This window comes from Bacillus rossius, chromosome 8 (genome assembly GCF_032445375.1).
Source record: "Bacillus rossius redtenbacheri isolate Brsri chromosome 8, Brsri_v3, whole genome shotgun sequence".
Taxonomy (NCBI): domain Eukaryota; kingdom Metazoa; phylum Arthropoda; class Insecta; order Phasmatodea; family Bacillidae; genus Bacillus; species Bacillus rossius.
The window spans coordinates 70294486-70582843 of record NC_086336.1 but is presented as its reverse complement, the minus strand read 5'-3'; the positions used below and the strand labels follow the sequence as shown (position 1 = coordinate 70582843).

The 288358-nt window shown below is 40.4% G+C and overlaps 6 protein-coding genes across 8 annotated transcripts in view; 3 read left to right on the top strand and 3 right to left on the bottom strand.

Annotated features, from left to right (window-relative positions):
• The window catches only part of LOC134535412 (inactive dipeptidyl peptidase 10-like), a 344969-nt gene extending 311635 nt beyond the window's left edge, over positions 1-33334 (bottom strand). Inside the window, exons 1-4 of the mRNA XM_063374486.1 lie at positions 33267-33334; positions 26617-26814; positions 21997-22159; positions 8526-8588 (exon numbers count right to left, since the gene is read on the bottom strand). Coding sequence (XP_063230556.1) covers positions 8526-8588; positions 21997-22159; positions 26617-26814; positions 33267-33334 — 492 coding nt within the window. The remainder of the gene's footprint in view (positions 1-8525; positions 8589-21996; positions 22160-26616; positions 26815-33266) is intronic.
• A 30293-nt stretch (positions 33335-63627) lies between these two features.
• On the top strand, positions 63628-65400 carry LOC134535411 (lactosylceramide 4-alpha-galactosyltransferase-like). Its single transcript, XM_063374485.1, has 3 exons — positions 63628-63692; positions 64678-64888; positions 65131-65400. Exons 1-3 carry the CDS (start codon positions 63628-63630, stop codon positions 65398-65400), a joined length of 546 nt encoding a protein of 181 aa, XP_063230555.1.
• A 2248-nt stretch (positions 65401-67648) lies between these two features.
• LOC134535344 (lactosylceramide 4-alpha-galactosyltransferase-like) lies at positions 67649-78708 on the top strand. The gene is made up of 5 exons (XM_063374414.1): positions 67649-67710; positions 70496-70764; positions 71111-71422; positions 74726-74936; positions 75804-78708. The coding sequence occupies exons 1-5, from the start codon at positions 67654-67656 to the stop codon at positions 76071-76073; spliced, it is 1119 nt and encodes a 372-aa protein (XP_063230484.1). The 5' UTR covers positions 67649-67653; the 3' UTR covers positions 76074-78708.
• Positions 78709-84527: 5819 nt separating this feature from the next.
• Positions 84528-102556, top strand: LOC134535239 (carbonic anhydrase 13-like). 2 transcript variants are annotated; one of them, XM_063374307.1, is made up of 7 exons: positions 84528-84683; positions 86391-86484; positions 94230-94427; positions 95135-95276; positions 98583-98688; positions 99545-99772; positions 100653-101201. In XM_063374307.1, the coding sequence occupies exons 2-7, from the start codon at positions 86448-86450 to the stop codon at positions 100794-100796; spliced, it is 855 nt and encodes a 284-aa protein (XP_063230377.1). In that variant the 5' UTR covers positions 84528-84683; positions 86391-86447; the 3' UTR covers positions 100797-101201. The 2 variants fall into 2 exon arrangements, with proteins under 2 accessions (XP_063230377.1, XP_063230379.1); XM_063374309.1 differs by having other exon boundaries at positions 84532-84668; positions 100653-102556.
• Positions 102292-258139, bottom strand: LOC134535240 (histone-lysine N-methyltransferase 2D-like). The gene is given in 65 exon segments (XM_063374310.1): positions 102292-103673; positions 107408-107590; positions 108136-108265; positions 109126-109420; positions 110014-110305; positions 112517-112765; positions 113351-113594; positions 116307-116416; positions 117529-117759; positions 119159-119389; positions 120278-120498; positions 123494-123758; positions 125748-125890; positions 131900-132004; positions 134284-134632; positions 136967-137067; positions 142301-147864; positions 148716-148936; positions 149567-149725; positions 149727-149843; positions 153727-153885; positions 154868-155058; positions 156126-156272; positions 157546-157726; positions 160555-160677; positions 163965-164137; positions 165829-165967; positions 168222-168483; positions 169654-169819; positions 171640-171828; positions 173096-173245; positions 176010-176157; positions 178107-178327; positions 178728-179226; positions 181125-181240; positions 183566-183701; positions 188567-188743; positions 193396-193520; positions 207007-207221; positions 213567-213690; positions 214453-214629; positions 215018-215143; positions 217227-217377; positions 218484-218606; positions 224011-224142; positions 224226-224449; positions 225355-225552; positions 226850-227068; positions 227342-227523; positions 228779-228943; positions 229590-229771; positions 232557-232763; positions 233555-233815; positions 234564-234664; positions 235005-235150; positions 235855-236045; positions 237853-238019; positions 240188-240307; positions 240762-241034; positions 242728-242825; positions 244095-244319; positions 246490-246663; positions 247194-247374; positions 257402-257618; positions 258013-258139. Coding segments are annotated over 64 exon segments (17175 nt in total). The 5' UTR covers positions 257610-257618; positions 258013-258139; the 3' UTR covers positions 102292-103580.
• Positions 258140-263383: 5244 nt separating this feature from the next.
• Positions 263384-280149, bottom strand: LOC134535238 (platelet-derived growth factor subunit A-like). 2 transcript variants are annotated; one of them, XM_063374305.1, is made up of 5 exons: positions 280053-280149; positions 276176-276304; positions 273198-273297; positions 270603-272040; positions 263384-269826 (listed from the first exon to the last, which is right to left on the bottom strand). In XM_063374305.1, the coding sequence occupies exons 1-4, from the start codon at positions 280119-280121 to the stop codon at positions 271781-271783; spliced, it is 558 nt and encodes a 185-aa protein (XP_063230375.1). In that variant the 5' UTR covers positions 280122-280149; the 3' UTR covers positions 263384-269826; positions 270603-271780. The 2 variants fall into 2 exon arrangements, with proteins under 2 accessions (XP_063230375.1, XP_063230376.1); XM_063374306.1 differs by lacking the exon at positions 270603-272040.
• Positions 280150-288358: the final 8209 nt, after the last annotated feature.

Genomic DNA, 288358 nt, shown 5'->3' with positions numbered 1-288358 from the left:
GATTCACTCTACGTTTTTCAGGGGCGTAGGATGAGCAGCTTGGGAACTTCACCGCTGCAGTGCGCTGCCGTAACGCCCTGTATCGTCTTAGTTGTTGTTTACACGATAGAGCGCAGCACTGTCGCCCGCTGTCATTCCCCGCAACCCCCCACCAATCATTCACTGCAGCTCAAGGTCGTTCAACGGGAGGGGGAAGGGGTTTTTGAAGAGTTCGACACTTGTCCGCTAGGGACCACCACAAGTCGATGCCCTAGAGATGGTGGCGATTGCGGCGGTGAATTAACCAACTACCTCAAAACCGTATTAGAAATTTTAACCTGGGCTGGCGACTTCTATACAGTATATATATTCAAAGCCCCGCGTGTCCTTCTCTTCTGCCGTCGGCCAACCTCGTTAGCTGTGGTCCTCGCAGTCCTGCCTGGCGGCCCTTCTGCCCCCGGGGCCCCTCTGGGGGGGGGGGGGGGCAGGCGAGGGAGCTAATCCGTGACGGCAGCTGCCCGGAATTGGAACCACGCCAATTAACACCGCGCCTCTCCCCGCCCTCCCTTCCCCACCTCACCGACCTCTTTGCATTCACAGCTTTTAATTGAATCGGTGGATGGGTTACGCCCTCACCCTCATTCACCCTTTCCCCCATTCATCGCGTCCGCGAGCCCCGAAACACCGCACGCGTGCCTGCCGGGGCATAACTGCAGACACCCCGAGCAGGCCAGACTCCTGTGTTCCGCTGTCCGCACCACAAGACAAACACACTTGGAGGAAAGAGTGGCTGACGTAACATTTGTACGTTTGAAAACGAAAATACATTTATTTATTTTTTTTATTTTGTCCATATTTGTGTATAGGCAACGCTAAAACGTTTTAGACAAATAGAAAATTTAATCTGTGTTTATATATACATCCACACATACATATACACACATACACACATACGCATACAATTATATACATATACACACATACACACATATATATAAATTTATATAATGTTTGCTTGTTTGTTTATCTAGTATGCGTCCCCAAACAATTCATCCGATTGAGTTGAAACTTTGCACACTTGACTTTCGAAACACGGGGAAGGTCACTGTCTGCATGATATTTCGAAAAAAAAAAAAAAAAAAAACACCCCTAATTCCCCTTACTACCCCTAGAGCAGTACTACTGCTTGGTGAAAATTTTGCATGCTCGGCGTTCAAGTTAAGAAGAAGAAAATTAACTGTCTACATTTAATTCAAATTTACCCCAATAAACTGATTTATATGAGATTTCAAAAAACCACCCCCGTCTACCTTTGTCACCACTTAAAGTGTAGTACTGATACAACTTGATAACTTCATTCATGTACACTTGACATTCAAAAGAGGAGGAAAATTACTGTCTACATCTGATTTTCATTTAAAAAAATGTTAATTGAATACTACATGATATTAAAAAAAAAAAACCCACCCCACTTTCCCCAAACATTAAGGAGAATTTTTCACTCCTTGATGAAATTTTTCAATCTTGGTTTTATATGCAAAAATAAAATTACTGTTAAACCTACACTTTTTTTTTTTTTTTTGCTACATGAAGTTTAGAAATAACTACCCCCATTCATCTTAACTACCCCTTAAAACAGATTTTTTTGTCTCTCCTTGGTTAAATTTTGAACAGTTGACGTAAAAAAAAGGGGGGGGGGGGGGGGTGTTTATCGTAAACATACAATTTAAAAAAGGAAGTTGCCTGAAAAAATGAGATTACGATACCTTTCCTACCCCCCTTAAAGCAGTATTTTAACCTTTCTAGACGAAATTTTGCACACTTGACGTTAAAATTAAGAAGACAATTACTGTCTACATCCAATTTCAAAAAAAGAATCCCCTTTCACGCTATACGTCCGGGGAACGCCAGTACTTCAGCTTGTATCATAGAATTGGTTTATAATGTTCTAATAGACAATGCTTCTTAACGGCAATAATTATTTTTAAAAAACTATTTAATGGCTTTGATGCCAGTTTAGTGTGGTCAGTGGCCATGCCTCTTTAAGTTTTTTTTCTTTATGTGAACTTCTTAAATTCATTATTTTTCATCAATACAAAACTTTTACTTTGTTTTATTAATTTAGGCTGTTGTATACTTAAATTATTTTTATTATTGATTTATTTATTTATTATTTATTATTGAATTTTAATTATGAATTGAGTTTAAAAGTTTAAAGTATTAAAATAAAATATACGGAGAAGGCATTGCTCTTCAGGAGCAAGGTTGTTCGACTGCTTCACAGAGCGAGGGGTGGCGGTGACGTCAGAACAAGTGACTGTCGAAGGCTCGAGTGGAGCTCGGGAGAGAGAACAGCGGTGACCGCGGCGGAAAAAAAACAAACTCCAATTGCCGAGAAGTAGTTATGGGCCCACCCGCTAGATAGCAGTTTTCATGATACATTACTAACATAGCTACATTGATTGTGAGAAGTAATGCATAAGCTACTTGCAAACAAACCACTAACAATTAATTCACTTTATTTTGATAACCGAATATTTTTTTGTGGTGTGGCATACCATAAATTTTGTACCTCCTACAAAATAACTGTTTAATGAAGTGTATCAATATGAGCAGTATTGTAATTAAATTCCTTGTTGAAAATCAGGTAAATAGTATTTTTTCATTTATAATTATTTATATATACTAACGGAAAGTTTAAAATTTAGCGGCGGGTTTGGAAACTAAACATGATTCGCGTCCAGAAATTTTGTTGAAACTCATTTTGCGTATATTTAACACGCTTCGTGTCATAGTTTCGTATTATAAGTGCATTTGCAACATGAGAATACATGATTATTTCCCAAATCGACTGCCAGAAGTAAACTCGTGGAATAACATCATGTCAGTGTTAAGAAGACTGCAAGTATCCGCTCTACCACTCTGGTTCTGGGGTAGAGCGCCTGCCTTGTGACTTGTAGGACCCGGGTTCGCGCCCCGGCTCCTCCAAGGCGGATTGCCCAGATGAAATGGTGGCATTTTCTCTGGTAGGAATACAATCCCTTGTAACAAGTCAGGCTACCAAAGAAACGGTGGGTGGAACAGAAAAAAACCTTCCAGGTGGCTTCCAAATGGGGAGCCCGTTTCTTTTATTGGGCTCCCCATGCGGTGGCCATTCCGGGGGTTTCTCCGGGGGAACGGAGTTTTGCAAAAAATTTTGTTAGTTTATCACTAACATTATTTTTAAGAATTTTGCTTTAATTTCCGTCTCCTATTTTCGTATTACAAGTGTATTTTAAACATGAGGTTATGCGCTTTACCGAGGTTAAATGTTACACATCTCTGGCCAGTTACTTGGGAAATTTTTCGTTTTTAGGTTTAAAACTCGCTGGCTTGAAAACTAAAATTTATTTGCACCTATTTTCATTGAATAGTTGGGTCTGGTTCTTCATCACGTTACCTGTCCACCAGCATAAAAAAGGAGAATATTCCCAAATCTTCAATTTTCATGCTATGTAAGTTAAGACCAGAAGAAAGAGGGGCGGGGTTTGAGGCCTTCCAGTAGTAACATACATTTTCCTTTAGAATTTCATCAGAAAAGAATCACCAGATTTAAACACACGTACAAAACTAGAGTTTGTCGTTAACGAATAGAAGCGTACACTGATACAACACTCAGACAAAAAAAATTGTTCTAAAAAATATATGTTTGTTTATAGCTAGATGCTCAAAAATATATATAATTGTTTTAAGGCCTAATATATTCATACAACAATGTTACAGGTACTACTACAGTTTTTGATGCAAATTGTATTTGAAGTTTGCGAAACAAGGGAACTAGTTTGTTTGGCATTTACGTCGAGTGAAAAGAGTCATGATATAATGTAGCATCCCCTCCTCCCCATTTTCTTTTAGAAATAAGAATAATAATCACTGGTTTATGATTTGAGCAAATATGCATTTTCAGTCTGGTACACAATCTTTTTTTTTTTTTTTTTTTTTCGTTTATACGTATTAGAATGCATGCATTCCCTTCCAAAAATTTGCAGAAAAAAAAATTATTCATCCAAACAAATTATTTTTGGATTTTTGTAAAAATTTAAATAATTAATTAATGTAACGAAAATGGCAACGATGACATCATAATTCAAAATGGCGACCAATAAATCCTATTGGTTCAGGTCAAATTTATCCAGAGGTTTATTGGAGGAGTTTAAGTCGCTTTCAGTTTCGAGGACTAAAACGGGAATTTTTTATTTTCGAAATAGGAAAATAAAAGGTTCCCAATTTTTGTCAGAATTTTTTGGCAAATTTTGGGTCTTTTTTAATTAATTTTTGGCACCTCACCCTGAACCTTGTAGCCGGACATAATATTGACGTATTTTATTCAGTAAACTGATATCGAGACGTGTAGATGGAGATGGATCAATGTGCAGAGAAAGAGCTCTTGGAACCAAGATGGCGTGTCTCGGCCCCGACGCGCGAGTGTGGGATGAAGAGTGACGAGGAAAATGGCGGCGGTGTCTGCCCTCACGAGCCCGCACCTGGTTGGTCGGAGAGGCGAGGTGCATCACACGAGTCATCCCTCGCCGAGCAGACGTCATGTCAACTTCCGGGAGACGCGAAGCGACGTGTCGGTCCGCGGCGGGATGGGTTCCCGGGGTGGGGGGAGGGGGGGGGGGCGCCGGTGTGTTGGCCTCGATCGGCCGCGCGGCCAGAACCAATCCAATAACAAACTTCTCCGAAGTATTTTGAAGAAAAAAAAAGGGGGGGGGGAAGAATGACACTTCGCGACTCTAGCAAGGTCTCTCTCTTCGTGTAAAATTCATCGACTTCCTTTGGCGTGAGCTTCCCGCGAGCTTGTACGGGGGATCTAGAAAATACACTACAGAAGACTAACACCGGACAGCTCCCAAGATTATTGTGTGTAAAACTTGGCGTTGTTTTCACGTCCAGTCCGATAGATGGCAGACGGTTTTTTTTATTTAATATATATTTTTTATTAACTTAAAAGCAAAATACGTATGTCAGTCTTCGTATGTACTGGAAGAAAAAAATCATATTGTTTACGGTTATGGATAAATCGTTAGTATATATATAGTCTTCGTCTTGAAACTCTTTATTTTTTTTTTAGAACATCATTCATACATCAGTTAAGTTTTTCAAGAAAAACCCTGAAAAACTGAAATTTATATGGTTTTGGTAAAAAAAAACAGTATGTTTTATTGATTTAACGAATGGTATACTAAAAAATTTAAGAGTTTTAAGGTGAAGGTTACGAACCGAACGGTTTTATCCAAAACTGTACATAAAAACTGGTCTCATGACATCAGCGCATGCCAAGACTGACATGAAAAATTAAATGAGTAACTCTTTAGAAGAAGAAGAAATTTTGTATAAACATGTTAATGTGGTTGTGTTCGACTGCTTCATGGACTGGGCGAAAGAGCGAGGGGTGGCGGTGACATCAGAACAAGTGACTGTCGAGGGATCGAGTGGAGAACAGCGGTGACCGTGGCGGAAAAAAAAAAAAAGAAAACTCCAATTGCCCGAGAAGTAGTGTTGGGTACAACCGCCAGATAGCAATTTTCATGATATATTACTAACTTAGCTACATTGATTGTGAGAAGCAACGCATAAGCTACTATCAGGAAAACAAACCCGCTAACAATTAATTCACTTTATTTTGATAGCCATATATTTTGTGGTGTGGCATACCATAAATACCATAAATTTTGCACCACCAGCCTGGTGGGCGAAGTGGCCCGGGGGAGGGAACTGCTCACACCTCCTCCCTGGGTCCAGGACTGGGTGTTTGTGACGCCCCCGGCAAGCACAGGGAGGTCACAGCTGCGCGCCGCGCCCAGTGGATACGTCTCTCCACCGTCACGGATGCGTCAACTCGCGGTGCAAGACGCGGGATAACAGGAAGCAGATCAGCTGAGGATGCTTTAAGGCCCTGCGCGCTCTCGAGCACGCCGTGGGGTCGGCCGGGGGAGGGGGGGGGGGAGGCTTGTGTGTTTCCGCTGACGACGTGCTGTGCATTGATCCGGCGGCCAGGCAGGGAATCGTTAATCCGCCGCCGGATCACGTTCGCCGCACGCGTCTCTGCTCCGACACCCCCCCCCCCCCAACCACCCCCCCTTCCGAGCGAAGTGACTAATTATAGTACTAAAGGTGCCCGCCCGGCGCGGCTACTGGCCGCTACCCGCCGTCTCACTGCCACTCGCTTCGCGCGCTGGAGACCTCTCTCTCTCTCTCTCTCTCTCTCTCTCTCTCCCCCCCCCCCCCAAACACGCCACAAGCGGCACTCTGCGAGTTGTTACGAGTGGAAAAAAAAAAGGTTCGTAAAGGTTAGCGCTATTCATTTAAAGTGTAAATTTGTTACTATAAAAAAATAATACTGCACATCGTCTGTAGAACAGTATGTATGTTTGAATTGGAGCCGACTTCCCTGCTGTTTCCAACCAGAGGATGGGCGAGGATGGAAGCGGCCACAGGCGGGAGGAACACTGACTGACGCTGGTGTTTGTTCTTCGCCGGCGGCGACGGAAGCATCGGCGGTAAGAAGCAGCTCGGCGGATGTGAACTGTCAGGAGCTTGTGCGTGCCCCTACCCACCTCCCCTACCACACCCCTCCTGGTACCCTGGGGGGGGGGGGGGGGGGAGTACGACCCGCTGTTCAGGACCGACCACGCAATCTACTTTACGCAGCGTGAAACAGGGGGGGGGGGGGGGGAGAGGGGGTAGCAGGCGCGGGGAAAAGAGTAGCAGCGCGTCGTGGTTAATGTTGCGTTACCTAGCACCGACCCCACATACATACATACATACATACATACATAATATAATGAAATAAAGCTTCGATTAAATATTTAATGTACATACATTAAAGACAAAGGCTAAATAATGCGACGAGATCGTATTTTACTGAGTTAAATTTTCGACCAAAGCCAAATGTGCTTTCTTTTTTGAATATGCTTTTTTTTTTTTAATGTGCTTCCTTTATTATATGTGCATCGACAAAACTGTAGTCAGGCAGCCATTGCTGCAAGGGGTGGAAAATAACAGGGGTTGAAAGACAAAAAAAGAATTCATAACTCCCTTAATATATCCATTATTAAATCCGTTCGAATTGTTTGTAAACTGTATAAATATTATCCAAAACATTTGTCTGAAAACAATTTTTGATACATATTATACGAACTATTGCGGTAAGGGAGTTGAAAAAAAGGGGTATAAATTAAAAATAAATTTAAATCCTTATCTTGTACACTATTAAATCCATTCCTTTTTATTGTGAAAACTAAAAATATTATTTACAACTTTCGTCCGAAAATATTTTTTTATAACCAACCATTACTGCAAAGGGTTTGAAATAACAGGGGTTGAAAGACAAAAAAAATTCATAAATCCCTTAATATACACACTATGATATCCGTCCGAATTTTTTGTAAACTGTATAAATATTATCTAAAACTTTTATCTGAAAATAATTTTTTTTTGATACAGGTAAGACAAACCATTGCTGCAAGGGGTTGTAAAGTGGAAGAAATTAAAAACAAATCATATAATTTGTACCTTGTACACTATTAAAACAGTTTTTTATTATTTTGAAAGCTAAAAATATTATCTACAACTTTTGTCCGACAAATTTTTTTAATGACCAACCATTACTGCAAGGGGTGGAAAATAACAGGGATGAAAGACAAAAAAAAAATGCATGCACACTATTAAATCTTTTCGAATTGTTTGTAAACCTCATAAATACTATCTAAAACTATTGCCGGGAAAAATTTTAATACTGAGACTGGTCGCATCTTGTCCCAAACACTCACTGCAAGCAGATGGGGCTTAACCTGCATATTAAATAATAAAATATCAGACGAAATAACCTAAATGCTAGAAACTTTAGAAGGTGGGCAAACTTTAACAAGGCAAAACAAGTAAGCTCTATTAAATTATTATTAAATGTATAGGCCGCAGTGCAACCCTGAAAAGGTGGTATGTGTGTGGCTTTAACGTAACCTCTTTTCATCAATCTAATAAAACTATCATAATAATATGTGTAATAAAAAAATAAACTGTAGATAGTAAAACAATAACGCTGTGACTCGGTAAGAGTGAATGGAGAACACATGATGACAACAAAAATTATGTTGGGAAAATAAATGCCATATTCTAATTACTGTTATTTCAAAATTAATAAAAATTATTCCAAAACCCAAAATATCTTATTTCTCTCAGAAAATAAAATGTTTAAGACAAATAAAAAAAATAGTCCAAAATTTAAAATCTCCGAATAGGCTGGGCACAGTTAACTACCAAACTTTTATGTTTCAATTTAAATCTCACAGTTTTCAAATAAATAATTAGAGGTTCAGGTTTGTCTGCATATGTATACTGATATCATTGATAATAAAGCCAAGGGGCATACAAAAAATTACGCTTAAAACTTGCATTATTGGCCGTGTAATGAATAATAAATCACACTGTTATTGTAGTGCAATAAGCGCTACAATGTGTTGGCGTCAGAATTTGCGACAACGGACATTTCCAACATGGCTTACCTGGTGCTTGTCTCTGGACCAGTTGCCGATCAGCTCACTGCAGGCGTTTGCGGTGGAATCTCGCTACGATTTTTACCACAAAATATTTGTAGGAGTTTCCCAGTTCGACACAATACCGCGATCGCGCCGGCACACGCAAATTACACTTTAAATTATCCCTGCCGCCAGGACATCCTGACGGCAGGCTCACAGGACCAAGCGGGGGAAACGTTCCATTTCCCATCATCCTCTGCGCCAGGTGCTTCGTAACAGGCGGCGGCCATCCTCAGCCAATCACGAAGCACCGTTCGAGAAATCAAAAAGAAACTGAATTTAACGACTGAAAATGTTCAAAAAATAATATTTTAAATAAAATTTATAATGTCAATGTTTCTCAAAAACTCATTATAAACGGTTTAAAAACAAAACACAGTTTCTAAACAAACATCCTGAGTATGTAAATAGAGCACGTATGACGTTGTCGCTAGGCAACGGTAATGCAAAACGTAAACAAACTTTTCCAACACAGTTTCAGTACTCTGTAATACTGTGATATTACAGACGCCGCTCTCTTACTTAATGCACACCGACAGTTAAGAATTTGTTTGAATACAGGATGCCGAAACGCAGCACATTGTCGAAACTGGCAACGCCGCAACGGCAACACCGCCTGGGACCGAGGGTGCATCGCGCCGACGGTTGATTCCTGGAGTCGGGCCGTCACGTGACACCTCGAAGCACAGCAACTCACTGCGTGTGCCGCCGCGGAAGCCTTAGATGTACATCAAGTTCTGTCCCTGCCCGAACACGCCCGAATATTCACCTTCGGCCAACCTCGGGTTTATTTATATATATTTATATTTCTCTGTCTAACTAACCGTCCATAGTGTTATAAAGTGTTTTAATGTAGCTAACCTAACCGACCACTTTTAATATTTGTATTTTTTTTTTCCTGCGCAAAAACAAATCCCGAGGTTGGCGGAAGGTGAATACCCGGCCGTGTTCGGACAGGGACAGAACTTGATGGACATCTCAGGCTTCTCGTGCCACCGCACCCGTCGCATGTCACTCCGGGTAAACCACGTGTCAGGACGCGATGGGCGAGCAGCTGTTACGCCCGACGACACCACGTGACCGGACGTGGCGTGCGCCAGGTCTAACCTTCAGGCGCGCGGTCGGGCTCAGCCGTGCGGGCTGCAGCGAGTCATGCAGTGAAGTGAAGGCTTTGAATATATACACTGTATAGAAGTCGCGAGTGGATAGGATTTACTCTACGTTTCTCAGGAGCGCATGATGAGCAGCTTGGGAACTTCACCGCTGCAAGTGCGCTGCCGTAACGCCCTGCATCGTCTTAGGTTGTTATTTACACGTTAGAGCGCAGCGCTGTCGCCCGCTGTCATTCCCCCGCACCCGCCATCCAACATTCACTGCAGCTCAAGGTCGTTCAACGGGAGGGGGAAGGGGTGTTTGAAGAGTTCGACACTTGTCCGCTAGGGACCACCACAAGTCGATGCCCCTAGAGATGGTGGCGATTGCGGCGGTGAATTAACCAACTACCTCAAAACCGTGTTAGAAATTTTAACCTGGGCTGGCGACTTATATACAGTATATATATTCAAAGGCGAAGGCAAGGGACTAAAGAGGATGGGTCCAGGAGAAGAGCTGGGCTGGGCGAGAAAGTTTCCACCATGCGTCGTTTGGATGCTTGGACACGTGGATAACCACAGACCCCCCTGGTGGCGGGCGACTGAACTTCCGTCACACACCCGGCTGCCAATCAGCTCCTGAAACTTATAAATTAAGAAGGCAATTAACAATAATATGTCTATATCAGGAAGGGATGTAGTGTTAGAAGTAGGGGGAGGGGGGGTGCCTGTGCCGACACCAAGCTAGAGGGGCCTAGTCCTGTCCCTGGTTTACGTCACACACTTGTACCATGCCGTGTTATTGTTAGAAGACTTTGTGTGCTATGCCGTGTTATTGCTATACCATGCTATTATTTATTTATAGGGAGATTTCCACACATGTTTCACTGTATAAGAATTTCATATAATGTGTCTGGCGAAGTTTATATTGCTAATAAACCTACGCCTTTACCCCGTCAGTTTGTAAACAAAGCGGGGAAATAATCGCGTCTCAGAAAGTTTGGTCGCCTGAGCCACCACAGACGTGAGCAACCAGCTCCGAAACACGCGCCCTTGCAAACACTCCGCGCACGCAGGCGTGAATTAGCTCATGTTTAATTCAGCGACAGCGGCGCGAAGACTCGGTAAGCCCCATTGTTTCCTCGCCCCTCCCCCCCCCCCCTCAACACCCGCGCCTAGGGGGCCTTCATCAGTTCGAAAAAGAAGCATCCCTCTCACACCCTCCCAAAACCCTTACTGCTTTGCCATATTTGTTTAAATGTCGCAGGCAATGAAAGCTTCTCATGTGCTCACCAAAATGGCGAGGGATTTGGGTGGGTGGAGAAAAAAAGGGGGGGGGGGTTAATATCGCGGGCCGCGAGAGAAACTGCAATTAGACTAGGGACAAGAGGCGTGTATGTCCGGGGAGGGGGGGGGGTGGCATCCCCCAGACAAGGCCACAGAGAAAGGGGAGGGGGAAGGGGTGAAGGAGCCCTAGACAAAGCCTGTCCTCCCAACAATGCCTGCTGTCGTGTCAACACCACGCGCCGTTCAAAATGGCGGCAGGGCCAATTAACCCTCAGCAGGGCTGGTCGGTGATGGGAAAGGGGGGTGGAGGAGGTCAGACGAGTGACCCACAATGGACAGCCGCACTCGGCTTCCCGGAAAAATCGTCCCAATCAACAATAAACAAGCTCGACCAAGGATCGACCGCACTTCGATGGGTCGATCAGTCGTCACGCGGTGACGTATCGAACAGGCGCGGCGGCGTTCTGGGAGGTGTGACACGTGGATGACGTCATCGTCGGACGCTCGAATAATTAACTGGCGGAAAGAGTAACCGAGGACACATCGTATACAATTGTTCTTCTTTACACAAAAAAAAATATTATACTTCGTGAATATGTAAGTATAACAAAATTGAATTCCAGAAGTAACCGGTTATTTACATTTATTCGAAAACCTGAAATAACTGGTGTTATAAAATGCCTTAATATTGCAGTCACTTAGACTAATCAAATGTATTGATGTGCCATGTGATGCGGAGGTTTTTTTATATACGTATTTAGTATTATTTTAACAAATAATACAAAAACATTAAAATAATGTTAGGATACACGCTAAGCCTCTGGGGACGGCCCAGTTTCTCTCACAGTATCTCTCACAGTGTCGGTCACAGTTTCTCACACACTGTCTCTCACAGTGTGTCTCACAGGTTCTCTCACAGTGTCCTCTCACAGTGTTTCTCACACTGTTTCTCACAGTGTTTCTCAGTGTCTCTCACAGTGTCTCTCGCAGTGTCGCTCACAGTGTGACTCACAGTGTGACTCACAGTGTGACTCACAGTGTAACTCACAGTGCCTCCGGCCGAGTCAGAAGTCAGCGCCCAGAACGTGCGGTGCCTGGCGGCACTCGTGAGTGCGCGCGGTTGCCTACCCTGGAAGGCGAACACTGCCTTGAAAAAGATCAGATTTTATTGTCTCCGTCCTACAGGGGTAGTAGAGGCGTAAATGTACAGAACTTCATTTTGTGAGTTCCAACATTGGGCTGTTTTTTTTTATTGGCTCACTGTTCGTCTGGGCGATTCTGGGACAACTAGAATCCCTCAACCAAAGAAGTGACGAATCACGAGCCTCACAAGTTAGCGGCCAATGAACAGGCGACGTCTGCCCGAGTGTGCACAGGATCGTGGAGTCTATCCCGGAGGTCGTGGAACACGCGAATTTCTTCAGGTCCCTACTAATTGCACATGAATGCCGTGGAAGTAGAGACCGGAAAAATTCGCTGTTTCAATGACCTTCAGGATGGACTCCAAAATCCTCAGCACACACTCGGGCAAATGCAAACTGTTCATTTGGCTGCTGACTTGTGAGTCGTCTCGACTGGGGTGGGCCTGTGATTCGACACTTCTATGGGTGAGGTGTCTCTAATTGGCCCTCAGTCCTCCAGATTAACAGTGAACCAATGGCAGAAGCAGCACTTAGGTAAAATTGTTTGAGTTTTAGCAAAACACGAAACGAATCAGCGAATTTTTTCAGGTCTCTACGCGGGAGTAATCAGAGCAACATCCCAGTGTGAACTAGCAAAGTCCGGACATTGCTGGAAGTGTCCGGAGCACGTACCTGCTCGGGACCGCCGGGAGGTGGAGACAGCAGACACCCGGAGGGGCGTAGCGACGCTCGTCTGTGACGGATCGTTGGTCGCCATGACAACAGCGTGGGCGCCGGACCCGCACGCTGCGTGGCTCCGAGCACGCGTCCCTAGCGACCCCCTCCCCCCCCCCCCAAGCCCCGGGTCGGGAACCAATCAGGCCGACTTCGTCCTGTCCCGCCGACAGAGCGAGACAGCTCGACGGAGCGAGAGAGAGACAGAGAGAATTAGTAAGCCTGCCGCGCGGTTAATGAAATGTCAGACCGGAACGTCATAAAAAAAAAAATACTTCCTGAATTTCGGAATACAGAAATAAGTGTATGTACTCTTTCTCTCACCCGGATCTAGTCTGAGGCGAGGTAAATTAGTTAAGTGCAGCTACGAAGGCCTTAATTTGAAAATAATTATGAAATTGGATCATTTATTTTCTCCTACGTATCCCCCGCGCAATTAATACAAAGTTTACTTATGCTAATGGGTGGAATTTAGTACATTAGTATTTTTTTTATTACGTTTCAGGTAAATTACTGATAAGTATTCGAGCGAAGTTTTAACTCTCAAGATTTTCTATGCAGAGTGTCTCAGTTAATCTCAGCCCAACTCTGTTGTTTTTCTACCCTTGTCACGAATTTGCTCGAAACCGTGATTAGACGTTACACATCTCTGACAGCACTGAAAGAATAAAGTAAAAAAAAGTGTGTGTGTATATATATATATATATATATTCTTTTGAGTTGGCGATGGTTTTGAGGTCTATAGACCATGAAACAAAAACACTTCCAAGCTTAAATGTTTGACACCGCAATAAAATAATTACTGCACAGACGAACACAGTGCACTAACAACGACGGGACAGTTTAAACAATAACAGCAAATGAAGACCGACAACAAATCCTGTACAACGCAGCAAATATACGAACACAACGATGAAGATAAACAGATATTATGGACATCACAACAAACAGCATTGTTTGTGCCTTATGACCAGGGTGTCCACAAGGGAAAAAAAATATTTCGTACCAACTTAGGCGAAAAAAAAGTACTAGATTTGAAATTTAAAAGTACCAAATTATTTTTTTTATGGTTTTAACAATTTAGGAAGTTATTATGACATTGCAATACTTGAAGTTAAATATCACACCAGACACACACATAAATTCCATAGTTTTTAAAAAAAAATTTCGCTTATAATAATAAAACATATTGGAGTTGCTGTAATGTTATTATATAAAAGAAACAAGTACTAGATCCGAGCGTAAATGTACTAGACCGCTAATAGATCTGGTAGGACAGTACCAACTGTGGACACCCTGCCGCGGACCGGAGGAAGCAGAGACGCCGAGGAAGGACGCATTGGAGAATGGGGAGGGGGGACGTGGAGTGGAGTCCTCGCGCTCTGAGTGGCGCGCTAAGAGCATCCCCCGGGGGGGGGGGGGGGGAGGGGGGCAGTTCCAGCTGAGCGACCCGACATCCTTCAAGTGCCCCGCCCACCCCGGTGTGCCCATCTTCAGAAGACTGCCCGAGGTATCACAGGGGTTTCCGTTCACGGGGAAGAAACAAACAATACGCTGAGTGCGGACGAGTAGAAATGTTTCCGTGTTTTTAGGAGAGAAAAAATGACATACGCATGTTTTTTCAGAAAATAATTATCACGGTTGTTAATACATTTTATACATTTGTTTACTTAAAGTAATATTCAATATTGAGGTTTTTATTTTAAAAAAATAATTTGATTGAATTTATACTTCACGAACCTAATTTATAATATCACTCCTGTCATTTTAAAAGATTATTTATATTCATTGCTTGCACGCCGAATTCAAGTTGGCTTTTTTATTACGCCAAGTAAGTATAACATGCATACGTATACGCACCTTTTTTTTTCAAACAAAAAACGTTAAAGCATGGCATTGGACATTGTCAGGAGTGACAATCTGTGACGCAGTTGAAGTCACTTCTTCACCTTCCCTTCACCACTTTGTCACGCCCAAAACATCGCGGAAATGGCGCTCAAGCACGGAAGATGTCGGTAAGTGAAAATGAACTAGAATCTCCGTCGTTAAACAATAAATTCCTTTAAAAAAAATTTCAAAACTGTTTCCATCATGCAAATCCACATCAGCCCATGCCAACATGGCGCACGCCACGAGATGAAACTGGTCACCAAGCAATCATGCAGGCGTGGCCACCTGCATTCAGGGGCGGCCTTCTTTTCACAGACGAGAGAGCCAAAACCCGAAGTTCCCCGAAGTTCATGCTTTTTTCCGTATCCTTAATGTAGCTATCCTAACCAAATCAACCGTCCACAGTGTTTTAAAGTATTTATAATGTAGCTAACCTAACCTAATCGACCATTAGTATCCTTTTATCAACAACGCCATATTTATTTACAATTAACAAAAAAAACCGAAGATGCACGATCGGTCGTTTGGCTTTCTCGTGTGTGAAAAGAAGGCTGCCCCTGCATTCAGAGGGATAAAACCTTTTTACGATATCGCAGCCACCATAGAAGAATGAAAAAAAGAAAGTCCCACAAACAAAATGCTTTGGTATGTTGGTTTTCTTCTTTTTTCTTTCAGAGAGCGACGTTACTTTGAAGGGAAGTAAAAGCGCGGATTCTTCACGACAAGGATTCTTACAAGAGGGAGGAGATGAGGAATTTAAAATAAAAACAAAACATGCGATGACGTCATTCGCGGGTCCGCCGCGGATAAACTTTTATAAAAACATGCTCGCCGACCGCAGCGCTGCAGAGCGGGGAACCTTTTAGCCGCGGCGAGGCAGACGGGGCTGTGTGAATATTTCAGGGGCGGCGGTGCTGGGACCTGGTACTTGTTCCTGCTCCTTGAAGCCCCGCTAATGTGGTTCCCTCGCCCCGCGCGCCGCTGGGAGGGGGGAGAGGGGAGGCAGAGTGCTCCTCCACCCTCCCCCCCCCCTCCCGAGGCAACGCCGCTCCCTAATTGGTCACACGAGCAGGCACAGGCCGCGTCCTGGCCCCCCAGCGCATCTCCCAACCTGGACGAGCCCTCACCGCAAGGTCCGCCATCTTGGGATTCTTGAAACGCGAGTTCGTTCCGGATCTCCGCGAGGAAATATTCATGACCACGACTGCGGAAGTTAATCTACACGAATCAATCACTTATTTGTTAGTTATGACTAGAGACCGGAAAAATTCGCGGGTTCAATGACCTCCAGGATAGACTCCGATATCCTCTGCACACTCGGGCAAATGCCAACTGTTCATTGGCTGCTGACTTGTGAGTCGTCTCGACTGGGTGGCCTGTGATTCACACTTCTATGAGTGAGGGTCTCTAATTGGCCCTCAGTCCTCCAGATTAACAGTGAACCAATGACAGAAGCAGCACTTAGGTAAAATTATTTGAATTTCAGCAATACACGAAACGAATCCGAGCATTTTTCAGGTCTCTAGTTATGACTTCTCGTGCAGACGGCCGCCAATCACAAAGCGGGCGTGCCTTATTGCGGTTTAAAGGGCGATCAGATTTGTTTCGGGTAAGATACATCCATAACCACGATGCAGTTATTTAGGCAATTATTTTGATAGTTGTATAAGCAATTAAAGTGGACAATCCGCACAAAATCTGGCCGCTAATGTAAGTTTAAGCTTGCTTGTGATTGGTGATCTTCTGCAAGAGAAGTAACTTCTTGTTTGGCCGAAACATCCAGGACAACACGTTTGCTGCCACGCTGAATTCCTGTGATTCGAGCGCCGACAGCGGAACATGCATCTCAGATTAAATCAACCAATCACGAGACACAGAGGAGTCCATGGTCATTTTGGTCTCGCAATATTTTAGCAGGAAAAAAAAGCATGACCGTGGGAAGAGCACAGTGAGAACTGAATGACGACTGTTATCACTATAGGCGCTGTCTCAACAAGCTTGTACCGAACAGGCATAGCTTCGCGCGGCTTAACCAGCGAAACTGATACACAACACACTGTATTAATAGGGCCATGCATATTTCGCGAAAAGCTTCCGAGATTATTTATAAGTTAAAACACTGTAGCATCGTCTGTGTTTAGTGATTGGGTGAATTTCTATCAGGCGCATGTAGATTGTTGCAACACCAATCACAGTTATTCAGTGGGGAAGCAAACGCGTCCTGAGTCGCTCGGTCAAAAAGGGCAACGACTTCTTTCGCAGACGGCCGCCAATCACAAGGAAGAAACCCCTAGTGCAGATATACCTTGTTGCATTCTAATAGGCGTTTAGATTTATTCGCGAAAAATGCCTGTCGCTATGTATCATTATTTACAGTCAATATTTATATATATAGCATTAGCTTGATGGCATGCGACCTCTCGAACGTCCAACAAGTATTAAGAGTCTGGCCTACAAAAATACTGAACACGTGGAATCTCCCAGTTGCCAGCGATATGCTCCAGTGGTTGATTCCGCACCAGGCTGAATTGCACACTTGTGTAGTTCTGTGCCACGTTTAAGACGGGACCACAGAATTTGATCACTATCCTGACACAGAGTACACTAGGACCTGTTTGTGTACTGATATAATGTTTTTTTTTAACACTTTGACGAAAGACATGTAGTATGTACGAAATTTTTGACGTGATAACGTCTCATAAATAGGGACCGGAAAAATTCGCGAATTCAGTGACCTACAGGATAGACTCCAATATTCTATATGCACTCGGGCAAATTACATCTGCTCATTGGTTAATGTCTCGTGACACCTATTAACTAAAATGCTTTTGATTCGATACTTATTTCGTTGAGGATTATTCATTGGCTGAGAGTCCTTCAGACAACCTGTAATCCAATCACTGAAGCAGCAAAAAGTTAAACGCATTTTGATTCTAGCCTATCGCGAAATGAAACCGCGAATTTTTCCGGTCTCTACTCATAAATCGATGAACGCCGGCTGCACGCACGAAAAAGCATGACTCATTGTCAAGTTCCGTCTGAGCCGAGCGTGCAAGAACCGGCCAACCACCTTGCGAGAAAATCTTTTATAATATCAAACAGTTTGAGGCGGGCATTTTAAAAGCAGCAAATTAAAAAATTTAATTTATTTGTCCAATTTCGTTATTTCGAATTAACAATTTATTGACATTGATTTGATTTCAGTTTATTTCTATAACTAATTGTTCGTGATTATATTTAAACAAATTATTTAAATTAAATTTTGCAAAAACTGTAAATAATATTTGAAAATTAAAAAGTATGCAATTTTTCATCAATGTTTTCTTATGACGATATCACGTAAAATTATCGTCCGTAAACCGACTTTACAGACAATCCACTTTTTTTTTACTTAAAAAAATATACTATAGTAAGATGTAAACAAACCGCCAACTACACAGGTGGTGAATGACATGGCAGTGTCCAGCCTGAGGCAGGGTCGACATGGATGGAGTGGGGCTGACTCTCGCAGGAGCCAGCTCGGGGGAAACCCGCAGGCCATGGCAACGTCCGTCACGCTTCCCTCGTGAGAACAACCACGCCGGGAATCGAAACCCGCTCGCCTTGCGTTGTAACCACTCGACCACCGCACCTAAGCAACTATACCTACTGGTAGGTAAATGCTTGAAAACTCTCATTGTTGAAATCATTATAGTCAGTATGTTTCAAAAGGCATTATCACCACTGGGCTTTCCAGAAATAATTTATTCCCATAAAATTATTATCACATGCCAGCAGATTCCATGAAAAATATACTACTTACTGCCATCTACCGTTTTCTCCTATTTCCAGGCTTTGTTATTTTATGTAGACGTTCTCTTTCATTTCCAAGCGTTTTCATATAATTCCTTTTCTTCATAACATGTCTGTCATTTTCATGCCTGTGGATGGAATTCTCATTTCTCCCTCTCATTTCCTCTTCCCCAGCGTTGCGTGAAAATTCATTTCTGAACATATGTTTGCGGCAGTTTTCAGTTCTTCTCTCTCTTCCCCCCTTTTTCCCTCCTCCCTTTATCACCTTATTCACTAACTAGACTTGCTTTGTTTGTTTGGTTTCCTTTACTTACTCAATTGTTTGAGCGGTTTCTTGTTAGGACACATTCCAAAGTGTAATTTTTTTTTTTGTAAATGGAACAGAAATATTCACTTAAAATTATAGACATTTAAATTTTTTTACATTTACATGAAAACAACTGTATCACTTAAGAATAGTGTTCGCAGTAGTACTGGGTTCTGATTGTTAGCCGGGCATTCATGCTCCGTGTGGTCCCAGTACCTCTAACAGTTAAAGTTATTTGTAAACTGTCATTAATACGCATAACAAAACAAAATAAAGTAAAATTATTGAATATTCGATTATATTTTCCATTGTTAAAAATAATTAAGCTTGAATGAAACCACAATTAAAGTATAAAATTATGCGCTAATTTCCTTAAATACTCCGTGTAATCTCGAAAAACGTATTTCATATACACAAAAATTACCACAGCCATGTGTTGAACAAAGTTGCAGTATCTTTCTTGTAGTATTACAAACTATTTCGTGACAACTGGTTTCGAAAGGAATCCTTTGTAATAGTACCGAATTATTTTTTCTGTGTACCTAATCTAAATCTTTTTGGCTTTAAACTCCTTCGCACCAAATTTCAGTAGCTCGTTGTAGACTTTATAACATTATTTGTAAACGTTAGTCGAAACAGCTTCTGCCTGTAAACTGGGATTTATTTTAACCAATTACATATTTACTTATTTTGTGTCTAGTATTTATTTTAACCAGTTTTTAAACCCGCTTATTTATTTTAATGGTAGACTGTTAATCTGAATCTATTAACATATGAATATGGGCATGTATCTTTCGCGAAAAATTCTGATAGCTCTTTAGCCTGCAATAAGGTATGCCTGCGATAGTGATTATTCTCTTGTAACTGGCGGCCGCCTACAAGAGATGCCATTGCCTTATTTGGCCGGGCCAATCAGGACGCGTTTGCTTCCGTACTGGCTGGCTGTGATTGGTGTGTAAATCTTTATCGCGAAAAATACATGGTAGGCAACTTCATGTAATTTTATTAATGGATAGCATATCATTATATTAAGTTATATATTTCACTACTATGCTGCCCTTTAAACACATACCTACATGATTATTCTCTTCGTACGAGTGTTTTGTTGCTGACTCGACAAGCCCTGCTACATCCCTAGCCAAATGATGAATATTTATCTCTTGGGTGTGCTGTTTCCGTGTGGTTCAAGCCAAAGAGAAAGATGGCCACCCAAAGCGTCCACCAATGACCAGCTGGACATTCCTCGAGTATATGGATATAGCCGTGGATTCTAGCGTGGTAGGGCCGTGAACCTATGAAGTTGGCTACTTAAATGCCTAACTCAAGGCTCAACTCTGGTCGTTATGATGGGTTGTTCTGTTTTAATACCATTACTTTCTATAAAAATTGTTTCTAATGGCGTTGCACAAATAAACATTGCAGTTTGTATGTTGTAAGAATTTTTTTTTTTGCCAAATACATGCAACATATAAATGTTATTTGAAAAAAAATCAGGTAGAATTTAATAATTAATTTATAAAAAAAATGGTTGTCTGTAAAGTCGGTTTACGGACGATAGTTTAACGTGACAACGTCATAACAAAACATTGATGAAATTATTGCATACTTTTATGAATAAAATTGAATTGTTTTTATTGAATTATCCCTATTTTGTATGGATACAAAGAAGGAGTGAAATGAAATCTGCAATTTAATTGATAAATTTTCATTTATTTGCACTCAGTAATTCAAATATGTTTATTACTTTAACGAAGAGATTGTTTTAACTATAACTTTTATACATGTTTGCTATTTAACTTCTTCCAATCTGTGTTATTCTGTAAAGGATAGGACGATTATAGGTAAAGTAGGAAACGAATGGTAGTGTTTCAAGTTTAATGTTCCTCGAAAAAGTCAAATCGATGGTTGTTCCAATCGAGTGTAAGAGAGATAGATGCGGCGCAAGCGTACAATGAGCGTAACGGGACACAGAGTAACGGGACACCACGTAACGGGACAAAGTGCGTAACGGGACACTTTTTCGTGCGTGCAGCCGGCGTTCATCGATTTATTAGACGTTGTCACGTCATAAAGGTTATTCAACTTTGCAATTGCGTGTGTGAACCGCTCCAGGAAGCACTTGGTGTCAGTTTGTCTCGCTAGATAGCAGCAGCCACACCCCCTACACGCCGCACAGCCGCCCCTAGCCGCTCGGCCGAGACCGCAGCATGATGGATCACGTGTCCAGCTGCCCGGCGCCGCCAGTTCCCTCGGCCATCCTGCCTCGCTCTGAGGTCATGGTCACAGCCACGCACCAGGAACCCAGGTTACACTTCAGTCAGGGACTGTTTTCAAGCCGTGAAGACCCGCTGCGTAATGGCACGGAAACATCGAGTCTGCTGCTTCCACAATGCACCGCAACGTAACAAATGGATAGCCAATGAGATTGTATTTAAATGTTACTAAGTATTATAATTTAAATAATAAAATATATATATAAATTTTTAGAAATTATAGTTCGGGCAGAATTTACAGTTATATGATAAATTTAAACGACTAAGCGATAATAGAACGCTGGATTTTCTGGTACTCGAAACAAATTTTTTAACGTATTTAGAAGATAAACAAACCATTGCTAAGCACTATTTCTGTAGAAGAAAACTAAAAAAAAAACACCAATAGACAAAAGCACAAATTAAGCAAAAAAATTGCTGTTGTCAACAGGATATAAACACCACATAATATTCCATAACAGGAATATGGTCAACAAACAAAGAAAAACCAAGAAAAATCGACTAAGAGAACGAAAAAAAAAACCCAACAAATGTTGTTTCTTTGTTTGTTCACCATATTCCTGTTATGGAATATTATGTGGTGTTTATATCCTGTTGACAACAGCATTTTTTTTTGCTTAATTTGTGTTTTTTTTCTTTTGGGAATTTTTTTTTTTTTGTTTTCTTCTACAGACATACATACATACATGTGCTTAGCAATGGCGTATGTCCAAAAGCTTACATAAAGTCATGCAATCCCATTGCACAAATCTTTCAAAGATGATAATAAACAAAGAATGCCACCAGCGCTGCCAAGCGCTCGGCTTCCATCGGCCGCACGAAGCTCTGCATTGCCGCAGGTCCGTCTCCGAGCCACTGTGGAGCGGGCAGTACATGGGGGCTGTGACGCCGCTAGAAGCAGCAGCAGGGGAGACTCACCCCTATCCTGCAGGGGAGACTCACCCCTATCCTGCCGAGGAGGAAGGCGTCCATCTCGCTCTCGGGGGCGGCGCTGGCCGCCGCCGGAGCTGCGGGGGCGGCCGCCTCCACCACGCCCGCCTCGCCGTCCGACTCCATGGCCCCCGGGGGCAGGCCTGCTACCCCGTCCACATCCCCGGCGCCCGGGCTGGGGGCAGAGCGCGCCCCACACGTCCGCCGTCACACTGCTGCCATCACGTCATCACGGCTAGGGACCTCTAGGCTAGACTCCGCAATTAATCCTCTCCTCATTGGCAGGGACCGGAAAAATTCGCGGGTTCATTGACCTTCAGGATAGACTCCAATATCCTCCGCACACTCGGGCAAATGCAAACTGTTCATTGGCTGCTGACTTGTGAGTCGTCTCGACTGGGTGGCCTGTGATTCGACACTTCTATGAGTGAGGGTCTCTAATTGGCCCTCAGTCCTCCAGATTAACAGTGAACCAATGGCAGAAGCACCACTTAGGTAAAATTATTTGAATTTTAGCATAACACGAAATGAATCCGCGAATTTTTCAGGTCTCCACTCATTGGTAGGGACCTGAAAAATTTGCGGGTTCAATGACCTCCAGCATGAACTCCATAGTTCTACGTACGCTCATTCAAATGTCACCCACTCATTGGCTGCTGTCTTGTGAGACGTCCCGACGTAGCAGTCTCTGTGATTTGATGCTTCTTCAGTTGAGTTTTTCCTCATTGGCCCAGAGTCATCCAGGTTGAGTTGTGAGCCAATAGCAGAGGCAGCACTGAGGTATAAGTATTTGTATTTCTAGCCTGTCGCGAAATGAATCCGCGAATTTTTCCGGTCTCTAACAGTGAGCCAACAGCAGACGGATCGGAAAGGTACAAGTATTTCGATTTTAGCCTACCGCGAATTTTGCCTCTTTCTGCCATTGGCTAGACCCACGCGAGTATAGCATAAAAAATTCTCTTTGATTCACATGTTTGTTACCTACATCAAAAAGTTCTCTGTCGTATATTCACCAGTTGCTATTTGCAGAGGTGTGAAATGCCACGTAAGTTATCTTAACATGGACACTTGCGAGACGGTTTACCTTTATTATGTAAGAATTATCTGGTGACGTAATGTGTGACGGAACACAAAATGCAAGATATTTTTCGTAACAGATCTTCAGCAGTAATAATGAAAAGAATATGAAATATTGCAGTACCGAATAATATATGTATGAAGTACTGAATGAATGATGAATTAATGGATTTGTGGTCTTTCGTGAGGGAAAAAAATTAATGAAAAGAAGGCTGACATATGAATTTTTTTTCCTTACGTTTTTAAACAGTTTCAAGTTGTACGGTTGGGTGACATCTTGCCACTTGAGTGTTGTTCAAACTACCGTAGTTTCCTTGCGTCTGTCGCGTGTTACGTGTTTGCACTGTGGCGTTTCTTATGTAGTTTATGAACAGGACTCGGCGCGGACTGACCTCGTGTGCCTCGCACACAGCACAGGCAGCAGTAAGGGCGACAGCGGCGCGCGCATCGAATACCCACTCGCCCCTATGCGTCGTGTTACAGGCAGCTGCGATGCTACTGAAAAGTATCCGTACATGTAGCTTTGTTATTGGACAGGACACAACAATGTCCGATGCACACCCCTTGGGTTCAAGGTTCTTTAATTATTGTGCAGTATAAAATTAAGGAGTTTTTAAAGACCCATTTACTTCATCGCTTTCACCACTATCGAGGTAGAAAACTATTTGTAAAAGCACAAAATCCCTTAAGAAAATAACCATGTTAATAGTTAATGCAACAAAAAAATAATAATGCCGTTATTTGGTTCAATTCTTACGGTAAGCCCCTATTGCTCACAGTTAATTCTGGAACACATTTTTAACCCAAGCAAAGTGTCTGAAAGTTTCCAGCCCTGACATATAATTTGATCGCAAATTACATTTACTTTATAAGTTTAAAATAAGACAGTAAAACACACATTTTAAGTTAAAAAGTGAGATATAAAATTCAAATTTAAAAACGTTTTTTTATAAAAAAAAATAGTCACGTGGCTCGAAATTCTCTGATTGCACTGCGCATGCGCAGAGCATTTTTTGTTAGCAATTAGGAAACAAAATAACATCAAAACAACTACTTGCACGCTATCAGTATTACTAAGTAGCACGTAAGGTCATTTAGTGAAACTCAAGGACTTTTAAGGGCAATTATTGAATTAAAGACAAATTAAGAGGTTTTAAGGCTATTTAAGAGGCGTAAGAACCCTGATGTTCGCTTCAAATGCCTCAAGACACAACACAGAGAATATACCCCTTTGTTGACATGTTTAAGGGCCTCAAAATAATGTTTGCAAGATAAATGTTTTGGAAGTAGGCATCAAACGTAGTTTAAACTTTTATCCCCCCAACCCCTCCTCCCAACAGTTTTAACAAACAATGTTTGTACTTTCGACAACGCAACATTGGAGTCCTTCCTCCCCCCTCGTTTTCACTTGAACTTTAAAGTAGATGTGGTGATAAATTTATTTTTTTTGCACAAGTAAATAACTGGATTTGTAAAATCGTTTATTAAAATATTTTTTTTCATTATGAAATTACGATTAGACCGAACTCTGCTAATGATTATAAGTTATCTGGAGAGAAAAAAAATTGTTTTTAGTAAAATTATAGCAGTTTAGGCCATACTTTTCTAAAAAAAAAAAAAAAACCATGTCAAAAGGATGTGGCCATTGCAAAGATGTTGTTCAGTTCTCATAAAACTACTGTATTGGTAGAGACCTGAAAAATTCGCGGATTCATTTCGTGTTATGCTAAAATTCAAATAATTATACCTTAGCGCTGCTTCTGCCATTGGTTCACTGTTAATCTGGAGGACTGAGGGCCAATTAGAGACCCTCACTCATAGAAGTGTCGAATCACAGACCACCCAGTCGAGACGACTCACAAGTCAGCAGCCAATGAACAGTTGGCATTTGCCCGAGTGTGTAGAGGATATTGGAGTCTATGCTGGAGGTCATTGAACCCGCGAATTTTTCCGGTCTCTATGTACTGGTAGTTTCATGCGATTCCTTGTCCTGCCGAGTCGCTGTCTCGGAAACCACTTCGACCTTGAACCCTACGGAACACTCTTGAGGGCCCGCCTACCCGGACACTCACGTGACGTTCAGGACTTCAGAAGAAACCACGCCATTAGGAAACTGCTCGAGGGGGACGCACCACAACGCCGAAATGCCAAATTGACCCCAACGCCGACAGCTAGAAAACTGCTGTGTACCACAATGCCGAATTACCACAACGCCGACAGCTAGAAAACTGCTGTGTACCACAACGCCGAAATACACTAACGCCAAATAATGTCATTGCAGGACTGCCACAAAGGTTAGGTTAGGTTAGACTAGGTTAGGCTAGCCTAGGCTAGGATAGGCTAGGTTAAGTTAGGTTAGGTTATATTACGCTAGATTAGGTTAGGTTGGGTAAGGTTAGGTTTGATTGTGGTATTTCGGCCTTAAGGTACATTTTAGAAACACACACAAATTCATTCAGTTGTTATTTCGGCGTTGTGGTACACAGTAGTTTTCTAGCTGTTGGCGTTGTGGTCAATTTTGACATTCGGCGTTATGGTATTTCGGCTTTGTGGTAACGACCCCTGCTCGAGATATCCGAGTGACGTCTGTTCACGAGAAGCATCTCAGAATGCACCGAAGGACGGATGGGTGATTCTGTTTCCGTGTTCCGCTTCTGAACTGCATTTTGAGGAGAGTGACATGGCTAAAACGCGCGTTTTTTTAGAATAATTTTGACATGAAAACGTAATACGTTCTTTAAATTATTCGTGCAATTTGGGAAATTTTGATTTAATACAATCTCTTGGACATACGCCATTGCAGTTTTTCTACTGGTTGCCATGGGAAAAATTCATAAATTCAAAATAAGAAATGAAATATATAAAAAAATATTATCTTATTTTGCAATCATTAATTTTTCCCATGACGAACAGTGCAAAACTGCAAGGCGAATGTCGAAGAAATTTTATTAAGTGAAACATCTTGTACAGATGGTTGAAAGCACTCAAGGTGCTCGCATTGGGGACGCACCACAACGCCGAAATACCACAACGCCGAAGTGCCAAATTGACCACAACGCCGACAGCTAGAAAACTGCTGTGTACCACAACGCCGAAATACACTAACGTCGAAAAATGTCATTGCAGGACTGCCACAAAGGCTAGGTTAGGTTAGACTAGGTTAGGTTAGACTAGGTTAGGTTAGACTAGGTTAGGTTAGACTAGGTTAGATTAGGTTAGGTTAGGCTAGGCTAGGATAGGCTAGGTTAAGTTAGGTTAGGTTATATTACGCTAGGTTAGGTTAGGTAAGGTTAGGTTTGATTGTGGTATTTCGGCGTTAAGGTACATTTAAGAAACACACACAAATTCATTCAGTTGTTATTTCGGCGTTGTGGTCAATTTTGACATTCGGCGTTAATGGTATTTCTGCGTTGTGGTCAAATTTGACATTCGACGTTATGGTATTTCGGCGTTGTGGTAACGAACCATCACATTGCGCATTTATCTTAGTTTCTCCGCCTCTCGAACGCCATGGTTGTTGTCCTACGCAGGACGAGGAGACACCGGGCGGGAGACGCCTTACCGAGCTGGCCTCTCGGCCACTTGTTGCGGAGAGGCAGCGACGCGCCGTCTGGCCCGTGGCTCCACTGAGGCCAGCCTCGCAGGCGCTCGCCGGCAGAGCGCGCGTGGCGCTGCGGCGCGGCCAAGCGGGGAACTACTACCTGCCCGCGCGCGCCCCTGGCGGCCGCCGCCCGCACTGCCAGCGCCCCGCTGCTGGGAGTCCGCGTCAGGGGGGTCACAGTAGATAGGACGAACTGAATCCTTAAAAATTGGATCATACCATGTTTCACCAACATCGGGAAAAATAGATTACAAGTTTTGATCTCTTTTGTTTATTACATGTCCAGTTGTTATTAATTTGTGTTAACCTAAGTTGCTGTCACAGTACTAGAAATTACTTCTATTCTAATTATAAATAGTTTTAAATTAATTTAAGTTATTTTTTGTGAAAGTAGGCCTATACTACATTTCTTGCATCATATGTAATATTTGAACTGTTAGCAAATACAATCATCTTCATAATTGTGTTTATGTTTGTACAGTGTCTTGTCTTGTGCCTATGTATGTTTTTATGTATTAAATGGTGTTGTTGTGTGCGGGCCCCTAGGGTCCCTACTTGTTAAAAAAAAAAAAAAAAAAAAAAAGTCGCTAAAAAGAATTGTTCACCACTTGAAGCTTAACACCTTAATTTCACGCAAGTTAAAAATATATGTCTTGCAAAGAACATAAAACCGTATCACACATTCTCGTAACAATAACAGTGAGGCGTGACACGGAGGTTAATGTTTACACAATTATCGAGGACAGGTTGAGGTTGATTTCACCGTTAATATAAACTAAAACACGAGCAAAGTAAAATAAATAGAATTGATGTGCCGTATTTGCACCAAGTTTGTGAATAAAGATGCCAACTATCACGCGCTAAACCTTCCTCAGGTTGTATTTGGCTGTAATTTTTTCGTTGTCAAGTTGCAAAGAAATGGTATGATCGCAAGGGTTTTGTTTACAAATTTAAGCGAACGATAATTACTATGGGAGTGGCGCCTCTCCCTTTACTTACTCTATGGTCGGAGTCACTCGCCCGCGATGAAGGACTGGACAATTTCCCTAACCGACTTCGGTCAATCTGAGGCTCTTGTCCACTCCTGAGTGCAGGCTCGATGCACCAGCTCGCGACAAAGCACGAACTTAACAAAAGCTACCAAGCGATAAGGACACACAGTGCTGATTCAAAATAGTGTAGAGCACGCAGGTAAATGGTCGCCCCCCTCGGGTTATCTGCCTGTCGTGTTAGGGCTGACCCTCATGTCTGATGGCATCGCTCGCCTGGCAGGCCTCACCTCCAGTGCCGGCTGTGTGCTGAAACGCATGAGATTTTGAATTGCAGCTTAAATAAATTTAAATAAATAATTTTCTTTCTTCTTAATTTAAGTGGGCTGGCTGGCAGCCCGGCGGTAAACGACTAAAGTCGCCCCCGAAACAACCAGTGCCACCCAAACCAATGCGGACAGCAATGTTCAAGCCCCCAACCCCCCCGTATGGTAGACTCATTTCTACATACTCTGTCCAACTCTTCTTCCAGATTCCATCCTTCTGTTTTCCCGTAAGCATCCTGCTTGATATTAATGCATGAAATTTTTCATCCACTCATGTAAGTGCCCAGGGTTTTCCTCCGTGTCTATGCAGGTTTTACCTGGGCCCAACTTATCTAGTTTTAATCTAGAATAGTCAGTGAGGGGAGTTAGTCATGGCTAAAACGTTGCCATGGCTGGCCATTCCCCCTCCTAGCACATTATGCATGCTACCTCTCCTGCATGGCTTTAAACCTGCATGATTAGAGCGTACACTCTAAAAATTTTTTGTAAAATTTACAAGAAATTTGTTTGTACTTCCACAAACCCTTGTAAAACTACAATAGTCTCTCTTGTAAAAACATTTGGTTGTAAAATTACAAGAGCGATGCTTGTAACTCTACAAAATAATCTCTTGTATAATAGCGTAGATACCGGCAGTCGCAACAGGTCACAGCAGCAACATGACAAACATGATTATCGCAGTTAAAAATATTTCTATCAAAATTGAACGAAAACACTTAACGTAAGAGGTTAATAAATATAGTGAAGTACAACCTTTATATATATATTTTTTAGGTGTTTTGGCTGTTTTTGATGAAGAAATAAAATTGTGAATTCGTGAACACCAAATATTGGATTTGTTGTGAGATTGGTACACCAATTTCCGTTACCGTTTCCGTTTGTTTTACCTTATGAGCGAGCGTTGAGAATTGGAAAGAAGCGTGGTGAACATTTATTCGAGGTTTTGAATAGAAGATACGTTTTATATTGATGAAATTGTTTGTTTCTACATAACACCTAAGGATGGCTGGTAAGTAAATTTACGTCTTTTAAGTAAATATATACTGAGATAAGTTCCACTATTTCTCTGGGTTAGATTTGAGTTAGTCTCTTTTAATATGTGCTCTTATACGTGAATTGAAAAGAGATACATTTTTCATATGAGAATCAAGAGTTAATATAAAAAATACTGACTATCTGTAATAATCCAGAGTTGAAAGAAAAGATAACTGTATTTACCATTAAAAGCGTGTTTCTGAATTCTCTATATTTTGGGAGAAATTTCACTTTATATGTTCCAGAGCAATTGTTAACGTGTATACTACGTGAAAATAGTTACATTATATGTACTTAGTATCACTGAATGGTTAGTTAGGTTAGTATAGATACATGAATTTCACTGTAAGCTGTAGTTAATTGTTTAACATAATTTTTAATGTAGCTAATAGCAACAATGTTTTTAAGTATTTTTTAATGTAGCCATACTAACCTTAAAAAATCTTTAAATGTGAGTGTATTTGAATGGTCAGTTTGGGTCATCTATTCATGGTTTTCTATGTTTGTGGACACCGGCGGGGACTATTCACAGATGGATAATGTTAATTAATAACCCACATACACCTTTTAAACACGATTTTACTTAGCTTGAATGTAATTACCTACTTATTAAAAAACTGCAAATCATAAAATTGAAACAATTTATTGTTACATTTGCACAACCATTGTTATTTCAATTACTTTTATTTTTTTACAAAAATACTTGTAACATTAGAGATAAAAAAACACATAAACAATGATGATGTGGCATGTACACACAGAAATTCCACTTTAAGCTGTTAACGTGATATTTTACAAACTTGTTGGACTAAATATGTAATTTAAACCACCATTTACAAATTATATTAAGGAAATCTCCACTATTAAAAAAATGAGAATTTTGAATTGTTTTGGTGTTCCATATATTACTCTATTGTGATCCAATTAAATGCTGGGGCTTGACATTTCTGATACTATGCTTGGGCTATATAGGTGTTCCAGAGATAATTATGGACAAGAATGGCATATCTGAAATAACCATAAACTTTATTAATTTTTTTATTTAATATTTATAATTTCTTGAGGGATTTTATGATATTACAAATAGTTTTGTAACTCTTGATAGTGGGGAAGGCGATAAAGTAACGGGGTCTTGGGGTCTGTTTTCAGGATAAATAAAGAAATGTATTTAGCATTCAAAAACATTTTCTGGGTTTATTTTATTTATGAAAATGCTGCAAAGTAAGAACTGTACAAAATCTAGAATTGACCTTAAAAAAATATAAAAAATTACATTTGTTTATTGATGATTTTTTTAGACAATATCTAAGAGTGTTGAGGTAATTTAAATAGAATGTTTATCACCAGTAGTTTACAGATAGAACAAGTGATTGGTTCAGTTATGTTAAATATTATTTAAGATATTGTGAATGGTGGGTTAGATTAAGTTACTTTTATAATACTTTAAACTAGTGTGAACAGTTGTTTAAGTTAGCTACATTATAAATAGTATTAAATAATGTGACCAGGTGGTATAGATTTGTTAAATGAAAACTACTCTAAATGATGTTTAAATCATTGATTAGGTTAGTTAAAGTTAAAGTAAGTCATTGCTAACTATTAAAACAATTTAACATTTTTTTAAATGTAGCTTCCCTAACAAAATTCTCATACAAGTATAAAATATTTTAGATCCAGCGAACCTAATGTAACAGACAGTTTACACAATTTAGCTAACCTAATCTAAAAACTTGTTGAAACTGTAAACTACTTGAACTGCACAACAGTCTCTTAAGCTTCAGCCTCACAGAAAGATACACTATGGTTGCAGAGTTTGCAATATTCACTATGCCAGGTGGCCATAAAGGATAGTCTAGTTCGTTATATTTGAGAGGTGCATGCAGTGGAATTCAGGTGATGATTCTGGCAGTTACATTTTGTGCTGGCTCTTAAATTATTTAAACTTAAAAAAATTTGGTTTTTAAGTAAATTTAAAAAAAATTGTTGAGTTGTATCATTTTATGAAGCAGTAGCTAGTGAAGTTAGTCTAATTTGTGGATATTTTCAGTATAAATACAACTCAGTTTTATAGCAGTCCCTTGAACTCAGATTCGATATAGGCCCTACTCATATCCTGCATACTATTTCCAATTTATTTATTCATAGATATTTTCATACACAAACAATGTACTATTTTTATATTACTATTTAAAGCACAATACTAAGAGAAACAAAACTTCATAACAAGAAAATGAAGCATTTAGGTGGCTTAATATATTTTTATTCAAACTTTCAATATATCTATTGTTAATGTTTTTTTCAGTATTTTTATATAATTTTGCCAATATAATTTCTAATGTTTTATGAACAGTTTAAAGGTTATATAGTTGAGCAAATTAATAGTTTTGGCAACCCCAGGTCACTAAATCATATAATTTCATAAAAACATTTAACAAAAAAAAATTGAATAAAATAAATTTTTTTGCAAAATGAAGGAAAACTTATTGTGTCATATTAGGATCGGAAGAAAATTTAACAGCAATAAAATATTCATTGACAACATTAGTTGATGGCTGTGAGGATGCATCCGAACAGATATTTATTTGTTTGCAGTTAATTGTTAGTTAATAATTATATAGTGTAATGTATAGTCTAGCATGAGTTCCTCATTCATTGTTGCTAAATGAGCTGAAACATGTGACAGGAGAACAATGCACTGTATATAGGAAATATGACAAGATAACTTTCAACCATGTAACATACGAAAAGGGTGGCTGTGGCACGTCCTCGGTGACGTACGTTGCGGGTGGTTGTGGCACGCTCTCGGTGACGTACGTTGCGGGTGGCTGTGGCACGTCCTCGGTGACGTACGTTGCGGGTGGCTGTGGCACGTCCTCGGTGACGTACGTTGCGGGTGGTTGTGGCACGTCCTCGGTGACGTACGTTGCGGGTGGCTGTGGCACGTCCTCGGTGACGTACGTTGCGGGTGGTTGTGGCATGCTCTCGGTGACGTACGTTGCGGGTGGCTGTGGCACGTCCTCGGTGACGTACGTTGCGGGTGGTTATGGCACGCTCTCGGTGACGTACGTTGCGGGTGGCTGTGGCACGTCCTCGGTGACGTACGTTGCGGGTGGTTGTGGCACGTCCTCGGTGACGTACGTTGCGGGTGGTTGTGGCACGTTCTCGGTGACGTACGTTGCGGGTGGCTGTGGCACGTCCTCGGTGACGTACGTTGCGGGTGGTTGTGGCACGCTCTCGGTGACGTACGTTGCGGGTGGCTGTGGCACGTCCTCGGTGACGTACATTGCGGGTGGTTGTGGCACGCTCTCGGTGACGTACGTTGCGGGTGGCTGTGGCACGTCCTCGGTGACGTACGTTGCGGGTGGTTGTGGCACGCTCTCGGTGACGTACGTTGCGGGTGGCTGTGGCACGTCCTCGGTGACGTACGTTGCGGGTGGTTGTGGCACGCTCTCGGTGACGTACGTTGCGGGTGGCTGTGGCACGTCCTCGGTGACGTACGTTGCGGGTGGTTGTGGCACGTCCTCGGTGACGTACGTTGCGGGTGGTTGTGGCACGCTCTCGGTGACGTACGTTGCGGGTGGCTGTGGCACGTCCTCGGTGACGTACGTTGCGGGTGGCTGTGGCACGTCCTCGGTGACGTACGTTGCGGGTGGTTGTGGCACGTCCTCGGTGACGTACGTTGCGGGTGGCTGTGGCACGTCCTCGGTGACGTACGTTGCGGGTGGTTGTGGCACGCTCTCGGTGACGTACGTTGCGGGTGGCTGTGGCACGTCCTCGGTGACGTACGTTGCGGGTGGTTGTGGCACGCTCTCGGTGACGTACGTTGCGGGTGGCTGTGGCACGTCCTCGGTGACGTACGTTGCGGGTGGTTGTGGCACGCTCTCGGTGACGTACGTTGCGGGTGGCTGTGGCACGTCCTCGGTGACGTACGTTGCGGGTGGTTGTGGCACGTCCTCGGTGACGTACGTTGCGGGTGGTTGTGGCACGCTCTCGGTGACGTACGTTGCGGGTGGCTGTGGCACGTCCTCGGTGACGTACGTTGTGGGTGGTTGTGGCACGTCCTCGGTGACGTACGTTGCGGGTGGTTGTGGCACGTCCTCGGTGACGTACGTTGCGGGTGGCTGTGGCACGTCCTCGGTGACGTACGTTGCGGGTGGCTGTGGCACGTCCTCGGTGACGTACGTTGCGGGTGGCTGTGGCACGTCCTCGGTGACGTACGTTGCGGGTGGCTGTGGCACGTCCTCGGTGACGTACGTTGCGGGTGGCTGTGGCAGCGTCGGGGGCGGCGTCTGAGGCGTCTGCGGCGTCAGTTGCAGCGGCATCGGGAGTATTGTCGTCTCAAGCAGTGGCATTGCGAGCAATGTGTCTGCGTCCGCAGTGTGACCACTCGGCCTTCATGGTCGTCGTGACGATTGCGGCAGCGTCTACACACAGCTTCACTTGGCACCGATGACACGTAAACCCGTACATCCACGCCTCTGCTAGATCGGTCAGATGTAAACACTCCTCGTGCCATAGATTGCCGCACTTCTCGCAGAACCACCCAATCAGGTGTCCCGCCGGGGCATGAACGCGCACCGCACATTGTCATGCCATACGCCTGGTATTCGAAACAAATCCACATTCATAATCTGAGAAGTGAACGCAACTCTTTCTCGGCTCTGGAAAGTCCGCGCCACATCCATACTTTGAAAATTGATCGCAACTCTCGCCCGGTTCTGGAAAGTCCCCATCGATCCAGTATTTTACGCCTCTTGGAAGTCGTTCATGTTTGTAGCAACGTGCGGATTCCGTCTCGTGGTCGCGGCACACCGAACTCAGCGACGACTCAGGCGTCTCTCTCCCAGGCGCGGGCAGGATCCTTTCCACTCTCGACTCCAATTCGTCTTGTCTCACGGTAATCCGCACCACTCGTACACACTATCTTCCCGTCACTATCAGCATTGAATATATATAACTTATAGAAGTCGCGAGGGTATAGGATTTATTATTCCAATTTTCGGATCCAAAACTGTGGTAGTTGTTAGCTCCGCCGCTAGATAGCTCTTCTTTCCACAAGAGGGTACTCGTAGTTACCAGCTTCCACGCCAGAGCGCTGTAGCGTCGCTTTTTTCAAGGTCGTGCTCGTAATTCTCTGTCTCACTCTATCGAGAGGCGGTGCCTTTTGTTGAAATCCGAGCGCTTAGATACGGGCGGGCGCAACTGAATTGGAGGAGTACGGCCACTGAAAAAAAATGTGCGGCTAAAAGATGCCAACATCAAAAATTAAGTTTTAATTATAAGAAAACTACAGAAATTTCTTAAACGTAATAACGTAAAAAAAATTCTGACATTCGTAGTTCAGAATTTATAAAATGTTGTGTTAACGGAGTGGCAAATTGAGTAAAATGGCAAAACATAATTTGAAATAAATCTTGAGAACGTTGAATGATTTTGGTAGCTATGAAACAACTATGGCTGCGATGACTGTTCAAACGCGTGCACGTGTTGTTATTAGTAACTGAAACTAATGTTATGATGTCATACTTTGTGGCTATGCAGTTTATAATTTTTTAAACATAATATGAAGCATTTTTACATAATGTTTTGGTTGTTTCGTAATTCAAAATAAATAATCTTAAACGTTATATGGTGAATACTCCCAGTAACGAATGACCATAAAAAAATCAATTTTGCCAACATAGATCTGAAAAGTTAACGATTTACTATGTTAATTTGCTTATAAATAACGCACATTTCCCGGATATCCAAAGAAAATAAGAGTGTTTGTTATAGCATTGAGTTGCCACTCTTTATATTCTTTGCTTTGAGGTTAGATACACAAGTTATCTTCGCAAGTTATGCTCGTAAAAACGATGCGCAAGTATTTTGAATACAAATATATTTTCTTTTAATAACCGAAAGGTAAATATTATTTCCATGAAATATAATACAATTCTTTAAACACAGACAACATTTAGAGCTATTTTTTGTTTATTATTCCATTTGGCGTGATAAATATTATATTTTAAAAACAGTTTGTGGATTTTTAATATAAAATAAAGATTTATTTATGAAATCAATTTAAGTTGTTCAAAAAATTCTCTTTGGTATGAATTCAAACAAATTCATGTTATTCAGGGCAGAAAATTAGAAACTACCAAAAAAATATTATCTACATTGCTGTTTTGTGTAAATCTGTGCACGGACTTAGTAAGTGATATATTTATAATTCCTCATTTTAGCAACCCATTTTAACACAAGAGAAAAAGGATTTTATACTAAAAATTATTATGTTAAACCATTAATTAGGCAGGAAACATGTATGTATAATCTATTTAAATTTTCATTTGAACAGTGAATATTATTTTGCAATAATAAATAATTTTTTATCATCGTATATTACGGATGAAAAGTTTGTATTTCCATCTAATCATAAGTATTATATGACACCGTTCACAGTTAATTAACTTGCTTTACAAGTTTTTATTCACATGAAAATCATTAAAAAGGGGTTGAGAATTTATATAAATATACAAAAACAAATCATTATACATACAATTTTATTATCTTAGTGAATTTAAATTAATGGTGTCCCAGTGACTACTGCGAAGAAAAAATTCTTGCGAAAGGTTTCCTCGTAATTGAAATTCGTCAAAAAAAATCTATCTCTCATTTTTGGTGACATTTCTGACAAGTGGTACGATGGAATTTGAGACTGGCAAATGAATGTTGTGAAGCAATAAACAAAATATCACATTCGTGAACTACAAATGTATAATTGTTTTTATTTTATAATAAAAGTGTATCTAATAACTAGGGGCAGGAAATTTTCGCGAAAAAATCTGAACGCCTACTAGACTGCAACAAGGTATACCCACACCAGCGGTTTCTTCCTTGTGATTGGCGGCCGTCTGCGAGAGAAGTCGTTGCCTTGTTTGCACGAGCCACTAAGGACGAGTTTGCTTCCACACTGAATTAGTGATTGGTTGTTGTAACAACCGACATGCACCTCAAAGTAACTCACCCAATCACGAAACACAGACGATGCTACAGTGTATTTAACTTCCAGCTATTCTCGGGATCTTTTCGCGAAATTTTCATGGCCCTACTAATAACCCGCGGCTTTGCTCACGTAATTTCCGGGTATTGCTGATATTCTACCATTTTAAGAAAAGTATGTATTAAATTCCAAATATTTTTGAAGAAATATACACAAACAACTGTCAAGTATAGAAAATATTTAATAAATAAAAATATTTTTACGACTTATTTTTAATTGGTTTATCGTAAGCCTATTTTAACTTTTATTTAAAATTAAGTACCTACCTTATTTTCTATCTCCCGGTTTAGTGACTTTGAGAATATATTTTACCTTGATGAAATCTTAACTCTTTTCCATCTGACGAAGAAGCCAATTAAAAAATAAACTAAGACTCGCGCACTTATTGTATGTTAAGACTTTGCCATCGTTTTAAATTACTGTAATTTTTTTTAGTTATAGTCATGCTTAGGATAATAACATACGCATACATTTCAGTATTCATGAAACCAATGCATTTTTATTTGAAATGTAGAGCAGTTACCAAATTTCTTATCTCGCATATTGATTTTTTTGGTATGGCTAGTATTACTTAAACTAAATTTTTGAATTTTCACAGATGTACTCTTTTCCCTTTTCTATATGATTTAGAAAATATAGCAATATACGTAAACCAATTAAACCAATATCATCCTGAATTTTTATTACCGAAAAAAGTTAAATACAAAACAAATTAATATGCGTATTTTAATATTGAATTTATACATATATATATCTTGCCAATACTAATTTAGTGGGTTCCATTTTTTTATTTTAAAAATAATTACTACCGTTTTTACTACTTAATAGATAACGTTGAATAAGAGAAGGTTGTTTAAGGTATGTTGATTTTCTTTGCCAATATCTTAAAGTAGATTTGTTTTAATCCGAAGATTTATTAAATTTATTAAAACCACATTTACAATCTTTCGTCCCTTAAGAAAAAGAATTTCAGGATGTAGTAAAAAAAATTAGTGGATTTTCCATGTATATAAATCATAGTGCATTGTTGCATAATTTTCCTGTGAGATTTTCAATATACTACAGCTGTCTTTAAATTATATTTTATGTACATGCACAAGAAATCTCAATATAACTAAACAACTAAAAAGTAAATTGTAACTCGCATATACACATTATCAGAGAAAACTAAGTACAATATAAATTTCAAAGGTTATTTACATCATAAAATTAGAATGTAAAATTCTTCTTTAGAAGTAGGTGACTTATTACTTCCATTCATTCTTAACGATAAAAACATTCACCGTGCCATGTAGTGGTGTTTGAGAAAATATTATATTTAATATCTTTGATTAAGTGAATGAATGGAAATCTTTAAGAGAGTTAAGTAGACCTCACATCTTCAATGGAATATGTTCACATTTTTTTATACTTACACAAAGCTGATAAATATATACAGTATGTACTGTAAAATTGATAATACAGTCAAACTTCGTATAATTAAAAAAAATTGACCAAGTAGACAAAACATATAACCATTTAAAATTTTAAACGAATAATGAAAACAATTCACTGAATACAAATAAAATATACTTCACAAGAAATAATAACACTACGAGAAAATATTTCTAAATTAATTTTGTGGTACGTTAAACCTGTTAAGTGTTCTTTACGGAAGTATAATGAAAACTTTACCATCACTGGTGTGATCATGATTTGAAAAACGATGTATGGTGTTTGTGCTAGACTCTTAGAGATGACGCAAATCGCATTGAATTGCAGTTTTAAGTTGAACACTCCGTGAAATGGTTGACATTGTTTCATCATTGGTGTTTAATCTTTTTAAGTTTTGAATTTTCCTTCATGTCGCTTCTTTTTCGTTTAGTGTCACGTTCTTGTCTGGAGATCCACTTTACCTCATTAAATATTTGACAGCGCACTAAAGTCCGCAAAAGAAAATCTTTGTGGTCACGGCACGTGTCAAACCACGTTGGGAAGGCAGTACTGGTACACTCTTTTATAAAATTCTCGATCAGGGAGGTGAGATGTTTCTTAAAACAATGGGCTTCGTAATATTTACAAACAATTTCTAGTTGAAAGGTCGTAACTTCAGTGTGAATGTTGGACGCTACTGGGGCCGAATGGATAACCTTACCGACATATTATGTTGTAAACTCTATCGGAACTGCTGTGCAGAAGGATTGCGTCCATAACCACACCGTTGTCGCAGTACAGAAAATAAATTTTCCAGGGGATCTTGTTGAAGCCTTGAAGTAAGAAGAAAATGAAATCCTCCCTTTCTGAGATCCTCCCAGAGCATCAAAATTCTCCTTAATGTAAGGCGTAAATTTTTAAATGTCAGAGGGAGATATTTTTTTTTTTACTTCTCAATGTCCATCGACGTAACCAAGCTATGTCTTGCTCCATGTTATTTATAACAAGGGTATTTGTGCACGATATTGGTTGACGGTGTGGGTTTGGATCGGTGCTTGATTTGCTATTTAAATTGTCGAAAAGGTTGATCATTTTTTCTACAAATTTTGCAGTCGCTACAGTTTCTTCACGGTTCTTGCAGTTACTGTCTGCAGTGGCATATTCCATAAGTGCTGCATAAACTGAATGGCTGAATATTTGTGCAGCTAACTTGACACTCATTTTTTCGAAAGAGTTGGGTCTGACATGACGCTCACTCAGTTTTGCTATTGCCCTGGCAAGTTTATTTCGGGAGTCACTGCAAGCCAAATTTGTAATGGCTCTCCATGTTATTATCTGTCCGTCGATTAAAAAGTCATTCGCCATTAGATTATTTCGCACACATTTTAACAGGTGAGGAGCATCGTAAACAACAAATATCTTATGTTCTCTGAACATAAAGAAGGGGTTTTCTTCACAAACACCAAGATTTTCAATAACTTTTTGGTTTGAAGTACCCTGGTCGCAAACTATGGCACGTACTTTCAAACCTATATTTATTAATGATTCTAAGACTAAACCCATTAAAATCATCAAATCAAAATATTTGACGGTTCCAGAAGACAAATAATAAGAAAATGGCATTTTCCATGAACATAGAAGGCCTCTTAACATGAACACCAGAGACTGCGAAGCAAGTAATTTGCTTCGTCCTAATTCACCAAGATCTTGTCTTCCCTCTTCCTCGTCGTTTTTTGTGTTATACGTGAGCCGCTTTTCGATAGCCATTTCGTCGAACATCAGTACACATTCTTTTTCGTGCCGTGACATTGAATTTACTTTAGCTCTCAACTTTTCTGTCACCTCATGAGTGATGCCACGTGCAAGATTCATTACATTGATCCACTTTCTTACAGTTTTTTCGCTAGGAAGTTTGAACCCTTGTTTTATCCATGACCGATAGAGTGAAGGTGACCTGTAAAAAATTGACATCGCAAATTCTTTTTCGTCTTTTTCCCAAGGAACTCGTTTTTTGTGGTCTATTTGCATTTTTAATAAAGTAAATGGGGGCCGGAAACATGTTCGTTGAGCTGTAAAAGTAAGTCACATACAGATAATTTTTTCGATTTATTTTTTACAAACTGGAGTTGGCTCCGTTTACTTTTAAGCATCAATACTTTCTTACGAAGCTTGGCCTTAAGTCGTATGTTCCTCGGTGTATCATTATTGCTTGGCATTGTGGTAGGATCACGAGTACTGAGTGATGCTGCTATTTCTATTTCGTTGGAAAAAGTATCACATATTTGGGATTTATTCAAAACAAATTCTTATTTATGACATTTGGAAGGGCTACGTTTTTGTGTTGCGTCGTCATGTTCAGTAATCTTCATTTTTTCTTGATCTCTATAGTTTTTTTCTGTACTGGGATTGTGCATATTCGTAATTGCAAAATAGTTTAAAGAGTTCTTCAGTTCATTTTTGAATTGATTGGTATCGAAATGATCAGAACATATAACATAATGTGTTAATAAACTATCTGGGAGTTCCAAAAGCTTGTTGTTTCCACTCCTCAAAATCCACTCGAAACATCTAAAATGAGAAAACATTTTTCTTAAAATTCATTCTATTTGTGCCCCATACAAAAATCAATTCAATTTTTTGAACACAAAGAATAGTGTTGTAACACCTCGAGTTTAAATGAGTAGGCTACCCTACATCTTAGAATATCGAAATAAATGTGTTATATAATAATTTTTTTGGATATGCAATAAAATGTTTTAATTTAAAGAAAAGTTGCTTATGACTTAGGTAGTAAAGGCAGTATTGAATGGATTTTAAAAAGATTTAACTACGTTTTAAATACCAAATTCTATATACTGTTTGTGTGGACTAGATTTTCCCACAATGTTTTTGTTTTTATTTTTATGCTGATAAATTCTCTTACAAAGTATGTACTCTGGAAAATAAAAGCACTTTAGTAGTATAGGAATGTATGTCCGGGGACTGGCGCTGGCGCGTGGAGCCTGAGCCGGTGTCCGCCATATTGGATTGTGACGTCACGGCGGCCATCTTGGAGGAGTGTAACGGGACATAGCGTAACGGGACAAGTTTGACCTTGACCTTTGACCCTCAAAATTCGCCAAAATTGGGCAAAAATTGCCCAAAATTCCTCAAAATTCGTCAAAATTTACATTTCTGTGAAAAAAATTCCGCCAAAAATTCTCAAAAAATTCCACAATCCAAAAATTTGAATTTAGAAAAATCCTCAAAAGTCGTTTTGCCCTAGAAAGAACCCAAATTCCTAAAAGCGGCTTAAAACTCCTAAGAGCTAGCCGCTCTAAGCCGCCGAGGTCATGACCTTGAAAACTAGTATGCCATGACAGCCATTTTGGATGATGACGTCACCGTTGCAATTTCCGTTACGGCCGCCATCTTAAAAATCTTAATTTATTATCCGATTTTAATGAATTTTTTTTTAAAAATTATAAAAAAATTCAACTAATAAAATTTTAATAAAAAATATTTAAAAATCATACATTAACGACACGGAGCTCGGAGTCCTCAGTTCAAACCCGACAAGCGCAAAAAAAATTGCGACCGATCCTTCCCCCCGTGGTGACGTTTGGCAGACTGACTCCCACCACTTTTCTTAAAGCATATATATCGTCACCCAGTATGACGTCATGTCCGCCATCTTGTCTTCGTTGCTGGAGACCACCATCTTGTTTTCGTCGGCGAGAGTGCGCTGATAACATGTTAGTTTAATTCTTACCCGCTAGAGTGCAGTAATCATTTATTACTATGACACCCGCCATCTTGAAATTTGGCCGCCATCTTGAAAATCCGTAATTATTTAGCTAGAGATTCGGGAAAAAGTTCAAAATTCATTAAATAAATTTGTAATCTATATACTGATTGATTGGATCGACTACGGTCCTTGGTTCGATCCCTTGTCGATACAAAACAACATTAATATTTTAAAAAAGTACCACTAAAGTGTAAGGTTTGAGAAAATAAAAAACACCGCAAGTTCTTTTAAAAAAACTTTTATTACATACAAGTACAAAAAAAATACACAGACAAATTACTAAAGTTTTTTGGATTCCTCGATTGAAACAGTCCTCTTATTGTACGGACTAAGCCTTTTACATGACTTTAAATGTCTATCCGATCCAGTCATCACCGCAGCCAGAGACGGACTGAAGTCCATATCACTTATATAGTCTCATTAGCCGGTACAACAAATGAGTCGAAACAATAACCATGTTCATTAAACGTGAACTAAACTTTCTCGGAGCATTTTTTATAATGATGATGTAAGCTGTCGAGACGTGAAATTAGTTTATTACATTTTATACACTGAAACAGTATTCTTTGAGCATTATTCTGGCAGCTGCTCCTTTCATGTCTGCGCGCATTTGAAGTTCTGGTAAATGATGCGTCACAATATTTGCATTGATGCGATGCACGCTATTCATGAATTGAAGTCTGGAATGCAGATGGTGAAACTTCAGCTGATGATGGAACAGCACGTATCGTTGTCTCCTCTGCAGTCGGTATCGGGATCTCCACCGCTGTCGTGGTCTCCTATGCAGTCGGTATCGGGATCTCCGACTCCTCATCGTTGCTGTCATTGAGGTCCCCGCTGCTGTCGCGACATGTCGGTAAACAGTCTATTCCGGTCGACATAACTAAATCTCACGAAACTTAATGGAGAGAGCACGTCCGTACTGCACCGCGGCCAGAGGTGAACTGCGGGTCCAGTCGTCTGAACCTCGCTTATATACCCGTGGTCTTCTGGTATACTACATGAGTCAAAATATCGTCTGTATTTAAAATTTTTTATTAGGTACCTAAAAATTGTAGAAATAAAAACACACGAGTTCAAGTTTTACACATTTATTTATAAAGAGTACACAAATACATATTAGGTTAAGGAATCAAGCATTTTCACAAGCAAAGTCTTTAATGCCGCACGAACTGACACGTCGACTCCGGTTCCAACTGGTTCGTTGACTCCGGTTCCAACTGGTTCGCAGGCCACAGGATCAGGAACACAGGTTTCCAGCTGGTCATCTTCTGCGACGTTGACAACTCCGACAAGACATGGTCGATGACGTCTGTGACCACGTCTACGCCTGGGCTTTGGCTCAGTGCTAATTGGGACAGATTCACTGTCTGAACTGCGACGACGAGACACACACCGTTTGGACGTCTGCGTAGAAGCATCACAGGTCGCAACAGGTTGCAACACGTCCATGTTTGGTGTTGCACGTGAAGACGAGGCGACTACCTCAGCGATGCTAGCAGGAAGGATTGTGTGTGGTCTCATGTGATAGACGACACAGTTTCCAGGTTCGCAACAATCTACCAGCTGCTGGGTCGGTTCGTAGGACACAGGAAAGTGCGCAAACCGCCAATGCTGAGCGCCTCCATCACAGGTTTCTGTATATGTACGTAGATACCCGGAGTCCCAGTAGCTGTACTCGACACTGCTGAAGCTAGGTCTTGCGCTCACGTACACGTTAGCAGGATGAAACGTAAACATCTTCTTGCAGGTCGAACGTCAACTGAAAGCACGTACGTAGGTACGCCATTTATATATGCAGGCTCCTACTAACACTGTGTGTGCCATTTCTGCATTAACTGCGAGTTTGTACAGGCACAGACACGTTCAAACTTGTCACGTGGCTGCATGTCATATATTGCACTAAGCTTGCGCAGGGAAGGACAGCCGTAGTCGGTCTGTATATCTACGATTTCAGCTGCTCTGTCGTCACACAACTTCCTCAGCCATTTCTTCTGTTCAGGTCCGGCAACGTAGATTATTTCGTTTTGCAGTAGTAAATCTTGAAGTGTGTTTTTCACTTGGTGGTACGGAATTTTTCCTTCGTCCCACTCCAGGCCATGGTAGTATTTACATAGCCATTCGTTCGATTGTTTACTTTTTTCGTCTAGTAGTTTCCACGGATACGGAGGTCGGAAAGTGCGTGTTCGAGTCCGGCCGTCGTGAGTGACGCCAATTTCCTTGAGCACGAATCCGTTTTGGCTCTGGAAACCTTGCAGGTTGCAGTACATCTTGTCGCTAGCAATGCTCGGTCGTAACTAAATTATCATAGAAAACGAAACTGTATTTATGTCAGAATTTTCACAAGTTTGTCTCGACAATTGTACGATGCAAGCCGATCGTGAAGTATCAGACAAAAAGCATAGGTGTTTGGCGGAATATTTCCGCTAGTCGTTATCTCGATCCTACAGTCGATGATGTTTGAATTTATTCGATCATCCTGTTTGGAAACGTCAAACACCATTAACGGTGCCTTGTTCTTGAAACTGTCAGGACTCAGTATCGGTGACTGTCTCTGCCCATAGTAAGCTTGCTGAAACTTGGCATACATTTGATATGCTAGAAGAAATCATCCACTTTCAAAGTCCATGTTCATGTCAACGTACGGATAACTTTCGCTGTTTAAAAATATTTTTACATTGCGTATTTGACAGTTATCGAATACGGAGCGACTTACTCCTGCATTGAGCTGTCTTCCGGTCTGAAGCCCGACGATGATGTATCTTGGTTTTTCCGTAGCGAAGCTGGACTTTACTATCCAATTGATACGCTGACTATGAGGCAAGCCAGGATAAGTTTCCAGGCTCCAGGATCGGAATGGTACATCGAAGTTCTTGCCATTTTCTATGTTCTTCAACATCTTGACTCGTTCAACGGTGCTCACTTGGATGTGGGGCAGCATCCACTCGATAGACTGTAGTGTTAGCGAGACATCTTGAGGGTTTTCTGCAGCGGCGACAATTGCATTAATGTGCGTGTTGGCTAGAAGCAGTACGAGCTCTTGTTTCGAATTAATGATTATATGCTTGTAGTCCTCGGCGAATCCAAGAAGCATGGACAGAGGAACACAAACTTCGAACTTCCCTTCGGCATAAACCGGAAGCTTATATTCATCCTCGAGAGCCCAACCGGCCATCTTTGCAGCAGACAGTTCATTTGGAGTGAGCGAAAGGTAATTTTTCATAGCAGATGTTATGCCTACATCTCTCGTCTGGTCTACCTCGACACCATTGAGTACATATGTAATGCGCTCGATTAGGTGTAGAATACCATTGCAGGATATTGATGTCGTTGTCGGGTGCGTACCATCCGCTTTTGTAAGCGTGCCTCTTATACGTAGAAATGACTGCGAAGGTAAAGTACAAATATCTTGGTGTTGTACTGCAATGCGTACTTCCGATGGTAGTGCGTACGGTCCGAGCAGGAAAGGCTGGTACTCGTGCAATTCCATTTTCGTAATGCTGTCTTCAAAAATGACCGGATCTTCCACGTTGAGGATTTCGTCTTCCATATTTATTCGGCACTTGTCCAATACTGAGAAGATACTTTATGTTGTCAGGTGTTAATGCACCGATGTCTGGTAGAGAACTGTTCTTATTCAAGGCAATACGATTTCTTTTATAACTGTTCGGTGTTACGAACTTTATGCCCATCGCTTCAAGTGCAGACGTAATGTAATTTCTTCGTCTTGAAAATTCACCAATCGTCCTCGCTGGTCAACGATTCGGACGACGACTTCGTGTGCGCACTTCACGACGACTGGAACGTAAATGATACTTTGCGGTACTTCTACCAGTTTATATCCTGGCGGGACCATCGGCGAAAACTCGTGCAGCATGTTGCTTAGTCTTCCGTTGAGATACGTTCCACTTGCCAAATTACAGTTTATTCTTATGACATTCACAGGCAAAATGTTTACTGCGCGCGTAGATTCGTACGTTCTTCCTGTATCATACACCTTTGATTCGAATCCGAGCATGGTACCTATGGTGCCAGGTTTCGTAAAGTCGACATTTTCACTGCATGTTAGAATACTTTTTTGAGTGTTTGGATTTCCACGCAGTTGAAAGTCTACATCCTGTGGTAACATATCCCTGATGTAATTTGCAATGTCGTCAATTTCGTAAGAGCCAACAGGTAACTGTATTTCATGAGCGGTCCCATCGCTTTTCAGGAAGCAGATCTTGCAGTTTTCCTCGTCAATGTTCGGTATGGCATTATACGTTTGAAAATCTACGAGTCCGATACACCATTCTCCGTCTAAATCCAGAGGCGGGAAATGAACCGCCCGCAGCTCAGATGCGTGACCTGTCAGGGTAAGTGTTATCGACATGACTAATAAATTATCATCACTGCACAACCTTTAAGTAGCAATTTTTTTTATTTGTCAGCTAATTTTTGTTTGTTAAAAAGCGAAGACACAAGTGTCCGCAGTTTGTTTGATTAGGCTTCTGTTCCGTTTCGTAATTGTAAAACAACGTAGTGGACCGGCCCAGGTACTGTCGCAGTTCTGGCGGAGGCCTCAAATTACCGAAACTGTCGTAGTACTCGGCCATGTTTCCAGTCTTTACATAGGCCACCCAGTGCGTGCCTCGACCCGCTGACGTGTCTAAATTAATTATGGCGCACTCACGTGTCTTTGGCTTACTGGGCAAAGTGTCTCGCATAAACACGCCGCGGAAATTTGGTATTTTAAGTTTGCGTGCGTACTTTATTAAATCTACGTTGGTGAGCGGACGTTTCGGCAAAGAACTTAGGATTTTTTCATTCGTTTCTTCCTAATGCCTCGTCCTGTCTTGTGAGGTTGCAAGTAGAGTCCTGCGCCGTTTTTTTTACCGATGGCAATGGCTTCCATGTTGGCGTTGTGTCGCTGTGCTTCTTTTAACTGCTTGCGCTCATTCTTCGAAGTGTTGACTGCCCGCACTATACCGCTCGTTGCACCGATGAGGCCGCCGAGAGCACCCAATGCAGGCAAAAGCAAAGGAAGAAATCCTCCTATAATCTTCTTGTCGAGAGTCTGTAATTTTTGCTTGGCTTTTTGCACGCCTGCGCCAGTCTTGCGCTTCTTGGTCCTGCGTGAGTTAGTCTTTGACTTGATGGAGCTGGCTCGACGAGCACCCAGTCCTAATTTCGTCTTTGCCTTCATGATTTTAGATACGCTCCAGGCCGCGATTTTTTCTCCTAGTCCCGCGTTCGACGATTTGCTTATATCTTCGGCTTCCTGTGCCAATATCTGATCTGCTCTGTGCCTAGATTCCAGATCCTTGCTTAATGAATATGCGATATCGTGCTGCTTGCACTTTTCGTCCAGAGAATTAATGCCCACGTCACCGCGAGCTAACCTTTTCGCTAGTTTAGTGCCGGGGCCGCAAAATCTGTAGCCGGGAATGTGTAGCTCGAATGGTAGGTTGTTTATCAGCGAGTTTACGAGTCCCGCGCCAATGTGTTGTTTGTTCTTACCTCTTCGAGTCATTACGCACAACTGACCAGAAAGTATAAATGTGTTTGATTTTATACAATTACTTTAGTTCAATGCAGGTCGTCAAGCAAGACGTGTGTTTGCCCGTGCGCATTACGCAAGACGATGTATTTAGTGCGCGTGAATCACGACATGGCTTACTGTTGCCTTCTGCCGTACGTTGCATAATGGCGGGTCCGTCAAACTGCGGCAAAACGTGTGTTTTACTGAGTTTACTGGAGGAACCAAATGGTCTTCGGTTCGAGAACGTTTACTTGTATTCCAAGTCGTTGCAACAGCCAAAGTACCGACGCTTGGCCGCCGTTCTACGCTCGGTGGATGGTCTGGAGTATTTTCCGTTTAGCGATAATACCGATGTGGTGTCTACCGACGAAGCAAAGCCTAATTCCGTGTTTGTGTTCGATGATGTGGCTTGTGAGAAACAAGGCGTAATACAAGAGTACTTTTCCATGGGCAGACACGCCAAGGTAGACTGCGTTTACCTGTGTCAGACGTACAGTCGTATTCCAAAACATCTCCTACGAGACAACGCGAATGTCATAGTTTTGTTTCGCATGGACGAACTTAATTTACGCCACGCTTATGACGATCACGTAAACACAGACATGACATTCCAGGAATTCAAAGACATGTGCTCCTTGTGTTGGAAAGAAGAACACGGATTCCTAGTCATAGTCAAAGACTGGCCTCTATATAAGGGCAGGTACAGACGAGGTTTCGATCAGTTTATCGCCAAACATGAGTCATAGCATTTCGAAATTCGGTCGTAGCAGTCGAGACTTACGTACTGCTCTCAAGTCTCATGACGACGTTATCCGCAAATACATTTCGCTACTGGCTCAAAAAATAGACGGGGTGAAAAAGGAATTACTTGAGTACCTCGTAGCCATAGACCAGTGCGTGGAAGCTTCGGATTCTCGCATTCGCGACATGATCGAAGTATCGAATGCACAAAGACGGGACGATCTGAGGACTTTTCAAAGTAGTCTGAAAGCATCACTATCTCACTTGTCAACAAATTCAGATTTGGCCAAACACAAGAAAGAAGTTTCTGCGAACGAATAAAAAAGTATAAAAGGAGGTCTTGCAATAAGTTTTCAGCCAGTACAATGTCGGACCTGGCCAGTGACCTTAATCGAGCTATACAGTCTGTTCGTGAAAATATTTACTTGCTAGACGAACCAGACTTGCACGTGAGATGGCAAATGAGGAGATATTTAAACCAATCACTAGTCGCCTCGACGAACTTAAAAACAACGAAGAACCAGCCTTCATTGTGAAGACAGAAGTTGAAGATGAAATGTCGACTGTAAAGAAGAGAAAGTATGAACCAGATCGAGAAGAAGAGGACTTAACAAGTACAGAGTCCATGCACAAGAAAAAAATACCGAAAAAGGGACATCAAGTTAATGCAATGGTCCGACCATACCTGATATCGTTTACGAGCCGGAATAATGACACGACCTACGGAGTGTACAGAAAACATAATAAATGGTTCCTCGGTGCTAAAGAAATAGACTTTCTACCAGGAAATATCGTGCGCGTAGCAGAGTTCAAAACGTGCGGGACTCCGGGTCTGTACGAATTGCTGTTTCGCAGGGAGCCTAAAGGATATTCTCACAACGACTTACAAGAGTACAAAAAACTGCTAGAGCTAACCAATGCACATTTTCGCGATAACGATCCAGATAGTGGTGTATATAAAGACGTAGATCATGAAAAAATCGACATTCTCGCTAATCTCTTCAGTGAACTAACAATACATGGCGAAGGTTTAAAAAAGCTAGAAAGTGGTCAGATATTTGACTATGTATATTGGGACGACCCTAATGAATTAGTTGATCGCCTTAGAATTCTACATGCTTCGCTTAGCGTAGGAAACTATTCGCACATCAACGAAATAGTCTCCATACTTGAAGAACTGAGGGAAGCCGGCTACATACAATGAGTCGAACCGGAATCGCTCGCGAACTTCATGCTCCTGCTAGACGGAAATACCTTCGTCGCAAAGTCATAGTTCGTGGAATTGACGATTTATTCCAGGCGGACCTTGTTGAGATGATACCGTATTCCCGATTGAATAAAGGTTTCAAGTACATGTTGACAGTCATCGATGTTTATAGCAAGTTCGCTTGGGCTAGACCTGTCAAATCAAAGACTGCAACTGACGTAGCCAAGGCCATGAACAATATTTTGCGTGATGGACGTGTACCGTCGCACCTGCAAACGGACCTCGGGAAAGAATTCTACAATGCAACCTTCAAGGCTTTGATGAAGAAGTATGGCATCAAACACTACTCTACATTTAGTAATGTCAAAGCCTCCGTTGTCGAAAGGTTTAACAGAACTTTGCGTTCCAAGATGTGGCGGAAGTTCACGGCTAACGGAAATTACAAGTGGCTTGACATCTTGCCGAAACTAATAAGCGAGTATAATTCCACGGTACATTCTACCACGAAAATGAAGCCAAAGGACGTAACGGACAATCGCTTGCTTCAAACAGTGTTTTCCAACACGAAGAAGAAAGATCCACGAAAGCGTAAAGCTAACGTCGGTGACATTGTGCGAATCTCCAAGCAGAAAGGTATCTTCGAGAAAGGTTTCACTGCAAACTGGAGTCCCGAACTTTTCCGTGTGACACATGTACGTGAATCAGAGCCTAGGACCTACTACCTCGAAGATTTGGACCACAAACCTATCCATGGAGGCTTCTATGCCGAAGAGATTCAGCCTACATTGTATCCCGATACGTACTTGGTGGAGAAGATTATAAAACGAAGAAATGGACGGTCTTACGTCAAGTGGTGGGGCTTTCCACCTCGCTTTAATTCGTGGGTGGCTGATGCGGAAATCGAGGAATCCAAAAAACTTTAGTAATTTGTCTGTGTATTTTTTTTGTACTTGTATGTAATAAAAGTTTTTTTAAAAGAACTTGCGGTGTTTTTTATTTTCTCAAACCTTACACTTTAGTGGTACTTTTTTAAAATATTAATGTTGTTTTGTATCGACAAGGGATCGAACCAAGGACCGTAGTCGATCCAATCAATCAGTATATAGATTACAAATTTATTTAATGAATTTTGAACTTTTTCCCGAATCTCTAGCTAAATAATTACGGATTTTCAAGATGGCGGCCAAATTTCAAGATGGCGGGTGTCATAGTAATAAATGATTACTGCACTCTAGCGGGTAAGAATTAAACTAACATGTTATCAGCGCACTCTCGCCGACGAAAACAAGATGGTGGTCTCCAGCAACGAAGACAAGATGGCGGACATGACGTCATACTGGGTGACGATATATATGCTTTAAGAAAAGTGGTGGGAGTCAGTCTGCCAAACGTCACCACGGGGGGAAGGATCGGTCGCAATTTTTTTTGCGCTTGTCGGGTTTGAACTGAGGACTCCGAGCTCCGTGTCGTTAATGTATGATTTTTAAATATTTTTTATTAAAATTTTATTAGTTGAATTTTTTTATAATTTTTAAAAAAAAATTCATTAAAATCGGATAATAAATTAAGATTTTTAAGATGGCGGCCGTAACGGAAATTGCAACGGTGACGTCATCATCCAAAATGGCTGTCATGGCATACTAGTTTTCAAGGTCATGACCTCGGCGGCTTAGAGCGGCTAGCTCTTAGGAGTTTTAAGCCGCTTTTAGGAATTTGGGTTCTTTCTAGGGCAAAACGACTTTTGAGGATTTTTCGAAATTCAAATTTTTGGATTGTGGAATTTTTTGAGAATTTTTGGCGGAATTTTTTTCACAGAAATGTAAATTTTGACGAATTTTGAGGAATTTTGGGCAATTTTTGCCCAATTTTGGCGAATTTTGAGGGTCAAAGGTCAAGGTCAAACTTGTCCCGTTACGCTATGTCCCGTTACACTCCTCCAAGATGGCCGCCGTGACGTCACAATCCAATATGGCGGACACCAGCTCAGGCTCCACGCGCCAGAGCCAGTCCCCGGACATACATTCCTATACTACTCACTTTATCTCACAGTCTTCTTTGAGAGTGCTATTAATCTACTGACATTAAAATATTGTAAAGTAATAAAAAAAATTTCATGTAAATATCATACATAATAACAAATAATTCAATATTTATTTGATTTACTAACCAATTTAAGTAGTCTATTCCTAAATTAATGTTTAAACACTTGCCTAAACAAATGCATCTGTTGTAAAATCGACGATGTGGGGAATAATAAGGTAAAACTTTACTTTTTATTATAATTTACACTGAAAATTATTTAGTGTGGTCGGCTGTAGTCAAAACTAAGCCCTAAATTATTTTTCAGGGAAATTAAAACTTATTAAAAAATTTAGGACATATATCGCATACTCACCTTTTTTCACTCGGCATATAACTGATATAGTGAAACGAAAGTATAATTCAAAACTTACCGGTCTTTGTCTTTCACTGGAAAACGCAACATTGATATGCCCCGTGAATGGTTCCTCGCATTCCTACAACCTGTGTAGGCACATTTCTTACCCTTTAGAATGTTGGACATTCTAAAAGTACAAACGCGAAATATAGTTTAAATAAGTATTTTACTTTTATAATAAAACCATATTTTGAACGAACACTGACTATTGGCCCAATACAAAGTTTTAATATTATATTTGAAAGATTTGTGCAATGGGAGTGCATGACTTGATGTAAATTTTTGGACATACGCCATTGCTAAAAACTTTTTCTGTTGAAGAAAAACTAAAAAATTAAATAAAAAATAAATAAAAAAAATAAAGAAATAAATAATACGGGAGCAGATAGCAGTTCCCGAGACGTCGCTTGTTTCTGTTTTGGTAAAACTATTGTGTTCGTTCCGTCTTTTCGTTTTGTCGTGTTTTTGTCCGGTTTCAACTGTTGTGCTGAATTATTTTGGGTTCAATATTTTTGTGCTGTCATCATTTGTGGGTTTTTTTATCGTTCTATTCTGTTTTGGAAAACTATTGTGTTTGTTTCGTCTTTTCGTTTTGTCGTGTTTTTGTTTCGTTTCAACCGTTGTGCTGAATTTTTTGGGTTTAATATTTCTGTGTCGTCATCATTTGTGGGTTGTTTTTTTTTTTTTCGTTCTCTTAGTACATTTTTCTTTGTTTTTTGACCATATTCCTGTCACCGAATATTTTGTGGTGTTTATATCCTTGTTGACAACAGCAATTTTTTGCTTAATTTTGTGTTTTTTCGTCTTTTTAGGGTATTTTTATTTATTCATTTTATTTTTTTAGTTTTTCTTCAACAGAAAAAGTTCTTAGCAATGGCGTATGTCCAAAAACTTACATGAAGTCAAAGTTTTAATAGCTAATTTTCACTTCACTCGGGTACAGAATCCCATCATTCAGTGATTCCCGTGGCTAGCTTCTTTTGGGATTTCATCATTCTCAAAGCGACGGTAAGGGAAGCTCCTCTTCAAGGTCGCCTAACGATGCTGATAAGACCTGTCGGGTAATATGAATCGTTGGTCTTGGATTTTCGAAAAGGAGGGGGGGGGGATGAAGGATGATGTCACGACTGGGCTGGTTAACCTAGTTCTGCCAAATACCGCCAGGGGCGTATACGGCCGATACCCAGCGATGAAAGCGATCGCAGCGGCGGAGTTTGGAACTACAACAATTCTTCTGAGAAACCGGACAGAAAATTTAACCTGGGCTCGCGACTTCTATACATTATATATATTCAATGCTATCAGTCCCGTTGACATCCGCTATCTTCCCGTCGCTATCTTCTCGGTGTCTCCGCCCGGCTTCTTTTACGCGCCAGCGCCGTGGGACGCGTCGCAATTCGATCCGCTGCTATCTCGCCGCGCCGGCTTCCGCACGCAGCTGCGTCTCCCACGCTCAGCCCTGCCGCGCCGCGTCTCTGCCCGGCCCGCTCAGAATTTAATAAAAAGTTCGTAAAAATGTTCAGCATGAATTTCTTAAGAAATTGGCCACACAAATTGGGTGACACTTGTAGCCCCGGATATCACCCCCGTGATGCGGGTTGCGTTGTATTCTCAGGGAGGGGTTCAGGCCTCGTGGCGGGGGAAATTAACACTATCCGAGCTACAATGATGTGTCGACAGTTTGACCACAAGTATTTATTGAGCCCTTCTCGCAATCTTATGTACATGGGCAATCCGCGGCACAACACCCGTCCCTCCGCGGAGTGAGGCTCGGCTGCAAGTGTTGGGGCGGGCAGGCGCCAAGTGCGGACTGCACCCCCGGGTCTCGTATGCGCTTGATGAGCTGTCTCTGCCCTTTCCCTATGATCGCGAGAAACTTATTAAGTTGGAACGCCGTCGCCGGCGACGTAAGGTCCGGTTCGTTGCGGCATGCACGTGTCCGCTGAATGCGCGGAATGTCCCGCCTCAAAGGAAACAAGAAAATACTTATACACAATTAAATTATTTACAATGGCGACCGACAACGTAACACACGTGATCGCGCGGTTCCCGATCCCCCGGAGCCAATCTCACCAGCCGTGGCTCTCGTCTTGCTGCGACACTCGTCTCCTGTACGACCGCCTCGCTCAGCCGCCAGATGACTACACCCCCTCCTGCCGCGTCTCCGCCTCTCCGCCCGTCCTCCCCCGCACTCCGCGACACGTGCAGCGCTCGGAGAGATTCCGGGTTTGGCCTCGGCTTCGTCGCCCGGTGACACCAATTAAAATAATACTTTAGAAAGACATATAACAATAATAAAATTACAAAAAATTACTGAAAAATAATACATAAAATAATACATGACCCATTATTACATATAAAAGTACGTTCTTAATATATACAAATTAAAATGTCACACTGTACGGGCAGGGGTGGTTCAGGAGTTGGCGCAGCATAACGGGCTTTATGAGCAGGGGAGACACCTGGGTCGACGTCATGTTTTAATATTAAGTGGGTACAAAATTATTATTTCATTTTTTCTAATCCAAGTCATTTGTGCTCTTTTATAATCATATCAGAAGAGTCAACTGCATTCAGTATAAAAAATTGTATTACAGCATATTTGTTTTTTGACATTGTTAAACATTGCAAAACATATACCAGCTTTCTATACACATCACCCCCTTAATCATGGACATGTAGCGTGTGATGATGTTAGAATCTGCCATGGTCACTTTTCTTCGCTAACATGCTCAAGCAGCTGCTCTTCACTAAGAATGATATATGAACATTGGTCACTTGTGTTAAACAGTCAAAATGTGACTCCTTTTATGCTGAAGACAATATTTATTTGCTTGTGTTTTGTAATAACTTATTTAAATATTATGTGAACCATTTGTATGTCTAAATTCAGGTGATTTATGTTTAACAAATTATTCCCTCTACCAAATTAATATTTCTGGTTGATCACATTTGTGAGTTACTTGTAATTTTAAAGTGCATAATGTTTTGATTGATTGTTACAGAATGAAGAAAACGAAGACCCATCTGCCCACATAGTTAGTGGAAGAGATTTCAGTATCAAGGCAGAGGGAAAAATATTTGTCGGAGGACTTTCAAGCTTAACAGAAGCTATTACGGGCCTTTTGGCATTTTATTATTCATGCAACCTGGAATACCCGAAGAAAGAAAAAAACTCTCTAACTTTCATTCAATTAATGGGCGGAATTGAAGGTGGTGCGATTGCGCAGAAAGTTTTAAATTTATTTTGCAAATTGAAAGCAGAATAAATTTGTTTTGTCTTTATTTTAGCATCTTTTTACAATTTTAATCGACCTACGTATTTCATTATTTAATATGTATACATGAAAGTTTTTATAAATCTGAACAAATTGTATCATTACAGTAAATATTATTTATACATTTTATCTATTGTAAATAAGTTTGTTTTCGACATGTTATGTTCAGTGATGTTCAGTTATAATTTAAAAAAAAAAATCTTTTTTATTTTAATTATTTTTTGTTTTGTTTCCTTCTGTTCTCATTCTTTGACTCTTCGTTAGACTCTGTAATTGTAAAAAAGTTGTGTATGTACATAGTACCTAAGAAATAAGGTTCACACCTGGATTAAAAAAACTATTAACTACTAATAATACTGTAAAGGTAAAATGTCAATAAAATGAATAAAATGATGACAAAACTATTGTAAAAGGTTATTTACATTATTGAGAGAGAAAAATATAGTTATTAAATTTTTTTGTCCGTCTTAGCAGCAATAGAAAACTACTGTTAACACATTTTGATAAAAATGTTTTATTAGAAACATACTACAACTACCAAACACAATTTTTGCAAAATTTTAACCCTATATAATATAAAAGGAAGCAGGAATGGTTTTAAAATGACAAGGCAACCCTTATTCAATTTAAATAGTTAGAACTTTCATCTAGACTCATACTGAATTTTTTATTCATTGAAAATTATTTGAAGTTAAAAGGGGGTAAACTGATATATTTTATAAAATTGCATCCTGATAAGTATGGCTCAAATTACTTGGCACCATATTATAAAAAACAACTAGAAATTTCACTTTTGCAAGATTCTTCTATGAAAAGGGTAGGTATAGTTTATAGAGGATAATGTAAATTTCTAAACGTACTAGATCAGGGAAGATGAACAAATATGTAAAGTTTTTATTTTATTTTTATTTTCTGGTATTCGAGTTTAAAGCATGTGAAAGGAGTAAGTTTTGTTTTAACATCATAGCAAATAAAGCTGAATGTAATAAATTGAGCATGAATAAATGGCATAATTATGAGGGTTTTTTTTATATTTAAAGTAAAGGGGGTGTACATATTCAATGTTTTCTGAAGTATCACCTCTTAAAGGGTTAGTATTGTTTAAAAAAGGTTGAATGATGTGAAATATAAAAACCAACATTACCAAGATAAAATTGATGTAAGCTGATTATAATTACCGTATTCACATCTAATAAAATGGAATAACTTTTTTTGTTAATGGACATGCCATGTGTATTTAGCTCTAAATATTAACGAAAGCATCCCTGTGGGATAAGATGGGAGGTAAAAAATTTGGGGAATTTGAGTAATATTCAACATAACTAAGTATCAACTAATTTATCAGAAGGAAATTTGTTATCTACCTTTAATTTCAAATAAAGATGCATTGTATCCCAACATTTTAAAATTAATGGAGGCATTTGTAATAAGGGTAAATTATTAAATTATTCTAATCATTGCTTTAACTATTATAAATGAGTGTTTGTGTAAACATTGGCATAAACTTAATTGAAATACGTGCATGTTTTACAATTAGTTAAATTTCTACCTCAGATGAAAAAGGTTGTATGATTCCATCAAGGTAAAATATACCCACAAATACAATTATAACAGGAGTGCAAAACAGAAAATAATTGATAACAATATATTAATTTAATTAATCTGTAATTTAATTAATAATTAATATTTTTGATTAACCCTTTCTAACATTCCACTAACTTTACAAATGCGAAAATAACTTAGCTTATCACGACTAAACGGCTCAATGGATTGTAATGAAATTTGGCAAGGAAATAAATTATATCCTGGGGAAGGACATGGGCTATCTTTTGTCTCAAAAAATATTCTTGAAAGGGTTGAAAAAAAATTTCTTAATTTTATGTTATAGATACATAAACTCTTAGTGTCATTGCTGTATGTTTGGCGAGCAATAGCTGTGTGAAGCCATTGCAGTTTGGGATGGATTTGTCCATTAGTTAATATTTCTACTCAATTCAAATCATCTACAGCAAGGGAAACTTAAAGCAAACACGCTAACAATTATAAAAGTTTAAATATATTTATTTCTGTGAAGCCTCCAGGCATTACAAAGAGAAGCTAGGAGAAATTGCAAATCAAACCTTGGGAACAAAAAGGGAAGTCTTGTAAAACTGCAAAGTAGTCTTGTGAAAATACAAAGCAAAATCTAGTATAATTACGAAGCATAGTCTTGTGAAAATACAAAGCATAGTTTTGGGAAACTACAAAGCAAAGTCTTGGGAAATTACACATATTGGGAAAATACTAAGCAAAGCCTTGGAAAATTACAAAGAAATGTCTTGGGAAAATACAAAACAAAGTCTTGGATAGTTACAAAGCAAAGCCTTGGAATATTACAAAGACAAGCCTTGGGAATTTACAAAGAAAAACCTTGGAATTTTGCAGAGCCAACTCTTGGGTTACTACAAAGTTAAGCCTTGGGACATTACAAAGCTAACTCTTGAAAATTGCAAAGAAAAACCTTGGTATATTACAGAGCCAAATCTTGCATTAGTACAAAGCTAAGCTTTGGAAAATTACAAAGCCAACTCTTGAGAAATTACAAAGCAAGGTCTTGGAAAATTACAAAGCAAAGCCTTGGAATATTACAGAGCCAACTATTGGGTAACTACAAAGCTAAGCCTTGGGAAATTACAAAGCAAAACCTTGGTATATTACAAAGCCAACTTTTGGGAAATTACAAAGCTAAGCCTTGGTATGTTACAAAGCCAACTCTTGGGAAACTACAAAGCTATGTCTTGGGAAATTACAAAGCTTAGCCTTGGGAAATTACAAAGCAATGCCTTGTGAATTTGCAAGAAAAATCATTGTAAAAATACAAGATCATATTTTGTACTTCGTTACAAAGCTCTACCTTGTAGTTCTACAAGAGATTTTCTTGGCAACAGGGTTTCCAAGAAATTTTCTTGTAAAAGTACAAAAAATTTTTTTCAGTGTATAGGCTTCGGCCTGAGACGCACTTAGAGTCTCTCCCTAACCCAGACCCCTCCCAAACACAGTTAGTTATTAGTTAGATTAGGAAAAAAAAACCGTCACTCGCCAGAGACCTGCGACATATTGGAGAGGCCCAGTCTCCTCTGTTACTGCATAACTTTCCTTCTTTGCCGCATTTGTCGTTAGTAGGTAACTGCTTCCTGATGATGGCGACTGCAATGTCAACCGAAACGTTGGTCAATCATTCGCCAAGTGCGCGGCTACAACCCAGTAGCCAAGCTATTTCAGACAATGGCCGTGAAAGCCTGTGAACATTATTTGTTTTTATTATTATAAACACAACAATTTGTAGACAAACAGCAAGAGTATCGTCGGTATAATACAGACAGGTAAGAAAGGTTTGTGTCATGAGGAAAGGTGTAGTACACGGTATACCTGTAATGTAACCGGGAAAACCAACGCGTTGTTCAAAAGTTACAATATCTTTCTTGTTGTGTTAAAAAAAAAAAAAAAAAAAAAAAAACTATTTCTTGGCGACCGGTTTCCAAAAGGAATCTTTGGTAGAAGTGGAGGAAAGTTTTATCCGCGTACTTGTAAGGTTCCCCATGAGCTTTGAATATATATACTGTATAGAAGTCGCCAGCCCAGGTTAAAATTTCTAATACGGTTTTGAGGTAGTTGGTTAATTAACCGCCGCAATCGTCACCATCTCTAGGGCATCGACTTGTGGTGGTCCCTAGCGGACAAGTGTCGAACTCTTCAAACACCCCTTCCCCCTCCTGTTGAACGACGTTGAGCTGCAGTGAATGATTGATGAGGGGTGCGGGGAATGACAGCGGGCGACAGCGCTGCGCTCTAACGTGTAAATAACAACTAAGACGATACAGGGCGTTACGGCAGCGCACTTTCAACGGTAAAGTTCCCAAGCTGCTCATAATACGCTTCTGAAAAACGTAGAGTAAATCCTATCCACTCGCGACTTCTATACAGTATATATATTCAAAGCCATGAGCGAACTGCACTGACATAATCTCTAAAGTCGCCGGGATGTAGCCTGCGGGCAGCCCACGGTCTTATCAGGGCCTCGTCATCCAGACGTGTGATGATTTGGGGTGTGTGTGGGGGGGGGGGGGAAGGGGGCACGCCCGGACCAGGCAGTCAGTAGTGACGCACCTTCGCGGCCATGAGGTGCGTGGCTTCGCTTCGCCGAGCCTGCGTGCGCCTGGCAGCAGCCAATCAGGTGACAACCACGTGGCCAGAGTTGCCAACTCAACTACTCTCTGGCTTCTCCACTAGGACCACGCCTGGGGAGATGTTGTGCCACTGATTGGTCCGGTGTGTGGAAGGAGGAGGGGTATAGTGACATGACAAACAAACCCCCTCCTCCTCCTGGAACCAGAATAATTTTCAGAATTTCTCCAAATTCCTTATCATAGTTTACCAAACTTACTAAAGTGTTATATACAGGCATATAGATACTATGACGTTTTTGGACCACAAATAAAACGTGCTAAATATTTCAATAGTGAATGTACTTCGAATTGTATTGGAAAACATTAATTTGTCCCTCCCCTGACATTCAGACCTGGACCCGCCCTTGTTTTGAGCCCGACGTTTCGGGCGCGAGACATCTTCAGGGGCGATCAGCAGGGACCGAATAAATTCGCTGTTTGAGTGACCTATATAGTAGACTCCAGAGTACTCTGCATACTGGAGAAAATATCCCCTGCTCATTGGCTGCTGACTCGAGAGTTGTCTAGACTGGTGAGTCACAGTGGTCCATACAAAACTGTTTATTTACATTTAATAATATTATGTTTGTAAATATTCTACGCCTTGATTTTTATAAACTATGAGAGACCAATGTACTCTATGTAATCTAGAGGTGCCGTTTGACTACAATATACGGTATCCCTCCAGGCGGTATTGGAATATGTTATTTTTAACCTAAAAATTAGTTTAAATGTTTTATTAAGTGAATATATTTTGATTTGAATTTGATGTTTGTATTATTTGATGTTTTATTCATGGAAGATTGTTTTCATGAACATTTACTTTTTGGTCTGTTGGCTAGGGCCACAGCCGGCCAATCAGAATCATTTTTTTATGCCATGGTATAATTTAAAAACGTTCTGAACAAAACGTTCTTCTGGGACTAGACGCCACCGACCATAGACGTGGAAAAGGTAACTTAATACAAATACTCGTGTGTATTTAGCTTTCTTAAGCAATCCACATTAAAATTGTGGGAATTAAGTCGTTTAAAGCCTAGGAAAGTATGTACTAGGACTAGATCAACCTCACAAGGCGTTGTAACATAAGAGTGTGCAAAATATTCAAGCTCGCAGTAAGTGTTGAAAAACTTTGAGACAGTATTTACTCTACAGGCCTATGTTTTAAACACGCCAAATGCATCAGAGAGCAAATCTACAGCATAAAACGTATTATTATGTATTGACTGTGTGCAAAGTACTGGTTCCTACTGATTTATCAGTGTTCATACATTTTATTGAAAAGACGTGACGTTGCCTTTGCGAATTTCAATTTCAAGTTAATTCTACTTTCCTCTCCAGCAGTCTCGAGTCACTCAGTCTATAGTCGCACTCTCACCAGCAACTACCACATACTCGTTAGTGAAAATTGTAGTTTGAGAAATATTGACACCACTTTAGAGACACATATAGTTATCAAATTGTCTGCAATTCACATCGGTAAAAGTGTAAAACTGGAAACACAACTCTTGTGTATTTTTTTACGTGATAACGTCTTATAAATCTATGGACGCTGGCTGCACGCACGAAAAAGTATGACTCATTGTCACGTTCCACAGGTTTTGGCGGGCTTTTCAAAAGGATCAGTTTCATGAATTTGATTTATAACTTCAATTTCATCGTTTTAAATTAATACTTCATTAACATTAATTTAATTAAAGTTTATTTCTAAAACAATGCTCATAATTATTTTTAAACAAATAATTCACATTAAACTTGCAAAAACTGAAAAAATCAAATCATGGATGAATTTAATAACGTGTATTGATTCGTATTTAATTACATGTATTTTCATCTAGCTCAACGCCAATTTAAAAAAAAATTATAAGTTATCAAATTTTAATTAACAATGTATCAATAAGTACTTTTTCTTCTATGTTTTCATCTGACGTTATCACGTAAAATTATCGTCCGTAAACCGACTTTAAATACAACCTTTTTTTTGTGTCAAACGTACATTTTCAGACAACTAGCAAAAGGGTCCGGTACAGTTATGCTAAGCTGCGTTTAAAAAAAATGGGGGGAGGGGTTGTCTGTAAAGTCGGTTTACGGACGATAATTTTACGTGATAACTTCATAAGAAAACATTGATGAAAAATTACATACTTTTTTAATTTTCAAATATTATTTAGAGTTTTTTTGAAAATTTAATTAAATTAATTTGTTTAAAATATAATCACGAACAATTAGTTAAGAAGCCCGCCTTAACCTGTTTGATATTATAGAAGATTTTCTCGCACGGTGGTCGGCCGGTTCTTGCACGCTCAAGCTCAGGCGGAAAGTGACAATCCATCATGCGTGCAGCCGGCGTTCATCGATTTATAAGACGTTATCGCGTCAAAATGTTTATTCTATTTACAATGGAAATACTTGGAAACGCAGTTGCCAACGATATCACTCTTGTGAAACTGCAAGTCTGTAAAATTTGCAAAATGGATTGCTTAATGGCTCTGTCTTGAAATTTTACAAGATATGTCGTTGGGCAACTAAGTATCCGAGGACTATCCTGGTAAAAGAACAACACATGTTTAACAGTGTAGGGGATAGCGGTGGGCTTTGAGGTCGTGCCGTGAGACAGTTGCATGAGCAACTTCTTCCCATGCGAGGTGTCCTGGGTTGTGATCCAGGGTGGGGTGTGCTGGTGAATGAGCGACGTCTGAATCGATTCATAAGACGTTCAGTGGCGTAGCAAGCGGGTTGGCAGGGATGGCCCCCGCAGGAGCAGGCGGTGGGGGGGGGGGGGGGGGGGGCGCGTCCGCCACCAAGACAGTTTCGCGTTACGGAGTCTAGAATTAAGAGTGAGACGAAAACGTCTGCCATGGCTGGCCAATCCCCTCCTAGCACATGATGCACGTGACCTTTTCTGCATGGTTAAAAACCCGGCATGTTTAGAGCGTATAGGGCTTGCCCTGAGACGCACTTAGAGTCTTCCCTACCTAGACCCCTCCCTTACACACTTAGTTTTAACTTAGGTTAGTAAAAATTACCCCCCCCCCACCCACCCCCCCAACTATCTTTTAATCCAAGAGGGGGACGCTATTTTGAATTCTGGCCCAGGGGCACCAGTCGCCTTAGCTACGCCACTGAAGGCGTTGTCTCGTCAATGAAGGGTTGGTATGTGGAGGACTGCGGGGTCGCCGGCAGGCCTGGACCGCGCCGAGGAGGCTGTGTCTGCTGGCGCTGCTGACTCTGCTGCTGGCGGGGACCTGGGTCGTCCTGGCGCGCCTCCCGCACCTGGAGGAGGCCGGACTGCACATCGCGGGCGGCGGCTCCCCGCGGCTGTCGGCGGAGCCCCGGAGGAGCGGCCGCAACCTCTTCTTCCTGGAGACCTCGTGCGTGCTGGTCCGCCAGGGTCCGCCCGGTCCCGCCGAGCAAAGACCCGTCTTCACGCTCGGCCCCAGGTGGGCCTCCTTCAAACAGCGAGGATACCGTCAGCAGTTTTATTCTACCACTATTGATCAAAACAGTCTCACTCTCACAGTTTTGAAAAACTAGTGCATTAAATACTTCGGTATGCGTCGGTATCAATCCCAACAGTTTCCTACCTCAACTTAAAAAACTGAAAATAACACTTGTGATGGTTACTAGATGATGTTTCAATCGTAAATCAATTTAATAGATCGCGCGCCAAAAGGAAAAAAAAAATAATAATTCCAAAATCATATTCTAGACATTTCCAAATTTTGACTAATATTCTCATTTATAATTTTAAGCCCAATCTTTGGCGTTTCGAGGCATAAATCATACTTCCCAGATCTTATGAACCTTGTTGTAACCACATATTTACTTCTACTTAGGTTGTAATATGTAGGCGCCGCAAGAATATAATCTATTATTTATCACGCGCTACTACATTCATCACTTTAACCATACCAGTTCACAAAATTTAGTGTGGCAGCTTCATTGGAAGCGGTACCGAATTATTTGTAACTGCAGGATGGCGATGCCTAATACCCCTTAAATATTATGACTATAGTATCTTTCTCTGCTGGTAGTTTCCCCCGTCTCGAGGAAGCCAGGGGCAATGCACAAGGAAATACCTTTCCCGTGACGGCACTTTCCCCCGTCCCTCCATCAACGGTGCCAAGTGACACTGGGGACACTCTCAGGATGATGTGGTGTTGCGACAGATAGGATTCAGACAATACCTTCAGACATCATCATCAACGTCTTGTTAACATATCACGCAATGTTAGAAATTACATTACATATACAGACATTCCCAAGAAGCATTAACCGGTGCCTAGGTCAGTGAACACTGTGTCTGTGGCAGGCAGGCGTGCGCAGTAGACACTGTGTCTGTGGCAGGCAGGCGTGCGCAGTGGAGTCCGCGGCACGCGCCTACCCCCAGCACGCCGTCTACGTGCTGCACACGTGCCCCGGCACCAGCCTGCAGGCGTGGAGCGACGCCAGCCGCCACGCCGTCGACTACCCCAACGTGCGGCTGGTGGAGCTGGACCCTCTGGGCTTCTTGCGCGGCACGCCTCTGGAGCGGTGGGCCTCGTCGGGCCAGCTGGAGACGTCCCTCTACCCCGTGGTGCACGCCAGCGACGTCTTCCGCGTTCTGGCGCTCTGGAAGTACGGCGGCCTCTACCTCGACCTCGACGTCATTACCTTCAGGTGAGCGTTCATCATGTGTCAGTCAGCGCTCTGGAAGTACGGCGGCCTCTACCTCAACCTCGATGTCATTACCTTCAGGTGAGCGTCCATCGTGTGTCAGTCAGCACTCTGGAAGTACGGTGGCCTCTACCTCGACCTCGACGTCATTACCTTCAGGTGAGCGTCCATCGTGTGTCAATCAGCGCTCTGGAAGTACGGCGGCCTCTACCTCGACCTCGACGTCATTACCTTCAGGTGAGCATCCATCGTGTGTCAATCAGCGCTCTGGAAGTACGGCGGCCTCTACCTCGACCTCGACGTCATTACCTTCAGGTGAGCGTTCATCATGTGTCAGTCAGCGCTCTGGAAGTACGGCGGCCTCTACCTCGACCTCGACATCATTACCTTCAGGTGAGTGTCCGTCATGTGTCAGTCAGCGCTCTGGAAGTACGGCTGCCTCTACCTCTACCTCGACGTCATTACCTTCAGGTGAGTGTCTATCATGTGTCAGCGCTCTGGAAGTCTGGCGGCCTGTACCTCGACCTCGACGTCATTACCTTCAGGTGAGTTCACGTCACTCGCATGTCACTGGCTTAGTGCACCCCAACGATGTCATCTACTCGCTGATTCTTTGAAATAATGGTGAACATCACTTTAAAACAACATCTTTACCATCAGGATTCATCACTACATGATGAAATCAAGCCAGGTTGACCCATCGCTGTTGCCCATAAGGTATATGGACACATTTACAATTAGGTTCTCATCTTCACTAGTACATGTTAGGACTGCCGACACTATAGAAGTGTGTTGGTCTCCGTACCTTGACCCTGATTTGTATAATATCTATAATTTGTCCATGAATTTAGTGGTGCGCAACAGCTAAGTCTCCCGCTTGCTAGAATTTTGGGAGCATATCTAAATATACCCCAAAAGTAACATGTAGTAGTGAACACCAGCAAAGTCTTCAGTTTCCTAGCAATCCGTAAAGGAAGTAGTCTTCATCTCTATTTAAAAGTCATTACCTTCAGATGAGCATTCATTATTTGAATACCAATCTCATGATGCAAGCACCTAATTCTTTCGATTTGTTATGCTGCAAGTATTACGGCTTCTGCTTTGATTTTGACTTATTGAGGTTAAAATTTATTTATTAAATATTTGTTACAATAGCTGCAACAACATTGAGGAACTTTAAAATGAAGAGAATATCTTTTATTTTCAGCCACTGGAATTTCAATTTTTAGCACAAAACATAATGAGAAATGTCCCTCTTTACGATATGATCCCTTTCACCTGGGTTGTTATAACCAAAGCCGTTGATCATTTTTGGATCCTCCCGACCTCTGTTGTTCCATCTCGAATGACTCGTGATTGGTCCGCGGTCTGTCCGCAGGGACGTGGGAGGGCTGGAGAACTTCGTCGCGCTGGAGAGGGACGACTCACTGAACAACGCGGTGCTGCACCTGTCGCCGCGTGGACTGGGGCACGAGCTGGCCAGTGATCTGCTGGACCGCCTGGGCAGCGACTTCCGCGGCGACTCCTGGAACTACAACGGGCCGAAGCTGCTCAACAGGGCCCTGCTCGCCAGGTGCAACGTCACCCAGGTGCGCCACTGTCTCCCAAGCGACTGCGAACAATTGGTTAAAACTATCATTGGATGTATATTTTTGTTGCAACTTCCTGCAGTGGGGAACTTCTTCAAGCTGACTGATGTTATAGAGAACCATGAAGGACTTGTTACAGCTTCTGGCTGCTGCGAATGTGTTTGACCTGATTGTGACGGGGACTTGTAAGGCTGGCTCTGGAGAACTTCCTGCGCCTCTCTGACGACAGGGACTTGTTGCAGCCACGGGAGATGAGGAAGGACCGGTGCCAGGGCTTCACGGTGCTGGGCATCCCCGCCTTCTACCCGCTGTCGTACGAGCAGTGGTGGTGGGTGTTCGAGGAGGCCCGCGCTCAGGACGTGTGGCGGGCCATCAGCGGCAGCTACGGCCTGCACACGTGGGGCAGCCTGAGCTCCGCGCGCCACGGGGTCGTCAGCAACAGGGCGGCGTTCTCGCAGTTGGTGCAGCGCTACTGCCCCAGGGTGTTCAACTACAGTGCCAGGGTCCTCTGAGGTGTCGCGTCCACGGAGACCCACTCGCCATCGCCACTGGCTCGCCCACTGGCACTGTTCACAATCAACCGCGGTTACAGTTCATCCTGGGAACTTCATACATTTATGGTTATCTTCGTAAATTTGTAGCTGCGTACCCAGTTCTAATGCTTCGGCAATGAACTAATGGAAATCATCTTGGCATGTTTACATAATCTTGAAAGTTTGCTTAGGTACATTCTCCTTACTTCCGCCTGCATATCTAAACCAGTGTTTATAACAGGACTCTTAACTCAAAACTTGGAGTATGGTGTAGTTTATAATAAGATCTAGTTATCCTAATCTACGAAGAACTGTTCTTTTTTTTTGCGGTGCATTCTTAGTTGAAAATATCATATTTTTTTGTTTTATTTTAAACAGTGTGCCGAACAGTTAAGTTTTTATGGCATGCTTATTAAGAGATACATAAATCATTCCACTACTGTCAAAAAGCAATTTATTTGCAAGCCAGCTTCCAAAATTTTGTTACACAGCAAGGTAAAATAATTCAAATTTTATAACATACAAAATTGGTGTTTTATTTTGGCAAGATGTTAAATTACAATTTTTTTTTCATCAGTGCCGCTTCTGCAACTGGAATACACCCAAATTGATAAGCCATAAAGGAATTGGAATCAATAAAAAAAGCAAAATATATTTCCCAGGTGATGTTAAACTGGGTTGTGGCTAAAACAGGTAAGAAGTACAAATATTTAACTTATTATGTAAGTCATGGGAAATGTAGAACTGTGATGTGAACCCTGTGTGTCATTGACCATGCAACATTATCTAGTATATACACTAGTATTTACTAGCAGTTTCTGAAGTATTTATGTTAATCACAAACATTTGTATGTAAATAAAATTGCGAAATTGTTTCCTGATCAAAGTAGTGTCACCATAGTAGCTAATACGAGTATGACATTAGATTGTACCAGATGCCAACCCACGGGACAGGTCTGTAGTTCTGGTCAGTTTGAGAGATGCGTTAGAAGGATTTAGGTGAACTGAAGCAAAGTGGCACTAATTTTGGTGAGAGAAACAGGAGTGCCTCGGGGAAAAGAGCTTATCACTTCGTTTCGTACTTTAAAAACTTTTATTGAATCCTTTTTTCACTATTCGCTTTCACAGACTTCTTAACTAGGCTGCCAATGATTTCAATACTTCTTCGGCTGAAGGGGTCTTTGACTCAGAATCCTCCTCGTGATCCATGGTCCAATCATCAGGAGCAGCTTAGAGGTAAAAATATTGGAACATCGGAAGTTTCTTCACGTGTTCATAAACATGCTCTCCCCCACGATGGAAATAGCTGCTCGTAAGAATCACTTCAGACAAAAGCTGTCACAGTTAATAGTCTTCAGACGTGTTTTCTGGCTGCCTCTGGCAACGTTACGCTCGACTCACATTAGAGGTCATGATCCAATCAACATGGTCAGCACATGATCCAGTGAAGGGATCGAGACCAAGAGATCCGATCAAACGACACCATGGTGCTCAAAAGTATTTTGACCATGTAATCACTATGATATTTAAAGAATTATGTACCATAGTCTACTAGCTGACTTATCGTCCTATAATGTCCAATAGTCTCCTTCCTCCTGGCGTCTTCTCTGATTCCCCTGTTCTTGTTCTTCATTACAAGAATCAACGCAATTTCGATGAAAGCACGACTACAAAACGCCGTATTCGCTCGCAGACGACAAGAGATCATGGATGTAGACCACACGCTAGCTGCGAACCGTGCTGTTCGGATTTAAATGTAGGTGCGAAACGCACGTCGTAAATCTTGACCATGGCTGGGCTAGTGTGAGTCGAACATGGTTTTCGCGAGTCTGCACGCCTGGCCGTCGAGAGGAACTAAGCACAATTTTTTGAACACCGCAATTTAAAATAATTTCAAAAACCTCGTAAACGTTCACGTGGCGATAACAGTAAATGTGATCTGAGCATATCACATAACTTGTAAGGTTTACTAGGGTTGTGTTAACAATAATGGAAACTCAACCGGACCCTTCTTGGGATCGTCCCCTCCCTCCCCCCTCAACCCTGACTGCTCTTATGGATGATGCCTCCCGTGTTTTGCGGTGCTCAGCCGACGGCGCTAGAGATTCGCGGTGTTGGTGCCCGAGGCACTCCCGCGTGGGCTGCGGGCGCCTAGTTTATCTTATCGTCGTCCCTGCCGACGTGATAGCCCCGCCGAGCTGATCAGCGCAGTCGCGCCACACCTGCGCGATCATGAGGTTCGACTCTCCTCTTCGGCGAGGCTACGTCCTGCTGGCGGCCGCCAATCAGGTGACGTGCAGCGCTGCCAACCTAGCCACTGTGTTTAATTTACTACGGATCCGCCTGACATCCCGCGAGTAGATATAAATCACGTAGCAAGGGCTAGATATTGTCATTTCGTAGTCCAAGTGCTGCTTTTGTAGTCATGTAAGAAAGATCTATGCTAAACACTTGTTGGGAATTTGTCCAAAGTAAAGGCTATACAAAGCTAGCCTTAAGAGAGGCCCGTATAGTCAGAGGTGTGTGTGTGTGTTAGTGAGGCGGGTTGATAAGGTCGACTCCCGCTGGTGCTTCTAGCGCGGTATCGCCTCTAAGCGCAAGGCTGTGGACTGGCGCGCAGTCTTCTCTTCGTGCATAGGACACCTATAATATTTGAGCGGTGATCATAACATTACATGGCGGAGAAATGATGATAAAGATGTAATACAAATCTAAGTACAAGAATCTCTACAGATTGTTTTAAGCCTAAAAATTACTCTGAAAACACGCCTTTTAGCCATTTTAACTCTTCTAAAAATACAGTTTAAAAACTTAATTCAGAAACCAACTGCTTATCGGCCATCTTATTCTTAAATGTTTTTGGTAAACAGACCCCACTCGGTTATCTTGAGCAGTTTTCAAGTATCGTTGTTTCTCCTGAAGCTCTGCGCATCCTGTAGGCGGGGGCCTTAACTAAAACGATAATGTTTTCCCTTTGTGCAAATTATTTTAACATATTGCTTACAAAGGTAAAAAAAAATGTTTAGATAAAAATATATTGCTCAGACATGTGGTGTAAGATATCATAAACGAAAATGATTGCCACTAATATTTTTCCAATAGGCAACACAAAATGGACCCAACAAAGATTTTATGAGATTTTAATACGCTTAAACAACAGCCGAAACAACCAATATTAAATATCGAGAAATTTTAGAAATTTATAGCTGTCAGTTTTTCTTTTTTGATATTATATTAGCAAAGTTTATGTGCACCTTGGTCACAAATACACCACATAGTTAGTCAGAAACAGTTGTCATTTATATTCGTCTCCCGTTTATTTGACCGTTTTTGAAACTTCAGAAGCTCTGTCTGGAATCTACTTTCATTCAAATATGTCTCCATCAGCCACAGGCAGATATTGTTGTCTGATTCACACATACTCAGGCCACACCGAGTCAACTATTATGTCTGTGTCTTTTGGTTTCGTCCTGTGCTTTTATTTATTGTTTATATATTATTGGCCTACTGCTAGTTATTTGACTGACAATAGGCAATAGGAAATGTAAATTTGAATTCATATTTAACTAACATTTTCGTGTCTCGGTTTTCACTTGCGGGTCTTTAATGCAAATGGTTAAGTTAACATTTAAAGTGTGCGTCCAGTATGAAACCAAGTCTAAGCCATGGCCTGTAGTATATCTTTATCTGGCTGAAATACATAATTTGTTTGAGAACTCTTTTAAATATTTGCGCCCAATAATAGCTTCTTTTTTTTTTTTTTTTTGCAGCTCAGTTTGTGTTTTACAAACTTTAGGCGGTGCCTTGTTCATTTCGTTTAACTTAAAATTTATTTATGAAACTGTGTTCAGGCAAAGCGAATCCTGGCCGGAATGGTTGTCACGTTGTCAGGACCTGGGCTGGACAAAGTTGACCTGGTCCGCCATGCTTGTTCAGTTACCCAAGGTTTCGCGATCACTGTAGCAAAGTTCCGGGCGCCTCCTTACTATAAGCCACAGTATGTATGCCCCAATTCTCCGACATTGTATTCATTACACCCAGCTGTTCGTATCTCATTATCACATTTTTTTACACGATCTAAAACCGAAATGAATTTTTAGAAAAGATTTACATTTGATTTCGGCACCACTGCAGGTAAATACAGGTAATGGTTCCTGGCTAAAGGCTATCCCTAGAAGCACTGAGGGATTTTTGGATGTATTAGGTAGCAAAAATAGACTCTACTAAACTTTATTTTATCGATTCAAAAAACAGGTCTTTTGACATGCCCTTGACGAATTTAATCGAGTAATAAACAAGACAAAGTTGTTGGCCCAACCATGTTCAACCTGGTCCACAATACGAGGAGCCTCTGGTATTGGTTCGGCGAGTGTGGTCACAGTAATGTCGCCCGGTTGTGTCGGGAGATGTCTGGAGACGTGTCGGGAGATGTCTGGAGACGTGTCGGGAGATGTCTGGAGACGTGACGGGAGATGTCTGGAGACGTGTCTGGAGATGTCTGGAGACGTGTCGGGAGATGTCTGGAGACGTGTCGGGAGATGTCTGGAGACGTGACGGGAGATGTCTGGAGACGTGTCTGGAGATGTCTGGAGACGTGCCGGGAGATGTCTGGAGACGTGTCGGGAGATGTCTGGTGACGTGTCGGGAGATGTCTGGAGACGTGTCTGGAGATGTCTGGAGACGTGTCGGGAGATGTCTGGAGTCGTGTCGGGAGATGTCTGGAGACATGTCGGGAGATGTCTGGAGATGTGTCGGGAGATGTCTGGAGACGTGTCGGGAGATGTCTGGAGACGTGTCGGGAGATGTCTGGAGACGTGTCGGGAGATGTCTGGAGACGTGTCGGGAGATGTCTGGAGACATGTCGGGAGATGTCTGGAGACGTGTCGGGAGATGTCTGGAGACGTGTCGGGAGATGTCTGGCGACGTGTCGGGAGATGTCTGGAGACGTGTCGGGAGATGTCTGGAGACGTGTCGGGAGATGTCTGGAGACGTGTCGGGAGATGTCTGGAGACGTGTCGGGAGATGTCTGGAGACGTGTCGGGGGATGTCGAGCAAGTGAAGGGGTTGCCTGCAGGCGGGGACCTCGCGGTGCTGCCTGCTGCTGAGGAAGACCTGCGCGCTGGTGCTGATGGCGCTGCTGCTGACCTCTCCGTACCTCGTGGTGGTGTGGCTGGAGCAGCGGGCCGAGGCCCACCTGACACTCGCCGGCAGGGGCTCCACGCACCTGCTGATAGAGCCCGCGAGGAGCGGCCGAAACGTCTTCTTCGTGGAGACCTCCTGCGCGCTCACGGGGCCCCTCTTGGGGCGCGCCAGGGACAGCCCTGTCTTCACCCTCAACAACAGGTTATTACTGCACAGCTTTATAATTGATTATTAATACCAGGGTAATTCAGTACTTGAAATTATCCTCATAAGAAAACGAATTTATGGGATATTCAACCCATACATTACATCATTCACCACACATTGAAGTATTCTTTTTACCGAATACGATACATAATCTATAGAAGGTCGTAATGGTTTTCACCAAGGATGCTAAATGATTATATTCTTATCTTTTAATTTATTTTGGATAATTTTTCCTAATCTGTGCTCGTATAGGATGTGTCTTTTCTTTTTGTTTGTTTTATTGTCGGTTTGACTGTTATTCCAGTGAGTACTTGACTGGCAGGATCTGTGTCTGTGGCAGGCAGGCGTGCGCAGTGGAGTCCGCGGCACGCGCCTACCCCCAGCACGCCGTCTACGTGCTGCACACATGCCCCGGCACCAGCCTGCAGGCGTGGAGCGACGCCAGCCGCCACGCCGTCGACTACCCCAACGTGCGGCTGGTGGAGCTGGACCCTCTGGGCTTCTTGCGCGGCACGCCTCTGGAGCGGTGGGCCTCGTCGGGCCAGCTGGAGACGTCCCTCTACCCCGTGGTGCACGCCAGCGACGTCTTCCGCGTGCTGGCGCTCTGGAAGTACGGCGGCCTCTACCTCGACCTCGACGTCATTACCTTCAGGTGAGAGTCCATCATGTGTCAGTCAGCACTCTGGAAGTACGGCGGCCTCTACTTCGACCTCGACGTCATTACCTTCAGGTGAGAGTCCATCATGTGTCAGTCAGCACTGTGGAAGTACGGCGGCCTCTACCTCGACCTCGACGTCATTACCTTCAGGTGAGAGACCATCATGTGTCAGTCAGCGCTCTGGAAGTACGGCGGCCTCTACTTCGACCTCGACGTCATTACCTTCAGGTGAGAGTCCATCATGTGTCAGTCAGCGCTGTGGAAGTACGGCGGCCTCTACCTCGACCTCGACGTCATTACCTTCAGATGAGAGTCCATCATGTGTCAGTCAGCGCTGTGGAAGTACGGCGGCATCTACCTCGACCTCGACGTCATTACCTTCAGGTGAGATCCATCATGTGTCAGTCAGCGCTGTGGAAGTACGGTGGCATCTACCTCGACCTCGACGTCATTACCTTCAGGTGAGATCCATCATGTGTCAGTCAGCGCTGTGGAAGTACGGCGGCCTCTACCTCGACCTCGACGTCATTACCTTCAGATGAGAGTCCATCATGTGTCAGTCAGCGCTCTGGAAGTACGGCGGCCTCTACCTCGACCTCGACGTCATTACCTTCAGGTGAGATCCATCATGTGTCAGTCAGCGCTATGGAAGTACGGCGGCCTCTACCTCGACCTCGACGTCATTACCTTCAGGTGAGCGTCCATCATGTGTCAGCGCTGTGGTGTACAGCAGCAAGTTTCCCGGCCTATTGACACTTCAGAAACATGATGGCCTCTTCCTGGGCGTCATCATCATTTCCTTCGTGTAGACATTTGTTCACTTCATATAGACATTTTTTCTTCAACGTGGATAAACATTGCCTTTCCTTTAACGCTGTGATACAAAACAGCAAATTATTCAGCCTTCTGGCTCTTCAGAAACACAGTATCATTTGTCTCATCCTCAGCATCATTACTTACCTTCAGATCATTGTCCATTACTTGCACACACTGATTCCCTGAAAGCGCTGCGGTTTATTTCGACCCCAGGATTATTACTTTTGTATGAATGTACTAAAAGGTAATATCTTCTACCTTCTTGTGTTCTGGAAGAAGTACAGTGGCCACCTCGATCCCAGTGTCACGTTTGCATCGTATAAGTTAATTCTGCAATTCGCAATAGTGTGGTATTCCACTATCTGGTATTTTCCATGCATCATAATCTCATACCAGTTAGTATAATCCACAAAATAAATATGCACTCCAAAAAATGTTTTGTAGCGATCTCACTGTAACTTGATGTAAGCTTTTGGACATACGCCATTGCTAAGCACTGTCCAAAAGCTTACATCAAGTCATGCACTCCCATTGCACAAATCTTTCAAAGATAATTATCTCACTGTAATTATTTTTATGTGAACACCCTCTTGCAATTAGTTCTCTTACAAGTGGGACATGTATTTGTATTTATATAAAAATTACCAATGGCCAAGCCAACCAGTTAATTGAACACATGAATTTTCGCGGTTCCTAGTAACATTTTAAGATATTATAACTGTGTACCACAATTCACTCCAAGTCTGTACTCCATACAACTATATGATTTTTCCACTCGTGTGGGTGAATAATATTTGAAAATGCATTCTTTGAAAAATTCCGAACCAATGACGAAAAATATTCAGTGGAAATTGCGGAATCCAAGTGATTATCAGATAAAAAGACGTGTCTCACAAAGGCAGCAGCCAATGGTTTTTTGACTGCTGCTCGAGTTTGTGCACAAATATAAAGACTGGTGATTCCGAAATTTTGCGAAATTTTGCGAAATTGTAGTTTTGTCGCAGATATACATTAACTGAATCCAGAAATTCTAGTTAATTTCTAAGAAAATATTTTCTGTAAAAACTATGGATATTTTAGCTCTTCAACCTCATTCACTCAAACTTCCTTAGATTGGGCGAGGTGAAGAAGTAAAAATTCCATTACAAGTCATACAGTTCAAACTCAAAATGGTTCATAAACTGTAGAAAACAATGCAAATGGCAATGATTTTGTAAGTCTGTGTCCTCCTTCATTTTAAAAAAAGGGGGTTGAACTGTAAGGGTGTAGAAACTGTAAAGTAAATAGTTTATATTAAAGCTTCGGAATAAATATCAGTTTAAAGATTTTTAAAGATGTGTATTCATTTGATAGCCACTTTGTTCCTAAATGATGACTTTGTCAAGAGTTTCCATAATGCCACTCCAGCCACTTTAATAAATTTATCTGGGCATTTCCCGATGGTGCGGGACATACCCTGTTCCCCAAGTTCCAAAATTGCAAATTTGTGAGTCTTATGTTTCACATTTGTGCATCGTTGCCTTACATCTTCTTTGCCGGTCCTAACGTGGATGAAACGGCAAGTGATGCCAACTTCAAAGGCATGGTAAGTTATCGAGACGATGATTATAAAAACAAGGTATCATATTTCCATTTTCACATTCTGGAATATTTAATGCTTGGATAAGAGTATGCACAATATTCCCGCCAAATTTGTGTTTATTTAGTCGGCCTGGTATCGGAAGATCACATTTAGCTTGAAGCATATACAACATTTCCGAACAGCCATTGAAAATATTAAGATTACATCTAACTATCGCACATACAACATTTCTTATGAAGTATTAAAAAATAAAGATCTTTCTAAAACTGCAGTTTTTGACCTTTCAAAAAGTCTTCAAGCGACTGGAGGGATAAGATTATTCGACCTTACGGCCAGCATTCTCATGTTCCCCTCCCACATATGCGCCCTATTAGGGTAGGGTGGGAGTAACTTCCAGTTCTCTTAAATTTTACATTCCATAGCTTTTAAAGGAACAGAACTGTGAGGTATCGCTCCCTGTTGTTGATCGGGAGGGTATTAGGGCTTCAGCAATGACCAGCGGCTGGGGCCACCAACCCAGCATAGTCACCGCCTCAGCCCCTTTACCACGCTCAGCTGACCAGACAGTTGGCCGTGTCCTGAGCCGTATGACTTTATCGGCACTGCTGGCACCTACATTACACTGGGACCCCTCAAAACACCCAGTGAACCCGTGGTCCAGTGGAGGTTCTATCAGACCTCTGCTAGCTGACCAGGCTAGTACCGGAGCTGTGTCGTCGCTCACCACGTCGACTCCGCAATGGGCTAGGGAACCCTTGGAACCTGCTCCAGGCGATCGGAGCACCACCACCAAGTACGAGCCCTACCCAATCAGAATCCAGGGCCTTGGAGGTAACCTCAGCGGGACACCATTCAATCTCTCATGGGGATAAGTGCAAATCTCGACTATGGCCTCGCAGGGACATGGGAGGACTGGAGAACTTCATGGCCATGGAGAGGAACGACTCGCTGAACACCGCGGTGATGCACATGTCGCCGCGTGGACTGGGACACGAGCTGGCCAGTGATCTGCTGGAACGGATGGGCAGCGACTTCCGCGGGGACGCCTGGAGCTACAACGGGCCGGAGCTGGTCACCAAGACCCTGCTCGCCCGGTGCAACGTCAGCCAGGTGCGATCCGCCAGCCCGTCACAGCAACCACGCTCCAGTAATAACAAGGCATTTGGCACGGCGGAATAACCAGAATATTTTTTTTTTGGTACAATTGAAGTGCAACTAATTGAGGAACGTTTCTCATCTGACGATTCTTCCGAATGAATATTTATACTCCTAACCGAGAAGTTAGTTGACCTGATTGACTGCAGAGAACTCCGACTGTGATGTGTGAAACTTGTAGCTCGCTGTGGCAAACATGATGCTCATGACTGACTGGGACACATTGTTTCAGAGGACTTGACAAAAGACTGATATGTGAAATTTTTTTTGCACTAAACTGACAGAGGGGAACTTGTTTCACCGTACTAACTCGGAGACTTACTAAGGATATTCGTACTTCATCTTCTGACAGTGGGAGACTTGTTTTGCCTGACTTATTATCAGACTGACAATGTGAACCTTCTTTCTCATTACTAAGAGTAAAGTTTAAGTTTTCCTTTGGGTTTTACATGTTTTTTTTCTCTCAGCCTGAGAATATCCGCCCTGTGACACCGATGCGAGAAGTTTATTGATGCCCTAATTAATTTCGATTGTGATGTTTTGCCAACCATCGAGTTGGCCAGGTTAAAATACCTACGCCTTGGTATTAACACCATGAGAACTCACACAATCGATCACCCAGAGAACATATATTCCTGATATCTTTTCAAAGATAGTTTTTGGAGGAGTGTTGCCTCTCACTGTCATTGGACGAGGATCCTTGATGGACTGGCTTGGACTACCACCACAAGTGCCTAATCATGGTCTTTCAGAGGGAACCTCACTACTTGGTGGTCAGTCCAGTAGCACTGTGTCTCACCGGTGGTGGGGGACTTGTTTCAGCCGCTGGAGATGAGGAAGGAGAAGTGCAGTGGCTTCACGGTGCTGGGCATCCCCGCCTTCTACCCGCTGCCGTACGAGCAGTGGGAGTGGGTGTTCGAGGAGGCCCGCGCTCAGGACGTGTGGCGGGCGGTCGACGGCAGCTACGGCCTGCACATGTGGAACAGCATCAGCCACTCGCGCCAGGGCCCCGTCGGCACCGGGACCGCGCTGTCGCAGCTGGTGCAGCGCTACTGTCCCAGGGTGTTCAACTACAGTGCCAGGGTCCTCTGATGCGCCAGCCTCGGCCGGGCCGCTGCTCCTACAGCTGTGCTCCGACCAACACCTCTCAGCAGCGACCGTCCTGCACACCAACATCTACCACACATCGCGCGACATGGAGGACTGATGCTTGACAGGAGAACGGAGCGGTTTATATCGGGTGGAAATGCTGAATTTTATCAACCACGTGACACTGCTCACCCTGTGAAATCATCAAAACTTTATATTTTCTGGCCAGTGAGAAATCTACTGATGCATTCACGTTATTGAGAAAAAACAAGTCAATTTTTATCTGGCCGAATTTGAAGCAGGATTGCATTAATATAAGGCGTGATAGTGTCACCACGTGATAGTTTCACCACGTGATAGTCTCACCACGTGATAGTGTCACCACGTGATAGTCTCACCACGTGATTTTCTCACCACATGATAGTGTCACCACGTGATAGTCTCACCATGTGATAGTCTCACCACGTGATAGTGTCACCACGTGATAGTCTCACCACATGATAGTCTCACCACGTGATAGTGTCACCACGTGATAGTGTCACCACGGGATAGTCTCACCACGTGATAGTCTCACCATGTGATATGTCACCATGTGATGATCTCGCCACTTAGCACAGTGACCCTACTTGGCAAATAATAATGCGAAAGCATCCATTTTGCATGTCGCAAATTATTTTTTGTAGTCTGTTTTATGCAGAATTCAGTAGAAAGGGTTTTAAAGTACGTAGTTTTTATCCATAGTCAAGTTTAATATTGATTTTTCTCCGTATTTAAATTAGTTGGAATATTGTTGGCTACCGAAATTTTAAAAAAGATGTATATTTTTTTAAGTTCTCCCATCCCATGATGTTTCAGACACGTGAATTATTTTCTGCTAGTTTTATGATATGTCTTCTGATCCCAGTAATCGAAATGAGAATACGTTAAATTATTTTAGGCTTGAATTTTTTACATTATAGCAAATTAAATAACAATAAAATAAATAAGAGTTTAATTTCTATTTAATTAAATTGTAATCAGGATCAGGTAGTGTTGAGTACTTAGCGGAACCATTTGGCCGCATAAAATTTAATAATATATTTTGCAGCAACTACATAATTTTTGATGTTAATTAAAAATGTGTCCCTTTCTTAAAAATGTAAATTTCTGTTAGGTAGATTTTGAAGAAATGCTACTTATTATAGCTGTTGCCATGTTGCGACTTCCGGAAAACTTTTATATAGTTTTTCAGTTCATGGTCTATAGACCCCAAAACCATCGTCAACTCAAAAGTTTATACACACACATACATAAAATCACATATTTTGGACACGGTAACTCCCATAATTTTTCACCAATCTTTTTCAAACTGATACATAAAATATAGTAATGTAAAATCTCGGTCGAGTTCGTTAATGGAGAAAATCCAACAAAAGGGGTGGAAATGGGGAAGGTTTATTGAAAAATATAAAAATCGCTATAAAACTCACATAACAAGACAAATATCACATCCGTTTGAAAACACGTAACTCTAATACCAAAATCTTTTGTCTTAATAAATTTTTGATACTACCAACCATATCTGAAAAGGGTGGAAAAAACAAGGGTTGGAGGTCCATATAATTCATAACTCCTTTCGTAGCCATACCATCGAGTCCGTTCAAATTTTATGTAAGAGGTTGAAAACACTATTACATTCGTTCTAATTTATTGTAAAACCCTAAATTATATTATATACAACTTTAGTCTGAAATAATTTTTTGTACAACCAACATTACTGCAAGAAGTGGGATGAACACGGTTTGAATGACAGAAAACCGCCACTACCTTAGTAGGCATACTATAAAATCCGTTAACATTGTTTGTGAACCCTAAAAAGAATATCTAAATCTTTTGTCTGAAACCATTTATGATACAACCAACAATTGCTGCGAAGGGTGGATAAAGACGGGTTGAAATGTATAGAAAAATAATAATAACTCCTTTAGTAGGCACTCCATCAAACCAGTACAAATAGTTTGTAAATTTTGTAAATATTTTCTAAAACTTTTGTCTGGAACAATTTTTGATGACACAACCCATTATTGCAAGGAGTTGAAAAAACATGGAGTTCAAATAAGAAAATAAATAAACCTTATCTACTACATGCACTATAAAATTAATTATTATATTTGTTTAACTTTCTTAATATTGTCTGAAACTTTTGTTAAAATTAATTTTTATGTAACTAACCATTACTGCAAGGGATGGAAATAACAAAGGTTGAAAGTAATTTTATTCTTTACTTTTTTACTACATAAACTACCCGTTATAATTAATTGTATGTTCCTAAAATTTATTTAAAACTTTGGCTGAAACGAATTTTGATGTAACGAATTATTACCATATAACAGTAATTGAAGTTTTTAAAATTCAAATTTTTTAGTATAAAATTCGTTTGAATTTATTTAAACCATCTTAATATTATCTTAAATCTTGGGCAAAGAAAAATTTTATACGACTATTTTATTAGTGCAAAGGATGAAAAATAGTGTTTGAAGGTCAAAAAATTACATAACTACTTTAGTAGGCATAATATGAAAATGGTTCTAAGGTATTCAATGTTGTATGCATTGAGTTAAAAACATTCTAAATATTTTCACTGCATGTAAAAAGAAAAAAAAAATGTTTAATCGATAAATTTGTAATGTTTGACAACATATAGTTGTTATGTACATTAAGTTCTTAAAATTTTCCAGAAGTTTATAGAAATTTCCAAAATATTTCCAGAAGACATAGACATTTCTATATCTACCTACGCCTGTAAGCTGTGCCGATAAGGATATTTTTATATAGTGTGATGCACTGTGATATGTTCCTACTTTGCTAATAAAAACCTTTTTACTATTTATTTTTTTCTTTTATGCCTTTTCTGGAACTAATAGTTTTTTTAGTTAAATTCGTAGGAATATAATAATAAGATAGTACCAAGTTCACTAAAATACGATGAGTGAATTGTTTCTTGTTAAAACTTAAAAACCATCACAGCCTACATTTTTTGTTACAAGTTAAATGAAGAATTGCAGGAGTTGGTGGTAGACTGCTGGCATGTATGTCTCTGTGGACTACGACGATATTTATTTAATGAATGATCTAATTCTTCTTTTTAAATTTACTGTTTTAATTAAAAGCGTTATTTGAAAGTGTAGGTAGCTCGTCTTTAGTTTTATAAAAAAATTATAAGTTTTCACATATCAAGGTGGTAGCCAAAGTCAAAGTTAAGTTCAGCCATTTATTTATTGTCCGAAGTCCTTGTACTCAGATCGACCAGAAGATTCTAAAAACGTGTCTGAATGGAAAATAATTAGTATATTTTTCCTGCTGTTTAAGAGGCACATTCCGTGTACAATATTATAAAGTGTGAAATCATTTTGTATGAATAGTTTTGTTAAAAAAAATATTCACACATTGCATTTTTTTAAAATTTTTATTATTTTAAGCTGGGAGGGAGACTTCAACACTAAACTGTGCACACACGCGTGCCTTGCCCGTGATTCGAACCAAGATCCATTGCACCACGAAGCTAGGCACAGCGACAAAAGTGTACACGAATATTAGGTAATAACCACATCAGAACTGATACCAATTAAAAAAAAATCGTAAAACCTATGCCTTGCACATCACAAAAAAAAATAGAAGATGCTTTTTTTTCAGTTGAGAATAAAATAAAAAATTCACGTAAAATACTAGAAGGCCATTCCACTGGTGGGTTTCTGACACTTGCCACTTGATCTGCTAGTCGAGGTGTCGAGGCGAGAGGTAAAACCCTGGACTAGTACTATAGATGACCCGCGTTCGATTGCATTCTTCAATCTTACAGGTCTGGCCCAAGCGAATTTGCTATACACATCGAAGAAGGTCAAAATTTACTTGAAACCTTTATCCATTCGGTAAAATCGCATCATCTCAACAAGGTCCGCCTGGAATGAATCATCAAGTCCACACTCAACGAAATTGTTCCCCTTTGTCCAGTCCGAATTTTTATATTCCATATTTGTCCAAAACCACGCCAACCAACTGCCGTGTCTCCATACTCTAAGAACCGAGGGAAGCCGGCTGCATTCGTGCGATGAGTCGAACCGAAATCGCTCGAGAATTTCACGCTCCTGCAAGACGAGGATAACTCCGGCGCAAATTCGCAGTGCGTGGACTTTATGATTTATCCCAGGCGGACCTTGCTGAGATGATACCACATTCCCGGATGGATAAAGGTTTCAAGTACATTTTGGCTTTCTTCGATGTGTATAGCAAGTTCGCCTGGGCCAGACCTTTGAAATCGAAGACTGCAACCGACGTAATCAAGGCTATGACAGACTTTTTGCGTGATGGGCGTGTACCGTCGCACCTGCAAACGGATCTTAGCCAAGAATTCTACAGTGCGACCTTCAAGTCTCTGATGAAGAAGTTTGGCATCAAACACTACTCTGCACTTAGTAATGGCAAAGCCTCCTTTGGCGAAAGGTTTAACAGAACTTTGCGCACCAAGATGTGGCAACAGCGCACGTCTAACGGAAATTAGAAGTAGCTGGATATTTTTTTCCGAAACTAATAAGCGAATACAGTTCCACAATGCATTCTACCACGAACATGAAGTACAAAGACGTGAATGACGATCACTTACTTCGAACAATGTTTTCCAACATGAAGAAGAAGAAAGATCCACGAAAGCCTAAAGCAAATCTCGGTGACATCCAAACAGAAAGGCGTCTTCGAGAAAGGTTTCACTGCGAGTTGGAGTCCCGAACTTTTCCGTGTGACCCACGATCGCGAATCGGAGCCCAGGACCGAACACAAGCCTATTCGTGGTGGCTTCTTTGCTGAACAGATTCAGTCTACAATGTATCCTGATACGCACTTGGTGTAGAAGAATATCAAACGAAGAAATATTCGATCCTACGTCAATTTATGGGGCTTCCCACTTCGCTTTAATTCGTGGGTAGCAAATGCAGGAAACGAGAAACGCTAGTAATTTTTTTTGTACTTGCAGAAATTATGTAATAAATTTTTATTATTAATTTTGTTGTTTTATTTATCGAACCTTGCATTTTTTTTAGTAATTTAATTAAATTTACTTTTTTGCATCGAGTAAGAATCTAACTGAAAACAGGAATCGATTGAGTCAATCATTATTTTAACAAGTGATTTGTTTGATGATTTTTGGAAATTTTCCCGAATTGCTAAGTTAATTATTACGAATTTCCAAGATAGTGGCCAAGACAGCCGTCAATATAGCGGCCGCCCTGGCAATAAAATAATACTGGACTCTAGCGGGTAAAAATTAAACTAATATGGTGGCAGTGCTCTCTAGCAAACGAAAAAACTATGTCGGATCCAATATGGCGGCCTCCAGAAGACAAAAACAAAATGGCCACCATGACATTTTACTGGCTGACGTAATATCTGCCTTGGAATTAGTGGTGGGAGATCTGTCTGCTGTGGCTTCCATGGAGAAAGGATACATCGCCATTTTTAATTGAAAGACTTCACCAGATTAAAACCCAGTAAATTTTATAAATTTTACTATAAAAATTTAATTAAATACATTTTTATGTTTTTCACTTTCTTTATATTTTATAGTTTAAAAAATATGTATTTTTGAAAATGGTGGCCATAACGAAAAGTGCGCGCACCATGCAACGAAATTATCACAGAATAAATATATACTACATACGAAAAAAATTCATACATAAAAATTAAATTACATGCGTATTTTTAAATCTTATACTTTAGTGATTGATACTGAATACTGACCCATATAATTAAAAACATTTATTTATTGTGAATATTATTGATAGAAATTATGTTTATTTACTTTTGAAAGTGCTTTTAAGTATTTATTAATTTTCTTTATTAATTAAAATTTAACCTCTACTATTTTACTAAATTAAATAATTAATTTTATACCCAAGTTTTATTAATATTGAATACCTACCGAGCATTTAATTAATTTTTTTTTTAATTTGACTTTATTTATACTTTACCAACCGTATTTATAATATCACTCCAGGCCTTTTATTATTTTATTCATATCCATTATTTGAATGCAAAATTTAAAATAATATTTTTAATACGCCAAGTAAATGAAACTTCTAACACGCGTCTTTTTTTCTTCTAATTTCCTTGGTTCCGGACAGCGAGGACATTGGACACGACACGACACGACACGACACGACACGACACGACGACACAATGGTCGCGGCTGCGTGCTGGAGAGACCGCTCACGACGTGGTGTGGGAAGAAGAAGAAGCCTGAGTTCTTCATCCAACGAATAATATTCTCGTTGCAATGCTGGGCGTTATCAAAACATTCAAAACTAAAAATACATGGCTTGTAAGTGATAACAAGCCACTCCAAAAATTGCTATCCTATGATCCGATCTCCGTACAAGTGTTTACTCTGTGGCAAAGAAAATAAATCTATCAACGACAGGAGTGCTTCCAGATTATCACAACTCATTGATATCTCCTTGCTCCGGACAGGTGGACCTTCAGACTTAACCGCGGAGGGAATATACGAGAAGGAGTGTCATCAAAGCTGTGCGAGGGCTGTTTAATGGCCAATATTTTTCCTTCCCACAGTCAAGTGACTTGTAACATTTGCAAATAGTCAGCTTAAGCTTATATCGGAAAGATGTTAGCAAAAATAAAACAAGAAAAGTTGTAATTGTTTCCCCTTTATGTAAAGCTGAGCATGAGTGCACATCCCCGCGGCTCAGTTCAGTTGCTGATGGCGGACAGCTCAGTCGGCGACCAGTGCGTCGCTGTCATCACTGCCCGGTCCTCCTGCCTGTCTGCGCCTGTCTGTAACTGTCTGTGCCTGTCTGTACATGTACCTGTCTGTACATGTACCTGTCTGTGCCTGTCTGTACATGTATCTGTATGTGCCTGTCTGTACATGTACCTGTCTGTGCCTGTCTGTACCTGTATGTGCCTGTCTGTACATGTACCTGTCTGTACATGTACCTGTCTGTGCCTGTCTGTACATGTATCTGTATGTGCCTGTCTGTACATGTACCTGTCTGTGCCTGTATGTACCTGCCTGTGCCTGTATGTACATGTGCCTGTCTGTACATGTACCTGTCTGTGCCTGTCTGTACATGTATCTGTATGTGCCTGTCTGTGCCTGCCTGTGCCTGTATGTACATGTGCCTGTCTGTACATGTACCTGTCTGTGCCTGTCTGTACATGTATCTGTATGTGCCTGTCTGTGCCTGCCTGTGCCTGTATGTACATGTGCCTGTCTGTACATGTACCTGTCTGTGCCTGTCTGTGCCTGTCCGTGCCTGTCTGTGGCATCGATCCAGGGGGCTCGCACAGAGTCCCAGGCCGCGGAGTGTCGCCCATTTGTGTCTGTGTGTACGTTTCTGTTGTGTTTGGGTGTGAATGGTTCTGGAGTCTGTGGTAGGGGGTGGCTGTGGTGGAGTGCTGGTGTAGTCACGAGGTCCGCCAGTCTGCGCCCGGGTGTTGTCTTGTGGTCCACCTGGGGCCCTCTAGGCAGGGAACCACACGTAACTTAGAAACACACAACTGAGAACAGTCAGAACTTAGAAACCTCGAAAAAAATCCACGTAACTTAGAACTGTCATAAGTTAGAACTATCATAACTTATAAACACAGAACGTAGAAACACAGAACTTAGAAACGTCATAACTTAGAAAGTCATAACTTAGAACCATCACAACTTAGAACCATCACAACTTAGAAACACACAACTTAGAACTGTCACAATTCAGAAACACGTGACTTAGAAACACGCAACGCAAAACCCCACAACTTAGAACAGGCATAACTTAGAAGTCTATCTTGTGTGTTTCTAAGTTATGTGTTTCTAAGTTGTATGTTTCTAAGTTGTGACAGCACCCCCTCTAGGCAGAGGAGTAGCTGAGGAGGGGGTTAGGCCGCCCCAGGACTGCACTTGACACATCTCACACAGCTATCAAATATGTAATTGGAACATTTGTTAAGTGAAATAATGTCTGACCCAATTAATATATTTATATACTCATAGTGTGTGTGTGTGAACATTGTGATTATTTGCTCTCTAGCAATTTTAAAACAATTTATTTGCAGCCCTGAATAAGAACCCCCCCCCCCCCCTCCCCCGGGGAAGCTTAATAACTCTACAGCAGCAGTGTTTCATGAAAACTCAAGCAAATTCACATTCGTGTTTCATCACCTCGATTATTAAAAAAAAAAAAAAAACTCCTGTGCATTTATTCCTGTAGCGATAAAATCATAGAAGTAAGAATAAATAGACTAATACCACCATGGATAAAATACGAGTTATACTGGGTGAAAATTACGAAGTTAACGATCATATTTTTGTAATATTCAAACATTATTTATTGCAAATATATTGAATCTTCATTCAAAAATTTTACAAAAATGGGCATTTAAGAGGTCCACGCTCTATGTAACCGTCAGATAATGTTGATGGTGTGTCCCATTTTCCTGATGCAGTTAAAAGCATGATTTGTGTTTCCTCTATGAACGGGAAAAAAATATTTACATATTCAGTTTTTTTTTGCAAGCAAGCAGTTTTTTTTCTCGAGAATGAGAACAATTAGAGACAAATTGCAAGTATGTGGTTAGGCTGTAAGTATTCAAATACGAATTCCAACTTCATGCAATGTTTTCGTGTGTGACTGTGGTGAGCAACGCTAGGCCATCCACTGGGGCTACGCACACGTTCATAAACAACGTAACCTTATTGTGTGTGGTTATGTCGGGCAGGCATTTCATTCACTGTTTGGCTCATCAAAGCTTCCACACTCAAGTTAGTGGTTTAATCAAGGGTAGCCATATAAGTAACATCTAGCAATCAAACATTACAAAAATATTACAAATCACAATTACTGATTTTTTTTATCCACTAAATAACATTTAATTTTAGTACTGACATACCCCTTATAAAAATATTGTCTTAAAAAGAATAATAAATTATTGTGATACTGTCGTTCACAAATTCACTCACACGATCATTAGTTCAGTATATATATGTATATATGTGGGTACGAGACTGTGAATTCAGAGAGCCAATGTAATAATTGCGTATATCTGGAGTCACAGTGTAACGACGAACGCTATTAGGCGTCGTACTGCGTTCCAGCACGACAGAGTTTATAACGTTGAGTCATGATACCACAACATTAACACGACAAACTCTAATATGGCTGTCGGCAAATCATTCCAAACCAAATTTGCCCATAAATTGCAGTATATAATGCGCCAAAAAAACAGTATAGGAATCTTTCATTTCATGTTGATAACTGAAGTACATTACAATGTATCATTTAGTCGTCTATTACACAAAGTGAGATATTTTAGGTACAAGGAAGCAAGCTACAGATATGTTGATAAGGGACAGAAAGTATTTCCGCTGTTAGCCAAGCTGAAAAAAAAAAACACGTAATAATGTAAAAGTGTACCCAAAAGTAAAACGAAATTTTGGTTTTCGGCATAAAGATTCACCAAGAAGGTAAATATTTTTGAGGTTTAGTTCAGTAAGTTTTCTGCTTTGCTTTCCGTCGTGCAGCACGACACGACGAAATTAGAAATAGAATAAACTTCTTGCTGGTCGTCGGGGCGTGTATTCTGTCGTGTTGACGTCACTGTGACCTTGTGTTTCATTGGCTGCTGAGCGCGACGGGCCTGTCCTGTCGTGTCGTGTCGTGTCGTGTCGTGTCGTGTCACGACTCCGGCTTGACAACAGTGAAGAGTCACGCGCGTGATCATAGCTGTGACCTTTCACAGTTCCAAAATAACGTTCAGTAAATATTTTGTCTCAAAATTTGTGATTCAAAACAAATCCAAGGGAACTATTAGAATTAATATACAGGGGAAAAAAACCTAAAATAATTCTAATGACAAGAAAATGAAATAAAAATTTAGTCTTGTGAAACAGAGCCTCAAAAAGCTTCATGCCCTGTCACATCAGTGTCACTGTCACTGTCACATCGGTGTCATTGTCACATCAGTGTCACTGTCACATCGGTGTCACTGCCACAGCCACATAGGTGTCACTTTACTGCCACCTCACTGTCACTGTCACATTGTCACATCGGTGCTACTGCCACATAAGTGTCACTGCCACTGCCACCTCACTGTCCCTGTCACATCAGTGTCACTGCCACATAGGTGTCACTGCCACTGCCACCTCACTGTCCCTGTCACATCAGTGTCACTGCCACATAGGTGTCACTTCCAGCTCACTGTCACACTGCCACATAGGTGTCACTGCCACTGCCACCTCACTGTCACTGTCACATCAGTGTCACTGCCACTTGTCTCCTCTCTCCGCAGACGCTGCTGGTCGGGAACTGGTGATCACGGACTCCACGGCGCAGGCGCTCGGCTGCAATGGGCGACAGCAACAACACGCGGTCTTCTATGGCTGGTAACACAGCTTCACTTGTTTGTTTTATTCCCTGTTTTCATTTGGGCCTGTGGTCGTTCACCACCGAATAATTTTTTCTAGCCCTTCTCCCCCTCCCCCCTTTTTCTTTTCCCTAATAGTTATTTTCCCGTTGCCTTTGCATTGACTCTAAACTTATAGAAACATTATTTTTTTGTGATCTGTCGCAGCAGAAACGTGCGCGCTTAAAGCCCACTGTCGCATGTCGCTGCAGGTGAGGTCTCGTAAGCCATAAGGGCGAAGACGCGCTCAGTGGAAGCGCCTAGTTGTCCCTTGTGGACCTCACTCGTGCGGGACTAGCATTAACTCCCGCCACACTGTCAAATATTCGCCTCCAACATGTTTGACCATATAGTTGGAGAGGAAGTATTGGACGGAAAATGGCTTCCAGTTTCCTCCGTCAAATATAGTTTGACAGATAACCTCAAATATGTTAAACGTTGTATCAACTATCAAAGTTTATTTTTGGTCTGAGCTCTCTCAAAACGTTTCAATTTTTTCTCAATTTTGAAATTAAATAATGAATCTCAGTACTGGATTGATTTTTTAAAAACTTATTACGTTTGTGCTTTTTTTTAATTTTTTTAACATGAATAAATTTAAATTACAATAATGTTCGTTAACGCTATAAAAACATTATTTCATTTTTACATATAAAATGTTTTCACATATGACATTCATACTAACATTATTTTAGTTAATTAACTATTTTAACCTCTTTAATCGGCCACGTGCTCATCGCTGTTTTGAATAATCGTTGAGACGGAAACGGATGTCATTTCCGTTTTCGCTAGGTACAATTTTGATTGGCCGATTGCATCTAACAAGTCATTCACTGTATGTAGCCCACACCTCTTAGTTCATGAAGTACCTATAATCCGTGTTTCTTTTGTGATGAATTTTCATTTTGCGAAGCAAGTAGAAGTCTTGACCTGTCGACCAATATTTTAGAATCTCACCATGATATGTAATTGAACTCTTCTGCTGCTGTCATCTTCCTTGCATGTTTGCTATTATAATTTTTTTTTTAGATCACTAAAGTATTCTGTTTTAATACCAGCCTCATAGTCTTTAAAATCATCACTATGGGGTCGTCCATTAATCACGTGATGTTTTTTTAGCAAATTTTTAACACCCCCTCCCCCATAGTGATTTGTGGTGAGGTTTCAGACTACCCCCCCCCCCCCCCCATATTTTTTGGTACAAAATATTTTTAAAAATTTCAGAATATTATCTTTAAATATAGGTATAATCTAATTTCATTCTGGAAAATTAAGCACAGTGATAAAAATGTCCAGACACACATTAAGGTTGCAGGTTTATTCTCACTGGCATAAAACTAATAAAGGAAAGGCTTATATGTGATTTACGCATGTATTCGGCGCCAAAATCACAGCCTTACTGGCGACTGGCAAGCCGAGCCGGGTGGTTCATGTTGCGGCGGGCGGGGATATTGTTGCCTGGCTACGGCGAGTCAAGGTCACGCGTCGCTTTTCGGTTTAGTAGAAATCGCGCGAAAAAATAAATACACGTGATATCTCTATACACCCCCCCCCTCCCCCCTTGTGATATTTCGTGATTTTTCCCGACACCCCCCCCCCCCCCTTTTCGAGCCTCACGTGATTAATGGACAATCCCTATACTAGTAGCAATCATTAACACAAGCATGAGAAGGATAATTTATTTATATGTGTCGTTTGAATAATTTTGCTCTCAGAGCTTCATCACAGTGTTTGATCGACATTTGTACTTTTCTTGACAAAATCTATCCGAACATAAACAATCAACTTACCGATGAAGTTCAACGCATGGATCTTTAAATTATAACGTGTGGTTGGACTGTGTACTAGTAAGGTAAACCATATCCGTTCGAGGACCAACTGAAGATGTGCACTTTCAAGCCAGTGAATAGGCCTACTCCCATTTAAAATTCCGATGAAGTGAAGCAGTCTGTTTAATTCAGCGTCGAGAAACTCTGTTGGGAAGAAAAAGACTGTGTAGGGGAAAGGATCCGGCTGGTCGCTGTCTTCGGTAAACCGATCTGAGCTGAGTATAATTCAATTCAAGGAAATGCAGAACTGAATGCTTATAGATTGCTACCTTTTGCATCTGTTGTGTAGTAGAGTAGAATTTAAATAATAAATATTTTAAAAATTATTTCTTACATTCGCAACATATGACTTTATGAAATTATATTCAAATTCAAATATGCATATTTGTGAATTTTCAAAATAATTTATTTTAAAAGTGAAATTTGTTTCAAAGATCAACCCTTTTCGTTCATTTCGGATGTATTGAATTTAATGCTTGCAAAATTTTGCCAATGCTAGGCCAAATTTTAAAGGTCAAGGTCAAAGGTCATCAGAAGTGTCTGCCACGACAACAATTTTGAAGACGGCGGTCGGCACCCAGAATCCAGAGCCAGTATACTCGGCTGGTGTTCCAGAGATAGCCGGAGAAACTGGCGGTGACTCGCAGGTGAATGTGTACAGCACTGTGTACAGTGAGGGCGGCTGGTGCTCCAGAGATAGCCGGAGACACTGGCGGTGACTCGCAGGTGAATGTGTACAGCACTGTGTACAGTGAGGGCGGCTGGTGCTCCAGAGATAGCCGGAGACACTGGCGGTGACTCGCAGGTGAATGTGTACAGCACTGTGTACAGTGAGGGCGGCTGGTGCTCCAGAGATAGCCGGAGACACTGGCGGTGACTCGCAGGTGAATGTGTACAGCACTGTGTACAGTGAGGGCGGCTGGTGCTCCAGAGATAGCCGGAGACACTGGCGGTGACTCGCAGGTGAATGTGTACAGCACTGTGTACAGTGAGGGCGGCTAGAGCTCCAGAGATAGCCGGAGACACTGGCGGTGACTCGCAGGTGAATGTGTACAGCACTGTGTACAGTGAGGGCGGCTGGTGCTCCAGAGATAGCCGTAGACACTGGCGGTGACTCGCAGGTGAATGTGTACAGCACTGTGTACAGTGAGGGCGGCTGGTGCTCCAGAGATAGCCGGAGATACTGGCGGTGACTCGCAGGTGAATGTGTACAGCACTGTGTACAGTGAGGGCGGCTGGTGTTCCAGAGATAGCCGGAGACACTGGCGGTGACTCGCAAGTGAATGTGTACAGCACTGTGTACAGTGAGGGCGGCTGGTGCTCCAGAGATAGCCGGAGACACTGGCGGTGACCCGCAGGTGAATGTGTACAGCACTGTGTACAGTGAGGGCGGCTGGTGTTCCAGAGATAGCCGGAGACACTGGCGGTGACTCGCAGGTGAATGTGTACAGCACTGTGTACAGTGAGGGCGGCTGGTGTTCCAGAGATAGCCGGAGTCACTGGCGGTGACTCGCAGGTGAATGTGTACAGCACTGTGTACAGTGAGGGCGGCTGGTGCTCCAGAGATAGCCGGAGACACTGGCGGTGACTCGCAGGTGAATGTGTACAGCACTGTGTACAGTGAGGGCGGCTGGTGTTCCAGAGATAGCCGGAGATACTGGCGGTGACTCGCAGGTGAATGTGTACAGCACTGTGTACAGTGAGGGCGGCTGGTGTTCCAGAGATAGCCGGAGACACTGGCGGTGACTCGCAGGTGAATGTGTACAGCACTGTGTACAGTGAGGGCGGCTGGTGTTCCAGAGATAGCCGTAGACACTGGCGGTGACTCGCAGGTGAATGTGTACAGCACTGTGTACAGTGAGGGCGGCTGGTGTTCCATAGATAGCCGTAGACACTGGCGGTGACTCGCAGGTGAATGTGTACAGCACTGTGTACAGTGAGGGCGGCTGGTGTTCCAGAGATAGCCGTAGACACTGGCGGTGACTCCCAGGTGAATGTGTACAGCACTGTGTACAGTGAGAGCGGCTGGTGTTCCAGAGATAGCCGGAGACACTGGCGGTGACTCGCACGTGAATGTGTACAGCACTGTGTACAGTGAGGGCGGCTGGTGTTCCAGAGATAGCCGGAGACACTGGCGGTGACTCGCAGGTGAATGTGTACAGCACTGTGTACAGTGAGGGCGGCTGGTGCTCCAGAGATAGCCGTAGACACTGGCGGTGACTCCCAGGTGAATGTGTACAGCACTGTGTACAGTGAGGGCGGCTGGTGTTCCAGAGATAGCCGGAGACACTGGCGGTGACTCGCACGTGAATGTGTACAGCACTGTGTACAGTGAGGGCGGCTGGTGTTCCAGAGATAGCCGGAGACACTGGCGGTGACTCGCAGGTGAATGTGTACAGCACTGTGTACAGTGAGGGCGGCTGGTGTTCCAGAGATAGCCGGAGACACTGGCGGTGACTCGCAGGTGAATGTGTACAGCACTGTGTACAGTGAGGGCGGCTGGTGCTCCAGAGATAGCCGGAGACACTGGCGGTGACTCCCAGGTGAATGTGTACAGCACTGTGTACTGTGAGGGCGGCTGGTGTTCCAGAGATAGCCGGAGACACTGGCGGTGACTCGCAGGTGAATGTGTACAGCACTGTGTACAGTGAGGGCGGCTGGTGCTCCAGAGATAGCCGTAGACACTGGCGGTGACTCCCAGGTGAATGTGTACAGCACTGTGTACAGTGAGGGCGGCTGGTGTTCCAGAGATAGCCGGAGACACTGGCGGTGACTCGCACGTGAATGTGTACAGCACTGTGTACAGTGAGGGCGGCTGGTGTTCCATAGATAGCCGGAGACACTGGCGGTGACTCGCAGGTGAATGTGTACAGCACTGTGTACAGTGAGGGCGGCTGGTGTTCCAGAGATAGCCGGAGACACTGGCGGTGACTCGCAGGTGAATGTGTACAGCACTGTGTACAGAGAGGGCGGCTGGTGCTCCAGAGATAGCCGGAGACACTGGCGGTGACTCGCACGTGAATGTGTACAGCACTGTGTACAGTGAGGGCGGCTGGTGTTCCAGAGATAGCCGGAGACACTGGCGGTGACTCGCAGGTGAATGTGTACAGCACTGTGTACAGTGAGGGCGGCTGGTGCTCCAGAGATAGCCGGAGACACTGGCGGTGACTCCCAGGTGAATGTGTACAGCACTGTGAACAGTGAGGGCGGCTGGTGATCCAGAGATAGCCGGAGACACTGGCGGTGACTCGCAGGTGAATGTGTACAGCACTGTGTACAGTGAGGGCGGCTGGTGTTCCAGAGATAGCCGGAGTCACTGGCGGTGACTCGCAGGTGAATGTGTACAGCACTGTGTACAGTGAGGGCGGCTGGTGCTCCAGAGATAGCCGGAGACACTGGCGGTGACTCGCAGGTGAATGTGTACAGTGAGGGCGGCTGGTGTTCCAGAGATAGCCGGAGACACTGGCGGTGACTCGCAGGTGAATGTGTACAGCACTGTGTACAGTGAGGGCGGCTGGTTTTCCAGAGATAGCCGGAGACACTGGCGGTGACTCGCAGGTGAATGTGTACAGCACTGTGTACAGTGAGGGCGGCTGGTGTTCCAGAGATAGCCGGAGACACTGGCGGTGACTCGCAGGTGAATGTGTACAGCACTGTGTACAGTGAGGGCGGCTGGTGCTCCAGAGATAGCCGGAGAGACTGGCGGTGACTCGCAGGTGAATGTGTACAGCACTGTGTACAGTGAGGGCGGCTGGTGTTCCAGAGATAGCCGGAGACACTGGCGGTGACTCGCAGGTGAATGTGTACAGCACTGTGTACAGTGAGGGCGGCTGGTGTTCCAGAGATAGCCGGAGACACTGGCGGTGACTCGCAGGTGAATGTGTACAGCACTGTGTACAGTGAGGGCGGCTGGTGCTCCAGAGATAGCCGGAGACACTGGCGGTGACTCGCAGGTGAATGTGTACAGCACTGTGTACATTGAGGGCGGCTGGTGCTCCAGAGATAGCCGGAGATACTGGCGGTGACTCGCAGGTGAATGTGTACAGCACTGTGTACAGTGAGGGCGGCTGGTGTTCCAGAGATAGCCGGAGATACTGGCGGTGACTCGCAGGTGAATGTGTACAGCACTGTGTACAGTGAGGGCGGCTGGTGCTCCAGAGATAGCCGGAGACACTGGCGGTGACTCGCAGGTGAATGTGTACAGCACTGTGTACAGTGAGGGCGGCTGGTGTTCCAGAGATAGCCGGAGACACTGGCGGTGACTCGCAGGTGAATGTGTACAGCACTGTGTACAGTGAGGGCGGCTGGTGTTCCAGAGGCGGCCGAAGACACTGGCGGTGACTCGCAGGTGAATGTGTACAGCACTGTGTACAGTGAGGGCGGCTGGTGTTCCAGAGATAGCCGGAGACACTGGCGGTGACTCGCAGGTGAATGTGTACAGCACTGTGTACAGTGAGGGCGGCTGGTGTTCCAGAGATAGCCGGAGACACTGGCGGTGACTTGCACGTGAATGTGTACAGCACTGTGTACAGTGAGGGCGGCTGGTGTTCCAGAGATAGCCGGAGACACTGGCGGTGACTCGCAGGTGAATGTGTACAGCACTGTGTACAGTGAGGGCGGCTGGTGCTCCAGAGATAGCCGGAGACACTGGCGGTGACTCGCAGGTGAATGTGTACAGCACTGTGTACAGTGAGGGCGGCTGGTGTTCCAGAGATAGCCGGAGATACTGGCGGTGACTCGCAGGTGAATGTGTACAGCACTGTGTACAGTGAGGGCGGCTGGTGCTCCAGAGATAGCCGGAGACACTGGCGGTGACTCGCAGGTGAATGTGTACAGCACTGTGTACAGTGAGGGCGGCTGGTGTTCCAGAGATAGCCGGAGACACTGGCGGTGACTCGCAGGTGAATGTGTACAGCACTGTGTACAGTGAGGGCGGCTGGTGCTCCAGAGATAGCCGGAGACACTGGCGGTGACTCGCAGGTGAATGTGTACAGCACTGTGTACAGTGAGGGCGGCTGGTGTTCCAGAGATAGCCGGAGATACTGGCGGTGACTCGCAGGTGAATGTGTACAGCACTGTGTACAGTGAGGGCGGCTGGTGCTCCAGAGATAGCCGGAGACACTGGCGGTGACTCGCAGGTGAATGTGTACAGCACTGTGTACAGTGAGGGCGGCTGGTGTTCCAGAGATAGCCGGAGACACTGGCGGTGATTTGCAGGTGAATGTGTACTGCACTGTGTACAGTGAGGGCGGCTGGTGTTCCAGAGGCGGCCGAAGACACTGGCGGTGACTCGCAGGTGAATGTGTACAGCACTGTGTACAGTGAGGGCGGCTGGTGTTCCAGAGATAGCCGGAGACACTGGCGGTGACTCGCAGGTGAATGTGTACAGCACTGTGTACAGTGAGGGCGGCTGGTGTTCCAGAGATAGTCGGAGACACTGGCGGTGACTCGCAGGTGAATGTGTACAGCACTGTGTACAGTGAGGGCGGCTGGTGTTCCAGAGGCGGCCGAAGACACTGGCGGTGACTCGCAGGTGAATGTGTACAGCACTGTGTACAGTGAGGGCGGCTGGTGTTCCAGAGATAGCCGGAGACACTGGCGGTGACTCGCAGGTGAATGTGTACAGCACTGTGTACAGTGAGGGCGGCTGGTGTTCCAGAGATAGCCGGAGACACTGGCGGTGACTCGCAGGTGAATGTGTACAGCACTGTGTACAGTGAGGGCGGCTGGTGTTCCAGAGGCGGCCGAAGACACTGGCGGTGACTCGCAGGTGAATGTGTACAGCACTGTGTACTGTGAGGGCGGCTGGTGTTCCAGAGATAGCCGGAGACACTGGCGGTGACTCGCAGGTGAATGTGTACAGCACTGTGTACAGTGAGGGCGGCTGGTGTTCCAGAGGCGGCCGAAGACACGGGAGGCGAGCCGAAGGTGAACGTGATAACCGTAGCGCGCCTGGCGGCGATAGACGGCTGCAAGCCCTCGCCGATAGACCTGCGGCTGCAGAAGATGAAGGCCATAGCCCTGCCGAGACTCCAGTGGCACAACTACGACCTGGTGCCCAAGAAGATGAAGATCACCAACACGGGCATAACGGGTGAGCGCGGCCGCCCAACTGTCGCCACGCGTCTGGGGAGAGCCTCGACAATCCAGAACTTTTACCTTCTATTTCACCAACAGGGATTAATTTTTAAATGAAAAAAAAAAATTGAAATTATTATTGAGTCAAATAATTATTTTTCGAAATTTTAACTCAATTAATTTGGCTAGGTTTCATTTGAAATATTTTTTGCATCTGCAATTTTTCATGAAGACATTTTTTTAAATTGATATAAAATAAAGCTATTTTGTGTTCCATGGATAGGGGCAGGCAATTTTTGCGAATAAATCTGAACGCCTATTAGACTGCAACAAGGTATAAGCACACCAGCGGCTTCTTCCTTGTGATTGGCGGCCATCTGCGAGAGGAGTCGTTGCCTTATTTGACCGGGCCACTCAGGACGCGTTTACTTCCGCGATGAATCACTGTGATTGGAGTTGTAAAAAAATCGTCATGTACCTGAAAGAAAGTCATCCAATCACGAAATCCTGACGATGTTAACAGTGTTTTAACTTTCAGCTAATCGAGGATTCTTTTCGCAAAATATGCATGGCCCTATCCATGGACAATGATTTCCAGAATTTCAGAATCTCCTGCATTCTCCTACACTATTAATGCATGCGAGAGTGAGAGTGTGGTGTGTGCCTGAATGACACCCGGGAGTGGCCAGGAAGTGAGGGTGAGAGTGAGAGTGTGTGCTGCAGCGATCGTGAGCGGGCGGTGGATGCAGGAGCGCTGCTTCCTGTCGGGCGGCCCGCTGCTGCGCTCCTACGTGTTCTCGCAGCTGCACTTCCACTGGGGCGCCTCGGACCGCGAGGGGAGCGAGCACCTGGTGGACGGACACAGGTCAGACCACCCCCCCCCCCCCCCTCCTCGCCAGTGCCCCTGCCTCCAGTGTCGCAGTGCTGCAACACACACACACGTGCATCTCGTCGAGCATTCAGAAACTGATGTTTCTTTGCACTAGGCTGCTTGCTTACGTAGCTTTAAGTCTACGAGGCTCCAATGCAGACTACGAGCCATGAGGTTACGAGACTATGCGATTGCGAGTCTTCAAGGATATGTGATCGCGAGGCTATAGGACTACGAAGCTTCCAGGGAAGCCTTCTTTTCACAGACTAGAGAGCCAAAACCCGAAGTTTTTTCCGTATCTTTTATGTAGCTATCCTAACCAAATCAACCGTCCACAATGTTTTAAAGTATTTATAATGTAGCTAACCTAACCTAATTGACCATTAGTATCTTTATATCAACACCGCCATTTTTATTTACAATGAACAAAAAAAAAAACCGAAGATGCACAATCGGGTGTTTGGCTCTCTCGTCTGTGAAAAGAAGGATTCCTATCCACATATGGGATGCGACTGCAAACAAATGTATTTGTTTTGTCTAGAGACGTTAAAGAGACTGTAAAATCCAAATAAATACGAGACAATTAATAAGATTCACTCGCGTACAACTCGACTGGCAGCAAGCGTTCGCGACAGCACAACTTAACCCGCCATGATGGTTCAACAACGACTGTTGCTTCGTTGCCGGAAGCTTGCAGGGCTACCCGCCTCCAGTGGCGTAGCCAGGATTTGTGTATGGGGGGTGTTAAGAAGCATGGGCCCCCCGTATTAAAGCAGGGGGTCCGGGGGTCCTCCCCCGGGAAAATTTGGATTTTAAGGTTGTAAAATAGTGCTATTTTAGCAGTTTTCGGTACTTAAATTTAAATATTGTAATGGTAAAATTTTGGTTAATTTTAATATGAAATTTGTTTGAGTGATGTATAAGAAATTAATTAAAGATTTGGTGCTAAGGGGGGGGGGGGGGGGTTTAAACCCCTAACCCCCCCCCCATGGCTACGCCCCTGCCCGCCTCGGAGGCAGCCAAACTTGAAAAACTTGGCGCTGCTGGCGAGCAGCGCGGGAAGTTCAAAATTCAAATGTTTCAAACACTATACACTAAATTACACACAATATTTGCAAGTCCAAACAGTATTTATTTGCCAACAATATTTGGAAATACCGGCATTAACATGTTGTGGCGATATGAGGTGTTTTAGGGATTATGCTTTGGTTTGGTTTGGTTTGGTTGGTTGGTTTAGAAAAAAAGAATCAGGGCGCCAACATGAGTTCTTGCTTCGGTCGGAAACTAGTCCAGTTACGTCCCTGCTGGTGAATTGTTAAAAAATAGGAACATTAAGGGAAAAGGAAATTTTGTAATTAACTTGTAGTTTAAAGTGTTGGTGAATGCATGTTTCATAGATACTAACCCGACCGTAATTTATCGGGTAAGAATATCAAAAAATTATTTAGATGAAATAGGAAAACAATCATTGGAATTGAAGCTCCTTATAGGCTTACGATAGTTGTTTGTGAGAGTTTATTTTTAATATTTTCCAGGGTAGGCCTCAGGGCTATTCCATGCACTCCCCCCCCCTCCCCCCCGTAACCGCATTGGCCCCTCACAGTACGACTTTCTTTCTCACGAGATTCCTGTCAAATGGAAGGGGGGAAATGTTGGAAGGGAATGTGTGACAAAAAAATATGTGAGGCGCTACAAGTTTTTCAACAAATTTTCCATTTTCGCCGGCTCATTTCTTGGAGATGGTAACATTATACAGATAAATGTGAACATACGTATTTGTAGGGAAAAGTATAAAATTGTTTGTGTGATGCACTGTTTTCGAAATATGCGCAAAAAACTGAAAATAGGTACCTTTGAGCATCCCCCCCCCCAAAAAAAAAAAGTTGCGGCACCAGAAAACCAATAGGACTTTATTATGCGTTGTTCACGGGACCTCCCCCCCCAACACATTCCTGAAGCTTTTGGAACTATGTACGTGATTTAATGCAGCAAAAAATCCTCATTTGACTGGACTAGTGTTGTAACAGACACAGCCGGATGACAAAAAATAACTTGAACCAAGGTTGCTTACAGCTTAGTATGTTATGCTTATAGCAAGCTTAGCATGTTATGCTTTCACCAAGCTCAGCACCAGGTTGTTTGGCTTGCCACATCATCTAGCAGCAGAGGGCAACCCCAACACAACTCATCCATCTCTAGTGAAATCAACGATGAGACACTAAACCTTATATAATCAAGTCATTTTCAATCCCGAGGGGAAAAAAAAAAGTATTACTTTCAGCTGGGCAAATGCTGGATTGTAACGCACGCTAATATATTGGCCAAGACACTACATCATGTCAAGCCACAAATATGGATAGTAGCTTGAAATTTTTACAAAATAAATACGGGAGCATTGCTTATGTCTTAAAAAACTTTGAATAACATATTGAGCATTTTCAGAATTTTTCCAAATGTGAAAGTATTTTTAATGGATTACTGAACTAAAAAAAAATGTAGAACGGCAAAGTCTCATATTTTTTTCATGCCGTAGTTGAGCTGAAAATTTATTACTTTAAACATTTAAAATATAAATCTTTTGTTAATTTTTTTGTCCAAGAACTCATTAAGTACGTACTTTGTTAGATAAGTTTAAGAAGAAAAAATTCATACATCTCTAGTAACAGATTATAATTTTTTTAAGAAAGTTGACATGTGGTGTTCCTGTGTTGCTTGATGTGAACTGTAACGGCCTGCAGTCAGGAGTTGCCGCCTCGTGGCGGATGACAGCTGTGATCTAGTGGGGTCTCTGCCACCAAACGCACGAATGCAGAGCTAGATGTAATCGTGAAAGCATTCAATGTGTTTTATTAAGTCTGTATTTTTTTATTAAATTCCTCATCGCAAAATCTTGCTGCATGCCCAAGTGTCTTATTTTCCAGTCGATATTGATTTTATATTTTCACTGACTGGCCCCACTTAGCTGCTGCAATCTGTTCGTTACCTACTTATAATTTTCGTCACGCACTTTCGTTACGGTTTGATGATGTTTTTTCCTCATCTTACCCTACCGGCAGTTAAAAAGTTACACTTCAAAATTTAGAATTTTCCATTAGCAGGACTAATGTTCGCTAAATAACAAATGTCTTTTTTCTCTCTGTTTAGTTTGTATAGCTGGAAACTACAAGAGTGCTCAAAACATCACCACCGCACATGCCCATTTTAATTATTGAGTGCAACCGTACCTTCTGTGCATTCCAACTCTCGCTACTTAATTTTAATATCTAAAGTATAACTGACAGGAAGTTCTCTTTCCCACAGAATGCCCATGGAAATGCACGTGATGCATTTCAAAAGCAGATACTTGACGCAAGAGGCAGCACTGAAGGAACCAGATGGGCTTTGCGTGTTGGTGTTCCTGTTCAAGGTCAGTGGTGAAATTTGTGTTGAAACAAAAAAAAAAGTTGAAGAGGCTGATTTGGGCCAGAGGACAGCTTTTCAGCTTCGAGGCACCCTTACAGAAACAAAAGAATGTTTAGTAAGAACTCATTTTGATGATGCACTATTACAGTACATCAGAAATCCTAACTGTTGGAGCTCTTGGCTAGTGGATTTGATTCTCAGCCGAGTCAAGAAATTTTTGCTTGTAGAAAATCTGTCTCCCGGACCGGATGTGTTGCCCCTACCGAGGCACTGGTGACCACTGCTAGCAGCAGAAACACTCTGCCGTGCACGTGACATTACCTGGGTGAACCGAGAGTTACAATTAATAATGATTACTAAATAAAAATCTGCCATAAACCTTGTTAAGTGTCCCTTTTGTGCATTAACTGCATAGAAAGTGTTCCCATTCCAGCACAACTAGCACACAGCACAGATCTTCAAGTGCCCAAAGCGAATAGAAACTGTTCCATTTTTCAAATAAACAACACAGTGCACCGTAGTATTTTTTAATTTTTTTTTTATGAATTAAGTTTGAATTTTTTGAGAAAAGGTTTTTTTTTTTTTTTGGAAAGGGGGGGGGGGAGGGGAAGATGACTAAAGGTTTTTGAATGATAGGTATGAAATACCTCCCAGCTAAACGAGGAGTCAGAAATATGGATAAGTATGTAATATCAACTTAAGACTATTTTAACAAATTGTAAAGTCTTGAAAAGTTAACTTTTTTTCATAGCTCTAGTTATTTTTAGTTGTGTGTGTGTGTTGGGAAGGGAGGGAGGGGGGGAGCGCTGAACTGTCCCTCACAGCGACAGTGACCGCAGATGAGCGGGCGCGTGTGTCAGCTCCAGGAGCAGCCCAACACCAACCTGGAGAGGATCACGCAGCTGCTGGGGAAGGTGCAGAACCCCCACTCGTCGGTGCACCTCGAGCCCCAGCCGCTGTCCCGGTTCCTGGCCCGCCAGTTCTCCGAGGACTACTTCCTGTACTGGGGCAGCACCGACACGCTCCACTGCCGGCACGCCGTGCTGTGGCTGGTGTGCCGCGAGCCCACCGGCATATCCCCGGAGCAGGTGAGCGCCACTGCACTACTGCAGGGGGAAGTACCTTACCGGGCTTTACACACCCTTCATGCTGATCACTCTGCCCGCGAGACCCTGCACTGGAGCAGCTACGCGATGCACAGGCCAGGGGAAACGCACTACCGGTAACCCCCATGTTTTCCAAAAGACAACATCCACTGCCGAACACGGGAAGCCTTCTTCTTTTCACAGCAGACGGGAGAGCCAAACGCCCGATCGTGCATCTTCCGGGTTTTTATTTTTATTCTGGACAACTCGTGATAACTAATGGTCAATTAGGTTAGGTCAGCTACATTATAAATACTTTTAAAACATTGTGGACGGTTGATTTGGTTAGGATAGCTACATTAAAGATACTGCGAAATCATGTAAACGGTTTCCTGGCCCTGGATAGCTTACATATTAAATATTTATTTACTAAGCAACCTTCGGGGAACTTCGGGTGCGGCTCTCTCGTCTGTGAAATGAAGGCTTCCCCGCTGAACACAGTGAATTTTTATAGTATGTTGTTGGCTGCGAGACCACCAGAGATGAGCACAAGCCACACAGATCAAGAATTAAAGAATGAGCCAGTGTCTCATTCAGGCAACATCCCAGCATTTGATTCAAGCAATTTTAGGGAAATCCAAGCAAGGTTAACAGCCCACAATTCAAACCCAGGTCCCCTGAAATGAAACATGTCTCATACCCAGTGCTAAATAAGTAATAAAAGGTTTTGGTGGCCATCTTTAGAGCTCTGAGAAAACGTTTTAAGTGGCCTTGTTGAGCTTTGAAGAAAGTGTTAATTTCAGGTGACAGTGTTTAATGGTCCAAGGAACATGCTCGTTGCAGGTGGCCGTGTTTAGAGCTCTGAGGAATGTGTTTGTTTCAGGTGGCCATGTTTAGGGAGCTGCAAAATTTAGATGGCAAGCCACTTCTTCGCAACTTCCGCGAAGTCAATCTGGAAGACGACAGAACAGTTTACCATGTCCTTCCGGGCCACGAAAGGACTTCCGTGCTGCGACAAAGTTTTTGAGCAAGGATATGGTTAACTATAAAAAAAAAGACGGGTGATGAAAAAAGACACAAGTTTTTTTAAAATTATTTTTTTGTTAAAATGCATGAAATGTACAATCAATATTGTGTGATTTTAGACAATGACACAGAACTAAAAAAATACTCATCTGTTGGTAAAAGTTGCTGAACACTTTGAACAATCCTCGGAAATATCACGAGAAGAAGCACTTGAAACTGTAGCTGCTAATTACACACACACACACACACTCACACACCTCTTTAAAAATGCACTGTGACTCATGGAATTTCCCAATAATCAAACGATGAACAGCCAAAACATTTTTATGACTCCTGAAAAAAATACACACACTAAATAAATTTAAGGCAGCATAAATGCCACAAGACTTTGAGTACTGACAAATCACTAAAAATGATTTGAACAAGTCCAAATAAAAATTAAGTTGATAAATTGGCAAAACACATGTGATGTTACTTTCTGAGGTAGGATTTTGATCATGAACAAGTTAAGTCAATGTCAATATGTACTTGAAATCACGTATCTCTTACCATCGTTTGAAACCAATTTAACGAAGACTGCTCAGCAATGCCAACAGCACAAACTGGAATTCAGCTGGCCAGACCGGATTAAGTTGACAACAACCACACACAAAATTCATCACAATTATTTATACTCCCCACTGCCAAGAGAAAGGATGGCACAATATGCAGTGAACAAACATAATTTAAAAGTGCCAAGTGCAATTTAACCTATTCACTTACTACAAGGCGCCCCCCAGTTTAAATAAAGGGTAAAACACTTGCTTCATCAAATTTCCAATATTTTTGCTGCGACCACAGTGCAAAAGTCGCAGTATCCAATAGTCAAAGTCTGCAGGCAGTCTTGTCCCGGTAGAGTTGAAACAAAGTTGGTGTTCGGCGTAAACTTTGCTGCAAGTTCCGTGCGGGCCTTCAAGCTGACGCTAGCCTAACACGCTAATCATTCAATTTACAAAAAAACACATCACACTGACAGCAATGCAACTAGACAAACACTAACATGACTAACTTTCTCTGAAAGTCACTGCCACAGCGGTAGCACATCAGAATGTACAAACAATCTATTTTACGGCTAAAAAGCTTCCATGCCGCAAGATGTAACACAAAAGAAAGAAATTCAATGCTATTGCAAGGTGTGATATTTTTACCTTTCTGCCAGGCACTGGTTTGAATTCCAAAATATGCAATAAAAATTTTAAAAATTCATAAGGCACCCAAAATACTGAAACACAGATTAAAAGTATAGTTGACACAATTGGGATTCAAAATTAAATGTAGAACTGGTTAGTGTTTCAACAATTAGTTGCACTGCTGATGGAAAGATGTGCACTTATGCAATTACTTTTAATCCTGTTCATTATCTCTCCTCATGCACATTAACAAGTCACATATATGTATCTGCATACCTACACACATTAAAGATATTTTTCTTTCTCACAAAAACATGGCCATAAATAACATAAAATTATTCTATTGCACGAATATATACAAAAAACATACAATGGTACGTAACAGAATTACAACCTAAACAAAAAAAAAACAAATATCAACAAATGTTTTTTTTTACTTTGGCAAACAGCATGAATATTGAATTCACAAATTCACACAAAAACATTAATATGTGAACACATACATATGCAAATCTACATCTAAGCAATGATAAATAATATGTATTTTTAAGTTTTTGCATGACCTCAATAAAATTATATCTAATATTCTAAACACCTCTTTGTACTTATGATAAAAATTATACTATAATCGCGCTTCTTGATTTTCCTTCACAACTTAGGAAACTATGCCGAGTATTCATAACTTTGCGAAAAGTGAAATATACATGTATATTGTCTATAATCACGCATAGAAATGAAAAATGAAACTTTATCAACAGGAAAACCCTTCAAGGATATGCAATAGTCCCACTAGGATTAAGAATTTAACAACATGACCCAGAGGTCAAAATAAATCATAACTATGTATGTCCCTTCGCTTGGACAACATTCTGACAAAAATTACAACTATGTGAAATGCCTAGAGAGCGCAAAATAGAAATATTACAAAGCCACCAACATTACAGACCGGCACACACACATCAGACTGTACAAGCTACTACTGCTCCAATATTACCCTGCAAAGTGACTCACAATCAACAACTAGGTAACAAAATATTAACAAACTGTGATAGGAGTGACAATTACACGCTGTTCTTCCAGCAATAAATAGATAAGGTCCATAATATCAAACACACCCCGTCAGCGGAGGAGTGACCAGTTATCACAATGAACGATGTAGTCGATAGTCGACTCATTTCAATATACAATAAGTTTACATACTACTGATGATTGCTGTTATCACTGAAAAACATAAATTAAAAAAAAAATTATATCTGCATCACTGGCTATGTACATCATATAAATTCACTTTCAATGTTCATATTTTTTTACATAAAAAAAATAGATTACAAAGACTGTATTTGTTTATCTAATTCTACTTTCCAACACTATATCCTGGAAAGACATATGTACAAAAATAAAAATCAACAGCAAATGCTTTGCACGGACAATTACAAAAAAAGTCAATAACTGCAGCGGCGCTGGCATCATAAAAAGTGTAAAAATACTGTAGTACACGCTATTCCGTAACTACTACAAACAAAAACTTTCAGCCAAACTTTACTATGTTTACGTTACAAATATTCATTTGGTGGGAAACATGACTAAATAAAGGAAGGAATGTTGAGTGACTTTGCTTAGTTCATCCACTTGCGACAGTTGGGCGCCCCGCAGTTGCACGGGATCTTGTGCTGGTCGTCTTCAATGTCGAACTTGTAGTCGTACGCCAACTACAAACAAAACAATTCAAGACTTTTATCATACGGCACTAGTGGGTCAACACTCAAAATCTCAAGCTGAGTCGAGACAGTGATTTAGCTCAACTATGTTTGAAACTCATGTTAGTTTCCTTAAAACTTGAGAGATATTAACATGTTTATTGAACGTAAAATTGGGTAAACTCTTTACAGCGAAAACATTGTACATATTTACATTCTTTCAACTTGAAAATTAAAATAATAACAACAATAAAATTAATACAGAAAAAAATATTTACTATTAAAATGTCTCTCATAAACCATTAACATTCCAAATGATTTCACAAGTTCACAAAAAAATACTGATACATAAGGACACACAAAAAGCAACACAAAATGGAAATAAAAACAAACATCTTTTTCCCTATTCTACTGCAAATTTTCATGAAGATATACTAATTCTTCAACATGTTCATTTGTTATTTTGTTATTTTGTTATTGACAATATTTCCAGCAGTTGAGACAACATGTTCGCTGGCAAGCTCCAGTGCTAGATTTTTCTCAAAGAATGACTTACTCAATTTTAGCTTTAGGTTGTCGTATTACATGTGCATTCCTGTTGAACTATAATCTATTTTTAGGACAGAAGGACAAAAGTGTATTGCATCGTGTCATCAGGTAATTTCTTGAAGAATTTCCAAATAGGTGCTGAAGTTACACCTGGATCTAATTTGCCACTACTGCCTGGAATGCCAAATTTAGAAACCTCAGGTTTTTATTTAATGAAATTTACTGTAAACAATTATCACGCCCACTTTTCAATCACATTCCCATTTCCCATAATTTACTTTTGATAATGGATGATGACCAACTCCAAAAACTTAAAACTGTTCCAATATTTCTGAAAATCAAACAGAAATAATGGACTAAATATCTGAAACTAAAATGGCATCTTTTTATTTATTTCTTAAAAGTGGAATCTGTGTTGTTTCAAATATCACACATTTGGCAACATTGTTCACCGCTGCTCTTGTGATACACAAACATCACCTAATGTTACGGTAAACATGTTTACATTCATCAGAAGCAATAATAAATTAATTCAAATATTTTTGATCACATTGAGTACTTTATCAAGTGAGAGTTTTTCTTTGTAACAGCATTTATGAACGAGTGTTGAATTTGAATTTGCACTATTAAAAAAACAATTGGTTTTCTTAACATATTAATCCGAGGAGTAAAGTTATTTTCCCTAAGTTCGAGAATGGTCTGTTTCGGGATCCTGTCCACCAGCAAACAGAGAGGGTAACGAGTCCAAGAGCATGGTTGGCTGACGGTGCTGAGCAGCCAGTCTGCACGGACATGACGCAACTGTTATCTTGTAGGACCGGGGTGTATACTGCACCACGTACAATACAGCACTCTACAAAAGAAATGCAGCACGATGCACTTCAAATGAATTTTCAGCCGATTTTGTTCAAAATTCCAACCACTTAACAAAACATTTTCACAGTTCCTTAAAACTGGGTCGTAATAGAGGGATAGTCGTAATAAAACGGGGTCGTAACATCGGTGTGTGACTGTATTTCAATTCTAATACTTTGAATTTCACTACACTCAAAAAAAAATTCTGCAACTACTAAAGCTCAACCCAATTTTTAAATACTTGACTAAAAATAACCAAGTCTGGTCTCGACTCCATGGCATAAATAGTACTGAATTTGACTCCACTACTGACCTATCTCTATTTAATGGAACTAGAAATAATTTCAATGCTGTAAGTAAAACTAAACCACAAATAGTTCAGAATGAGATTAAAATGAATAAACTTTATATTTTGATTTACAGTCAAAACTCAATATTATACAACATGAAGGAACAATAATTTTATCTCTCTGCAATAAAGAGGTATGTAATAACCCAACTATTACAAAATTTCATCACAATTTCTTTTTTTTTTGTAATTTCTAAATCAAATTCTCATAAACTTTAAACTTGCACACAATTTTAAACTGCACCAAATGTACTGATTTTTTATGGGTTGTAAAATACAATTTTATATTGGCTATACCTGTGGCTCAAAAAATATTTTCTACTGACGATTAAAGCAAAAGTTTAGAAATCACCTACAAAAATACATACTATGTACTAACTTTTTGGAAGAATAAATTTCTAATATTTTTTCCCCAAACTACGAAAGAACCAAAGTAATGGCATCAGCATTATTTCAGTTGAAACTACATCACACTGTTTCTTATGTTAATCTTCTAAGTTTGTATTAAACATCCTTTACTACACGTAACTGTTTACCCTTGGAACAAAAACAACTTTGTATTATTCAATGACCATAATTCTTCATTTTTTCAAAGTGTTAGTATTCGAGGTCGAATCGAATACCAATAATTAGAGACCCGTGAATTTCGCGGGTTCAATGACCTCCAGAATAGACTCCAATATCCTCTGCACACTCGGGCAAATGCCAACTGTTCATTGGCTGTTGACTTGTGAGTCGTCTCGACTGGGTGGCCTGTGATTCGACATTTCTATGAGTGAGGGTGTCTAATTGGCCCTCAGTCCTCCAGATTAACAGAGAACCAATGACAGAAGCAGCACTAAGGTAGGCATGGTCGGGCAGAGAAATTTGACTTCGGGCGGGCTCGGGCGGGTAATTGTCCAAAATTTTCGGGCTCGGGCAATCTCGGTCGGGCATCAAAATCAGTTAATGAAATAAATTTTGAACATAAAATAGTCGTACTTAAGTTTGCATTGACAAACCTGAACTGTTTTTATTTATTTACTATACCGCACTGATATGAAAGTTAAACATTAAACTAAAAAATAGAGTGCATATTAATCTTGGAAATAAAGTGCTTATTAACTAAATTGTGTTTGGGTAGCTGCTTGAAGGTTCATTGTCACTGCTGATTGATTGACCTACACTTCCACTGGTATCCATTTTGGTAAAATAATGACATGAATTAAATAGAAACAATTCACAACCACTTTCTGCAAATGCCACGCAACTACAATGTGTGTAATTAAAGTCAGCTTATAATCCTTCTCGCACACAGCAAGCAGCTCCACCGGCCTTGAACACTACGTTGTGACTATTGAGCAGTGAGCATCCGCCGTGCGTGCGTGCGCGCGCGTGTGTGTGCGTGTGTGTGTGCGCGCGCGTGTGTGTGTGTGTGTGTGCGAGAGAGAGAGAGAGAGAGAGAGAGAGAGAGAGAGGCGGGCGACCAGCTGCATCGTTAGTCAGCCAGCGAGAGTAACGGTAAATGTTGACCTTGACCACTTCCGCTTGCTGCAGGGCTCGCTCTCTTATATCTGTCTCCCCCTCCCACAAACACACTTGCTGACCGGGCACCTTCTTTATCTTATCTCTCACACACACTCACTTCACCGGCTGGTGCCGGGATGGCGGCGGCGTGGCATGTTCCTGCAGCTGCCGCGCGTTCCAAAAAAAAGAAGCTTTGTTTACTTGCGCCGTGCGGTATTGTCGTTTTCCAAGGTGCCCGATATTTTCGGGCACTGAAATACCCGCCCGGAATTTCGGGTATACTTGATACCCGAAACACTGCCCGAAATTTCGGGTACCCGACCATCCCTACACTAAGGTATAATTATTTGAATTTTAGCATAACACAAAATGAATCCGCGTAATTCACGGGTCTCTCTACCAATAATTTGTTACTCAGATTAGTATCCGAAAACTCCAATCTTCTCGCAGAAGCAACACACAGGAGCGGAGGGGAGGGGAGGCGTACCTCCTCGCCGCGCGTGACGCGCCGCTTGGCGAAGATGATGATGCGCAGGTCGCGCTCCACCTCCACGATCTCCGCCACGCAGTTGGGGTTGCACGAGTGGTTGATGTAGCGCGCCAGCCCGCCGCTCAGGGTGGCGTCCACCACCCGCTCCTCGTCCAGCCGGAACATGTAGATGCCTCGGTTCTGCGTGCGAGCGACCACTCACAGTCACACACCCGTCAACTTCACCATTCATGTCGAGCATTTCAGGGTTAAAACGAACACAACAGAGGTAAATTTCGAAGTAATCTCAGCCGTGGACTCTGAAAATAATTTTTGCAAATGACTCACTTGGGGAAAAAAACTTTAATTACAAACATTTTCAAGGCAGATAACTTGTAGCATATCTGTGGGAAAAAAAAAAAACATTTGCTACAAAACCCAAAGCTCGAAGAGCGGAACATACGTAGAAATAGTCCTAAAAAAATAAGTAACGGCATGAAAATGCAATGAATCCATGTCAGGTGAAACCAAGACTTTATACAAACTTGACACTAAATTCTACTTAGATAAAAATAGTTGCAACAACCAGTAGTTTCGTACGTACTTGAAGTAAGCGCTTCATTTTACAATAAAATTAGACAGGTACAAAAAAAAAATTATAAGAATAAACAACAGGACTGACAAAGGACGGAGATGTCGGTAGGTAATACTGAATACTCTCGAGGCATTCACGAGCGTGAACGCACCTTAGCCTCGTACTGCTTCTCTCGAATCTCTGACAACTCGTGGCGAATCACCTCCCCTATGTACTCTATGACCATCGTGTGGCGCTCCAAGTCCCTCGCAGCATACAGGCCCAGCCCCTGGATCTTGGACCTGGAACATTCACGAGACACATCTGTGGCACAAGCCCAACCACAGCTGCAGCAATACATCCCTGACTTATTAGGTTTTTATTGATTTACAAAAAAAAATACACCGTTACATAGTTTTACTAATACATACACCTTTACTGTAGTTTACCAAGCCAAGTTTATAATACGGTTGCAACAGCTTTTGCTATATAGAAAATTTTATAAGATAATTTATGCTCCACTTAACTGCATAATTTACATTATAATCACAGTATTCACATAAAAATGAAAGATACTTATACAGTTAATTGCAAAAATCAATAACTCTTTTCCACACGAACAAATAAATTGTAGATACTTTAAATTAAATAAATAAGCTTATGGTAGCGTCGAGCCTTAGCAATTACGAAACCTGAACCGCAGACAAACATAAGCAGCGTTACGAAAATTCTGTGGCATCACTGCTGAGTCGTTTCTGTCTCTCCCCTGCAATTTCCCCTTCTGGCCGTTACAACTAGCATATAGCATGCTATGCACCTACGCCCCCCCCCCCCCTTCCCCTTACTTTCCGTTTTCCCATTCGACCGCTAGTGCATGCAATGGAGTGGCGTCGCCATTGACTCTCTCTCCCCTCCTCTATCGATTCCACCACCACCCCAACACGTACCTAACTATTTCCCCATGCAATTGGAATTTTCCTTAACACTCAAAAATTATTGTCCCCTCAGCAAAGAAGTTTCAATCCAAAAAAAAAAACATTATTTTATAAAGAGAAAATAAAGTTATTTTCATTACCATGATGTTGATACCACATGAACGGAATGGCACCACACCAGGTTCTTGGAGCTGTCTAATGCAACTTCCAAAGCGTGTGAGGCGTACCTGGCCAGATACACGTTGTTGCGCCACTCCTGCTTCATCTTCTTGTACTGGGAGCTCTTGGAGTGCACAAACTGCTTGGAGTAGGGGCAGGACGCCTCCCCCGCCAGCGTGGCAGTCGGCACGAACACCGGCCGCGAGTAGGAGCCCGTGCGCTGGGTGTGCTGGCGCTTCCACGGGAACGCACTGCGCAGCTTGGGCTCCGAGCGCGCGCAGCCTGTGGGGTTGATGGCCAGGGGCAGCTCCAGCAGGGGGTTGCGCCCGTACTTGAAGCGGTAGTCCGTCAGCGTCTCCACCCCTGGGGGCACGCGCCACGCACCTCGTCAACTTCCCTGGTGGGCCACTGGTGTGCAGTAACTCGCTCAGACGCGCGTTACAAATAACCACAACATTATCCCTTGCAAGCCAAGATGTACTTATATATGATCACCTGGTGGATAGGGGTCACTGGCATCTAAGTAATTTGGGGCTGCCTTCTCAGACTGGGCCACTGAGGTGCGTTAACTCGCTCAGAAGCACGTTATAAATTAAAAAACATTTTTCCTTGCAAGCAAATATGTACTTATATATGATCACCTGGTGGATAGGGGTCACTGGCATCTAAGTAAATTTGGGGCTGCCTTCTCAGACTGGGCCACCGGTGTGTGGTAACTTTCTCAGACGCACATTATAATTATAAATAAACAAAACATTTTACCTCGCGAGCAAATATGTACTTATACATGATCATCTGGGCCTACGAAAACATCGCAAATGCAAATACAAGCAAATGTGTACTTGTGCATGATCATCTTGGGTCTATGAAAAAACCTTGCAAATGCAAATGTGCTGGATTAAAAAGCTCCGCGACTCAGCTGTGTGCGAGCCGGACGTACGGCAGGGGGCACGCACCTGGCAGGCTCTCCAGCACCCGGACGACGGCCGGCTCGGTGAGGCCGAACAGGTCCTCCCCGGACACGTACCGGGGGAACAGCTGCACGCCGCCCGCCTGGCGGCGCAGCGCGGCCGTGGGCTCCAGCACGCGCGACCACACGGCGCGCGGCGACACGTCGCGCAGCTCCAGGTCGTCCTGGCGCGGCTCCTGGACCAGCACCCGGAACTCGGGCCGGCCCGCCACGTCGTGGATCGAGCACACGTAGCGGCAGCGCTTGTTCGGCACCCGCATGCTCCAGTAGAACCGGATCTGGACGCGGAACACACACTCGCCTCGTCTACCGCACCACTCACGCGTTCAACGCTTCACGTCGGCAGTTCATTACCGACACTAAACCAGGGCGATAATTTCATTCTTAACAAGACAACATTCATAAGGTGCTAAATGCTAATATTAATTAACGTATCAGCTTCCAAAAAAAAAAGCTTATGTGTACTTATCAATCCTCAAAGGCACAAACCTAAAGGGACCATAAATTGTCACTATTAACAAATTTAATCAAATTTTTCACATAATTTCTAAATCAAATTAAAATACAATTTAAATTTTTTTTTTTATTCATAGTTTGGTACATTTAAATTAAGAGAACACTATTAAAGTGAACATAAATGTCCATTTTTTTTTTATTCGCAGCTACAGATACTAAAAATCTTTGAGCCGAGTCGAGGGTGGCTTCAGCTCAACTCTTCTTTCTTGACAGACGAGGTTCATTGTGCTCAACCAGACAAGACTCAACATAATTTTTTTTTTAAAAATATAAATTTGATAGATATATGACATGCGCAACACCATAAAATCTAAGATCATGTACGATGACTATGCACTCATTTTACCCTGGAAAAACTTTAATTTTTGTTCTTAGTAGATTCGTTTTCCAGCCATTTATGAGTTTCCTAAAGCATGGAGTATTTAAATATAACTACAATACATGGAATATGTATATGCTACTATTTACGTCTCAAAACCCTAGAAATCGATACCACTTTGAAACGAAATGTCAGTAATAAGCCAAAGATTTGTAACACAGCAAACAAACTTTCAGAAGAAAATATTTTAATGTCTTCCAAGTACATACTTTTAGTCTACTACAGTGTCAATATTATGAATTTTTGACAGGAACATAGCACAACAAAAGTAATACGTCTTGTATCTTCATATCTTTTCAAAATGATGGGACGGCTGTATTTTTGCTTACACACGAAGCAATTATGGAATTTACATACAGTTAATGCTTTATTTGAAAAAAATGTGGCATGATGTCTGAAAATGCATCAGTATATAAATTTTTGTAAAGGGGCAAATGGCAGGGAAAAAAAAATTGAAAAATATGATTGGAGATAACCTTTCACTCAGTTTACATTTTTCGTTTTGGTAATTTTTTTATTGTTTAGGCAAAGTATTTTAACACATTCACTGAATGGTGTCAAAAAATATTTATTAGGTTGTTGAAGTTCTGAAAACATTACAAAGTCAGGGAAGTAAGACATTAAGCTGAATTAAAAAATACACATTTAAACCATAAATAATGTAAAAGATGTAATAGATGTAGCTGACAATGGGTTAAGCAACCTTTAAATTTAGTTATTTTCCCATCTATCCCCCAAATATTAAAACACTAGTTAAATATAAAGTATTAAAGCCACTACAATAAATGGCGGAAAATCTATCAGGGCATGGCTAGTAAGATAAGCCAATGTTCGGCTTAAGGTTGGATCTCAACCCTCAGCCCGCTATTATCTCTCTCTCTAGACATCCCATACGGGATGACGGGCCTATTCGTTTCAATCCTGGGATGAAAACTATTTTATCAAGTTGAGTGGTATTGTAAGAATAAACCTCTTGTTAGCCTAAGTGAGTATGTCTTCTGAGTTACAGAAACCCCCCCCCCCCCTGCCCACCCTCCAAAACGAAATGTTAAAGCAAAGTCATTATAATTTTTGATTGATTGATTTCTGATTAAGAGGCCACTCCAGTGTTTCAGGGGCACTACGCAACCTGCAATAACCTCATAAGATTCAATGCTATTTTCATTTTGCTTATAACTTATTAACTAATATAGATTTCGAAATGATGCTTGCTTCATATGCAAGACAACGATGCTTTTATCAAAGCCCCTTTCTTCAAAAAAGTGCATAAATTATGGTTTTAAACATAGACAATACACTTATGCATATAAGTAAAGATTAGTATAAAACCATAATTTATGCACGTTTTTGAAGAAAGGGGCTTTGATAAGAGCATCGTTGTCTTACATATCAAGCAAGCATCATTTCGAAATCTATATTAGTTAATTAGTTATAAGCAAAATGAAAATAGCATTGAATCTTACGAGGTTAACGCGGGTTGCGTAGTGCCCCTGAAACACTGGAGTGACCTCTTAATTTCTTTTATTTAATTTTTTTTTTTCAATTTTTATTTAAATCATCAGCCAGCACGCTAGACGGGGCGACGGGCACTCACGATCTTGTAGCCGATGGGGTAGATGAAGTTGGGGGTGTGGAAGTTGTGCAGCTGGTGGGGCAGCAGCTGGCCCACACTCAGGAAGATGAGGCTGCCCACCCGCAGCAGGTTGCTCTGCTCCGTGTGGTGCATCACCGCCGCCACCTGGCGGTTCTCGTCCCGGTTCACGTACACGCGCCGGAACACCGACAGCGTCGTCAGCTCGTTGTCCTTCTCGTTCTTGGGCACGTGGGCCGTGCAGTACACGCTCTGCCGCGGGGCAACAAGCATCCAGCACGTCACGGCACGGTTCCCACAGCTCCCCGCACGCTTCCTGCGCTCAGGCGCGGTGCTCAAGCAAAACAAACCTCTGTGAGTTTGGGATGAATTGGTTACTTGAAATTAGAGTATAAACCTCTTAAAAATTTTCCTTCAATATAAGTTTTAAAAAAACAGGGGTTTAACTGCATTTTATTAACACCGTTGGTTTTTTTTTTTTTTTTACGTTTGGAGAGTTTTGTACAGCTGAAGGAAGTTACCGACTTATCGCTACATTACAGACACAAAATTATTTGCAGCTTCAGTGATAGTTTTCCTGCATTCTAAAAGTTCTCTCCGACATTACTGGTTAAATTCCTGACTACTAATGAGTTCCCATGTATTTCAGACCTATGGTGACACTGGCAATTTTTCTTTCGACATGAACCACTTAAGATGATGATGATGATGATGATGATGATGATGATGAAAGCAGGGACGGACATACCAAATCTTAAAATCCTCTGAAATGAAGTATTTGAAAAACTTTCACGTCCCAGGAGAATGTTTCCCGCAGGCCAAAGGAGGGAGGGGCACCTTGTTCTTGAAGAAGACGCAGCCGTCCTTGACCGCGCAGCCCAGGTGGTAGACGCCGGAGCAGCGCGGCTTGAAGCAGCGCACGGTCGCGCCCGCGCGGCGGCACAGCGAGCACGCGCTGGCCAGCGAGAGCTGCAGGGCGTTCTCCAGGTTCATGAGGGCGCCGTTCACCGTCTCGTACACGTCGTCCGACCACAGAGCGCAGTTCAGGTGCACCCACTTGTCCACGTCGAAGTTCAGCAGCCTGGCGACGCCACACGCCACATGCCACCCGCCACCCGTCAGCGCACACACACACACACACGATTACACAGTTTCATTTATAGTCCTCTTTCGTTTTCGCACCCTGAGTACAAGACTATCGTAACTCAAAAATCAGTGCAATACTATCACAACTCATTTTCCATAGTCTTGCACATATTCCTATATAACGTTTTCCAGAGTGCAACACCACATTATTTGCCGTAAGTCCCGTAAAAGTAAATAAGTGTTGGGCCGATTCCTAAAATATACCGATTCCGATTCCATTTTCGATTCTTAAATTAAAGGGTCGATTCTTCGAATCCGATTCCGATTCCTTAATTTTTATCTGAAATGTTCAACAGAGTAATATACTAAGAAAAAAAAATGTTGTTTATGATTTAAAAAAAATGTAATTGCATTGTTTTTCATTTTCTGTGCAGAAAATAACATTATATACAGCTTATATAATGTTAAAAAGTATGTTCATTACCATCAAGTTACGCTACCTTGAATTTATAGCACAATTTGGCCTTTTAACCTTGCACATAGTTAGAAGAAACACATGTCCAAACACTGCCAATAATCAAAGATGTCTTATGACGTAAATTGTAAATAATGTTATAACTTAACCAACTTTAGATACCTTACATTATCAAATGAATTAATTAATTGTAAAAAAAAGAGGTTAGTACGGTTAGGTTAAGAATTTTATTTTCAAGCATAACTAAATAATGATCCAAATAAAATGACAATATGACCTCATTTATACATATTTCAAGGGACCAGGGCGAAAAAAATAAAGAGGGAAATGTAAAAATAAAACTTTATTATCTCATTATGATGGAAATGACAAGAAACAAATATGCACCACACTAAAATAAAATATCAGAGATGCTTACGTTTTAATATATTACCTAGAACTTAATTATCTCACTTGGTGAAAAGAATAAATCCATCCAGTCTTGCAGTTCTTCACAATCGTAAAGAGAAAATAAATTTTCGGTTCTTGAGTAAGAAAGTTCTGTGCATGTTTTAGCATCTCAAAATTTCCACATTTTATGGTGAGATTTTCTTACACAAAATATTTAAACTCTTGAAATTATTGCGTGTTAACATTTAATTTATTTCAGAAATTTACCAGAAACAATTCTGTTAAACTAACACAACTACTTTGAAAAGATATGTTGTTTAAGATAAAGATTTACCAACGTTTTAGCAGCAATGTTTGGAAATTCAGATTAGCCAACTACCTTTCCAAAACATATCTCACGTAAAACGAGCATCGCTGGACACGCACAAGAACACCGATTTACAGCAATTTGGTTATGTTGCTTTTAAACTTATTTTAATATGGTCGCAGTAATCCACTGTGAATTTGGGTAAAATCTCATTCAAAAATTATTTCCTTTTAATTCTTTAAAGTTTAAAGTGCAGATATGTGAAACATCTTAATTTTCACATTCACGTCACCAAAGATTTTGTTCATGGTCGTATGGTTTACCATGGCAGGTAGCACAAAAAAAAAATTAGGTTGTTTACAATGGCAAATGTAGCTGCCATGATCAAATAGTTAACGTTTACATTATTTTACTTGCCGTTTACATTTACGTAATTTCTTTAAACATTTACGGTTTTGTCTAATTATTTTTGAAGGTTTACTTTTAAATGCAGTGCTGCTGTAACGTAATTTCCGAAAAATGCTTTCGTTTAAAGCGGGAAAGTAGATACTGCATTTGTACTGTAGGGAAAATGGCGGTGCAAGTAAATAAGTACATTAATCACCGTAATTCGTAAATCAGTTTGTATTATGTAGTTTAAAAATTATATTTGCATGCATTTTAATATTTTCTTACGTTGTGTAGGAAATGTATTTTGCAAACTTAAAAACAATGCAGGAATCGGTCATGGTCGATTCCAAAACCATTGTATTCTGAATCCCATGATTATACTGGAATCGGTGGAACCAACCGATTCCAGAATCGGAATCGACCCATCACTAGTAAATATGATATTGCGATAAGTCTTGCAGTGCCTAGATAATGATATTTTCCTGCTTATGGAAAAAATATCTCACAAACTCAATTTTTTGAGTTACGATAGTCTTGTACTCAGGGTGCGTTTTGATGTCATTAATTTTATAAAAACTGTTTTCTTGCCACATGCCACCAAACACCCGTCAGCAGACACACGATATTGTGGTTTTATTTTTAGCCCTTTTTCGTTTTGATGTCATTTTAATTTTTATAAAAAAAAACTGTTTCCTTCCATTACTCCACCAAAACAGTGGGAAAATTTACATGCTCCATTTTTACAATAAAATAATTTGCAATAAATTGGTCCAAAACAGACACATACAGACAATGAATATATAAATTAGCAAGCATTTGTGGTTGCCCAGTGGCAGACTGCCACGTCGCTTACCGGCGCCCGGAAATCTTTCAACGGCGCAGTTCATGATGTTTTACACGCACTGCTGAGCTGTTTTAACTAAACGATTTATATCTACCCGTGACATATTTATTAAAAACACAACATAGGCTAGTTATTTAAGCACTAAGTCAACCACAACAGTGCCATGTTGATTTTTCTCTCCCCAAAATGGTAAATTTTATAACAAAAAAATTAATTGGCATAAAGTCTTCGACCCATACGCAAGTAAATACGGTAATGTACACAATTTTAAAATAAACCATAAACAGGTATGATATCGTACCTCGCCGGTCCGTCTGTCACACTGTCCCCAATCTGATGGCAAAATAAACACTTCCTGGTGTCGTCTGGGATCTTGGCAGGCATCATCGTGATGCCCATCCGGAACAACAGCTGGAACAGACAAGCAGAATAGCAACATCTACTAACAACATTTCAGCAGTACATTTAGCATGAAAGTTGTACCAAATTAACGTACTAAATAGAATTTTTTTTAATCTATTACCTGATATTAGTAACCCCATTTCTAGATTACAGCATTGGTACATTATTCAAACACTAAATTATTTGCAGATTTATTTTTATTGCTCCCAGTAGTTATAAAAATTATTTAAAATTATTATATCCTAAAAGAGTACCATGTATGTGAATTAAGTACTATGAAATATTCAAGTGTCATATTTGCTTAATAATATCATAGGAAAATTGTGAATATAAAGAGTTCATAAAAATAAAAACATTGTAACCAAAATTTCCTGTTTTAAAAAACAAAATTAGACTAAAAATTAAAACCATATAATCTTGTCCCTACTGGTAACAGTTATCAGAACAAGTACCGAGAATACAGATAACCAATAAAGATTATCAGGCCAAACTAACATATACTTTAATTGCAATTATACATAAAAGTTACAAAATTCTTAAACATGTTAACAAACATGAACACAATACATACTTGAAACAAGACTAAAGTTTCCATAGAACTAAAGATACTGTAAAAGAACTTACTCGTTAAATGGTTGGTGGTCTTAAAACTAAACATCGCATAGAGAACGCAAAATACTCCAAATTCACAAACACTCACAAAAATTATTTTTTTTTTTCCCCCCAAACACATATTTATCACGAATTATTTTATTGTACGAATGCATTATTTAAAAGTCAAAATCAAGGAAAAAATAAACATAACTAAACAGAAATATTGTCCCTAACAATTACATGTAAGGAGCATTTGTTAAAATATAAGTTTGAAAAAAATCCCCACTCTTAAGGTGGAATCACAATGTCCCCACAACCCCGACACGGCAGTCACGACATGACGAAAAATTTTCAACAGCCAATAAGAACCTGGTTCATCCCGACGAAATGGTTCTTATTGGCTGTTGAAAATTTATCGTCGTGCCGGGGTCGTCGGGGCATTGTGATTCCACCTCAAGTATGTGAATTCGATACTATTGCTCAAGCGTGTTGATTGTTGTTGTCTGCCCAGGGGCCCGGTCACACACCTCCGTGATCTCCTTCTCGGTGGGGCGCTTGTAGCGCTGGGCGGGCTGGGCGGCCCCAGGGCTCCAGATCTTGTACTGCACGCCCTTCCACTGCTTGGGGGGCGGGGGCTGCAGCTCCCCCTCCCCCGCGTCCCCGCTGTCGTCCGCGCTCGCGTGCTTCAGCGCGCCGGTCTCCCGGGGCCCCAGCTCCAGCTTCACGTCCACCACGGGTGGCACGGCCTCCTCCTCCAGCTGCCGACACGCACATCACACGCTCGCGTCACTCCAGGCTTCGACACTCAGTTTCACTTCCCCGGGTAGCTTCCCACTGATTATTTTTGAACCTAAGATTTGCTCACGAAAATATCTACAGTGTTTTTTATCGCATAATCGTCACACCGTTGTTTTCGGGCGTCGAGATTTAGAGAGAAAAAATTCTCACGTAAACGTTAATACTGCTGTTAAGATTCCAAGAGCTCTGCGTTTTCACACGTTACGTATAACCTGTACCTGTTCCGTCTTAGTCGCCGCTCTGTTACCACTTACATTAACATAGTCAGCGCTAGTTGTCAGCGTTCGTGTTTTGGTTATGTTGATTGCTGTATAGTATAGAGCACGCACAAGTAGTAGAATATCCACATTAATATCTCGCTGATTGCATGCAACGCGGGCGCTCTGTTGAACGCAGAGTCAACTACACTTGATGGCCCGTACTCTTTTGTGGTGTGTACTACGACGATAGTTATGTGTTAGTTTCGGCTCACTTTCGGGTCACGGTTTCCGTTTTTCTATTTAAAACTTGAACAAAATTCTGTAGTTGGATGCCTTAACAATTTAAATTGTTTGCCATGCTTTTGTGTACTCTACTTTTTCAAATAAACGTACTTTCCATTAATAGGTTTTGATTTTATGAATAACTTTACCTAATAATAAATTGCTTTATTCGTATAAAAATCGCACCCCAACTTTAAAAAATTGATTTTAGTATAAAATGTGCAACCATAATGCGATAAAACACACTAGATTTTTTTTTTGCTTTATACATGTTTAGCTGGAATGAAGTTGGTAACTTAAAAATTAACAACTGTTGGTTTTTTTAAATACTAGATTTTAAAATTATGCATTATTATTTTATAATTTTATTGAATGATTACGTGTGTACATATTCCCAATTGGCTAATCAATTAGTTCAAACATCACTAGCATTTAAAGATTATTTTATTTTTTTACTTCAATCCTGTATTTTATCAAATATGTATGTGTAATACATCTTTGCCAAGAACAATATTCACAATTTCATTCAACTTCGCAAATATTTAAAACATTCAATTTGATATTTGCTTCGCATAAAAAAAAAACTAGTATTCCCACAGACAGACTTACCATGTACCCTACAGCAACCTCCCATGTACCCTAGAGCACACTCTATAATGTTTTCCACATTAAGGAACACAAATAAAACGCATCCTAGGAAAACCACACTACACTAAACCATATCAAAAATGCACAACTGACCGATCGCTTTCCTAAATCTAAGATAGCAAGCACCCTTCCTTGTGCCCAAATTGCCCACAAGAAAATATGTTTTCCACCTAACTTGCGGTAGAATGAACTTGAACTATGCGGACTGAGGGGTGACCTCACAACTCACCTTCACTTTCACGATTCTGAAGTGTTCCTTCACGTCTGGGAGATCCTCGTCAGGCTCTCTCTTCACGGTAACTTTCAGGTCAAAGCCCTCGTCGTCGTCTCTCTTCGAGCCCTTCTCCTTCTCCTCCTTCTCCTCCGAGTCCGAGGCTTCCCGGGACTTCGCTTTCGCCTTCTGGGCCACTTCCCTCTCGCCCTTCGCCACGTTGCACAGGTGGTCTATGATCGCAGCTGCCTGCAGTGAAAACAGTTGTTTTTAGGTATTCCGAAACACAAAAACAAGTGTTCAGGAGTCGAATATGCTATACATGTACACTAACTGTATTCCAAGTGCCCCAAACCCTTCAGACAGGCAATGGTCAGCGTTTTCATTCGTCCAAATGGCGAGCCCTCGTCTTGAGCCATTAACTCGCATATACTCACCCGCGTGAATATCGGAGGGCGTTCGAAAAGTATCGGTGTGCCAAATGAAACTTCCATGGGCATAACAAAAAATTATTGTAACTTAAAAAGTACTTGAGAAAATTAGAACACCATTGAATTTACTTAGTTCCTTTAATTAATTACCTTTGTGCCTCCTTAGCAAATTGTTAAAGTGAACAGTACAGAAGAAAGAATGTGGGTGGAAGTAAATTTTAAATATTTTTATATTTTTATAAAATATGTTTACTAATAAGGATACTTCATACTTGAACAAATATGACTAAATGTTCTTTAATAATTGAATTTCCCCCAAAACAATGAACTTTTGACTGTGATCTATAATAAATTTTTTACTATAAAATAATCTCTTCGAGTTTTTTGCTTCAATTATTCATTATTTTATGCCATAATTTTTGATGTAATGAACTAGCATTAAGCAACACCTTCCCTTCGTACGTGTTCACAAAACTGAATTGAAACTAATAGTTTAGCTGCATGACGCCCAGCAACGCGGAGAAACGGTAGAAGACTGACTTAAACTATTTACAGATGGCACTGCTGAACACGACGGCCGCCACAGTGGCGCACTCACGATCGATGGCGCCAAATTCAAACATCCAAACCGCCACACATTCTGGCACTGTGCCCAAACGGTACGTGTCAAGCAAAGCCCCACAAACGGGAACGCTACCGGACGCACCTTGTCCTGGGATATGGACGGGGACCGGTGCGTGAGGGCGAACTGCACGTAGCAGTTGGTGCTGCAGAAGTACAGGTCGTCTCCGTTCTCCAGCAGCTCCTCCTTGTTGAGGAAGGGCAGGTCGCTGGCCCGCTTGCGCACCATGTTGCTGAGGATCACCACGTCGCAGTGCCGGCAGAACTTGGCCGCCCCGTTCAGGATGCTCTGGATGTCGATGGGCGCTGCTGGCAGCCACCGCAACACAAGCCATTACGATAACCTCAGTAACAGAAACCTGAAGGGACCATAATTATGTCACTCTGATACAACAAGGTTTGTATTAACCTATCACAAAATTTAATCAAAACTTTAGAATAACATTTTCAACTTAACCTCAATAACAGAAACAAGAAGGGACCATAATTATGTCAGTTTGATACAACAAGGTTTGTATTAATCTATCACCAAATTTAATCAAAACTTTCGAATAATATTTTAAACTTAAACTCAATAACAGAAACCTGAAGGGACCATAATTATGTCACTTTGATATAACAAGGTTTGTATTAACCTATCACCAAATTTAATCAAAACTTTAGAATAAAATTTTCAACTTAACCTCAATAACAGAAACCTGAAGGGACCATAATTATGTCACTTGATAAAACAAGGTTTGTATTAACCTATCACCAAATTTAATCACAATTTTTATATAATAAAAAAAAATTCAAAAAAAGATTTAAATATTTTTCTCAGTTAGTGCATTTATAACACAAAAAAAAAATGCTCCAAGGAAACTTGTAAACAATTTTATACCGGATTTAAGGATTGTAAATAATTTTCGGGAGGCTACAAATGGATTCGAACCATCAAATACCATTAAAAAAAAAAAGCTGAAGCAATTAGACAACTTAGGAAATGGACGTGGATTACAGCTCTCAGAGAGGGATGAGGTACGAAATATTTAATATTAATTTTTTGGTACCTATGACAGTGTAGATGTTTTGTACGACCTGTATTTGTTTTCGTGGCCGAAAGATGGGCGGCCTTGTGAATTTCATTACAACTAATGGTTATGGACTAGACCTGAGCGAGAACGGAAATTTTAATTTGGGAAAATTACGGGTACAGTCAAACCTCTAACTATCGAACTCGCATGTATCGATCGTCCGTGTTTATCGTATACTTTCTACGGTCCCGGCAAAATTGCCATACAACTAAGGTTAAAAAAGTCCGCTTGTACCGATGTTCGAATTATCGTTTTGTCCGCATTGATCGTACAAAATATGTGGTCCCGTCACTATAAATTATAATAAATGATCGTTTAACCATAAAGATTTTGCAGAAATAACCATTTCTTAGAAAGAAACAGTCATAAAAACAGTAACGATAGTATACAGTAGTAAAAATCACCTTAAATCTGCAGCCAAGTAATGGAGCACATAAATATGAAGAAAAGACAAATGAACAACAACTTACGAAGAAATATGGATGATGTACCATAGCAACGGTACAAACCCAATTGTTATCCTAATATAATTACCATAAAAAGAACAAGATTCTTTGTCAATACCATAATTACTACAGAAGCACGATAGCTACCACATTTGCACTACAGTTACCGTAACAACCGAGATATATATTTACCGTGACGGTACTGTATTTATTTATGACATATTAAAATTAAAGAACATATTGAAAAAAGGATGTTAAGTTTTTATATGTACGTTTGGCACATGTTGCGAAGAAATAATGTGATCTGAAAGAATGCAGTACTACTACGAAAAGTGAAAAGGGTACTCGTGGATTTTTAGGTTATGGCAGTCTCTCTCGTTTTTCAGTAATATCGGCCGAAAATTAACAAGCGTATCGGAAGTCGGCAGAAATGCTGATTCAACTAAATATTGGCAAAATCGGCTTCTTCAGTACAGCTCTACATTTGATGACATGAGTAAACATATTTCAGACTTCAGGATATTGAAAAAGACTTTAATTTCCATGTAGATTTATTGTGCGTATGTTTTTTTTTTGCAAGGGTAAATTGAATTAAGTAAAATACTTCCATTTTTATTTATTTTTCAACTGATTTAACTTGATTGACAAGTAACTGATATATTTCTGACACTAATTTTGAGGTTGAAATATTATATTTAAAAATTCTTAGAGTGAAGTCCACATCTATTGAATGTCCGCATCTACTGAATTTTTTTGTTGGTCCCCTGAAAAACGATAGATAGATGTTTGACTGTAGTAAAAAAATTTTTTCGTGGGAAACATGATGAGATCGGGAATTATTTGATGTTGCAAATTTCAAAACTTTCCATACTATTTGAAAGAAAAAATGTTCTTTTATTGTGTAGGCCCAAATCTAGTGACTATACATTAATTGAGGTAGGTATTATACAAGTAACACATCATACCACAAAATAAGGCTTACCTTATTTAACTTTATTACAGTGAAATAATAAAACAAAAAGCTTAATATGCAATATAGTGATGAATTTAGGTACCGTATTTTATCGCATAATCATCGCACGTGCATAATTGTTGCACCAATATTTTAGAGAGTCAAAATTTGGATAAAAAAAACCTCTCGCGTAAACATAGCATGATGTTTTTGGTCCCACTATTAGATTCCGAGCACCTTGTGTAGGTATTTTAAAGTATGTATTTTAAAGTAGAAATCTAATATTTATTCGGACATTACCACTTAAGGAATATCATGTTTCTGGATTTTTGGTAAGCACTTTTGGGAACGCTTTTTTGGGAAAGACATATTCCTTGGCCTTTCGGAAAAACCGAGATCACGCCCAAATTTTGAGAAAGAACGATTCCTGGCTTTTTCGGTAAAAACCGAGATCACACCCAATGTTTTGAGAAAGACAGTTTCTTGGCTTTTTGGTAAAACCAGAGATCCCGCACGACGTTTCGAGAAAGAAAGATTGCTGGCTTTTCAGTAAAAATTGAAATCCCACCCAACATTTGGGGGATGGCAATTTACTGGCCTTTAAGTAAAAAAAGAGATCCCACCTGACGTTAGTCGAAAATAGGTTTCTGGCTTTTCGGTAAAAACCGAGATCCCACCCGAAGATGCGGAAATACTAGTTATGGGCATGGCTGTCCAGTAAAAACTGAGATCCCCCGACGTTTTGATAAACACAAGTTCTTGGTGTTTGGGGAATGACTGGGATCTTGCCCAACTCTTTTTAAGGACGTGACCGAAGCCGTCTGACTCACCCCCTTCCTTGCCGTCCTTCCCCTTGGTGCGGTACAGCCCCAGCTTTTGGCTGGGCGGCGTGGAGGTGCGCTCCACCACCTGGTAGCCCGGCGGCGCGGGGATGCGCAGCACGTTCGCCAGGTCGCGCAGCACGCCCAGGATGTCCTCCGCTGCAGCCGAGGTCAGCGTCAGCGTCACCGTCACGTTGCCCGCGTCCCGCAGCGGCGACACCCCGTGCCGCGCCTTCGTCTGCAGGTGGTCGCGCGGGCTGGCGTTCTCCTTGTCCTGCAAGGACGCAATCAGGTCAGCACTGCACGGCCCTCCCTCACACCCGCACAGCACTGCACGGCCCTCCCTCACACCCGCACAGCACTGCACGGCCCTCCCTCACACCCGCACAGCACTGCACGGCCCTCCCTCACACCCACACAGCACTGCACGGTCCTCCCTCACACCCCCACAGTGCTGCACGGCCCTCCCTCACACCCGCACAGCACTGCACGGCCCTCCCTCACACCCGCACAGCACTGTCGGGACTACCTGTAGCTCGTGCATCTGGCAAGGTCTTGTCGCTCTGCAGTCAACATTTACATATACAAAATACAAGATTTAAATTTAAAATCACAGAATCTTCGAACTGTATTGAGTCTATGAACTATGTACTTTTCTTGACATACTGCCATCCAAACTGAGTGTAGACACAATACTATCAAGTTTTCAGTTCTTACCAATAAAACGTGAATTCCCCCCCCCCCCCCCCCCCCCTTCCGATAATTAATTTTTAAGTATTCGGAAACGTGTGGGCTGTACAAGGCACACGACAGAAGTCAATCAAGACACTATAGAGAATGTTATACAAGTAAAATCTTTGAAACTTTTTTTATGCTTTCTATATTGATTTGTAGTCTTGCATAAATCAAACGTCCACCATTATAATTTTTTTTTATTACAAATGCATGCAATATAACATGCAATGTAGAAGTATACAAGTGTTGAAAATTTTTAAAAAGACTATAATAATTTGATTTTGCACTTAAAATTGAAATAAGGGTAACTTTTTATTTAATTATTTATTATCAATTGATACTATAATAGAAAAAGGAAATTAAAATTTATTAGCTGTCATAGATGTCCGTAATATCCCCATAAATAATCACTGACCATGTAATATGCCATATTCTCTATTTTATCATTGTGATTAATAATATGTGGCACTAAGATAACTAAGCAATTTTCGAAAAGGAGTAAAAACAAGCAATTTCAGGGGAAAAGTAAAAAATCTTTACTGAATTATACACAAAATTTTCTTGGACTCCTGTAAAGTGTAAATAATATTGTATTGACTGAATATTTAATATAATTTGAAAAAAATTCAATATTTTGAAACATTTTTATTTCTATTCATAATTTTACTTAAAAAATTAAAATGAATTTGCATGAGCCTAATGCACTACAAAATATTACCTATTTTTCTAAATACCTGCATTATGCACCAATAGTTCATTACAATTAAAAAAAAAAAAAAAAAAATTACAGTAAACTAAAATAAACATTTCAAAATGCAGGAAAAAAAAAGGTCAATTTCTAATGCATTAGCTCAGCAGAGTGTAACAAAATAAAAGTTGTGTAAAATGTTGCAAAAAATAAATATTTTTGCTGTTCGGAGGTCAAGATATAAAAGTAAGCTTGATCTCCGAGGATGCGTGTTCAGGAAAGCCGGAGATAAAGGGAATCCAAAGACTATCCATGGGCTTAAACCACTCAGGCATCAACTTTGTGATGGTGAATCATCACCACCCTGGACCTTGGTCACCACCCTGGACCTTGAAGACGAATCACCTCCGGCTGCATCTACTTCTTACGAGAGTGTGGCAGCTGGAACGCCCACATCCAGTTAGGATCAGGGGCTTAACCAGGGGAGGGGGAGGGGGTTTTACGGGTTAAAACACTTCCCCCCCCCCCTAGCACCAAATCTTTAATTAATTTCTTATTCATCACTCAAACAAATTTCATATTAAAATTAATAAAATTTTTACCATTACAATATTTAAATTTAAGTACTGGAAACTGCTAAAATAGCACTATTTTACACCTTAAAAAACAAATTTTCCCGGGGGAGGACCCCCAGACCCCCCACTTTAATACAGGGGGAGGGGGGCAATGCTTCCTAACACCCCCCCCCCCCCCCCATACACAAACCCTGGCTACGCCACTGGTTAAGATCAAAGAACTTTTGCAGTTTTGGTGCTGTGAAAGCGGTATTCCTGCACTCACCACTTCCTTCAGGCTCTTGGCATGGTTGGTGGGCTTCAGCCTGATGGGGGTGGGCACCACCAGCGGGACGACCGGAGACTTGCGCCTCACCTTCACCACCTCCTCCTCCTTGTCCCGCTCATCCCCGTCAAACGCAAACAAACCTAGCAATCAAATAAAACAAATGCAGTGAGTCACTCTACACTCGCCAGCGACGTGCAACGTATAACTTCGGTAACGAGCAAATACACGTGTTCTTTGAAATAATTCCAAGCACGATAAATAGGTACATACACAAACTGTAAGACAAACATTCAAATGTAAAACTTTACATGCCATATAAATATAACTTTGAACTTAAACCAAACTCAAAAATTAAGACCTTGTGAAAATAAGTGAACCTGAATATAAAACTATCAAAAATGTAAGAAAATCTGAAATATGAGATGATTTCCAAACTAGATGATCGGTTTTGTAATATTGTTGCGATATGTCAGACCTGCCGGCTATCAATAGTCAATCTCTGTACAAGAAAACATTGGAAAGAAAATAACTGAAAATTTTAATTCAGTTCATTACTCTGAGTTTTACCTAATATTGGCAATTAAATAAAATAAATAGTTGTTAAAACTTTTTTTGATTTATTCTTCACTTAAAAACTGTTGCCGAATTACATATTGAATTAGTTCCAGATGTCTCTTCACTGAGGTAATATGTATTTCTTCGCATAAATTCATAATTTCACAGTTTGTAAGTATGATAGACATGCTGATGCTGAAGTCCCCAGATAAAGCCCGCCTTTACAAAGGATAAAAAAAAGTAGGGTAGGTGGAGCAGTTTATTATCGCAGTGAGCACACATCAATGCCTAGGACCAAAATTTATAGTTACTTAAAAAAACTAATAAAAAAAAATGTTTAAACTGTGGGCTGGGCCCAAGCTGTTGAATGATGCTAGAGCTGTGTCGATACAAATCGGCAGAACCCGATTTTGCCAATATTTAGTTGAATGGCTGTTTCTGCAGACTCACGATGATACGCTTGTTAATTTTCCACTGATATTATTGAAACAAAAAGTGACTGACATAACCTACAAATCCACCAGTACCCTTTTCATTTTTTGTACTACTACATACATTGAACTCACAAATTATTTCTTCGCTGAGTGATCCAACCATACATATCAAACTTATAAACATCCTGTTTTAATATCTTTCTTGAATATAATACATCAAAATTAAATATATCACCAGCATGGTAAAAGTTTGATAGAACAAAAACTTGCTTTATTTAGAGTATGGCTACCACTACAAACAGAAAATACCAACTGCTTAAACTGCAAAGAAATGTTCGTAATAATGTTATGGAGACATTATTTAATTAACTTACTTCAAGTTTATAAAAATGAATAAAAAAATAACAAACAACGTAATATGAACTAGATGTACTTTCCCAGGAATGTGCAGATTTTTATGCTAAAAAGCTAAAAACATTTCGGAGACAATTTCCACATCTCCCAATATCTGTAATTAATGTGCACCTATAACTGAAGTGAGGTGTCAGAAAACAAGTTTCAAATTGGCAAAAGGCTGTCAGAAATGACTAACTTTTGTTACTTCCAGCACAGTGACTGTTTGTTTTGGGACTTTTTCATGACTTTGATAACCACTCTTTCAAACTCGTTACTTTTTCATTACTATCATGATTTACCTGACCTTCTAGAAATCCTGAAAGTTAAAAAATGTGCTGAAATATAGTACAATAAAATGCAAAATGTAGACAGGACCTAATGTTAGCCCATACAACAACTTTATATCTATACTAACACAAATTTTTGTTGAGTAACCAAACACAATACCTTTCAATGATTACCAAGATAAATTAAAAACTTGAATTCATCCAATCACAACCTAGCATACAAAAAAAAGATCTAGTTTAAATCTCGTAGGGAGCAGATAATATGCATTTTTGGATTATTATTAGCTACACTCTTTTGGTCATACAGATATTAATGGGTACTTGGCAGTATAACAACTAGGATAATCAAGAGTTTTCTGTCAGATGTTATTCTCCAGTATCAGTATGACGACTAGGATAATCAGAGACGTTACTCTCCAGTAGCAGTATGACGACTAGGATAATCAGAGACGTTACTGTCCAAGTAGCAGTATGACGTCTAGGATAATCAGAGACGTTACTCTCCAGTAGCAGTATGACAACTAGGATAATCAGAGACGTTACTGTCCAAGTAGCAGTATGACGTCTAGGATAATCAGAGACGTTACTCTCCAGTAGCAGTATGACAACTAGGATAATCAGAGACATTACTCCCCAGCAGCAGTATGACGACTAGGATAATCAGAGACGTTATTCTCCAAGTAGTAGTATGACGACTAAGATAATCAGAGACGTTACTCTCCAGTAGCAGTACGACGTCTAGGATAATCAGAGACGTTACTCTCCAGTAGCAGTATGACGACTAGGATAATCAGAGACGTTACTGTCCAAGTAGCAGTATGACAACTAGGATAGTCAGAGAACGTTACTCTCCAGTAGCAGTACGACGACTAGGATAATCAGAGACGTTACTCTCCAGTAGCAGTATGACATCTAGGATAATCAGAGACGTTACTCTCCAGTAGCAGTATGACGACTAGGATAATCAGAGACGTTACTCTCCAGTAGCAGTATGACGTCTAGGATAATCAGAGACGTTACTCTCCAGTAGCAGTATGACGACTAGGATAATCAGAGACGTTACTCTCCAGTAGCAGTATGACGACTATGATAATCAGAGACGTTACTCTCCAGTAGCAGTATGACGTCTAGGATAATCAGAGACGTTATTCTCCAGTAGCAGTATGACGACTAGGATAATCAGAGACGTTACTGTCCAGTAGCAGTATGACGTCTAGGATAATCAGAGACGTTACTCTCCAGTAGCAGTATGACGACTAGGATAATCAGAGACGTTACTCTCCAGTAGCAGTATTACGTCTAGGATAATCAGAGACGTTATTCTCCAGTAGCAGTATGATGACTAGGATAATCAGAGACGTTACTCTCCAGTAGCAGTATGACGACTAGGATAATCAGAGACGTTACTCTCCAGTAGCAGTATGACGTCTAGGATAATCAGAGACGTTACTCTCCAGTAGCAGTATGACGACTAGGATAATCAGAGACGTTACTCTCCAGTAGCAGTATGACGTCTAGGATAATCAGAGACGTTATTCTCCAGTAGCAGTATGACGTCTAGGATAATCAGAGACGTTACTCTCCAGCAGCAGTATGACGTCTAGGATAATCAGAGACGTTACTCTCCAGCAGCAGTATGACGACTAGGATAATCAGAGACGTTACTCTCCAGCAGCAGTATGACGACTAGGATAATCAGAGACGTTACTCTCCAGTAGCAGTATGACGACTAGGATAATCAGAGACGTTACTCTCCAGTAGCAGTATGACGTCTAGGATAATCAGAGACGTTACTCTCCAGTAGCAGTATGACGTCTAGGATAATCAGAGACGTTACTCTCCAGCAGCAGTATGACGACTAGGATAATCAGAGACGTTACTCTCCAGCAGCAGTATGACGACTAGGATAATCAAAGACGTTACTGTCCAGTAGCAGTATGACGACTAGGATAATCAGAGACGTTACTCTCCAGTAGCAGTACGACGTCTAGGATAATCAGAGACGTTACTCTCCAGTAGCAGTATGACGACTAGAATAATCAGAGACGTTACTGTCCAAGTAGCAGTATGACAACTAGGATAGTCAGAGAACGTTACTCTCCAGTAGCAGTACGACGACTAGGATAATCAGAGACGTTACTCTCCAGTAGCAGTATGACATCTAGGATAATCAGAGACGTTACTCTCCAGTAGCAGTATGACGACTAGGATAATCAGAGACGTTACTCTCCAGTAGCAGTATGACGACTAGGATAATCAGAGACGTTACTCTCCAGTAGCAGTATGACGTCTAGGATAATCAGAGACGTTACTCTCCAGTAGCAGTATGATGACTAGGATAATCAGAGACGTTACTCTCCAGCAGCAGTATGACGACTAGGATAATCAGAGACGTTACTCTCCAGCAGCAGTATGACGACTAGGATAATCAGAGACGTTACTCTCCAGTAGCAGTATGACGACTAGGATAATCAGAGACGTTACTCTCCAGTAGCAGTATGACGTCTAGGATAATCAGAGACGTTACTCTCCAGTAGCAGTATGACGTCTAGGATAATCAGAGACGTTACTCTCCAGCAGCAGTATGACGACTAGGATAATCAGAGACGTTACTCTCCAGCAGCAGTATGACGACTAGGATAATCAAAGACGTTACTGTCCAGTAGCAGTATGACGACTAGGATAATCAGAGACGTTACTCTCCAGTAGCAGTACGACGTCTAGGATAATCAGAGACGTTACTCTCCAGTAGCAGTATGACGACTAGAATAATCAGAGACGTTACTGTCCAAGTAGCAGTATGACAACTAGGATAGTCAGAGAACGTTACTCTCCAGTAGCAGTACGACGACTAGGATAATCAGAGACGTTACTCTCCAGTAGCAGTATGACATCTAGGATAATCAGAGACGTTACTCTCCAGTAGCAGTATGACGACTAGGATAATCAGAGACGTTACTCTCCAGTAGCAGTATGACGACTAGGATAATCAGAGACGTTACTCTCCAGTAGCAGTATGACGTCTAGGATAATCAGAGACGTTACTCTCCAGTAGCAGTATGATGACTAGGATAATCAGAGACGTTACTCTCCAGTAGCAGTATGACGACTATGATAATCAGAGACGTTACTCTCCAGTAGCAGTATGACGTCTAGGATAATCAGAGACGTTATTCTCCAGTAGCAGTATGACGACTAGGATAATCAAAGACGTTACTGTCCAGTAGCAGTATGACGTCTAGGATAATCAGAGACGTTACTCTCCAGTAGCAGTATGACGACTAGGATAATCAGAGACGTTACTCTCCAGTAGCAGTATGACGTCTAGGATAATCAGAGACGTTATTCTCCAGTAGCAGTATGACGACTAGGATAATCAGAGACGTTACTCTCCAGTAGCAGTATGACGACTAGGATAATCAGAGACGTTACTCTCCAGTAGCAGTATGACGTCTAGGATAATCAGAGACGTTACTCTCCAGTAGCAGTATGACGACTAGGATAATCAGAGACGTTACTGTCCAGTAGCAGTATGACGTCTAGGATAATCAGAGACGTTATTCTCCAGTAGCAGTATGACGTCTAGGATAATCAGAGACGTTATTCTCCAGTAGCAGTATGACGTCTAGGATAATCAGAGACGTTACTCTCCAGCAGCAGTATGACGTCTAGGATAATCAGAGACGTTACTCTCCAGCAGCAGTATGACGACTAGGATAATCAGAGACGTTACTCTCCAGTAGCAGTATGACAACTAGGATAATCAGAGACGTTACTCCCCAGCAGCAGTATAACGAATAGGATAATCAGAGACGTTACTCTCCAGTAGCAGTATGACAACTAGGATAATCAGAGACGTTACTCTCCAGTAGCAGTATGACGTCTAGGATAATCAGAGACGTTACTCTCCAGCAGCAGTATGACGACTAGGATAATCAGAGACGTTACTCTCCAGCAGCAGTATGACGTCTAGGATAATCAGAGACATTACTCCCCAGCAGCAGTATGACGTCTAGGATAATCAGAGACGTTACTCCCCAGCAGCAGTATGACGACTAGGATAATCAGAGACGTTACTCTCCAGCAGCAGTATGACGACTAGGATAATCAGAGACGTTACTCTCCAGTAGCAGTATGACGACTAGGATAATCAGAGACATTACTCCCCAGCAGCAGTATGACGACTAGGATAATCAGAGACGTTACTCTCCAGTAGCAGTATGACAACTAGGATAATCAGAGACGTTACTCTCCAGCAGCAGTATGACGTCTAGGATAATCAGAGACGTTACTCTCCAGCAGCAGTATGACGTCTAGGATAATCAGAGACGTTACTCTCCAGTAGCAGTATGACAACTAGGATAATCAGAGACATTACTCCCCAGCAGCAGTATGACGACTAGGATAATCAGAGACGTTATTCTCCAAGTAGTAGTATGACGACTAGGATAATCAGGGAGTCACGGGGATACTTTACATGGGAACTTGGCGGGTGCCTCGGGCACGACGCACTCCGGGGAAGAGGAGCTGACGATGCTGTCCGGGGAGCCGACGCTCCGGTCCCTGCCCCGCCTCTCCTCCCCTGCAACACCCGTCCAGCCGTGCACTGACCACCACCACCACTCCACAGCAACTTGCCATTACATCTTACACTTCAAACCAAATATTATCATTTTTGTATATTTGTTACCGGTAGATACTGCCGGGGAAAAGATTATACGGTGAATTGCGATAAAATCGAAACAACACAGCAAGGCATGACAGTACAGTACAACATGTAACACTGAAATGTAAGTTAACACACCATAAAGAACAGAATAGCAACCAAAAAATTATCAAATGAACCAGTATATTTAATCAAAACACAACTCAAGATTACAAAAACATAACCTTTAAAATACACTGGTAAATTCATGGTGGTATATTACCTATTTAGCATGGAGTTAGAAACAAAAACAAAAAATTAAATACGTTGAAAAAAAAATTTTTTATATTGTAAATGTTATTAGTATCTAATGTTTATACTGTGGTATTAGTACATTTTTCAAATGCACATATACTTACTGATTTAGTTTGATTGTTCCCAATAGTTAAGACATGCTTGTTACAAATAATTATATTGCAAACGTGCTTCATGTGTCAGTCAAAATGACACTGTTTTAAAGAAGTATCACTGAACAAGTAAGTGTCATATTTGTTGAAACTGGTGCTATCTTTAGGAATAAACAGAGTTCACAAAATTAAAAACATAACACCGAAATCTTTTGTTTTAAAAACTAAAAAATAAAACCATAAAATCTTGTCTCTAGATATAGCAAATTGGACTCGTTTTTACAAAAACTTTTAATGAAAAGAGAATAAATTTAATGAAGCCAAGATTCATTGAAATTATTGGCTTTGTTTTCTCGAAACATAGGTACTTTATATATGCAAGAAATAATCTGTGATTTAGATTAAAAATTACCATGAATATTATATTTTTAAAAATACAATCAGGTGAATCAACAGAACACTTTCAAACTTAAAATTTAATGGTTCAAGAAAATGCATTGTATTTTTTTTTTTTTTTTTTTTTTTTTGCATTTCACACCACACTATTTATCATAGTTATATATAAGATTATCTCTTTTTATTTCTTCTGTATTTTGCATAATTGGCATTAATTTTTCTTTGACTCCTATGAAATTTGAAAAGAAAAAAACTACATCACTGTATGTTTAAGACTGATTCGAAAAATATCTGACATTCATTTATAATTTGATGTTCAAATCAAAAGAAAAAAAAAATTCACACGAGTGAATCTCTTCAGCACCGCAGTCACCAGTTCTCCAGGCAGAGGGGAGGGGGGGAGGGTGGTTCGTTTCCGAGATTACACCCAAGTGCTGGAGTTCCTTAAAACTGTTGTGAGACCAACTATTAAAAAACACAGTAACTTGGTTAACTGTAAAATGCTTAAGGCATAGGGCACCCTCTGAAGAGAAACATGTGAACTTAAACTCCAACAACATTCAACATTGGTCTCCATTATTGCTTTTATTTGTATGCTTTTCTTTTAAGAAATCACAAGCTTATGTTTCATTTAAATGAACATAATTCGTTGGGCAAAATTAAATAAACTGGTGTTTAAGAGAGAATGAGAAATCAATAACATAATGAAATAATATTACATTTGCAAAACATGAACACTAAACAATCATACATAAACACACACGCCATTTGCAATTATTTAAATTTACTACACAAAATATTAAAATAAGAAACTACTCCACCTTTTTCGTAATAAAAATAATTTAGATGGAATAATAAAAACTCTGACTAGCATGGTCAGTATGATGGGCACATATCAAGCTAATTTTCTTACTTGTTGAAAAGTTATCAAAATAAAAATTAAATATATCAAATTTCATGGAATTTTATTTTACGGTAGATTTATTGAAAGCTCTGGCAAAGTTCCAGCCAGTATTGTAATCCATTTCTATACCTACTACTTCTGGACCTACCGATAGCAATACTTGACAGCATAATAACTACCAGTGACTTTTTTTTTTAATATTTGGGCCCATATAACCATACATAATTAGTGGCAAAATGTGCAATGAAGATTATTATTACACGTGGAATCAAGTTTCAAATCACTGAACACTTGATTTAATCACAAAATCGCGGTGGCATCACTGGATTTTGTGACCGGCGGAGTCCCGACGACTTTCCAAGGCAGGCTACCTCGAGATGCTGTTGATACGGACTCTGCAATAACTCAGGTAGTTTCCCAGTGCAAGCCGAACACATTGCACAAGTTACTGAACTCTGGATTCAGCACCGCAGTGTGTCGCAGTGAAGGGGGCCGGGCGTGCCACTCACCCTCGCTGTCCAGCTTGATGGGGGCGAACTCCTGGCTGTAGAAGCCCCGCTGGGTGGTGGGGGCAGTCGGCACCGGCAAGGGCTTCAGGTCGCCGAACGGCCGGGTGTTGTAGTAGTCCGACACGTGGGGCAAGGTGGCCCGGCCGTACTCCCCGTCCAGATCGCCCCGACGTGTGCTGTACTGCTTCGAGCCGCCGACCTTGGAGAGGTCGCCCGCCCCAAACACGGGGCACACCCCGTGGTTCCGCTGGAGCTCCGGTTCCATGACCGGCAGCGGCGGCAGGCTTTGTTGCATCTGAACCTGCAGGTTCTCAACAAAGCTATCATAGTCCTCTTCTACTTTTGAGCCCTGCACACATCACCAGTGGAGGCTCACTCACTCACTCGGGGCCGGGCCGGCGCCACAACAACAACAACAACAACAACAACAACAACAACAACAACAACAAGGCTTTCTTCACTTGCCATTGATGTGTAACATCTGAACTCGGTAATGAGGAAATTCACGTGTTCTCATGTTGCAAATACACTTATAATACGAAACTCGGCACGACATGTAACATGTACTTCTTTAAAATTAAGCCGAGCATGATAAATATTAGTAAATTATGATTTCGACAAAAATTTCTGGACATGAATCACACGTAGTTTCCTCACCTGCCGCTAGAATTCGCCGCCAGAGCAGCTATGTTGACTACTCAAACATTTGATTTGCAGACCGAAATTTTACACTATATAATGAAACAACTTTGACAAAAGCGAAAAAGACTCGAAAAAAATGGTAAACCCCGGCTTTGAACTTGATTCTTGGCAAGGAAGTTTATTAAAATACTGCCCATCTTGTTGAAATTCACTGAACAGTTAATACTATAAAGTTTCAGTTTGACTTTGCCAACTTTGGTTTGTGCCATCCACCGCAGATGGTAGCACCGTGGTTACACCATTCCAAGAGATTTCTAATATATTCAATAAGTTACTTCTACCAAATGACATCTACTGAGAGCTAAGATGATACACATCAAAAACTACTGCAGTATTATTCATATGTGAACAGAAAGAGAACCTATGTTTTGTTTTTTCCAGCAATTTGCACCACTTTCTTGTAATACTAAGTAACAGTGAAAATGGTTCTAATGTTCCATGTTCCTGTGCATTGCAAAAATGTTAAAAGGTTTTATTTAAAAAACAAAAAATTCATACATGAGAGAGCCAAATCTAAATCACACACTGTTACCACTTTGTTAATAATACTCAATATTTTAATTAGGTTTTGCGATAGGTCATTTTAATATACTTGCTTCCAATTAAATTATATTTGCACTTTACCAAGTCTCCCAACAACCATTATATCCTTACTTAAATGAAAATATTTTCTGTTTAATAGGTACAAACATTTTATTCATTGAGAAATGACCATAATAGATTCTATTGAAAAGAATAACGCTGAGTTATGTTTAAAAGTGTTAATTGAACTACTATCCAGCAAATAAGACGCAAGCTTTATGCAAGTTTGAAAAGCTGAATGATGGGATCCCAACAGTGAGAGTACAACACAAAGGATGCAATGCAACAGCGAAATATCACATTAACGTGAATACACAATTTGTACCTGCACAACAAACAATGATAAACAATTAAAAAAATGAAATTGTTTACTACCATTAAGTACCCACCAACTGTCAATGATTGCAAGTTTTTTTTAAACGTGTTTGAGAGAAATATATGTTTACTTTAAAACTACCATTCAACTGGAAAAAATCACTGGGCATGAGAACACATTTCAGATATTTCACTTATTAATTAGGTAAAAAAAAAAAATTAAAAAAAACTTAAAAATTACCCAATTAATAATATTATTACCAGTGTAACAAACGTTCTTCCTGCAACGAGATGGAAATAGAAGATGTTTCTAATCAGGAAGTCTGTTTCATCCGCCCTTTATGTCACACTAAAGTCATAGATGTGTATTGATCATTAAAGGTTAGAAAAATAATTTCATCCAATGCCTCAAGCCCATCACACTACTGAGATTCCAGCAAAAAGCTGCTACTCACTCATTCAATAATTCGTCTTAAGTGACGGTACTTATGTCACTTCTGCACGGAGTCAGCACAACCCATGGTACTCACGTAACATGAAGGATGATTGGAAAGAGCCAACTTATAATATACTGACTATCTTGAGCCTGTTTTTCTAAACCTTTTTTTTTATCCATACTTTAAACCTCCAAGTGTTGATGCTCTTTTATTTGTCATGTTGTACTTTACGATAATGTCCCTTTGTCTACGCTGAAGAATTTAAAAGCAAGGTAGTTAGAACTTATTTACACCATTTTGTTTATAAAACTACTGATTCGCAAGTTCTAAACATCAGCCTCCCCCCCCCCCCCTTACAAGCTAGGAGGCAGTCGGCAAAAAAAAAACATCTCGCGCTCCCCATTCTACATTACCATCACGGCTGTCAGTCCAAGATTATTATCTGAGTGTGAGCAAGATGTTTTGTATCATTTCTCCTCAAGAAATTCCACCTAAAACTTGTAGATTAGACGTGGATAAAGACCAAATGGCCTCCCATCTCATGGGAAGGTGCAAGTATTATCCAGTTTACTGAACAGCTGATGCAGCCAGTGTGCTGGAGACTACAGTATCACTGTGATGTCTCGCGAGAAAAATTGCAAGTTTACCTTCCTCTGTCGTTTCTTCGGGACTCCTGCACTAATGGTCTCCTTGCCGAGACTCTGGCGTCGTTTCTGGGCGTACTGCCTGCGCTTCAACTTCTTGAGATCTAGCACAAAGCACACAGCAGGGTTTACACAGCTGCACGCTGCTTAGTGTCGTTGCTGGATTTTAACACATTTGAAGGACCTGTCTACGATTTCTGTTTCATCTGACACGCCCTGAATCACCATAAACAAAGGTTTAAAACATGTTCATGCCTCATGCAAAACTATTGAATTGTTCAAAATATAATTGATAGAGACAAGATTTTATGGGTTTATTTTTAGGCCAATTTCGTTTTCAAAAGAAGAGATTTCAGTTTTATGATCTCTGTTTATTCGTAAATATGACACTTACTTGTTCAATGATGCTTACTTCACCAAAACAGTGACATTTTGACTGACACATGATTCACTTTTACAATATAATAATTTTTTAATAAGCATGTCTAACTGCTGGGAACAATACAAATAAAGTATACGTCATTTGTAAAATGTTTCAATGTCGCAGTGTAAAAATTAGTTACTAAGAAGTACAGTTGCAATATCACAAAAGCAAAAAAAAAAAAAAAAAAAATTCCAATCTATTTAATACATTCATTTTGGTAATAACACCATTCTAAATCATTTTCATTAATTGAATTTAATAAATTAAAAGATTAAATTTTTGTTATCTGAGTTCAGTTTTTTAATATGCTAATTAATTTTGTGCTTTTTTGGTTGCATTTCAGTGCTTCATGGTGTATTAGGTTGCACTTCTGGGTTATATGATGTATTGACATGATTTTCACAGTTGTTTTGCCTTTATCATAATTCACCATATAATCTTGTCCCTAATAATGGTTCTTCAACTACAACCATTGCAAGTATTACGTCCATAAAAAGCTTGAATTTAAATATCACTTCACCATTAAGAAAAAGTTTTAAACAACATTCCTCAATACCAGGGGCGCAACAACTTATTTCCAAAAAAAAGGAGGGGGGGGGGGCAATATAACTTTTTATAAAGAATCATCGATCCCCCCTATTGAAGTGGGGGGTCCGGGGGTCCTCCCCCGGGAAAATTTGTATTTCAAGGTGGAAAATGGTGCTATTTAAGCAGTTTTATTATCTAAAAATTGATTACACAGCACTTTCTTTGTCCCCGTTTGCCCCCACTTCAAGGTTTCAGAAGGGGGGCAAAATACCCTTCCCCCCCCCCCCCTTGTTGTTGCGCCCCTGCTCAATACTCCATTCCAACGTCCATACAAAAACATTCTTTCAATTCACAAATATTAATATTTTATTGATACCCACTTAAAAGCAATTTTGTAGGAGAAACAAAAAAATGATTTTGTTTCAATTTTATATGTCGTCATACAAAAATTTTCATCCTTTTGAAGCATGTATTATTTTTTTAACTGTCTTTTCAGTCATGATGTCTTGCGACATTCCATGAGTGGCGTAATGGTGTCGTGTGTTGAAGCAGCGCCAGAGGTTGGTACCAATGGGCAGGACAAGACTGAGAAGAGGACACACACACACACACAAACAGAACAACAATAATGTAAGCTCACTGGTTTGGAAGCAGATAGCACAGATGCACACACCGCATGCACATTCTAACGCATGACACGAGTTAACTAATGCAGTATTAGCCGGCTCTCTTCCGAGAACACAAGCATACTCAATACACCCCTACTCTTATAAGTACCTACTTCTGTTGGGCCCATACTCTCAGTTGCTCCAAGTGGCGAACAAGAAACATCAGGCACAAATAAGATGTTTCAACATGTCCCTAACTGTGTCTGATTTTCAAATTCTAACACATGGATAACTTAAGACTTCTTTTATCAACCTAATAAATATCTAGTTTACAGTTGAAATTCCTTCAAAAGAGTTTGAAATTTAAAAAAAAATCCCCCTGGTCAAGGACTAAAAGGAGCAGATGGTACGTTTAAAAGTTCCTATTTCTTTCATAACGTTCTGGAAACTTCTGGAATGTTTTGGAAATGTTTGGAACGATCTAAAAAGTCCAGAAACGTTAAAAATTTTAATGTACTATAAAGGCAATATTTACACTTTATAGAAAGTAAATATTTAATTTCCTTTAATATTTATTTTGTTTAATTAAATTTTATTCCGTATGTTTATATTTGTAATCTATGATTAATTCAGACTGTAAATTTCTTTGGTTATCGTTTTGTCTATGTATTACTCTATGTTAATTTTATTTTAAAATATTGTCAAGGCTAGCATAGCAGTATTTTTTTGAAACCACTATTAATTTAAAGATGAACACGTCAGTAATGGTTAATAATTTTACTAGTTTTGTTTTATCAACAAACGAAAGAAAATCGTTTACTAGTAACGGGAAAAATATTCTTTAGAACGAATTGAGACTTGATTAAAACAACAGCTAGAACGCAATGATTTTGACATTAATTTAGAATTGAATATTTATAGAAGATTGAAAATGGTTATTAATGCCAATATTGACTGAGATTTTGAAGGAAATAATAATTTTAATCGACGAAGATAAGACTCAGAGGTCAAGATTTTAAATAATTACTTAAGAAGAGAAGTCGACAAATATCCATGTTCAAGAGATCGTCAAATGACTTTAATTTGCTTTGAAACTACGAAGAATAAATGTCGTTTACAATTCCGAAGAAAGAAGAATCCTGTCAAAGATTGAAAAGTCGCAGTTCGAGCCCGGGAAGGATGACCGTTGCGCAGTCCAGCCCAGTTTCAGCCCATAGTCTGAAGGATGTAGTCGTGACGGCGCGTATTCCTGCCGCACGCTAGAGAACGGAGGAGCAACACCAAGTTTGCAGTCCTGGATGAGTCGAACCAAGGATTCTCCGAGAACCTACACGTCTCGTGCGTATCCTGCAGCAAGGTTTGGTCCCTTACCCCATCACCCGAAGACTCGCTGAATATAGAAGTACCCTAACGAATTACAATTTCAACAAGACAAACATTTTTCGCAGAACTAGAATCTTTTATTTTATAGAGCATATTCTTTGTACAGAAAAACCGATTAACTTGTTCATCTTTAGATTTACAAATCAAATTCCGGAATCGCGATCCCGAACTAGATAATATTAGCTAGTATAGATGGAATTTGATATTGGAAGAACGTATTGCTATTTTGGTTGACTGGTACTGCAAGTTACGTACCCAGTAGTCCGCGCTCTACCGGACTGAAGTTAGTTAAAATAAATAACATCCAAATAATTAACATTTGATCGTAAAGATAATTCACTCAAGTGAAAGAATTGTTAGATGCTTTGAAGTTGAGAGTAATAACAAATTCCATCTGTAGTTTAAAATAAATTATTTTAGTTAAGTTTATTTATATAAAGTGTGATTTTGTGCATGTCAAAGTGTATTGTCACCGTCTTCACAAACATTACACACAAATATAAATATTACATTTGAATTTGTTTACACGTTATTACAAGGTCTAGTCACAATATTAGTATTTAACATACTTTTGACACACTTTACTTTGACTTTCAGACACAAGATCCTAGATACAATTCTTACAACTGAGAGAGGTAGGCTAGAGAAACCGATATTATTTAAATACATTAAATAATTTCAATATTTACACTAGCTGACTCTACAGTACAAAACAATATATATTTTCTCCGATATTTCAAAAGGATTGATATAATAATTTTTTTTTATTACTCAATGCATTGAGTGTTTTGAATGTTTTCTATTTAATGCATCCAGCATTTTTGTAGAATTTCTAGAACATTCTCAATAAGAATGACATGACCATGTACTAGAACTTGGCCTGGCACAGGTTCAGTAGGTTCTGTACTGTACTGCTGGTGAAAACCCCGATGAAGATAACATGCCCATTTTGTAGGGATGTGTAAAGACCATTTTGTAAATTTTAATTGAACTCTAAGACCCACGTATTCGCCGAAGAAGAAGTCAAAGTCGAAGATCATATATATATATTTTGCTACTTTAAAATAATTTCATAGATACAAATTTTTGGTGCTTGAGTAATATGTTTAATCAGCACAGTCTGTATACCACACTTTGAAAAAGAATAATGTAAGAATAATTTAGCAAGTTAACGAACTGCCACAGCTTGTAAATAAAAAACCAAAAACTACTTATGAAATAGCAAAATTAACTTAGCACATTTGAAACGTGAAGCACATAATGATTAGCGCATATAACAAAGCTCATTTTAAAATATCTTGAAAAAATTTCAAGTTTCATGGGGCAAGGTTGGACTGTTAAGCTTTCCATTGTATTTACACTTCTCGAAGCCAGTTTATTTGCTGAGAACCGAAAACCGGGACAGACCCATCACTATTTATAGCTTACAGTTAGCAAGAATTAACATGATTTAATAAGTGTAGAACAAACACACAATGGCCATTAACAACACTTATTATTTTCTCTTTTTCATAGTCATAGGCCAAGAAAATGTTAGAACATGCATAGCGTCAAGGATATTTAAAAATCTGTTTGTTCTCTTTAATGAGGCACGCATGGCAGAGTATGGAAAATTACATGAAAATATGAAAAACATGAAAAATAATGGAAAAGTAAAGGAAAGAAAGTGAAAGTATGGAAACATGCAAAAGTATGTGAAGTAATTAAAAGTACTTAAAAAGACATTTTTAAAAATTTGAACTTTAGAAAATTTGAAAGGTTTCCAAAAGAGTGTGTGGTGTGCGGAAGCGTGAAATGTGCAGCAGCGTGAAGTGTGTAGTTTGTCGAAGAACTAAAGTGCTGTAGTGCTGAGGCACTTATTTGCTGTGGTAAATCATTTTAAACCAAAAATTACAATAAGAATAATCACAATTGTATGAAAACTAGCAACAAATAACTTCCAAGTGCATTCATTTATCTTACTCTCTACTTTATTCGTTACAAAACAGCATAACTTCACGGCTTCGCGGTTACTGCTTTGCAGACATGGAGAAATGACACACACTGTTTATATGTCTATGACTTACCTCCTATTATTTTTTTTTTTATCATATAACTGAAACTACCCCTTTTTCACTACCTTGGGTTGAATTCCATAATTATATGTAGCCTATGTGTTAAATACAAGATGTGAGCTAGCTGCGTTTAAAATTTTATCAAATTCTGTTCGGTATTAGAGACGTGATTGAGTAACAAACATTCAAACATCCCAAATTTTAGGTTTATATATTAGTAGGAAGAAGGATACAATTTCAACCGAACGAAATAGTTTTACAAAGCATCCAGCAGGCCAAATTAGTCATGCCAAAATCAAAAAGACAGACACGCACGAGCACGAAGGAGACGACACCTCACCTAGAGCCGCCTGGTCCAGGCTGCCCCGCTCGCCCAGCTCCAGCTCCAAGGCCTCCTCCAGCTTGATCTGCGGCATCTCCAGCTTGATGTCCTTGACCTCGACGTCGCACAGGGCCGGCGAGTCCTCGGTGCCGGGCTCCTGCTTGATCTGGACGAGCGGCGCCGGCTGCTCCCGCTTCACGCCCGCCTGGGGCGACATGGAGGGAGACGGCGGCTCGGGCAGGATCGGGGGCAGGAGGGAGTACGGCTTGGCCAGCTGCTCCTCCAGGGAGGGCGCCGGCGGGGGCGGCTGCGGCTGCGTCTGCGCGCAGCCCGTGTTCTGCAGGAGCTGCTTCAGCAGGACGTTCTGCGACTCCTCCAGCCTCGCCTGGCTCAGGGAGAACTTCCCGCCCGCCGGGCCGTCCTGGGGCTCCAGCTTCACGACCGAGCTCGTCGACACCGACTGGGAGATGACCGTGGAAGGAGCGGAGGAGCTCCCGGACGCCGCCGCGGAGGTTTCCGCGTACCGGCAGGACTTGGGGAAGTTTCCCTCGTGCTTCGGCTCGCCTCTGCCCTTCGATCTCTCCTCGGAGTAGGGTACGTGGCCGGCGTGCGGGGGGGAGCCCACGAAGTCGTACGGCGAGGGAGTCGCGTGCCCGCCATCTCCGTACGATTCAGATTTTCGGAAAGAAGAATCCGAGTACTGTGCATACAAAGAGGTGGACATCCTCTGCCCAATTTCACTAGGAATGAATTTTCCCCCGGAGTAAAAACTACTAGACGATACCTGCAGTTTCGGTACGGTTGAGGGCTGGGCAGACATGGCTGGAATATACCTTACCTGGTTTGTCGCCTGTGTGGGAGTTATGACACCGGACACCCCCAAGGATACCATCGGTGTTGAAGTGCGTGACGAGATGTCTGACGAGCTAGAGTGACCGACACCGTCCCTCCGCATGCCACCGGCCTGGCTCGTTATCACGTTCACACTCTTCTGAACACAGGAGGGGCCACACACTTGAGGGGAAGGCACTGCAACGGACTGTATGACCGGCGATGGTTTACTGCCTGCGATTTTCTGCTGACCGACGACAGTACTTGGTGTGGGCACTGGCAGGTTTTGGGATATTCTCGTGCTCATGACGACAGATGGGATGGCAGAGAAGGTTGTACCGAAATGAGTTGCTGCGTAAGCTAAAGCTTCGCTCCTCAAGCTATTACTGCTCCCAGGACCGGAGGCTGACAAATTGCTCTCGAATGCCGAGCTGCTCAATGTTAATGTTTTCTCCGTGGTTCTGGCTGCACCCTTATCTAGTAAAGACATTAGATTGGACTGAACGTTGGAGGTCTGTGGGAACTGGATTGGAACATCGGAGATCCTTGGTTTGTCCCATGTGTTTTGTGCATGGGTAGATTCTGGTAACTCTTTTCTGACTAATGCACAAGCTGCTGTAGTAGTGTCTGCCTGCATTTTTTCTATCATATTCGCAACAGAGTAGTTCAAAATTTCATCAAGCTGAGACCTAGATGTAACATTATCTTGGTCTTTGTTAGGCTCATCCAACTGTCTTAGATTCTTCATGGTTTTCAATTGTAAGGTCAAGTCCGAAGTATTTTTTGGTGAAACTTTACCAACTTTGTCCACGGCAGTGACAACGCTGGGACGTGTATCCTGGAATATCTGCGTCATCGTTCTCATGAGTACATCGTCCTCTTCCTCCTCGTCCGTCTGGCCAGGAAAATGAAACCGACCAGGCATTTCATGTTGCACTGCATTCCCGCCAACATTTTCCAACACGCTCGGCCTTGTCGAAGACGAAGAGGAAAAAACTAACTCATCTTGCGTGGGCGGCACAGGCTTCGCAGCGTCAGGAGAGTCGTCCTCCAGTATCCTGCACAGCACAGATTGTGCGGATGCTAGTCCGTCTGCTTCGGAGTTGCTTTTCGCACTATTCTGAGCGACCTGGGACAAGGTCACGGCCTGGTTACACATCGTGGCTGTGGTGGTGAGTTTCGGCACACTTGCTATCACGCTCACTCCGCCCTGGGCGGTGGTCAGGGGCGTCAGCCCGGGAGGATACGGCAAGCGAGCCGCGCTGATCGCATCTGCCACCAGGCTGGCAGGGCTCATCGGCCGCATTACGGGCAGCGGCACGGTCGATGCGATGGCAGAGCTCATGAGGTTGATGGCGGTCGAAACGGCGTTGGCATTCGCGGACCTGATGATGGACAAGCTCCCCGGAGGCGGATGGTACACAGAACCAGACGTGAGCCTTACGGAGGCATCTTCACTCACAGACGCACCTGAAGCAGTACTCGCCACCGTGCCCACAGATTCCAAAGAAGAAGGCGAATGTGAGCAAGTGACAGGCTGACTGACCATCACGGATGCTATGACCGTGTTCAACACGGACGTGGTCGTCGTGGATTGCGGCTGCGGTACTTTTGCCGGTTGCCGAAGGAAAGGCAAGTCTTGCACATCCTCCTTCAGAGAACCGAACTGCGGCCTAGGAAATGTAGGATATGTAACTGAAGGTCGGGGCACTCCAGGGATTCCAATGTTAGCCTGATGTATGCTTGACGGTGGTAACTGCGCTGACGGAGGCAATTCAAGTGGCAACAACGATCTGCCGAACAATTCGTTTTCAGCTTCACTTCTTGCAGGTACACCGGAACGTACAACTTTCTCCTTTTTGAAAGTATCATCTTTTTTGGGAGGTGTTTTATCACAATTCTCTTCAATTCTAGCACCAGTGGAACAATCAACCAAAATTCCTTCTGCTTCGTCCAGCACAATTTGGTTTTTGCCTTGGTCATCAACAGACACTTCACAATACCTAAAATCTTGAGCATCGGTGGTAGAAGAAAACTCTTCACTCTTTGGTGGACTGCCGTGCACTGTGAGTTCCTCTGAACCTGTGTTCTCCAGCATTGAGTCACTAGTACCTTCTTCCATTTTACTGTCACCGTCTTGTTTGAGATATTCTGCAATGTTACTATCTTCTTTGCTTTCACTTGTGATGTCATCTTCCATCACAACCATCTCTGTATCTTGGTCATCAACTTCTTCCATAGCACCAACCATGTCGTCTCCTTTCACATCTATGACAAGTCCAGGTGACGAGACGATGCACTCCTCAATCACCGCGTCTTCCAGGGAGCTCGAAAGTTGCGCAAACTCAGAGTCCGTGAGCACGACTACGCTGTGACACTCCGGATCACAGCTGTTTGCCTCTCTGATGGAAGACACGAGGTTATCTTCGAGAGACACCACGGACTGGCTCCTGGCAATATCATCAAGGCGATCCAACAGGCGGTTTTCCCCATCTACTTCCGAAACCACTACTTCGTTTGGAGAACCAGTTTCGTTGGGTGACCTGTTCACGAAATCATCGTCCACAGACTTCCGCTGCAGCAAGGATTCTTTCAACTGTTGTTGCAGATGTTTAGGAGACGACATGGGTGGAGTGTGGGAACGCTCACCATCAAACTCGTGGTAGTCAGCACCGACAGCAGACTGATCTTTAGGGTTCGGTTTGACCGCATCTTGGCTGGTAACAGAAGATATGATGACTCCAGACACATTGTCAGTGCTGCTGCCCCCTCCTTCACTCTTGCTGGTGCTGCTCTGCTGCCGACTGCCCCGCCCTAGTCCCCCGCCCACCGCCCATATCGGAGAGCCTCCCCGCAGACCCAGCTTGCAGTACCCGAACCTACCGAACATGGGTGGGTAGGGGATGGGATTGTTGGGGTTGTGAGGGTTCCCTCCTCCGCCACCCGTGTTTTCGTGTTTGGAGGGGGCAGGCTGTTCTTGAGGCGTGAGGGGAGCGTAGACAGCGTGTGGAGTGCGGGGCGTGGTGGGATTCTCCGTGCTGTGGGGCCTTTCAGGATTGGCAGGGCTGCTGGAAACACCATTGCTGCCCCTTGCCGTCATGGGTGATCCGTGAACCATCGGGCTCCTGGGGTGCATCGGAGAGCTAGGCATCTGCGAGAATGATCCTTGGAGCATGGGAGAACTCGGTGGCTGCTGACTAGCGGGCGACTGTGGTGGCAATGGAGAGTTTGGCAACGTGTGACCGTGTCCCATGGGTGAGCTGTGAACAGCTGGGCTTCTTGGCTGTGCAGCATGGCTCATGGGTGAAGCAGGCGTTTGAGGCAAGTGCTGCTGCTGCTGCTGTTGCTGGGCTATCTGCTGCTGGAGGAGTTGCTGTCTCTGCTGATGTACTGCAAACTGTTGCTGCAGCTGCTGCCTCTGCTGCACAAGCTGTTGTTGTTGCTGAAGCATTTGCCTCTGCTGAACCATCTGCAACTGTTGCCTCTGCATGCTGTCCTGCACCTGTATCTGTTCAGGATGTTGATTTAAAGCCTGCTGTTGCTGTTGTTGCTGTTGTTGCTGTTGTTGCTGCTGCTGCTGTTGCTGCTGCAGGATTTGTCTCTGTTGCTGTGCTAATTGCAGTTGCTGCTGTCTCTGAACACTATCCTGTGACTGCAACTGTTCCTGTTGTTGCTGGTATAACTGCCTTTGCTGCACTATCTGCAATGACTGCATCTGGTCTTGGTGTTGAGAGATATTTTGCTGTTGCTGTTGCTGCTGCTGCTGCTGCTGTTGTTGTTGTTGCAAGAGGTGTCTTTGTTGGGCCATCTGGAGCTGTTGCTGCTGTGTTTGTTCAGACTGCTGCTGTTGCAGATTCTGTCGCTGCGAAAGCTGCAACTGCTGACGCTGTCGTATAATGCTGTCATTTTGCTGCAACTGTTCCTGTTGCTGGCTGATACCCTGCTGCTGTAAAATCTGCCTCTGCTGTGCCAGCTGCAGCTGCTGAAGGTGCCTCTGGTTATCATCTTGCACGTGCAGTTCTTGGGGATTACCCTGCAGCTGCTGTTGAAGAATTTGTCGCTGCTGAACTATGTGCAGCTGCTGCCGCTGCACCCCGTCTTTGTGCTGCTGTTCCTGGGGCTGGCTGCTGCTCACTTGCGGTTGCAACATTTTCCTCTCCTGGGGCAGCTGCAGATGCTGCGGTGGCCTTTGCAGACTGTCTGGGATTTGTTCATCTTGGTGGCTTGCATCTTCCAGTTGATGTGGTTGTTGCTGTTGTAACTGTTGTTGTTGTTGTTGTTGCTGCTGCTGCTGTTGCTGCTGCAGTAACAACTGTCGCTGCTGGGCCATGTGCAGCTGCCTTTGCGCACCATCTTGCAGTGGCGGTTCCTGCTGCTGACTGCTACCCTCCAGATGCTGTAGGATAAGTTGCTGCTGTGGTCTCTGAGTCCCATCTTGCAACAAATGTTCCTGCTGCTGAGTCATCACCTGCTGCTGTTGAAGCATTTGCTGCTGCTGCTGCTGCAGCTGTCTCTGAAGTAGCTGATGCTGGGTTATCTGCTGCTGCCTCAGTAGCTGTTGCTGCTGGATAGAAGTGCCCTGCATGCTCACAAGCGATGCTTGCGACTGGGGCGGCCTTTGTTGCTGGAGGTACACACCCGTCACATTCTGACCTTGAACTGATATCACACGTGGTGGTCGCGGGGGCATGCCGCCTTCTGGGCTGGTGTTCACAGGGGAGCGTGCGAACCTCTGCGGCATGCTGTGCATTCTGAAATAACACAAACGTAAAAAAATAACAGCTAGTCTTACTTCATATACAAGTCGTATTGCACTTTCATTTAGGGTGAAGGGGTATCTCAGATTATACTGAATTTGAAACAATTTGTAGACCCAACTTAATGCTTATAACACAGTCATGCTACGGGTTGTGAATAAAACACAGATTGTCACGACACGAGCGCGACAACTCGGCCATTGGTGAAATCAAGATAGTTAAATGCAGTTCTGGCTTGTGCTCCTTAGGGATCGTCCATTAATCACGTGAGGCTCTAAGGGGGGGGGGGGGGGTCGGGAAAAATCACGAAATTTTACAAGGGGGAGGAGGGGTGTAGAGAGATATCACGTGTATTTTTTTTTCGCGCAATTTCTACTAAACCGAAAAGCGACGCGTGACCTTGACTCGCTGTAGCCAGGCAACAATATCCCCGCCCGCCGCAACATGAACCACCCGGCTCTGCTTGCCAGTCGCCAGTAAGACTGTGATTTTGATGCCGAATACATGCATAAATCACATATAAGCCTTTCCTTTATTATTTTTATTGCAGTGAGAATAAACCTGCAACCTTAATGTGTGTCTGGACATTTTTATCACTGTGCTTAATTTTCCAGAATTAAATCAGATTATACCTATATTTAAAGATAATATTCTGAAATTTTTAAAAATATTTTGTACCAAAAAAATACACGTGATTTATTTCGGGGCCGGGGGGGGGGGGGGGGGGGGGGTAAGTCTGAAACCTCACCACAAATCACTGCGGGGGAGGGGGGGGTTAAAAAAATTTGCTAAAAAAACATCACGTGATTAATGGACGACCCCTTGCACATGAGCGCGTGACTCACCTGACTTGCTCCGCCGGGAAGGGGGGCTGGCCCGGGTACGCGCCGGGGCTGGTCGCCAGCCGGGGGGCCGGCCTGTGCTGGGGCGAGGTCATGCGGGGAGCCCCGTGGGCCTGCGGGGAGGTCAGCCGGCCGGGCGGCGGCGGAGGGCAGACCTGCTGTGGCGACGGCAGCGACCGCAGCAGCTCCTGGGGCGTGCCGGGGCTGAAGGGGCTCTCCTCCCCCTGCGGGCACGCACGCACGCACGCACGCACGCCCCGTTCAACCAACGGCACTGCACCCCTCAATCCAGCAAGTTCCCGATCAAGCCATTTCAAGGGAGTAGCGAACGTCAATATTGTTTCAATAGAAATAACAAATGTAAAAGCGTGAAATGTAACCTGCTGTAAAAAACACACTGTACTGAAATTGAAACTTACAGTAACTACAAACTCTCGAGAGAACTATAACCGCCAGCAACACAGTAATGGGACCTGGCAGGCAAGGCACAAAATGTGCGAACCAATAGAATGCTGGATTACAGACCTAACCCACTGTACCAATTCTAATCATCTGTCCCTTTGAAAAAGTTCTTCTGGTTAACAAGTCTAAATTTTTTTTAAGCCTTCTAAGAAATTTCTTAAAATAGTTTTACAGTTATTATATGAAGATGCTGAAATATTTTTTTTAAAAATGTTACTTTATTATGTGAATTCTCACTCCAAGGTATCTCAGATATTAAAATTTTTTTTTGTTCCTAATCATAAAAATACTTAACTAAAATGTTATTAAATAAAAAAAAAATCTTGTATAGCTCTCACAGCAAATAATTAAGAAAGAAAATAACTTAGTCAACGTGTGTGTCGTGTAATGACCTGGGAGAGGGGCGTGCCGAGGCGCGGGGACGGCTGGAGGCTGTGGGGCGAGGGGCTCAGCCCGCCCCCCGGGTGGCCCGGGCTGTGGTGCAGCAGCGGCCCGGGGCTCTGCAGGGGCGACGGGGAGGGCGACAGCAGCGGGGACTGCGGGGGTGGCGGGGTGGTGCCCCGGGCTGGAGCCGGGCACGCCCAGCGGCGAGTGGGACGCCATCAGCGCGCCGGGGCTGGGGCTGGGCACGGCCGCGCCGCGCTGCTTCAGGTGCTTCGTCGTGTACTCCTGCGACACACTCCTCTCAGTTCCCATGCTGACATCTATATCGGTAATCATAGGGATGTGCGAATCCTTGATTTTCAGTTCGGTTCGAATCCGATTCGAATCCCTGGCAATATTTTAGATATGAATCCGATTCCGAATATCAAGCTCAGAATAATTAAAAATAACTGATTAATTTAAAAATAATGTGTGTGTTCTCTTTTTTCTAACTGTAACTACTGGCAATTATTTATTACACTGAGATTGAAATGTTTATAATTATGTAAACTTTATTAATAATAAACACTTTAAAATGTGAAAACCAAAACACATTCGATTCTCCAACTCGATCGTAATAAACTGCACGCCACAGGGAAATCTCAGTTTTATAAACGTTGCAGCAAACGAAACCATTTTTTCTCCAATAAATAGCCAAAACATTTTTTTCTTGTAGGTATGTAATTGTTTTTAGTTTATAGTTTGCTATACGGCGAAATTCGTAATTATAGTTTAAGCTCTCAAAATCTCGAAATTCTTTTAATGTCACTGTGTTAATTATTTAATTTACATTTCTTACTTTGTTACATCATATTATAAATACTTACGTAATAGTAGCCTAATTTTATTTTTCACTGCTAGTATTTTTGAGCCGTATTTAATTAAATTATAACTTTTGTGATTATTCGTAATACTGTTCGAATCCATGTACGTACAACGATTCCGTGTTCAGGTAATTATGGATTCGAACAGTACCCGAAAATATCGGGTACTCGCACATCCCTATATAACTCCTTAGAGACATTATTTTATTTTCCCTCGTGCTTACATAGCCAAGCCAGTTTATTAAAAAATTAGACTAACTGATAACATGGAAAAGCTTATTAAGTCATTCATGCTTTCTCGTGTCAATAATTATAGTATGTAATAACAGAGTTACATTCAACATCTGCTTCCTAGATATTGGCTATTGAAACAAGACAGCCATCTAAAATAATTACCCAACAACGACATCACTAAGTGGAGTGAAATACATTTCAACAATATGTATTTTCAATTTTCATCTATAGTACCATTTTCCTAGCAAAGTGTTTATAGCATTTAGTCCAGTTACCTACTAACTATAATTAAAACACGCTGACTAGTTTATTTTCAAAATGGAAGAGAAAATAAGTTGTTGACTATAGATGAATAAATTAATATTATACTTTTAATATTAAAAAATATAAACTGAAAAATTAAAACAAATTCCAAGTTTTAAAACATTATCTTACGCTCCATGTAAAAAAGAAACAATACACTTTACACACTGCTATTGACAATGTTTATTAAATTACAAATTACACTTTTGGGAAATTAGCATCATGATATTGATAAAAAGAAACTTTTACTTGAAACAAAGAAAAACAATCAGAAAATTATATTTCAGTATTTTTTACCACTAATAATTCCTTGATTATCCCACAAAACTAACCAAACTAACCAACCCTCAAACAATTGACAGCAATTAAAATATACCTAAACTAATCTGCACTACACTAACCTACTATTAAAATGATTTTACAGTATTTTAATGTAGCTACTTAACCTAAACAAGAGTTCCAAAATTTTAAAACTATTTTATTTTATCTAACATAATCCACCCTTCATTTAAGGAGAAAACACATTTTGGTTAAAGAAAAGGAATTCCAATACCATCTTAACATGTGTGGTGGCGAAAATTTACGGCACCAAACATTTAAACGGAAATGCATTTAATGTGGTCACTTTGCACGGGCAATAGTAAAAATAATTATAGTATGTGAAGTCATATATTATTTGGTAGTTATTTTTTATTCAATTATTAAAATTTTACGTAAGTTATTTAAATAATGCCTCCGTCAAAACATTACGAACAATTCTTTGCAGTCTAAGCAGGTGGTATTTCCATTGTTTGTAGAGGTAGTTATGCTATAAATAAAGCAAGTTTTTATTCCTATCTAACTTTTACCGTGCTGGCGATATATTTAAAGAGGCCATTTCAAAGTACTTAGTAGTACGAAAAATGAAAAAAAGGTACTGGTGGATTTTTACATTATGACAGGCACTTTCACTTATCAATAACGTCGGCGGAGATTTGACAATCGTATCGTGAATGGCATACAGGCAGATTCACCTAAATCTCGGCACAATCCCGGCTGGTATCGGCCTCACAGCCCTACTCGCGGGGGCGCACATAGCTGGTATCGGCCTCACAGCCCTACTCGCGGGGGCGCACAGAGCTGGTATCGGCCTCACAGCCCTACTCGCGGGGGCTCACAGAGCTGGTATCGGCCTCACAGCCCTACTCGCGGTGGCCCACAGAGCTGGTATCGGCCTCACAGCCCTACTCGCGGGGGCGCACAGAGCTGGTATCGGCCTCACAGCCCTACTCGCGGGGGCGCACAGCGCTGGTATCGGCCTCACAGCCCTACTCGCGGGGGCGCACAGAGCTGGTATCGGCCTCACAGCCCTACTCGCGGGGGCGCACAGAGCTGGTATCGGCCTCACAGCCCTACTCGCGGGGGCGCACAGAGCTGGTATCGGCCTCACAGCCCTACTCGCGGGGGCTCACAGAGCTGGTATCGGCCTCACAGCCCTACTCGCGGTGGCCCACAGAGCTGGTATCGGCCTCACAGCCCTACTCGTGGGGGCGCACAGAGCTGGTATCGGCCTCACAGCCCTACTCGCGGGGGCGCACAGAGCTGGTATCGGCCTCACAGCCCTACTCGCGGGGGCGCACAGAGCTGGTATCGGCCTCACAGCCCTACTCGCGGGGGCGCACAGAGCTGGTATCGGCCTCACAGCCCTACTCGCGGTGGCCCACAGAGCTGGTATCGGCCTCACAGCCCTACTCGCGGGGGCGCACAGAGCTGGTATCGGCCTCACAGCCCTACTCGCGGGGGCGCACAGAGCTGGTATCGGCCTCACAGCCCTACTCGCGGGGGCGCACAGAGCTGGTATCGGCCTCACAGCCCTACTCGCGGGGGCGCACAGAGCTGGTATCGGCCTCACAGCCCTACTCGCGGTGGCCCACAGAGCTGGTATCGGCCTCACAGCCCTACTCGCGGGGGCGCACAGAGCTGGTATCGGCCTCACAGCCCTACTCGCGGGGGCGCACAGAGCTGGTATCGGCCTCACAGCCCTACTCGCGGTGGCCCACAGAGCTGGTATCGGCCTCACAGCCCTACTCGCGGGGGCGCACAGAGCTGGTATCGGCCTCACAGCCCTACTCGCGGGGGCGCACAGAGCTGGTATCGGCCTCACAGCCCTACTCGCGGGGGCGCACAGAGCTGGTATCGGCCTCACAGCCCTACTCGCGGGGGCGCACAGAGCTGGTATCGGCCTCACAGCCCTACTCGCGGGGGCGCACAGAGCTGGTATCGGCCTCACAGCCCTACTCGCGGGGGCGCACAGAGCTGGTATCGGCCTCACAGCCCTACTCGCGGGGGCGCACAGAGCTGGTATCGGCCTCACAGCCCTACTCGCGGGGGCGCACAGAGCTGGTATCGGCCTCACAGCCCTACTCGCGGGGTCGCACAGAGCTGGTATCGGCCTCACAGCCCTACTCGCGGGGGCGCACAGAGCTGGTATCGGCCTCACAGCCCTACTCGCGGGGACGCACAGAGCTGGTATCGGCCTCACAGCCCTACTCGCGGGGGCGCACAGAGCTGGTATCGGCCTCACAGCCCTACTCGCGGGGGCACACAGAGCTGGTATCGGCCTCACAGCCCTACTCGCGGGGGCACACAGAGCTGGTATCGGCCTCACAGCCCTACTGGCAGGGGCACACAGAGCTGGTATCGGCCTCACAGCCCTACTCGCGGGGGCACACAGAGCTGGTATCGGCGCGGCACACAGAGCGAGAGCAGCAACGAGAGCGAGGGCACACCTGTATGAGCACCGAGTGCTGCCGACTCTGCTTGCGGCTGGTGTCCAGGTACTTCTGCAGGAAGGCCTGCTCGCCGGTGACGCGCTGCAGCTCCTGGGAGTCCTGGTCGGACAGCTCGTTGCCCGTCTTGCGCAGCTGCCGCTGCTTGCTGTTCAGCGACTGCACACACGCCACACGCACATACACACACGCCGCGTTACCCTCCCGTCGCAGGTGGGTGTTTCTTTCTTATTCAGTTTTATTACTCCACGTGACACTGGTGGTGTTGGTTTATAATGTTTTTAGTGGTGATAATGTTGATGCAGTGGCATAGCCAGGATTTGGTATGGGGGTGTTAAGAAGCATGCCCCCCCCTATTAAAGCCCGGGAAAATTTGGATTTTAAGGTGTAAAATAGTCCTATTTTAGCAGTTTTTGGTTCTTAAATTTAAATATTGTAATGGTAAAAATTTTTTTAATTTTAATATGAAATTTGTTTGAGTGATGAATAAGAAATTAATTAAAGATTTGGGGCAGGGGGAGGGGGGGTTTAACCCCTAAAAACCCCCCTGGCTACGCCCCTGTGTTGATGATAGGAATAACGTTGGTGGTGATGTTGGTTAGTGGTGACAATATTTTTTATTAAAGTGATAACGGTGTGAAGATAATGGTTTTAATAATCTAAACAGTGGTGATAATTCTGGCGGTAGCAATAATGTTGGTGGTGGTGATAGTGGTAATTGTTGAAATGATCTTGACGGGTGATAATGTGGATGGTGGAGATAATTTTGGTAGTGGTGATAATGCAGGTGGTAGCGATAATGTTGGTGGTAGTGATGGTGGTAATTGTTGAAATGATCTTGACGGCGGTGATAATGTGGATGGTGGAGATAATTTTGGTAGTGGTGATAATGCAGGTGGTAGCGATAATGTTGGTGGTGGTGATGGTGGCAATTGTTGAAATGATCTTGACGGCAGTGATAATGTGGATGGTGGAGATATTTTTGGTAGTGGTGAAAATGCTGATGGTAGCGATAATGTTGGTGGTGGTGGTGGTAACAATTGTAATGGTGGCCATAACGTCGGCAGTGGCAGTGGCAGTGGCAGTGGTAGAAGCAATGCCGGTGGCGGACGCAGTGAACGCAGCGAATGTAGCAGCTGACCTTGCGGGTCTTGCGCAGCTTGCTGACTTCGGTCTCGTAGTACTTGAGCTGCTTGGCCAGCAGCTGGTTCTGGTTGCTGAGCCACTGCTCGTACAGCAGCTGCAGCTGGCGGTCCGCCTCCGTCTCCACGCTGTCGGGCGGCACCTGGGGCGCCGGCAGCACCGGCAGGCTGAACAGCGGTATCCTGTTCACTGCAACCGACAACACACGCGCCACCGCCCTGAGAGCCGGCTCGGCCGGATCACCCGTGTTCGACAGCTGCCAACTGCCGGGAAACAAGGTCACATGATTACTCCACGTCTGCAAATACTTTATAAATAAGAGACCGGAAAAATTCGCGGTTTCATTTTTCACGATAGGCTAGAATCCAAATGTGTTTAACTTTTTGCTGCTTCAACATTGGACCACAATTTACCTGAACCGTCGACGAAAGACGTTTCAAATCACAAGCCTTCCAGTTGACAGTTCTCACGCGTCAGTAGCAAATGAACAGATGTGATTTTGCCGGGTACATATAGGGTCGTGGAGTCTATCCTAGAGGTCATTGAAACAGCGAATTATTCCAGTCCCTAATTATAAGTTATTTCTATGATTTTTTTGAGGACCTTTTCGTAAAATCTTTTATACATTTTTTCACATCACAGGGTCAATTTGAAATATATATTTATTAAAAATTGTCTCCTATTGTTTTCATGAAGGTGCCAATTTTTTTTGTCAGAAAGCTAAAAACCTTTTTCAGACATTAATTGCCACATGATTCGAGTGAACAATCTCCAAGAAGTTACATTTTATGTGATTATAAACTGCGGTGATGCATCAAGAAGCAAAACGTAAGTCAGGGGACGAGGTTGTAACGTTGAGTCCAGTGGCGTAGCCAGGATTTGTGTATGGGGGGTGTTAAGAAGCATGGGCCCCCCATATTAAAGAGGGGGGTCCGGTGGTTCTCCCCTGGGAAAATTTGGATTTTAGGGTGTAAAATAGTGCTATTTTAGCAGTTTTCGGTACTTAAATTTAAATATTGTAATGGTAAAAATTTTATTAATTATAATATGAAATTTGTTTGAGTGATGAATAAGAAATTAATTAAATATTTGGTGCTAAGGGGGGGGGGGGGGGGTTTGAAACCCTAAAAACCCTCTGTCTACGCCCCTGGTTAAGTGGGCAAAAGGGCAAAAGGCTGCCGGGGACACGAGGTTTACGTGGCCCACAGCACCGCTAATGCTCGTTTCGAACGCTGAGGTGCCAGGGTGCCACCGACCTGGTTCCGCCGGGAGGCCAGGCCGCGGGGCCTGGGGCAGCCGCACCATGCCCCCGCCCCCCTGCCAGTCCATCACCTTGGCCTGGGACTGTAGGAGGGGCCGCGGGGGGTACGGACTGCGGCCGGAGCCCTGGTGCAGCCCTTGGCCTGAGAACAGATGTCGCTGCTGCAGTCTCTTGCCACATACTGCATCCAGAATACACACAAACAGCAAATTTTCAATTTTTTTGAAGCTAAGATTCCGAACACGTTCCGATAAAATATTGATCACTTCTCGACATTTAATTTAACATGCTGACAATATTGTTGGAAAATTTTATGTTTTTACCAGGATATCACTGTTATGATGATGCTTCAAGAAAAGTTTTTTTTTTTTGAATTATCAACAAACAAAATTCCTGAAATTAAGCAGAAAAATTTCTAAAGAGAAAAAAAAAGTGTGGATTTTACTGTATGTACAATAATTTAAGCTGTTCCTCACTTGGGGACAGCTCGAGGTTCTGATGTCAGCCAACTACAGTTGGCGCATTCTATAACCTGGCACCGATCAAGCCAGTCACAATCTCCCCATGGATTCCCGTTTTCTAGCCAGTTACACACCATATCTTATCTCATATTCGTCGCACCATCATTTTTGGGCGACAAAATTTAAAGTTGAACAAAATATTTTTTTTTTGTTGCATGAATTTTTTTTAATATAAATTGTTTTGTGTGTTTAGAAAATTCTAAATTTTAATTAACAGTACTTTCCATGAACAGGTTTTGATTTAATTTTAAAATTTTTTTATTCTTTTTTTACCACCTACTTCCCAAAATTGATTTAAATATAAACTGTGCGACGATCATGCCATAAAACACGGTATAAAGGTATTTACATTTGCACAACATTAAAACTTTGTACATACCTTTTACAGCCATAATGAAGCTTATTGCAACTTGTTTTAAAATATCAGCGTTAAGTAAATATATTTTTTTTTTAATTTGCATGAAAAATATTCTGACATTTGATAAAATGGCGGAAATCGATTTTATTGTTTGACCTATCTCGAATGCACGAAACGCTGCTTCATTGTCGAATGCCGTGTTTTCCTACGCTGAGACGCACGTCTGCGCTCAACGCCGGTTTTTTCAAAACGAGTTGCCACCAGAGTGGCGTGTTTACTAATGGCGTGTCATTGCTCCGTGTTTCACTATCGCTCTATTCATTCATAGATATTGAAATCACTAGTAGAGTTTTGTAAGAGAAAGTCAAATTACATATATGTCAGAAACACCACTTTTATTTATATTATTACTTAAAGAAACTGATTGTTCATTAGAGGCTTGATATATGATATATTTAATATAATTATTTCCATGAATATAAACTGTACACAGTGTGTTGTTATGGGTCGGGAGCGAGCTGGACCAAGGGGCACACCTTGGGGCGGGGAGCCGGCGCCCGGGGCGGGGCCCAGCACGTTGGCCCGCAGCAGGTCCAGGTCCGCGTCGCTGAGCAGGGCGGTGGGCGAGGGGCTGAGCCCCGGGGGCTGCGAGTGCTGCTGCTTCTCCTGCTCCCGCTTCTCCTGCTCCAGCAGCTCCTCCAGAAGCAGCGGCTGGTCCTGCGGGGAGGACTGCGGCCGGTTAGCTTCCCCGCCCTCCCGCATCCCCCGCACTAGTACACCACCCCGACATCAACTAGCACTTTCCAGTGGCGTAGCCAGGATTTGTGTATCGGGGGTGTTAAGAAGCATGCCCCCCCCCCCCAACCCCCAGCCCGGTCTGGGGGGGGGGGGGGGGGTCCCTCTCCCAGGAAAATTAGGATTTTTTTAAGGTGTAAAATAATAGCGCTTTTTTTTTTTTAGCAGTTTTCGGTACTTAAAATTTAAATATTGTCATGGTGAAAAATTTTATTAAAGTTAATATGAAATTTGTTTGAGTGATGAATAAGAAACTAATTAAATATTTGGTGCTAAGTGGGGGGGGCGGGGGGGGGGGGTTTGAACCCCTAAACCCTCCTCCCCCCCCCCCCCCTGGCTACGCCCCTGAGCATTTCCAATCAAAAACCATCTCGAATCTCGCTTATACCAAACATATTGTACTCTACATAACTTTACTGACATCATATGCCGATTAATTAGGAATCACAATAATAATCAATTACTATCTAAACTTAAAAATTTATCCTCTTAACTTGTCCTCCAGTCACATGTTATATTTCGTATTATCCATATTTCTGTATATTTTGGGTATAGTAAATGTATTAACTGAGGTTATATAATTATGTTATTAATCTTACGCTAAGTAATGTGTCATGTTATCTTGTCCTTTAGGTATTTATGTCTGTTCTGTTTTCATGTTTTGTGAATATCCTGTGCTGTCTCTACTTATTGTTTTTACTTGTTTTGTGTCGTGCCCACCTCTAAAGTCTCAAGACTGTCGGTGGTCATGTAACAAATTAAAATAAATAAATAAATAAAATAAATACAGTAAACTAGCAGAACCAGTCAGACATTGTCCTGCCAGTGTATATTCTACTTACCTCTATATATCTAAGATGGAGGGTTTGTATGCAATCTAGAATCTATTAAGCATTTCTAATGGCATTCTATTTTAAACTCACTCTAATTTCTATTTTAAACTAGCTCACCAAATACTAACTACAGTTTCAATCACTTGTTATTGAGGAGTACTACAGTAAAAATCACAATATACCAATTTTCGTGACGGCCGTTTAAATGGTACAGAAGTGAATGCGCAACACGGCCATCTAGTGGCTAATTATGGCCAAATGGATAGCATAAAAACCTTCTCCATGAAAAAAAAAATTACAACTTTGATGTGCCGACTTTTATGGTGATTGGTCAAACTGTGTCAGAGTTTATCAATGTCACATATACCAACATCCATATTATATTTCAATAAACGCATATTATTTAGCTGGAAGTTTGTACCAAAATGTATGTACTAAATAGATTGAAATTTTTTTTTTTACTTGTCTTGAAACTGTTATTAGTAACTTATTTTTACATTACAGTGGTGGTACATTTTTTCAAACAGACAAATACTTAAAAATTTATTTTTATTGTTCCAAGTAGCTAATTAGAAATTATTATATTGTAAAAGTGCATCATACGTCGGTCAATATTAAACTCTTTTGGTGAAGTAAGTAGCATGAAACATTTCAGTATCGTTTTTGTTCAATGACATGCTATATTATGAATAAACGGAATTCATAAAAATAAATAATACCACAAGCTCTGCCTAGTCTCTTAGTTATTCACCTTGACAGGGCACTGGAGACCTGCAGAATGTACTATTTTCTGACTCCAGGATGGAATTATGCACTTCTACACAAATACAGTGGAGCATTGAACTAATAGGTATCTGGGGGTGTTCTGATAATATTTCAGCAATTACAAACCACACCTTAATGTTACCTACAAACCAAACTACACGTTTGTGTGGGAAATGCTGCATGCACACAGACATTGAAAGACAGTGAAGCAGGTGGCTACCAATATTTAGAAATAAAGAAGTCCAAGTTTACACATCTCTAATATCTCTCTGATACATTTGAGAATCCCCCAATTTTTTCTAGATGTATATTTCTTGGGTTCTAAATCCCTTGGTATTCTTCACAGTACAGTTTTTAAATTTCAAATTTTTCCAGGTACTGGCAAATTTGATTTTTTTTCCCCCCCAAATTTTTCTAGTTTTTCTACATAAGTTATTACAGTATAACTTAATTAGGGTTTCCTTGAAATTTCCAGTTTTTTACCTCACAAGTTCCTCTCTTTTCCTGTTTTCTCTGTTATATTTTTTAATTCCTAACTATAGCAGGTTTCAAACGACCAGTTTCTAAAATCAAACTTTTACAGATGTTCAGTTAACAGTTGTCACTTGCCCCGAGGATGGCCTCATCGAAGCACGCCAGACGTCAGACACGTCATCATGGACGTGGTCACAACAAACAAGCCAACAAGTGGTTTTCCTCGAAAAGATTTTATAATTTTACACTTTTCCAAGTTTTAACAGGCTTACTTTCAGATCTGGCTGACAACATTTTCCTAACAAGTTTCTATCCCTCTCACTTCTCAAGGTGTTTCCCGACCCATTTCTAGTTCATTACCTAATTCTTTAATTTTCTGGAAGATACCAAAATGGTATCTAAATATTAAAAACTTTTAGTTTACCCTGAACGCATTATAAAATTTCTTGAAATTTTAACATGTTTTTTTTTTCTGATCAATTATCAAAACCCTGTGTTAACAGTTGTCTCCTTTAAAAATATTCACACCTGTGGTTTTCTCTTTTTATACGATCAGCTCATTTAATAACGAACTCCAGTTCCGGCAACCTAAAATCTGAATACCAACAATTTTCGGTTTACAAAGAGTGCAGTTTCTGGAGCGTCCGAGAGCATCGCCCGCACCGGCGCGGAGCTCACCTGGAGAAGCAGCGGCCGACGCTGCAAGTTCGGGGCGGGTCCCGGGTGCATCGCCTGGGACACCGCGGCGAGGGGCGGTGGTCTGGGCGCCACCCCCGGCCGCGCCACGCTCCCCACCGGCATCTGGGTGCCGCACAGAGCAAGCCACGGAGCCGTCAGCTGCGACACTGGCTCGTCGCACAATCCACCCGACACCACAGCAGACCATCAGAGAGCTGGTGCCAACTACCAACTACACTAACTCGCGTGAAAATTTCATCGTTTTAACTTGAATTACAAAATAAGCTAACTCGTGTTAAAATCTCTGAAAGGGTGACTTCTACTACCAAGTATATAAAGTCACGTTAAAATCTGAAGCGGTACTTTGAATTATCAAAGACATTAACTCACGTTTAATCTGAGGTGATGACTTGAACTATCAACTGATTTAGGGTGACTTCAACTACCGAAGTATATTAAGTTACGTTAAAATCTGAAGTGGTACTTTGGATTATAAACGACATTGACTCACGTTTAATCTAAGGGGATGACTTGAATAATCAACCAATTTAAGTCACGTTAAATATAAAGGGGTTAATTAATGACATAGATATAATATTTTCCTTCATTTTCATGATCTAATTAACTACGCTAAATATATTATTCTTGATACATAGTGTAAAAAATATTTTTTTTTCTTATATAGTTCCATTGGACAACCTTTAAAAAATTTACATTTTTTAACGTATGGCACCAACACACATAACAAAAAACGAAACAAGATAGGTAAGAGAGTAACTTTATTTGTTCCCAGAAAGAACAACATAGTTTTAAACACAATTGTAGATAAAAATGATACAAAAATTCTGTATCCCTCCATACAACACAACAAATAAGAAACATTAATTTAGTTGCAGGTAAATTTTACTGATTAAGTTTTGCGATTTTAATAATACAATTAACTGCATAAACGTTTTTAGAAATATGAAGTCTGACTTTAAACTCACATAGTAACTAACATAAGGCTGACAGTAAATGTTTGTTAATACAACATAGTAATCCTAACCAGTGCTCACCAATTACAAAATACATTGAGGTGTTAGGCTACTGTGACTTGAATAGTGTGAGAAGGCTAGTAGAATATAATCCACGTTCCAAGTTACTTCGCATGTACGAAAAGAATTTTGTGCAAACTTGATACATGCAAAACTATCATTCTGGTGATCACACTCCTCTATTGCACGGGCCAAATTATTTATGACACATGCAGAGAGAATAAAACCTAATATTACTTAATGTGGTGAATAACAAATTACCCTAGAGGCGGTTAAAGCGATACAAATGAATTTAAAAATGTAACTAAATTTAATGATGAAGGGGTGGGGAAACAGAAATGAAAATTAGCTAAATACATTAAAATTTCATCTTCTATTACTAGAGGGATAAAATCAAAGGGTGCACCTATTTGAATGTGTGATGATTCAAATCATCCGACGTATGATATAGCAGTTACATCAATAAATAACTACCATCATTGAACTATAAATTAAATCCTTTTGATTTTGGGAACAAAATTTTTAATCCAACAGTACTAGTAAGCTTTAATTTGGTGTAAATAATGATAATATTTTAAGTACTTATATCAAATAAGAATGTATTTTTCAGAACAAAATTTTTGTAATAGTAAATTCTTGATGTATTGAATTTGATAGACCCTTTTTTTTTTTATAATCGTCTAACTTATTTAGTGATTGGTACCTGTATTCAGTAGTTGCGTGATTTGTATTTCACAGCTAATAATAATGTTGATATGAGTAATGAACTACTCTTTGCGTATTCATTTCCGCTAGAACAGACATCTACAGAGTTGGCTGCACAAACACCACACAACAGCACTGGACACCACGAGACGTAAGAGACAGATCCCAGACAGACAGGTGGTGAAAGGAAGGACCGCTACGAGGAAGAAGACTGCGTCACTGTCTACCAAGCCACCCCACGCAACCGGCAACTCATCCCAAGCCAAATGACTGGTACCTCCCCCATGCGCTGCAGAAGGGTCCCACCGTAGGGTAACAAAGGTATCAATCAACTACACTTTCAAAACCAAACTCCTAATAAAATCTCTCTGTTGGCAACTGTATACAATTTACTTGACTCGAAACAAAAAAAGTTTGCGTAAAATAAGAAACCACATCTCCACATCTTTAAAAACTTTTGAAGTTTTATTGTTGAGTTGTAAAGTGATAAAAATATAACGAACATTTTAATGTCGCGCAATTATGCACAGAAAAGCTAAAACTGAAAAATTACATAAAGTTCCAAACCACTTGGACAAAAACTTGCAGTGCATACAAGTCATGCTTGTGTTGCAATACAGTATGTGTGCAAGAAACTGCTGCTATATAAATATAAATGTGTATAAATATGTATATATAAATATATATATACACAAATTTATATATACATATTTTTATATATATACATATATATTTATATATATAGGCTATAACTACATACCTCTCACTAACATCACATTTCTTAAATAAGGTTATTCTTGTACTTACTTATATTTGAACAATTAAAGTTATAACTACACCATGCACAAGAATACTGCCCATCAAACATCTACTTAATAAGTATATTATGAAAGAAATACAGTAGAAACATGTTCCTGCCTGTAATGTTTTCCTGCTTATACCATCATATTTTCTATGTCCCAAAATTTTTCCAATAAGTATAATGTATTTAATTCCCGACAATAATAAAGGTTTCACAAATTAATCTTTTCCTGCTTACAAAGATTGTTTTTTTAAAATTCAAGAAATGCAAAAAAAAAAAAAAATTGTAAAATCGGTGTATTCTACATATCAAATGTACATACTTATGTTCGCAGCTACGTACATGGCTGGTGGCACCATTTGTCTTGGAAAACAATATTTCAAATCCTTTCGTTCCTTGCCAATCTGGTGTTTTTTCATACGTACATACGTACATACGTAATTCAAAAATATTTTATTTTGTCGACCATTCCACGATGGCACGAAAAAAAAAAAAGCTATATATTGCTTATAAAATTGAATTCATTTCATTGATGCGTAGGAATCCACAAGAAAACACACGTTCAAGTCGCGAAGGAACGGGACACAGGCATTTCCACTCCAATGCCATTAGTGTGAATTGTTAAGACAAATTCGCATCTGTAAAGTTGGAAGTTTCGAGAAGTTTAAAAGAAAACTGTTAGCTTGGTTCGAGCGAATTCAAGCGTCGAGAGAACCCGTCAGCGGTTCGAAACTGACGAGTGCTAGACTGATGTTTCCCGCTCGTATCTCACCCCCCCTAACAGGGTTCCACTGTACTGGGGAAGATGAAACGCAAGGCTACCCCGAGTGCGGCGTGCAGGGCGGGGGGCGGGGGGAGGGAGCACTCACCTGCTGGCAGGCGCCGGAGCCGGGGTACGGCGGGGGCGGGCCGGGGTAGGGGGGAGGGGGCGGGGGAGGCGGCGGGGGGGCACCCATACTGACCCCGACTCCCGGCTGGTGCTGCTGGGGCAGCGGCATCCGGGCGGCGGCGTCCCGCGACGGGGCGGGCTGCCCCTGGGACACTGCGGCACAAGGACGCCTCGTTATCACGCTCCGCGCTTTGCGAAGCAACTGGGTCTGATGCGTGCTTATCATTAGCCTACCTACGTTTTAATTTTCAATGACAATGAAGCCAAAATTGACAATTTTTGATGACAAAGTTTACTTTTTTATTATAACACCATAAAAACTTGGCCCTAATGATCAGTAACAATCTCAACATTCAGGGGGAAACCACCATGTAAAACAGAAATAAACATATATCTGCTGTAGAGTTAAAAACCCTGCACCTCACTCCACACTATGGCGCATCTTCATCCTTGGTCTGAAGTGTGCATACTATTTCAATGGAGACTCTCTCTTTCCAATGCAGGATTTCTGCCACTAGCACTGTCCTTGCTCATATGCGCTCTGTTGCCAGATGGACGCCCTAGAGCACAACAGTCTTAGACGCAACTTTATAATGTAAAGAATTTTTTTTTTTTAGTTGTGCCTGAAACACTGTATTTTGTGAGGTGAAATTTGGAATGAGAATTTTTATTTTATTTATTCATCTAATTGTAACATGCCTATCTGCAGTTGAAGGGAAAAGCCTTATTTGATAGGCACAACATACATAAACACCATATATTAACAAAAAAATAACACAGGACAAGTACAGCACAACAGGAGATCAAATAATACAATGACAAAATAAAAATTATAAATAAAAACAGTTGTAACTATACCATATTAATACAGATCAAAGGAAATAATAATAATATAAAAAATGAGTGAATCTATGCAATATATATTAACAAAGCAAGATAAATACAAAGTTTATAAAATGCTATAAATCTAAAGTAATGTAACATTAGATGAATAAGTTAGTAAAAACAACAGTAACAGAATATATGAAGATATTGCTTATTCAGTTAATTTAGCAGGTTTTCTAATTTGTTAAAATTATAAATTAATATAAAGACAAAATCAATTATTTTTTGTGAATTGTTCACAAGGTAGATTTTAAATGACTGTGAAACTGTGGCACTCTGTTAAGTCCAGTATTATGTATAATATACTTGCACTTAATTTTAGAAAGCTATCTCAAATTTTAACAAAAATTGAATCTAGGTATTCTCTACAATCTGAAAGAGAAGGTAAATTTGGTTGAGATAATGTTTTGTATCTATAGTTTTATTATTTTACATTGAATTGATTTGATTTTACCTCTACCAGATCTATTCATGGAATTCCAAATCACTGAACAATATTATTATTTTTATCTGATTAATGAAAAGTAGCGAGAAAGAACAGAATCATTAGTAGTAGCAAAAAAATATATGATAATTTGATTAAAACTAGAGTTCTTTCGGAACTCCTAATGATAGGACTCTAGTTATTTCCTTATTAAGAGATACTAAATTAAGTTTCCACATATTGAAAATTGCACTGATGTCAGTTTGTGGTGATAGAAGTCATCGAAAGAGTCAATTTTTCTGCAAATTTTTGAGGTTGTCAGCAAAATAATAATACTGTCAATAGACACTAATTTGTGGTCTTAGAAAAATCAACAAATATTAAAACTTATAATAATTAGAGATGCCCACGAAATAATATTTTAAATGTAAAGAAGCCGGGTAGTATCAGTCTAGCACCAGCGTGCCTCGTTTGCTCCGCACTGCGATCCCAGCGTTGGCAAGCCTGTATAGGCCTGTCTGGGGCGGACGCTAACCTTGCACGTGGCCCGGCGGCAGTCGCTGCAGCTGGGCCGTCGAGGCGGCTGCAGGCACCCTCTGGGTGGAGAACACGCCCTGGAAGCTGACGGGGACGCCCTCTTGGGACCCCATCCTCCCCGCCAGCGGCTGCCGCCCCTGCCACGGACACACACACCATCACACCTTTACTTTACCTGCACTTTCCACTACTCATCTACACAATCCCTGTTGCGATCAATGCATTTTCGCATGTGGTGTAGCGTTTTCCGTGCACCCGTGTCACAGAACTCTCCCGCCGCGGCGTGCAGGCGGCATACGGCCTCTTCTTTCAACTCGACGTCGGTTTCGGGAAATTCGTCACACCCGAGTGTGACTTCAGCGCAGGAAAGAGGTGATAATCACCTGGTGCTAGGTCCAAGCTGTAGAGGTGGTGTGTGATGTTACCACGTTTAAATCGGTTAATACGGTTGGTTGTTGCAAAGGGCGGTGTGGGGACGAGTGTTGTCCTGATGAGAATCACTCCCTTCGTCTCTTTCGTTTGTTTTGGATTGCACGGAGAATGTTCTTCAAAATATGACAGTAGTGATGAGTGTTTATTGTTGTCCCAGTAGGCATGAACTCTCGCAACAATATCCCCTTCCTATCCCAAAACACAGTCGCCATCACTTTGCCAGCAGACAATGTTTGTTTAAACTTTCGTGGCTTCGGCGATCCTGAATGCCACTGACGAGACTGTGGTTTTGTCACCACTGACAATTGAACCCAAGAATTCCTCACCCTCTTCTGCAAAACAATCGAGGAATTTGCAGGCCACTTCTATCCATTCATTGTCGTTTGTGATCTTCAGTCAGCGTTCTGGGGACCCATTTTGCACACACCTTGTGATATTGCGAATGTTCTGTTAAAATCTTATCAACAGTAGTCTTACTGACATCAGGGATAAATTCGCACAGCTCACAAATAGTCACTCATCAATCTTCAAACGTTACCCTCTCCACTTTTGCAATTGTTTCGTCCAAAACCGATGGCCATCCGGCATGCTGTTTATATGGACGTCTATTCGTCCGATTTCAACTCTCTGCACCATTTTTACAACTTATACACACTGTTGTTCATACACTTCACATAACTGTCGATGAATTTCTGAAGGCAAAGAGTCCTTAGCACACAAAAAACTAATCACAGAACCTAACTAGAGTTGAGTGGAAGCTCCAACCCAGACGGCTAGTAAAACATGACTAAGCGTCGCAACATTTCTGAGATAAAAAATAATACAAGAGATATGTTTCCATTCTAATAATATTACATGTTCACTACCACTATGTTAATCAAATAACATCTTACTCAGACCAAGTAGTTTCTGGTATCATATCCCACTGAAATTAATAGTGTCACATTTCTGATAGTGGTTTCTAAGCAGAAACTGTGAGTTCACATAATTATATGCGACAAGCCGATAGCAAATGTGTTAAAAAGAAAAACCTTAATATTTTATATTAGAAAATTATTTAACCAGTTGAAATAATTCCAGAATCTGTTGTTTGCTAAATGTGTTTCTGCCATAATTTGCCACTAGGAACGAGGTAAATACTGGCTTTTCTCTCCACAACTGCTACTGACACGCAGGAAGACGTAATATAAACATTGGCTCAACACTCAGGCGTCTTGAGATATTTCTGCGTAATCTAAACCACTGAACTATATTAAATGGGCTGAAGTCAATATGCAGCGAAGGAAGCGAATAACTTCTAAGGAAAGAGCAAAAACATGCTATGTTGATTTTGTCGCATTATTAATTTGTTGCATTGTTTTTAAACTACGCAAGTGCCACTGCCATTATGCACACATGAATGTTATTTTTGGCAATAAATCTTGTGTTACGATTCGTAATTACTTCTTTCTAAAGTAATTCAGCACATGTGTTAGCTTTTCTTACAAGCATTAAAGTGTAGCTAGGTATATCATGTATTTTTCTTCTTTTTTTTTTAATTAATTTTCACATAAGCCTGCAATTAGTAATTTCATTATACTGTAATGTCATGTTTTGTATTTCTTTTTATGCATTTTATATTTTGATGTTTATTTTTAATAGTTATACTTATTTTAACTTTACTTGTTTGTTTGTATTTTGTTTGTATTGTTTATATGTTGTCCTTGTACTAATGTGTCGTGCCCACCGCTAAAGCCCTCGGCTGTTGGTGGGCGTGTTACAATATTAAATAAATAAATAAATAAATAAATAAATAAATAAATAAATTACATAGGTGAACATTTTGCAGCAATCATACTTGAGAGTCTTTAAACTCCAACGTAATCAAGTCATGTCTAAAAAATTAATTTTAATTTGAATACTATTACATTCTGAACACAAGTGCAACTTGGAAATCACTTAAAAAAAATAAAGCGGTACCTTGAATCTGTGACCACGCTCCTGTGAATCGTGCCGTAAAGGTCGAGGAGCGGGTGCACCAGCCAGTACCTGCTGCGGCAGCTGAGCGAGGTCCTGCTGGGCGGGGGACCTGGCCTGCTCCTCGGGGGTCGGGGCGCCACTCCCGGGCGTCGCCGCGGGGGGCGTGGGGGGCGGGCCCCGCTGCTCCTCCGACGCCCGGGCCTTGGGCGGCTCCTCCGTCTCCTGCGGCCGGCTCTCGCCGCTGGCCTTCTCGCTCTGGCCCCTGCAGCGCACAACATCGTGTACCGTTCGCTCACCAACAATACGGCACGCATTACTCAAAACAAAACCACCAGTGATTTCACAACTTTAATCGGATCGCACTGTGACGACGCGACACGTTTTTACCGACCATCATGTAACAACAACAGCAAAAAACCTGATTGTAGAAACGCGTCACTTCCGGACGCCAGGTGGACCAAATGCTAAACCGAAAATTCTTCAACTTTCAGGCAGGCTGGCCAAGCACTGCACTATTTTACACTAAACATGTACCGTATGCAAATAAATATATAATGAAAACCTCGATATTACAATTTCCCAACTTTACAACATTCCTGCATTTGTTATCATTTTTCTGTGACCCGCGTGCTCGCGGAGATTTGAACACGTCACGTCACCCCTCAGAGCGTTTGTGACTTCTGCCAGCGGGGTTGCCTCAAGGAAAAGGTTTTCAAACATCATCCTCAAACCTTGGAAGAATGATGATGCAAAATTCAGGAGGAATTCACATCTTTACCCCTCAAAACGTGAAAACGGTAAAAGAGTTCCGAAATCGTTTACATGAATGCATCACTGCTGATGGTCACCATCTTCCTCATGTGATTTTCATAAATTTATATTTTAAAAAATGGGGCTGATTCAAATAAAATAAACCTCATTTCCCTAAGTTGCTTAATTTTTTTTTAATAGCCCGCCAAATATCAGATATACCTTTTGCCCCTATAACTCTATTAACGACATTGGTACGTTTTTAAAAAACACATATACTTCCTGATTTATTTGTATTGTTCCCAATAGTTTGACATGCTTTTTACAAATTATTATACTGTAAAAATGCATCATGTATCAGTCAAAATGTCGCTGTTTTGGTAAAGTATAGTTATGAAGTAGCTTGGCTTCTGGGTCGTAGCCGTGTCCTGGGCGAATGATTCACCGACGTTTCGGTCGACGTTCCAGCTGCCATCATCAGGGATCAGTAGGGAACTGCTCCCTGATGATGGCGACTGCAACGTCAACCGAAACCTCGGTGAATCATTCGCCAAGGACACGGCTACAACCCAGAAGCCAAGCTGCTTCGAACGATGGCCGTGAAATAGCCTGTGAACGTCGTCGAAGCATAGTTACATCTGTCGGAAACGGGGCTATCACAGGGCGAGGCAGTGCCACGTACGTGCCGGGCTCCGGGAGTTCCCGCTTCACGCCCTTGTGCTCCTCCTTGTGCTCCTCGTCCTCCAGAAGGAGTCCCTCGTCCAGGATGTTGGTCTTCTCCCCGCCCGTCACCGAGTCCAGCTCCGGGTCGGCATACTCCAGGATGTTGAAGTCGTTGCCCATTTCTGCTGCACAGGGAGACAATAGCCCGGTCGTTCCACACACCACGTTCCCCGGCAGTCCAACCCCACACGCTTCAACTTCACTTGATGCCCTAACGATTCTTTTCATTATAGGAGTATTTTAACTGAATCGAACTTCAATGATTAAATCCTTCAATTGTAACGAAATAAATCAAAGGAAAGAACTGAAATGTGTGGAAATTTTACCTAACTGTACATATTAATGTGGAATAGCCGAAATAAATTTGAAACGTTACAAATGGAAATGAAATACATGCACATGTACCGAAATGAATCGGAAACCCAATACAACAAACAAAACCACTTGATACAACACAAATGAAATGATTTCTACCCTGTCGCTAGAAATATTTTAAGTGTTTGTTACTGTAAATTTTCAACACAACTCCCTCACTTGCATTCGTTGTTTTGTCACAGAATATATTTTCAAAGGATATTCACTAAGGGTAAAACAATGTTGGCAGTGATGGCAACGTTTCCATACGTGCTACAACTTCAAACATGATATTGAAGGTACACCCTATGTCTTACGGAGAAAATTGCGGGACCAAAACATTTGATGTGTTGGATGGGAAATTGTGCAATGTGAGAACGTCTTAAACAAGTTTTACACACATGAAACCAGTATTTACATCATAAACAAGACATTAACAGCTGGAGCACAGTAATTTCCACCATGTAATTTGAGGTTAGTAAAGAATTGCGTTAAATTAAATGACTTATAAATGGGACCTATAGAAAATGTCATTAAATGAAGGAAAAATTAAATCCTGAAAATGCAAATAAGAGAGTTCATGGTATTTATAACTAATGTGCTCTTACAAACTTACGTTATCCGTCAAAAAATCCAAATGCAAGTTAAAATTCAGTTGGAAAATTAAAATTTTTGAGAGTTTCAGCACCGTAAGTGATTATTTCGGGACATGTTTGTTACTTTTGTGGCCAGAAACTTTATTTCGTTAATTTAGCCCAAGGATGGGTCGAGGTGCTTGTAAACATTAATCATTTCATTTAAAAATTTAACACTCATATTAAGAAGAGGATAAATTATTGTTATTTATTTCACAGAAGTATTTATTTATTTATTTATTTATTTATTTATTGTGAAAAGAGTAGTTTGACATTATTTATTTATTTATTTATTTATTTATTTATTTATTTATTTATGTGTTGGTCATAGTTTACCGGAAATAAACCTGAAACAATGTGAGATGAATAATAATTTTTTTCAGTCAACACTCTAACACCCCCTGTTCCAAGGAGGTTATAGGTCCCTGTACCAGCTCTACTACTACTACCCCAATGTTTTTGAAATCTTAAGAGGCCACTCCAGTGTTTCAGGGGCACTACGCAACCCGCGTTAACCTCATAAGATTCAATGCTATTTTCATTTTGCTTATAACTAATTAACTATTATAGATTTCGAAATGATGCTTGCTTGATATGTAAGACAAAGATGCTCTTATCAAAGCCTCTTTCTTCAAAAACGTGCATAAATTATTATTCAAACCTAGACAATACACTTATGCATATTAGTAAAGATTAGAATAAAACCATAATTTATGCACGTTTTTGAAGAAAGGGGCTTTGATAAGAGCATCGTTGTCTTACATATCAAGCAAGCATCATTTCGAAATCTATAATAGTTAATTAGTTACAAGCAAAATGAAAATAGCATTGAATCTCATGAAGTAAACGCGGGTTGCGTAGCGCCCCTGGAACACTGGAGTGGCCTCTCAAGATGTTATTCTATTATTTTTGAGCGACGTTTCGCCGATGTAGACGGACGCGACGCACGGACGCACCCAGCAGCTCGTCGTCGTCTCCCAGGTCAGCCAGGATGGCCCCCACTCCCTCCACCTCCGCGATGCCGCCCCCCTCCTCCTGCTCCAGCTTCTCCAGCTCCGCCGTCACGCTCTCCGGGATCTCCTGGGAGTCCTGGGGCGGGGGCGGGGGCGCGGCGGGCGCCGGCAGGCTCAGCTGCTGCTGGCTCACTGCCCGACACGTGCTTGTTCACTTATATACATGCTTGTTGCACGCCTGCCTACAGCTTGGGTGGTAGGCACGATGCACACAACACAGATAGTACATGCGGACGGAACAAAACAATACACACAACATGCAACACTTAACAATATTAGTAAATAATTTCTTTACAAATTTATAACGTAGGAAATAAGAATAACAAAAAAAAAAAATATTAAGTTTGGTATATGTAGTTGTATTTTTTTTTATTTATTTTTTTATTTTGCACGCAAGTGTACCGCACATCACCTCGTTTCAACACAGACAACACCAACATGCAAGTGAACTCACTCACTGTTCAATAACCCAAAAACGTAACTAAAACCACGAACATATCAGCAATTTTAAATTACGAAAGTGCTATTTTTTTTTAGTTCAGAAAATTCACTGAATGTTATTTATTCAGCATGAATTTTGTACCAAAATACACGAATAAAAAGAATTGCCTATTTTGGTTATTATTAAGAAATATTTTAGTCTCATATTTGATAAATAATTTTTCATGATTAAGGACAATGTTTAAAAATGAAAAAATTACCATTGCCTAGAAATAAAACTATAAAATCTTGTCCAAATGATAATTCAATAAGTACTTTAAAGATTTCCAAAACTCTCAAAATTGCTTCTCTGGCGTGATACACGCCAGGCAGGTACCATTTCTGCGGTGGCTGCATTTTCAGTTCACTCCGAGTTTATCGTTACTGTCAGTTTTTATTTCAGTACAGCGATTCCTGTTTTCTAGCTGGTTACAAACACTTTCAAGTTCGCAAAACTGCAGAATTTTCTCCAAGCCCAGCACAAGTTCTTCTTAAAAAGTATTGATAAAAAAGAAATCTTTGTTTCTATAAATCTTGTTTTAAATACCATTGCATTGTTTTTTTTTTTTCCTTGTACTCAAATTCAAACGATGTTGCTTTATAGGAATTTACTTGCGAACTATATTCACCTTTCTGGACTTGTGTTTTGGAGTAAGCAAAGATGTTAGATGCAATTTTTCTGCAAGTTCGACATCTATTTACTTGTTTTCGAGGTCCGAAATTGGCGGTTATGATGGCTTGTGAATATTCAAGTATTATTTAAAAACAGTGAATATCAGTTGGTGAACGAGACATTATTTTAGTAACCAATGTCGACGGTAACATTTCTTTTAGAATTCAACCGATTTTTTTTTCATCGCCCAACTGATTTACGGAGAGTGTTGGTGAATCCGCACTCCACGCCGAGCTCTGAGCTCACCTGGGCCTCTGTGGTCGAGGGACTGGCGTGCCAGCCTCATTATGGACACGCCCAGCTGTGCCGGCGGCCCGCCCTCCTGGGCGTGCCTCGCCAGCCGCTGGGCGAGCGCCGTCGCGCTCGGGGCGAGGATGCCCCCCGCCCCCTGCACCTCTGTCGACACAACACCACCCTCTCGTCAGGACCTCGGCGACACGGGCTCTCCGACGGACCCAAGTACATGTCCACAGTTCGTACTCTGGGGGGGCTGAATTGTATCCCCTTGGAAAGGGTACCATTCAGATTTATGGTGGCGGTAGTGTAGCTGGGTAGGAACTGGAAAGGTACCCTTTCCGATTTCTTAAAATGTTTCGGTTTTATTGCAAATATGCACTGGAAAGGTATCCCCTCGGAAAGGGTACCTTTCAGGATTTTCTGTACAATGACACAGCAGAAAATAAACTGGAAAGGTACCCTTTCCGAGGGGATACCTTTCCAGTGCATTTTTTCATTATAACCGAAACATTTTAAGATATCGGAAAGGGTACCTTTCCAGTTTCTACCCAGCTACACTACTGCCACCATAAGTCTGAAAGGTAACCTTTCCAAGGGGATACAATTCTGTCGTCCCCGTACTCTTATACATTAATAAAAATTAAGGAGATTCCGAGGAGAACTTAAAGAAATTTGCTGAGTTCATAACACCTCGCAGTTCACATTAAGTTAGTAAATTTACCTATTATTATTGGAAAAATAAACTTCTGAAAATCTTATCTTTTATCTCTGACAGAAGAAACGCATGCACGTAATGATTATTTTAGGCTCTACACGTGGAGTATTGTGGAAAAGTCAGCTAACACATGCATGGGAGCTATAGTGATTAAGTTAAAGAAAAATTCCTCAAATAACTATGGGAACATGAAATAATAAAATTGGCATGCGAGAGAGCCTTAATACCAGTCAATTTATATTGTAGTCAAAATTATTGTTTGACATCTATGAATATCTGTTAAAGAAGTCAGAGAAATTCCCTGATTTTTCCTGACTACAGTATTCACCTGAAAATAAAGCGATGAATTTTACTAAAACTGCTGAAACCGAAAGTGTGGGTGGCATTACCATCGCAAGCTTGTATGTATCTTGCAGTTGGAAGAATGTGAACTAACAGCCGTGTGAACAGCTCAGTGTAATCACTGCATGCTCCGCAACGTCACTCATGCCGCTCAACGTCACTCATGCTGCTCTAGACCACTCTTGTCTGCAGCTTCCTGAACCTCGAGGGACGAGGGACCGTCAGCACGCACGACAGATGAAACGTGACAACACTTGGAGGAGGGGGAGACAGTTCGAATGAAGTTCGACACTTCCCCCTTCTCTTCTTCACACTGGCTCACCCCTCCCCCTCTTCAACCGTCCCAGGCCACACACTATATCGCAACATTCTTAGGTCTGTAACTGATGGCTACGGAATTACAGGCAAAAAACCACTATTTTTTTTCGAACTGCTGCTTTCAAAAACACCATAAATCTACTGACGACAGTAGCACCATAAAAAGGGTGAGTAAATATTGTAAAAGGACAAGATTATACGGTGAATCACGATAAAACTTAGATAACATTGAAGAGCACATTAATACACCGCGTAACACTAAAATGCAGTTAATACACTACATAGCACCGAAATGCTATCATATCATGGAATTAAGTAGCATTTAACCAAAACTGAATTGAAAATATAAGAAAAATTAATTTTTTAATGTTTGAAATTCACGGAATGTTGTGATTTCTGGACAAAAAAAAATAATTGTATGAAAGTGCATGGTTAAGAAAAATTAATTTAATCTTTTATTGCGCATTTCTTATTGAATCACCTTTTAAACACATATTTTTGCTAATTTAATTTCATTGTTCTGAACGTATCTGTTTTAGACAATTACAAATTATTGTATCGTAAAAATGTGGCACACATATTTTTTCCAAATATTTTGGTGGAGTAAGTATTACAAAGCAGCTTTTAAAAAATTGAAAAAAAATAACATCAAAATCCTGTGTTTTAAAAATGAGACTGGACTAAAAATAAAACTACAAAATCTTGTCTATTATTATCAAATATAAATATTAGGGATGTGCGAGTACCCAATAATTTTGGGTACGGTTCAAATCCACAATTACCCAAACCCGGAATTGTTGTACGTACATGGATTCGAACAGTATTACGAATATTCAGAAAAGTTATAAACTAATTTAATACGGCTCAAAAATAGTAGCAGTGAAAAATATAATTAGGCTACTATTACGTAAGTATTTATAATATGATGTATCAAAGAAAGATATGTAAATTATATAATTAACACAGTGACATTAAAAGAATTTCGAGATTTCGAGAGCTTAAACTATAATTACGAATTTCGTCGTATAGCAAACTTATAAACTAAAAACAATTACAAACCTACAAGAAAAAAACGTCTTAGAGAAAAAATGGTTTCATTAACTGAAACGTTCATAAAACTGAGATTTCCCTGTGGCGTGCAGTTTATTACGATTGAGTTGGAGAATCGAATATGTTTTGGCTTGCACATTTTAAAGTGTTTATTATTAATTAAGTTTACATAATTATAAACAATTCAATCTCAGTGCAATAAATAATTGCCAGTAGTTACAGTTAGAAAAAAAGAGAACACACATTATTTTTAATTATTCTGTGCTTAATATTCGGAATCGGATTCATTTCTCAAATATTGCCAGGGATTCCAATTGGATTCGAACTGAACTGAAAATCAAGGATTCGCAAATCCCTAATAAATACTATGTATGAATTGTAATGTCCACTCCATAAAGTATTTTTCATAAACTCCTAATCAAAGGTTCGGGACTGCATCGCGTTCAGGGGCACAGTTCCAGGTCAGCGCGTGGCTACACCCCGGCGCGGGGGACGGACCTGGGGGGAAGGGCGCGGGCTGGGGCCTCTGGTGCAGCAGCTGGTGCTGCGCTGGGAGCCGGTGCTGCGCGGCGTGGCCCGGGAACCCCGCCTGCTGCACGAGCGCTCGCTGCTGCTGCAGGATCAGCCGCATGCGCGGGTCCATGCCCTGCGCAACACGACACGTGCCTCCCATCACCTCGCAGTCACTCAAGCGCACTCTTAAGGGGCCCGCCTACCGGGTCACACACACGGTGCGCAGAGCTTCAGGAAAAACAACGCGATTTCAAAACTACTCAAGATATCCCAGTGGGGGTCTGCTTACGAAAAACATTTAAGGGTTCGCTGATGCCCGAAAAGTACTTTCAATTTTGGATCATGTTTTTAAACTGTATTTCTAGAAGAGTTAAAATGGCTAAAACGCATGTTTTCAGAGTAATTTTTAGGTGTAAAACAAGTGGTACAGATTCTTGACAGCACTTAAAGGGCTTGCATTACACCTTTATCTTCATTTCCCCATAATATAAAAATACGGTCACCGCACAAATTTCACAGTTATCAATTGACGACGAAAAGACTGCGCGCCCGTTCAGAGCCTTGTGCTCAGAGGCTATACCGCGCTAGAAATACCATCGAGCGTCGCGCTTATCATCCCGCCTCACTAACACACATACACCCCTGACAAGGCGGCCCCCTTAAGAAACAACACCGCCTGTGTCACAAAAAAGGACATCTTTCAGGAGAGCTTACTAACTTCACGCACCATTCTGGAACTGAATGACAGCTGGTGCTACAAAAAAAAAAAAACCACAGCTGGGTATTCTGTTTGGATTTTCGGTGAAACGCGCCGTGACAAGTTGCCAAATGCTCACGTTTCCGCGGAGAAACAGAAAACTATAATTTTCAAAACGAAATGTCACTCAGGAGAGTGTTTGTTTCTCGAGCGACGATAAGACGGCCACCGTATTTGTCCACCCTCGTTTCGGTTGATTTTCGGCATTATTTAAAACCTAGGGTCAGCCTACTACAGTGAAAGGTCTTCCATCCCACAATAGTGGTTCTGCAATTTAAGTGTTAATAGCATTTGCCACGACACAAGATGATAGGATAAATACGTGTCCCTAAAAATCAAATGCGTGTTAAAGTCGACAGTTTTTAGATCAGAGGATGGTTTATTTATGTAAAGTTAATGAAAGCAATCTATAGCTGATAAAAACAACTATAGCTAAAGGCCTGTAGAGAAACATTAAAAGGAAATATAAAAGATTAATGATAATAGTTTTTTTAACACTGACTTTTTTTTTTCTTTGAATCATAGTAATATTATTGAAATAATAACACAGTGAAAAAATGTATAACTAAAATTTGGTAATACATTAAACCAGAAAAAAAATTCAAACACAAAATTGATTTAAATATATATTTTTCCCCCCGCCGGTAAAAAAGTTATGAAGATTAAGTAGTTTCAATAAAAAACTTTTCTTTTTTTTATATATTTGAATAATTTTATGTATTAATGCACAATTGCCTTAAAAACAAAAAAACCATAACAACAAAACTTGTCAAAATACAAAATCGTTTAAAAAATCTTGGCTGGACTCGCACTTAAAAAATAACGTGTAGCCGTACTTTTTAATTTCATCTTCATAACATTCTCGTTGAAGTAAATAACATTACAGATAAGTTGGATAGCATCAATCAAGCAAAAGTGGGTTCCAATTGCTATATATACTGCAATCTAATAGCGAGACAGGCTATATTTGTTGCTGTATCGTCGTTCACAAAACTAAATTGAAACTAATAGTTTAGCTGCATGACGCCCAGCAATGCGGAGAAACGGTAGAAGACTGACGAAACTATTTACAGATGGCACTGCTGAGCATGATGGCCGCCACAGTGGCGCCAAATTCAAACATCCAAACCACCACACATTCTAGCACTGTGCCCAAACAATCGTAGACGGAGACCACAATGGTGCAATTTCTCACTTTCCACCGAGGCGACACACACGTTTGATCGCCGGCGGAATGAATCCCGTAGAGAGGGAAACCTACTAGTACTATGAACGTGTCAGTCGCAGTATGTCGCTCCACAAGTGCCCGAGAAGCGTGCCGGTACCTGCAGGCGCGGGTCGACCACCTGCAAGGGGTGTCGCACGGCCAGCGGCTGGCGAACCACCACGCTGGCGGGCAGGGGCAGGCGCTGGCGCACCAGCGCGGGCGGCAGGGGCTGGCGGAACGTGCCGTCCATGCCGGGGTGCGGGGAGGGGGGCGGCGCATCGAAGCCCGGCTGCTGCTGCGGCACTGCCAGCGCCATGCCCTCCGGCCCCGGCTTCCCCTCTGCAACCACGCGCATTCCGCTCCCTCAGCTCCCTCGGAACACGACAAACACCTGATCGACTCAAGTCATAACAGACATAACCACACAACCATGCAGAAGATAACGATTCAGCCATGGCTTATCGTAAAAAAAAATCCAAGAAGAAATTTCAAGGGACGATTTTTTTTGAGATCACAATGACTGCACCAAAGATTCAAAACTCGGATTTTCCGAAATTTGAGTCTAATCTGAGGCACCTCGCTCTCGTTTGGTAAGACGTATCCACCAACTAGTTTAAAGATCTGTTCGTGGTCTAATTTGAGCCACCTCGCTCTCGTTTGGTGAGAAGTATCCACCAACTAGTTTAAAGATCTGTTCGTGGTCTAATCTGAGTCGCCTCGCTCTCCACGCGTGACTGACCTGTGGTCCAGACGCGACCCTGGCCCTGCAGCTCCTGCTCCAGCTTCTTGAGCTGCTGCCGCTGCAGGAGGTCTCGCAGCTGCCGGCTGACCTCGGGGGCGGGCGGCTGCCCCGCGGGAGGGGGGGCCGGGCCCTGCTGCGGGGGGTAGGGGTAGGCGGGACGCACCGCGAACTGTGGGCGCGGGGTTCCCGGCGCCGGCGGGTACTGCTGCTGCTCGCCCAGCGGGTCGGGGTGGGGGGACTGCGGGGAGAAGGGGAAGCCCAGCCGGCCGGGGAACTGCTCGGCCGGGGCGCCGGGCTGCCGGCCCACGGCGGGCGCGGGGGTGCTCCTGGGACGCACGGGCACCATCATCTCCTGGCGCGGGGGCGGCGGGGGCAGGCCCACCTGCTGGAACTGCCCGGGGGCGGGGGCGGCCTGCGGGAGCAGCCGGCCGACCTTCATGGCCGGGGGCGGGAACCCCTGCCGCGAGCCTTGCGACAGCACCACCGCGCCAGCATCCTGGAACCATCAATACTGGCTGCTACGGTCTTTGATGGCCTTTTAGACATTTGAAACTCCCGCCAAGTGCTGTTGTACCGGCGGGATGTAGTTATCAATAATGGCGGTACGAGACTAGGCAGTAAGCGCGTCTGTGCCTCATTTTGGGACATACTCAAGTGTTTCTTCCTTACCACGAAAGAGAACTTCGTTCGGGCGCAGCTTGCTGTCAAAATGTCATAAGTTGCAAACGAAACAGTCTTCGATTAACATATCTGTAAATATAATACTTAATTTTATATTAAAAAAATTTACAAACTAATTATGTAACAACTTTCTATATAAGTTGTCTTCAATTGTTTAAATAACTTCCATTTCATATTTTAAGTAAATACACTCCAATTTTAAATTTATTTCACTCAACCTTTTGTAAATTAGACTCCTGTAAGGCACACGAAACATACTATGGACTAAATACCTGTTAATGTACTCATTATATTAATTTCAGTTAAAATGAAACTGCGCTGTTAACCACGCAAATAAAAATTAAGAGGAATTTATTAATTTGGATGGATCAAAAGATGAAATTTGAAGGATTCATATTAAAAACAGCCCATGTCAAAAATTTTATACTTCAGGAAACCAAGAAAATAAAATTTTTTCTACTCCCTCGAATTCATTGATATTGGATTCATCATTTGTAAAAATAATTGTGCTTACATACACCATTGTTATATCATCCTGCTAAGTTCTCTCACATCCCTGATTCTCACAGCATAATATAACGACAGTAATTTTGGTGGAAACCATTTGGAACCATTATTCATACCGTCTTGTGCAACCAAAATTTAAGGACTCTTTAAAAACAATTTTTCCACATTCCCTTAATCACTGTCAAGAGGTAGAAAACTATCTGTAATAATACAAAACCACTCAAGAAAATAACAATGTTAAATAGTTAATGCGGAAAAAATAATTTTCTCTTTTTAGTTGAATTCTAACAGATATACCCCTATTGTCCACAATTATCTCTGGAATACATATCTAACCCAAACATAGTACCTAGCTGAAATTTGAAGCCAAAACATTTAATTTGATTACATTCACAAGTTCAAAGTATGACGGTAAAACACACGTTTTCAGTTTAAAGGTGAGACACAAAAAAACAGAAAATGAATTCAAAAATGTTCTTATACATGAAATCTAATCACATGGCCCGAAATTCGCAAGATTGTACCGGACATGCGCTCAGCGCTGTCTTTCACCAAGTTGGAAACAAAATAACATTAAAATACCCAAATTTGTCCGTGCACACTATCAGTCTTTGTTTAGGAATATTTAAGGATTCCAAGAGAAATGCAAGGACTTGAACGGGCCCTCATTCAAGTAAAGACAAATTAAGGACTTTTTAAGGATATGAGGGAGATGTAAGAACCCTGGGAACCAAGGTTGTTTTTGGTATGAACCCTTTAGGGATGTGCGAATCCTTGATTTTCAGTTCGGTTCGAATCAAATTCGAATCCCTGGCAATATTTTAGATATGAATCCGATTCCAAATATTAAGCACAGAATAATTAAAAATAACTGATTAATTTAAAAATAATGTGTGTTCTCTTTTCTCTAACTGTAACAACTGGCAATTATTTATTACACTGAGATTGAAATGTTTATAATTATGTAAACTTAATTTTATTTTTCACTGCTAGTATTTTTGAGCCGTATTAATTTAATTTATAACTTTTGTGAATATTCGTAATACTGTTCGAATCCATGTACGTACAACGATTCCGGGTTCGGGTAATTGTGGATTCGAACCGTACCTGAAAATATTGAGTACTCGCACATCCCTAGAACCCTTCAATCGTCACAAAACGGCTGAACGCGAGCAGGCGGGGTCGCGGGGGAAAGAGGCAGCTGACCTGCATGGCGGGCAGCGGCAGTCCGGGCCCGGGCTGTTCCGCCGGGTAGAGCACGCCGTCCGCCGACACCTGCCGGTGCGCCCGGGCCATCGCTGCAACACGACACGAGAGGCCCCCTATTCAACAGAGGCACGCACACACCCGCTTCACCGTGCGCTGGAGTCTACGGCACGGCGCAATCCCACACTCACACACACGGTTCCCCCTGCGTTCCCTGTCTTCCCTGTCCAACCAGACACGTTTCCCCTTGCTCTCAATCAATTCTGCAAGATAGCAAATGCAGGATATCCATAAAACAATGTCCCAGTTTCAAAGGTATATCATAATAGACAATTAAGACAATTTACAACAAATCATACATCATACTGAAGGTAAACTAACCTAGTATTTTCACAAGTGTTCAATACGTGCACCTTTAGTGATACGGCACACATCCAACCTAAAGTCCAATTATTAACACAATAGCATCTTCAACTCTGTGTCTCATCTCTGGCAAATCATTAGATAGCAACAGAACATAGACACAACCTTTATATGAAGCCCCAAAGAAAAAAAAAAAGAATAGCATTAGTAAGTCTGGTGAATATGGAGGCCAGCGAAAAAAAAAACTCTGTCGTCCCGACAATTACGACCAATCCAACGCTCAGGGACTTCGACATTCAACCACTCTCGTACAAAGAGATTCCAATGGCGAGGGGCTCCATCATGTTGCCAAATAAAGTTTACACGTTCACCCTCTACTAATTGGGGAAAGAGCCATTCTTTCAACATAGGTGACGTTGCAAGCAAGAAAACAACAAAGCAGCACTCGAGCATGCGCTTATCTAATACTGTTTGAGTTTTACTTTTTAATTGAGACTTTGAACTAACACACTACAAAACAGCTGATGTTAAAATTTATAACTGGGACATTATTTTATGGACATACTGTATATTACCTTTGAGTATCTCGCGCATTGGAACCTGGTCCAAGCAATTGGCCAACATTTCTGTAACTGTTGGCACGAGTATCCACACATCCTTCAGGGACGTGCACAGTGCACTCTCAAGAAAAAAAACCCTAGCCGTGGGGAGGATCTTGGTCACCACCTCTGAAACGGTGCTCAGCCAGGGTGGTGACGTGAGTCCCAGTCAAAATGGTATGGTAAGAGTGGCAAGTGAGAATGAGTAGCCAATGGAAGCACCCCACTGCCAAACTTTATCCAATACCATTGGACTCTTGTTGAGAACAAATGACAATGAACTAATTATGTTGGAAGTGCCAGGATAAAATAGATATTTTGGGTGGGCAGACTACTTTGTTAATTATGATGGATATCCATGGAAAAAAAAAAAATCTTTTTTTTTTTGTTTGTGCTAGAAGAAAATCAAAATTGCTACAGTATAAATTGTTTCGTAAAAACATCTTTTATTTTTCTTTTTTTTTTTTGTGATCCCATGATCCTCTGGGCAGATGATGACATTTCAGTGTGTCGCCAACACAGATATACAAAGGCAATGTTTTATTTTTAAAAAAATGTATGGTTCCATCAGATAAAGCAATATTTCTCTCTAAAACTGGGGAAAAACAACCAAACTGCATTGGCTTACGCTGATTAAACAGTTACTATTATAACCCCGTGGTAGGGGCGACAGAGGGGAGTTAGGGGGGTGGTAGGGGCGACAGAGGGAGGCAGGGGGGTGGTAAGGGCAACAGAGGGGAGGCAGGGGGGTAGTGGGGGCGACAGAGGGGAGGCAGGGGGGTAGTGGGGGCGACAGAGGGGGGGCAGGGGGGTAGTGGGGGCGACAGAGGGGAGGCAGGGGGGTGGTAGGGGCGACAGAGGGGAGACAGGGGGGTGGTAGGGGCGACAGAGGGGAGGCAGGGGGGTGGTAGAGGCGACAGAGGGGAGGCAGGGGGGTGGTAGGGGCGACAGAGGGGAGGCAGGGGGGTGGTAGGGGGGACAGAGGGGAGGCAGGGGGGTGGTAGGGGGGACAGAGGGGAGGCAGGGGGGTGGTAGGGGCGACAGAGGGGAGGCAGGGGGGTGGTAGGGGCGACAGAGGGGAGGCAGGGGGGTGGTAGGGGCGACAGAGGGGAGGCAGGGGGGTGGTAGGGGCGACAGAGGGGAGGCAGGGGGGTGGTAGGGGCGACAGAGGGGAGGCAGGGGGGTGGTAGGGGCGACAGAGGGGAGGCAGGGGGGTGGTAGGGGCGACAGAGGGGAGGCAGGGGGGTGGTAGGGGCGACAGAGGGGAGGCAGGGGGGTGGTAGGGGCGACAGAGGGGAGGCAGGGGGGTGGTAGGGGCGACAGAGGGGAGGCAGGGGGTGGTATGGGCGATAGAGGGGAGGCAGGGGGGTTGTAGGGGCAACATAGGGGAGGCCCAGGGAGGTTGTAGGGGCAACAGAGGGGAGGCCCAGGGGGAGGCAAGGGCGACTGGGGGGTGGCAAGGGGGCAACAGGCACCCACCTTGGGCTCGCTGCTCCTGTATGACCTGCTGCTGCTGCTGTGCCTGCTGCTGCCTCAGCGCCTGCAGCTGCTTCCACTGCCGCTCCTGCTCCGCCTCGCGCGTCGACTTCTGCTGCTGCAGCATCTTCTCCTGGTCCTGCCGCAAGAAACCACGCTCGCGCTCGTCCCGACACCTCGAGCTGCCCACACACTGCCTCCTGTACACGCCCCAGCCACGCGGGCAGCGACAGACCCGGAGGTACGACTGCGAGCCAAAGGTGCCACATCGAGATTACTTAGACGCTGGGACTGGGGTGGCTGTGTCATCCAATCACCCCCGTGCTGCCGTAGACTACGGTAAACAGCACAGTAAAAAAGTCCTGCCCAACTGCACTACTGGTATATTTCAACAGCACTTAATAAGTGCATAATATGTACTTGCACCATCACACTGTGATGTTGCACTTCTGGTGTTGTACCTACGTGAAATCACAGCAATAATTACATTACTTGTTTCTTCAATATAATTTAACTACATATCGGCCACTGTAAAAATAGGTGAACATGTAAATGCTCCAGTTTGAAAAGAATTGTTTCAGGTCGTAGGTTTATAGGTTTGTGCATTATAAAAAAAAACTGGTCATGAAAGATATTTAAATTGTTTTTTTTTTTTAATTTTAAAAACACCAAAATGAGTTCTGGTTTTACATATGCATTAAAACTAACGTGTATTTAATTTTTTTGGGACATATGTTTGAAATTTGTAATAAAAAGTACAACCGAAGATAAGAACAAGATAATTACATTAAACATCAGTTGTTGAGAATACTTGTAAATGAGGTCATATAAATCAGTTTGAGAATTCACAGGACAAATGCACAACTGTAGAATAGTGACTAAAAGTTAATATCCGTTGTGCACAACACTTTAATAATTTTTTTTTCAACATACAACAAAATCATAAATATCCCAAATGTAACAAGTTAACATTATATCTCTTCTGTGGCAGTGATAATTTCAGTCCAGGAAACCTAAGAAGCACTTGATGGTGCTGCTTACTAGAGGCAGGTCACTGAATATAGTTACAGTCTGCCTGGGCAGATCAACCAATTAGAGCTGTGCCGATACGTATCGCAGGAGCGGATTTTGCCTACATTCAATTGAATCTGCGTTTCTGCCAATTCAATTCAATTTCAGCCGATGTTACTGAAAAATGTGTGTCTGCCGTAACGTGAAAATCCACGAGTACCCTTTGCACTTTTTGCTACATACTTTGAACTTGTAACATGTCTAAGTTACGTGTGCCAGCTTTACATATCAAAATTAAACATCCTGTTTTTTTCAACAAATTCTTGAATTTAATACGCTATAAATAAATATACCACCATCACAGTAAAATTAGTTAGGAACAAAAGCTTGATTTATTTAGATCAATGCTGCAACTTCAAACAACAGAAAATATATACCAACAACTTGAACTGCAAATAAATGTTAGTAATATTGTTACACTGGCACTTTTTAACTAACTTAAGTCAATTTTTTAAAATTTAAATTTATAAAATAATGCAATAATACAATTACTTTAAATGCAAAGTGACCACATGAAACGCATTCCCATTTAAATGTTTGGTATGTGAATTTTTGCCGTCACACATGTTAATTCAGTATTAGAATTGTCGTTTTTGAATTGTAATCATGTACGAAGTATCGCAATATTGCACATTTTAAATTCTCTTTCAAACTTTGTATTTCATGAACAAAATGTGTTTCATAGTTAACTATTATTAAATTATTTCTTTTTATATAATTAAAATTAAATAATTACAATCTACAGCAACTAACAAATGAAAACAAGCTAAAAGTACGAGTTAAAAAAAAAGATGTATTTTTTGTTTATAAACTGAAAACGGAGAAGGTTTGTTTTGTGACTAAACACAATTATGAAGCTGCGGATATCAGTTTTAGAGAAGTTAATTGAATACAAAAAAAATAGTAATTACTGCACAACAGAAATTATGTCTTTCTGCTGCAAAGTACCTGTGTGTACCTGCTACTAGACTAGAGACTTAAAAAGGCATTTACTGAAAAATCAAGAATGTATTCTTAATAAAAATCTAGGGATTCTGTAATAGGTGCTACGTTAGCTAAATGATTTCTATAGTGAGCCAATGTATAGCTATGTGAATTGTTTTAATATTTTTATTGTAAAATGTTGAATGGCAGCAAACTTTACGCAAGCACTCGCTCACTTTTGTAATTATATTACTGCTGGTTTGAGATCACAAATCCCATTCAGCTATGCTAACGATATCTTTCTTTTTAATTAAAATTTGCTTGTGAAAACTGAAATAGATGTGCATTTGCATTGCATGCTATTCTAAAAATGAGACATTTTGGTTAGTTTTATACAATTTTAAAAATGTTTTAACTAAAATGTGTTTTCTCCCATATCGGTTTGGAATCAGTGAATCAGCAACAATTGAAAAATTTTGTGAATCGGTACAGCTCTAGTTGACCCAAAAAACTGAAAACTATTTCTTCCAACTTGGCATGGTATAAACTCACAAACTAATCCAGTTAAATAATGTATACTTGAATTATTTTCAGACCCATCAAAAATAAATTCTTATGAATACAACCCCATTCAGTTTAATAAACACACTAACAAATCCTCCAACTTCTTGTATCAAATTGTAAGTAGATACGGATAAAAATTCAAAGCTTTATTTTATTTTATCAGGACCCTTTGCTCAAAGTCTTTTTTAACTAAACGATTATACTGCAAATGCACAAGCGAACTAAAAAGTTACATTTGTCATACCGCTAAAATTCCAAAAGCAGAATTTTCTACACAGCTATGATATGAGTTCTAATACAAAAATATTCATGCTGTAAACTTAAGAAGAAAATTACAGAGACCAACACATTTCTGTATAATCCAATGATAACAATTTTAAAATAAAATTGTAAAAACCCAATAGGATTTATACATATTTACCTGCACACACAAACCTAAAAAAATTCATACAAAATAAATAAAATAACAGCAAAGCATAAAACACTTTTGTTAAACATTTCATGCATATTTGTAGCAGAAACTGTGATATTAGTACTAAAATAACTGCAAATCAGTGACGTATTATTTGAGCGAACTAGTATACCAAATCAACACAGCTCCACATTATTACTACAAAACAGTATAAAATTAAGTAGAAATCAAAGCCAGAAATAAGCACACCAAATCAAGTTAACTTGTCAGATGCTAGGAGAAACAAAAAAAAACTTAAGAAAAACCAAACTTTCCTTAAAAATGCAAAAATATTATTGACCTGCAGATGAAAAAAATACAGTATGTACAAAATATATGAATAAGTAAAATGCAAGAGGGTCTGCTAAGGGGAGAATATATAGCTTGAAAAGCATTACATAGGCACAAACAAAATATTTATATATGCAGGTAAGTATCAAATCAAGGGGAATTTAATGTGAAGTATAATAATAATACCAAGTATTGAATGTTTGATCAAAAACAAAAAATCCATGAATAAAATATTTGATATCTTAATGCAGCATACAAAACAAAGTGGATGTAAAAGCTCATAACAACTTGCAATGAACTATGACTAAACGAGAAGAAACAAGACTTAAGCAGCTCAGAGCACAATTTGAGACTTCAAAGCTTTCATGGCAAAAAACAGCTGAAAAGCAGAAAATAAGACTCAAATGCATTTTAATGCATCCAGTGATAAATTTTCTAACATATAAACATTCCATATATGCAGAATTCATTAGTAAAGTAAAATGCTGCACAGATCAGAAAATGAAATGAAAATCAGTACAAAAAGGAAAATAATATACCACACACTAAAATACTAAACTTTACACATTACACTCTTTTACCAACATCAAACTACAACCTGAAACCAAAGAAGGACGTGTCATAAAGTTAAACACAATTAGTAAAAGAATTCATGCTGAAAGAAAATGTGCAGTCTACAATAGCACCACGAAAAACCAAGACAAAATTAACACACAAACCATCACCAATTCAAAACATTAGTTCATTCAAACAAGGATGTACAAAAAAACAGGAATGGAATGGATTCTGACTCAAATGAGGGATTTATTTAAAAGCTTCGAAAAAAAAAAATATTATTTAAGAAAATTTTAAAAATTTATAAATAACCAGTTTTCAACACCGTAAAAGTTCAGTAGCTTCGCGCAGTAAATGCTGACTGTTTAACCGAGGAAACAACCAACGACAACGTTCAGTTCCGTTCGCAACATGGAAAATAGTTTAAGTCTTATTTATTTTGGCTTTCTGTCTCAAAAACAAACAAGAGACGGAGACAACATGACAATACAGTGAAATGGGAGCAAATCATAAGACAATGGACCCCGATAGGCGAGAAAAATGTTTCACGGCTGTACCAACCCGGTTGGTTTTAATCAAAAAAACAGATATATTTACGTTTCGACACGGCACCAAAAAGAAAAAAATAAACTGCACGTACGGAGAGGGCGGATCTAAATCCGACTCTGAACTCAACGGGTGGCAAAATAAAAAATCAAAAGAAAGTGGACGACCATGAACGAGCATGCAGACAGCTGAAGCAGGCGGGGGCCAGCGCTCACCGGTGGGAGAGCCGTGTCGTACGCCTCCTGGCCCAGGGACGGGAGGGTGCGCATGATTTCCGACGGCGTGAGCACGCGGATCTGCTGATCGGGGGCGGAGCTCTCGAGCAGGCGGGAGGAGGCGAGGAGGGGCAGGGGGGGCCCACCGTCGCCCAGGGTGCTCTCCCGGCCCACCACCACGTTGGGGGACGGGGACTTGCTCCCGGGGTAGTGGTACGGGTGGAAGGGCAGGTGATGGTGGTGGGGGTGGAGAGGGGTTATTTGCAGTTGCGCCACGCCACCGCTAGTGGTGGAAGAAGAGCAGGAGGTTAGTTGCTGGTGCTGCGGCGGCTGCTGCGGCTGCGGCTGCGGCTGCGGCTGGGGCCGCCTCGGCGAGGCCTCACGCACCTCGTTACCGGGGGCCGGCTCCTCGGCGGGCCGCTGGGGCGGCTCCTCCGCCGGCGGCGGCGGCGGGCTGGCCGCGCTATTGGTCGGTGAAGTGGAGGTGGTCAACATGGCGGTTGCGGTGGTGGTGGTGGTGGTGGTGGTGGTGGCGGCACAGGGCTTGGACATTTCCTTTGGGATCTGTCGAGGGGGATTAGGCAGGGAGTAAACCCCCGACGAACACACACACACACACGTGCCTCGCTCGGCACACACAGCACAAAGGCGACCTGCAATGTCTTCACTTTGTGACAGATGCGCTCCCGCGCCGCTTCGTACAAACCGCACCAGGTACGGTCGTCATTCCAGCAACGAAAATAATAACTCCGTAAAATATACTTTTGAATTGCAGCTATAATGGTTTTTATTTTTTTTCGTTAAATAATTTAAAAATTAAAGAAACAAACCTAGATGCACTGGACTTCAATCTACCAGCTGTCACATAAAACCAATTTTTACCGGGCTCTTTGCTCAATTTTTGTGTAAATTATAAATATTTTGTGTTTACTACCAATTTTATTTTGTAAAATACAGTTTAAGGATGGCTCGAGCCAAGTTAAAATAATAACAACTTGCTCGGCACGATACTCAAGTATCAGGATTAACCTGGCCCAAATTTCAAGACAAAGTTAGAGTCTGCTTTGCTGAGCACCAGGCTGGGACCACTCATTCCTACGGTTACATCATTTTATAATCTCAAATCTGTGCAATTTTTTTAGTAAATTGTTATTTTTTCCATGAAGATTAACATTCCATTAATGAGACAAGCTATTCACTACTGTCTGTCACTGCCAAAATTTTATGGAGTGCTGTTCTCATAGTAGTAGTGTCAATATATGGTACAAATATGATATGGATACTTCAATACTTCAATGGATTCTTTTTTTTTAAGTGGCTTCTAGTTATACAAGTTATCTCAAACACAGCTAGTAGTGTTAATTATTATACAACTGAATTTTAGTTTGTGAATAAATTCTTCAAACTTAAGATCTTAGAAAGTTAAAACCTTTTAATTATAACATTTATCATTTTAAAATTTGAATATTACAGGACCATATTTTAGGTTGCCCAGTTGAAAATTGACTACTTACATTTATGCAATATTGAACTTCATTAAAGAAATGAAAACTTAATTTTTGTTAGAGAATTTTTGTGCAAAGTTCACCTCATGATGAAAAAAATGTTTCTATGGCAAGTATATCTTAAATGATTTCATAATGAAAAAATATATATAAAATAATTTAGTTTACAGAAAAACAATATCCATTATTTAGTTAATAGACCAACAACTTAGGACATTTTTACAGAAAATCTCAAGTTAAATAGCACAGTTAACCCTTAATTGTCTCAAACCACAATAACCTTGATGTCGACTAAACATTAAGCCTCTTCGTTCGTTAATTCATTCATTCATTCATTACAAAATGAGTTTTAAAAAAAAAAACTTAAGTTTATTTCTACCTGGGAAATAATTTGATATTTTAGAGTGAATTATTCAAAGTTATAACTATATGTCAAATTTCATTTACAGTTGAGACACATGTGCTTCATTCATTTACTTGCTGAAAGTATGGTGTAATGATGGGCAACTTAATCAGTAATTGCCAGTTGTTAATTTTACAATCAGAAATATAATCAGTAGAGCCTTATCTGTAAAACACAAATAAACAAAAAAACATTCTATGACACAGAGCACAAACTGAAGACATTGCATTCAGTCCCTGGACAACACTTTATTCCGCTCCCCCAGTAAGCTTCCAAGCCCCTACACACTGGTCACAAATAAATAACACACAGCATAATGGCCCCTGGCTGACTACAGACACTGTAAAAGAAATCCACAACACAACAATTACACACAAAAAAAAAAGAATATTCTGAACAAGTAAACATACCCCTGCTAGACGGACACAAAACCAACACACTTTGTGTTTGTGACCCACAACACGTGGCTGAGGTTAACAGGAAACATTCATGGTTACAAAAACAGAGGGTAGAAAGCATCAGGAAAATCCATTTGGGTTGTGTAAGGAAAATTAAATTTTAAACACATTTGATGAAAGAAACTGATTTAAAAATACAAGTACAATACTAATGTGGATTTAAAACCAAATTTATGATAGATATAAAAAATAAATTACAAGCTAAATAAATTAAAAGTATAACAATACATACTATTATTTAGGAATAAATAAACTATAGTTCCGTAGTAAGGCCCTTGAAACAAACTTCATTACATATTCTTTAAAAATTACCCAGTGGTTTGTACTTTCAGGAACACCAAATCAGTAATCACATTTATGCATACATTAAAACATGCTTAAACAATCACTACTAGATACAAAATAATTCAAACTCACTCCTACACAATAACAAACTAAAACATATATTAAATAATTTAAAATTACATAAGCTTGCAATCCTCTTAAAAAACTATAATGCTAATATAAGTTTAAGGATTTATATTTACATTAAGTACTTTACAAAAAGTTAACCTAATTATCTTTAGATAATTTAAGGCAATGTATGCTTGGATTCTTAAATCTTCTAAGGGTTAAAGATTTTTATAGCACATCTCAATGCCTAAACCAAAATTGGCAAGGGCAAAGATGATGAAATTAGCTAAATACGTACATCCAAATTCTTCCTTGGTTCCATTAGCCATACAGTAAACTTAAGCATACTTTTTTTTTTAGTAGAAAATAAATATTTTGACTATTTTTCAGTCTGGAAACATTACTCTTAAAATAAATTCAGTTCACATTCAGAAAAAGACCAGAGAAACATCATACTCCACAAAAAAAACCCACGAATAATAGTTCAGCATTCACAGTCCCAATTTCACCATTGTTTGCAATAAAAAGGTCAAATTTGGTTTTAGTACACATGGAACTTTTCAGTAATTATGATGGTTTAACAGTCAAGGCAGTCGTAATTTACAAATAAAAATTATTTCCAACGCTTAATGGAACATAACACAGCTTTTGTTTTGACGATGACAAATTTTTCCCACGCACAAGAAACGGCACCAGACTTCTTGTCTACATTTCACATAATTAAATGGTGCAACAAAAAACAACACAACAGTAGCTTGCTCCTATGTTGGCTGTTCACACCCTTGCCTTTCCACTGTTGCCAAAACATTAACTACACATCACCAAAATTACTTTTTTTTATTGTAGAAAATACCAAAATTATTGTGCAGTATATCTAGCCAACAGCCAACCAGCTACATGAGCAAGGTTTATAGTACAAAAAGCTGATGCACCCAATATTTAAAAGCATCGCAACGTTTCACTGTTTCCATGATAAATAACACTCCATAACTCTGTAACTAGATGTCTAAATACGTCAAATGAAAAATTATTATATTTGGCAGCACTGCTTCTCATTTACAACTAAAAAAAAAAAATTACATTGGTATAACTACACGAATCACGTTTTACACACAAATTACATATATGCTAGGGATGGGCCAAGACTTGTAAAACTCAAACCGAGTCAAACAAATAGCTAAAGCTTGCCTTGACTGAAAGTTAAGTTCTTTTGAAAAGAAAGAGACTAAACGATACTTTTTTATAACTCTTTACATATTGGAGATGTGCAACGTGCATATAATCACGTAGCATTATTTTGCAAACACTTCCCAGAATTTTTTCATTTTAATATTTGCGCAGTTCTCTTTAAGTACAGTTACTTTTACATAAAAAACATTGCCTAAAAAATATTGCCTAAAAAACGAAAAATGTTTCTTAGGCTATTTATGTTTTAAAAAAACCAGAAAATATGCTATTTTGAAATGGCTGTGCACCAGAGATTTGTAACATAGCAAACAAACTGTTAAAAAATTATATTTTAATGTCTCAAATTGACATTTTTTCTACTACAAAACAAACATGAAAATGTTACGCCATGAATATGCATACCTTATTATTAAGTAAAATGGCGGACACCTAACCTCTACCAATGGATGGACGTAATTATTGTCAACAAAAGTTATTACATATTTCTTACGTAGTTTAATGCTATTTTTAAAAGAAATGTTGATGTGACGTTTGATAATGCCTATGTATTGCTGTTTTTGAAATCATGGCATTCGTTTCCAACCAGAAAATGACAGAAGAAAAGGAAAACAATACGAAGTTTATTTTCTGTTTGTTTACATATTTTTCTTTTGGTATGGTTATAATTTATGCATATGATTTTCGCAAGTCCATTTAAGGACATTAAAATTCTTGAGATGAAATCTTTTTTTTTTGGGGGGGGGGGGGAATAGAAGAAAATTAAAAAAAAAAAATTAATTTGAGTACAAATGTTACTACATTATGCTGCAAATGGCAATTGTAAGACTAATTTGCATACAAAAGTGTAAATTTTAACCATTTTCACTTTCCTCTTTCATATCAAATAAAAATGCAGTGCAATTAAAATATGTTAAAGAGTTATTGTTATTTTGATTAAGAATAACCTCTGATATTGTAGCATACGGTAATCTAGTATAATAATACTCTTCCTTTTATAACTAAAAAAAATCTTCTGCAACTACTCAGACTCAATTTCAAGGACTTGACTAAGAAATAATCAAGCTTGGACGCCACTTGATGGAATTATAACTGAATTCGGCTCAACTCGACAAAAATTTGCAGACTCATTCATCTCTAATTATTAACTAAAACACTCCAAATCATAGTTCAATTTTTTCATATCAAAAAAACTTAAAACACTAAGTGACAGTACATGTCTAAAATTACCACCACACGTATGTCCTCAATTTGAACGAACAGTTGTCGTACCTGTTGAGTTTTCTTCATCCTGATCGCAGACCTGTTTTCCCGCGCTTGCTGAAGATACCACGCTTTTTTGTCTGAAGGAAGAGCTCTCCATTTTTTCATTATCTGTTTGCACCTTTCTGCCCAAACTGTAACAATAATTATTACTTACCTTCCTAAGTGAAACAGCAATATTCAGGGTTCTTACAGATATTATAGTTGTATTTTCAAAGACTTATCAAAACTATTTGATACTGATTTCAGTTAGTATTACAAGTTTATTTTTTAGTTACATAAGGCATTTGAGGCACAAGTCAAAATAATATAAAAACTGTAAAAAAATATTTAAAAAAAGACAACCAACAATCCCACGAATGTTTGTGAATGCTCAGAACTTTTCAATTTACGTCCATGAACAATTACATGGAAATTAAAACAGTAACTGATCCTGAGATATTTTCTGTTTATAGTGATTTAAATTCACAATAGATTTAAAAATAACACAAGCTATTGTGTTAGCAGATACTGAAAAATCAACACAAACGTGATAACAGTGCATTTAGTACAAAAATTTGTTTACACACGAAAAGCAACATGTTCTGCACAAAAATTAATCTTGGGTATTAAATTGAATGCCTTTATATACGCATAAATCAAATTTATAAACAGATACCATTCTAAATATGATTTGATTCCTTATATGGCACAATTCCTCCTCACATCTTGAGAATCGACGGTGTAGAATCAGTGGAATCGAAGCACCGAAGAATCAACATGGCCATTCCTAATTTGAATACTGCATAGAATGAAAAAAAATTACTGATACGTCCTTTTTTGTAACTGATACTCAGTTCACTTGTGTTTTCGATGTTTTAAAGGAGAATTTTCGGATTTTCCAAGTTTTCCCTCGCTCTGGGTGGCGCATCCAGGGTGACCACAGTTAGTACTTTCGTGCTAGATCTAGTACTTTTAGTGGTCTGGTACATCTACGCTCAGATCTAGTACTTTATTTTAGTGATGGCCCGATATCCAAAAACCCGATACCGATACCGATTCCAATATTTCCAAATTTACAGATCCGATACCCGATACCTGATATTCCGATTATAGGCCTATCTCATTTCTAATACTGATTCTATAAAATTGTGGTTCTGGAGTATTGTTAGAGACAATAATGAAAAATGTTAAATATTAATAAAACATACTTATGTGAATGTATATTATTTTTATTAATTGTAAAATATTGTAAATTCACATTAAATGAAATCTAATAATGAAATTATCATAATGGCTTACAAATAAGCTCTCTAAATTCAAATTCACGAGTCACTGCATGTACTTAGTCCAGTGTCTCAACTGTAATTTACGAAAAATACAGTCCGAAAAACATCAAACTTTTGTACCCTTTGTATAATTTCATCACGGTCAACGACACGCTAGAATGGAAGGTCTTCAATTAGCAAATTTTGTGACATTGTATCACTCCATTTATTGGTGCGAAAACACGTTAAAAATACGTGAAAAGTAATTTCAATACAACTTTGAAACGTACTGCAGAGATTATAAAACCACACATCTTTATTTGTTATTGTCAATGCACTCAATATAGCCAACATAATACCTTTGCTGCAACTTGCCCTACTTAAACACGTTTCATATTTTTAGCTTTTGCAAAACTTGTGTAACGTCTTTGTATAGAACAGCAGTTGGCGACCATGAAACGACACGGAAAGAAAATGCCTTGTGCCGTTAATTTGTAAATTCGACACAATATATTTTAAATTTTTATTATGATTTTAAATTTTTGTGTGGAAATTCTATTTGCTCTACTATAGTGTGATTTTAATTTGTTAGTCTGGTGTACTCCTCCGAGTTAAACTTTGTCTCATGTGCCGTTGTGCACTTGTTGTGTGGGCATGCGCCCATTATTGCTTATATGTTGTTTCATTAAATGCAAACTGGGAGGCTACTTTTTTTATTTCTTTTTTTAATAACTCATTGTTTTTAACTTTTGATTATTTGAAGAATAATGAAATAATAATTATTTTAAGTATCAATTTGTAAGAAATAATTGTTTTTGTATAAAAATCTTTTTTTTTGTTAAAAGATATTTATGTCTTTGTTAAGATTTGTGGATTTAAAAGAAAAACATATGGACTTTAAAAGACTTTAAAAGACTTTAAACATCATAAATTCCTTTTTCCTTTTGTTTATATTAATATTGTGGTTAAGATTAATTATTGAGTTATTGCACTTAAGTGCAGGAAAGTGTAACTTTTTAAGTTTCTCATCTCTATGTATTGTCATATCTATGGTCATCTTCATATTGGAAAGGAAAAGGTAGCACTTTCCTTTTCTGTTTTTGTCAGCCATAATGTAGACATCAAAATTTTTGTGCTCGTCACGTATCTATCGACATCCATGTCGAAAGTGGTGTATTTACTACCGCATTAGCGGTCCGGGAGTTGGCGACCTCTCGCTGCCCCATGCCTGAGGTGTGATCCATAAGCTTCGCCCATAACATCTGGGCACCCCAGGGCTTGTCCCGTGGTTCTACGGCGATGGGAGCCGCCAACAAATATCCCAGGAAAGTTTTCGACGACTAAATCCTAAGCATGCAGCATGGGTAGTTAACCTGTTTCGGCCACGCGTATCTTGCAATTTCATCGACTATTTCATCAAACTACCCCTTTGGCATCGTAATCTACATTTAATTCCTGAGTAATATTTTAATTCTTTCTGTATCTTAAATTTACGTTAATTATTTTGAAAATGTAACTAAGTAATAATCATTTTGAAAAATGTAACTAATTAATCATATTGTGAAGATGTAACTAAGTAAAAAAATGTTGGGGCCCCGTTTTGTTTTGAATGTACGAATACTCAATTAATACTCTTTATTGTGTTTTAAATAAATATGTTTTGTTATGGCTGACCCGATATCAGTGTGTATTTTATGTTGCAATTACCTAAGTTTTTTTATTTAATTCCTTATCTATATAAATTCTTAACAGGTTATCAACTTTTGTTCGGTAGTTTTCCCAGTCGGCATATTTTCTCTCTACTCGTTATTTATTCAATACAACAAAGCAATGCCATTCAACCTAAGATCCCGGAGTCTTCCGTCGTAAATTACCTTGGTGAGGTTTAGCAAACCGAAACAAGAGTAATTACCGGCATAAAGATGGTAGCAGAGCTGGTGGTTGTCTTGGTATTTTGTTTTGTTGTGTTTTTTTTTTGTTTAAGTTTAAATATTTTTTTTTGAGTAAATTAACGAATTTTAAGTTTTCATAGTTTTAACTTTGAAATAAGTTCCAAGCTATCATCTTGAAGTACTGTTTTAACTATTTAATTTATGGTAATTATTGTTTGATAATCTTTTTTATGGCAATCTATTTATTTTTACTTTAAAGTGTTTTCCTTATAAGTAGAGCCAAGATTATATGGTTTTATGCGAAATCGCGAATTTTCACGCGAAATTCATCCCAAACCGCGAAAAATGCGAAATGTTTTCTAACCACAAATAAACACCTCAATATTGATTTAAATCGTTAACTACCGACTATTGGTTGATTGACAAAAATTCCATATCTGTTTGTAGAAGAAATGGTCGTCATCCAACTGCAGTGTGATGGTTATTTAATGCGTTAATTATTCATCTTAAAAAATTACAAGATATCACAAAAATTGACGATTTCACGAACAAAAAAAGATCGTTATCGGAGTTAGGTTAGGGTTTTTAAACGCATCTAGTCACTAGAGATCACGCAATATTAACAACTGACGATCGTAAACTTAAAATAATCAAGTTAACAAACACAACAACGTGAAAAATCTCAGCGCCTTGTTTGCTGTATCCTTTGAAAAATACACGTGAAAAAAAACTGCATTCATTAAATAAATACGTATGAAAATAAAATAAAAGCGAACATTGATATTTAATGATCACTTAATATTTAATGAAATTTCACTGTAACGCAATTTTGTGTGCTTGTTGAATAAGCAGTTTACCGTGAAGCCTTCATTTTCATTTCACACTTCACAGGCGAGAGTGCCAAAATCGTAACATAATCGAAGTTTTCCGATCGCTAATGAAAAAGCACCATATTGCAAGGATTTATTTATTTTACGGTCATTAAATATTTTAAATAACGCTTACCTACCCAACCCTCCCGGAAAATAAATAAAAACATTTATTTCACTGACCTGACATAACCTAACCTTTTACTTCGGGTTGAGTATATGGCTCTCTCGCCTGTAAAAAGTAGGCTTCCCGCGGTTTATTTTTTCGCTAAAACTTCAGTAAATACTAGTTTTTGGTACCTCCGGGCTTTGTTTACAAATGACGTGCATAAATGAAAGCTAAATTTTTTAATCATGCCGAAAAATAAAGCTACTGCGGCATCACGTGCTGACGAGTTTAAGAATGAGGGATTATATGTCAGTGACGGAAAAATACTTTTCTGTAAATATTGTAATTGCCGTTTGGAGCATGAACGTAAGGACACGGTAAACAAGCACATAATTAGCGACAAACATGTAAAAGCTAAACGATCCCCATGCACTTTGAAACGACAGCTTTCTATCCCAGAAGCAGGAGTGGCGCAAATATGCGCAAAAAAACAAAAGGAAGATTTTGTTCTCGAAACTGTTGAAGCCTTTGTAGCTGCAAGTCTTCCTCTTGAGAAACTTGACAACAGCAAGCTGACTGCATGGATGCAGAAGCATGTAAGTGGTGCTGGTGATCTTCCAACAGCGGATTGGATGAGGAAAAAGTACATTCCCCTACTTAGAGAGAAAAAAGAAGTGGAAATCAAGCAGCAGCTCTTGGGGCAAGATGTGGTCATACTCGCAGATGAAACCACTGACAAGAGTAATAATTGTGTTTTCAACATCTTGTTTAAAATTCTGAAACCAGGTGCTGAACAAGATGTTATCTTAGGGGCTTCTTGTGTCCTTGATGCAGCAAATGCTGTTTGTTGTTCTCGGGCAGTGATTGATGTATGCTCCAAATATGAAGTCAAGAAAGAAAACATAATTGCGTATGTTACAGATAGTGCCAGGTACATGAAAAAATCTGCTGGTACCCTTGAAGGTGTATTTGGTGACCACATGTACCACATACAATGTTGGGCCCATAAAGTAAACAAAATGAAAGCGGATTATCCTGAATTTGCAGCTGCTGCTTTAAAGTTAATATGGATACCTGCAATGAATGTGGACTCAGAAAGATCTTTTTCTAAGTATTCTGTAGTTGTGACAGAAGATTATCTCTAAAACCAGAGAATGCTGAACTGCTGACAATGGTGGCTTTTTCCTGAGCTTAATTATATTGCATTTATAGAACAAAAGTTTAACTGTAGTTTCTATTTTAATTAATTTAGACTCTCTCCTGAACTCAGGAACAGTACTTACCTGCATAAGAATACTAAATATTTTAGTTGTTAATTTTTTATGTACTCTCAACATAGTATTGTTTAATGTGCATATTTTAAGTCTCTAACCACGAATTATTGAAGCATTTGATCAAGGCAGCTCTGCTAGGTGTGTACATGTTATTACATGTGTTTTAATTTTTTATGACGATAAAGACGAAATCCACAATTCTTAATGACGAAAAGTCCTTTTTCATAACACCATAAAATCTTGGCTCTACTTATAAGGTACATTATGAAGTTAGAATTGTCCAAGAGATTTCTTTGATTTCTTATTTTTCTCTCGTTGGTTTTAATCTTGAAGTTCTAATTTTCAGTTTCTAAGGTGTTTTGTCTTCAGTGACATTTAATCTGCAAGAGATCTAAACTTTGTTTTAAAGTATGCATCTTTCTTAATATAAACAAATTATCTATTTACAGTTTCTGGCTATATTTGAATCAGTGTGGTTGTTGGTCCTGTTGTTTACACCAGTGTGTTGCCTTTATCATGTAGTTTACAGGTTATTTTGGGTAGGTTATTAAGTATTCCTTTTAAGTATAATTTGTGGTCTTCAGTTTAAGTGTGCATTGTTTAGGAACGGCCGCCTAACTTTGTGTCCTACTGTTGGCGTTGTTTTGTTATTTTTTTTTAACACTTATTCCTGCTTTCAGTTGAAGGTCCACCATTCGGGTCCACTGTTAGCGAATTAGTGTCTTTAGGGTCCTTGACTCAGTTGATCGTGGACTCATGACCCACGTGTCCTAGTCTTTGAATCCCTCGTAACTCGAGTCATAAATAAATAAATAAAAAACCATGGTACTAGTTTTTAAGTTGTTGCAACATTTAATTTTTTTTAATATATTATTTCTGGGGAACAAGTTTGGTTATAGGGTTTTCTTAGTTTGAATTTTTATGTTCAAGTAATCATGTGGTTATTAGTTGGTATTTGGGGTATGTATTTTCGTACAAGTTATTTTGTTATCATCTTCATGTTTGGTTTTCATGAGTTTTTTTTGTGTCCATTTCACATAATTTAGGGTTTGGTGTATCAACTAGATTAATTTCAACACTGATATTTTCTGTTTTAGTTAATCATGTAAGATTGAGGTTATGTTTGGTAATTGTCGTTTAATTTGTCGCAAGTTGTTTGAGAGTTTTAAAATTTATATTCCTTTTAACCTATAAAATTGTCATGGTTATAATTACATTATTTGCATATTCTTTATTAATATAATTCTAAATGATATTTCAATTTTATAAGATTGCAGGTTTTGTTCGTGAGAGAATTGTTTGCATATTATTTCTCGTTTTCATCATATTTCCATGATTCTGATTTTTTTTTTGCAGATTGCCATATGTTGAAAAGTCTGTGGTTTCTTCAGTAATATTTAATTGATGTGATGTTTGTTTACTTTTCGTGTATCACCATTTGGGGCACGTTTTTCATAATTTAACCATGATAGGTATATTTTCTTGTCTTGTTGTCATCATTTAATAAGTTCTTTTTATAGCAGGTTGTTTTAATAATCTCTTATGTTGTTTCTTCTGCCCATGTTTTGTTATAGGTCATCTTGGGTATGTATTTTAGATATTGATTTCTTTTCAGATACATTTTGCCGTTTCCCTATTATGTTCATTTAATGTGTGTTCTAGTGCTTTTCATTGCACAGTTTAATAATTGAGGTTATGGTATTGTTTTATAAGTAACTAATTTGCAGTATATTTATTTTTGAATCAAGTATTTGGGTAATATATTCTTTTGTCTTAAATTGTGTTGGATCATCATTTAAATTTTTTCTCTTGAGCCTATTAATTTTTTTTCATTTAAATTTCACTATTTTGCTTTGTTTTGTTTTAATTATTTTGTTTCAGTAAGATGCAGTAAAAGGTCAGTGGTTGTCTTGTTAGAATTTTGTCGTTTTCTCTTTTGAATCTTTTCTTTAAGCACTATTATAAAGTTTTATAGTTTTGATACAATGTATGTATGTAATTTTCTATTCTGGGAGTAAGTGACTTCCAGACGATATTTGGGTTGTGTTTTAATTGTGTTGTCGACTTTGGTCAACTTTTTATTTTAGGCAGGTCCTCTGAGCCAGAGCCAGTGAGCCAGTGCCAAGTCCTGTTGAGAAGTGTTTAGGCTTCACCAGCACTTTTCATTTTTTTGCAGGCCTCAGTCATTTTTTTTTATCAAACCATATATCTGCCATGGAAGATCCAATCACTCATTTTTAATAATAGTTTAAATTTAGATTAATATATTTTGTGATTTTATTTGTTTTTAAATAATAATTAATATTTTTTTTGGGTGCTAACTTTGATTCAGTGCTTTTCTATGTTGTTTGTCTTGCTAGTGTCATCTTTTAAAATAACATTTTAATATATCCGTTTTGTTTCTTGTCTTGTCATCCAAAACATATACCTTTTTGAAAATTCTGTTTTGTGGGTTATGTGTTGTTAGTTCATGTGGGGATGTAGGTGTTGTGTGTCTTGTACATCTCTCCACACGATACAGCTGTTGCACATGTGTTCCACACATTACACCGTGTAGTGTCATCAACTTAATCATTTTTTCAATTTTTTTGTTTGCAAGTTTTTTTTTGGTTTTGAATTTAGATGTTCCTTCTTGTTTTGATTTGTGTACTAGGGTTGTTGCTGTATGACATCTCTCCGGTGGGGTGTCTGCTGCATGGAGTTTGCTAGGGTGGTTGCAGCTTCGGCTCGGTGTTGCTGCGACTCACCGTTACAGCCATCTCTGGTGAATTTCGTGTAGTGGAGTTCTGCTTGGTGAGACTGTCGTATAGTGACACATTCTTCATTCTAAGGTATGGTTTCAACTTTGATTTCTTCTCAAAAATTTTTCCTTTTAATACATTGCAAGCAGTTCTTTTTTTATTCACTTCACCTTTGCTGAATCAACTTTATTCATGTTATATTTTGTGTTAGTGGTCAATCTTGCTTTTGCAGGTGCTAAATTATCTCTTGAGTGTCTAAGGTATGGGACTTAGTCATTCATCTTTGGACGGCCATTTTCTTAATTTTTTTTTAATTTTCAATTTTTGTGTTGTCGTTTTGAATAAGCATTTTAAGATTTTGTTTTCTTTTTTTTGGTGGCTCAAATTTCTTTTATATTTGATCGGTATTGTCAATGTAAGTTTTGTTAAACTTTCATTAGGTATTCTTCTATTTTGAAACTTTTTTAAATTTTAGCATGATGTGTTGTATGAACTGCAGTGTTCAGAGCGGTATAGTATGATCAGGATCTTAGTGACCAGGATTTAAGAAGGGGTAGAGAATCCCCAATTTTGTTAATATGGAGGAGGTAGAAGACCCCCCATTTAGCTGAATAAGGAGGGGTAAGGAGTCCCCACTATTCTGAATAAGCCGACGGGCATTTTTTTTTATATGAGGTATGGTCCTCTTTTGTTGTAGTATGTACTGGCGGTCCTGAGTATTTGTACCACCCGTCTGTCCTGCTTGTTTCTTCGATTACTCATTCATTTTCTTCGTCCTTTTCGTATTTTGATCTTCGTCGTCGTCTTCGTTCTTCTCTAGCTTTGAGATTTTTCTCTCGTAGGTATGGGATAATCCTACGTTTAGCTAATTTATGTCGATTTCGAGACAGAGATTTGTTGTTTAACTCATTTGTGTGAGTATTTAAGTATTTTAATGTGAAGGGGTGAGTAGTCCCCATTTTGATGTAGAGGTGTATATTCCTCATGGTGCATTGTCTGTTGTTTCATCTCTGTTTTCTTGAGTATAGCAGGAAGTTGATCCTGTGATTCTCCAAAAATCCTTAATAGGAAGAGTATTTTACTCATACTTTTCGCAAAACACAATCAAGGTGTACCATAATCTATGAACTGCACCAAAACATTTTCCCGGTCTTCTAGCATCCAGTTCAAAATCTTGGCTCAAAAAAAAAAAAAAAAAACCTTCAAATTTACACACACAATCAAGGTCTACCATAATCTGGTTGACAAAAACATATTCGTGGTCATTCGTTTCCACCACTAACTCCGTCATTACCAATTGTTCGTCACTCCTAGTGTTTTCATTGGTTCTTCCTTTAACATGTTTGGTTGGGTAAGTCAAACTTATCTTTACCTACCATACAACTCCCAAAGGTTAATTGTAACATTAGCGACTTAATGTTTTCAAACATTGCTAATATTTCTTAAGATGTCTATTATTCAGGTTATTAACAACCTAGTCATATCACCATCCTGTCCTGTTCTGTTCGTCATCTACACACATATTTATTAATTAATATTTTGATCTTTGATATCTCTCGTATATTGATGTTTTGCATTCTCGTGCATTTAAGTTTTATAGATTGCCATATAAAAAGAAGATTTTTTTTTAAGAGAGTGGTGTGCTTTGAGGGGGGGAGTGTGTGCCGTTGTGCACTTGTTGTGTGGGCATGCGCCCATTATTGCTTATATGTTGTTTCATTAAATGCAAACTGGGAGGCTACTTTTTTTTATATCTTTTTTTAATACCTCATTGTTTTTAACTTTTTGATTATTTGAAGAATAATGAAATAATAATTATTTTAAGTATCAATTTGTAAGAAATAATTGTTTTTGTATAAAAATCTTTTTTTTGTTAAAAGATATTTATGTCTTTGTTAAGATTTGTGGATTTAAAAGAAAAACATATGGACTTTAAAAGACTTTAAAAGACTTTAAACATCATAAATTCCTTTTTCCTTTTGTTTATATTAATATTGTGGTTAAGATTAATTATTGAGTTATTGCACTTAAGTGCAGGAAAGTGTAACTTTTTAAGTTTCTCATCTCTATGTATTGTCATATCTATGGTCATCTTCATATTGGAAAGGAAAAGGTAGCACTTTCCTTTTCTGTTTTTGTCAGCCATAATGTAGACATCAAAATTGTTGTGCTCGTCACGTATCTATCGACATCCATGTCGAAAGTGGTGTATTTACTACCGCATTAGCGGTCCGGGAGTTGGCGACCTCTCGCTGCCCCATGCCTGAGGTGTGATCCATAAGCTTCGCCCATAACATCTGGGCACCCCAGGGCTTGTCCCGTGGTTCTACGGCGATGGGAGCCGCCAACAAATATCCCAGGAAAGTTTTCGACGACTAAATCCTAAGCATGCAGCATGGGTAGTTAACCTGTTTCGGCCACGCGTATCTTGCAATTTCATCGACTATTTCATCAAACTACCCCTTTGGCATCGTAATCTACATTTAATTCCTGAGTAATATTTTAATTCTTTCTGTATCTTAAATTTACGTTAATTATTTTGAAAATGTAACTAAGTAATAATCATTTTGAAAAATGTAACTAATTAATCATATTGTGAAGATGTAACTAAGTAAAAAAATGTTGGGGCCCCGTTTTGTTTTGAATGTACGAATACTCAATTAATACTCTTTATTGTGTTTTAAATAAATATGTTTTGTTATGGCTGACCCGATATCAGTGTGTATTTTATGTTGCAATTACCTAAGTTTTTTTATTTAATTCCTTATCTATATAAATTCTTAACAGGTTATCAACTTTTGTTCGGTAGTTTTCCCAGTCGGCATATTTTCTCTCTACTCGTTATTTATTCAATACAACAAAGCAATGCCATTCAACCTAAGATCCCGGAGTCTTCCGTCGTAAATTACCTTGGTGAGGTTTAGCAAACCGAAACAAGAGTAATTACCGGCATACTCAGTGCTCTGGAGCCCCTTTCCCATCGGCGTATCGGATATTCTGCTGGCCTAATCCCTGACTAGCAGACAGCTTACCATTTCCCCCGCCTTCAGTCACGCCTCAAGCCTGTAATATCATTTCTCTTCGTGCCCCTAACTGCATAGTTTAGTTATTTGCTTTCAAAATTTTTTGTTCTTTTATTCGCTATTATGAAGAAATCATCCGCGTCCTGCCGCGCAATTCGCGAGCTCCAGACCCTGGCTGACTCCACGATGGCAGCGTGCTGGGCAACTCCCCTGTTTTGGTGAGTGATAATTCGCGAACCCCCTTTTTTTTCCTTAAATTTTTTTCCGGGCATTTTCTGCCCTATAGACTGCCTGTATACCAGTTCTAATCAGGTTTGATTTGGACTGTTGCAGACAGGGTTCCATGACAGGGAGAGATTGATGCTCCCATCTCGTGGCCTCCCCCTTCCCTGTTCCGTGGGAAGAAACATTAGAAGAAACATTTCTACTACCCGACGTGATCGTTTTGAAGATCCCGGGGTGGTAATGTAAATTCAACATTTCCCCCTTACCTAGCTACGAACTATCATAAGAGGATGACCAACCCACCAGCGACCAGTGTTTTTCTCAAGAAAATGTAAAACGAATAGAACTAATTATCAATGTAATCATCAGACCCATCCAACTTTGGGTGTGAAATTCATAATGCAAATGTTTATATTTCAAACTAAAAATGTAAATTATTCTCAGTAAGCCGGGCCGGCCCCAAATTCGTTTTCCTTTTGTTAATCTTGGAAAATTGTTAAAACCTTTTGTATGTATGTTAAAATAATGGAACAAGATAATTCATCAGGGCAAATAAAACAGGGAAACTATAGATCAAGTTAATCGTGTAGTTTTTATTTATTGATTATAACGACCCACCAACTTCTTCCTTGCTGGTTACAGGAAGTTCCTAAATTTTGTTTGTTCCCCACCTCGTGTCGCCTCTGGTAAATCAATTTATTTAACTTATTGTTTTTTTTTATCCAGCATGTTTCCAAGGCTTTTTTAATTAATTCCAAACAATTCAATTTTGAGGCACGAGGGGTGTTACAGCCTGTTATATGAAGCAGCAACTTTATTCTTCTTCATGTTTACTTACGGCTACATCACTTATTAAATTTAATATCGTAATTATTTTCGTTTATGTTTTCAATTTATGTACACTTAGTGAACTTCGAAAATTCATCAAGCCAAAACATTTTGCGAATATCTGAAACGAATAAATATGCACTAATGACTGGGATTTGTGTACACATGAAAGAATTGTACCGTCGGGATGCATTGCAGTATCAGAAAGAAGAAATAGGCTTGAAATTGTTTCAGTGGAAAATATGCTTGTAATTACTAGGTAATATGGTGACGTGAAGAAAGATAAATTACGCCCGCGGAAAATAAGCTTGGAATTACGGTTAAGGTTATGTGAGAAGTATTATTGGCGAGAGCAAACATCGGTTATCAAAATATCGCAAGTATTTACCAATGTCCGATATTGAAAAATGTGCCGATATTACCGATCTTCGATATCGAATATTGAATATCGGGCCATCACTACTTTATTTTCTTTAATATAATAATATTACAGTAACTCCAATATGTTTTATTATTAAGCGTAATTATTTCCAAAAACTGTATGGAAAGTGTGTGTGGTGTGTGATATTTAAGTTAGAGCTTTGCAATGTCATAATAACTTCCGAAATTGTTAAGACCGTAACAAATTATAATTTAGTACATTTTTTTTTTCAAATCTAGTAATTTTTTCCCCGCCTGAATTGGTACGAAATGTTTCCAACTCTTGATCACGCAACTCCCACAAACTTCGTAAATCTCCACTAAGACGCTTCCCAAGCAGATGAAGCAATAATAGGTCCCACTGATCTATCGGTAGTCCTAGTGCTTGCAAAGCTGCCACATTCTCACCAATTGTAGATAGAAAACTACGCAGGGTAGCCACTGAGGTCAAGGTGGCAACAGGAACCTGCAGTATGGCATCTAGGTGATGTGATATTATAAACCGCCGGTCATCATTATCTTCTCCCCAATAATGCCCATGCCACCTCAAAATTGTCACCTGTCAATGGCAGTGACTGCACTAATGACAGGGCCTCACCCTCCAAGGATATCCTTAAGTATGCAAACTGTTCCACATTAGACAGGTCACGATTATCGAGAATAAGTGTTTGAAACAAGTTAGCGAAGTTGGTCCAAGAGGCGATTTTACCTACAAAACATGGTAGCTTAATTGAAGGTAAAGACACTCGCGGTGCAGGTGAAGAACCTTTGGAGACCTGAGTCTGTTTTGAATCACATACTGCAGTGTCTCAAGGATTGACATTATGACATAGTAGCGGTCATAAAATTTATCTAACCTATTTGTGTGCTTGGCGAGATCAAAATGTGGTTTGTCCTTGCACGTCAATTCGAGTGTCAGGTGATCCTGTTCAAAACCAACTGTCACCCCGGGCGGGACAGGGACAGGGCGGTGACGGCAAGGCACCGCTCACCCGGGTACTCCTTGCGCCACTCGGGGTGGTTGAGGTTGGCGTACAGCACCATGGACATGGTGGCCCCGCTGCCCAGGAGCTCGTCCGCCTCCATCTTGAGCGTGCTGCGCTGGTTGAAGGTCGCGCCGCCCGAGCCGCGGCTGCCGCCGTCCCCGCCCTCGTCGGCCGGCCAAGGGCTGGGCGGCTCCGAGAAGGCGGGGCTGAACTGCGGGCTGCTGCGCAAACCACACGCACACGCTGTTCCCGACACTCAGGGACCACCGCACCTCCGGCATTCCAGTGCTCGAAACATATTTCAAACTGAACATCTTACTTATAAATAATTTTTATTTTTACCAATAGATAGAGACCGGAAAAATTCGCGCAACCACGCACCACGTTCCCATACAGGGACCACCACCCTCTGCTGTTTCAGTGCTCGAGAAACAATTTCAAATCTAATTGTTTTGTCTAGAGACGTACGAGACTGTAAAATCCAGATAAAAACGATACAATTAAATGCTGATGCACTCGCAAACAACTCGACTGGCAGCAAGCGTGCGCGAGAGCGCAACTTAACCCGCCGTGATGGTTCAACAACAACTGTTGCTTCGTTACCGGAAGCTTGCAGGGCTACCCACCTCGGCAGGCAGCCAACCTTGAAAAACTTGGCGCTGCTGGCGAGCAGCGCGGGAAGTTCAAAATTCAAATGTTTCAAACACTATACACTAAATTACACACAATATTTATAAGTCCAAACATGAATATCTTACTTTTAATTAATTTTTATTTTTACCGATAGATAGAGACCGGAAAAATTCGCAGATTCATTTCGTGATAGGCCGAAATTCAAACGTGCACAATTCTACTGGTTTCTGCCATTGGCCCGCAATTTAACTGGAGCTCTCTGGGCCAACGAGAGACTACCGAACAAAGAAGCGTCGAATCACAACAAGCCACCCAGTGGAGACGCCTTCACAATTTAGCACCCAAATGAACAAGCTTGTTTCTCTTGAGAAATGCAGAGGATAATGGAGGCCATCCTAGAGGTCATTGAATCCGCGAATTTTTCCGGTCTCTAACGATAGATAGGCCTACGTGATGTCGAAGAGATTCACAAAAAAAAATTGGTTGGAAAAAAATTTTTTTAGCATGTTTGAGGCGAAGATGATTTATTTAGAAATATACATTTTGTACTGCAGCATTATTCAAACATTGTTTTATATTTAACACCTAGACAATGATTATGATTTAAATTATTAATAACATTCTATTTTATGTATGTAATCATATCAACAAAACACCTTTCGAGCTTCAAATTAACTGATTTAAGAAAATGTATTATACCTCTATGTAACGGTTTTATGTAGTTCACTCTTTTTTTTAACTTTATGGATCAATGTTTCTTGGACTAATGTGAAGTGTGAAAAAATAAATTCACTGTATGTTAAATTTGAATACAAAAATATCATATATTCGTGAATATTGTGATATTCAATTCAAATTTAAAAAAAAAAAACGATTTTCGCAGAAGCCTACCGTTCAGTCACTTTAAACACAGTTTGTACGTATTTTTCACACATCTTATTGGTGCTTTGGAGCTTGAACCCATCAAGGTGTTTATTTCATCGTTTTTACTCTCTAGTGCAATCAAAAATGGACTTTTTAAGGACCCCTATACTTCACCGCCTTCACCACTATTAGGAAGTAGAAAACTATTAGAAATATCACAAAATCCCACAAAAAAATAAAGTTGAATATTTTATGAAAAAAATATTTCCTTGTTAGGAACACATACCTAACCCAAGCATAGTATATATGCAAAATTTGAAGCCCTAAACATTTAGTTAATTTGAACACATTATAAGTCCAAAGTAAGACAAAGAATCACACATTTTCAGTTTATAGTTGAGATACAAAAAACAAAAAAATTAATTCAAAATGTTTTTGTGCACAAAATCTAATCACGTGATCCGAAATTTGCAAAGCCTAATTTACTGTCAAGTCAGAAACAAAAAAACATTAAAATACCCGTATTTATTCATTACTTGCATGCTATCAATCAGACTTTATTAAGTTATTAAGGATTCTCAGTGAAATTTAAGGACTTCTAAGGGTCCTTATTCAATTGAAGACAAATTAAATTACTTTTTAAGGATATAAAGGAGTACAAACCATTCATTTCTGTGCTGTTCTTTGGATGTGGAAAAAACTTACTCCAAACTTCTTTTTTTTTTTAATTAAAAAAAAAAAGTCAAACTCAAGATGATCATCTAAGCACAACTCAGTGCTAGGAGCTACTTCTTTCCACCCATTATCAGGTGAATTTTAAGCTTCTGTTGTTACGAAACAAAAACAAAACCTTAATGGCAGTTAGTCAGGAAAACATTTTTTTAAGATTGAAGTTTCTCGTTTTCACATACTCAGTGCATATTCGTAGAAAAATTCACACTTTAAAGAACGTTCAATACAAAAACTAATTACAAATAATTTTTTGTTTAAATATGTAACTATTAACTCATCCAACCAATCACTAATTTGTAACACAGCATTTTAAAAAGAATTCACTTCTTAGTCAAATACCGTATATACTCGTGTAGAGCGCGCCCTTTTTTACCCTCAAGTAAAGGAAAAAAATAAGGATGCCCGCTATACACGGGAAAAAAAAAAGTGTAAGGGTTTGAGGGGGGGGGGGGGGGAGGAGTGGAAGTCGTTAACTGCCGGGTGACGGGTGACGTTTCTGGCCAGCCCCCACACATACGCACAAGCAACAAGGCCTCTCTTTCACACGCACGCACACGCGCGCGCGCACACGCACACACACACACACACACACACACACACACACACGTGCTCGGGCAAGCTGCACATCATGGGCTCTTGTTTATTTTTAGACCTCCCCCCTTTACAAAAAGCCAGCTCAGAAGATAGTAAAAAAAAGAGATAAGTATTTTCCTGACGCATCACCACACATCAATTTAAATAATCAGGTACCACAAAATGTTAGTAAAATTTATTTATGGGAAAACAAAATTCCAATTTTTTTTTATTTGGCATTTGTTGCAATAATTGTGGTGCGCGCTATACACGAGTAAATACGGTACATTGCAACAGATTTTTTAGTGTATTTATCAGTTCAAAAAAATTATCAATAATATGTAGTGTAGGAGGTTGTAGAAAATAAGGTGAATAGAAACTGAAATGAAATTTTGGTAGGTTAATTACCGGTAGGTTAAATTAGGTTAGCTGCATAGCTTCTTTTATAAAAAAAAATTGATAATTTAAATATTTTAACAGACATTTTCCATATACAGTGAAACCTCGTTTATATTATCCCGCTTATTACGAACGACTCGTTAATATTACCTATTACTATTTCCCCGTGAAATATGCCCATTAAACACAATGAAGATTTGTTTGGTTAATACGAAATTCTCGTTATTATGTATAGCGAACCATAACAATTCCCTTCCGTATAAACAAACAGTCATGTTTACCGTTTAATACGAACCAAAGATTACCACAAAGATACGGCCCCGCCTGAGTGTCCGAAGTGTGTTTTTAACTCTTATGTTTTCAAAATCACTCGTTGGTGTGTTCGATATGTTCAGAAATCACTCGCGTTTGTACAATATTCGATATATCGAACTTCACGTGGGATTGTATTTACGTTCGATTTTGTACTTCCTTTGTATACATGAATCTGTGCCGGACCAATAAAATCAAAATATATATTACGCCTAACCCGTTTAATATTTGTGTACGTTGTAATGAAAGTTTAAGTGAATTATCTCGTGAGAATTTTATTAAACTTTAGAATTTGTACGTACACACATAAAAATGGAGGCAAAACGTAAACGCAAGGAAATTTCATTGAAGACGAAAATTAAGATAATAAATTCAGTTTGTCAGGGTGAAAAAACTAAAACAGAACTTTCTGAAGAGTTTGGTATATCAAAATCAACCTTAAGTACAATTCTAAAGCAAGCAGATAAAATAGAAGAAGCGGTCAGGAAAGGTAGTAATCAAACTAAGAAAAGGATGCGCGTCTGTAAACATTCCGAATTAGAGGCCAAACTGTTGGAGTGGTTTCATCAGATGCGCGCCGCCAGAGTTTTAATTTCCGGGCCTATTATCCAAGAAAAGGCTGATCAGCTGGCACTGCGACTCAGAATTGATGATTTCCATTGCAGCAACGGATGGCTTCAACGCTTCAAAGATAGGCATAATTTGGCCACAAAAACCATTTGTGGCGAATCTGCTGCTGTCGACCAAACAGCGAGTGACTGGCTTCAGTCAGTACAGACCATCGTAAGTAAATTTTTACCACATGATGTGTTTAATATGGATGAAACAGGGCTTTTTTACAATCTGTTGCCCAATAAAACTCTAACCGTAAAAGGTGAAAACTGCCATGGCGGTAAACACAGTAAAGTTTGTCTTACAGTGTTACTATGTTGTAATCAAGATGGCAGTACTAAACTTCGACCCTTGGTTATTGGCAAGTCTGCCAAGCCAAAATGTTTCAAAGATGTTGCAGCAAAAAACCTGCCAGTAGTTTACGAGGCAAACAGTAAGGCTTGGGTCACCACAAAAATTTTACAGTTGTGGTTGTTAAAATTGGACAGGAAAATGGCGACTCTAAATCGCAAAATTTTGTTATTGTTGGAAAACTGTGCTGCACATACTGCTCATGGTATGAAGTTGGAAAACATTACCTTACTCTTCTTGCTACCAAATACAACAAGTGTGACACAAATACTCGACCAAGGTATAATACAGTGCTTCAAAAGAAACTACAGACAGCGCTTGGTGAAATACCTTATCAGGCAGTGTGAAAAAGGAAAGACTGAGCTTCCTATATGGTCAGTTTTGGATGCTATCTGCAGTATAGCCATGTCGTGAGACAGCATCAGCCAAAAGACAATTGTGCATTGCTTTGCATAAAGTGGTTTTGGCCAGCAAACTGTTGAAGAACTTGACTGTGATCAACCTTTAGAAGATTGGCAAGAGTTAAAAGAACATGTGCAAGTTGATAATGACTTCAATGAGTTTGTTCATATTGATGACAGTGTGTACACCAGTGCAAGATTAACTGCAGAAGATCTTGTTGGTTCACGAGGATTACAGGAAAAACCAAGGGCTGACGCTGTACAGTCACTTTGTGAGGGTGGTACAAGTCAGGATAATGATGGTGATGACGACAATGGTGATGTAGTGCATAAACTTCCAAGCAAAAGTGACACAATCAGTGCTTTGCGTACACTGGAAAATGTACTTGCTGCAAGTGATGTGCCAATTGACTTGATTGCAGGATTTGAGAAGATATGTTCTGCTGTAAATGATATTTACAGAGATAAGTGTGTCCAGAAAAAAATTAATAATTTTTTTAAATATATCTTGCATACTTTGCATAAGAATTGCTATACACTCAACAGCAATTAACTGTACGGTAAATGTTAATCATTTTTGTCAAAACTTTGGAAACATATTAAATAAGAATACATACATACGTATATGTATACTAATTATCAGTCTGTTATAGTGTATTTTATTAAAACTATTAAAATTGCTTCTAAGTGTATTTTGTTAGTGTGCATGTCCATATCTGGCTTCTATTACAATAATAATATTCCACATTTTTAGTGCTTTGACATGTAGGAATTCAATATTTCTTATCGAGTTCTTATTCTACCTATTGGCTCAAGAACCTCATTAATATGAACCTCGTTATTACAAACTGAAATATTTTACTCCCCTTCAGGTTTGTATTAATGAGGTTTCACTGTAATTATAATTATTGTAACTGACTTGACTTAACCAACCTTTCACTTTAGTATTATTTGTCTAATTTTCCAGAAGTTGTCACAAGGCATTAAAAAATTTTTTTAGTGGGATTTAATTCTCATTCTTATTATTTTTAATTGTGACTAATTTGATATTCGTATTCTTATCCCATTAAAAAAACTAAAAAAAAAATTGTATTTGCACAAACAAATGTTAGTGTAAAAAGTTAACTTCTTTTCTTTGTTGTTGAATTACCTTATCCAATTGAATGTTTGAAGACTCGTAGGAAAATGACAAATGTCATCCATATTTTTAATTAACCCTTTATTTTTATTTTATAATAACTGAAACCAGAAGTTTTTTGTGCAAAACCAGTCCATATTTACGGAGTTCGCAAATATTGAGGCATATTTTAACAAGGTTCGTTCAAAGTTTGAATCAAGAAATTTTGTCATTGGTTCCGTTCAGTTTGACAAAAATTTACACAGGTTCTGTTCAGTTCAAAGATAAAAAAAAAACAAGGTTTTCTGAGCTTTACAAAAAGGTTTTGCTATGAGAAAAATAAAGTTATTTTTAGTCTTATGTTGGTTTCATAAAATTAAAAATTTAAACAAAAACTATGTAGTGCTGCACAAGTCTTCTGCAAAGCTATTTGATCTGTATGAAAATGACAGATTTGTTGCATGAAACTCATGAAGTTGTCCCGACTGTTTTCTAGTGTGTTTCAGGCAACTAAACCGAGTGCCACACAGAACCACGAGTGGGATCACGGCCACACGGCCGCCGCCACTTACTTGCTGTACTCGGAGTGGTACGGGGACGGCGGCGGGAAGCCGATGGGCGACGGGAGGTTGGACTGGACGGGCGGCAGCGGTCCGGGGACCTGCGACCGGGCCAGTCCCACCCCAGGCTGGAGAACTGCAAACAAGCACGACACTCGCTACGTCACCGTCTATAACAATCTCTTCATGTTATGATCTCTATAAAAATGTGTAAATAATATTACAGAAAACAAATATAACGTTCTCAATCATTCATCTTAGCCTCATTCATGTTCCATTTTTTTTTTTGTGAACGAGTCCCACATGGTGGAGGAATATCTGTTTCTAACAAATAATTGAAAGATACATACATACAGTTCGAAATGTCGAATCCAACATCAAATTATTCATGAATGCCAAATTATTTAAAATATAGAATATTTTTCGAGTACCCGCAGACCCCTAGTGTGTTGACAGTTACTCGGTTTACTGTTCACTGTGTCTCGAGAGAATGTGTGGTCCTCCGATCGCGAGCTCGCTCTCGCGAGAACGACGGAACATTCGCAGGCTTCCGAAAGTGAATGACGAGAAACTGCAAGGAAAATCACATTTTGCGGGTGCGCGGGAAAAAAGGGGATATGTCAAAATGTCATTGTAAATGTCTTATCCCCTTTTTTAAAAAAAAACAAAAACTGTCAGGTTGTGATGTAACTCCAAAAGTTCAGTGCCACAGAATAACACACAAGGGTGCTAGACTTAACCCATTTGGACCATTTTGTAGAGCTTGATCTCCTTCATTCGATACCATAAAAAAAAAAAACATTTTTGCCAACATTTGACTTATCCCCTTATTCCCGCGCGCCCGCGATTTGAGGCGTCGATGATCGGAAGGCACGACACGACACGACACAGCGCGTACCGGCGTGGGAGGACGACGACGGGGAGCCGTGCTGGGGGAGAAGGGGTCCGTGCGTCCCTGGGTTGCCCCCGGACACTCCCAGCTGGGGGAACCCCGACTCCTGGGACTCCTGCGACTCGTCCGTCAGCACGCCCTTGATGATCTCCTCCATGTCCTTCGAGTCCATGTCCGGCAGGCCTGCCAACAGTCAATCCCCTCCTCCTGCTCTGTTGGTAACACTGCAACCGCCCAGCACAACCTAGCACAACTTGACACAAGGAAGAACAGAAATTCCAAATGTTTGTTTTCGATCATCACTCTTGTAACATTGGCTGTTTCGAAAATTCTTTAGTAAAATTTGTGATGAAGGATCAAATATTTTATACGATTAGGAGAAACTTTCTAAGCCTTATAGAACTTGATAAATTATAGATTGAAAATGTTTCCACAAGGCAAAAATTAAATGATTTCATATTCACACTTATATTGATAAGGATAATGATACCTGAAAGTTTTATTTATCTCTGAAATGGTCAGGTTGAAACTTAAAATTGATTGGTAAGTTTAATTTGCAACAAAGCCGTACCTGACTCTCTGACAATAGAGAAAATGTCCGAAAGTTCGTCCTTCTGGCTTGTGGCCGATACATCTGCTGTTCCATCCGTCACAGACAACGAATCATTAAGCTCCGAGTCATCTGCCAGCGTGGAGTCTAAGGGAAGATAAAATATTACTGAATTGTAACATTGCCTCCTCAAATGATGAAAAAAACATTAAACAGTACGAAGAACCTACGAGTAAATAACGACCAAGTACAACTCATCCAAAACGGTTAGGACCACAAAACTATTACGGATTTACCAAACATTAATATAACAATTTTTACCTGAACAAAATACTGTGATGTTTACCAAAAAACTGTGGAAATTAAATGTGAGCGGGTCTCATTATAATCGCAAATTTGTATCATGTCTTTAAGAACATCTTGGTTGAAAAACTACAGGCTCTGCCTGTAAACTTCATCACTCACGCCCCTTAGTCCAGGGCTTCCTGAACGTCTGCTCAGGTGTGACAGATGAGAGATGCAGGATGAAGAAGAAGGTACAAATGGAGTGTGTCTGGGTTCATTTTGCTTCTCCTCACTGTGGCTGCTGGTGAAAGACCTCCCCCATCCCCCCCGAACAATCAAATTCCCAACAGGCCAACGTGTATCACCTCAATCTATGCTTTCGGAACAGCTCCCCAGCTTTTGAAGTACAGTCGTATAACACAATTTTTACTCTAATTGTGATTGTGATTGTGGCTTGGTGGGTGTTTCAAAAGAGATAATGTAAATCACTCTACTGACGAAAGTGGCACTAGAATCAATTTTATAGTTTGAAAAAATTTCGACTGTTATGTACTAGAATTGCGATTTCCAATTAATAAAGTCTTTTATTCATAAACTCACAATAAAAAGATTTGGGGTCACATTATATTCAGAAAAACGTTACACGAGTAAGTACGGTGGTTTAAATGGAAAAAAAGAAAAAATTAATATGCTGTAAAATGGTGCTGATAACAAGTTGTAATATGATACTCTTTAGAAGAAAAAAATACACAAAGGCTTCTTCAAAAAATCATTTCAGAAACTGACTACAGACATGTGAACTATAAGCCCCTAGGTAACAAAAAAAAGTGTACTGAAATTAAAAATTGACAATAAGTAGAGACAAGATATTTAGTCCAATTTAGCTTTTAAAACACAGGATTTCTGAGTTATTGTTTTCATTTTTATAAAAGCTTTTTTGTAATACTTACTCAAACAAAATAGTGGTAAAATTGGTCCAATACTGATACATCAAACAATAATTATTAATTAATGAACACTTGTGGTTTAAAAAGGATTTAATAAAAGATGCACAGTTAAAGAAATTAAGTTTTCTTATCCATGCACTTTGGTACAATTTTGTTATCCGAAAATAACCACATTCCTTGAATTTTGAACATTAAAAGAACACCTTTTTTTTTTATGATTTGAATTAAGTTTTGTTTGAATGCTACTTAAATCCATCATAAAACTTGCACTTCAGTGTTATGTGGTTGCATGAAGTTCCATTCTAGTGTTTTACGGTGCACTGATATGCTTCTCAGTGTTATTTCTGTTTTATCGCAATTCACCACATGATCTTGTCCCCAACTACAAGGATTAACTCTGAGCGGACTAATACGCCAGCAGTACAGGAATGCCACCTGGTGGCCAAGGTCAACCGCTAGAAAGGTGATTGATCATAGAATGTGCAGAGCCAAGGATGCCGGGTAAAGATCCTTCACGGTATGAGTGTTTGCTCGTGAAAGATAACAAGCAAAAGCAACAGCAATCAATACCGAACTACCTACCCTAACTGCACATACTACAGAGACATCCATGATATATATATATAGGACAGCTATCAGAGATGATTAAGTTTACACAAAAACACCAAAAAAAAAAATACTCAACTGTTTTTTTACAAATGTCATCTTTTTCCTTTCGTAGAAGGGAATGTTCGTTTCCTACACTTCAAGGCTACTGCCCACCATACCATCGACAGTAAAAAAAATTACAATTTCTGTGCATGTACTGTTCTGTGTGGTTGTTTAAAATCTAACATCTTTGGTGACAGAACAAAAAAAAATTACTGCATGCAATTATTTTTGCAGTGCCAAAATCAGTATTTCAGCTTCATTTCCTTTCCCCTTTCAAACACATGTTAAGAGACAGCGACACAAACAGCACACTCTCTCGAGGTGTATAGGGACGTCAGCGGCCGTACCAGCAATGTCGTCCAGGTTCTCGCCGCTCTTGGTGATGTCATCGTCGTCGTTCATGATGGTATTGACCAGCTCCGTGTCCAGCAGGTCTCCGGGCAGCGGGAGGATGTCCTTCAGGGCCTCCGCATCGCTCCCCTCGCCCTCGTCCTCGTCCTGGGACACACACAGTCAGCCTCAGCCCTGCCGTGTTCGCTTCCACACACGTGTGGACGAGTGACCACCACCAAGGCAAAACTTTACACTACTTCCGAGCTACAATGGAATGATAAAAATTATTTCTTGATCAGTAAAACACAACATAAAAGTATATAATAACTAGAGACAACATTTTTTGACGTGACGTCTAATAAATCGATGAACGCCGGCTGCACGCACGAAAAAGTGTCCCGTTACGCACATTTTCCCGTTACACTTTGTCCCATTACGCTCATTGTACGCTTGCGCCGCATCTATCTCTCTTCCACTCGATTGGAACAACCATCGATTTGACTTTTTCGAGGCACATTAAACTTGAAAAACTCCCATTCGTTTCCTACTTTTCCTATCATCGTCCTATCCTTAACAGAATAACACAGATTGGAAGAAGTTAAATAGCAATCATGTATAAAAGTTATACGTTGTTAAAATAATCTCTTCGTTAAAGTAATAAACATATTTGAATTAATGAGTGCAAAAAAAAGTAAATTTATCAATTAAATTGTTGATTTCATTTCACTCCTTCTTTGTATCCATACAAAATAGTGATAATTCAATAAAAATGATTCAATTTTATTCATAAAAGTATGCAATCATTTCATCAATGTTTTGTTACGACGTTGTCACGTTAAACTATCGTCCGTAAACCGACTTTACAGATAACTAATATTTTTTTTTGTTTTGAATTAGGTTTTGGTTAAATGCTACTTAATTTCACGGTGGATTACGTAGCTTTCATTTCAGTGTTATGCTCTGTTTTGAAATTATTTTCGGTGTTGTGGTTTTATCGTAACCCACCATATGGTCTTGACCCTAACAATAACACACCAAACAGCATCATATCTATGAAATGTGCACTTTGGAGACAGCCTAGAGATTTCGTGTTTCCATCAGGCCGTGATGGACAGTGTCAGCGACATAGCGTAAAAAACAGCACTAGCGTCACTTCACTAACACTTGCCCGAGAGTGAAGAGTGGGGCATTCCCCCCCCCTCCCCCCTCTACCACTGAGCATTCCATTCATGTGTTGCTTTTTTTTTAAACTTTCTTAAAAGTTGCTTTACCTTAACAGGAGATTTAGAAACTGAGGTTTCCCCAGCTTCATCACGTTCTTTCTTTATTTCCTTTTCCCCCTCCTCCTTTTCTTGCTTCGCTTTCTTCAGCTCCTCCATCACTTTCAGCTCATCCTAAAATCAAAGATAAAATTGTCAGCTACAATTACTATAGGTACAATTATTTTGTTAAAATTTTTAAAATTTTTAAAGGAAAATAAAAATTATTATTTTTCATGGTAATCAAAATAGGATCTGGAAAAAAAAAAATTAATAAACAGTGCAAAGCAAATATGTACGGCAATTGCAGTATGTGTGAAGAAACTTCAAGACATGGGTTTAAAAAGAACGGACCGTCAACAGTTTTAATCTATAGTTAAATATGATGTAGGACTAAAAAATTTTTAAACTTGTTTGTTTAAATGTTTAAATGTGAAAATATATCATTAATTTGACGCATGCCCGCCCTTCCTATATTAAATATCACGTTACTTTACGTTATAATTAAACCCAAAACGAGTTTAATTAAGTTCAGAAGCAATTCAGGGAAAAAGGTGTTTCGGCAATAGGCCTACTCACGTAATATGCGGCGACGAATCTGTGCGACGTCGTAGGTTATAAACAAAGCGACGAACAATAGAATAATTCATTAAAGCAACCAACCATCTTCGCCCTTTATTTTTCACGTCGCTATAACCACACATATTAATGCACTTCAGAATATAATAGTAAATATGGACGAGTTATGTAAACAATGTATATTTTTCTCTTGCCACAGCTAAACATGTTCATTGTGACGCCATCTTGTGAACGGCGATCTACCAACTGTATTTATATTTTATAATAGTATAAATTTAACTAATTAAGTTGTGAAAGCAAGTTTAAATACTTTTTAATACATAGGATTGAATATATATGTATTTACATATAATTATTTATGCCACGTTTATCTTTTCTTTTTAATTATTATATCTAGTTTATACTTCCACCACCAGGGCAGGGAAATTTCGGCGAGATTCATGCGCACGCATCTAATCCCTTCCAAAGAGGAGTTAGTTCGCCCCTCCCTTCTTTTTCTTCGTTCCCGCGCATTTCTCCCTATATAAAGGCGAGGTCATCCACCTGAAAGTCAGTTGATCGGCCCGACGGCCAGTGAGGCTGGATTCCGCCCACTGGCCATAGGACGATCATAGGGGGAGCAGCAGAACGACTGGCTATCCGTTTTCTGCAGCTCGCACCCCTCCTTCGCGAGTTAGGCCATCCGAGGACCTATCTCGGCCTAGGGAATTTGTCTCCCTTCCCCCCCCCTTTCTGGACGATAGGGTGTACCGTGTATCAATCCAGTGTATGTTGCGAAAGCAGATGCAGGCAACAAATTGAACTGTTTGGACAATTCAGGTCAATAAAAGTTCCGTGGAAAATACCGACATTATTTTCAATCAATAGTTTAGTCCCTATCTCTCACCCCACTAGCTATTCGCCTACATACCAGCCGAGTGCGAATCCTACCACCAAGACCAGCAGCTCGACGACCTCCTCCACCTCTGCTGGCTCTCTGTCAAGAGGGCTGGGTGCGAGCGGTGAAGAAGAGAGGGGACCACCACAAATTATATTAAATAACATCTATTAGCATTATGGATTTTTTTTTTGGCTTGTTTTAACTAAAGTAAATGAACACGGTAGCTGCTTAGAATGTTCCTCTTTTTTTCTGTCCAGTGAGTGTGTGCTTGGTAAAAAGAGGCGAAAAATTTTTCCCCCACTTAGTGTGACTTTTTTTGTCCAGGGGGGGTGGGGGGCAAATGTAACAAGATAATTGCCTGAGCTGTCACTGCGCGAGAAGTGCAAGTGTCGGCCTGTATTGTCGTAGGTTGCTAGTCTTTAGGAGTCTTTGCTGTGGGTATGCCAACAGATGTTTTCCACGAGATATATACAAGTGTTTTTTTTCTTGCCTCCCTGTTCGAAACCAAAATTAATCACAGAACTGGCATGCCGTGATTCTACTCTCTGATCTGAAAACTGTCAACTTTAACACCAGCGCAGTGTCTTGAATTTTACCGACACAGATTTATCCTTATCAGTATGCTGTCAATTATAATGTACCGTATTTACTCGCATATAGGTCGTGGCAATTTTACCAGATTTGATGGGGAAAAAATGAAGTGCGACCTATATGCGAAGAAAAAATTTTTTAAAATTTTTGAGAAATTTTTTTTGCAATATTTTGCTTTAAAATGCGAAAAAGAATTTTATATAGTAGGCCTGTGCGAATATTCGAATTTTCGAATATCAAAACGAATAGTTTATTATTCGTATTCGATTCGATTTCGAATACTAACACTTCGAAAAAACGAATATTCAGTCATTTACGAAAAAGGCTGAGCGGGATCACTACATCTGGCCACGTAAAGCCCGTTTGAACACAGTAATTCGGAGCGATAACTAACGTATTTTATGTAGAAGAATGTCGTCAGGTCGTTTAAAATAGATTTGAACTGTCAGCATACTGATAAAGATAAATACGTGTCTGTAAAATCCATACAACCGGGACGTTATAGGTGACAGTTTTCAGATTAGAGGGTGAAACATGGTTTGTCGGCACTGTAATTTCGTTCCGAATGTGACGGCGAAGAGAAAGAAAATTGTACAGACCATGTGGAAAACATCTGGCCGCATACCCACAGAAAAGACTCCAAAAGCCTAACATGCTACGTCAATGTTTTTCAATAGGATAATACACAGCAAACGACCGGATGCAGGCGGCAAACAACCCCCCCCCCCCCCACTTTATACCCTTCCCACCCTTCCCAAATTCCTCGCGTAGTGACAGCTCAGGCAATTATTCTGTCCCGCGCGTCAAAAAAAAAAACTCTTGCCAAGAACTTACTTAAAAGCTTACGATCACGTTACATGGTGTATCAAGATTGTGAATTAAATGTGTTTTCTATGGGTTGGCCATCATGGAATTCTCAGATAATACATATTTTAACGTTGGTAGTCTACACATACCAAACTTGGTCCTAAAAAAAATTCATAAATAGAACGTGTAACAGAATATTTAAAATTAAATTGCGATTAAAATAATAATTGTATAATGTATTAATTTTTGTCATTCATTATTTCATTGTTATTACTACATGTGCAACCGTAACTTGTGATGAAAGTCGGCATTACTGTTGTATTAATAAGTAACAGATTTCTCTGTAAAGTTATTTAAAAAAAACAAGATTCATATTTAGTCTAGATCCCAGAAATGCTTTATTTTATTTTTTAGTATATTCTGAAAATACATATGTGATTTATGCCTTATTTAATGCCAATGTAGCGACAATGCATCCATGTTCATGAATATAAAGTAAGTTTCCCAAATCAGTACATGCTTCATAATTTTTTTTATATTATAACGAATTAAAAGTACAATACAGTAGAACCTCGTTAATCCATGATGCGCTAATTCGGGAATCGGATAATCCGGGACGATTTAAAAGAGAAGAAAAAAATAAGTAAAAATTGTCAGCGCTTAAAATAAACGTCACATTCGGCTGTACGAAGTGGGCGAGGGGGGAGGGTGCAAGGTCAGCACGATCTTATCTTTCTCTCTTCGTCTGTTGTAAATGACCGTGAACTAATGGCTAGGCAGTGCTGTATTTTTTTAAGCCGAGACACTAATTCGAAGACGGCCGGCCCTTACCGTGAACGGCCTTAACCCAGCTGCACGCCTGTGTCTGAGAAGCTTGACAAGACCTTCCAGGCTTTTAATTGCTAGTCCGTGAAATTCGGTAATCCGTGATTATCTCGGTCCTGACCATCACGTATTAACGAGGTTCTACTGTACCTCAATAGGATGTGTTTCAAGGAAAACGTAAACAGGCCAAGTAAATTGCCCATCCCTAGATATAACATGTTTAATGGGATTTCAATTCTCATTCCAATTATTCGAACTCAATATTCGTATTCGAGAATAATTTGGTATTCGTATTCGAATTCGATTCGAACTAAAAAACTGATATTCGCACAGGCTTATTATATAGGTATAGGCAAATTTATTTACAATGTACACATACAGCGAAACCCCTTATTTACGTTAACGTTATTTACGTTTTCCCGTTATTTGCACTGTATTCTTCAGGTCCCGTTTAGTTCCCATTTAGTCCAATACAATACTTTCACGCAAATTACGACTGAAAAATCGAATACATCCCGCTATTTACGTCACGTAAAAACCATAAACCCAGAAAATACCGTGGGTACTTTAAGAGTAGATATGATTAGCTAGTAGGCCTAAAAACACTAAAAAAATAGTGAAAAACGTAACGTTTATAGTCGGCAATGAACATTTTAAATCGCAAAATATATATATTTTATAACATGAAAAGTTGCTTTTATTTCTAAACATGTAATAATGTAAGCCTAGGCGTGTAAAAGTCTGAGTAATTATAGCAGGAGACAATCTAAAATGCACGAGGGAAAAACGTAAACTCACGAATGTATGAACGTGGCTGATTGTTTTCTCTGATACTGTATTTATGTCACAACTTAGCCGAAATACTGGTACGAGACAAACTTCACAAGATAAAATGAGCGGAGTCTTGGTAACTGGTTTATATGTATTTTCTATTTTCGGAAGTATTGTACAGTTGACACATATTTTTTAAACTAACAATTTATTTCTGGGGATCGTAATTAATTAATTATTGGTATCAAGACATCAAGATGGAAGTAAACTTGAACATGTCACGGCAGCGAGAAAACTGGTGCGTATACCAATAAACTGGTATTAGAACTGGACAAAATTGGTACACGGGAGGTGGAGCTTATATTTTTTTCTGCTAAACTCGCATCTATTGGCTGGCTGCTGATGCAAGGTCACGAGTATGGGCGGAGCGTTGAATGAGTTATACTGCACATGCGCAGCTCAGTGAACAGAGCCAGCCGGCGCGCCGTAACAGCAGCTGATCGAGTACAATGACCTTTCTCCGCGCACGGCGCACGGCGCGGTAATGAATTACCGGTGCGACCTATATGGGGGAAATCTTTAATACCAAATTCAAGACCTCAAATTATGGGTGCGACCTATCTGCGATGGCGACCTATATGCGAGTAAATATGGTATTTTAACAACCTGCCAGGTTCTCTTCTCCCTAAAAAAAACTCTAGCTGATAACTTGGATGTTAGTAATGGTTCCGAATTAGTGTTTTAAATCCGGCTTTACTATATAAGGCTTCTCAAAATCTACGTGGACAGACGTAGCAAAAAATACTCTACATAAATAACCCTAAAACATTACGAATACCCTTTGGAAATTTTGTCCCCACCCGACGAGAAAATCGTCTGTAATCCCAAACTTTTTTCCAGACTTTCGAGATCCTGCACAGCCCGTATTCGAAAAACAACTCAGTATCCTGTTTTTCAAAGTGTATTCGAAATTGAATTGATAAACTATTCAATTTGATATTCGAAAACATGGGATGTTCGCACAGGCCTACATACTGTCCACCGAAATCATGGCACACAGTTTGGGGATGGAACGAAGCGACTCACATTCGACAGCTGTATGATCTTGTCCTCCGTGACGTGCAGAATCTGCACTTTCTCCTCGTCGGAGTCGCTGGCGCTGCTGCCCACGTCCTTCTCTTTTGTCGTGTCCAACAGCTCTCTGCCGAAGAATGCTTCCTGGAAACCGATCAAACGAGCAATGAAGCGCGGGTCCCGCTAGCCGACCGGCCGGCGACATGTGCGAGAAGCGGGGAGCGGACCTGGATGTAGGAGGGGAAGCTCTCCATGAGCTTGTTGCGGGGCCGGCGGCGGGCGGGCTTGCGTCGCGGCTTCTCCTCGGACCCGCTCGCGGGGGCGCCCCCCGCCCCCTCGCTGGTGGGCGTGGTGGGCACGTTGCCCCCGCCCCCCGGCGCCGGGGCCTCCGCGTTGTCCTCGTCCTTGTCCTTGCGCACGCCCCGCAGCCGCGCGTTGAAGCCCCCGATCCCTGCGGGCCAGGTCACGGCACGGCACCACGTCACACCAGGAGTTTTGACTGTGGACTGATAACACCATCTTCCCGACGGAACGACTTACCGCGGCGGCGCAATAACAAAGACTGACTGGTTACCGGCACTGCCAGCTAGTGGCGCTACCGCAGCCAGTAGCGCGGGAAGTTCAAACACAGTCCTGATATAAGGAATGTCTCAAAGTCCCAACATATTTACACAAATTTAAAAACATCGCAAGTCCAATCATACACAAGTCCAAACACCAGGTCTCAGCAAGGATACAACTCGAGTCACACAAATTAGCAGAACCTCCAACATCACGATGATCTCTGAACAGCCTAGGTACCCCCTCGCTGCTTATACTTTTGAATCATGTTCACTACAGGAAAAAGGTTGATGGTTTAGTAATAAATAAAATTAACATTTAATAACATAATTCAATAACAATAATTCAAAACTTCAAAACAGTACTGTTTTCGTCCCAGTTTTCGATTCCCCCCGGTCTCGGCAGAAAAAACCAGCACCGTGAACCGTTAATATGATTCCGGCACCAGCTAAAGCTCTTCCCACTGAGAATACATCCTACTTCCGGTAAAACACGGTGGTATACTGCCGGCAAAATAACACGCACAAAGGTTTCTAACAACTTCACTTGAAGCTCCGAGTAAATGTGAAGGTTCATATAAATCTTTGAAAACTGAAGGCGACAACAGGCAGTCTACCCATAGCTTCCTTCATCCCCTTGCGCACGCCTGCGCATGTGGAAATATAACCGCGCCAGCCTGCGCAGGTGGAAATATAACTGTGCCCGCCTGCGCAGGTGGGAATATAACTGCGCCATCCCGCACGTTTCCTCGCACCCGTAGACAGACCGGACCCGGCGGAGGCAGCGGTCACTCACCCAGCTTCTGCAGGTTGCGGACTCGCTTCCTGCGCAGCACCATGACCCCGCTGTCCGTGGTGTAGATGGTGAACCCCTCGGGGGGATCCGGCGGCTTGCCGTCCGGCCTCGGGGGCACTATCATGCCCTCCTTGTACACCTCCACCGGCTCGTCCTCCGGCTCCTCCTTCACGTGGACGTCCGGGTCCAGGCCGCCGTCTGCCGCGACACACGTTACCATTCCACGTAGTCCCAGTACCGTTATCACTAGCTAGTCTTACACGACACAACAGTGATTAATCTCAGTTGCACCGAGTCGATACCCCCACAGGTACCTATCCTACTGCCTACTGTGCTCCAAAATAACTAGCATAACGAACACCATTTTGTCTATAGCTCACTGATAGAGACCTGTAAAATTTGCGGATTCATTTTGCGATAGGATAAAGTCCAAATACTTTTGACATTATTTTGCTTCAGTGATTGGGTCACAGTTTATCTGAAGGACTCTGGGCCAATGAAAAATCTTAACAGAAGAATTAGCGAATCACGATCATTCCAGTCAAGAGGTGTTACGAGTCGGTAACCAATCAACAGATGTAATTTGCACGGGTGCATAGAGGATTATGGAGTCTATCCTTTAGGGATTTGAAATCGCGAATTTTACAGGTCTCTACTCATTGAATTTAAAAAAAAAGGGGGGGGGGGGGGCGGTTTTTTGTAAAGTTTCCGGACGATAATTTTACGTGATAACGTCATAGGAAAACAATGATGAAAAGTTGCATACTTTTTTTCATTTTCAAATAGTATTTACAGTTTTTTTGCAAATTTAATTTAAATAATTTGTTTAAAAATGAACACGAACAATTTTAGTTAAAAAGCCCGCCTTAACATGTTTGATATTATAGAAGATTTTCTCGCACGGCGGTAGGCCGGTTCTTGCACGCTCGGCTCGGGCAGAACGTTACAATTTTTCGTGCGTGCAGCCAGCGTTCATCGATTTATAAGACGTTATATCGTAAAAATGTTTTAATTTAATGTTGGATAGACTGTTGTTTTTAAATTTTAATTTATGTTTGGATTTTTTCTCCATTTGTTACTTATTCTTGTCACAAACAGCAAGTAACACGACATTCACTACAGTTGCTAAAATATGTACCTTTTTTTTCCATTAACATAAATTTAAGTTATTTTATCAAAACTTTCTTTTAAAAAATTCAAAGAAGAAAACTCCAAAATGAACATCATCTTGAATATGAAACCCAATGTAATATCACGTAAACTAAATATAATATGATGAATATAAGCTTATCCAAATTAGTGATGTTGTCAGTTCTTCATTTTCCCCTGTTCCAAGTTCAATTTTGGTTATTAAAAATTGTTTTTTTTTTAGTTCTAGGTTCTAAGTTAACTTCCACGCAATTTCCAGCCACACCAAAGATATAGTTTGTGCCAATAAATGGTGTGTTTATTTGTTTAATATGGCTTGAACGTGACAAGAGAACATAATACTCACCGAAGCTGCCGCCGGATACCACCGACTCGATGGTTGCGATGATCCCGGCCTCCTTGTCCGCCATGGTCACGACCTTCTTGGGGATCCTCCGTCGCTTCTTGCGAGACGTCGACTGTATGTCCGGCTCCTGCTCCGGTATGAGGGACTTGATGTGGTGCATGCCCGTCTCGGAGAGGCAGACGCCGTCCACGTAATACTGGGATTCCGCTGCCAGAGGTTCTGCACGCAAAGGCAGATACCAACTGTATATTCCTGCTACCAATCCCACATAACAAAATGCAAAAAAGTTTAAAAATACTTGAATCTCATGAATAATATTTTATTTGATTCAACACTTCAAATCAAATCATTTTTTTGATTATTCGTTACAGCGAGTGGAATTAATTCACAAAAAAAAAAAGTGACATGCATGACGATACATTTGTAATGAAGTTCTTGAATAATTTTTCTGCGACATGACTTCCGTCATTAGAAGAGCGGGGGAGGGCTTACCCGGGCTCCTGGGCGGGGACGGAAGCCGGGGCTTGGACTTGACCTTGGGCGGCTGGGAGAGCAGCAGCAGGTGGGGGGGCGGGACGTCCCGCGGCCGGCACAGGATGCAGTTGTAGCCTTCCTCCGCGCACTGCTCCGCCTCCAGCTCGTTGGTGATCTGGTCGCAGATGCAGTGCAGCCACCTGCGCAGCCCGCACACCGCCGCGTCACTACCGCTCCCACACGTTCGCAGGCGCAATTTCAACATCATGGATAGTTTCATTTTTTCTGCATTTTCCCGGCTTCTGGGTGCAGGCCGTGTCAGATTAATTGTCTTGCGACGTTTCAGCAGTCCTTGCAGCTGCCATCATCAGGTAGACTAAGTCAGACTTAGTCGCAAGACAATTACCTGACACTGCCTGCACACAGAAGCCAAGAAAATGCTGACAATGGCCGTGAAAGCCAGCAATCTTTATTAATATATTTTTTTTTTAGTTTGGATTTTCAAGTTTCTAGGGATAAAATAAATTAAAAACAGTATTAAATGATGGTTTCAAAAAAAAAAAAAAGATGCAAGTTAGCAAACATCTGCTGGAAAAAAAGTGTAAATACTTCCAGCACAAACACTGCCTACTTCTGGAATTATTGTGACTTTTGTGATCAGTTCTCTGGTTTTTATTACTTCATAATGGATTTCATGGCTTGTAGATATCCTGTAACTTAAAACTCAAAAACAGCAACGAATTGTGAAAATGCGAGCCATCAGGTACGAGCCCCCTCGGCGGCAAAACAACCCGTGTGTTCGGGCTTGTAAATAGTGTGTGTTAATTTAGTGTATAGTGTTTGAAAACGTTTGAATTTTGAGCTTCCCGCGCTGCTCGCTAGCAGCGCCAAGTTTTCCAAGGTTGGCATCCTGCCGAGGTGGGTAGCCCTGCAAGCTTTTGGCAACGAAGCAACAGTTGTTGTTCAACCAGTGGCGTAGCCAGGATTTGTGTAAGGAGGGTGTTAAGAAGCATAGCCCCTCCGTATTGAAGCGGGGGTCCGGGGGCCCTCGCTCGGGAAAATTTGGATTTTAAGGTGTAAAATAGTGCTATTTTAGCAGTTTTTGGTTCTTAAATTTAAATATTGTAATGGTAAAAATTTTATTAATTTTAATATGAAATTTGTTTGAGTGATGAATTAGAAATTAATAAAAGATTTGGTGCTGGGGGGGGGGGGGGGGGGGAAGGTTTGAAACTAAAAAAAAACCCTGGCTACGCCCCTGTGTTCAACCATCGTGGCTGTTAAGTTGCGGCAACGAAGCAACAGTTGTTCAACCATCATGGCGGTTTAAGTTGTGCTGTCGTGCACGCTTGCCGCCAGTCGAGTTGCTCGCGAGTGGATCGTCATTGATTGTGTCGTTTTATCTGGATTTCAGTCTGTTAACGTCTCTAGACAAAACGACCCCCTGGCACGCACCTCTCGCACTGCACGCACTGGATGATGAGGTCGCCCTCGGCGTAGGGCTCCAGGCAGGACGGGCAGGTAGCGTGGGACGCACACGGCCCGCACTCCGTGAAGCTCTTCTGCCACGTGCAGTTGAAGCCCGGGTCGTTGGCACCGCACGACAGACAGATGGCGCACCTGCGCACCAACCAACTCCACTCACCGCTGCAGCCTCTCCCACGCTTCCAGAACAATACTGCCCGTCTTGTTAGCATTAACATTATTATTATTTTATACATAATAACCCCCCCCCCCCCCGCCCCACCCTAAATTTTACAGTAAAACCTTGTTTATCCAAATTTCCACATAATCTGGATCAAGATTTGTAAACATTTTTACGTATTTAACGTTACAAATAAAAATTACAGTGGTATACTAAAATATTTGAAGAAAAATATTGGAGGTAATTAATCTAATTATACAATGACACCACTGAAGAGGTCTATTATTTTTTTTTCAGACCTATCCTATAACTGCTCACCAAGATATTGTACTTTTGATACATGGTTATGTAATAATTTTACAATTTGTATAAATTTTGGAAATTCAGTTTTATGAAACAAACTTTTAAAGTGTAAAATCTTTCAAAACCATGGTTAATATATTTTTATTTTTTTTAATTTTTAGTACTTTATTTTATTGTTGAACCTTGAGACATAGATTGGGATTCGAAAGGACACAATTTGGAAATATAATTTGAGTTTCAGATCCAAGAAAATAGAGATTCGACCCATCACTGAACACTGCCTGATAATCGGCAGACACAGTGTCGTGCTGCACTGACCACTTGCACTTCCAGTTGCCGTGGGGCACGTAGTCGAGGGGTGGGTCCATGCAGTAGATGTGGTAGGAGATGTCGCAGTCGTCGCACAGGATCAGCCGGGCCTCATCGTTTCGCTGGCCGCAGCCCTCGCACACCGTGCAGTCCAGGCAGCGCCAGCCCTTCTGCAGGATCACCTTCGTCACCTGCCCGACACACACGCACACACTCACGCTCTGCACGGCCCCCTTCTTTCCCTGGTCCGACGCCATCGTCCGTGTGTTCCCAGACCTGTCGCAACACTACCATCGGTCTGCGAAAACATTGGACACGAGCACGAGTGCCACTGACACACACCACACGTTGGAGACTGTGAGGAACTCACTGACATACCAACAGACTGGCCTCGAGATTGCCTCCAGCTTGACCCTTAGGTTTCCAGACCTGTCGCAACACTACCATTGGTCTGCGAAAACATCGGACACGAGCATGAGTGCCACTGACACGCGCACCACACGTTGGAGACAGTTAGGCCAATGCTGAATGCTACCATCAAAACTAGGGAGTGTAATTTTGGGGTAATTGAACCCGAGAATTACTCACCTTGGGTTTTGAGGGTAACGAAGAATCTGTTGAAGCAGTTTTGAGGGTAACGAAGAATCTGTTGAAGCATCAAAGGCACTCACAGTTGCCATGATGACAAAATACTTGTCTTCGAAGTCATCCATGCTTTTTCCCAGTTCCACAAGATTGATGTCCGAGTTGTAATTGGATGTCTTGAATCACAAAATATGCCTCAAACCCTTCAAGAATTTGGTGAAGGTCACGAACCGTGGCACAAAATTGTTTTGATGAATCATCACCAACACAGTGAGAGAGGTCGAGGCACATTTGATACGAGCCTCAGCCAGACAAATGCAAACAAGTGCCGAGCATGTATCTGCCATGGTACACAACAAAGGAAAACAAAGGAAGCCTAGATTCACAAAAATAAGTGAATGCTGAGTACGTATCTACCAAGGTAAACAACTTCGTGATAATGGAAAGAATAATCCATGCACAACAACAGCTCAAAAGCAAGACTGGACAAAATACAACCAAGATATAGCAGTGTTTCGACACGAGAACTAAAACCATAACCTGTACATGCCACAAAACAATAGAAACAAGCGTAGGAGCAATGAATGAAACCTGACCACAACCACGTGGAACAACACAATGGTAACAAAACTAAATTAACATTATTGATAACAATTATCTCTTCAAGCCACTCTTCTAAACCAAATTGCGGAGATGATATTGCAGAAGAGAACAATTGCACACAAAAATAAAACACGTAGCACGAAGCATGAATATTCACCGCACGCACACGATGCAAAGTTTACTTTAAATTATGCAAAAACTGGCAAACCTACAATTTTATCACGAAATGTAAATGGACTGCAGATCAATAATTCCCACTGATTGCCAGTAAGTGTGCTCCACTGCACAACTTCTTACCGCCATGGTGGTGAAGGATCAAAACTGCAAAATAGGCCGCTTGGAAACTTAGCACTGCTGTTCAGCAGCGCAGGAAGTTCAAAAATAATAAGTCTCTAACACTATACGTACACTACAATTAACTAACACACACTAATTTTTATAATACAGGTGGGCCAATCAAATCCTCAAATACCATGAAATTCTAAGTATGCCAAGGATTCAACATTCAAGGAAAAAAATTTGAAGGAAAATATGAGAGGAAATAAAGTAAATAAAAAAGTTCAAGACTGATAACCTCTGAAGTTTACAAGGTCAAATGTTTCTTCATACATATCCTGTTACCATTCCCCAACAAAGTGTACCTTCAACATGTTATTATTTTTTTAAAATAATTATTGTGTGTATTTATTCCAGAAACTTAATTTGTGAAAAAACATTTAATGGATTAAATGTTTCAACACCATAGTTAATATTTTTTTCATTTCTTATATATTATTCTAATTTTTGACACTTTAGACCCAGATTCGGATTTGAGGGGTACAGTCACGATGCTCTTTGCAATTCGAATTCAAGATTCAGAATCGAGAAAATCGGCACTAATTTACAAGTCCGAACAATAATACTATTTTTAAAATATATTTAATGTAAAGATACAAAACTATAAACTAAAAATTATATAGTCACTTAAGAAACACCACCTAAGTGATATTTTTTTTAAAATCATTTTTTTGTGTCACTATGGAAACGTAAGCATTATGAGCATCTTCTCGTGAAGTGAATTTACCGAAAATCTAACAGTTCTAGCCAAGGCTCATAAAGTTATTACGCTCTCCTGAAAATTTTGTTTTTTGTCACATACACTGTGTTGTCTGTTAAGGGGCCCGCCTCGTCAGGGGTGTACGTGTGTCAGGCGCGATGATAAGCGCGATGCTCGCTGTTGCTTCTAGCGCGGTGTCGCCTCTGGACTGGCGCGCAGTCTTCTCGTCATCACATGACAACTGTGAAATTTGAGCGGTGACAGTAACATTATATGGCGGAGAAATGAAGATAAAGGTGTTATGCAAGTCCCTTAACTGCTCTCAAGAATCTGTACTGATTATTTTATGCCTAAAAATTACTCTGAAAACACGCGTTTTAGCCTTTTTTACGCTTCTAAAAATACCCGAAATTAAAAGTACTTTTCGGCCCTCGCGGATATCTCGAGTAGTTTTGAAATCGTGTTGTTTTTCCTGAAGCTCTGCACACCGTATGTGAGCCCAGGTAGGCGGGGCCCTTAAGCGACAATAGGTAAAGATAAATGAAGTTCACCGAGCGGGAAACTGCGAGAGCACGCGGGGGAAGGCACGGACCTTGACGTTGATGCAGTAGTAAAGACAAATGAAGTTCACCGAGCGGGAAACTGCGAGAGCACGCGGGGGAAGGCACGGACCTTGACGTTGATGCAGTAGTAAAGACAAATGAAGTTCACCGAGCGGGAAACTGCGAGAGCACGCGGGGGAAGGCACGGACCTTGACGTTGATGCAGTAGGGGTGGTAGCACTGGCCGCACTGGGCGCAGGAGATGAGGCAGCCCTCCTGGTCCATGCCGATGGCCCCGCACATCACGCAGATGTCCTGGGTCAGCACGAACTTGTCCCGCGCGGAGCACAGCACCAGGCGGTTCTCCATGCCCGGGTCGTCCTCCGGCTTCGACTGCGCCGCGTCCGCCTGCGGCCTCTGCACGGACGACACTCTCGCATGATCGTTGCACATTTTACACACAAATCAGGTTTGAAAAGTAGGGGTGCGACGATTATGCCTAAAAAAAATTTTTTTGTTAGGTAAAGTTATTCATATAAACAAAACCCCTTCATGGAAAGTACGTTTCTTTAAAAAGTGAAGTTTAAAAATGCATTCCAGACAATTTAAATTAATAAGTCGTGCAACAAAAACCATTCTTCAACTTGAAATAGAAAAACAAATTTCTATGACCCGAACCCAAGTCACTTGAATATGTGACTTGAACTAACGCGTAGCTATCGTCGTAGACACGCTCGCCACGAAAGAGTGCGGGCCATCAAATAATGTAGTTAACTCGGCGCTCGACAGAGAGCGCGTGTTGCATGCAATCGGCGAGATATCGATATTCGACTACGTGTGCGCGCTCTATACGGGAAGCAACAAAACCAAACATGAATAAAGCCAACTAGCGCTGGCTACATTTTTATAAGCGGCATACAAACAACAAACAACTATAATTTATTTGAATACTTACTATGTTTTATTTGTTTGGGGCGCGGGTGATTTAAACTGTGTCTATCACTTGGCCCGGTACAAGAGCCATAAAGTAAACTCACAATACAGTTCTATATACAAGAGTTTACACTAAGTACCAAATAGTAACAGTATCCTTAAACTGTCAAGTGCCACCAACAACTAAAAAGTTTTATCACTTCGTGAACACCCTTTTCGACCTAGTTTACACACACCAGACGAACTGGAACGGCCCCACACAAACACAAACTCACCTGGAGCCCCAGGCCCGGGACGCCGAAAATGCCCCTCATCTTCGGCTTGAGGGGCCTCTTGCGCACAAAGTCGCTGGCGCGCTGCCGCTTCTGGTAGCCGGTGATCTTGCCCAGCCCCGCCCCGCCCTTGCCGACCCCTTTGGGCCGGCCCGACACGGGGCTCAGCCCCAGCTTCTTCTTCGCGATCTTGCTGGCGCAGAAGGGCTTGCCCTTGCCGAGGCCCACCGTCCGCACCGCTCCGTCCTCGTACGCCTCTCGGCACTGTCCAACAACCAATCACAGTATCGGGGTTCAAGTTCAAGGAGTTTCTTCAATTATGTCTGACAGGGCAGACACTAACAGAAGAAAGAAAACCACAAACACACAATTTGTTTAAAAAATTGTTTAAATTTGTGTTATTTTAAGTTGTATTTAGTCTGGGGTTTTATTTTTGTCATATCTCTTTAAATATCTGCACTATTATCATTATACATAACTGAGTGTTTAATGTCATTTTTTTTTTAAATTTATTGTGATAATTAGAAATAGAAATTGTGTTTATAAACATGTGTTTATATACATATAAGTGAGGTTATGTTCCTGTATGCATTTGCATTTAAAGTTATTTATTATTACATTATTTAAAAAATAAAATAATAAATTAGAATAAACATTCATCATACGTAACGATTTTCATTATTATCATCTTAATTATTTTCTAAATAATATACTTAATTTTATACACACATTTGTATTAATATTGAAGAAGCATTTACTTCATTCATTTTTGTTACATTATATTACAAAATATTTCAGTGTCTTAAATTGGAACAAAGTATAATTTCTAATGTGCATACATATAAGTACACACACAATTTTTTTTTATTTGTTAATGTATGACAAAAAATTTGTAAATAATTCATGCCATACAAAAAATGAGAATTATGAAAACTATCCATTATTTTTTTTACCATGGCTAACTTACAAATTAATTTTTGCCCTCCTCAAGTAACTAAGTTTTGTCACTCACCTTTTCAGGTGGAGTGATATCGATCTCCATGTTGGAATCTTCTGCGATCAACAGAGACTCCTGGGACGCTGAACGACTAGAATCCATACCATCTTCGATACCTGAAAGTTAAAAACATTTTAGACTTAAAAGGAATTTCCAATTCTCTACTGGAATGAATAAATTAATATTAATCTTTCTTTTTTACACGTCCACTCTTTTATAGAAACAAAAAATGTGTGAAAATGTATTATATGTCTGCAATTAAATTTATATTCACGTTAAATTTTTGGTAAATACTTCTTTTTTCAGAAGCCTCTTTTCAAATGCAGACAATAAAACAAAATACCAAGGTTGTGCAAATACTGCTTTTTATGATGAAAATAAAATTAAATAATAGAGAACTCTCCAAAAAAAAAGAGGAAAAGTGTTGCTGGTGCGAGATCACGACCAGGTGCTTACTGTCTTTCCTCTTGAGCAGCATCTGCCGGCCCGCCTGCGTCACGCTCTTGCACATGGGGCAGACGTACTCGTAGTCCGGGTTGGCCTCCTTCTTGCGCTGGTACGAGAGCAGGTCCGCCTCTGGGTCACACGTCCCGTGGACGAACCTGCGTGGCACACGATCCCTCACGGCTCTCACAATCCCTCATCGGCCAACTTACAGGCAGAGAAACCCTCTCACAATCCCTCATCTACCAACTTACAGGCAGAGAAACCATCAATGATGAAATACTGTTAAATGCAAAGAAAAGTTCCAACAGGCTAAGTTCACAACGTGCTACAACTTAGAAATACTGATTCTCTCAAAATAATGTATACATATACAATAATTTTCCGTTTGCACACCAATGACATATATTAATAGTTAACGTGATGAGAATAATAAAAGACAGCTTCAACAAAAACCTGGCATTGCTGTCACACCTCCACAATACATGTGTCTCACAATCCATCAGCTACAAACTTACAAGCAGAGAAACCATCAACGATGAAATACGGTTAGATGCACAGGAAAGTTCACAACAGGCTAGGTTCACAACGTGCTACAACCTGGAAATGCAGATTCTCTCAAAAATAAAGTATACACATTAATTTTCAGTTTTCTCACCAATGGCATACATTTGTAGTTAACATGATGACAGCACCAACACAAACCTGGCATTGCTGTCACACCTCTACAACATACGGCTCAAGGAATGCTCAGTACGAACATTACCACTTGTCCCCCAAGCAAACTATCGAATTGTTACACAAACACCTTCATGAGAAGATCATTTACAATAAGCGACCTCCACTAGTGGGCCGTACTCACTTGCGACAGAGATCGCAGCGCACCATCTCGCGGTAGGCGGCGGCACGGTAGGCGCGGCGACACAGCGGGCAGGAGAAGCCCTTGTTGCGCTGCTGGTAGCACGAGTCGCACACCGTGTAGTGGGCGTGCCAGCGCGACGAGTGTCCGGAGCCGGGCGTGCGCGAGCCACAATCGCTGCACACCCTGCAGCACTGAGCACACCGCCGCGCCCCGCCACGGCTGCAGTCGTCGCCGTGCGCTACACTCCCTCCCCCGTCACTCCTACATCAGTCCACTCGCACGGCTTCCAATTGCACAGGAGTCCCGCTAGTCCGGACCGGTCGGGAACGGACGTAGGCCAAGCGAACACCAGCTTACTGATGCAGAGCGACTGTCAAACCCGACTGTGAATATTGTTCTCCGCGAATCTGTATCACACTTATTTCATAAAATACAGAATTGAAGTAAAAAAATGATCATCAAACGTTTGAAATGTTTTAACTGATTTTTAAGTTATTAACCAATTGGGACCTATATACAACATATTTCAGTAAAATGATAGAATAAACATGCATAATATTAATACTGAGCATTCATGAAAGTAACCAACTTTTATTCAACCAAAACATAAACAATGCAAAAAAAAAATTAAATTATTTTCATGAGCCATTCTTAAAGCTAACAATGTTTTAAAGCTTTGAAACAAATGCGAAGCTTCGCATTAGACGTTTAAAGCTATGCATCACAACCAAAGATTAAAATAAAACGAATAGCAAATTTTCTTGTCAAGTCGAATCAAATATTAAAAAGAGCTTTGATTTATTCGCTTAATCGAAGCTTCGCAGTCCTAACCGGACCCTCTACCGATTACCGAAAGCCAGGAATAAACGGAATTTGCCTTAAAATGCACGTAACACAAGTTTTAGATGGGTAAAACTATAAAAACTGATATTTGTTTTCATAAAAACAACTTTCTCTGCAGCTTAATACTGCTGTAAACATAAACTTACGAACTGATGTGGGATTAACAAAACATCTTGTATTAAATCCCACACAGATCAACCAGACGTCCGGACAAGCGGAACATAAATTAGCGTGACTCAGAAACATGCTGGTGCTCAACTCAAATGAAAGATTGTAATGTGCGGACAGTATTACACCGATACACCCTGAGAGATGCTGGTCCCGACACTTGCCCGAGGGGGGTTCGAGAACACCAGGGTCCTGGAGGCCATCTCGCAGCCTAACAGGGAGCGGCGTGGATACGGTGGGGAAAGGAGGGGAAGAGAAGCTGCTTCCCTCCCTTCGCGCAGCAGACAAGACTGATGATGAAGGCCATCTCGCAGCCTAACAGGGAGCGGCGTGGATACGGTGGGGAAAGGAGGGGAAGAGAAGCTGCTTCCCTCCCTTCGCGCAGCAGACAAGACTGATGATGAAGGCCATCGCAGCAGCACTGATCCGACAATTCCAACTTTGTCCAGTTGTAAACTTTAAATATTCAAGTATGACATATTTAATTAATAATTTCCAAATTGAATAAAACAAAAAAATGTGTGGAAACCAGTTTGCCATTAAAACAAAAAAAAAATAATAAGGTAAGTAAGGTAAATTCCACAAAACAGTATGGCACAAAGGTACCTCGAGAATCGACAGTGTTCCGTCTGAGACAGGCTGTCACGTCTTTATTACTAATAAAACAAATCTTAGCGTGTGATTCACAGTCAGGATTCTCAAACGGCAGAAGCATTTTAAAGACTCACAAATAAACGTAAACACTGTCGAATGTTTCCATGATGACGTCTGTGGCTGGCCAACAGATGTAGGTACACAGGCTGCTTTCCTTTCCCCTAACATGCGAATGGAATGAAGGGGAAGCAAGGTTAATACAGAGTGAGTGAGGGAGGAGGGAAGGGGGGGCAAGAGGGGACGGAGGGGCAAAGACCGGAGAACCGCGATGTCGTCCGGTCGCTGCGAGGCTAGACTCTGGTCGCATGTTGCGGACCACTCGGCGGGGGTTACCTTGCACTTCCAGCCGTACTTGGGGATGGAGGTGACGACGGGACGCAGGCAGGTGTTGTGGTAGCCCTTGTCGCACACGTCGCACACCATCACTTTGGCCTCGTCCTCCGCGAGGTGGCACACCTGGCACAGCCGGCAGTCGGAGCACTGCCAGCCCGCGCGCACGCCTGCCCAAACCCACACGGCAACACATGCAGCACGCTTCCATACCGCCGGGCTTGACACTGGTGAGGCATTGCCACCGCAACATTGGTAACATCTTTACTTAGCATTCATTTTCTTAATTTTTTACAATTCCTGATTGGCAAATAATAGTCTTTAAAAATATAAATTTAATTTTGCAGGTGGTCATGCCAATTTGAGTTGGATTGAAAACTTACTTTATGTTTATCTTTTATCTTTGTATTTTCAGTTTACCTTCAATTTTTATATAAAGTATTTTTTTTTTGCTATATTTGTTATTTTATTTTTAACTAGCGGCCCGTCCCGGCTTAGCTTAGCTTTACTAAGCATTCATTTACTTAATTAGCTTTTTTTTATAATCTAGCTCATATTTAATTCCTTTCTATTATTTGTTTTCACACACTCACTATTACTTTATTAACGTTCATAGTTTGTTGCGTTCGGTAACACGTTAACAGAACTGTACCACAAACTATGGCCTGTGTACTGTAACTATGGACAGCCACTTGTTTTGCATGATTGCTACTTATTACACCAAAACAGCAAAATTTTTAATAATAATTTTTTATCAGTATGTCTAACTATTCAAAAAAATTAAAAATAAATTGGCAAGTGTTTGTGTATTTGAAAGTTGTACCAATGCCGTAATGTAAAAAATGAGTTACTGATAACAGTTATGGAAAAAAAAAAAAAGTAAATATTAAATTATCATTTTACTACATACAGTGGTTCAAAGTTCCTGGTAAATAAATTACATTTAACGTATTTTAAATATTAAAAAATTACACTTTTGTGATTTCAGTTAATTTTTGAATATAAATGCTGATTTCATAATTTTTGTTGCATTTTGGTGCTTTATGGGTGCATTAACTAGCATTTCAGAATCATATGGTGTATTAACATATCTTTTAGTGATGGGTCGAGTCACCCTATTTCAGGATCGAGTCGAGTTCGAGTTAAACAAAGAAATTTATCTTCGAGTCGAGCTTGAGTCGAACTCATAGAAATTTGTCTTCAAGTCGAACTCGAGGCGAACTCATGGAAATTTGTCGAGATGAGTCAAACTTTTTGCAGCACTAGCATCTAGCTGTCTGATAATCATTTTTTTTCAAAAAATTCCCAAATCTCTGCTCTTTATTTCTGTTCCGTCACTTTGTGACGTACCAGGCCGTACAAACATATCCATTCCACTAATACTAAACCGTTTATGATTAATACGCCGCCGGCGACGCAAAAATTACTTTTAAGTGTAAATATAATGTTCAACAGCCTCAATTTTCTGTTCGGCCATGGAAAACTGGTAGGAGATTTCAATTATTGATGATATCGATTTGTCAAAGTGGCAACATTCCCTGGCTGTATGACGACTTACGTAGGCCATTGGCCCGGAGTTAAAATGGCGGCTATCTAGTGTTTAGTAGTAAATATTATTTACTTCCAAAGCTGCCCAAATATTGATGATGTTTGTGGTCTTGTTCATGACTGAATCTAGATAACAATTTTTAATTCCATTATAGTTAAATAAAGGTATTTTTTTGCAATTAGAAATATTAAGTGCATATTGAAGGATGGAATGCACTGTTCGCGGTTATACACGATCGAAAATAAATAATTATCTGACCTCGTTCTCAAAGTTTTCAGTGTTGGATCTGAGTTTTTCCACTAGGTAGGCCTAAATAATACGTTTTATTTTATTTTATTTTAAAGTGCATGGTTTTGGATAAGTATCTCACGATTGGATATTGTGCAACATTATGGTCGAGCCAAAAACTAAACTTTGACGAGACTCGAGGACACAATCTTAATCAACTCGGTTTTCGAGACGAGTTTAGTTTCGCCGGCTCGACTCGACTCGCTCAATTTTTCGAGTCTCGACCCATCACTAATATCTTTCAATGATATTTGGATTTTATTAATACTTTTCCCTGCTTATCAAGTACCTACTGTTTCGTTGAGTTGTTTGACAGAAAACTCAACTGTCATCTTCACACACTCAGCACCAAAGAGAGATTACTTAGTGGGATTCATACTACTTAACACAAAATATTGGGAAACATGAAAAAAACAAATATTGTATTTGAGCTCAAAAAAAAAATATATTCAATCAGGAAAAACCCGTGATTATGAATAAAGAAAAGTCCCGAGAACCGACCTGGATGGAGCGCCAGCCCGACACAGCTGCCGTGGTAGTGGCCGCCACACACGCTGCACATCATCAGGTTGGAGACGTCGCCCAGCGCAAAGCACACCCGGCAGGACACGTCGCTCATTACTGCAAGCACGCCAAGACCACCGCCCGTCGATCTCTCCCCGCGCCGCTCCGAAGTGACGTGCCAGTGGTCGCAACGGGCCAGGGCACGAAAAAAAACACGTACGTACCAGATCCGGAGCTCACGTTCGGAGGGCTGTTTAGAGACAACCCCCTGTGTTGAATTATGAAGGGGTGTTACAGCCTTCAACGCACGACACAAAGCACACCTGCTTCGACCAGTCCACACTAGAGCCCTGATTTCACGTATTCTCGCGGTTCCACGGATTGCATCAGTGAAAATTGCTACCTTCGTTACATCTGGGTTGGTAAGATCAGGGGTCCGGCGTGTGTAACACGGTCAGGCACAGGGGCTGAAGGGGGTGGACCCTCCGAGCTCACGAGGCTCAAGTCGTTACATCCGGGTTGGTGAGATCAGGGCTCCGGTGTGTGTGGCACGGTCGGGGACGGGACTCACTGAGCAGCGGGACCTGGTCCAGGTGCTGCGCGCACACCAGCGTCGCCGTGCTGGGGTCCTGGAAGGCGCCCGAGGCGGCGGCGCACGGCAGGTGCAGGCAGCGCTGGCACGCCCCCGCCGTGCAGGCGATGCTCGCGCCGAACCGCCCGCAGTGCGAGCAGCGACGTGACGAGGCCTGAAGCACGGCCTCCCCCGCCGCGGACACGGCCGGGTCGTCTGGCCGTGTCACCCCCACCGACCACGTCGCGCAGCGCTGGTGCACGTAGAAGTGGCCTGCCGACACGCCAACCAGCACGCACGCATTGGAACACAACGAACGACAGGCATCTATCAAGTGACGAGGAGGGACAAGACTGAAGCCGCTGACGGAACGAGTACCCATTGACACACGTCACCTGAATGATGAATGGAACGCAGGTACGGGTACGAACGACAGACATTTCACAAGTGACGAGGAGGGACGAGACTGAAGCCGCTGACGGAACGAGTACCCATTGACACACGTCACCTGAATGATGAATGGAACGCAGGTACGGGTACGAACGACAGACATCTCACAAGTGACGAGGAGGGACGAGACTGAAGCCGCTGACGGAACGAGTACCCATTGACACACGTCACCTGAATGATGAATGGAACGCAGGTACGGGTACGAACGACAGAAATCTCACAAGTGACGAGGAGGGACGAGACTGAAGCCGCTGACGGAACGAGTACCCATTGACACACGTCACCTGAATGATGAATGGAACGCAGGTACGGGTACGAACGACAGAAATCTCACAAGTGACGAGGAGGGACGAGACTGAAGCCGCTGACAGAACGAGTACCCATTGACACACGTCACCCGAATGATGAATGGAACGCAGGTACGGGTACGAACGACAGACATCTCACAAGTGACGAGGAGGGACGGGTATGAAGCAGCTGACGGTATGAGTACCCATTGACACACGTCACCCTAATGATGGAAAAATCCAGGCCCCAACCCTATCGGTATGCAATGTTTACTGTGCATTATGACCAAATGAAAAAAAAAAAGGCCTTTGTGTGCATTAATACGTGGTGCACACAAATGGTTCCAGACGTGGCTTCCTCTACGAAGCAGTCAGTGTCCCGAATACAGCGTCTCTGTGAGTTTGTGTTTTGGATGGCCTCAAGCTGCTGCTCCGGTGTTGTAGCACATATCTCATTTCTCAAAAGAAAAAAAAAATTTCTTTGGTGGGAGTAAAGTTACAGGTAGAGACTAGATTTTATGGTGTTATTTTAAGGCAATTTTTTTTGTTCGTTGAATAGAAGATTACGGTGTTATTGATTTAATTTTTTTATGAATTCTGTTTAGCTTATTCATAACGATACCACATTCTTCAACAAATATGACACTTAAATGTTTCACCAAACAGTTTCATTTTGACCAATACACTATTCATTTTTACAATATAATAATTTGCAATAAGCATCTCTAACTACTTGGAACAAAAAACTTAGATTGCAGGTATTTATAAGTTTTAAAAAATGCACAAATTTCGTAACGTAAAAATGAGTCGCTAATAAGAGTTGTAAGATAAAAAAAAATATTCTAATATTTTTATTACATACAATTTGTTACAAACTTAATGCTACATAAACTACATTCAGTGAACTTAATATATTAAAAGATTATGCCTTAGTGCTTTGCGTTACATTCCGACACTGACCAACAGTACGCCAATATCCCTCCAATTGCCAGGAGTGAGTTTGATAAGCCATGGAAAACTCAAAATCAAGCTGGCCTGACTGGAATGAAAAGTCAGTGCCTAACTACTATTTAAAAGAACTCCTCTAGCAGGATATGGAAACGTACTCTCGGAATTTACACAAAACTAAAATTCTTAAAATGATAATCTAATACAAAATGTGATATTTTCAGCCATAAATGTTCACACACAATTCTAGTGACCTAGTTGAACATACATATTTAACTCACCAGACGCCTCGAATATAGTGCTGACTTCTGGTTCGTCCAGATACCCCACCATGCTGAGCTCGTCCAACGGCTCCCCATAAAAGCCAACCGAAGAGTGCCTAAAAAATGTTGTCACACAAATTACTAAACAAACACTTAAAACAGCCACACAAGGTTCCAATAAGCTATCAAGGAAGAAGGAAGATGAAGGAAGAAGGAAGAAGGAAGAAAGAAGAAAGAAGGAAGAAGAATGAAGGAAGAAGAATGAAGGAAGAAGGAAGATGAAGGAAGAAGACAGAAGGAAGGAGGAAGAAGGATGATGGAAGAAGGAAGAAGGAGGAAGGAGGATGAAGGAAGAAGCAAGAAGGAAGAAGGAAGGCAGAAGGAAGGAGGAAGAAGGATGATGGAAGAAGGATGATGGAAGATGGAAGAAGGAAGAAGGCAGAAGGAAGGAGGATGATGGAAGAAGGATGATGGAAGAAGGATGATGGAAGAAGGAAGAAGGAGGATGAAGGAAGAAGGAAGAAGGTAGAAGGATGGAGGAAGAAGGAAGAAGGAAGAAGGAAGGAGGAAGGAGGATGGAGGGAGAAGGAAGAAGGAAGAAGGACGAAGGAAGGATGATGGAAGAAGGCAGAAGGAAGAAGGAAGAAGGCAGAAGGAAGGAGGAAGAAGGATGATGGAAGAAGGATGATGGAAGAAGGATGATGGAAGAAGGATGATGGAAGAAGGATGATGGAAGATGGAAGAAGGAAGAAGGCAGAAGGAAGGAGGATGATGGAAGAAGGCAGAAGAAAGGAGGATGATGGAAGAAGGATGATGGAAGAAGGATGATGGAAGAAGGATGATGGAAGAAGGAAGAAGGAGGATGAAGGAAGAAGGAAGAAGGAAGAAGGTAGAAGGAAGGAGGATGGAGGAAGAAGGAAGAAGGAAGGAGGATGGAGGTAGAAGGAAGAAGGGAGAAGGAAGAAGGAAGAAGGAAGAAGGACGAAGGACGAAGGAAGGATGATGGAAGAAGGCAGAAGGAAGAAGGCAGAAGGAAGGAGGAAGAAGGATGATGGAAGAAGGATGATGGAAGATGGAAGAAGGAAGAAGGCAGAAGGAAGGAGGATGATGGAAGAAGGATGATGGAAGAAGGATGATGGAAGAAGGATGATGGAAGAAGGATGATGGAAGAAGGAAGGAGGAAGGAGGATGAAGGAAGAAGGAAGGAGGAAGGAGGATGGAGGGAGAAGGAAGAAGGATGAAGGAAGGAGGACGAAGGACGAAGGAAGGATGATGGAAGAAGGCAGAAGGAAGAAGGAAGAAGGCAGAAGGCAGAAGGAAGAAGGAAGAAGGAGGAAGAAGGAAGAAGGGGGAAGGAGGGCCGGGAGGAAGGGAGCCGCCGCTACCTCTTGGAGATGCTCTTCTGGCGCCGGACGGTGACGGCGCGCGGGCTCTTGTCGCCGCCGCTGGGAGTGTCGCTGATGACGGACTCGCCGGAGGGGCTGGCCCCCGGGTCGCCCGCGCGCCCCCGGTCCGGCGTGAAGCCCTCGGCGCACGCCAGCCGCAGGAGCGCGCCCTGGCCCAGCTGCGTGCGCTCCCCCAGGCAGCACAGCGCACACACCTTCCCCGGCCTGTCGGGCACGCCAGCACGGCGCTCACTCGTACAGACCCGAGCCAGAGGCATCAGGCTGTCTCGTCACTTTCTGAACCTACTTCACGACTTTAAAAAAAATTTTTTTACGTGACGTATAATAAATCGATGAACGCCGGCTGTTCGCACGAAAAAGTGTCCCGTTATGTACATTGTCCCATTACGCTGTGTCCCATTACGCTCACCTCATTGTACGCTTGTGCCGCATCTATCTCTCTTCCACTCGATTGGAACAACCATCGATTTGACTTTTTCGAGGCACATTAAACTTTAAACACTCCCATTCGTTTCCTACTTTTCCTATCATCGTCCTATCCTTAACAGAATAACACAGATTGGAAGAAGTTAAATAGCAAACATGTATAAAAGATAAAGCTCAAATAATCTCTTCGTTAAAGAAATAAACATATTTGGATTAACGAGTGCAAATAAAAGTAAATTTATCAATTAAATTGTAGATTTCATTTCACTCCTTATTTGTATCCATACAAAATAGTGATAATTCGATAAAAATTATTCAATTTTATTCATAAAAGTATGCAATCATTTCATCAATGTTTTGTTATGACGTTATTGTTGTTAAACTATCGTCTGTAAACCGACTTTACAGACAACCAATTTTTTTTACATGTTAATTTACCAAAGGTTTATTATTAAATCTATAACCAAAACTAAATACATACAAGCAAATGCAATTGGAAAATTTTCTACAATTCGTAGGAACATCTAGACATTTACAATTAAAAAAAAAAATCATTACCGAGATAATAACTACACTCTGAAGTGAATACAGTGAAATCTCATTACAACATAACAGAAAAAAAAAAAACCTTTTTTAATACTTAATAATGAAAGTACTTTGTACTGATCTGTAACTAAATATAAAACATCTTGTTGGGGCCTAAAATATATATATATATATATATATATATATATATATATATATATATATATATATATATATATATATATATATATATATATATATATATATATATATATATATATATATATATATATATATATATATATATATATATATATTTGTGAGAAATCCTTCATAGTGAAATACATTATAAAGAGGTTTCACTGAAGTCAAAAAAACAAATGTAAGCATGCAAAAGTTTCTCGAGTACTAGCATCATTGCTGCTTCTACGAGGACTTTTACGGACATTCGTAACCTGTACACATTTGGCAGCAGACCGCGCAAATGCAAGTTCATAAATGGTGTGCAAACGCAGATAGCAATTTAAAATTAACTCCGGGAAAAGTTGTAAATGCATGCCACAGCAACGATTTAGGATGTATCAGGGAATCGGAACTGTCAACATAATATTATGTTGTACATTAGTACACAAACTGTGGTTTTAACGAGTTGGATTACATATTTTTTTAACATAAGCTGATATCAGCTTCTTTTCTTCAGAATGTTCCCAAACCCCTAATTAAATGCAACATTTAAAATGATTACTGCTCTTGATTACAGATATGTTACTACTGACATGGAGCAACACTCATCAAAATAAAGGGAACTACCAGAATGATCTCAACAACTAGGCTCCCGCGAACAATCTATTTTTATTTTTTTTTAAATAAATAATGACTTGAATGTACAATTATTCATGACTATCAAAAGATAATTTTTTTACTCAAATTTTAACCTACAATGAAACTTCATTATTTCACACTTCACAGGAGTCCTAGAAAAATTTATTCAAAATACAATAAAATGAAAAAGTGAGAAAATAATATATATCAAACCATGAGATACAAACTGAAATAAAAAAATACAAAATCCGACAATGTATTTTCTTAAAACAGATCAAATATGTTTGAAAATGGTTTTGTTGTTCCGACTGAATAAATATAGAGTATTATAAATTATTCTAAATTATATTCTCAAACTGTTTGTTACATATAAAAACAGTGTGTGTAAAATACTGCAGAAAACAAATCCAAACTTCTCAACAAATACCTTAAAAGCAAACCTTTCCAAAAAAAAAAAATTTTTGTGCAGAGTCCCACTTGGTGTGTGTATTGGTAACGAACAATAAAAAAAATTAAATTCAATTGTAAACGTTGATGGAAAGTGGACGGGCGCAGCGTGCTCACCACTGCTCCGGGAAGAAGGGAATGTGGGCGTGCTCACCACTGCTCCGGGAAGAAGGGCGGCTCCTCCGGGGCGGACAGCTTGTCCTCCGGCGGGAGGCCCGACGGCCCGGCGTCCTCGGGCAGCCGCCCGGGGCTGGGTGACCCCGAGGGAGCGTCCCCCTCCTCCCCCAGCAGCCCCAGCTTCGCGATGCCCCGCACGTAGATGTTACTGCTGCGGCGCCCGCAAACAATCACATCCCTCAACAGTGTCATTTCACGAACAAAAACCAATCACAAAGAGAAAAACAAACAAAAATAGACCTGGTGGTGGTGGATTCTGAAAGCACTAAATTTTGCCAAATTCCGGATCTTTCCACTCGAATAGCCGATATTTTAAATACTATATATTTGATGGTGTTCAAAGGTTGGAAGATTAGAACTGCAAGAACCGCAGTGCAGGGGCGTAGCCAGGGGGGGAGGGGGTTTTAGGGGTTCAAACCCACCCCTTAGCACCAAATCTTTAATTAATTTCTTTTTACCATTATAATATTTAAATTTAAGAATGGAAAACTGCTAACCTAGCACTATTTTACACCTTAAAAACGGGGGAGGACCCCCGGACCCCCCCCCCCCCGCTTTAATACGGGGGGGGGGGGGCATGCTTCTTAACACCCCCCATACACAAATCCTGGCTACGCCACTGACGCAGTGGCCGGAATAATCCGCCACACAAACAAAGCAGGAGCGCGCTGTGTTCCGCACCTCTTCCACTTCATCTTGAGCTCGAGCGACTTCTTGGGGGAGCGCAGGGCGGAGTAGCCCTCGCGCTCCTTCCGGGGCCGGCCGGGCCCGCGACGCATGCCCAGGGGCTTGCCCCCCACGTGGCAGCCGAACTTGTGCTGCGGGGAGAGGTAGCCGTCCTCCGGCGAGCACTGGTAGGAGCCTGCCGCACACACACACAGTCACACACAGTCACTTCCGACGTCCAGCCAACTGGACAGGACGTGTCTTCAACCAACCACTCGATGAACGAACTGAACGAAGGTGAAGGTGGCCTTCTGCCTCGGCCGCCAAAATTAACTTGAGATTTATGATCATGAAAAGCATTTAAGAGCCACTGTACTTTCCAATGGCAGTTTTGTTTCAGACATGAATCTCTTGGATAGTGAAAAATGGGCTCATACAAGTGTTTTAACAGACTTTTTTTTAGCTATGAAAATATCTGGTACACAGTATTGTAAGTAGTAAAGGAATGCATACAGAATCTGCAAAAGGAAATGATAGGGTCACCACTTCAAATCCAACGGAGGACCATCATCAACACAAAAACTATATGCCGGTTCGGTGCCTAGCCCGCAGAAGCAAAGAGGCATGTGTCACCCCCAGCACTTCCACACTCTTGGGTCTTGTGTGCTCAGCCAGTCAAGGGACGTATTCGTGTTGGTGAGGCGGGGTTATAAGAGCAATGCTCGCTGGTGCTTCTACCGCGGTATCACCTCTTAGCACAAGGCTGCATAGTGCACAGTCTTCTCATGATGCATACCACAACTACGAGATTTGAGCAGAAACCTTAACGTTTCATGGTGGAAAAATGAAGATAAAGGTGTAATTTAAGCTCCTTGAATGCTTTCAAGAATCTGTACTGAATATTTAATGCCTATAAATTATTCTGAAAACAAACACTTCATAATTTTTTACTATTATAAAAATACAGTTCGAAAACAAAATCCAAAAACAGAACTACTTATATGCATCACAGTATTCTTAAATGCTTTACTTAAACAGACCCCACTCTGATATCTTGAAGTGTTCAAATTGCGCGGTTTTCCCTGAAGCTCTGCACACCGTATGTGTGCCCGGGTGGGCAGGGCCCTTAACGTCTCACTGGCATCTGGGTTGTTAATAACGACCAGGGGCGATGAAATGGAAAACTGACCAAATGAATGACTGGGGAAAACAGGAGTGCCCTGAAGAAACCTGCCGGCCACGCTTCCCACTTGTCAAAAATCCAGATTTGATTCCGCCAGGAATCCAAGAACCCAGATTACTTTTGTGCCGGTGATCGGACAACTCAACCAAAATGGTCCCAACTGAAGCGAGAACAAGGAATACCTACTACGCAAATAATGGTTTTGAATGAAGTATACAAAGGTTCATGTTAACTGGTGCACGTAAAGATATTCATTACAACAGTTATGTGCTAGAACTTTCATGCAAATTTCAATAAATTAAACTTACATATTTTATTCAAGAATTTTAAAATTAAATAAGACTGTAAAATAATTAATAAGCTATTCATTGTTATTAACACATCTGCCAGCACTCACATCAGCAAGTATGGCCGAATATATGAATTCAAAATAACCAGCGAATCAAAGAATTGCAAAGAAGAGATGTCCTGATTAGCTATTTTCAAAATCTGTTTAAAAAAGAAACACAAGAAAGAAAAAAAACAGACACTAGAATGTGTCTCAAAATTTCACCAAAAATAATTGGTTAATTAATTTATAAGTTGTGTCCCAGAACATGATCACCCTAAATTTTTTTACTGGTAGCTTGATCACATATAGTTGCAGATAAATAAACTATGTATGTAATAGTTATTTTGGATAAGCTAGCATACTAAATTAAGAGATTTATCAATTTATCTTCCTTTCGCACACATACTTCTATCGTTGCCACAGATTTTCAGAGTATAATTTTCCAGGCTGAAATCATATTTTCAAGTGTAATACCTAACTTAAGTGATATATTTCATTATGTCACTCACTTTCACCAGGCATTTCTTCCTGGCCACGAAGACCATGTAGTTACTGGCTGTCTGCTTTTAATGTGTACCGGTAGGCATCTGTCTGTAGCAGGAATTGAACTCACAACATTCATTCTGAATGCACCACCATGCCATTTCTTGGACACCGAAGATAAAGCAGCACGCCTTATTACGAAAACCCGCCCATACTCTGCAAATCTTTTTAAAAGAAAGTACTGCCGTCCTGAATGGTTGTTAAAAATATCAGTAAGCATTGAGCAAGGAAAGACAGAAGAAGAAATAAATTATAAATATGCCTGATGTGGATATAGGTAATAGTTATTTCAAGTAGCAGGATGTTGATATTACTTTCAAGAAAGCAAAAGATCACATTAGACTAGATTAAATACTACTACCAAAATTTTGTTAGGATAATGATAATAGCTACAACTTTTGTATTTAAGAACAGTTTTCATCAAATATTTCTTAAGGTACTGTTTACTAAATTTATACGTGAAATCTTTGAAATATGTTCATGCATAATGATTATTACAAATGAACGTTAAATTTGCAATAAACATTTTTTTCTCAATCTGATTGATTAAAAAAAATTCTGGATAGGATGTATTTTTGAACTACAGCTTACAGGGGTTTGTGTCATGAATTTCCAACGCGCTGAACGGGAAATAAAATAATTTAACAAAATTAATGTTTGTTTTTTATTTTTTGATGTGAATTCGATGAATGTCATACTTGACGGTCTGGTGGCCACACCAGAAAAACAGCGACACCAAATACATGTAATCTGCAGAGGCTATAATTCAGAAACTAAAAAAAAGTAGAAAAATAAATACAATTGCACTATGTAAATCATTACGGCATCTAACAATAAATATAAACCTCATTTTATTGACATAAATAAATAATAATTTACATTCACCGGACACTTGGAGCCTTCTTATAAACCTTTTGTAGGTTATTTTGGTATTCATATGCCTTATTCATAAGTTATCAATATGCAATAAATAAAATAAGATCAGATTTAAAAAAAATGTTTTTATTAATTTCTTAAACTGGTAAATTAAACATATTTTATTATTTCTATGCATTAAGGCTCCCTTATGTAGCATAACATTAATTTTCATAATATTATAATTCTGCACAACATACTTGGCAAACCAATAATGTGCATAACATTTGGTTGGTACAAAAACATTTTTAATCTTTAGTCACCATTTAATATTTTATTGGACTATTGGATATTTTAGATAAGATCAATAAATTTGGGGAATCAACTTTTGAATTTTCATTATTTGATAACTTTTCAATACTTCCAATGCTTTTTAATCCCACATCTTCAACTTGAATTATTGAAATTTTTACACTATTTGAAAGTGGTTCTTTGTTTGTAGAATTTAAAGAATTATTCTATAGAAGTCGTTTTAAATTCTTTTGATTTTTATTTATTTTTTTATTTTTTTATTTTTCAATTATGTTCTAAATGTTGGCTTGTTTTATTCCGCAAATTTCGCAGTAGTTGAAATTATATGATACAATAATTAATGAATCGCATTCAATACAGCATCTTTTGATATTAGATGCTGAGTTGCATCTAAAAATTATTTTATTTTTGCAGTGTTCACAGGAAAAACAAACGTGACACTAAACGACGACAAACTCGGCCCATCTTTTACAACCACTGGCTCAACTGACTCCATATCAGCATCAGAGTCTTTAGATTAGCACATCCACGTACTTTACTGAACAATTTTCTGCATTCCCCGTTGCTTCAGCGAGGCAGACGACTGAGGCTCGCTCTAGTGCGAATATCGCGACTCGTTCGGGGGGCTCGCTCTGCCCCACTGGCTCATTTCTCTCGGCTACTTTTTGCCTCATTCGATACCTACGACACTCCTATGCATTTTTAATTGCTTCTGCTCTGGCAATTTCGCTTGTTTCTTTCTTTTCTCCAAACATGACCTGTTTTCGCTTAGGGATTTTGCAATTAATAGTTCCAAAACCAAAATTAGTAACTTTATAGTTATTCCACTCAACTAGCACCACTCAGTACTCACTAACAAGCAATTTAAGTTTCAATCACGCAAATAGGTCCGTCACTCTTACAGTCACAGCTCTCACTGTCTTCAGTGCGACGCTCCCCACCGACGCTAATTACATCATCACTGCAAATGTTCACCGGGTGAGTCATACGTAATGACCATGAGAAAAGTCTGCTCTACTAAGATATATCTACTTCAACTCTGTACTTTCACAGTTTACAAGTTTTAAGCGGTGTCGAGTCCTCCGCCAAAGTGACACCCAACCCGAGATTAAACACACTCAGTTCCTGTCAAAAATTCATATCAAAAATTTGTAAACTTGGTGGATATTATGTTTGTGTTGCATGTGCATTGTCCAGAGAGATTTTATATATAACTGCTTATTTTTATTAGTTGCTTTGGTACATACTTTGTGGTACACAATAATGTAATATGTATTTGGAAATGCATCCCAATCATCCTTCGCGTCATGTCCTGTGTCACGCTATTGGGATTCCAACATAAAAAAGATTTTTAAAAAATTTCTAGTAAAAAAAAAAAAATATATGTTTTCAGGCTACAGTACGTAGAAACACCATTTATAAATTCTGTAGGTACTGACTGAGAAAATCAACAAATCGTAAGCATTGAGGGTTGGTTGACTTAAAAATTGTTCAGGCAAAAATATTTGATAATGCATAATAGTTTTACGATAACTTTAAAAGGATTTGATATTTTGTCTACTAAGGGAGTTAAGATTTTTTTTTTTACTTCAACCCCTACTTTTTCTTATACTTGAGCTATAAAAAAACTTTCAAACCAAAGATTTTTTCACAACTCTAAGGAAGTATAAATATCCAAACAGATGCAACAATTTTCATTCTAAATGTGTATAGACGATTTTTCAAATTTTTTAAAAAAAATATTTTCTCATAATACGTACTCCCTGGGTCAATTCTGACCATCAAAGAACACCCAAAATTTCCATCCCTATATTATATGTATCAGTCTAGAATTCATTTACGCAAAATAATGGCAGTAAACGTGTACATAAAAAGTGATATATATATATATATAAATGCATATATAAATAAAAGATTTATAGGCCTACCTATAGATTATAACAATTTATACAAATTTTTATGGACAGCTAACTGCCATAAATTCACACAAATAACTCTTTTGACTACCAGGGATGTTTGGAAATTGCTGCTACGCATAAATTTTTTGGGTGGCAAGAAATAGGAACCAAAACAAGCAAATTAGTTTCCACAAAAGGCTAAGCTTTTGTAAGTGTGTACTTATTAAGTGCCAAAAAAAAGTTAATTGATAAAATTAACACTTTATGATTGTTACTTTCAAAAAGGTGGTAGATTATATCAAATATTTGATCCTTACTTATTTAGTCTCCCTTTAAAAATATAAAACTAATTAAATTTCCTTCAATGGGAAAATACAACCAGTTTTTATTTTATTGATAACACAAAAATTTCAGTATCCTCTAGTATAGATAATCTTGGTACCATTTTGAACACAAAATTATTTTTTCACCTTCATGTTAACTTTTCAGTGTCCATTTCCCATAGAACCATAGCATTACTTAATTACATAACTTCATACGCCTTTCTAAATCTTTACTTAGCTTCAGTCAGCTTGAATATAGTTCAGTAATCTGGAATAACATTAACAACTCTCATAGTGAAAAAATTAAATCCATTTAAAATTTTTTTTTTTCTCAAAATAATAAGCCTAAGTCACTACCAAATATCTCATTTAGATTCTCTTTCTAATAGTTGAACTTATTTTTATACTCTCTCTTTATATACAATTTCTATAGTACAAAATTAAATTGACTTGATGTAAGTTTTTGGACATAAGCCATTGCTAAGAACTTTTTCTGTTGAAGAAAAACTAAAAAATAAAAAATATAAAGAAATAAATAAATAAAACCCCAAAAAGACAAAAAACACAAAATTAAGCAAAAAATTGCTGTTGTCAGCAAGGATATAAACACCACAAAATATTCCGTAACAGGAATATGGTCAATAAAACAAAGAAAAACGTACTAAGAGAACGAAAAAAAAAACCACAAATGATGGCGACACAGAAATATTGAACCCAAAAAAATTCAGCACAGCGGTTGAAACGAAACAAAAACCCGACAAAACGAAAAGACGAAACAAACACAATGGTTTTCGAAAACAGAATAGAACGATAAAAAACCCTCACAAATGATGACAGCACAAAAATATTGGACCCAAAATAATTCAGCACAACAGTTGAAAAGAGACAAAAACACGACAAAACGAAAAGATGAAACAATATTTCTGTGTCGTTATCATTTGTGGGTTTTTTTTTTTTTTCGTTCTCTTAGTACATTTTTCTTTGTTTTGTTGACCATATTCCTGTTACGGAATATTTTGTGGTGTTTATATCCTTGCTGACAACAGCAATTTTTTGCTTAATTTTCTGTTTTTTGTCTTTTTGGGGTTTAATTTATTTATTTATATTTTTTTAGTTTTTAGTTTTTCTTCAACAGAAAAAGTTCTTAGCAATGGCGTATGTCCAAAAACTTGCATCAAGTCATGCACTCCCATTGCACAAATCTTTCAAAGATAATACAAAATTAAATTGCAACCATTTACATGACAATACTGGTATTCAGTCCCCCAGTTTAATAGCAGCCTACAATCAATCTATTGTTACGAACGCGAGAGACAGGACCGCAACGCACGGCCACTGACGTCACGCGGCGTCCACTGACGTAAGGCATGCCACGCGTGCCTGGCTGGATTACAGGGGTCCTCGCTACCTCTCCCCCCCCCCCCTCCGCTACCTGCGCACCTTCCCGCCTCGGGCTATTGTCACCTTTGGCGGCCATCGCGAGGAGTGGCGTGGTTAAGCGTCGCTGTTCCGGCTGTTTCGGGCGTCGGGTCGGCCCGGGGTTGACGCGACACATCACAGCCGCTCTCGTCCTTTCGAGAAGGACGCCACAGGTATATAAGCGACAACACTGGCCTCCGCGGGAGTTTTCAGAGTCCGGAGAGTTCCGCGAGTGAAGGGAAGTGCGACATCGGCGAAGAGGGTGAGAGACCCCATCGAGAGTGTCAGGACAGTGAGAGTGCGACTGAGTGGCGCGAGACTGTGTGAGGACAGGCGCGAGGTAAGGGGCGAACCACTGTCGAACCCAGCTCCAGTGAGGAGTGCGAACTGCGGAACTGGACAGACCTTTGAGTGACTTGAGAACTAACATTTTTAAGTGCCAGTGACTGGTGATCGGACATTTTTAAGAAGCCTACAATTATTTGTTAGTAATGTAAATATTAGTAATTAATAAAACTGTACTAAAACTTAATTGGGCTATCCCTTACGAGCCCAATCTCCCACATAATATACTTGTAACACTATATAATGTACTTTGCACTACAAAAATGATTTAATTCATAGATTAATTTATAACTTTGATAAACGTGATGAAAACATTGTACTCTAATTCTATTACAACCTATATTTACTTAAATGCTTTATACCTGGTTCTATTTATGTTACAGCAATATCATTTGGCGAATTGCACATCTATAATTGTTCTTTGATTTTGTTCTTGTCTATGTTCTGTTGTGTTGTGTTGTGGTCTGTACTCGTGTGTGCGCTTGCATGTGGGGCATATCTGCATGGCCGGTTTCCTAGCGTTCATGCGGTGCCTGGCCGCCCAAAGTGCCTGCTTTTGTTATATTTTATTTTCTTTTATGTAACTATATCTTATATTTTATTTTCATTTTGTTGTGTATTTTGTGTATTGATTTTTCTTTCTCTAATTATAATCATTGTATGTATGTTTTTATGTGTATATATGTCATGCCCACCATTCAAGTAACCAAACTATTTGTGGGCATGTTCCAATAAATACAAATAAATAAATAAATTTCCACTTTTTGAAAGCCGACCTGGGCATTTGCATCATAACAGCGGTTTGTAAATTTAACCGAACTATGGTAGAATGTACCTCCCGCTTGATAACAGTCAAACGTAAGCCACTAAGTAGCTTGCCATGCAAATATTAAAAATCTGTAGGATTACAAGAGAGAGAGATTAAAGTTAATAAGTACCAATTTGATTAAACCTATACATTTAAAAATTAAATTCTACTCATTGACTCGCTAATCACAAAATCTCCAAACTAGAAAACCTACAAACTTGAAATGTGGCAGACATGCTTGTGCTACGAGCATCCACTAGAGACTGATTTTACGGAAATCAACTCCCAAGTGTCTGAATGACGGTGGGTCAGTGAATTTTCAAAATTTCATCCAGTTTAATTACGTACATGAGGAGCAGTGTGTTTTCTGTCAGTTTTCCACAGCAAAGCACTGGCACGTCAGCTTGTACAGTTATACACGCTACTATCTAAATTAACATTGGCAACCTAGCACATGGAAGTGGGACAAACTAACTGTATAAGGTTTTGTTAAGGATAATTTTCTAGAGTGCAACTGGTGAAACAATTGTGCTATTATTTAACAAAATGTACATATTATATCTTTGATTTCACCAAATGTAAAAATCCTGATCGCTATTTTTGTTTTCTAATGATACCTAATACTTTAAAATTGTGCCAAAAGTTAATTAAGTTAAGTTTGGTCAGAAACATTTCAAATACTGTCAAATTGTGTGAAAGGTTTGCTGGGTTAGCACCATTTTAAATACTATAAAACTGTACAAGGGCTGGATAGGTTAGGTTACGGTTACATCAACAATATTCACGTTTACTATTAGCAAAGAATTTGAAAGCACAGTTTTTCTGGGCCATCTGATTGGCTGCAGGTCACGTGATTGACGGACGGATGAGACGGATGATTGTGAGTCCAGGTTTAGGTTAGCTACATTTTAAATACTTCACTATTGTGTGGAACATCGGTTAGGTTAAGTTAGAGACACTCAAAATACTGCTACATTGCGTGTAAAGTTGATTAGGTTAGCTACATTAAAAATATGGTAAAATAGGGGGGGACTATTCCAACTATCTTATGCTACATGTAATGTTCCTAACCTAAAAAAAACCAAAACTGTGAACTACTTGAAGTTTCACTAAGCTCCATCAATACTGATCAGAAATCATGTGAGGAAGTAAAAAAATACATATTCTGTTTTTATATATAAGAAAAGTTACTCTGCTACAAAACTTCCATACTTTAATACTGCGAAGTAGTGTTACACTTTCAGCCGTAGGGGAACACAAGGAGACACGAAAATACTGCAGGTGGATGGGTGTGTCCTCTGCTCCTCAAATAAAACCATTTGAAAACTAAAAAAATATAAATAAATAATTAAAAGAATTTGTAACTAATCAACCAGCATTAGCTGCAACCATGAACCTCATTTATTTTTATCTTGTTTATAGGTAAATCCCTAAACTCTGCAATTACCACATTATTCTCATTAAAAAAATTTGGTGCGTGTACTATGTAAGTAGTACAAACATTAGAAGTTATACTTGATTGGTGTGATAAAAACTAATCTTTTAATTTTTCTTATTAATAATTATTAGAAATAAAATAATAAAATGACTGGAGTGATGTTATAAATACCATTGGTATCGTATAAATTCAATCCGATTAAAAAATTTAAATAAATACTCAATATTCAATATTAATATAAACAAGTCTATAAAGTTAATTATTTTAATTTAGCAAAATAACCAGGATGGATTTAAAAATACTGAATATCAATAAATAAGCTGAATTTAAAAATCTAATTTATTAATTCTAATTATTTATTAAATAATGATCTAATTTAAAAACACAAATAATACAGGGACATAAATAAACTTGAAAAAAGTTAATAAACACAATGTCTATCAGAAACATTCACAATAAAAAATTGTTCTTAATTATACGAACCAAGTATTCAATGCCAATCACTAAGAATAAGCTTTTAAAGTGCATAGGTATATAATTTTTATTTGTATGTTCTTCCTGCGATAATCTTGTTGCATTGTGCACGCGCATCATTAAACATAACGTGCCTAAAAAAGTTATACCTTCAAAAATAACATTTGTAAAAAAAAAACACATTTTGCTTCGTCAGCTTAACTGTAAAATAGTTACAGAAACTGTTGAACTCACCTACTGCGACAACACACACACACACACACGAGGGAGGGGGGCGAAGCGCCGGACACGCACCTAGCACCAGCGCCGAGGCGGAGTCCTCCGGGTGCTCCAGGGACAGGCCGGCGGGCGAGGGGGGCTCGGGGCTGGGCGAGGACCTGGCGTCCGCCCCTTCGTCGTCGTCGTCCCCGGAGCCGTCCTCCAGGTCCATCTCGTCGTCTCCCTCGGCCTCCCCGGGCGAGCCCCCCTTGAAGCACGCGTGCTCGTCTCGGCCTCCGTCCATGCTCGCTACCTGCGGCCGTCACACGCGTCCCTGGGGCGTCCCGGTGCGTCCCGGTGCCAACAACACGCGCCCTCGTCACCGAACAACAATGTACAAAACAATTGTGTCATTTCCTGTGCCTGCTACAACTCCCATCAGCTTCTGCTCCGACTCCACACGAAACTGGAATTTTCCAACGGTTACCACGTTGCACAAGAATTTTAATTCATTCCATAATAACTAGAGATGATAACTACAATTACAGAAACAGCATTTCCCCCAAAAACATTTCCCCACATTTGCGAGCAAAATTATTTTCCTCCCGTCAATAACCACCATTAAAATAATGGTGTTTTTTTAAGTGTCCATTACGGTCTTACCTTCGATCACATAACCGGAGATGAAGGAAAAAGCTGTTACTTACCTACTAAAACTCTAGATACCTATTTTAGTCATGATAAACAACAATTATTTAATAATAAACACCGGTAAACTTTAACAACATTATAGCAAAATTTATACAGCGCAAAGTACATACTCATTGACACTACAGTTCGCCTAGATATCTAACAGCATTTTCTTCAAGTTCATATTTTTCCCGCTAGATAGCGGCTCTACGGTACTGCTCTCTAGTGTAAAATGATAGTAAATACTTAATAATTTGTGTTGAAATTGTTTAGAATAGACGACGTTAGATAACTTTATCAATAGAGTGCAGTATAAATATCTGGTGGCAATATCTGTGCACCTCAGAATTTTTTATGCGTTCAAAGTGTATTTTGTAAGATTTCCGCTCTTGTGAGAAAAAATAGATCGTAAATAAAATCGTAAAAAAAACTTATTATTTATTTGTAAATATAAGAGCATATAACGTCTTAAATTTTATTGGTATATTTTTTAATTGGGGCCAAACGTAAGTCTTATGTTAACATTATTTTTAATCATTTTAAAATCGATTACCCAAATCTTCGTTACCTAATGGAGTCTAAAAAACTCAATTTCTAAATATGATGACGTCACGTTACTGCTAATAAATAATTTTATCTATTAAGGAAGATCTTTTTATGGAAATTATAGACATTTTTGCATTAGATAATGTCAAGTATTTTAAGCTCTGTCTTTTCGTGATGTCAACTTTAAAAAGAGTGCACAGGTAACAGAAATAAAAATGTATTATTTTTCTAATCTGTGTTTATAGATATTGTATATTTACTCAAATAAGTTCCGTGGCAATCAAACACGATTCCTTGAAAAAAGCTTTATTGTTATTATTATTTGTACGGCCATTCGAAGACGTTGGTACGTTACATACATTTTGGTCGTTCTCTTTCGTAACTTATAATTAATTTCTCTTAACCGTCAAGACAGACGTTCGGAGCGTAGAGATTACAAATCACTTGACACGTTGTATAAAACCTCTTGAAACAATATTTAAAACAAGGGTTTTTTTTTTGTTTTTTTTTTTTTAAATTACGATTCCGTTGAGGATAAATTTTGCGTTAAATGGGGCAGCTCATAAAACAATTTAACACTATTGATTTTTACGTTATTTTATAAGTGTAGATTATACAACCTAACACGTATATTTGTATAATTTTATTATAAAATAAATATTTTAAGTAAAAGCAGTGTATTCGGCCGTTCCTTGCAAACTGTCCATTTCCTTGCTGGGGAATTTAAGCTTTACTTCCGCAGGGATAGTATGTTTTGCATCCGTGTATGCAAAATATTTAATATTTTTTTTTTTCATTTCAGAGATTAAGTTAGCGTTTTATTTCACGGTATATAAATTAATAATAGTGTTCAAGGTTTAATGACCTAACAAACGATTTTAAAAAAAATTTAATTGTGTTATATTTTTTAATTAAAAATTATTTGATGAAGTAAAGAAAATAAGCCTACTTTTACTGTTGTATTAACAAAACCTACACATATTCAAGGGCCAATAAAAAAAAATATTATACCAATATACACATTTAAAATTAGGTAATTAGGACATATGTGACATGCATTTTTCTGGGGTGTTTTTAGTGAACCATTGAAACTTGTCTATGCCGTAACGTGTTCAGTCTCTTAGTAGATATAGTATGATTATGTTTATATATTATATTCGCCGTATATGTGTCGGCCTATCCTGCGCCCGGGATAAGCAGCCTCCCCTCCACCTCCATTGAAATCTTCTCCCTCTCCTTTACCACTGACGTCACGCCCTCCAGATGTGGGGAGCAATGTATCTATCCGTTTGAATGTAGGACAAATACTTGTCCGTTTCCTGTAAAAACCTAATTTTATTGTATGTGTTTAGGGTTGCTAAAGCACAATGCTTTCTTGAGGAATAGTCTATGACTTGTTTGGTGCCAGAATAGAGCTACACTTCTGGGACAATTTTACATCCGTCACTGTTGTATAAAGCTAGTATTCTGTGATAATTTAATCATTAAATTAAGAAAATCGCATTTGCTGAACACTTTTACTGACTGAATCGTCTTTTCACGTATGCTAAATGTGACCTGTCTCAGTGGTGACGCACGTCCTAGATTCCTCCGTGGACTCAGAGGACTGTGTGACGTGCTGTCACTTCACCTTCAAACTGCGGAAGGCAACGGCATTCCACTACTGCGTCATCTCATTTAGTTCTGCCGCAACATTTACATCTGGTTTTGGCAATGGTTGGGGGTCCGAACCGATCATCATTCATGTTACCTTCTGTCATGTTGAAGTTTTATTGGGCCTAACAACTCGGTGCTGGTGGCTGCCATAAGGCTCGTTTGCTCGACATGCTGTTTGAACAGTTATTACCGCTTCTTCGTTTTGATAACTATTCTTGTAAAAAACGTTTTCGTCAAAAACTTTTGTCAACACAAATTTACTACGTGCTAAGTATCTAGTAGCGGCAAACTGTCAACGCAAGTGTCTTATATAAAATTGCGATCAACGTTGTCGTAAAATGGTATCTTTGAAATAACTTAGGGCAACAACTCGTTATGATTTCAAAGAAATTTATTTAGAAGCTTGATGTTCCATCCGAATACTTTCTCTATGACTTGCAGGAAGAAAGTTTTTCAGCTTCAACTTCAAAAGGCGTATACCCACGGGCCTTGGAAAACACCTCAGCCCATAGGCGTACCCAGGATTTTTTTTCGGGGGGGGGGGGGGGGGAAGGGGGGGGTCCAGATATTTTTCTGGGGGGGGGGGGGAGGGGGCTTCTGATTTTTAAGAAAAACTACATACACACCAAAAAATAATTGTTTATAATAAACTTTTTTAAGCTTACTAACTTTTTACCGTTTTTTTTTTTTTTTTTTTTTTTCAAATTCAGTAACCACATTCTCCGGGTCGATGTGGATGTTGTAGTGGACATTCATGAACCAACCACTGCAATTCAAATTGGTTTACGTTAACTGCTTGGTGACGTTCTCTCTCGTCGCTCGGTGTGAAACTTCAGAAAATGAGTTTCGAATGACATGAGTGTTCATAATATTCTTGCCTTTATTTCGGGGGGGGGGGGGGGGTCAACCCCCAAAACACCCCCCCATGGGTACGCCTATGCTCAGCCCATAAGTCGTATTATACCTATGTTATCAGCTTATTTTTTTCTTGATGCAGCCTAAGTTGCTGGTAGAATTTAAACTCATTCTGTGTATTGACACGTGATTCGGTTCAAGACTGGTGGCCACTTTTGTAGTGCTCTATACAAAATTCAAAATTCTAATAGCCCCCCAAAAATTTAAAACTGGCTGAAAATTTCGTAGTTTTGCAATCTTGCGTTTTAACATGACTGCCGGTCTATAAGCTCAATGATGTAGGTATGCTTGTTGTTTGGAACTTTTATTGTCTTACGGCCTAAACTGTGACCTATATAAAAAATGTTGAACGGAAGACAAATGACAATGTTAAGTAGTCTCTTACGTAGTAATGAAACTTGTGCCATATCAGTGAATTAAGTGTAAAAAAAAAAAATAGTTTGCGTGCGAGGCTAGTACGTATTTGGGCATTCGTGATTTGTGGGGGTAAATCTGGTTGCGAGCAGGGCGGTAACGATATTCAGCTCAATTTTGTGCTAGTTCTCTGAACGAGACTCGGAATTAATGCACCTAGCCAATTTGACTTAAATAATAATTTTCGAATTATTTGTTTTATATAATTATTGTTTACAGTTATTACAATTGAGTATGGCAACGTGGAATTATTGAGCGTGAAAAGTTACTTGTTCAAATATATTATAGATTTTTCTAAAACTATCAATTAATTATTTTTACATGTACCTTTGTAAGCATTTTTTTTAAATTAAGACAATAGCTGCCGAGATGGAATAATAGAGAAATTAAGATACACTGATTTCTAGATTTTTTTTTATTAAATGTTCGTTAAAGTTTTAGGTTTTAAAGATGGTGTATAAAGAAGTGTACTAAATTGACAAACAACATAATTAACTTTTATTTTTTAATATTTTTATTTTGAAAAATGACTTTTTTATATAAGAAATTCCATGCTGCAAAGTCCGTCTGTGAGATTATGGAATTATCAGATTTTCATTTGGGATGCTTAAATTCTTCATGGAAGCGGCTGTCCAAATAAAAATATAAGATAAAAAGCATTTTTTTAAACTATAATGATGTTTTATTTGGATTTTTTTATAAAGTTCAAACTTTTTTAACTTTTGTATTTTATTATTTTTTGTTAATTTAACAAGTTAACTTTCACATATAATATGGCGGACAGCTAAGTAAAAATATGAGATAGATTAATTTATTTATATACAGTATAAATAAATCTTTTTAAAGTGAAGGCCATGGTAAAAGTTTCCTGTTGACTGTTATCATTACCTGGCAGAAGTTCAAGGTCACGTCCAATTCCAAGATGGTGGCTGACGTCTTGACTCTTTGCTCTGGCTAATTGCACTTCTAACCCTTTTCACACTTTCTTTGATTTTTCCTTCTTCACCCAGCTGCAAAGTATTCTAGCTGTAAGAGACGCAGCAGTGGGTTTTCTCGGCGTTCTGCCGTTTCTTCACTTCTGCTGCGTCAAGCAGCATCGATCCAGTGTTTCTTCTGATTTGATTGTACACAGTGAGTGGCTGCGTTCCAATATTTATCGTTGGTGTTGTTACATGTGGGGATATTGGGGATATAGGACCGGGAAGTAAAGACAAATTATTTAAATGGAGTTTATTTACTAACTAATACTTACTCTCCACTGTTCGTCTCTCACCGCGCGCCCCTGTCTCGCATTGCAGACTCGTCCGCCGCGCACACAACACCGTCGCCGTCTCGCGTCGCCCCGCCCCCACACCCCCGCCGGCGTGGCTACCGGAAATGTTCCTATTCAAGTAGGGTGTTCAATGCTCGACATTGTTTTTTTTTTTTTAGTACTTAGTAATTACTTTATTAGAGATGCTTATATTATATATATTTGAGCTTTAATTGTATTATTTAATAATTTAAGTTTTCAAAAAAACTACCTTTTCAAGTAGTATTATATTATTTAGGTTTAAAGTTTTCATTAATATGTCTTTATATTTCTTTTCTGCAGTTTTAAGTTGGAGACTAATTATTTTGTATATAAAAATAATTTTTTTTTCTCCAAAATGTTGGGTTCCAATGTCAAAGTAATGCACATTGTCATGCGTAAAATTCATTTTATTATGGCAGAAGGTAAATAAACAAAAAAAAATGGCGGGTAGGGGTGCAAAAGTGTTCAGGAAAAAAATTTGTAGCTATTGAAAATGTTTTTTTTTCTTCTGAAGAATGGTTACTTTTCGATGGGAAACATTGGTTTAATAGTAGACACACTCGTAAGAAAATGTTTTGTATTTTATTTACAACAATCACACATTGGACTGAAATGTTACATGATTTTAACAGCATCGGTAAAGTTCTCGCCTTCATAGATGATTACAAATGAGTTCATAGAAAGAGTTATTCGAGGAGGATGCCTGCCTGTCAGATAAGGGAAGGGATGATGGGAAACCAGTGAAGAATGTGCGTTATGAAGTAAGGCAGTTTCTGAATTCAACAACTATTTACTTGCAACCCTGCATTCTTCACTGCCCCCTGAGGTTCACTACGCTACTGGAGTAATTCGAACGGATATAATTTTTGGCTTTTATAAAATTTAATAACCATCTAAACAAGTGGGTAACTTTTTTTTCAATATAAATGTTTAACAGTAGTAAAACTATTTAAATATTTAAATTTTTACAACTAATAAGTTACATACACATGCATTATTGACAATCTATTCAATTTAATTTTATACTTTTGCCTCATAATTTGGGGTCGGTAAACGTACGTGTATTTGTTGAAACTTTGTACAAACCCTCGAAAATATTAACATTTACATTAAATATCCTAAGCCTGATAACATCAAAAGAATATTATTTTACAAGTAATTAAATTAGTAAGGTTTAATTTTCATTATGATGATGTTGTCTGCCTGGAAGTACCCAACAAGTAGGTCCATAGACTCGCCCCTGCACGCTTCACTTCCAGTATTTGAGCAGGAAGCCTTCTGCGACCTCGCGCCATGGGGCAAATGGCCAGGTGGTTTATTTGCGGTGCCGGCTGACTCCGGAGATCATTTATCGTTTAATGCCCCACCCGGCCGTCGACAAACATTCCGGACTGAAGTTTTTTGCGAGGTAAAGAATCCCAAATATGAGTGATATTGTTCGGGTGACTGTGCAGTGTACCACCGCAACAAATAAACATGCAATTCCACCGACCGAACTGTGGGTACCTTTTCTTTTAGTATAATTTCCTTCTATGCAACTGTTAGGGGAGACGGGTGAAGTGTGCAGTAAGCTTAGGGGCGTATTCGCGGGACCCAGTAGGGGTGTGTTCCGTTTCCTGCCACTGCAGTTCTAGGCGGGAGCGCATTCTCCAGTGGACAACCTGCGTCGAAAGGTCCACACATCTGTTTTCGAAAGGGAAGAAGCTGCTCTCTCGCAGGGCTGGCACTGGGCAAACTGAACAATGACCACCATCATCCACTTGGAGATGTCCACCAAACAGGATACGCAACCACATCAAACAGCCGTTGCACTTTCTATGGTATTTTAGTGACTAGGTTTAATTACTAACATATATAATTTGGACAGCGAAAATGGCTACAATTGGGTGTTTTCTTGAACGTATTAAGGTATGAATAATTTTATACATAGAATTATAAGTATTACAGGTACGAGCAGGGAGCTTTTGTCATGGATGGTCCATCTAAAATATTGAAGGAAACAGATTCATTGTTATATAAATACATCTGGCATTTGCCTATCCTTTGCCTTAGTGTGTTTCGTAGGATTAGTGAAGGTCACGGTGGTTTGCCACGAAACGACGCTAGTAGTAGGTGACCTCTTAATTAACAAGTGTGTATATTGAAAAAAAATTTCAATTTCAATGTCGGGGAAAGTTTAGGGTTTTTAATTTATTTGAGACTGTTTTAGGGGTTGAATACATTACAATAACTTGTAACTTTGAAGCAATCGACTCATATCTTTAATACATTCTTTATTTAGTTAAAACATGTATTTAAATCAGTAATCTTGCTTAAAAATTTGAAATTATTTATATATCTTTTTTATTGTCTTCAACTATCAACTGATTCTATTGTGCAGCCATTTTGGTGTGTGCTAAACCACTTTTAAGAAATTAAAAGAACGAAATTTATCGTTTAAAGTTAAACAATGGTTAACCATATTATATGAAGGTAAATATTTAGTGAAATGCAATTTTTTACTTAACTGACATTTATGTGTTGTTAAGCCTCTTAACCCAATGACTTCACAGGGTAACTTACATAGAGCAGCAAATCACTTTTTATTTCAGGCATATCATTGCATTTTATAAAAGCTATGCTTAAATTAAGATAAATTCTGAATTTAATGTAACACGACATAAAATTGTTTTGGACAAAATGTCGATAAAACCAAGACGAAATCCTATAAATATCTTATATTATGTAACATTAAAAACTGTTGGTAAGGCGCCATGTTGGTTTCATCAGCTTTAGCCATACGAATTATTAAAATTTAAATATGAAAATTTTGGCTTCGTGATAGCATTGTACATATTTTTTTTTTTTTTAGTAACGGAATTAAATAGTTACTGGCTGATACAACATGTTTTCTTAGTGTAGGCATTAACATTTAATATTACATTTATTTGGAGAATAACAATGAATTTTAATAATACTATAAATCGATGCTATTTTTTGATATCAAAACTTTTTTTTATGTGATGTCAGTTATCATGAAGGCAAATCTATAGCATTAGGGGAACGGGGGGCAAGATGGAAATAGGGGGTAAGATGGAAAATCATATTTTCTCTTTTCCTACACCAGATGACACTCATTTTATTTTGTTACTACAAAGATATTACCATTTTCAGAAGGGAAACTTAAAATTAAATGTTGTAGTGGCAACACTGACATCATAGGCACAAATTGTTTTTCGGGCATGTCAACATCTGAGCTTTCGTGGTAAGTAATAAATTGTGTTTACACATTTGTTTTTAACAATACTTCATTTAAAACTTTCAACATATTTACAGTTATAATATTTCTTTTAATTAATAATAATACATCTGTGATTTTGTCCTGCTAAACAATGCATAGATCACAGGTTAAGTGCAAAGGTGTAATTTTACGTTAAGAGGGCAAGATGGAAATGTTGTTTTGGGGGCAACATGGAAAGCTTTCCATCTTGCCCTCTCTTTTGCGCAACATTATTTTTCAGAACACACTGATAGGGAAGCATCTGTCGCCATCTTGGATTGTTATTAACAATAGTTTTAAGGGTATTGTTATCCTTACAAGTCTTAAGCGATTTAAAGAAAAGTAATATGTTTTAAAACATTGCTGCAAATTCTGGGTTAATGTTAAAAGTAGAAAATGTGACATTAAAATTAAATACTTAAGATGACAGCTAATGTTCCTGATTTCGGCCTATGGCTGAGAAGCTAGATGTTTTATGTCCAAACCAAATTACTAAGTTATTTACGTACATATCGGCTTTGTAAATACTGGACAAGTTAGTGTTCTAATTTATTTTGTCTTTTTCCAGATGGTGCATCACTACAAAAAGAAAAGCAATAGGGGTAGCTGGACTGAAGATGATGTGCGGCAAGCAATGGAAGAAGCCAAACGATCAAGCATAGCAGAAGCTTCCAGACGATATGGTGTCCCACTTGGTACTTTACACAGACATTTACAGACTGGTACATCAAATAAAGTACTTGGACGATTCAAGCAGGTATTCTCTCCTGATATGGAACAGGAAATAGTGAGACATGCAAAAGAGATGGATATGATGTATTATGGCTTAACCAGAGAATCTCTTCAAGAGTTAGTGTTTTTGCTGGCTCTGAAGAACAACATTCCCAACCCCTTTCAAAATGGAAAAGCTGGTAGAGCTTGGCTCGAAGGATTTATGAAAAGGCATCCTGAGTTGTCCTACAGAACTCCAGAATCTACGAGCATAGCTCGGTGTGCAGGGTTCAACAGAGAAATGGTTGATAGGTTTTATGACAATTTATGGGGTGTTTATGAGAAACATGGCTTTGTTAAACGACCACTGGACATATACAACATGGACGAAACCGGTGTGAAGACATCTTCAAGCAGACCCCCTAAAGTGATTTCCACCAAGGGAAAGAGACAAGTTGGAGTGGTTAGTACTGCTGAAAAAGGAGAACTGACTACAGTTATAGGTTGTTGCAACGCACCAGGAAATTTTCTACCACCATGTTTCATATTCGGATAGACAAAAAGTGTACCAGAAAGAATCTTAGATGGAGGACCAACTGGCAGTGCTGCTTGGTGCACAGATTCTGGCTGGATAAATGCAAGCATTTTCACGAGTGGTTGAAGTTTTTTGTGGACTGTGTGAGGCCGACTCTTGAGCATCCTTGCCTTTTAATTCTTGATAATCATGCAGCTCACCTAAATTTACACTCCATTGAATTGGCCCGTGAAAAGGGAGTCATAATGGTCTCGGTGCCTGCCCATACAACGCATAAGCTCCAGCCATTGTATGTTATCGTTTTCAAGTCTTTCAAAGACACATTTGAAAGGGCTGTACATACGTTCCAGAAGAATCATCCAGGCCGCAGAATCAACCAATATGACATACCTAATCTAGTAAATAAAGCCTTTAAGAATAGTGCAACTATGAGTTCTGCCACATCAGGATTTAAAAAACGTGGAATATGGCCTTTCAACAAACATGTCTTCTCAGAAATAGACTTTGCTCCTTCTGCAGTTCACTTTGAACCTCAAGATTCATCCTTGGAATCTGAACACTCTGCAGTTTTGGTCAATGTGGCAACTGCTCATTCTGCAGTTGACATTGAACCTCAAGACCCTTCTTTGGCATCAAGACCCACTGCAGCTCCTACTCATCTTGTCAATTTTTCCAATGAGAATCCAACGACTCAAAGAGATTATCCCAGTGGGTCACGCGTTGTTTCTCCCATCATTTCCAATGAGGATTCTGCTATCTCTACCAGGTTGTCTTACTCAGCTGGATCTACTAAATCTTATGAGACTACTTCTGTACCTGTGCTCCCTTCCTGTTCTTATAATGCACCTGCTGCTTCTTCAAATAATGTCAATGAACCTTTAGTCGTATGTGACATTTCCTCTAAACCTAATAAGGTTCGCATTCCTAGGCCTTATCCAGATAATGGTAGGGATGATGTTTCACAAAGTTCATATGATCAAAATACTGAGAGTAGTAGTGTGTCAACTACTTTCAATGTATCTCCAAAATACACTTTGCCAATCCCTAAAGCAAATAGAGCTGCAAGATCACGACGACGTCGTTGCTGTCAGAAATCTGAAATCCTTACAAGCTCCCCATTCAAGAATGAATTGCTACAAAAGCAAAGCAGTCATAAAACTGTGAAGAGGAGTATATTGTCTGAACCAAGTGCTTCTTCATCAGGAATAGGCCTACGAAAGAAGAGAAAATCAAATCAAGACCTAAATTGGCCTAGGCCTATCACTTTTCCAAAGCCACCTATCGATAATCCAATTCCAGATGAAAGAGTGTCATGCCTTATTTGCAATGAACCCTATAATGACAGTAAACATAAGGAAATGTGGGTTCAATGTAACATATGCCAGCAATGGGCTCATGAAAACTGTACAGATTTTAATAACAAAACTGGCTTCTATGTTTGTGACTTTTGTCGTAGTACTTAGTCAAAACTAACATAATGTGAAAACTGGGAAAGTGAAATGTTTTAGTCTAATACATTTCAAATGTTTGTGATATATAGTTTACTGGAGGATAGATATTACCTACATACCTATTATTCATTTCCATCTTGCCCTGATTGGCTTTCCATTGTGCCCCCTTTATGAGGGCAAGATGGAAACAATGCACATCTTTTTAAAAAAAATTTTTTCATTTACACATTGGATACAAATTAATTCCATAACATGTATTTAGGTAGTAAATGAATAATATTACTCATAAACATAAAAACTTTTTTTGTGGTATCTTAGATGTGTTTTTTATTTACATTAATATGTTAACATTTCCATCTTGCCCCCCCCTTCCCATAGATGAACAAAATATTTACTGTGTAAATTAGAGGGGTTCATTCTGTTCCTATCCTTCCACTTTAAGACACTTGCTGACTGACGACATTTAATACTGTCTTATAGAATAGAAATGTAGCGACCCAATTGTCCAGTGCCGGCAATCAGTCAGCCGGATGACTCCCGGGATAAAGAGTCTTTCTCTACTAAGTGTCGGCGGCCTCTTGGAGGACAGACGAGCAGGTAGATGGCAGAGGCAGACGAACTACGTAGTACTTGCAAGTGATGCAGAAGGCAACAGTAAACAGTAAACCAGTGTTTTAAAAATCCTCCCTAAATTCCTCAAGAAAATCTAGTCCAGATGTCCATAATAGTTGCCAAACTTTTTAGAGAATATGGCACACATTGAAGAAGTCTTGAATAGACAATGCCAAAAGGCCTCTCCTCATGAAATGAAATGTTTGCTGCAGATGTATAGTCACAAGCGATCCGCTATCGAGAGTTCATTATGCACAGCCTGTGGGTCGGTTTGGTGACACTGGTGCTGAACTCGCCACGTGACATTCGTGGTCGGCAGTGTGGTCCCCGGTGATGTTAGCCATCGGTGCACCTGCAGCTGAGGTGGTCCACCACCTCGATGGTGTTGACTGCCTTGAGACTGGCCCCAACGGAGGACATCAAGTCCACCACGATCACCTGCGGCAAGACCACACATCCTCGATCACTACCACAGACGAGTCAATGAATGGATGAATTAGAAATTAGTGTATCTTCATTCGCCATGTTGGGCAATTGCATTTTCGTGCCATTAGTTTAAAGTGAAACTTTTTTACAGCCGGCATGGTAGGTTGAGGCGATAATTCGCCAGGGTAACAAAGAGTGCAATTCACAGGAGTAAGGTGTTGATATTGGGATGGTGGAAAAGGGAGGGGGGAAATAAATAAAGTAGAGAGTCAACAGTTGTAGGCTCTTTGCAGGTTAGCTAGTCACCATGTTTGTTAAAATTGTGAACTTACAGTGTAAAACTTCATTGGTTTTTAGTTTTATCATTCAAGCGAATTACTGAATATTTTGTTTTACTTCAACTGTACATGGTGGCCATGCACCCATTTTTATATAGGCCAGTTTTACGGTTGTTCCACTTTACGAGCACTGCTGTTTGTGTTCTGTAGAAAATTAATTCGTCAATATTTATGTTACATTTAATATGCTGTTTGTAAAAAGACACATAGAGATCACATCTGCTACTTGGAGGTACTGGTGGTGCCTGCTCGCAGCGTAACATCACTAATTCCCAGCAGTCAGTGCAGCAGCTGGCAGTCAGACAATGTGGATGATAGTAGTGCCTGATGAAGGTCTCACCTACCTTTTGGAGGTTGGTGGCATATTTCTGGCAGCACACTATCTCTAGGTCACAACAGCCTGTGCAGACAGGCAGCGTGGCAGGTAGTAGTGGCTGGTGGAGGCCTCACCTTCCTCTTGGAGGTCCTGGTGGCATCTGGCTCACAGTGCACCATCTCGAGGTCACAACAGCCCGTGCAGTGCTTGGCAGTCAGGCAGTGTGGCAGGTAGTAGTGGCTGGTGGAGGCCTCACCTTCCTCTTGGAGGTCCTGGTGGCATCTGGCTCACAGTGCACCATCTCGAGGTCACAACAGCCCGTGCAGTGCTTGGCAGTCAGGCAGTGTGGCAGGTAGTAGTGGCTGGTGGAGGCCTCACCTTCCTCTTGGAGGTCCTGGTGGCATCTGGCTCACAGTGCACCATCTCGAGGTCACAACAGCCCGTGCAGTGCTTGGCAGTCAGGCAGCGTGGCAGGTAGTAGTGGCTGGTGGAGACCTCACCTTCCTCTTGGAGGTCCTGGTGGCATCTGGCTAGCAGTGCACCATCTCGAGGTCACAACAGCCCGTGCAGTGCTTGACAGTCAGGCAGTGTGGCAGGTAGTAGTGGCTGGTGGAGGCCTCACCTTCCTCTTGGAGGTCCTGGTAGCATCTGGCTCACAGTGCACCATCTCGAGGTCACAACAGCCCGTGCAGCGCTTGGCAGTCAGGCAGCGTGGCAGGTAGTAGTGGCTGGTGGAGGCCTCACCTTCCTCATGGAGGTCCTGGTGGCATCTGGCTAGCAGTGCACCATCTCGAGGTCACAACAGCCCGTGCAGCGCTTGGCAGTCAGGCAGCGTGGCAGGTAGTAGTGGCTGGTGGAGGCCTCACCTTCCTCATGGAGGTCCTGGTGGCATCTGGCTAGCAGTGCACCATCTCGAGGTCACAACAGCCCGTGCAGTGCTTGGCAGTCAGGCAGTGTGGCAGGTAGTAGTGGCTGGTGGAGGCCTCACCTTCCTCTTGGAGGTCCTGGTGGCATCTGGCTAGCAGTGCACCATCTCGAGGTCACAACAGCCCGTGCAGTGCTTGGCAGTCAGGCAGTGTGGCAGGTAGCAGTGGCTGGTGGAGGCCTCACCTTCCTCTTGGAGGTCCTGGTGGCATCTGGCTAGCAGTGCACCATCTCGAGGTCACAACAGCCCGTGCAGCGCTTGGCAGTCAGGCAGCGTGGCAGGTAGCAGTGGCTGGTGGAGGCCTCACCTTCCTCTTGGAGGTCCTGGTAGCATCTGGCTTACAGTGCACCATCTCGAGGTCACAACAGCCCGTGCAGTGCTTGGCAGTCAGGCAGCGTGGCAGGTAGTAGTGGCTGGTGGAGGCCTCACCTTCCTCTTGGAGGTCCTGGTGGCATCTGGCTCACAGTGCACCATCTCGAGGTCACAACAGCCCGTGCAGCGCTTGGCAGTCAGGCAGCGTGGCAGGTAGTAGTGGCTGGTGGAGGCCGGTTTTAGAGGCTCCACGACGGTGCGTAGTTTGCAGCGAGACCTGGGCACTCCTTTCTTGAACACTTTCTTCATCGCTTTCAGCATATGCGGGTTCACACCTGCAGCGATCACCAGACACCATGGGTGCATCATAGAGTTATTGCAAAAGGTATTTTATCCTACATTTTCGGGACCACGGATTATTGTAATTATGTGCGAGTGGGTAGTGATAAGTTTTCTAACCCACCTGTTCATCACTTCATTTCGTGATTGTCTTTTTTGTATTCCAAATACACTTTTTACAATATTGAAGGAGATTTTTAATTTTATTTCATCTGCTTAGCAATATGAACTTGCACATAGGAATGCATCGTTACCAGCCAATAGTGAACCCAAAAACATCGAGCATATTGCATCTAACTACATTGTAGCCGATAATGTTTTGCTACACATAAACGAGCATCTGGTCGTTTTGATTGGATTTGTAATTGTTAACTAGGATTACACACACCAACTCCCTTAATTCTTAACAGAAAATTAGTAATGAACTCCACCCTATACATGACACATGAGTGACATTGTGGATGCAGCTGGCACATCGTTGAGGTGTTGTTAACTCTTAACACTTTATGTTTCTTAGTTTCAACACTGTGTTTGATTTTCTTTAAAGTAGAATCTAATGTTCTGTGTTGAGTTATGTCTCGATGCTATAGTAATTATTTTTTTAATTTTAGTAGATCTTGCCAATTATATTGACTTATCATGAGCCAGTCTGCAAAAGACGAGATCTGTCTACATCACATCATGGTCTTGGTCTATGTTACCTCCAGACTCAAGGTAGAGTTTTATGGCGCACAAATGTGTACAAAACAGGTGCGTTAAAAAAATAATAATTAAAACTTGTAGTTGTAAAACACTTCAAATGTTTATGTTACAAATAATTAAGTATCTTATTTTTGTGTTTTAATAACATTTATGTTTAGTCAGACAGTTTCGATGAGGCCAGTACCAAATACATTTAATCGTGTTTTGTTTAACTATATCCTAAGTACCTATCGTAACAAAAATGACTCGATGTAGGAGTAGCTCAAATGTAGATTTGAATTTTTTTTAAATAGTCTCTATCACAATTATATATATATATATATGTGTGTGTGTGTGTGTGTGTGTCTGTGTTTGTGTCTGACATTAACTTTATGAACCTATGTGTAATCTTAGTGGGAGTAAGAAAATAAACAAAAAAATTACTAGAATGCGATCATTTTGAAGTACTCACTTTTTGCTGGCATTAGAGCTCTTCCGCCTATGACCGGAAATGCTCGGGTGAACTCTGCTTTGGTCGCATTGCATACCGCTCGCAGGTTAGAGAGTTCTTCCTAGGGTAGAAACATGTCAACATGGAGAGGTTAGCAGGAAAGAAAAGATGTCTGTAGAGAGTATTATAAACTTTAAATTTTATAAACTGTGATGTAACAAGTCACAGCAGGATATTCAAAGCTGTCGACAATATATTTTATTTATTATTTGTTTTCATATATTTTATTTATAATTCATTGATTTTTGGACATTACACTGCTCTCTGGACTGATAGACTCTATGATATTATAACAGGAGCATATCAACAATGGTTTGAACAATATTCATTGTTATGAGGCGGCCAATCAAAATCCCGTATTTGATTTTGGCACCTTTTTGAAAGATTTGTTTGGAATTTTAAGGAAAAACTTCTGGTGATCCCATATTAAAAAGGACATTCAGTTTTTTTGGTGTGTATGTACATCGAGTGCAATCATTTCGAAAGTTGTTTAAAAGTGTTATAAATAAGTTGATTCGGACGACGGAACCTACGAAGTGAGAAAGCCTATTTTAATAACAGTAAATACACTACAATCGGTAGTGCTTTACGTCCGTAAATACCGTGAATGAACAGCCACTTACGATTTAAACTGAGATTAATCGCTAGTAAACGTACTTTTGATGCAGGCCATAATACTATTATCAGAGTTAATCATTTTCCTATCTCCCCAGAGGTCTGAGAAAATAACAAGATATCAAATCTACCCCGAGCTAAGCCAAATGAAAACAATTAAGGTTGATTGAAAAAACGTAAATTTCACAATTTCTGTAATTTTTTATTTCTTTTCAAGCTGATATAACTGTCCCTCGTGTGCATAAATAACATCAAGAACTTTTTCAATCCATAATTTGTTGTGATAATCAGATATAGAACATTTGCAGTTGAATCTGCGCACGCCGTAAATTTCCGGCCGATTATCAAGTTAGGGCTAAACACAGTTTTTCTGGATATAAATTTGTATTTTATTTTAAATAAAATTATTATTTGTTTCTTCGATGTTTGTATATTTAAATAATATTAGTTATACTGTCAATAAATGCAGGTGTTATTAAATTACACACGTTTAAGGTATGAAATCTGTGAGTTTGTTTAAAAAAATTGATAACAGTAAACGGTATCTAAGATACCTGGCGCCCAGGCAATATTAGAGAGAGTGTGTGACTGTGTGGTAGGTTATGTATACCTACACGACACTATTAAACCTACTGCAAATCAGTCACGGAGTCAGTAATGTATGCATATGTATATAGTAGTATATAACAGTACAAAACCAGTAATAATAATGAACAATCATAATAGCATACTTGCCTTCTCGCCCCTTCCCTTCTCTCTCCCTCTCCAACTATGCCAACAACCAAAATCCTAAGTATTATAGAGAAACAAGCTAAACTTTGATATTAATATTTTTGAAGAGGAACTTATTTGGGCGCGAAAAGTGTAAAATTTAAAACTGAATTTTAATGCAACGTTTTTGTGAAACATTGTTGTGAAATATTTTTGATGCGAAAAGGGCAAAGAATAGGTACTTGGCCAAAGAGATATAAAGAGAGCACTATGCTATAAACATTGCTCGGCTCGTTTTTGTTCTCCATTTTGTGCGTGATTCGTCCCTCACCCCAAAAAATAGAACTGAGAGAGATAGTTGAAAGAAATAAGACAGAGAGTGGGCGCTTGTGTTTTTTCTTTTTTTCAGAAAATAGATATAGGTATCCTATACAGTCAGCTGTGAGTGCCTTGAATTTTATATTTGCGACCAGTGCGCTCATTTTCCTCCTTTACTGTTGATTTGACACAACATATTGTAAGATGTTGGTAGCGAAAATTTGACAGTGTGACAGGACCTTTAGGCCCGTTCTACAGTGACACGTAAACAGAGATGGATCACGTAAACATAGACGTATTTCCTGGAGCATTTCAATATCGCATCTCTGCTACTTCCAAAAAGCACAAATACATAAAAAAATGGCAATCAATTTGATTGCATTTCAAGGTTACAAAATATTAATTTGAATAAATAAATATATTATGCTTCAGTATCATAGCACAGCTGAATTTATGTATACAATAAAAATAACGACAAAGAAATAATATAACCCTAGATTGTCTTGTAATTGAAACAATTTTTAACGTATTTAGAACATAAACAAACATGGCTGCCACCACATTGGTAGCACAGAGCAATGTAAACGGAGGAACTCAGCATTGCCGAGCTAATCCGTACAGGTCTGTCTCCATCTGTGTGCTATTGTAGGTACTCTTCCATTAGATCCATCTCCGTTTATATGATCCATCTCCGTTTCCGTGTCGTTGAAGAACGGGCCTTAACGTTGCGGCAGCAGACTGTGCCCACGAGGGCTACTCAGATCCCCACATCATTCTGTGGGCCCCGTTGCTAGAAGTCATGATCCCCCCCCCCCCCCCCCCTTTTTTTTTCTAACAGAGATAAAAAAATGTTTTTTTTTTCCTTTATGTATATTGTTTTGATTATATATTTTTTAACCTTTTCACAATTATTTTTAAAACACATTAAAACTAGTTTTAAGTCAGTGTTTCGATTGTCAACGTAAATTGATTTTGAATAATGGCAAATAAATGAGTGTAAGTGTTCTGCACAGTCAACATGTCGTCACGTCAATTTGGTGGTGGTTTTGTTACTCACAGTTGTAGTCTCAGACACGTTCTATACGCACAGAATATTCCGAATAATAATACTCTGGTGTAATATTTCAACGGTAACTAAATTTAGGCCTTACTGTTTAATTGTTTTCTATGATTTATTTAAAATTGTCTACTTTTTTGTTTCAAGTTTTTATTCTTTCCTTCGCAGGCCCCCTAGACCCATGGGCCCCGTTGCCATAGCGACGGTAGCACCGGCCGTGTGGGGGCCCTGGGACTACCTGGCTGGCCTCAGTGTCCCCCTCCAGCTGCTGCAGCAGCTCCTCGTCGCAGAGGCGGCCGTCAGAGGGCGCTAGCACGCCCAGCAGCGCGGCCACGGAGTCCACTCGCCCCAGGCGCAGTCTCACGTCCTGTCGGCAGCACGACAGCAGTGCTATTAGTCACCCGCAGCCAGGGTCGGCGCGTCCACACAGGCGAACTAGGCAACCGCCTGGGGCGCCAAGTAGCTGGGGGCGGCGCAGCACGACACATAACAGCTGATATAATATGTTTAACGATTATTGAAACTAGATGAAAATGGATTTTTGTAACAGTTTGGAATGTTTATATTGATATAAGTAATTATTTAAATTATTTATGATTTGTAATAAGTAAAACAGTAAAAAAAAAAAAAAAACACAAGCCTGCTTACATTTGATTGTTGACAAAATCTTAGGCTTACGTGATGTATTTTGAGGCAAGGAAAATTTTTTTGGGGTGTCCGGCGTGGGGGGGGGGGGGGGGGCATTAAGGTTTTTCGCCTAGGGCGCCAATTTACCTTGCACCGGCCATGCCCGCAGCAAACAAATGGAGCATTAAAGTTGAGTAGGTATATGATTTCAAAATAAACATTAAGAATTAGTCGTGTGTTAATAATTAATAATCCCTACTAATACTTTAAATTGCAAAGTGTGTTTTTTTCTGTTTGACCTTCTCTCACGCAGCAAGAGAGCAATGGATGGATATTTTTTTCTTCATATAGATAGTTTATGGGCTGTAGAGTGACATAGACTACATATTATAATGAAATTCCATCCCTAAGGGAGTTAAAAAAAAGGGGTAAATTAAGCTTTATAATAGAAAATCATAGGATGTAGGATAAAGATACAGAAACAGTGAGTTCGTGTCATTTTTTTATCTATGTCCACCAAATGGTCATATAGTAAGGTCTGGCAACTTCCTATATTTCTCCTTGGCGAAATCCATCTGCTTAGTAAAGCACGCGGCTGCTAGCGAACCAAAGGCGCAAATGATAGTTTATATTAGAACATCTTAAATAGATAGCATTGCCTGGAATTCGTAATGCGCTATTGTTTGAAGTGTTCGTCATGTCTTGTCTGAAGATTGGTGTTTCGGTTTTTCTGATGCGTAGGTACGTAACAGGCTGAAAAAATTGCAATTTTTTGGTTCAATCGTAGCAATGTAACTAGAATTTCAAAAAGTGGTAAAAAAAATTGGTAAGTGTACGGATTAGAGTCAAAAATTTTTTTAAAAATCTGAAATAACTTTTATTATATGCTCTTTTACGTCCTCTTTTCATTACAGCCTGCGGAGATAAGAAATTACAAATACTTTAGGAGATATCGAATTTTTTAATTTTCATATTTGGGCAATATTTGTTAATAAAAATTATAAAATTCCGAAAATACTTTTATTCTGTGCTCTTTAACTTCCTCTTTTCATTAAACCCGGCGGAGATAATAAATTCCAAATACTTTAGGAGATATCGAATTTTTTAATTTTCATCATGTGCACTCATGCGGCGTTCAAATTGTTGCTTGTTTACAATTATGATTTTTTTTTTTTTTTTTTTCGCGATGTAGTAGAACGACTACATCATGTAAACAGAAAATTACGTGAGTTCCTACTGTTCAACCTTTGTCCCGGTTTGTTAGGTCAGGTCAGCTACATTAAAAATACACTTTAAAACTAAACAACCATTAAAATTAATTTTATTATTTTTAATGTCCGTTCAGTTTCAAAGTACTTATTTAAAATGTAGCTGACCTGACCTAATCTACCTTTGTCCCGTTTTGTTTGGACAGGTCAGTTACATTATAAATACTTAAAACTATACAAGTAAAATTAATTGATATTATTTTTAATTTCCGTTTATTTTGAAGTATTTATAATAATGTAACTAACCTTACCTAATGGAAAATTTATTTTATTTAGGCATTCACGCACACGCGGCAAAATATAAAATGGCTACGGTCGAATGATTACATAGGTCTTGTATTGCAAAATAAGAACGGTGATATCTCCAAAAGTAATTGGAATTTCTTATCTCCGCAGGCTGTAATGAAAAGAGGACGTAAAAGAGCGTATAATGAAAGTTATTTCAGATTTTTTAAATTTTTTTGACGCTAATCCGTACACTACATACTTACCCAAAAAATTTAAATTGAACAAATCTTCATTTAACAACGATTCCTTACTAAAATAAACATCTATCATTTAATATTTATAACTTGCAATTTTTAAGGAAGAGATAATACCTTAAAAGATTTTCAATGACCTTAACAAAGTGTCAATTGACAGTATTATTACAGTTGCATAGCCATTTCCGGAAATGAATTAAATTTTAAATGCCGATTTCACAAGGGAAACTACTTGTAGCAGCTACTGACTATTAATGTCAGGTATTCGTTTAAATTGTATGCTGTTTTAAGGAAGTAAATTTTTGAGAAATTTGGCGATAGAAAATTGTTATAGCCTAAAAATTTGTAGTAACCAAGACAGTGTCTTTCGGTTTATCTCTCCCCCTTAATGTTAATTTTGTTTTTCTGTTTTTATGGGTTAATTATTAGATGTTTACAATATCGCGGCCAAGATGACCGACAAGATGGTCATTCCTACGACAGCTGACAATGTGGTGTTTGACTACTGCACTCTAGCGAGTTTAACATAAACCAATATGGCGTGAGCGGATTCTAAAAATGCAAAAAAAAAAAAAAAAAAAATGATGAATCCAAGATAGCCATGACATTCCTTGTAAAAAATTAGATCAAAGCAAGGGTTAAGTGTTTTAGTTTTCTTCAAGTTTTATTTTTTAATTTTTGCTGTAGACAATTCATTATATAGTTAAACCTTCGCTTTGAAAATCGAATGATTAGAAGAGAGTCGATGTAGTTGTTCCGGTAGCGAATTCTAGCGGTTGGTGCGGAACTACGTGTCAGTCGCATTCAGATATTTAGAGATTGATAACGAATTGCTGCCTATATAAATTAATAAAGAAATAAATATTTATTTATTGTGAATATAAGTGACAAAAATTGTGTTTATAAACTTTTACAAGTGTATTTATATAAGTGAGGTTATATTCCGGTATGTATAATTTATTTATGTTATAAATTATTTCATTATTTAATCAATAATTAAACTTAATTAATTAGAATATACTTTCAGCATAATCATTAATAATTAAAATTCATGTCGAATATTTTATTAAATTAAATAATTACATTTATACACATGTTTATATTTATATTGAATATTTAGTATTTAGTTAGTTAATTTTTGTTACAATAAATTTCATAATATTTCAGTGTCTTATATAAAAAAGAAGTAGCCTACAACTTCTAAGTACACATACCTTAAAAAAAATGTGGATAAATAAGAAAAATTATTTTGGATACCTACTACTCCCTTAAGCCGGCATTACAATATTCCGTCGCCTCCGTCAGTCCGTCATCCTTATGTCAATCACGCGGCCTGGTAGCCAATAAGTAGAGACTGGAAAAATTCGCGGATTCATTTCGCGATAGGCTAGAATTCAAATAGTTATACCTCAGTGCTGCCTCTGCTATTGGCTCACAACTCACCTGGATGACTCTGGGCCAATGAGAAAAACTCAACTAAAGCAGTCATCAAATCACAGACTGCTACGTTGGGACGTCTCTCAAGACAGCAGCCAATGAGTGGGTGACATTCGAATGAGTGTACGTAGAACTATGGAGTTCATGCTAGAGGTCATTGAACCCGCGAATTTTTCCAGTCCCTACCAATAAGAGGACCCATCTGGCTGTCACAGGTACGGTAACGGTCGAAGGGACGAGGTCTCACTGCACAGGCTGCTGGTAGCGTGACCCGGGCCTCGCCGACAGAGCGCTCACTCACCTCGTGTGCGGCCGCCCGACGCACGCAGCACAGCGCCAGCGCCAGCACGAGGCGACACGCTCCAGCCATGTCGGCGCGCGCTCTGATACCCGGCGCTTCCACCAAATGCCGCGATCCCGGGCTTTCCCCCTCTCCCTCTCACCACATCCCGCCGAGCGGCCGGAACTGAGCTCTGCAGCGCGACGTCACGACGAGATACCGGCAGTGTGACGCGCCCGCGCACTTATTGCGAGGGGGCAGGGCCGGTGCAAGGTAAATTGGCGCCCTAGGCGAAAAACCTTCCCCTTCCCCGCCTGACACCCCCAAAAAAATTGTCCTTGTCCTCAAAATATATCACGTAAGCCTAAGATTTTGTCAACAATCAAATGTAAACAGGCTTGTGTTTTTTTTTTTTTTTTTTTACTTATTACAAATCATAAACAGGTCACCGTGGACTTTAAATAATTACTTATATCAATATAAACATTCCAAACTGTTACAAAAATCCATTTTCATCTAGTTTCAATAATCGTTTAACATATTATATCAGCTGTTGTGTGTCGTGCTGCGCCGCCCCCAGCTACTTGGCGCCCTAGGCGGTCGCCTGGTTCGCCTGTGCGGACGCGCCGGCCCTGTGAAGGGGGGGGGGGGGGCGGTGATATCCCTCCCGCCCCTGTAGCTGGGAAAAGATTTCTCAAGGCATCAGTAAATCATTGAAGGCGCGGTATGTTATATTGGGTGATGCAAGGTGAGCCGTTACAACGCCTGCAGCCAGCGGCTATCACTATGTTTGGAATTGGGGGGGGGGGGGGGGGGGGGGAGACACAACCCACCTCCACATTCTATAAATCCTGATAATCAAATAAAAATATTTCAATGACCACCAACAAAAGGAAATAAATTGTAAGTAAAACGACGGCCAATGTGGTACAACCCCCCTGCCCCTCCCTCAGGCCATTAAGGAAATGAAATCATGCGTAGCTACTACGACTTTGTACAAAACCGCGTCACCTACAGTTCATTCATTTGTGTGCCCATGTCAGTGCGTAACTGTCGATAATTATGTAAGTTATTATATTTACTACACAAGTTCTATTCTTATATAATTTTTTTTCCAAATTCATCCCTCCCTTTATCCCTTCCCGGAAAAATTTCCTGTCAGAGGGTAGCAAGTTTTGTTCTGACCGGCTGGCCTGCAGGTTGGACTGGTTAGCAAATGACGTAGTTCCCGATCTCTGTCAGTGAATCTGTACAAACTTTCATTGTGTTCAGCATTTAAATTCTGAAACTCGCGATAGTGAAATATCTTCCATGGAACACCAGTACCGTCTTGATGAACCTGTATTTCCATACACTAGCGCATGCGCGGGTGGGGTTCAGGGCGTAAGCTTCCGGAACAGGGGAAAAATAAATAAAACAAGAAGCAAGAACCTGCAGTTAGAAAGAATTCGTAACTATATCACTCACAAACCATTGTCGATGGATCCGTGAACCCCCCCCCCCCCCTTCCCCCATGAAAACGGGATAGTTCCGGATTCCGAAAAATGATCGTCACCCCTCTCCTCCTCCACTGTTTTGAGCATAATGTTACGCATTATTTTACATCTCCTGGTCTACTGTAAATTTTGTCTTATGGGTTTTAAGACTTTTGCTATTTAGTTAACTGTCCCCACATTATTGTGCTCTCAGGAACGAACCCGGGGGGGGGGGGGGGGGGGGATATAAGCCCACTCCTGAAATCTTAAAGAAAAAATTCTTTAAGAAATTTATTATTTCAACCTAAAAATGGAAATAATTTTAAAGCAAACAGCGGGCAAAGTTGTTCTATTGTTCCCCCCCCCCCCCCCCCCCCACACACACACACACTTTTCCGAAATGAAATTCTTCGAATGCTCCTGGCAGCAGGGCCCCGCATCGGTCATCATTTTTCTAACACGCTTATATCAGCTTCACTTGTAACTAACGAACTATGTAAACAAATCTTGGAAGTCGATTTCAACCTACTTTGTGAGTATCTGTAATCAGGATGACAATCTGATGATGTAGCCAGGAGGTGGATAGTGGAACTCTTCAAATCCATACTTAAAAAAAAAAAATTCCCCGTCCCTAAATATTTTTGTCTTATTTTTTCCGCACCACCGCTAGAAAACTGGCGCTCTGGGCAAATGCTCGGTTGGCCCGTTTGTGAATTGGGGCCCGCTCATTGGCCCAGTGTCCTCCGGGTGAACCGTGAGCCAATAGCTGAATCATTGGAAAGGTGCAAGTAATGTGAATCCGAGGATTTTTTTTCCCCCGGTTTCTGGCAATGGGCTGGACGTCTAGTCGACATTGAGGACGTTAGTGACCCGAGAAGACCGACTGGCTCCCACTCGTGAGGAGTTCTGGTCCGAAGTTTATTTATTTATTTAATTACATCTCTCTGTTGTATGTAATACAATTGGGGTATAGAGAACGTCAATTATTGCGCATATAAACTTCTGACCAGATCCCGCCGAGTACAAACATCCGCCAAGCTTCCCGCAGTTCGCCCCGCATGAAATCGCCGCCTCCGTCTAGGTTCAGCTCCCCTGGATCCGTGGTTGTCGAGGCGTGGGAAGAGGCGGGCGCCGCGGCGACGTCACCACAGTCACGGCTGTCGCGTGTTTACCGCGCGAGCTGTCGTCGGCGGTACTTGCAGCCAGCCCGCGGCAGATGTGACGCTATATCCCCCCTTCCCCCGCCCACAATCCCTGAAGCTGACGGCGACAGACTTCGCCGCAGATTTCATTTTTTGGCCCGGAAGTAGGGGGAGGGGAGTGCAATAGAACCACTTTCTCCGCTGTTCAAATTCTTTACTTCTGTAGGTGGAAATGATTTTTTTTTTTTTTAGGATTTCCGTGGAGAGGGGGTATAAATTCCCCCACCCCCTAATTACTCCCCTGGGCAGGTCAGAACCCCCCCCCCCCCCCCCTTTTCTCTCGGAACCAAGCAGCCCCTCACTGAAGGAACCCTTGCAATAGCATGACTGTGAAATGGGGTGAAATGAGGTTGATAAACGTAAACGTAAAAACTATGTTTTACGGAAAATGTTCCGACATTGTTATAGTTTTATGCCGCTTGCATGCATTTAGGCCACAAATTTGGCAGTACACAACATACAAGCACCCTATCCAGAGGTGACTTGTGTCGGCTAACCCCAGGCTCCGCCCCCGCCCCCTTGCGAACCTACAGATTGGCACCCCTGCCCCTGGCTTCAGGTACATCACAAAGAACTTACATTGTAAACACGCACACCACTCATCTCTAAAGTGCTTACCAGGGCTGCTGCATGCCTTCGAAGTCAGAGCTGAACAACTGTTTGTTACGTCCGATTAACAGAGAAATTATTACCCATCTGGATAATACTTGGTACGTTCTTTGAATGATTCGTGAAATGGGGAAGATTTATTTAAAACAATGTTTCAGACTTTTGTTAATTAATGTTCATTTATTTATTTATATTTGAAAAAAAAAAAAGGATTCTTAAATATTTGAAAAAGAAATGAAAGCCAAAATTATCACGCTGTGTTGTCTTGTAATTAAATTGTGTAAATAGTTTTGCTGAGTAATACTAAGTAATATTACAAATGTGGTTGAAAATAAAATTTATTGAAGTTGAGTTACTTTTTACATTTGTGTATAAATTGTAGTTAGAATTGTTTTCGTGATATAGTTGGAGTCTTGAAAATTTTAATATAACAATTTATGGTGTGATTATTTAAACAGTGAGTAATTTTTATTGTTAATTAATCACTATTGGCTGATCAATAATTATTAATATCCTGAGCAGTTATTTTGAAATCAGTAATAATTTTGTTGATTCATGTTTGTTTAGGAAAATGGTCTTCTTTCTCTCTTTTCCTCTTGCTGGCATTTTACCCCTCGCGATATACTTACAAGTCGAGGTTTGAATTGCCAAAGAAGTTTCCCTTCTATCACTTGTACTTACTAAGTTACACTCACTCTTATTTTTTTTACTAACGGGAGCATAAATTAAGGTTTGTTTTGAGAAGAGGGGAAGACAACTTGAGTTGTAGCAGGTGTTTATATAAAATTTTTTTGCTACTTTTTATTACACACTATTGTTTAAATTAAAGCTTGAGATATAGAATGTACTTTTCAATTAAGCAAAACAATTATTTAAAAAATTTATATACAATAAATTATAATGATCAGATAATAAATACACAATTATTATATACATTTTTATTAAAAAAAAAACATTTAGTTTTGACGTAGCTCTGCCTATCTCTGAACACTTAGTTAGGTTTCAGTAACAGCGCAAACTTCCAAAGAAACTGTGGCACTGATCATTTCTTTCACATTTGATTGGCAACATCTTTCCTGACGGCCAGCAGCGTGACGTGGTTTAGCCGTGCCCCTGTCCGGCCGACCAGGGGCGGAGGGGAGGGGTATGTCCCTAATCGCTAGAGACCTGTAAAATTCGCGATTTCAAATCCTTAAAGGATAGACTCCATGATCCTCTACGCACTCGTGCAAATTACATCTGCTGATTGGTTACCGACTCGTAACACCTGTTGACTGGAATGATCGTGATTCGCTGATTCTTCTGTTAAAGATTTTTCATTGGCCCAGAGTCCTTCAGATAAACTGTGGCCCAATCACTGAAGCAAAATAATGTCAAAAGTATTTGGATTTGATCCTATCGCGAAATGAATCCGCGAATTTTACAGGTCTCAAATCCTAAGAAATTCTAAAAAAAACTATTATTTTCACCAACAAAAGCAAACAATAGGCAAAGAGGTTACAACCCCCGCCCCCCACCAAAAAATTTCTCGGTATACTCCTGTCTCTGTTATCATGGTAAATATGAAGGTTATTTGAAAATATTTATGGATCAGGGTATGATCTCTCAACAGCAGAACTACTCAAACTGAAAGTCTAGTATCTAACTGTTTCAAATGGAAGATGCACAGGCAATAAACTAGTCTTGAATGCTCTCGGACTACCATTAATACAACACCAGCACACATTTTTATTGTGAGTGCATAAAATAAGGTACGCTGTAAGTTCCTTAAAAACTCATTTTATTTTATTTGTAGTTCATCACAATAACTACATCAAGGTAGGCTCTTTTTAAACAAAGTTTTCATACTGTTTACATTTTTCTACTATTTTACTATAATTTAATATGGTTTAATTAATTAGATTTTAATTATTATGATGATAATATTAAGTAAATTTGTAAAATGTTTTCTTTCCTGGAAATCCTAATTCAAAAACAGAAATTAAACAGCATTCCATCTACAGTACAGCATCATAAAAAATTTAACACACACATTTTCGATATCTTCTTTGTATACAGTCATTTAAAAATAAAACATTTCATTTATTTTTACAATACATGTTGTCTTTTATTGTATGTAAAGATTATTGTATGCCATTTGAGGCAAATTTTGTTTTGAAATTTTTTTTGTACACAATTAACATGTAATCTTATTTCTTACAGTTCATAGAAAATCATATCACATCATAATCTGCAAGTAAATGATTTTACTTACATGTAAAAACACTCAGAGTTAATCGAACTACCTATGCACAATAAATATGTACAACTCTGAACTATTTTAAACTCAATATTTGCACATAAAACATTTCTAGCTCAAATACAGGATACACCTCAACAAAAGTTACATAATACAATATTTTGCATTCAAAGTTATTAAATTTATTTGAAGACATACTATACGTTAAAACAATGGAAACAAGACACTGAGCATGCCTAACTATTTAAAAAAAATATTCAAGTATGAAAGTTGCATACCAATGCCATATTGCCTCTTATGTGTGGCTAGCATTATTTGATTGCATGTTCTTGCATAATTCCCTCCAATAATTACTTTCATTTATCATGAGAAACACATACTTGTTTTAAATAATTACAAATATTACTTAGTTGCAATTATTTTAAAATTAAATAAAAAATTAATATTTAAAAGTATTGCGTATTTCTTTTAGCAGAAGAAACAAGATAATATCGACGGCTGGTAAATACCTCAGTACCTTTTGTTTTACAGACTTTATTTCTGTTTTTAAATTCATTGTTTTACATAAGCAACCTGTGTTTACAGGACAAACTTCTAAAAACCTCCAGTTAAATCGTAAACGAGTTCACCATTTAGAGGTACTGAAGTTTGAGTTTTGTTGAACAAGTGTAAATGACTTTCCCATTAATGTCCGTGTCACATGACTATAACTTTTCAGGTACAACAAGAACTATAAATACTAAATAGTATTAAACTCACTAATTGCCTGGAAAGAAACGCTATGAAGATATCATACAATACATCTAGAAATATCAGATTTGATTTTACTTTGTTATAACATTCTAGAGGGTTAAATTTGGACAGCAGATAAGTCCTCTGCAAGTTATTAATCATCATAATTCTATTATTGGTAATATGATTGATAAATCCATAAAACATTTTCCCAAAGAGAAAATTCAAGGTATAGTTAACTTTGATTAAAGATGTAATGTGTATTAATTTGGGATATCCAACAGTCATACTTTAGCTGTAAGTGGTGTGAATGGCAAAATACATGCAGATAAAGCCAAGAAATGAAAACATGGAAAGATGAAGAAAGAAGCAAAAAAATATATATATCTTTGCACCTCCCGCTAGATCTTAGTTAGAGCTAGATATTGCTTTTGAAGAATTTCTAACCAAATATCCAAGTTATTTAATTTGAGCAAAAAATGATTTTTTAGGTAAAGTAAATGATAAAAGTTAACAAGTACCAACGTGTATGAGAAAGTATATATACAATGCGGTTCAAGTGGAGTGGCCACTAAAGGATGTGAAAGAAGAAGAAGGGAGAAGGGAATGCTGAATGAAAGCTGAAGGAAGACAGAAAACACCAGAGGGACTCTCGTTCCAGGCAGAGCTGCCGTTGGATGATCTGGGAACTGTCCTACATGGTGATGTTGATGATTCAGACAATCCAGTACACCTTACCTCCTTACGGAAATGAGACGAGAAATTCAGCGTGCTGGGAAACAGGCAACACCGTACAGAAATGAAGACCAACAATCCTGATGGCCTCTGAGCAAACTGAACACGCCCAGCAGTCATGTCAGCTGCGGGCGTCCACCTGGCGACATCTCGACGTGAGTGGCTCAACGAAGCCGGACTGCGGAATGTGCAGAACCGCGGAATGCCCCATCGCACCCTTCCCCGCAACTCCAGCACAGATCTGCTCTCTTGGTTCACACTTTCCTGAAGTTTTTCAAATGTTCCTTCGGTTGTCGCGAAAGCCTGCTCGGGCGTGCTGCCTGAATACAAAAGGTGTATCTTCACCTCCGAGTTACTTCGTCATCATTTCTGTACGTGCGCGGTTCAAATATTTCAACCTCCACTGCAGACTTTTGTTTTCTAACTTGAAGGTAATGCACAGCTGCAACTAAACAGTTGAACATCTCCAAGATTTCAGATGGGAGACTTTTGCAAATCAAAAATGACGACATCTGTTTCCCTCTTCAATGCACAAAATCAGCACTAGACGAAACTTGACAGGTGATCAAGATTTATAACATTTTATTTAGAATTTAAACAATACTCTGCAGCTAAATTTTCAATTATAAAATGGTATGAAAATTGTATTTAAGCATTTTCTTTCATATTAAAGTTTTTGTACCTCTACGGATGATAGGCAGTCTAAATGCTATTTGCCTATTTGTAATGCAAAAGTTAATTCATTAATCTTACAAATAGTCTAACACGTTTTCTGGCCCAACTCTTATTACAAGAAATAATATATAAATAATATTTAATTACACATTTCAAACACAGGCCTGCTTTAGGTCCTATGTAAAGAGCAAAAAAATTCAGTGTACATACTAACTACGACTATAGTGCCTTACATCTCTATGTGATACCATGATACCATCTATACTTACACTAAAAACTAAAATCACATTATTAACAAAATTACTTAGTTTTGAATTCTTCATAGTTAAAACTTTTGTTACAACATTATATATTTGTAATTTGATATGAAAATAAAACATAAGTAATTTTAGCTATTTTGATTACCTAATGAAGACATTATTTTTAGTAACTTTTTTTTAATAAGTGTTGATTTATTAAGACATTAAAGAGTTTTTTTTAACTACGAGTTGTTGGTCACATTAACTTACATGTTTTAACAATTTAAACCTTTAGAAAACTTGTGTACACATCACTAAGGAGTAATGGTGCGTTTAGTAACCGAAACAAACATGTCACGTGCACACAGGACTGACGAGGTGCTCTGCGCACTCGGGCACAGAGCACACGGACCTCTGAGGG

Bases quoted from the DNA above. Each gene is read 5' to 3' on its own strand.
- LOC134535411 (XM_063374485.1), top strand. From the start codon at position 63,628: ATGTGTCAGTCAGCGCTCTGGAAGTACGGCGGCCTCTACCTCGACCTC. The intron at 63,693-64,677 runs GTGAGTGTCCGT...GTCTGTCCGCAG, and splicing joins CTCGACATCATTACCTTCAG to GGACGTGGGAGGGCTGGAGA. The intron at 64,889-65,130 runs GTGCGCCACTGT...GACTTGTTGCAG, and splicing joins CCAGGTGCAACGTCACCCAG to CCACGGGAGATGAGGAAGGA.
- LOC134535344 (XM_063374414.1), top strand. From the start codon at position 67,654: ATGAGGTTCGACTCTCCTCTTCGGCGAGGCTACGTCCTGCTGGCGGCC. The intron at 71,423-74,725 runs GTGAGAGTCCAT...ATGGCCTCGCAG, and splicing joins CTCGACGTCATTACCTTCAG to GGACATGGGAGGACTGGAGA. The intron at 74,937-75,803 runs GTGCGATCCGCC...GACTTGTTTCAG, and splicing joins CCCGGTGCAACGTCAGCCAG to CCGCTGGAGATGAGGAAGGA.
- LOC134535239 (XM_063374309.1), top strand. From the start codon at position 86,448: ATGGGCGACAGCAACAACACGCGGTCTTCTATGGCTG. The intron at 86,485-94,229 runs GTAACACAGCTT...CTGGTGTTCCAG, and splicing joins CACGCGGTCTTCTATGGCTG to AGGCGGCCGAAGACACGGGA. The intron at 94,428-95,134 runs GTGAGCGCGGCC...TGTGTGCTGCAG, and splicing joins CACCAACACGGGCATAACGG to CGATCGTGAGCGGGCGGTGG.
- LOC134535238 (XM_063374305.1), bottom strand. From the start codon at position 280,121: ATGGCTGGAGCGTGTCGCCTCGTGCTGGCGCTGGCGCTGTGCTGCGTG. The intron at 273,298-276,175 runs GTAGTCCCAGGG...TTTCTACCCTAG, and splicing joins GGGACACTGAGGCCAGCCAG to GAAGAACTCTCTAACCTGCG. The intron at 272,041-273,197 runs GTGAGTACTTCA...TGATCGCTGCAG, and splicing joins AGCTCTAATGCCAGCAAAAA to GTGTGAACCCGCATATGCTG.